General features: G+C 45.2%; 2 protein-coding genes across 3 annotated transcripts; one reads left to right on the forward strand and one right to left on the reverse strand.

The window, feature by feature from the left end:
- Nucleotides 1-27736: 27736 nt before the first annotated feature.
- On the reverse strand, nucleotides 27737-68003 carry TMEM186 (transmembrane protein 186). The gene is made up of 2 exons (XM_086941271.1): nucleotides 67847-68003; nucleotides 27737-28898 (listed from the first exon to the last, which is right to left on the reverse strand). The coding sequence occupies exons 1-2, from the start codon at nucleotides 67852-67854 to the stop codon at nucleotides 28175-28177; spliced, it is 732 nt and encodes a 243-aa protein (XP_086797397.1). The 5' UTR covers nucleotides 67855-68003; the 3' UTR covers nucleotides 27737-28174.
- A 551-nt stretch (nucleotides 68004-68554) lies between these two features.
- On the forward strand, nucleotides 68555-203334 carry PMM2 (phosphomannomutase 2). Of its 2 annotated transcripts, XR_015300688.1 has the most exons (9): nucleotides 68695-68906; nucleotides 108255-108366; nucleotides 131455-131531; nucleotides 148087-148178; nucleotides 162355-162454; nucleotides 175159-175234; nucleotides 192867-192982; nucleotides 202859-203073; nucleotides 203105-203228. XR_015300688.1 is itself a non-coding variant. In XM_086941272.1 (8 exons), exons 1-8 carry the CDS (start codon nucleotides 68841-68843, stop codon nucleotides 202961-202963), a joined length of 744 nt encoding a protein of 247 aa, XP_086797398.1. In that variant the 5' UTR covers nucleotides 68555-68840; the 3' UTR covers nucleotides 202964-203334. The 2 variants fall into 2 exon arrangements, 1 of the variants encoding a protein (XP_086797398.1); XM_086941272.1 differs by having other exon boundaries at nucleotides 68555-68906; nucleotides 202859-203334.
- Nucleotides 203335-288358: the final 85024 nt, after the last annotated feature.

Genomic DNA, 288358 nt, shown 5'->3' on the forward strand with positions numbered 1-288358 from the left:
AGGGAGTGCCCTCATGGCGAAGAAATGATTATGCCCGTCTTCTCGATTAATCATATCCCAATTCATAAAAAATATACTTATGCAAGAAAATGGGCAGTAGCCCAAGCTCCTGCTTTATACAAAAATCATGTAGGATGGGATGAGGACTCACCTCACCACAAAATCCAGTTAAAAAATCAGCCCACTGCACAAAGGCAGTACCCAGTTAAACAAGAAGCTAAAAAACAAGTCAGGGAAATCTTAGATCAACTTGAGTACCAAGGGGTGATCGAAACATGCACCTCTCAAAGGAACAATCCTTTGTTTCCTGTCTCCAAGCCAGACGATTCGTATCGTCTAGTTTTGGACTACAGACACCTAAACTCCTGTTGTAAAACATTTGCAGTACAAAACTCACATAGTGCAGCACTAATGAATAACATTGTGCGCAAAAAATATAAAACAACATTAGACATCTCTAATGGATTCTTCTGTCAAAACATTGCGCCAGAAAGCAGGTATTTGACCGCTTTCTCAATATTTGGGTTGCAAAAACAATTTTGCCGACTCCCACAGGGATTCAAGAATAGCCCGGGATTATTCTCAGCAAGGGTAACAGAGTTACTACAAATATATGATGATGAAGCATTATCATATATCGATGACATCTATCTCACAGACGATGACTTGGAGACTCACTTAAAAAGGGTGAACACCATAATACTTGGACTCGCCTCAGAGGGTTACAAATTCAACTTTAAAAAGTCACAAATTGCCCATCTAACTGTCCTATTTTTAGGTTATGAATTATCAAGTGAAGGCAAAAGCCTGGCAGACAATTTCTTAGAGAAATGTGCTGTACTCCAAGCACCAAAAACGCTGAAGAATTTACAATCACTACTAGGTTTCCTGAATTTCGGAAGAACATACATTTTAAATTATGCAGAGAGGGTTAAACCTCTCTATGAATTAATAAAACCAGATTTCAAACAAACCAATTGGACTCAGAAACACACAGAAATTTTGAGATCATTGCAAACAGACATGTTAACTAAAACAAAATTGCAAACATGTGAGAACACACGCAATCTTGTAATCCGAGTCATCCCAGGAAGATGCGGATTCACATACCTGACCTCTAATGAGGGAGAAACGGTACCTATAGTTTACAAATCACATTTGTACACTGAAGCTGAAATGAATTTCAACTCCACAGAAAAAATTCTAACTGCGGTTAGAACTGCTGTAGCAAAAGAACGAGCCCTAGCCCAAGGCAGAAGAATATCTGTTTTTTCAGCAGAATCAGCCCTTGAGGCGTTAACAAGTCCTCGTAACCTGGTTAAAGGGGTATTAGATCCAAAATGGATAGAATGGGAAACTTGTTTTGCTACAGAAGACGTTAAATACTATTTTGACCCAAAACTGAAAAAACTAGATCTCGTATATGAATGCGAATATCCTCTGCCAGCTGAAATTCTACCTCTAGAAAAATATACCTGCGTAATCTATATGGACAGATTCGCACAACACTAAGATGTAGAAAATAAATCCTATGATGCAGCATGCGCGATTGTTAAAGGTCGCTGGCGCTCTGGTAAATTCAAACCACTGATTACCAAATCAGATTCACTCAGGAAATGTTCAGCTCAGCGAGCTGAAATAAGAACCTTAAAGATGGCGCTTGAAAATGCTGATCGCGAATTCCCCACACTAATAGTGTGCGTTTCGTATTTCTGCGTCAAATCCTATAACAGTGACATGCAGACATGGATCAAAAACGGTCACAAACATGACACAGTGCTACAATAAAGCATAAAAGGCTTTGGGAACAAGTAGTTCTTTTACAGAAAGAACTCCGAAAGACTCACGTGATACACGTGATTGAGTCATCGACGTGATGGCGTTCACGTTGCAGGGAATTCCTTGGCTAACACAGCCACAGCGGAAGTGGTTCACCCGGCTTCCGTAGCCACTGAAAAGCATTCAGAAAAACACATAGATGGGGAAACCATGCTAGCGGTAAAAGCCTCGTTAAAAGGCGATTATTCAGCATTACCTCTCAACTATCCACTCAGTAATACATACATAATTGATGCAAACTCCGTTCCGTTTGCTCGAATCCCTGCAGTGGGGGATAGGGTAATTCCAAACACGAACCGGAGAATCTTCTTACTACAAGAAGCACATATGGGGTTGGGTCTGAGGCACCAAGAGATCCTGAAATCTCTAATGGAACTACAATCGGAGTACTGGTGGCCGGGAATGAGCGTAGATATCTACTATTTTGCGAAAAATTGCAAGGACTGCAACAGAGATCGTAGTTGTGAACCGGTCCAGCCGGTAGCCCAGATTCCACTATTAGATAGCATCAGGCTAACTATAACGCAGAAATCCAGTCGGAGAAATGCGTCCCCATAATAATTAAGACTGAATTCACTTAAAAATGTAGACCACTGCACTCGGCTGACGCCAGAACTGTTATAAAAGATTTGCGATTCTTTATCGGCACATACGCAATTGGCATGCTACATTCTGATCAGGGTCCTGCGTTTAGCTCTCGAGCTTACAAAGAGGCCATGAACAGTATGGGCATCGCATTGCGGTATTCTTCTCCCTTCCATCCTGAGGGAAATGCGGTTGTGGAAAGAAAAAAACAGGACATAAAGTAACGGCGAGGGTATTAGGTTCAGGTGATGGGTGGGTCAAACATTTAACAAGTGTCCAACGTAGTCTTAACAATCTGCCAAGAAACTCTCTAAAAGGTCTCACTCCATACGAACTATTGTTCGGAACTAGAATGCATATTCAGGACTTAGATAGTCACACTTCAGTGGTAGAAGAAAAAAACTTTGATATCAAAGATCGTTTGGCTGTTTTACAGGATTTAAATGAAACAGGAAAAAACCTGAGGAACATAAAGTTGAAACAACAGTCGACAGCCACTGAAGAAAAACCACCTGTCCAAGCAAGACCTGTCTGGATTCCAAAGATTGAGGATCTGGTCAGAGAAAAGATTGCGGTAAAGAAGAAATTTGGGCCTTCATACAGAAAAACAGTACCTGTTTTAGCTATCAACGGAACAAGATCAGTAGTACTACCGCCCCTTGCTGGTAAAAAGGAGAACCGAGTTGTATCCATCGACCTGGTAAAACCACAATCATGTGGCCAATAATAAGTAGTAGGCCAAGTGGACTCCCAAGAAATAGCAGAATACCGAAGTTTGCTACAATCCAAGAGGCTCATGCTGAGAGACTAATCAAATTGGAGAAATCAGCAATGAATAAAAAAGGACTATGCAATAATGCCTCTTGAAACCCAAATAATACCAGTTCGTCAAGAAACATCAATCTACAATGATGTAGCCTCAGACTATTCTAATGAAACAAAGAAAAATGCAAAAGTAAATGAAAATCCGGAAGCAATTCCAATAATTGACAGAACTGCATCAGGCTACTTCATCAATCTCGACAATTTCTCTGAAGACCCAAGCGAGCATGAAGAAACGCCTCCTACAATACCTTTTAAAAACAAAGTAATTGAACTTTTTCACCAACTGAAAGAGACATATCTAATTTCACCATGGATTGAATTTTGGATTGTGTTAGGTGTACCTTTCCTCCTGCTTTGGCTCATCATGGTTTTATGTTTGGGAAAATTCATTGAGGGAAAATATAGTACAATGGACACAGCAAGTCAGAACAACAGCTTGGTCTTAAAGCCACACAAATCTTCTCACATCGAGAAAAGAGAACTGTCATCAGTGAACATCACAGCCATTACAATACCCGGTGGGGTCGCATGGGACAGAACTGATTATGACATTTTGGGCCCGGTCAAGCTTTTAAAGTATCCCTACCTGCTCAAGATTTCATTAAGTGATTTTGTGACATCTAGTACCTTCTCTGATGACTGGGACTTTGAAAACATTAATAATATGATGTCAGATTTAGTAATGTCAGCAAAATTTACAGAACAAGATTACTTGCAGGGTTCATCCAATTATGAAGAGCTTTACTGCTACAACCATTATGGTGATCACTATTTGCATAAAAGTGCTCAGCCTAGAAATGTTTTATCTTTTAACCAGTGGGAACACTGTCCTACTCCACCAAAAGGCAGTTCAAAAAAAGTTTTCTGATAAATTCCAATACTTCTCAGGACTTAATAACAGTGACCCAAGAACGTTTTATTTTAAAATGTCAAATAGAACAGGAATGAAAACAATGTTGACAAATACTAAATTGATTTATTCAGAAAAATTTTATGATAGAATGTCTACATTAGGTTTCGAATTTTGGAAAAACACCATTGAAACAAAAACAATCTGGGGTTCTAAATATTGGTAAGTACAAGGCCTAGAAGCACTGTTTAGGGCCTGCATGATCCCAGAACAAATGAGATTCTTGAATGGCACAATTCAACAAACTACTTGTCTTGGCCTAGCTAAGATCAAAGACTTGAATAAACCGTCTATTCCGAAACCCATGCCTGATAGTGAAAGCACTACTGATGTGGAGATAGACGTTTCAAATATTTTACACCAAAACAGAACACATGCTGATTGGAAAAAGTGGTTGATCTGACCAATAGACACGAATAACTGTCAAGATAGATTCCTGAACAAAACACAAGGGTTCAAAATGACCAGACCAGACCAGACCCTAGACATTCCCAGAGACTATATCCAGGGATAGTTACAACATACAGTGTAGGGAAACTATGCCTTGAGTGGCTACAGAAATCCACACTGGCTGAAATTAAGCAACACTTGACTTTACTTAAAGACGGTGCTTACTTATGTGATTTCATAATGGGACCTCGCAAACAGCGTCAAAAACGTTTCATAGCGCCCGGTATATACGCTGCATACAACGAAGCATGGAAAGTAATGCAAATTGTGACAGCAGAAAAAATATGAGAAATTGATCGTATTCATTTGGAAAAATCACTTTCTGTTGTGGACAATGGGTTAACGACTGTGTCTTCCAGAATATATTCACTGGACAGTATTGTATCGTCTGCCTTTGATATAATAGAGCAGGACTTACTAATGTTACAACATGGTCAGTCTCAATTACGTTCTATTGTACAGCTTGGCTGGACGTTGCAAAATCTGCGTTCAGGCTACGTACCATGGCATTTTATCAACACAACGTCATTATTCGGTCTCTTTAACCTTACTGATAAACAAATCAGTTTGGCACAAAAAGGAACAGATTGTACAATCCTGAGCATTGAAAAACTCGAGGGATTACCATTGACAATGTCAGAAAGACCTTTCATTGAATGGATAATACATGGAACGATTACAATTCTGATAACAACTTTCCAGTTTAATTACTGTCAAGAGTATATACCAGCAGGCCAGTATGAAAGGTTGGGTAAAGAATACATCAAATCAACCTGGGATTTACATTATACACACAGATGTTATAGTGAAGGAAACAGAGAGGTATTTCTTAGGGGTAAAAATTGTAAAAAATCACTAAGCGGTACACTTCTGTGTCAAGGAATTAATTTGCATGGAGCCTGCGAAGGGTCTTCAAACAACCTTTCATGTCATCTGCATGGCACGCCTGCAAAACAGATAGAGCCATTCTTTATACCACTTTCAAATGGTAGTTACATTTTAATAAGTGACCCCAGCTGTTGTGGCATGCTGCCAGGAAAAGCCTATCCGACCACTGTAACTTCCAGGGTCATTTGCTGTATGCAAGTATTGTATCCACACAGCAATCCAGATATGGGGGCTGTGATATGGCCTCGGTGGAATATCTCTTCTATTCGAATTGATACTTTAAGCAGAATGAAGTCTAATCTTTTACAAACAACTGTGCCTATAATGTCATCAAAAGAAACATATGAACTGAAAGTTGCAAGGACAACAGCATAGATACATACCCTTTTATCAACAAATTGCCCCGTACATTTCGTAGAAGTGTTAAGCCAAATCTTAAACATGTCTGATACCAGTGACATCGCACATGTATTTAAGACAATTTTTTCGGGAATGTTAGCACCCTTTGAAACAGTTCTGAGCATCTTCCCGAATTTTGTCCATTCTGTCTTTGGCGGCCTACCCTTAGTCTTGGGACTCGTGGCAGGAATTTTATTTTTGCTTCTTCTGCACCGATATGGCAAGCCAATCCACAGGCAAGACTCTAGCAACGATGGAAGAAACGATCCTAGCAATACGATACCGAGACCGTATCACTAAGGTCCTCGGATTGGCCCGGCTAAGAGATCTAAGTACAACCTGGTTTCTTTCATTCAGACCGATCTGGCAAGATTGCATCATACCTGTGCTTCGATGTCTACTACACGGAGAAGAATGCGTGTTGGACATCTGTCTTACACTACAATCAGCAGTACCAATGGATATCGATACTTTGCTAGGTCCGGTAACGACTCATGCATCGTTTTGTCCCCAGCAGCTACCAATTCTGATGACAGCATTTGTTGAGACTTCACCACTACGAGTATGTGGGGGGAGGTAAGAGAGGGAAGCAGCACCGAACAGGTACAGTCTTCTGTGAGCATTGCTGATCCAACTATCGATGACAGCACTCACAGAGAACTGCGCAGTAGCAATATTCTCAAACTTAGCCGAACTTTCACCTGATGTGGTAGACCAATTTTTTGCAGGTCTGTCTAAAATAATGTTCTCTCCAACCAACGAGAATAACTCTTAATAAAAACAATGAGCACACAGCGTTCCCTGAACTCTGAATTCGGCCTTCAGTTTTTGATAAACAAAGCTACAGAAAATATTTGGAACTTTTCCCCTGAAAGTGAAATTATTTTTGCCCATATTTCCAAAATATTTACCTTTTTTGGCACATGGTACTCTGCTTAAAGTAGAACTATTCTTAGAGAACAGAGCTTCTATTTTAGGATACTAGAGACCATATTTTACCTCAGCCTCTAGCAGATATACAGCAATTTGTATACATATGTGATGAAATGGTCTCGACCTTCTTTTCTGTATTTAGAGCCATTTCATGTGTAATTTTTGCAATTCGTTCAGCTGATATATATATGCATTTCTCTGAATGATAACACTGCTTGAAAAGCGTACAGTACAAATACTCATTTCCGTGTATTTACCGTATACCATTTCAAATGCGAAATATGTATTTTGGGGGGGGTCGGAAAAAACACATGCACCTTTGAATGTTTAATATTGCTTCGTTTTTAGTAATGATGGACATCAATTCGTGGAGTGGGTGTCGTGTTCTTATCTAGGACCCTAATTCGATATTCCCGATTTATGCCCTTGTGAGGTTATAATCAATAATGTCCTGACAAAGGCATAAGAATCAGATTCATATTCAGTAATAGCCCATGCAATCCAAAGCACAGCACAGCTACTCCCATTGACTCCTAGAAAGCACAACACGTTCTTTAAACAAACCAAGCCTCCAGCAGCCCGGGAAAACCCCTCCTGCTTTTGTTTTGATTTGAACAAGAACTCCTAAAGTCCTGCAAGAACTGTTAGTTCTTGGTGACGTCTTATGTCCAACCTTACGTCAAACCCGGCACCTTTCAGGTATAAAATACCAACAGTTGCCTTAAAAAAAACACACGGTGGTTTGGAGCAGAGCGCCCATCTACTTGTCTGAGAGCCCAGCTGATACGAGTGCCCGCGGAAGCCGCCCCTCCTGTTTGACGCACTGAGAGAGACGCTGTCTTTTTCTCCAGCCGAGAAAATCCAGCTCCGGTGTTTCCAGCCTACCCTTGCAGGTTGCTGGGATATCGAGTCCTGAGGAAAGAGATACCAGACCTCCCACATTCTATTACCAAGGTACGGAGCTGACTAAACCCTTAGGAGAATTCTTGATGCAGATTCTTGGCAAAATTATCTTAACCAACTTAACTTAACATCGCTACTTACTTGTCCCTTCCCACGTATTAGGCTTAGGTCAGGTACACCGGGGTAGGCGTAGTTAGAAGCACCAGTTGAACATTTTAGTCAATGTATTTGTGTATGTATATATTTTATCCATTTTAAAGTATCATATGGCTAAGAAACCGTATCAATGCTTTTACAGTATTATTTCATAATACTACTTTTACTGTACGGACTTTACTTTACTTTAAGTATTGCAATTGTGGCAATTCATTTCTCTTGCATGAGAAGGAAGACTGCTCAATAAATAACACCTTTAATTGAAAACGCCCGTCTCTCTATTTCTCTGCATTCTGGTGAAACTAAGTATGCACTTCTGACTGAGTGAAATATCTGTCTATTGTTTTCACACAACTCTAGAGATATACTCTTATTCTGAGGGAGCAAAGTTGTCATGTTGATGCGGTTGTCGGAAACTGAATCCCTTCTTGTCTGAGCCAGGGGAGGTTGTCCCTCCCTATTTATTCAAGAAAGTCTCCAGTGACCTCTGAGCTAGCTGGCGCAAACCTAAATTAAGTTTAACATAGTCAGTCGAGACCTAGATGACCTCAGTCCTACGTCTACACTGCTGTTTATGATATTCCAATGCGCAGAGCCTATTGGGAAAATAGGAACTACACTACAAACTATCGTCTGACGACTAGTTGTTTTTGGTTAAGGTGAAGTCATCCTTAAGATAGGGGTACACCTTCTCCTTGTCAAATTTAGCCACATCCTTTTGTAGCTTGGTAATTTTCTGTTTTAGCTGGAATTCCTTATTCGCAGTGATCTCATAATTTTTTTTTTTTTTGGAAACCTTTATTGAATTATCAAAGTATTACAAGCGCAGGCCTACAACCACAGGGGCCGGCCGCAAACTCAGGGTATAGATTCAGGTGGCATGCAAATGTATACGACCGCGTAATATCAACGAGACAAGCATAGCATATGATTGTATGTGCCACTAAGCGAAGGATTTCAAAGGTTTCATTTTTTGGTTATGAAGAAGCAGTAGTGGCTGCACTATCGATGGCGTCGCACCATAGAATAGAATTAAGAAGAGATGGGGGGGGGGGGACGTACCCCGCATTGCAATCAGAACCAGGTGATGAACATTACAGCCTTAAACATACTACGCCCGCTGAGGCAGACAAGGAGCAAAAATCAGTATAATAGCGAGCGATTCAGGTAGAGGAACATCCCGAAAACGCACCCTCCAGAGACAGTGAGGCATAGGCAAGTATAGACGCCAGATAGAGAAAGAAGTGAGATAGAGAGAGACAGCCAACCTACTGAAGAGGAAGGGAAGCCCCACCGAAGAGAAAGAGGAAAAGAAAGAGACCATAGAACAAAACAAACTAAAATACTAAACCCCCCCCAACACCCACCACCCTGCACCCCTGTAATGGCTACGGCCAACCCCACTAACAGCGTGCCTGTCGCCCCAGAACTGCCCTAAAGAAAGGAAAGAAAGCGGAGGAGGAGAGCAATAGACACACTCCCGGTCCTCATTACCCCCCACCAGCAGCAGCCTCCCCAAAATTCAATGTCGACTATTAAAGCAAGTACTGAACACATACATGGGGAGAACTCCAACAAAAACCTCCCGTCTCCCAGTAGTATACACGGTGCATATCCGGCATAAAGCACATAGAAAAGCTAACCCCAAATGTCAAAGTCAACCCTGACCAGTTCGGTTCTTCACGAAAGCCCATGTCGTCCAAGCCACAGCAATCACGAAGAAAGCGAAGCGTCCAAGACAGTTCAAAACAATGGCGACGGATCGAGGAGAGGAGACAAAATGGCGGCATCCGAAAATTCGACAATAGAGGATGAAGAAGGAAGACGAACCTCTCCGAAAGTCACTGAAGAGCTGTCTTTGGCGGTAAAAACCTTTAGCAACAATGTTCCGTCGAACAGGAATGGAGCAGGGAAAGCCAACGACGATCACAGGTGCACCCTCCATGAGGCCAGAGTCATCAAAATAGGCTAAAACAGGCTTCCGTCCGGGGGTCTCTAAATGGTGCGGAGAATAATCCACGGGGTCCAAGGCATGCTGACAACTTGTCGGATTATCCACTTCTGGTTCCAAGTGTACGTTATCCAGCTTTACAGACATCCGTTGGCACAGGACGGCAAAGTGAGAGCGGAGCGCCCCAATGGCGGCCATTACGGACCTCAGCGATAGTGTGCCGTCAGTCCCCCCCATCTCCTCCGGCATGAGACGAGGCAGGATTTGGACCCCTGAAACACCGTACAGGAACCAGGCACACACGGGGCTTATGACAACAGCGAGCGCTCACACAACAGGCAGGATCGGTATTTCGCCACTCGCGGGGGCCGGCCCGACAACCCAGGCTCCCCAGGGGGTCACCGGGCATAGGACCCCCGACCGTGGTCCCCGATATCACATGCGTCACTGTGCCGTGTCCTTGGATTAAGCCGGTTACTCAGTTGCCAACTGGAATTAGAAGGATTGGACCGAGGTCGGGAGACCGGAAGCAACCCTGGTCCCACAGCCGATGTTGATCACTTCCAACCCGGATGGACCAGAAATCGAGGTCCCGGCGGAAGCCCTGGAATAGGCCGAGAAGTAAATTCGACGTAACTTTGTCACCCGGTAAGTTGGAGGGTCCGGGTTTGCACCGCAGGAGTCAGGAGCACTTCATATATGTGGGAGTCCGGCGTGCGTGAAGGATGAAAGGCAGGATATACGAGCTGCCGGTGGAGGTCGGCGGAGCCGGGAGCTTATGCGGCCATCTTGGATCTTAGCGTAACTCCTCCAGTGATCTCATTATTGATCTCTGACAGTTTGTTGGAAAATGCTGTCTTAGGCATAGAGGATTTTGAAGCTGCTTCTGCCGCTTGAATTTTATGGTTTAAATCTTTTATTGGGTTTTCACAAAAATCCAAACGATATGGCCATGTGCTGAGAAACCGGTCTAGCCAGGCAAATGTCAATGCAAGAGAGATTAATACAGTTAGCGCCCGCCGATGCGGGACAGCAATGCAGGCCGCATATGTCCTTGTAAACAATGGAGTGTGTCCCACCCCCCTCCCCCCTCGTCCACCTAACAAAAAGGGAAAGAAAGGCCATTGTAGTAAAAAAGAAATAGGGAGCATGGGATGAGAATCAACGCTTGCGATGTCGTGCGCCCTTGGGTGCCTTCTGTTCGAGAATGGGAGTGTCAGCCAGCCTGAGAAGGCGCAGGTATCTGGGACAGCTCAATTCACAGAACTCCCCTTTAAGCAGCATTAAGAAGGGGCGCCACAGTTCAGGGAATTAGTCTCCCCGTCCAGCCTGCACCAGGGACAGCTTCTCCATGCCAAGCACCATCCATAACCTGTGCAACCAGCCTGTGTGTGTGTGTGGGGGCCTGTTGGGTTCTCCAGTGTGCTAAGATATTTTGCGTGGCCGCCCCCAATGCAATTGCTATTAGGCGGCCCCTCCGGGACTTCAGGGGATACATCAGGGTGTTGAGTAGTCCCAGCAGGATCTAAGCAGGGAACCGGGGGAGTTGGGTGTCCAAGTGGGAACCTATATCATCTATTATCGTATCCCAGTATCCCGGTATGCAATCACATCTCCAAAGTAGGTGTTCCAGTGTGCCCAATGCCCTGCACCCTCTCCAACAGCGGTCGCTAATGCGGGGGTTGGCTTGATGAAGGCGTTCAGGTGTGAGGTACCAATAGGTGGCCACCTTGGTTAGGGTTTCCGTCAGCCCGGTGTGGAATGCGGAGCGTCGTGCCCTGTGACATATCCCACTCCATTCTTTGTGTGTGATTGTCCTGCCAAGTTCCCCCCCCAGCGACATCTGCCTGCGTTATATGTGTGTATGTTTATGAGAAGGAGGTGCTGGTACAGGTCCGAGATCAATTTCTTCTCGGAGGTACGGGTAACAAGCCATTTCTCATAGGGGGTGAGGTGCCGTTTCGCTCCGGGTTTGATGTCAGGGTGAAGTGCCCAGTGTCGAACCTGTAGATAAGCTAATCTGTCTTCTTCTGGAATGCCATAATCCCCTTTCAGCTGTAGAAAGGAGAGGATCCCTTCCAGATTGAACAGGTGTCCAAGCGCCCTGCAGGGCGAGCGGTGCCAGTTCGCAAAGGCTTTCGGGTCGAGGCCCGGGGTAAAGTCGGGGTTATCAAAGAGCGGCGTCAGAGGGGAGGGGAAGGAAGACAGGTCATGTTTGGTTGCGACACGGTCCCACACCTCCATAGCCGTGCCTGTGATGTAGGAGGCATAGAGGTTAGGCGGTCGATAGCGTCTGGGAAGAAAGGGGATCCCCTGTAAGGGCCTACCCGCCACTGCTTGATCCTGAAAAAGCCAGTGTTTGCTGGACTCCAGCTGATACCATTCCACCAGGCTTCGGAGCTGTGCCGCGTAAAAGTAGAGTTGGATATCTGGGACCCCTACACCGGCGTGCCCCGGTGGGAGGACTGCAATGTCTGGTTTGAAGCGCGGTCGACGACCCTGCCATACGTAGCGCGCCAGATCGGACTGCATCTGTTGAATCCAGCCCCGTGGTGGTCGCAGGGGGAGGGTTTGGAACAGATAGAGAATCTTCGGTAGCAGGGTCATTTTAGTGGCAGCTATCCTCCCCAACCAGGAGAGGGAGTGCCATTTCCATCTTCGGAGTTCCTCACGAAGCTGTGTACGGAGTCTAGCATAATTTGCTTCAACCGTAGCCGGAAAAGTGGGGCCCAGGAGGACTCCTAAATGTGGAGAAGTGTGGCTCAGGGGTTAGAGGCGGCAGACCCGGAAGCTGAGATCGGTCCTGGACCAGGGTTCAATTCCCCGCCTCGGCGGGTCTTGGGCTCAAAATTCCACGGACTCGATAATTCTCGCTCCGGTGCCTTCTCGACTCACGGGTTTACACTCTGCGACTCTGGGCAATAGCTTGCTTAATCTCCACAACGGCCCCTCGCGGCGGGATGCCTGACTTTCACCTTGTGGATACCCTGCTATCTCACAGGGGAATACCAGGACGGGTTCCCTAAGCAAGTGCCGGGAAACCCACTGCGGGTAGCTGTGCGCTATATAAGCTCAAATACATTTACATTTACGTAAATAGGGGACTGTGGAATCGGACCATTGCACATCGAGCTCTGCTCGTACTTCGGAAAGGGTGTCAGGCGCTAGAGAGATATTAAGGGCGATGGATTTCTCCGTATTGATTTTGAACCCAGAGGCAAGCGCAAAGCTATGGAGTTCAATAAAAAGCGCCTGTAGCGATTGCACCGGCTCGGTAAGGGAGAGCAAAACATCGTCTGCATAGAGACTAATTTTGTGGACGTCCCCACCAAACTTAATGCCCTTGATGAGGGCGTGCTGCCTGACCCGTTGCGTCAGTGGTTCCATGTAGAGGGCAAACAAAATGGGGGAGAGGGGGCACCCCTGCCTGGTCCCCCTTCCAATCGGGAAGCATGAGGAGGTCTGCCCATTGACGCGCACCGTGGCGTTAGGTTGTCCATAGCAGTTCAGAATACTGGTGCAAAGGACATCCCCTAGGCCAAAATGCCGCAGGACCTGTTCCAAGTAGGGCCAGTGTACCCTATTGAACGCTTTTTCAGCGTCGATCGAGAGTAGCATACAGTCCGGACGGGTGTGGGATCCTGCTTCGATGAGGTGAAGGACGCGCCTGGTGTTATCACTGGTCTGTCGCTGGGGTATAAACCCTGCCTGGTCCAGTTCCACTAATTGTTGCATGTAGGGGGCAAGTCTGCTCGCCAGTATACCCGTGTAGAGTTTGAAGTCGATATTCAATAGCGAGATCGGGCGGTACGATCCGCAACGGGTGGTGTCCCTGCCTGGCTTTGGGATGACAGAGATTGACGCCTCTAGGAGTTCCGCGGAGATCACAACGGGCTCATCAAAGGAATTGAAAAGGTCCCGTAGGAGGGGGGCCACTTGGTGGCAGAACATCTAAGAAAAAGCTGTCTGGGTAGCCATCCGGACCCGGGGATTTCCCAAGTTTCAAGCGGGAGATCGCCGATATCACCTCCTCCAGGCCAATGGGCCTGTCTAGGAAGTCTGCCTGGGTCGAAGTCAGAGACGGGAGACATGCCCCTTGTGAGAAGATCTGACCTGCTTGTAGGTCGAGGGTGTCCCCAGTATAGAGGAATTTGTAGAATTCCCCAAAGGTCTCCGCTATCACCACGTCATCAGTAACGAGGTCCCCCCCTCTCGGTCTGTATGGCCTGCACCCCTTGTCGTTGACGCTGTTAACGCAGTCTGCTCGCTAAGAGCCGACCACAGCGATGCCCTCCCGAGTAATACGCCTGCTTAAGACGTAAAGCGGCATATTCCGCGGCGTCTTGGTCTAAAGCCGCCAGCATTTTCCTCTTGGCGCATAATTGCCGCCATGCCCGTGCTGCCCCGGTGCGCTGGTGCATTTGCTTCAGTTTCCGACACTCGTTGTGTAATTTCGGCCCTTTTCTGCGCTCTTTCCCTATTATTGGCCAAGGCTATGGAAATAAACTCGCCGCGCAGGACCGCCTTCAAGGTCGCCAACACTGGGTGGCCCGCGAGGTGTCTGTATTGTTATTGTGGGTCAAGAATTGCGCGATATTGGCAATAATTTGTTCCACCGTTGAGGGGGTATGAAGCAGGGCCTCCGTGAGGCGCCAGTGTCGTCGCGGAGAGGGTGTTGCCGGCAAGAGGAATGTGGCCACCACCGGGGAGTGGTCGGATAGCGAAGCCGGAAAGATGTCAACCTCCAGCGCTTGCACTACCAATGGGGAAGTGCATAAGAAGTAGTCCAGCCTAGCATAGGACTCGTGGGCCCCGGAGTGGTAGGTATAGGCGGTGCTGCGTGGGTGGATATGTCTCCATAGGTCCGTAAGGCCGAGATCATGGAGGTAAGCTTGTCCGGCCTTAGAGAGGGCCCCAACTTGACCCTATCGCTGGCATGAACGATCTGCAGTGTTATGAAAAACTAAGTTGAGGTCTCCCCCCAATAGGAGCCGGCGCTCCGAGTTTGCAGTGGCTGCTGCTAATGCTGTCTTGAGAAATGTTTCCTGCCCTTCATTAGGCGCATAGACTGAACCCACTATAAGTGTCTGACCTGCTATTAGGAAGCGATATACCAATAGCCTCCCCTTAAATTCTGCCTCCCGCTGTAAAACCTTGCCTGTGAACGACCTGGACACGCTGACTCACGCTGTGAGTCTTCCTTACCATTTACCAGGACGGATCATTTTTGTAATCCATTTCCGGATCTTGAAATCAGATGGGACAATAAAACCAAAAACAGGTGGATATAAACCTTTGCAGCAATGGCGTCTGGTGACTCCGGACTCCCTTTTCTACTGCCTTTGCACATCCAATACCTTCCTCGGACCTAAACATTATTGCTGCCTTAGAGCAATTCTACGAGGCCCTAAATCAGGCTTTTAATAGTATTGCACCTCTAGACAAGGAAACAAAATACATTTCTGCTCAGACCCCATACTCCCTGGTACTCTAAGGAGCTCAGACAGGAGAATTCCTCCTGCAAAAAAGCTAGAAAGGAGATTGGGGATAACCAGGCCCCAAAGCAATAAAAAAGCTTTTAGATTAGCATTGCCCTCATCATCGGAAGATAAAATCAGTCCATAAATCTCATTTCATTACTCAAATTGAGCAATCTGGTAATTGTTCTAAAGAATTATTCAAAGTCCTTAACAGTTTTGCAAATCCTTCCGCTTGCTCACAATCTATCTCAGCTTCCCAAGACCAGTGTAATGTCTTAGGGGATTTCTTTGAGGACAAAATCAATCAAATTTATCTGAAATTTACTACGCCTACAGCTCTGTCTCTGGAGATCCTAAACTACAATTCTTCCTCTCAAACTGGTTCCTGCTCTTTAGAAAAGTTTGTAACTTTCTCTCTCAAGCAGATTCAAAACGTTTTATGAAAAGCTAAATCTGGATCTCCTTTGGATCTCTGCCCTCCATGGATCACAGCCTTGCTTTCTCACCAATAGGCTCCTGCTGTTATGGCATTATTTAATAAATCTACCCTATATCGCTGTGCCAGCTCCTAGGCAAGTTATCAAAAGGTCAAACAAAGGAACAAGTTATCTACTCTAGCTTGAGAAAATCCTGGACCCATCGCAATCTGGGTTCAGGTCTGATTATAGCTTGAAGACTGCCTTGATTGTGGTTCTAACTTTATAAGACTCTCCCTGGACAAAAGCAGCTCCTCCACACTGGTGCTATTAGATTTATCTGCAGCCTTTGACACGGTTTCCCATTCCAGGTTGATTCAAAATCTACTTGAGATCGACATTTCTGGTACTGGTTTGCAATGGTTTCAAGACTTCCTCAAAAATAGAATTCAGACTATTTCACAGGGCACCTTCGCACTATGTATGTTGACAAGGGAGTGCCACAGGGCGCCTGTCTAAGCCTCACGTGGTTTGATATTTAAGTAGCTCCCCTAGCGGTGATTGCTAGAACCCTTGTTTTTGAAATAATATCCTTTGCTGACGACATGCAGCTGATAATTTCCTTTGTTAAGGATCTGGATGAAATCAAGGATCTGTTTTCCAATGGTATGAAGGGAATCGCAGAATGGATGGCAACAAACTACCTAGACCAATAAAACTGAGATCATTGCTGTTTTGTAAAGCCCAGCAACTTTGGACTTCTGACTGGTGGCCTTCGAAACTTGGCTAGACTCATATGTCCAAGCAAGTAGTTAAGAACCTGGCTTGAAAATACTCCAGTCTTTATCTATAAAAGGTTTACGTTACAGTTATTAGTGGAAGGTGGCTTGACAAAATGTTTGCTGAAAAAGACATTACCTACCTCCAATCCTCTGCAAGGAAAACTCTTGTTCAGGCTCTGATTATTATCAAATTAGACTACGGCAATGCTTTTCTTGCTGCAGCGGAGACTCTTTTACCAAAGTTGCAAGTGGTTCAAGTCAAGTCAAGTCAAGTTAAAATTTGTATAGCGCACCATTCACCCAGAGGGTATCAAGGCGCTTGAGGGAGGGGGGGAACGTTATTTATCAAATATCCAAGTTTTGAGTTGTTTTCTGAAGGATAGGTGGTTCTGTGTAAGGCGGAGGTGGGTGGGGAGAGAATTCCACGTTTTGGCCGCTAAGTAGGAGAAAGATCTTCCTCCCATGGTGGATATTTGGATGCGTGGAATCGCGGCGAGGGCTTGATTGGACGATCGTAGTTGGCGAGTGGGGGTGTAGAAGGTCAGGCGCGTGTTGAGGTATTTGGGTCCTAGGTCGTAGAGGGCTTTGTGTGCGTGGGTGAGGAGACGGAACGTTATTCTCTTGTTGATGTGGAGCCAGTGGAGGTCTCTCAGGTGACCGGATATGTGGTTGTGGCGGGGTATGTCTAGGATGAGTCGGGCGGATGCGTTCTGAATGCGTTGAAGTTTTTTCTGTAATTTGGCTGTGGTTCCGGCGTAGAGGGTGTTTCCGTAGTCTAGTCGGCTTGTGACAAGTGCATGGGTGACCGTCTTTCTTGTTTCCGTAGGGATCCAGCGGAAGATCTTTTTGAGCATACGTAGGATATTAAAGCATGATGATGAGACGGCGTTGACTTGTCTGGTCATCGAGAGGGAGAAGTCTAGAATGAATCCTAGGTTGCAAGCATGGTCCGTTGGTTTGGGTGCGGTGCCCAGGGCCGGTGGCCACCATGAGTCGTCCCAGGAAGAGGGGGATGATCCTAGGATGAGGACTTCCGTCTTGTCTGAATTTAGTTTTAAACGGCTGTTCTTCATCCACTCGGCTACGTCTTTCATCCCTTCGTGTAGATTGGTTTTGGCGGTGTTTGGGTCTTTGGTGAGGAAGAGGATCAGCTGTGTTTCGTCAGCGTAGGAGATGATGTTGAGGTTGTGTTGGCGTGCGATGGCTGCGAGGGGGCTCATGTAGACGTTGAAGAGGGTGGGGCTGAGCGAGGATCCTTGAGGTACGTGGCAGATGACTTCAGTGGCCTCTGATCTAAAGGGGGGGAGGCGGACTCTCTGGGTTCTTCCGGTGAGGAACGAGATGATCCAGTCCAATGCTTTTCTTTGTATCCCGACGTTGCTAAGGCGTTTTATGAGGGTGCTGTGACAGACCGCGTCGAACGCTGCGGAGAGGTCCAGTAGGATGAGGGCAACTGTTTCTCCGTTGTCAAGAAGTGTTTGAATGTCGTCTGTGGCTGCGATGAGGGCGGTTTCGGTGCTGTGTTTGGCTCGGAAGCCGGACTGTGATGGGTCGAGGGAGCCGTTGGACTCGAGGAAGGCGGCGAGCTGATTGTTGACGGTCTTCTCTATTACCTTGGCAGGGAAAGGGAGGAGCGAGATGGGGCGATAATTCTTAAGTTCAGTCGGGTCTGCTGTGGGTTTCTTCAGTAGAGCACTGAGTTCGGCATGTTTCCAGCTTTCTGGGAAGATGGCAGTGTTGAGGGAGCAGTTGATGATATCCCGGAGATGGGTTGCGATGATGAAGTCAGCTTTGTTGAAGATGTGGTGAGGGCATGGGTCGGTTGGTGATCCGGAGTGAATGGAGTTCATCAAGTGGATGGTGTCTTCGGTGCTGATTGGGTCCCAGGCGTCAAGGGTGGTGGTGGTGGGTTTCAGTTCGGTGGTGGTGAGGGGGGTGGACTGTTCGCCAAAGCTGTTATGTATGTCAGCGATTTTGCTGTGGAAGAACGAGGCTAGAGAGTCGCAGAGGTCTTGAGAGGGGGTGATGTCATTGGTGCCGGCACTGGGGTTGGTAAACTCTTTGACGATGTTGAAGAGTTCCTTGCTGTTGTGGGCGTTGTTGTCGAGTCGATCCTTGAATGCTGATTTCTTGGTGGATCGGATTAGCTGATGGTGTTTACGGGTGGCGTTCTTGAGGGCGGTCATGTTGTTTGTGGTTGGGTTTTTTCGCCAGGCTTTCTCGAGGGTGCGGCAGGTCTTTTTGGATTTCTTAAGTTCGTCATTGAACCAGGGGGCTTTTTTCATACCTGGTTTGTTGTGATTGTTTTTCAAGGGTGCTAATTCGTTAGCGCAATGTGTGATCCATTGTGTGAGGTTGATGGCTGCTTCATTTGGGTCCAGGGATTTGGCGGGAGGGTTTTGAAAAAGCGATGTGTTGAGCTGGTCGGTGGTAATTTTGTTCCAGTTTCTGCGGGGGATTTGTTGTGGGTGGTGGTGGGTCGTGGTCTTTCTGTAATTGAAGTGGACGCAGCAGTGGTCCGTCCAATGGAGTTCTGTGGCGTGATTGAAGAAGATGTGCTTGCTGGAGGAGAAGATTGGGTCGAGCGTGTGACCGGCGTAGTGGGTGGGGGTGTTTACCAGTTGTTTGAGTCTGAGATTAGCGAGGTAGTCCAGAAGGGTGGTGGTGTTTCTGTCGTTGTTCTTTTCCAGGTGGAAGTTGAGGTCCCCTAGGAGAACGTAGTCCTCGGAGGGGAGGGCGTGTGGGCTGATGAAGTCGGTGATGTCTTCGCTGAATTGTGTGCGGGGTCCTGGTGGTCTGTAGATGAGGGTCCCTCTGAGTGTGGTCTTAGGGTCGGTGTGAATCTGAAAGTGAAGGTGTTCGGCGGTTGTGAGGTTGTCATCGGAACTGGTCGTGATGCGGATGGTGTTCTTATGGACGATGGCGATGCCTCCTCCTGTTTGGTTGATGCGGTCCTTTCGGATGATCTTGTAACCGTTCGGGATGGCTATGGCGATGTCGGGTGCAGATGAGGCGTTCATCCAAGTTTCTGTAAGAAAGGCGACGTCCGGCGTATTGGTGTCTAGTAGGTTCCATAATTCAGTGGCGTGTTTGTGGACAGATCGGGTGTTGAGCAGGATGCACTTCAGATGGTTAGGGTCGGAACTCTGTTTGGCGTTTGTGGATTTAGTGTGGGTCCTGATACATTCGAACTTGCAGGAGTGGCAGATGAAGGGTCCATGGGTGTGTCCTGGGGCGGCTTGGTAGCAGTTTGGGAGACGGCCGGAGTTGAGAGCAGAGAGGGTTGCGGCGTCGTACGTTATGCGGGTGGAGTGGAATTTGCGGGGACCAGGGGGCCTGGCGCTGGGCACGGTCCAGGCGCGGACGGGCGTAGACGGGCTTACCTTTGGCGCACCTTCGGCACGTCCTCTGCGCGTGAACGCTACGTGTAAGCTGCTCTGCCATAAGTGGATAGTGGGGGGGCGGAGCGAGGGAGGAGCAGCTGGGAGGCGGGAGCGGGGTGGAGAGACGGGCTGGGAGGCAAACAAACAACAAAATGGCAGCAGAAACAAAAGCGAAACAAGGCGAGATTGGGGCACAGTCTGGGAATTCGCAATGATATGGGCAGAGGCACCGGCACAATCAGGCACAAATTATTAAACAAGCAGTGCAATCTAGCGCTACGATACAAATCTGGCACAAGTAAATATGCAGGCAATGCGATATAGCGCTACGATACAAATCTGGCACAAGTAAATATGTAGGCAATGCGATATAGCGCTACGATACAAATCTGGCACAAGTAAATATGCAGGCAATGTGAGCAATGCACAGAATACTTAGATTTAGCAGTGAGCAGTCTAGTGCTACGATACCAGGGAGCGTGGGGAGCGATTGCTTCTGCACGAGTCAGGACGGTCACAGCGCTAAGGCAAGCAGGATGTTCCTTTACTATCTGTGGGAGGATTAGGAGCAGCTGGGAGGCGGGAGCGGGGAGGAGAGACGGGCTGGGAGGCAAACAAACAACAAAATGGCAGCAGAAACAAAAGCGAAACAAGGCGAGATTGGGGCACAGTCTGGGAATTCGCAATGATATGGGCAGAGGCACCGGCACAATCAGGCACAAATTATTAAACAAGCAGTGCAATCTAGCGCTACGATACAAATCTGGCACAAGTAAATATGCAGGCAATGGGGGGGAGGAGCTTCGCGGGCAACCAAGATGGCCGCGTGAGCTCGGAGCTCCGAAGACCCTCCGATCCTCCGTATTAATCCGGTCATATATCCTCTCAGAGTTTTGTGATATATTGAAGATGAACCGACGCTGACACGGATCCCGTTGTCCGATTCCAAATTCGACATTCCTAGGTGCAGTTACACCGTGTGGAAGTTTGCGGGCTGCAGGGGACCGTAACACAAGCCAGGGCCTGGAATTGCGACAGTGCCAGACGGAGGTGACGAGGTACGGATCTGGCTGCTCCGGCTCCCAAAGGGGCTATCGTAATGGCGGAGTGAGCGCATACTGGATGGAGTGCGGGTTAGATCATCCCAAACGCAGGTGAACTGGTGGGGCCTGTTGTGTTGACTGGCGAGGTGGCCCGGAGATCAACAATGGCTGGCAAGGGTGGCGCTGACAAAGCACCGCCTCGGGTCAGCAGGAAGACTATATACTCGCAGTCGAACAATATGGAGCGCTACGCTCAGCCAAGGGGCTCGCCTGGTGCCTCAACGGGACCCAAGGACCTGCATCGGGAGGTGTCGCCTGAGGTTCAAGACCCCACGCTCCGCGACATCATGGGCGCCATTGAAGGCATGAAGGCCGAGATGCACCAGCAGCACGAAGTGATGGCGCACAAGGTGGACACTCTGGCGATTGACGTCAACCTGATCAGAGCGGACCTGGGCAAAACGAACGAGCGGGTCAAGTCGCTCGACATTAAGACCTCTAGCCTAACCACGGATGTCTCGGATTTGCAAACTGAGGTCCGCAACTTGAAGTCGACCAACGACCTTTTTGCGAGGAGGCTCGAGGATTATGAGGGTCGGGCTAGGTGGCAGAACGTCCGCATTATTGGTGTGCCGGAGGGGGCCGAAGACTCAGCAGTAGACCTCTTCGTTGAAGACCTGGTCCAGAACCATCTAGCCCCTAAGGGACTTATTAAGTTTTTTTCCGTGGAGCGGGCGCACAGGATGCCTGGGGGTCGGCCGAAGGAAGAAGTGGAGAAGTGTGGCTCACTGGTAGTGGAGAAGTGTGGCTCACTGGTTAGAGCAGGCAGACCCTGAAGCAGAGGTCAGACCCGGGACCAGGGTTCGATTCCCGACGCGGCAGGGTGTTGAGTTCAAATGTCCACGGACTCGATAATTCTCGCTTCGGTGCCTGACCTTTTCATGGGTTCACACTCTGCAACTCTGGGCATTAAGCTTGCTTAATCTCCACAACGCCCCCCCCGCGGCGGGATGCCTGGCTTTCACCTTGGGGATGCCCTGTAGGGGCTATCTCACAGGGAAAAACCAGGACGGGTTCCCAAGGCAAGCGCGGAGATACCCCTTCGGGGGTCGATTCTGGCGCTATATAAGAAATATAATAATAATAATAATAATAATAATAATAATAATAATAATAATAATAATAAAGGCCTATCATCGCCCGCGTGTTTAACTTTAGGGACCATGACTCCATTTTACAGGCCTCGAGGAGTGGCGGGCCTCTGCAGTTCCAGAACGCTGCCATCAACTTCTTTCCGGACTTCACCCAGTCCGTGCAGAAACGGAGACAAAGTTTCATGGGAGTGAAACGAAGGCTGCGTGACATGGGTATGAAGTACGCTATGTTGTTTCCTGCTAAACTACGGATCGAACATGGTGGCAGGGCTTTGTTCTTTGACTTGCCGGAGGTGGTCTCGGACTGGCTTGACACCTTGCCCCAGTGACGCGAAGACACAGAGGAACGATCGGAAGAAGCCACTGGCGGCCAAGACCGGCAGGAATGAGGATTTGCTACAGGATTCTTTTTGGACAATGGGTTTACCATCAGCTGTTTGGTTCGGTAATCCTGTACTCATAAGGGGGCTTCCCCTGTACTTTTCTATTTGGAGGGTGGGGGGGGGGGGGGGGGATAGGGTTACCTCCTTTCTCCTCGGGGGCTTTTCGTAGATTAGTTTTCTAGGGGCGACAGGCACACTGCGAGTTGGGTGGGCTATTTAGTCTGATGCAGGGGTGCAGGGTGGACGGGTTCTTTGTTTTTGTTCATGGGTTGACTTTTCTTATTCTCTGTTTCCCTTTTGGCAAGGCAATTGGTTGTATGTTTCTGTTCACGTAATGGCAGTGCCCGTCGAGGGCGGGATGGGTGGGGATTTCGATGATGGGGGGTAGGAAATTGAATGTTCTAAGCTGGAATGTCAATGGGCTGGGGGATCGTATTAAGAGGGGTATTGTACTGCAAATGTTTAAGAGGTGTGCGCCGGATGTAATACTGTTGCAGGAGACGCATTTGGTGGGGAACACATGCTACGCACTTGATAGAAAGGGTTTCAAGATGGTGGCACACTCGGGGTTCTCCTCGGGCTCCCGGGGGGTGGGGATTATGGTGCGCTCGACCGTCCCCCTGGAGATTGACTCAAAGGTGGTCGATGAGCGAGGACGTTACGTCGCAGTCACGGGGAGGTGGGAGGGGCGTAACTTGGCTCTAGTTTCGATTTATGTCCCCCCTGGGTTACAGACGGGCACCTTCAGAGATCTTGGGGGCGCCATTTTGGGTCTTCCCGAGGGGCTGCTTCTTTTGGGGGGCGACTTCAATGCAGTGGGTTCGGGGACATTAGATCGGCACCCATCCAGAGACCTTCGAGGTGCGCAGACCTGGCTTCCTGACTTCCTTGACACCCTAGGACTTGTTGATTGCTGGAGACTGCGGCATCCCACCCAGCGCCAATACTCGTTCCATTCAGGGGCTCACGGTAGCCTCTCCAGGATTGACTGTGTTCTTATATTAGCGGCCCACGCATCGGCGGTCTCGGAGGCCAGATTGATGGCGCGGGGCATCTCGGACCACTCTCTGGTCTGGGTGTCCTTCGATTTTGATGTTGGGTCGGCCGAGAGGGTGGCTCCGATAAACCCGTGGTACTTTCGTGATCCCAAGACTCGTGGACTCCTGGCTAAAAGCCATGGAGCTCTACTTCTCCGAAAACACGGGCTCGGTCGCCTCCACTGTCTCCTTATGGGAGGCATTCAAGACTGTCCTGAGGGGGGAGGCGTTCTCCCTTATTGCTGAAGTGCGGAGACGCAGGGACGTGGACGTAGTGACTATCGAGTCCGACATAGCGGCGATTGATACTCAGTTGGAGGCCGGCCCGACGCCGGATCTCCTTCACGCGCTCTCGCTCAAACAGTCAGAGTATCGCGCCACTGTTACGGAGGCGGCGAAGGCCATGGTTAGGGAGCAGCAGGGGCGAATCTATGAGGTCGGGGACAAAGCCGGTAAATTAATTGCCTGGCTAGACAAGAAGGAGAGGGCTAGCCGCGTTGTCCCGGAGGTGTTGGGGGAAGGTGGCGTGGCTGTCACCGACCACAGCGCTATTGCCCTTGACTTCGCAGACTACTTCTCGTCCGTTTATACCTCAACCTCTGAGATGTCGAAAGAGGACTCTGATGCCTTATTGCGAGACATAGAGGTCCCGTGCCTATCGGATACTGAGAAGGAAGATATGGATAGAGACATCGCGGTGGACGAGATCGCTCAGGCGATACGCTCCCTGCGATCCGGCAAGGCTCCAGGCCCCAACGGTATCCCAGTGGAGCTGTACAAGATTAAGCCGGACCTCGTTGCTACGCCAATGCAGGCTATGTTCCTTGAGGCGCGGGAGTCGGGTGCCCTTCCCCCCAACAAGAGGCTGGCCACCATTGTGGTCATTCACAAGGAAGGAAAGCCCAGAGATTTGTGTCAGTCGTACCGTCCTATCTCGCTACTGAATGCTGAGCCCAAGATCTTGGCTAAAGTGCTAGCCAACCGGCTGGTTGGAGCAATAGCAGATTTGGTGCACCCGGACCAGTCGGGTTTTATTCCACACCGTAATACCGCCCTCAATCTGAGAAGACTTCACGGAGCCCTCGCGAGGGTCCGCACCCTCCGGGAGCCGGCCATCTTGGCGTCCCTTGACGCCGCGATGGCCTTCGACTCCCTTGAGTGGCCATACTTGTGGGCGGTGCTGGAGATGTTTAGGTTTGGTCCGGGGTTCATTAGATGGGTTAAGCTCCTGTATGCCAACCCGCTTGCCAAGGTGGCGGTTAACGGCCGTGCATCGGCTTCATTTGCCCTTAGTAGAGGCACCAGGCAGGGGTGCCCCCTGTCCCCTCTTTTGTTTGCACTGGCACTGGAACCTTTGGCGGCGTGGTTGAGAGGGCATCCGGACATTAGGGGAATCAAGTGGTCCCCTGGCTTTGAGGACAGGGTGTCTCTGTACGCAGATGACATTCTCCTGTACCTCACCTCGCCGTGTATGTCCCTTATTGTTGTGTGTGACGTCCTGGGTACCTTTGGTAGACACTCGGGACTCGTTATTAACTGGTCGAAGTCCCATTTATATGTCCTGAGGGGTGAGGTCCCGAGACTTCCGCGGGACTGCAACATACAGGTTGCGAGACAGGGGTTCAAATACCTGGGCATCTACATCTCTGCTGACCCCACGGTGCGCTACACGAACAACTTCCTCCCCCCTCTTGCGCGCCTTCGGCGTGATGTGGAGGGATGGCGAAAGTTGCCGCTTTCCTTGCTCGGACGGGCGGCATTGTTTAAAATGATGTCCTTACCCCGGTTTCTGTATGTACTTCAGAATACCCAGGATCCGGTCCCGTCGGGATACTTCAGAGAGGTCGAAGGCCTCCAGCGGGCCCTGCTCTGGGATGGCAGGCCACGCATCGCTATTACCAAACTGACTCTCCCGTGGTACGACGGAGGGATTGCGCTGCCTGACATCCGCAGGTATTATTGGGCGTCTCAATTGGTGGCCATTAATCACGGATTCTATGGGCCAGCCGTAAATCCGGGCTTTGCTATGGACCGGTGGCTCCTGGAAGATGGGAAACACTACAGGGCTCTGTACTCTAGGTCTCTGGATGGGAGAATGACAGGTCCCACTAAAACGTCGGTCCACATTTGGAGGGCGGTGACGAAGGCACAGGGATGGAAAGGCAAACTCACAATGTTGACTCCACTCTATGACTCAGATCTGTTGGGCAACTTGTGGCACACAAAGAGGTTTGACCGCTGGGACTTGATAGGCATCTCCAGGGTGGAAGACATGATGTCCAGGGGTCAGATCAAGACATTTGAGGCACTTCAGAGAGAATTTCAGCTGGGGGAAAGGGAGTTCTTCAGGTAAGCTCAGTTAAAACATGCCCTCCTGGCGGTTACACCGGAAGGTGAAAAGATCCCCGAATCTTCCCCACTGGAGGACAGGTTGTTGGACGGCTACATGCCCGACAGCGCTATCTCCCTGACCTATAAGAAACTCATTAACGTTCGTACGGACCTTCTGTTAGGGGTGCGAGATCAGTGGACCCGGGATGGGATTGAGCTGGACGACGAGGATTGGCAGTGTGCGGTCTCGTCCCCGAAGGAGGTGGCGATCCCGGCCAGACTGCGACTCGTGCAACTGAAAACCTTGCATAGGGTTTACGTCACTGGCCCCCGACTGATTCACATGGGTCACTCTGAGGATGGTCTCTGTAGACGGGGGTGTGGTTCCCTAGCGACATTCATGCACATTATATGGGAATGTAGGGCGGTGGCTGCATATTGGAGGCGTATACACACAGTGATGGGTGAAGTGACGGGAGTTGACTTGCCTGCGGAAGCCCGGCGCTGTCTATTGAATGTATGGGGCCCTACAGACTACACCAGTTCACAAACTCAATGGGTCACCCTGGGCAACATGGTGGCTAAAAGGAACATTTCACAGAAATGGGGAGCGGCTCTGCCCCCTACGGTAGAGATGTGGAAGGCTAACATGGACTGGTGCATGTTCCGGGAAAAAACTGTGTATGTTGCCAGGGGTAGGCCCAAAAAGTGGAATAAGATTTGGGGGCCCTGGAATGAATATAGAGGTGATATTTGCCTCCCGCCGGACGCAGCGCCCTTGGAGGAGCGAATGTCCCCTTAGCCCCTGATTCCAGCTGCTTAGCTATACACAATGTCCTGACTCCTCCCTCCCTTCGATACCCAAGCGTGTGACCTGTTCACGTATCCTATTTTCTATATAGGCCCATCCTGCCCTGAAATAGGGTGATTCCGTACTCATTTCTTTTGCCTTGCCATTCGCACCGTTATAGGTGCTTTTCCATTGTTATATTGTTTCCTTTCTTTATTTCATAATATAAAATAAACCTCATGTGATTCTGTATTGTATTCTGTGTGCACCATTTTACACCGCATAAAGTCTTGCTGCCAAGCTGCCGGGATGTATGGCTGAATAGCTGTGTACTATTGTGTTGTAAATAAAGGTTTTCCAAAAACAAAAAAAAAGAAAATATGCAGGCAATGTGAGCAATGCACAGAATACTTAGATTTAGCAGTGAGCAGTCTAGCGCTACGATACCAGGGAGCGTGGGGAGCGACCGCTTCTGCACGAGTCAGGACTGCTGCTTAGCTTGTCAGCAATCTTCCTGCGGGCTTCGCTCCTGACCCTCTGCTAAGAGCCTTACACTGCTTATCTATTAAGAAAAGGACCATTTTAAAAATGTGCTGTCTTACTTGTAAATAATTAACGGGTAGTGGTCCTAGCTATCTAACACAGAAACTTAAATGCTACTGCCCAGTAAGGTACTTCCGCTCCAAGGATAAAGCCTTAACAGGTTCTCATGTTCGACTGACAAGATGATGTGGTAGGTTCTTCACCTACCTGGCTCAGTTTTACTGGAATAACTTGCCTTTGCACAGTCACGCTTTTTCTAATTATGTCATCTTCATAAAACAACTTACGACCGTTCTATTTTAATCTGCCACCCTGTCTTGCCTGTACTTATTTTCAGCGCCAAGATACCTCTTTTCGGGGGTGATCTGTGTGCTATAGTAAATTTTATTAATCTAAAATAAATGCCCCAATGAACTTATGTCCTTTCATTACTTAGGAAATATATTGAAAAAGCAAAGGAGACCTTTGTTTGGTTAATAGTCAATGCTCAGTTGTAAGAATAGCAAAGTGAAGAGTGAATATAGAGGTTAAATAGATGAAAGACACTCTCAGTAATGTGGTTTATTTTTATTTATTGATGTTTCACATACCTCATTCTCATGTGATAATAACTCTTTACTGTAATCCACACACAGCACATCATAAACCTCAATAAGCAGTCTTTCCCACCGTGGGCTATTTATATTCTTTAACCAATACATTATTATAGGCATATTGATGTGCAAGGTTATAGATTTTGATAATTATGTAAGAACCTGAAATTTAGCTAGAAATGAAGGGGCACAATTGTTCAAAGAACACTTTAAAATGAAGTGGTGCACTTCCCAAAAGCTGAATGTTCCCTCTTCTGTACATTCCTATGTATTCGCTCTCAATGCAATCAACTTATTCGAAATAACCTCTTGCTAAAGATCCAAACCTTGAAAGTCAGCATCAATATTTTTTATTTCTTTCGTACATATAGAAAGGCAGTTCAAATAAAAGGTCTAGAAATCAAGGGAAGGTTCCAAACACATGAACAAATTTATTTCTATCCATTATCCGGCCAAACCTAACTGTAAAATATAGAACCTCTGGGCAGTTGAATTGTTTGAACTGAAGAAGAATTTCATTTTGATTGTCTCCAGTTTCGCTGAGGGCCATTACATTTCTAACTGGTATGAGTCGGTCATTCCTTTGACCCCAAAACGTCAAATGAGAGACCTTGATTATTGTACCAGCTTCATTTAAATACATCATACCAATGATTCGCCTTAGATAATAGCTGATGGAATAAAGCATAACCATGGCAAACACTGCAATTCCTGTAGAGTAAACAGTTGATGTATACGATAGGTCTCCAAGCCAATAGAGATAATACACAGGTGGAAGCAAGATCAATGTTATGGACGTCTGCATTAGCTTAAGTCTGGAAAACGTACGACAGATGCGAATCCCTGGGAATCTGTAGATCAATTTGAACTGCTCTGCAGCGTCTGGACCATCAGAATCCTTGTACTCATCCCAAAGTCGCATTGTGGTAGATAAACCTCGGCAAGGGGCCCGTCCTACCCCACCAGTTAGCGTGCATTTCTGTTGTGACTGTGGTACAGCGGGGACATCCAGCCATGATCTTCGGCAACCTATTGTCGTTTTTGACAATATTAGAGTATGTTCTGAGCATAAATATCTTGCACCTGCAGCCCGCATACAATTAATGAACATGATGACTTTGCCCCTAAAAGGAAAAAAGGTTATTCAAATTAAAGATATTGAAATAAAAATACCTACAACCAGTGGATTTACTTCACAGTTTAATAGTTTCTGAATATACTGAAGGTTAACAATATCACTTTGTCAACAGTGAAAGAATTATAGGCAATAAAACAGACAAAATCCCGTTTTTTTCGGTTGGCTACCTGCATGCACCTATCATAAATTGAGCTACTGAAATTATATGATTCCGTTGTAAATTCTACCCATTTGTTGATTTGCTGCATTTGTCACAGACCCTAGCACGTGCAGCAAAATCTTCAGATTAAAAAAAATGTTTCCAGCTCAAAACATTACATGCAACTCCGCATATGAAATGAAATGCAGCTGCTGACATACTGCAAGTGATACCTGCTCACCTTTCAACTGATGACTATTATATACAATGTCTATATTCTCCTGCAGCTCTTATGATTGCAGCAGGATCCTGGTGAAAGAATTCACTCTTTCTCATGAAAATGTTGTGTTCAATCTTGATGCCAATTAATGCTTATCTCCCTTCTTGCAATGACTGCAAGACGGGAGATCAAACTTAGAGGTCCTCCAAGAAGCCTGCAAACTCTTAACTTCTGATGTCCTGGATCATAGAAGACACCTAGTAAGAGACATGCATAAGAAATGTGCAACATCAAAGCTGTTCTGCATGGTTGCTTCCTGTTCAAAACTTATCATTTTAGAAACCAAGTTGTGTTAATACATAAACATTGAAAACTAAGTTCCAGGAGACATATTAAAAAACCCAGAAACTAGTATAAGCAAAATAAAAGTTATACGTAGGTCTGTGTTCTTCTGGGTACAACTTGGTATATTGTTTACAAAAGCTATTTAAAACTATTTGAGACTGGAATACAGAAGAATGCATTATTAAAACTGCATTCTTATGCTTCTAGCAAAACAAAATATGCAAATGTTAGTGAATAAGGTCTCCTTAATAAACCGTTTGAATAAACAGTTGTCTTTGAGAAAAAAAAATGAAGAATTACATTAGCACCTTTGGTTTTGGCCCAACCGACAGGAGCTATTTAAAATGACTGAAAGATGTGCTAGCCTTCAGTGGGCGTTCGAATTCAGAACTGTGATACACCTTTCGTTGTTGTTTATTTACAATCTGTTGGTAAAAAATGTCTATGATCCACATGTGATATTTGAATGTTTTTGTTAAATGTTATGCAGTTGATTCATATTTAAAAAAGGTTGTTTTTCAAACCTGCACTTTACTATTTACAACTACTGAATAGTGATTGTACATTATTTGTCTGTAACTTTTTTTAAAAAGCCATCTGTTTTAGGAAAAGTATGGATGGTTAATTACGCTGCAAATGTTTTAGGTGCCTTTTTAAGAATACAGTTATTTATGTTTTTAACCAAATACTGCTCATGCTCATAGTGTCTGATGTACCACCCTTTTCTTCGTACTGTATACTGTGTCATTATTTGCCATATGAAATGAATTGTTTGTAATGTTTTTAAATGCGTACTTAAAAATTGTACTTTTATGATTGTAAAATCTACAATCGAATAAAGATTTTTGATTTGATTTGATGTTAGTAGGACCATTGTCCAGAAAAAAGTATTAAATGTTGATTTGACTAAGAAGAAAATAAATGATGACTGCAGGAATTAATTTGCGTGATCACCAAAACAAGTATTGAATGTATGAAAGGATCATTAGCATTGGCAATTGCAGTTGTGTTTCACATATAAGCGGACAGCATGATATAGCTTAATTCATTATTAAAGATTTCATTTATTGGATTATATGCAAATTGTAGAAGTAATGTGTTTAAACAAAATGTTACTTAGTTTAAGAGCTTACAGTGAAATAGTCAATACTAATGTGAAGGTTGTTTTCTGCATATTTCTTTCTTTTTGCAGGTGTAGACCAAAGGCATTCATTAGCTAGTGAAAAGCACATTGTATTTCATAAATAGTGATGCAAGGAAGAGTTGGCAAGGTCGAATGATTTTAATTGAAAGAACAAAGGAAGTGAAGACAGTTGGTATTATCGGGCGAAAGGAAGAAGAGACTGGAAGATAGGAGTGGAGTTCAACTTGACAAGTTTTTCTGAGAATGGGAAAGCATATCAGGACATAGATATGTTGGAGGCTACATTTCCAATATATTGTTCTTGGGTAGGTGACAAAGACCACCGCAGAGCTTTTATATTACACCTTAGCATGTGGGGAGGTCTCTTTGTTTGGTTTTAATTTAGTTTTCCAATACAGGAGAGAAAAGGCCAGTACAGCCTTCATTTGTTGCTCTCTTGGAAGAAAACATGTCTACATAGGTGATTTTTATTAAAAACATTTCTTATGACCAAAAGACCTAGGTTCTGGTGGGCAGTTTTACTATGTCCTCGCCATGGCTACTATTTGTTTAGATGTAGGAGGACTAGCCGGCTGACAACTTTCATTAGAAGGTTTGACTCCTGATCAGATGTAGAGGTTGTCGGGCTCCAAGTATGATTAGGATCGTGAAAATGCTGCTGGGTGCCCTTTTACAGACGCAATCAGTGGTTCCGGGAATATCTTTCCTAGTACTTCAGGCCTCGTAAAAACTACCATCTTACCTGATCTGCAGGTCTGGCGACTTGAATAATATACTTGACCTAACTGTAACATTCTTCACCCATAAACTGGTCTCCTATTCGATGATTCCAGGCAGAAATGTTATATCGCAGTCACCTTTTTCTTTATTGTCACATTTGAGAGCACCTTCAAATATGTGAGTTCAGCATGGCTGCTGTATAAAAATTATTATTTTATTTAATAGACTAAAGTTTTTCTCCATGTACAATGAGAATCCAGACTACATATAGGGTACACATGATCCCTAACTGTCCTCTTAGTTTACTAATAGCATTGTCATCAGGGCAGGGGCAGGAATGTTTCCCAGTTCATGTTTAAAACTCTCCCTTTTATCAAATATATTATTTATGCATGATGTGGTAGCGCACTTTGATTTACAGACAGCACATTTTCCATAGAAATGGCAATAAACTGTCCCACTTGTACTGATAAACATATATAGAGTACAAACGATAATGCGTGAAAATATTTCTCATTTGCACAACACCATGTAAAGTGTTCTGGTTAAAAAAAAATTATTACATCACACTTCAGAATTACCCAAACAATGAGCTTTGCTAAGTGCTCTTTTTCTAAAGAGGTATACCGTTCATTTACCAGCTATTAAAATGTTGTATAGTAGAGTAAAATTCACTTTCATTTAACACTCCCTTGTCAGACAATTAACTTTAGAAAATCCTCTAAATTTACAGTCAGAGAAAGAACAGTAAACAACATTCTCCAGGATAAAATAAGAAACAATTTGAAAGGAGACACACGCTGATATTTCAACTCTGTCTTTGATTGCATAGCAAATGCAACAAGAAGAAGATCTTGTTGCATTTGCTAAAGAAGAAGAATATCTTTATTGTATTTCGTTATTTAAAACTATTACAACAGTACATATTAATTATCACAGATTATAAAAAAAAAAAAAAAAAGCTAAAACATTTACAAATGCTAATTTTGGGAAAGACATATTTTAACTAAAAACGTCACCTTTTGAATACCAATTATAATTCATTATTCTTAGGCCATGTTGTTGTGAAACAGAATATAGGCAGTATTCTTAGTCCTGGTATATTTGAAATTTCCTTAAATAAAGGAGTTATAAACTTTACTCCCCTACATTCAAGAACGTCTGAACGTCCACTTAGCCAGGTGATAACGGCTTGCTGGCATGTACGAATTCCCATATTTCTAAATAGCGATTTCAGCATAATTTTCCTTTGCGGTAAGGGAACAGGACAAACAAAGAATAAATGAATTAGTGATTCACTCGTATATCCACACACTCTGCAAGAAAGTTTCTCTGGCTGTTTTTTTTCAGGATGGAACAAGGTCTTTATTTTCCATAATACCAAACTGGAGTAACATAAATTGATGCTTCAATCTCAATGAAAAATGTTCTGCCAGATCTGCAAGATAAGAACAAGATTTAGGGGGTTTGTTTTGGACGCCATCCAAGATGGCGTTGCCCAGCTGAACCCCGGAGAGAGTGAGGATTTACGAACCGGTGTGGGGCCGCTAAGATGCTGGCTGCTGGAGGAGACAGTGATGCATATCCTCTAGTGAACCTGGTAAGTCGGCCAACCTGTTTAACTTCATGCCAGCTCTACTCTACCAAAGCGGCTAGCCTCAGGGGCTTTGCTCTAAATACGGGAGATCGCGCTTGCCATTTTGTGAGGTGTTACGCCAGTGGCAGCTGGTGGAATTTCAAAGTGGTGAGGCATAAGAGCAATGAATAATACTTTTGAAAGTTGCTATGGGGGAATACTTCCACTGAGAAAAGCTTGCAAAGCTTGTGAAATTGTTGCATTTTGGTTCAATTTTCTGCACTGTTTCTGTCATACGTGGACCAAAAATACAGTTCTTCTACTGGCTTCAGCATGCCACCCTCTGCCTACCCAGGGTGTGGTGTTACCGGCAGAGCGGCTGACTTTGGTACTGGGGAGCTGGGTTCAATTCTTGTTGCGTCTGGGCAAATCACTTCGGGCCATATTCGTCATTTTTTCATGCACACCGCAAAACACCTTGGTGCATTGTGCTGCGTGAAAGGGAGAGGGCAGGAACGTGCCATGTCTACATAGATACAGCGTATTCCTGCCCTCTCCGAGTGCTAGTGCACTTTAGGCTGCATAGCCCCAACCCGGGCATCTTGCATCATATTGCAAGGGTGCCTCCGTTGTAGGCATGATTGTGTTTTTGCAGAAATGGCCACACACTTTCCCACTTAAATGCAGCTTTACTGATAAAACTATATAGTGTAACATCAATAATGTATGGAAATAGAATTTCTGCAAATGTGTGTCAGTTGCACATCACCATGTAAAGTGTTCTAGTTTGTTTTGCTCCTTATTTAAATCTGTTTGTGTCACAATTCTTAATTACAAAACAAATTGCTTTTGTAATTCCTGATAGATTTTGAAATATTTGTAATATTAATTTACTGGCTATTTATTTAAATGTTTGTCAACTGAGCTGTCTGAAGATGTCAGTTATTTTTTTCTAACTCTAGGAAGAGAGAGAAAAATAAATACAATTTTCCAAGCAGCAATTAGTTAAAAAACAAACTGACATTTGACCTCTTTCCTTGAACAGACAGCAAATGTGAGAAGATAAAATAAGATTCAATTGCATCTTTATTGCTCATTTACTTTCTGAATAAACATAACACCTATTCCATTCCAGCCTGAGTTTACTCGGGACTAGTAGGTGCTAAAAATAGTTCAGCCAAATAAAATGTTACTAGCAATTGTGAGTGGGAGAGTGGATTTTTTAGACCTGCACCCCTTTTATTTGTTATTGCACAAAACCCTTCTTTACTAAAATTCATCAAGACCCAAACATTTCGGAATTTCTAATTGGAGTCCAACAGATAAAAATGTTAGTCTATGGTGATGGAATCCTTTTATATTGATCCAAATCCACCACATCTCTTCGCACTTTCCTGCCAATTACCAGGTTACCGCTTAAACACTTAGGAATCTGAAATATTACGTTTACATGTTTTATATACTCAACAGCTCCTTGCTCATGCAGATTGCACTTGACAACCTATACAAATAAAATATTTCGGACTATGGTTTACAAAGACGATTAAAGATACAATCAAATTACATTTTTGATCACATTACTAAGACTTTCAATGATACAATCCAACAGTGGAACCCATTGTTTCTTTCTTAGTAGGATAGGATAGACTCTATTATAAAGATTCTGACTCCTATGATATTTAACAAAGGCAAGTTATCCCGTAAGAGATAAATCTGAAAGTGGTCTTAAATTTCCGAATTTTCTGCAATATCTTTATGCTTTCTGCTTAAAACAATTGGCTAATTTAGGATTATCCTCCTTATAGTCCTTTGTTGATATTGTTAGAAAAATCGCTTATCTTCCCTTTTGATTGAAGGTTTTAGATCTTTGTATTGTTTATAAAGAAACATGTAATACAACAACGTCCCACCTACATCCAGTGTCCTGTTGATGATGAACAGCTGAGGAACGCGTGAAGAAAAATAGGACGGTAAAGAGACAGGAGTAACAGTATGAATATTGGGGAGAGAGTAGAGTGTGATACTATGCATAAAAATCGCTGGCTGAGAGAGTGTGGCGATCAGATCGGCGGCGGTGTATGCAGAGGAGAGTCGTGTGAAGATGTTAGTCAGAGAAACCGCAAATAAAGTGGACAGGTCAGTTTGCCGATTTCCTCTGATAGGTATTGAATACATGGTTGCCAAATCTTATTAAATATGGAGAGTGTATGGGTGGCGACAGCTGTTAACGTCTCCATTCCCAAAAGTTCCCATAGTTTGGATTGCCAATCTAAGTGTACTGGGATGACCTCAGAGTCCCATCTAGAGAGGAGAACTTGTTTCGCGGCGTCCAGTGCCAGTGCAATTGCTTTGCCTCTACATGAATTCAAAGCATATGTTAGAGGGTTGGAGAGGCCCAGTAGCACATAGATGGGAAATCTAGGGAAGTCTGTGTGGCATATAGTGTTTACTGCCCCCGAGAACCCATTCCAAAAGGTCTCCAGCTTGGGGCATTGCCATCGCAGATGTGTGAGCATGCCCTCCTGTCCACATCAGCACCAACAACGTCCATCTTTCCCGGATACCAATGAGCGAGTCTAGCTGTGGTATAATACCAGTAGTGAGCAATCGTTAAGAACATCTCCTTACTGGTGGAGTTAACAGCTGTAGCAAGGGCACGGTGTCCATCGTTCCATTCTTTATCCAAAAAGGATGCCCACATTCCCCTTCCCATCTACTTTGTGCCGAAGATTTCAACAGGGTACTAGGTGTAAAGAGAAAGATATATAAATCTGACAATATCTTCGTGTGGGATAGGCGGGAAAGTAGCCATTTCTCAAGGGCGTCAGCACTCGACTAGGATGGGGACGAAGCCAAGGCAGCATCACCCAGTGAGAAATAACGATGTATTGCCACTAAGCTGAGGCGAGGAGGGTACATGCTGATTGGAGCATTGGGAAGTCCATAAGGCCGTCCTCATCAAAGATGTCTCCTACCTGTTTGCAGTTAGAGTCTTGCCAGGCTATCAATGCATTTCCTTTTTAGGGCATAGAGGGAAATCTGGATTGCCTATTATGGGCGTTTGTGGAGAGAAAAGGGTAGAAGGCCATGCTTTAGTTGTACCTTATCCCAAACCCCCACTGTGGCTCGCACTATTGGGCAAATATAGACTCCTGCAGGCATCTGGGGTTTACGCAGCAACGGCACTTTCTAAATAGGTATGCCGGCAACAGCTTGATAAATAAAGTGTAGGGTCAGGACCATTCCATCATATACCTCAGCTGTGCAGCCTGGAAATAGAACTTAAGATTCAGGACTCATAGTCCCCCAGCTGACTGGGGAAGGTATACTTGGGCTTTAGCCATCTGCACCCGTTTACTCTCTTAGATGAAGTCCTAGAAAAGAAATTGCAGCTTATCCAGTTTTCGTGGGGGAAGTTGTAAAGGGAGCGTTTGCAACATGTACAGGATTTTAGGTAGCAGCGCCATCTTGACCGCTGCTAGGTGTCCCAGCCACAAAAGGCCATGACCACTACATCTTGTAAGGTCCGACCTTTCCTTTGCCAGGAGGCTGCCATAATTGTGTGCTGATGTGTGTTCTGGAGTGTAGTGTATCTGCAGGGCTAAATTTGAGAGTCCCTGTTATGCCCGCCTAAAGGGGAATCGAGATGCAAGACAGGCTTGCACTTCAGAGAGGATGGTCAAGTTAAGCATGGAAGATTTTTGTAAGTTGGCCTTGAAACCATAAACTGTTCGAAAAGCCTCACATTTTATCATTTCCACCTCTAGCGAGGCATTTGGATCTTTTACCGTCAGAGGGACATTGTCCGCGTACAAGGGGTGCCATAAATCCTCTCCGTAAAGAGCAAGGGCGAGAGAGGACGACCCTGTCTCGTACAACAAGCGATGGAAAAAGGGGGAGATAACAAACCGTTCACCCTCACCCTGGCACTAGGGGAATTGTGCAAAACCCAGAATGCTTGTTTCCGGTCCAGGGAAGACATGGCTTGGCAGTTCCGGCTGGACTGTTCCATGAGGCACAGGGTCAGACTGATTTGCATATGGCCATGTCTGAACTGGGGTGGCGAAGTGAGCTAAAGAATGATGATGGATTAAACCCAGATCAGGTGACTGGGGGTGAGTGTTTGCAATGTTCAATGATGATGGATTAAACCCAGATCAGGTGACTGGGGGTGAGTGTTTGCAATGTTCAATGATGATGGATTAAACCCAGATCAGTTGACTGGGGTGTGAGTCTTTGCAATGTTCAACACTCCGCCCATCATCCCCTTTGGTTTTGCTTTGTTCGCCCTAAGTTGGAAGGGTATGCCCAGACGTGGGTTTCTTGCTCACTTTGCCACTGGATTCAAGATAGCCTGGCTGATGAGGGTTATGAACCCGAAACCGGTCCCAGGATGCTTGTTTCCAGTTCAGGAAAAACATAGCTTGGCAGTTCGGGCTGGACTGTCCCATGAGGCACAGGGTCAGACTGATTTGCATACGGCAATGTCTGAACTGGGGTGGCAGAGTGAGCTAAAGAATGATGATGGATTAAACCCAGATCAGTTGACTGGGTGTGAGTGTTTGCAATGTTCAACACTCCGCCCATCAATCAATCAATCAATCAATCAATCATAGCATTTATAAAGTGCACTACTTACCAGTAAGGGTCTCAAGTCGCTAAGGGGTGGGGAAGCTGCTACTGTTCGAAAAGCCAGGTCTTGAGGGTCAGTAGGTCTTGGGACTGCCGTAGGCGGATGGGGAGGGTGTTCCATGTCTTGGCGGCGAGGTGGGAGAATGATCTGCCGCCGTTGGTCACTCTTCGGATTCGGGGGACAGTGGCGAGGGGGAGAGTGTAGAAGCTGAGTCGGCTGTTGAGGTACACTGGTCTGGTGTTGTGGAGTGCCTTGGGTGCTTTGGTGAGGAGCTTGAAGGTTATCCTCTTGTTAACGGGGAGCCAGTGCAGGTCTCTCAGGTGGGTTGTGATGTGGCTGCGACGAGGGATGTCGAGGATAAGGCGCGTGGAGGCGTTCTGGATGCGTTGGAGCTGTTTCAGGAGTTTGGCCGAGGCTCCTGCGTAGAGGGCGTTTCCGTAGTCTAGTCTGCTGCTGACGAGGGCCTGGGTGACCGTTCTTCTTGTTTCCGTAGGGATCCACTTGTAGATCCTGCGGAGCATGCAGAGGGTGTTGAAGCAGGAGGAAGAGACGGCGTTGACCTGCTTCGTCATGGAGAGGGTGGATTCGAGGATGACCCCTAGGTTTCGTGCATGGTCGGTGGGTGTTGGAGCTGTTCCCAGTGCGGTCGGCCACCAGGAGTCGTCCCAGGCCGAGGAGGTGGATCCGAGGAGGAGGACCTCCGTCTTGTCCGAGTTTAGCTTCAGTCTGATGTTCCTCATCCAGTCGGTGACGGCCTTCATTCCTTCGTGGAGGTTGGTTTTGGCAGTGTGGGGGTCCTTGGTGAGGGAGAGGATCAGCTGGGTGTCATCGGCGGAGGAGATGATGTTAGGTCTAGCAGTCGGGCGACGTGGGCGAGCGGTGCCATGTAGATGTTGAACAGCGTTGGGCTGAGGGATGAGCCCTGGGGTATGCCGCAGATGATCTTGGTGGCTTCAGAGCGGAAGAGGGGGGGAGACGGACGCTCTGTGTTCTGACGGAGAGGAAAGAGGTGGTCCAGTTCAGGGCCTTCTCTTGGATACCGGCGTCGTGGAGGCGTGTTCATAGTGTGCGGTGGCAGACCGTGTCGAAGGCGGCTGACAGGTCCAGGAGGATGAGGGCCGCGGTTTCTACGTTGTTTAGCGGGGTCCTGATGTCATCGTGGCGGCGATCAGGGCAGTATTAGTGCTGTGATTGCTGCGGAACCCGGATTGGGACGGGTCCATGATGCTGTTCTCCTCAAGGTAGCTGGTCAGTTGTTTGTTGACAGCCTTCTCGATGACCTTCGCCGGGAACGGGAGCAGGGAGATGGGTCGGAAGTTCTTGAGGTCCTTGGGGTCTGCCTTGGGCTTCTTGAGTAAGGCGTTGATCTCTGCGTGCTTCCCGCTCTCCGGGAAGGTTGCTGTCTCGAAGGAGATGTTGATGGATTTCTGGAGATGGGGTGCGATGGTGGTGCTGGCTTTGTTGTGGTGTGGGCATGGGTCTGATGGGGATCCGGAGTGGACGGTGTTCATGATCTTGGTGGTGTCGTCATCGTTGATATCGGTCCAGGAGAGCAGGCGGTTGGTGCGGATGGTGGTCATGGGGGTGGAGGTCTCAGTGGTTGCTAGGGCGGTCGTGTCGTTGAAGCTGTCGTGGATGTCTGCGATCTTGCGGTGAAAGAAGGTGGCCAGAGAGTCGCACAGGTCTTGCAAAGGTGGGATGTTAGAGCTGGGGTTGGAGAGTTCCTTCACAATGTTGAAGAGCTCTTTGCTGTTGTGTGCGCTGTTGTCTAGGCGGTCTTTGAAGGAGGCCCTTTTGGCGTATCTGATGAGGTGGTGGTGTCTGCGGGTGTCGTTCTTGTGGGCAGCGTGGTTCGTTCGGGGAGCCAGTTCTTCTCTAGCTTTCGGAAGGTTTGCTTGGAGGCCTGGAGGTCTTCAGTGAACCAGCTACCTCTCTTGCTGGCATGGCTGTTGATGGGTTTCTTGAGCGGGCGAGGGTGTTGGAGGTGTTGGAGCAGTCATCGATCCATTGTCTGAGGTTGCCGGCGGCGGGGTCGGTCGGGTCTGCAGGTGGGCTCCGGGCGAGGGTGGTAGATAGCTGGTCTTCGGTGACTTTGCTCCAGCAGCGGCGAGGCAACTGTTGGGTGTGGTGGTGCGCGATGGGTTTCCGGAAGGTGAAGCGGATGCAACGATGGTCGGTTCAATGGAGGTCGGTGGTGTGGTTGAAGGAGACGTGGGGGCTTGCGGAGAAGATGGGGTCAAGCGTGTGGCTGGCGTAGTGGGTGGGTGTTGTGATGAGTTGTCTGAGTCCGAGGTTGGCAAGGTTGGTGATCAGGGTGGAAGAGTTGGAGTCATTGTTGTTCTTGAGGTGGAAGTTCAGGTCCCCTAGGAGGATGTAGTCTGTGGAGGCGAGGGCGTATGTGCTGACGAAGTCGGCGATGGAGTTGCTGAATTGTGGTCGGGGACCGGGGGTCTGTAGACAAGGGTTCCTCTGAGGGTGGTGTTGTGGATCTGGAAGTGCAGGTGTTCGGTGGTGCTGAGGGTGTCGTCAGTGTTGGTCGAGACTTTGAGAGTGTTCCTGTGGACAATGGCGATTCCTTCTCCTGCTCCATTGGTGCGGTCCTAGCGGGTAATCTTGTGGCCTTCCGGGATGGCTATGGCAATGTCGGGTGCCGAGGAGTGGTTCAGCCAAGTCTCCGTCAGGAAGGCGACGTCTGGGGCATTGGAGTCGAGTAGGTCCCAGAGTTCAGCTGCGTGTTTGCGGGCGGAGCGGGTGTTGAGAAGGATGCATCTGAGGTGGTTGGGTTCTTTAGTAGGTGGGTTGGCGGGCCGGAAGCTGGTGAAGCTGCAGTTCCGGCAGGAGAAGGGTCCCTGGGTGCGCTTTGTGCGGCCAGGAAGCAGGAGTGTGATCGTTCGATGTTGAGTGCGTGGAGGGTGCTTGCATCGTAGCGGTGTCTGGTGTCGTGACGTTCGCGGGGCCAGGGGTTCTGGTGCTGATCGCGGTCCAAGCGCAAGCAGGCTTGACTTAGGCGCGCCAACGGCCGGCATATATGGGGCAGGAGGAGCAGCTGGGAGGCAGGAGCGGGTCGGCGAATGGGCGAGCGGGGGGGGGGGTGCGGAGCAGCAGGGACAGCGCGGATGGAAAAAACGGGCGAGGAGCGGCGGGGAACACAGAGAGCAAGGGGCACAAAATCACAGGGGGAAAAACGAAGTTAAGGTAAGGCTAAACACAGGGCACAGAATGAAAAAAGGGCACAAAATGGAAAGGGCACAAATGAAATACAGGGCGCAGAACTGAGGGAGGAATACAGGTGGCAATGAGAAGACAAAAGACAGTACAGGCAGTACAGACCAAGCACAGTGAGCGAGCCTCGAACTCGTGACCGGCAGCAGTGGCGAGCTGGGGGAGGTGCTCACACCAAGGGGAGCTGTAGCAGAGGTGAGGGGAGCGACCTGCCTGCGAGCAGGGTCAAAGGTTCATCATTCCTTTTGGTTTTGCTTTGTTTGCCCTAAGTTGGAAGGGTATGCCCAGACGTGGGTCCCTTGCTCACTTTGCCACTGGATTAAAGATAGCCTGGCTGATGAGGGTTATGAACCTGAAACTTGTCCCAGGATGCTTTTTTACGGTCCAGGGAAGACATGGATTGGCAGTTCGGGCTGGACTGTCCCATGAGGCACAGGATCAGACTGCTTTGCATATGGCCATGTCTGAACTGGGAGTGTTTTGCAATGTTCAACACTCCGTCCATCATCCCCTTTGGTTTTGCTTTGTTTGCACTAGAGGAATTGTAACAACAATGAACCCACCAACAGAAGACGGGCCGAAGCCTATATGCTCAAGACCCAGATGAAGGTAGGGCCAGTGAATGCGATCAAAAGGCTTCTCGGAGTCAATTGCACTTTATCTAGTAGGTGACACACCTGCTTTGTATTATCACTACATCCCCACTCTGGGACAAACACAGTTTGGTCAAGATCCACTAGTCCCTAGATGTAGGAGGCCAGTCTGTGTGCCAGAATGCTCATTTAAGAGTTTTGCGTCAATGTTCAGGAGCAAAATCGGGCAGTAAGATGTGCAGTATTCAGGTTTCTTATCAGCTTTAGGGATCACGGTAATAGTAGTTTGACGCAGTAAGGCAGACAGCGCCCCATTGTTGCTGAATGTACTAAAAAGGCACACCAAAATGGGTGCTAACTGTATTACAAAGGCCTTCTAAAACTCCACTCCATAACCATCAGGCCCAGGGGCCTTGCCCGGTTTCAGACGGTGAATGGCCATCAGGACTTCATGCACTGTGATATTGCCATCAAGAGAAGGGATAGCAGTTTGCGGAAGCGTGGGGAGGGGAATCTCCGATAGGTATGTTGCCATGTGAGCTTCTGACAGGGCTTCTGCCTCATAATGGGTAGCATAAAAGGTCTCAAATTCACGGGCAAAGTCCTCATCTAGGGAGTGCAAGGAACTGGTTGGCCCCCGCAATGCAATAACCCTCCAATCCATTTCCTCGGCTCGGAGGTGGTGTGCCAGCATCTGAGCAGCTTTGTTACCCCCAGAATAATATTTCTGTTTAACCCTGAGGTGGGCATATTCGGCCTGACCATATCCAATGCACGCATTTGCTTCCAAGCTACCGTCAACTGACCGCGAATAGCTAGTGAGCCTGATTGAGTACGTAGGAGTTCTAATTCCTTGACTCGCTTCTCTAGATGAAGCCGTTTATCACGCCTTTCCCTAATATAGCCTGTGGCGATTGCAATACAATGGCTGCATAGAACTCCCTTCAGAGATTCCCATAGGGTCGAGATGGATATATCCGGCGTGTCATTATCCTTTAAAAAAGAGGTCAGGGCTGCTGAGGCATCAGTGAGTATGTGATCGTAAGCAAGGAGTCCCGGGTTAAGTCGCCAACTCTTGGGGGGTGGTGAGTTGCTTCATGGTGCATATCTAAGCGTTATGGGGGCATTATCTGATAATGCGGCTACACTGATACTGACTATTGAGTTATTCGGGGAGAGGGGAGAAAGTAATCAATACATACGTACGATTGGTGGGCAGCAGAAAAAAAGGTGTATTCAGTGGGCGTGGGATGAGTAGATCTCCATACATCTTTCGACCTGCTTCTTTCATCCACTGTCTAGCTGCCAACCTGACCATTTCGAGATGAAGATTGGTACCTCTGCACATCCATCACTATATTAATCTTCCAACTCACGATTACCACAATCCCACGGGGTAGCAAGGAATTGACCCAATGCATCCCTAATAAAAACCTTTTGGTGGTCATTGGGTGCATATATGGTCGCCAAAGTGAACACAGATCCTCCTACCTCTATACGCAGTGCCAAGAATCTACCCTGTATGTTGGTGTGTACCCGCACCACCTTTCCCAGAAAGTGCGTAGCAAAAAAGGATCACAATGCCCACCCTCTTACCCAGCCCAGAGTAAAAATATGTGAGGTCAAACCAATGTGAGCGCATCTGCCGCCAATCCGCCTGGAGCAGATGAGTCTCCCGCAAAAGACATATGTCGCATTTGTCGGTCCTGAGAAAAGCGAGGAGGGCCAATCTCTTTGTCGGTGCATAAAGGCCTCTGACATTAAGGCTAAGTATCGATATTATCATAAATGGATGGCTAGCAGTACAGTATTAGACGTGTAAAATAAGATCAAGCCAGTCCAAATGTCACATGCAACAAGTATCACAGATCGAATATTTATAGAGAGAGAGATACATGGGAAACAAGAACAAATAGAAAAGGTGAGCAACAACAAACCAGGAATTTTCCCATCCTGGGGACACTAACAATGAAGAGAGCGGGTCCATATCGTGGGCAGAAACACTACACAGTCAAACGCTCCACAGGGTGTTGGAATTCTGCCGTCTATGGCTATAAGTTGGAGCGTGGGGGAGTAGCCGCAACCCAGACAAATAACCTGTAGGAAGAGGCACTATATCTGGGGCAAAGTTATACAGTCAAATAACTGTGAAGGGCCCCCACATGGAGTCAGGCATATGCTTGTGGATCAAGAAAAACAGTGACTGCCGGCCATTTCAGTAACACTATCACCATGTTTTGGCTGTCTAAGCAGCTGGGCACACTCCCTGCGAGTATCAGCTTCAGAGGGCTTGTTCACAGCTTTCTTCCTGTAGCGGGAGCCGCATGGAGGGCCAGCACCGCCAGCTGTCGTGTCCCGGGACGGTGAGATGGCCCACCCATCTGAGTAAAGGGCGGGTATATCTGGGAGGGTGCAGGTATCCTCAAGCCCTTCGTCTTTGTAGAGTAAGCATAGAAAAGTCCTGATATAACCACAGCCTGTGGCCCTCAAATTCAATGACCGCTGCGTGTACGTGCCGCTTTCATAATGGCGTCCTTCTGGCGGTAATAATGGAGACAAGTAAGTATATCTTGAGGTTGACCCGGGGTGTTAGCCGGAAGTCCCACACGGTGAGTGTTATCTCCTGAACCTTAAGCGACAGTGCCACATCTTTCAATAGATGGACAACAAAGTCCTCGAGGGTGCCACGAATGGCCTGCTGGGGTACCCCCTAATGCCTATGTTCGAGTGCAGGGACCAATTCTCAAGATCTTCATAGTGGTAGCGGAGTTCTTGATTCTGATCTCGCAGCTCTAGTATCTCACGACGATGGTTCTCCATCTCCTCCTTACAACCGTCCTGACCCTACTCCAACAAGTTCACCCTCTTGCCCAGCTCATCAACGTCGCGCTGAATGTCCTTCATCTCGGAGGCAATGTCTTGTTTGAAGCCAGCAAAGTCTTCTCGAATGATCCCAAAGAGTTACTCCAGAAAAGCTTTTGTTATGGAGGCATACTCAGCAGCCACCTCAACGGTTCAAGCCTCCTCAGTAAGTGCCACGAGGTCACCATCTTCGGGTTCTTATCAGTCTTCTTCTTAGCAAAGAGGTCTTTTAAAGAAGTCTCTCTCTTCGTGGTTCGTTGGATGGTCATAGTGGAATAAGTAGCAGTCCTCCTGCAGTGGGAATATATCTTCCCGATATGCCCCAGAGCTCACTGTGCCAGAAAAGGGGCGTTCTATGTGTGTATATGCGGAGGTTCCAGTGGCCTCTAGGATCGGACTCAAGTGCAATGGAAAACAGTTCTAAGATTATGCCCGAGGTGGCACCCTAGCACCCAGAAACCACGATCCTCCAAGAGTCAAACAGCTTGTCCTCACTTGTTGTCCACCTGGATTACCCTGCAGGTAATACATTGTCCCCCTCGCATAAACAGGCCAAACAACTACACTAAGAATCCGCTGGCAGCATGCATACAAGGGGCCCAGACCACCATGTGTGTGTTCAAGAAGTGATAAATGTCACCTTTTACACCTTGCATAGATCTTGTGCTGAAGTAGTGGTGAGAGAAGAGGATCTGCAGACTAGAGACGGGCCAGCCCAGCAATGTGGGCTGCTGAAGGTCCACACGGTCGACCGTTGTCTCAGGCCTCTTTCCCAGTCAAAAAGTGCAAGGCAGGGAGGCACGAAAAAAGGCCCAGTCCACACCGGAGAAACCAAACAAACAAGGCCTAGCCCGGTGATCCCGCAAATTATGGGCCTCTGCGTTCTAGCCCGGGCCGGAGAAGCCTAACTAATAAGGGCCCAGTGGCGAAAAGAAGCAGGACAGATAGTTGCAGCGGCTAGGCAGCAGAGCGCCCAGGTCTGCACCACGCAACCGGTCCGCGGCAAAAGCGGCAGACCCCTCCCGCTGCCCACCACCCGTCCACAGGTCCTCAAGATAAGCAAGTCTTCACTGAAAGAGCATTGGGGGCTTTACTAACATAAAAAGGGGGGGGCAGCACCCCAGTCCACAAAGAGACAGTGGGCCTACTGGGGTTCTCCACACGCTGTCCTTACTGCGCTGTGTCTGCCAACTTCCTCCGGCCACACCGCTCTGCCGAACCGTCAGTGCCCGGCCTCCGTCCAATGCTCCGAGCAGTCCCTGGAGATGCCGGGTGAGGCAGAAGGCCAGGATCCGGCCCCAGAGACCCCATGCCCAGCCGCTTCTGGATGTTCAAGAGATGGCCCCAACGGAGCTCTGAAAGCTGCGACTTACGTGGACGCCATCTTGGACACGCCACCTCTTACCGTATGATTTTATAGAAATACTAGCTGTACCCGGCCACACGTTGCTGTGGCTCAGTCTGGTTAAATGGAAGAGAAAGAAAAGAGTAAGCGCACGTTTCTAATATGTTTAATTTCACAATGCTTGTGGGTATACAATATGTTTTTGTGACTATTGTCTGTATGCTTCCCTTGTAGTTGTTGCGCAGCAAGCAAATCGATGGGGTCTGTTTGGCCTTTCGAATAAAAACACTGGCGTATTGTACACCCACGCATTAGAATCCAACGTTCTGTATATATAAACATGCGCTAATGTTGTAAAGTGAATCAACTCCTCTCCCCTCCCTCCACCCACTTTCCGGTCTGCCATCCTGACACCAACTGTCCTTCCTAATATATGTAGACTATTGACTCTATGCGTCCTTTCTTAATGTTGCAAAGTGAGCCAACTGCTCCCCCCTCCCTCCACCCACTTCCCAGTCAGCCATCCTGACACCAACTGTCTATCCTAATATATGTAGACTATTGTCTCTATGCGTCCCTTATAGTTGTTGCGCAGCAACCCAATGGATAGGGTCTGTTAGGCCTTTTGATTAAAAACACGCGCATATTGGACACGTGTGTATTCAAATCCAAAGTTGTGTATATATAAACACGCGCTTAATCGAATCCAACGTTGTGTCAAAATTTCAAAGCAATCGTTGAAGAACTTTCGGAGATTTAAGATTTTGAACAAACGAACATTGACATTTTTATGTGTCTGTTCGGGCTTTCGATTAAAAACACGCGCGTATTCGACACGCGCGTATTCGAATCCAACGTCGTATATATAGAAACACGTGCGTATTCGAATCCAACGTTGTGTAAAATTTTCAAAGCAATCGGAGAAGAACTTTCGGAGATTTACGATTTTGAACAAACGAACATTTACATTTTTATTTATATAGAAGACAGATAGATTGGCTTTTACAGTAAATAGTTCCCAAACGTGTACTCCAGTCATTGCCCATTTTAATAACATTTTGATACCTCTCCTTCCCTCTACTCATCTTTTGGTTGGTACATTTCAACAACAATCTAATTGGCATAATCGTCATATTCAAATTAAAAATCGTTCTATATGCTGGAAAACGTGGAGAGATGTGGGTTATATAGGGCATCACAACTCTTTGATATCAATTAGATTTTATCTTTCTTGATCTTCAAACTAAATTTCCCTTGCCCTCTACATTTAAGAACAATATGACCTCCTACGCACCTCTCTAACTGATTACATATCGAAACGACCCCAAAAGTCTTCCCTTCTCCTAAATCTGATAAATGTTTCCCATTGTTGACTACCAATCCCACAGCCTCTGATATTCATAAACTAATACAAAATACCAATCCAAGAATTAAATCAAAGACAGAGTTGGCATTGGAGAAAGATTTCCTGAAATGTTGGCCTATAACTCTGTAGAATAGGATTCGACTTAAAATCCATAAATATACAGGGGTCGCACACACTTTTACAGACTCTTGATTTTGTCTACCATAATATATTACTTCCTCCCATGAACTTAAAATCATGCTCTACATATTTATGTTAATCTTGTTGGTCCTGTAATTGTTCAGATACTTATTTAAAACATATATTATTTGAATGTCCTGCTATTCTCTAGTTTTGGAAACCGTTATGGCACCAAATCAAAAAGATTTAGAAGCTTACTATCCCCTATCCTTTATTAAATATCTTCTTGGGAAGTGTAGCTTCTGATTGATCTCTGTTAACTCAGGGTCAAAAACTAATAGATTTACTTCTCGCTGTTGCTTTTCACTTCATAATATCTAATTGGAAATAGGCTCACAATGTTGCTTTCCAATCTTGGTGGTGTGCTGTTTATTTTCACCACAGGCTAGATACCAATTATGTTTCTCCCATTACCTTAGCTATGAATAGAGATCTTTTATAGCACTCAATTACTAACTTCTTACCCCTATCTAGCTTTCTTGCAGGCAAAGACATTTATGTTTCTGCTGAAGTACAGAAACCACCTTGAATTAGATCTCTCCGTCTTTTCTCATAAGCTTTTCCCACAGTTTTACAAACGCATATAACTGATGTGAATGTCTGCAGTTTTTATTATTACTTTTTGTACAACTTTTTCAGATAACATGTTCCATCAATTCCATCCCTCTTTCCTTCTCTCCCCCACTTAATGATCCCCTTAATATTATGTTATGCATTTCAACTGTTTGACAGCATAAGATTTATATTTCATTCATATCCTTATCATTTTAAGTAGTTCTACTGTATACTCTATGCTGTATTTCATATTGTGAACTTTTGTTATATTTAAGTATTACTCTCTATACCATTATTAAATACTGTTTACTATTCTAAATAAATTCGAACTTAAAGCAAAACAAGATTTAAATGCATCTTTTATTGCGCATTCACTTTCTGAATAAACAGAACAGCTGCTCTTTGTCAGCTTTAACTCTCTCACCAGAAAGGGCCACTGGGCCCTAAAAATAGCTCGCCTATATTAAATCTGACTTACCACAGCAAGTGGGCGAGTATACTTATTGAGATCTGACCTTGGCCTGGGAGGGGGCGTAGGTATACAGAGGCTAAACAAAATGGCTCCCTGGCTCTTGGGAAAGGCTGCAGAGTTGACAATGCACTAGGCAGGGGATCCTTACACATTAATTCCAATCCAGGTTAACTGGTTTATGATGAAGAGCAGCCCTGGTGATATACAGGCTTCGAATGGGGAGGTAGCAGTATTTTATTTTCATCAAAAAGTACTGGACAGATTTATACGAGAGCAACCAAAAGTAACATGTTGGCCCACACAGTCTTTTTGTTCTGTGTTTGCTGTCCTGAGGTTTTTGCTGTAGCACAAGTCAATTTCTATGAGAGTTTAAGTGTAAGTATTTTTATTGTTTTTAGGTTAATTAAAACCATTACAAAAGTACATTGATAGTTCATGCATTCAGATAAAAGATTGTAAAGAAATATATATTATTTTTTAGAACAAGAGAACTTAATAAAAACGTTCTGGTACGGGTATGTGGTCATGGTGTGAAGTCTTGGCCATTTTTCAACTAGTCCAGTCTGGTGCTCTCTGCCAGATTTTTTAGTTTCAGTTCCAGACATTTCAAGAATTTTACCAACTTCCCGTTTAGTGGGGGAAGGCCTGGGTCAAAACAAGCAAGAACCGCTTGTCTACGTGTGCGAATTTTTTGTTCGTTGAAGGCAGTTTTTAACAGGGCTACTCTTTCCTCTTTCAGCCTTGGGCAGATACATAATAGGTGTTCGAGATCTTCATTTTCTGCCCCGCACAGCCTGCATTTTGTCCCACAGTCCCTTCTCAACCATGGTTGCAGATGTGGAATAGAGGGTAAAATTACTAGCCTGTATTTTAAAAAGGCTTCTTTTGATTTCCTGCCGTACCCCAGACCAAAGTATGCCTGTCGCCCAGGCGATTTATATGTGGCCAGAGTCATCCATGCGTGTCGCCTTTGTGAAAAAGTCGCTTTGTCTTCCAAGTGCGATTGACTTTTTATGCTCTTGTTTACAACACGCTTGAACTGCACATGCAGTAAAGGAGTTTCCCATAGTTCTTTGAGACCTGTGACAGTCAGGGATTCCTCTAAGAAAGTTTTCGCCGGCAATTGAAGAGAGCTGCTTAAGTCTAGCCATAGCAGATGGTTAAGTGAATTTTCTGGCGAGTTCTTGATTTTCTGCCAGCACTTTATGTACGCGCCTCTCCTCGCAAGGTTTTGGGAGGTCAGTCCAAACTCTAGCCGGATCTGGGCCTGTGAGGTATAGGTTGGCAGGTTAAAGAGAAGTCGATAGGCCTTTGCAATTGTTGTGTCCAGCAGTTTCGCGTCTTTGCCTTTTAGAGCCTCACTGCCGTATGTAATAGATGACTCTAGCTTAACTTGTACCACACGGAGCAGTGGGAGTAGAGTAGGACCATTTAGATTAGACTTTAGCTGTTTGAGCGTGGTCGCTATCAGCATCCCTTTCCTTCTGATTCCCTCTAGTTGGTTCGAGAAGCGACCTCCTTTGTCGAACAATATTCCCAGGTATTTATATTCTAAACAGTTTGCGACAACCTTTGTTCCAAGGAACCAAGTATGCAGCTTTTTGTTCCCATTTATAGACAGAACTTTGGTCTTGTCAAGATTTATTTCTAACAGGTTCGCTTCGGCATATCCTTGCAGTGCGTTGATGAGGTTTTGGAGACCTATTTTGGTGTGGCTGACCAGGACCACGTCCTCTGCGTAAGATATACTGGGCAACGCTTTACCTCCCAAGCGTGGGGCGTGCCCATTACAGATTTCTAGGGCGGGTGGTAAGTCGGCTGTAAATAAGTTGAAGAGGGTCGGTGCTAAAACGCACCCTTGCTTTAGGCCGTTGGTGGTCGGGATGCGCCTGGAGAGGTGTGTGCCGTTGCCGAGTTTTACCTGGACCCACGTGTTGGTGTGCAGTTCGATCAAAAAGTGCAAAAGGGGGTCGGGGATCCCCCAGGAGGCCAATTTTCTCCAGAGGAGACCCCGGTTAACGTTATCAAACGCCGCCTTAAAGTCGACAAAGCAAAGGTGAAGAGCCTGTTTATTCACCCTCGCTTTGTCGATAAGTTGAGAAATTGCCAGCAAGTTTGTCGTAGTTCCCGTTTCTCTGCTGAACCCAGTTTGACTCGAAGGAATTATGTTGTAGTGTGTTGCCCATTCGCACAGGTGGGTCAGCAGGAGCCCCGCAAAATATTTGGCCTCGATATCCAGGAGTGCTATCAGCCGATAATTTTTTGGCAACGTTCTATCCCCCGCTTTATAAATTGGTGAAATGATTGAACCCCTCCATGAGGCAGGAAGAGTTCTAAATCGGCTCACAGATATGTAAAGAGAGGTCAGCGTTTTTGCCCAGTATTCTGGCTCAAGTTTGAAGAGGGCTGGAGGAATCCCGTTTGGCCCTGCTGCACCGTCCTTCCTTCCCTTCGCAATTAGCTTAACCAGAGCCGCGGAGATTCCAGATTCGAATACTAACCAAGTTTTTATTGTTTGTGACGGTTGGCCCTCTAGGACTCCCTGGGGCTTACTTGTGGTGGCGACCTGCTGGTTAAAATGCGAGTCTAAGAATGATTCCCATGAAGATTTGGTGATGTGGGACGTTATTCCGCTGTTTTTTGGATTTATAATTTTGTTTATTGTGAGCTGTTGTTGCCCTTTGAGTCATAATGAAGTTTTGCCCAGAGGTCCTCTTCGTTGGATCTTTTGACTCTCCATTTCAGTTTTTTAAGGTCCGTCCGAACCTTCTGAGGTTTTGCAAGAAGGACCTTATCCCCCGGGTTTTTTCTTAGCATTCTTAGCTGTCTGTTAATCTCTTTTTTATGGGTTTTTAGGGCTGATTTCTGGGAGCTTGAGATCCTCGTTAGGGCACCGGAGCCAGCAGATGAGCTGTGCCGAACGATAGATGAATATTGGTTTGCAAAATCGGCCGTAAATTGTTCCCAGCCTGCTACAGGATCGCCAGTGGGGTAGTTTATGCTTTTTAGTTGGTGTTTAGCAGCTTGTAATACCTCAGGCGTATTGGCGACTGAGGTTTTGATCCGTTTAAAGTCTATGGTGTGGCTGGCATGTGGGCCTGTTGGATTTAGAAGTATCAGGTCCGGGGGGGGCACAAAGAGAGACTTCCTGAGGGCGATGATCACTGTCTCCCTTGTCCCCTAGATTGAAGCCCAAAATGTTATGGAAAAGAGGAAGAGAGACCAGCGTATAGTCAATTATCGAGGATACGCAGCCTGAGTTGAACGTGGCCGTGGGTGGAGAGTCTTCAGGGAATCTTCCATTTAGGACCCTCAAGCCCATATGTTCTAAGTCTTCCAACAGGACCTTTGCCGACTTGGCGGTTTTCCCTTGGCTGCTCCAAGTTTGATTTGGGATGTTCCAATGGTAGGACTGGGGCTGAATTTCACTGTTCAGGGATGACCCTAGAATACATTGGTTGAAGTCACCAGAAACAATTAGGTAGGGTGTAGTTTGCGTTGTCAGGACATGGTGTAAATAGTCCGTTAAACGCTTTGCCTCTTGTTTTTTCTTTTTTGGATTAATGTAGGTGTTGATCAGCTGGACCTCTTTCTTGTTGCCCCCAAGATTTAATACCAACTCGACAGCATTTATGGATGGAGAGTTGGAGGTAAGCACCTGTACATTGCCAACAGTTGAGATTTTAGTGTAAGTTGCTAGGCCACCTGCCAACCGACCGAACTTACTTCTTCTTATGGCTGGGGAATGATGGCAGGTATAGCCCTCTAGATGGACCGGCTCCTCCAGCCATGTCTCCTGGAAGAGAATGATGTCAAATAATTTCAGGTATTGTAGGAAGTCGGTGTCCGCTGCTTTATTATTAAGGCCGTTTAGATTCCACGAACATAGCTTCAAGCGTGGTGTAGCCGGGCACAGGTCTGACTCAGTTAGTTGTCTTTGTCAATGACGGATATGAGATGTGTTACATATTCTGAAGAGTCGGTCTTCTACCGTGCTGTGGGGATTTGCCGTCAATGAACTGTTTTTAAGCCCTGACTCCTGGCAGGTTGTTGGAGATCGACCCAATGCACCTTTCAGCACTGACCTTGTTTTCGAAGTTGTTATAGGTACTCCCTCCTTGGGCCTCTCAAGCAGGGGCAGCGGGTATCCGATGTTGTGATAAAGGGCAGACTTAATCCCCCATTTTTTGAGGAGATTTTGCTCTTCTAAGATTTTACTAGCGATTTCGGATGAAATCCATGTTGCTTTTGTTGCTTCGTTACCGTGTGGTCTGTCAGGTTCTAGAAATTCTATAGAGAGAAGGTCGGCTGAGGATAGGTTATTTAATGCTGGTATTGTCCTGAGTAATCGTATGAGATTGCCTCTGTTCAGGATATCAAAAGAGCCTTTTGAAACGTACTCTGGGGTGAAGAGAACAGTGGTAGGTGTCTTGCTTAGAACAGTCGCCTGAACGATTGGCAGATGGGGATGACTTTGAGTCCCTAGCTCGCTGTTATCGGGCTGGGATAGATTTCCTGGGCGAGTACCCCCGAGAAAAATTCTTTAAAACTGGAGCAGCTGGAGCAGCTGGAGCAAGAGGGACGCTCGTTACGGTGGAGTATAGCTGAATTTGGAGACTCTGAGGTGTTGTTGGCCTGCACTCTTGAGCTCGGGATCCTTCCCGGTAGGTGCTGATGAGACCTACTTGTCCCTAGTCCGAGTTATGCTTAGACTGTTCCCCTCTTGTTTCATATGTTGAAGGTGGGATGATGGAATTGTTGGCTTTTTCGTTATTCGGGTGGCAGTTTCCCGGCGTGCAGTGGTTGACCTTGTCGGAGCCAGGCGGGGCCGTCCACTCCACCTGTAAGAGGACCCCAGTGGGGTCTACAGGGTGTGGTTCGTTAGCGGAGGGTCTTGGCCACGTAGCAGTAGGTTTTCCGGAGGTGACTGGACCTGGCGTCGAGCCGTGGGCTAGCTGCTCCTGCTTTTTCACTGCCTTAAAAAGCGGATACACTACTGGCATGCTTGTAGTTGTCAGTTTATTGCGGCCTTTCCTCCTTTGCTGCCTTCGTCCTTTCACGTTCAGGGGCAGAGTGTTATTCTTTAGGGGAGGCGTGGTAGTTGTTGTCGGATGGCCCTCTGGTAACGCCTGATCAGCTGATGGTGGTGTCAATCCCCCCTTCTCGGCAGAACTGGCTGCTGTAGGCTCTCTGTTTGACTGTCCGGAGAAAACTGTTTCACTGGAATTGGTGTACTCGTGCCTTGGATTTTGCCCTTTTGGTAACCCTTCAATAAGGGATGAAACTATTTCGGGGAGGGCTGACAGTTTGTCGATGATAGGCCCACAGCTGCACACTAGCTTTGCCTCTTGCTGGGCTCTGATGATTAACGAGTTGAGTTGGCCAAGTTTCTCGTCTATTCGCCCAACAAAAACAGCCAGAGTGTCTAGTAGGGTCAGCTGCAAGTCCATTTTGTCGGATTGAAAATGAAGAGTGTCTACAGTTCGTTGGAAGGTGTTTAGCAAAATATCCCACGTGTTTGCCATGTCTGATGTTTGAGTCCTTGGTGGAGGGCTTTTTTGGGTTTTCCTTTCGTTGGGGGTAGACGACAAAGAGGAATTCGGTAAGGTGGTTAGATCCTGCAGAACGCCCTCACAGTCGTGGCCCCTTTTTGTTTGCTGATTTTCTTTTGTTGGTGCCTCTGTGAGCGAGGAAGGATTCGCCGATGTTTCCGGAATGTATGAGGCAACTAGTTCAGCCCATTCCTGAGAGCCCAGGTAGGTTAAATTGGCGGGGCCGTCACTCCCAGGGTTTGTCGTGTTATCCCTGTCCTCTGTTAGATGGTCTTCAGAGATCTGAACTTTTCCAGTGCCACCCTTTGGCATAGGGTGAGATGTTGAGCTGTCCGGATGGACCGATAGGTCTAGAAAACTTTTGTCGATGGTCAAGGAGTTGTTTGCATTATGTAAGTTGTCGCTGCTTAAGACTTCTTGCCGTTGGAAGTGGTCCTTACAGCTGCAAATTGTGGGGTTGTGCGAGACAGTTTGAGTTCTGACTGGTGCCTTGTGCAGGTAAAGTAGTTAATAGCGGGCGGGAGTTGATACACATAGGAGATGTAGGTACCTGTGGGGCGGACGTGACCCCGGTGTCATCCAGCCGTGGGCCTGCTGGGCTACAGACGGCCGTGACTGTAAGATTGTCTGTACCTGTGGGACAAGGTTTTCTCTCCACAGAAGAGCGCGAAACCGATTGGCCACCTACGGTTGGAACGCTGTTCGTGATACCACTTCTGTGGCCCAGTGGTTGGTCGTTTTGCACTTCACAAGGCGATAGTGGAAGTAATGAATTCTGGAGACCCAAGACATTCCCGCTGGACGAGAAGATGGTAGAAAGTGGGTCTTTCAGAAAGTAGAACTTAGATGTGATTTTTGGCTGCCGAAGGTTGGAGCGAGGATTAGAGTCCTGCAGAGCTTGGTCGCCAGCCGCAACGCTTTCTCCTAGGGGAAAGTCCCAGCCCCCGCTGACACCAGGTGCGTTGTCCTTTACGTTAACAGCTGCATTCTGCTTGGCTATGGCTTTTGCCTTGCCCTTTGGCTTTGGCTTGTTCTCGATTTGAACCCTTTTTTTGCCAGACCTCATAATGAGATTGAGCAGTGGCTTAAGCCAGTGGGAGCAAGAGCACGCTTAGCTTTATAGTCTGTTGCTGACTGTTGCCGACTGTTACTCCGAGGGGCTCGTTCGGAGATGCTCGTTCAGAGGTGGGACTCGCTGGGGAGAGAGATAGGCTCCAGAATCGCAGTGTCGGACGCTGATCCTCGCTAGACTGGGCGAAAGGTGACGCGACTGCAGCTTGCTGCGTCAGTGACTCAATTGTTCGCTGCTGCTGCGGTTGACTAACAGGACCACCTGATTACTTAGTGACAAGTGGCTATGTTGAAATTGTAGGTGCTGTGACGTCTGTGGCAATTTAGCAGTCGCGTGAAGCCTTGTTGTACATGTAGGCGAGCACACAGACGAGACAACACACACTAGGGAAACAGTGGTGAGTCCTCGGGCTCACATGCTGGCAGTACTAGTCGGGAGTTTGTTGGTGTAATTGCCCTCGTTGTGCATTAGGGGGGGACGAGGAAGGGGGTAGCTCACCTCCCCACTGTGCCTGCGTCGCCTCTCCTCCCCCTCCTCCGCCACCACAGGTCCGAGCAAGGTGCAGCGCTGCTCTGCTCAGGGGGTTCGTGGAGCGCCGGTCAGCCGCTGAGGAGGCAGCTTGAAGGGGTCAACGGGTCCTCTGGTTTTGCCGAGTCCTGCAGACCGGCAGTCCGGCTATCACCAGTATTCGGCGTGCAGGATCCCAGGAGAGACTGCTGAAAGCCTAGCCGAACGCCCGTGGCTGTAGCTCCCCGTAGGGAGGGGCGGGAGTGGGGGCTGGAGCTGATTCCCAGGCGCACTCTTCCGGTTCTCCAGCCTCCGATTCACCGGTTGTCAGCCTCTACACGCCCTCTGCTCAAGCCTCGAGCTCTGCAGCAGCTCCGGCAGCGGCCATGACAAGGAGCCAGCAAACGCCCACGCAGTTGACCGCTGGCGGCTTCCTGCTCTTAGCTTCAGGAGGACTTCAAAAGTTTTGTTCAGGACGCTGAACAGACCGCTGCTACCACCTCTCCCCTCGAGGCTGGAATCCACGCTCTGTGGCTTGCGCGTATCTCTCCGCTCTCTGCTGCTCTCTAGCGTCTAAAGGTGAAGAGTCAAGAGTTTAAGTGGGAAACGCGGCATTTGAAATTGCGCCAACATCTTCCCCCTCTTAATCAGCTGCCCAAATGTTTGAAGAACGAATGAGGCTTGCTTGTATAGTCCTGAACATTATCAAAAGTAACAAAGTTATTAAGTGACTCAAAGTGGTCTTTCAATGTAAAGTGCAACATAAACCATAACTGCGTAGATAGCTCCCGCTATCTTGGCAAAATATTTATACAAACCTGAAGAGAAGTCCTCACAGACATTCCATGAAAAACAAGTACTGCAATATCACTGAGAGCCAACAGAGGTCCTCACAAAGACGACATGGAGATGAAATGCTAATCAACTAACGCCAACACGTCCTCACAATGATTATTAAGGGCCCAGAGGGTTCACCTATAGAGACAGCTAACAGATGTGCTCATAGAGATTACTTGGAAACAAAGGCTGCTTCATGCGGATGTTGTGCTTTCATACATCATTACTTCCCTTCAAAATGCCTACACATGCCACAACAGTAAAATGGCAGGTCATTCAGATGCCCCTGTGCCCAGCAACCCTACCATAGTGTCCGCACGGGGGACAGAATATGGTAGAACAGCATGTCTTGTGCCAAATACTTGTGCAGTTAGCAGTAGGTGCAGGACCTCTTTTATCCTGGCCCCATGCTTTATACTCCTATTCTCAGAATCCACTATTTACAGGGCATGAATTGGTCAAAATCCCTCTACACTTCCTGTAGTTACCACTGGGCACAGAGCTATGGCATGTCTCACATAACCATGCCTTGCGTGCTTTAAGGGCATATACTTTCCAGTACTCAAGACAATCAGTGTAGGGCACGCCTTCAGCTATGCACTGTGCCACATTCACTTTTTTTATTCGTTTTTATAGCTCATAACTACAAAGGCCGATTTGCAAACCTCTGGGTTGTTTTTGATGTCACCCAGAGGGTGGGAGGACACTAATAAAATTCGAAAAACGACTTATGAAGCTGAAGCTGCCTTGGACAAAATATGTAAGTATGAACATCTTTCAAGTCTCTGGGGTGTGTCCTTATTCATTCTGGAGTTCAAAATGGGCCCACATGATCACAGACTTGTTCACAGCAAGCATCAATATGTGAAAATGGAATCAGCTTTTCACAATTAATTACATTTTCGTGCTTGGGTTAAAATTCAAATTTGCGAACCAACAGGTCAAAATATTTATATTCTTTTGAACTTTGTTTATGTCAAAGAGAGTTAGAGTTATGATCAATCCCCCCAAATTATTTCCTATGGAAATCAATATGAACCATAATTAGAGCATCCAGAACGCTTATTACATTTCTATAGGCTGGCTTCCATGAATGAAACACACTGGTGGTTGAATGGTGTTAAGAGAAATATTTGGAGCAGCCTTCTCACCAGAGGAGCAGGGTTTGCTATGGAAACAATTCTTCAGTACAACGAGAGCTTTGTAATGTTATGTAAAGTAATGTAAATGTAATTTGTGGAGAGCAAACTCCTGCCTAAGGGCGTCTTGGCACTGTCAGAGGCGGGTCTGGGTGCAGATCTGTTGGAAAGGAAGGTTTCCTTCTGGGATCAGGTATCTGCTAGTCTTGTGAAAAGAGCCAGGTCTTTAAAGCCTTTCTAAAGGTGAGTAAAGAGGGAGTATCTTTTAGTGTCAATGGTAGGCTGTTCCAGAGCACTGCAGTGGTCCTGGAAAAGCTCTTGCCCCCTAAGTGGTCCTCTTGAATGGTGGGACAGTCAGGTTCATGGAAGAGTCCTCCCTGGGATATACCAACTGAGCTTCTCCTTAAAGCGTGCTGCTCCCTGGCTGTGCAGTGATTTATAGGCCAAGTATAAGGCTTGGAACCTGCAACGTTGTCTAACTGGTAGCCAGTGGAGTTTCCTAATGGCTCCTCTAGCCGGTTCATATTTTTGGCATTTTGAAGAGGAAGCGAGCAGCTGCATTTTGCAGAGTCTGGAGCCTCTTCAGGGGACCTACTGCAAGGTTAAGATAGAGACTATTGCAATAGTCAATCCTTGAGAGTATCAAAGCGATGATCACAGTTTTTAAAAGTTCTGGGGGTATGAATTTTTCAATTTTTTTTTACCAGCCTTAGAGAGCCAAAAGAGGCAGATGTAATTTTGTTCACCTGTTCTTTAAGCGTCAATTTGTTATCTAACAAGAAATCGAGATTTTTTTACTTTGTTTGTGGGTTCCGGGAGTGGGCCAACTCAGGCAGCCACCAGGCCAGCGTTCAGAATGAAGGATTATTGCTAAAAATGACGACCTCAGTCTAAGACAGTTATTGTCCATCCAATTGCTAACTTTACTCATGCAGGTCCTGAATGAAGAGCTCAAGTTTGTTTCTGGTTTTGTTAGTGGCACCACAATTTGAGAGTCGTTGGCGTATGATGTAAGGGAGAAGCCAGATTATTGATGAGTATCGCCAGCGGTGTAAAATAAAGATTGAAGAGTATAGGGCTCAGGGCTGGGTCCTGAGGGACTCTGCAAGGCAAGGAGAAAGGTCTTGATGAGATGTTGCCCATCACCAAACTTTGTTGTCTGTTGTTGAGAAAGGATTTTAGGAGATCTAGTGCAGTAGCCTTAATCCCTAGGCTTTGCATACGGTCAGCCAGAACCTCATGTTTGACTGTATCAAATGCAGCTGAGAGGTCCAGCAAGATCAGAGCCAACGTCCCCCCATTATCCAACGTTTCTCGGATGTCTTCTGTGGCTATTATCAAGGCTGAGTCTGTACTCTGGTTTTTCCTGAATCTATGTTGTGTATCGTCCAGAAGAGCGTTTTCCTCAATGTATTCTGAGAGTTATTCGTTCATCACCTTTTACGCCAATTTGGTGGTGAAAGGGAGTCTTGATATGGGGCGATAGTTGTTCGTGCCCAGTGCATTCAGGTTGTTCTTTTTTAAACAAAGGCCAGTTTCCATTGTGAAGAGAAGATTCCCTCTGCAAGCATGTTGTTAAAGATCTGCCCCAATGTTTGTGCCTTTTGTGCAGGGATCAAGTGCATTACTTTAGGGGGGCATGGGTCTTGAGGGGCGCCCAATTTAATTCATGGAATTAACTTTGTGAGTTGCTCTACCGAGGGGCCAACCTCCAACTACCACATTAGCTCAAGACTTGAGCTAATGTGGTAGTTGGAGGTTGGCCGTCCAATTGGATGGCAGTCCTACCTACAGTGAGTTTATTAAAGATATTTGTAACCTTTTCTTTAAAAAAGTTGGCCAACGTGTCACAGAAATTTTGATTTATTATTGAGTGTTGTGGCTGGCTGGTACCACTAATTCTTTTGTAACTGAAAACAGAGTTTTGTTGGTGTCATAGGCTAATTTGATCTGTTCAGCGTAGTAGGAAGTATTTGCAGCTATAAACGTTTTTTATGTTTATTATTTCAATACATTTACTATTATTTTTTTAATAACGTTTACTCACATCCTGCTAGCCTAGGTATGGCAAGTTGAATTTCTAATACAAAGTCTTGGCTTTCTGGGCATGAAAAATGAACGTTCCACGGTTTGCAATTCTTGCTTCATTAGCTATTCTATCTGTTCTTTTGGTGGAAGACAATTTACAAGTTATGTCATATATTGACATGAAAGAGTTGGAGCATGCAATCGGTATTGGTTCTTCTGCACGAGGATCAAAAACTGATGACTGCTTTCAGGCTTATCATATATCTAGCAACTGCACTGCGGCCTGTCTTTGCAAACTGAAAATAGGCATCTATAAATGATCAATACTAGTGGAACACGCATCGCCACCAAATTATGTTGGAAATTCTGCCCTCTGTTAGCCCTTCTTTCTACTACTCATTTTCTATTGTGGAACAACATGTTCGGCCAGACTAATTCATATGCTCCAATTATCTGATGACAGATTTATCAAGTTGGACTTTTCTATATTATTTGGATCAAAAGACATACAAAGTATGAAGTCAAGAGACTTTCTATGTAGTGCTGTAAGTGCATTCACTATATAGTTGATGCTGATTACTATATGATTTATGCTATATTTTTCATTATTATATATAAATGTATATTGAATGTTGTGCTACCTATGTGAAAAAGAGGGCAAAAAAGAAACCTCTATCATTCATTAAGGTTATTGTCCTTGGGGGGGGGGGGGCAGTCAGACTGAAGCATGGGTCTCGCATACCCATGTTTTCTAAGTTGTATACAATGATTAGTATTAACTGTACAAATGTATGTTGATGGGGTGCAATTATATTGCAAATTATGCATAACTTGTACGAAAATTACGTATAATTATATTCAAAAGTGTACTTCCTGGTAATGTGCATTAAAATTGAATGCAAGAGCACACTTCTTGTACAAAAGTCAATTGAGATATTAGCAGAAGACTGGTTCAAGCAGAAAATGGTGTTCAACTTATGTGTAACATGAAATAGACAAATGTTATGATAGTGCTTATTTAATGAAGATGTTACATTGCGACACCCAGCTCTCCATCACCAAAGACCCCACCACTGCCAAACTCAACTTCCAGAAAGGAATGCAAGACGTCGCAGTCTGGATGACCAACAGCTGCCTGAAGCTCAACGCCGAGAAGACAGAAGTCCTCGTCCTCGGTACCACCCCTTCTGCATGGGACAGCCTCTGGTGGCCAACCGCCCTCGGAAGCCTACCTACCCCCTCAGACCATGCCAAGAACTCTGTATCGTACTTGATTCATCACTCACCATGAACTGACAGGCCAACGCCGTCACCTCCAGCTGCTTTAACACCCTCTGCAAGACCTTTAAGCAGATCCCCCCTGAGTCAAGGAAGACAGTCACCCACGCACTCATCACCAGCAGACTGGACTATGGAAACGCACTCTACACCGGCATCAACAAGTCCCTACTCCGCAAACTCCAGACAATACAGAACACCGCTGCCAGACTCGTCCTCGGCATCCCCGACACGAACATATCAGTCAACACCTACGAAGTCTCCACTGGCTCCCTGTGGAGAAAAGAGTCACTTTCAAAATCGTCACTCACGCCTACAAATGCCTACACAACAACGGACCCAAATACCTCAACAACAGAATCAACTTCCACGTACCAAAAGAAACCTCCGATCTTCCAACCTTGCACTGGCCGAAACCCCATGCATCCACAGAGCCAGAAAAGGTGGAAGATCCTTCTCTGACACTGTAGCCAAGACCTGGAACAAGTACCGGCAGGCATCAGACGTGCCTCCTCCCTAAACACCTTCAGAAAGACGCTCAAGACCTGGCTCTTCGGCTAAACAGATCTGCGGACCCCCCCTCAGCGCCTTGAGACTCTCACGGGTGAGTAGCGCGCTTACACTTACATGATTGATTGATTGCCTGGGTACACTGTGCCCCTCTTACTGTGTTCTGCTCTACTAGTCTACATTAGTTTCAGGAGCAACTACGCTCCATATTACTCAAACGGCTATTAACTATGGCTATGTACCCGTATATTTCGGTAAATTGGACTAAAAAAGTGTTTGTTTTTGCCATCATTTTGTAGCACAATTTGGGATGAATGATCGCCGGTTACAAGCCCACTTGGAGGATCAGAGTTGTTTGACACACAATACAAATTTTAAAATATTACATAAGTGCCCCTTCAGGATGGTGTCTAAATACTGTGACATTTTTAGCCAATCCAATGTAATGAAACTTGTAAAATTTAGAAGCTGAACTCAGTTTCTCATCATGGGAGCATTCCAATCCCATGCTACACCCATGACAAAAGACAACTATAGAAAGGGGTCTTTAAAGTTTTGAATTATTTCATGAAGTCTTTTACGAACTACCTATGAAATAGTTACATTTCTGGCTGAATTCTTTGAAAATTATGCAGCATGAACACACCATCTGGAACCATTTTTTTTCAAATTATCTGTAAGATGGCAAAGGTTCACAAAAATGGGAATATGGGAGGTAGCTGTGAGGCACTCCACACCAAACTATGGTTGAGGGCTACATCTGTGGGACACACAGCCATGTCAGGCATTACCTACCAAAACATAAGTCCAACACCACAGGTATCTAAACTACTGTTTAGTTTCGATGATGGCCGCCACATAGCCCTCTAAAAAAAGTGCTAGTATCTATGGATGATTGGGAGGTGAGGCAAAAAATCAAACCTCAAATCTCTCCAACAAGCCCGAATTACCAGGAGGCTGTCTAAGTGGCGGCAGCAGATTGGCCTTCCGTTGAGAACTCCTTGCAAGTCAGACTTTTGATTACGCAAGATAGGTAAATCCATCCGAGATTATTTATGGAGTCTGCTCTTAATGGCTCACCGAAACTGGTGAAGATTTCAAGTAGTAATAGTTTGAGAGAGACCCCTTAGCACACCAGGGGATTAGAGTACTAATAAACAGTGAAATAGGGAAGAGATCCCTCGGTGGCACACTTTAAACAACTCTACTTTACACCAATAATAGCCCATGTATGAGAAGTGATCACTAACATAGGGTAATACACAAACATCAAATTCTATAAAATTATTTATTTCTGAAATGTGTTAAAATCAAATTACGAATGTTGCAAAATCTAAAAACAATACATTAAAAACATGTACATTGGTACCACATTTGTATCTACATTTCATTAAAACAGCAATGCAAAACAATTGAAAATTAAAGAAAAAGGAGAGAGACAAACAGACAGTTCCTATTTGTCATATGTGAACACATCAGGGAAACTAAATATTTGCAATTTAGATTTAGAGCTTGGATTGAATTATGTGTTATTTCATTCCGTTTATATTTATTTGGATTTTTATCACTTCACTCGATGCCAATGCCTACGTTGTCATTAATGTAAGCCCCTTGGTAATCCCTTCCTTTTTCCTCCCCCGGACCTAGCAGAACTATATTCTTTCTTCAACTACCCTCTAGCCCAATCTCCCCACTCTGCTTGATTCCTGTCCCCATACATTCACCTATCCTAGCCTACGAGACCTTTCCAACCCCTCTCCTCTCTTCTCCCTAAACCTGCCATTCTATGACTCTCCTCTTTCTCCTTCCCGCATTCCGCCCTCCCTCCTCGTTCCTCACTCTCTCCTCCTAAATGTGAACTCAATTTTTCTCCTCTGTTCAACATCAGCAAAGATAACTCTCTTTCTACCTCAGATGCACCAACAACCTCTCTCAACCACCATCTATCGCCACCTTTTAGTCTTCCACCCCAATAGCCCCCGCACCCCCCACCTCTCCCTATCCTTCGTCGCCAATTGCACTCCCTCCTGTATCCATCCAGCCACCTGACATTACGTGCTCAGCCCTACTCTCTCTTGAAAACAAATTAGGATTTCTCATCTCCTCTATCTCCCAACTTGAAGCTACCATCTCACTCTTAAGCACTAAGATATCCACCTTTCGAAACAACCCAATTCCCTTGGCAAATACTCACTTCCCCAACCTTGCTCCTGCGCCCCAAAAAAGCCAATCACAATCTGTTTTCTGCAGACAACTTACTGGGTAGTTACAAGACTTCTAACGCCACCCCCTTCTACTTTCCTCTCCAAATAAGTCTACTCTGTGCACTATTCCAACCATCTCTTCTGTCAGAACTAATCATCAGCCTTATTCTACTGTGGAGCCCTCTTACAAGAACATTATCCCTATCACCCCTAAAAGTCCAAACGCCCCCGTCACCAAAACAGTCTCATCAGAGTTGAGCTGTTTGCTCCACAACTGCAGATCTGCAATTAAACACAAACTGGAAATTTGTGACACCATCATTCTCCACAATCCTGACATTCTCTTTCTCACTGCGACCTAGTTCAACGACACCTCTCATACTATGTTTGATCTTCTGTTACTCACTGACTATTCTATCTTTAGAAATGACAGAACAGACAAAGCTGGGGGAGGTTTTGCAATCATCTTCAGAAACTCCCTTCAACTTAAGGTTTTTCCTAACAGCTCCTTCCGTACATTCGAATGCCTGTCTCTTGATCTTCAAGTGCAACACTGCTCCCCCTTCAGATTTCATGACATTGATCACCCGCCGAATGACTGCCCTTCTTTTTTGGAGGAACTCACTGACTTCATCAGCAACCAATAATCTCAAAGTGACAGCCACATTTTCCTGGGAGACTTTAATCTTCACTCTGGCTCTTTGGAAGACTCTGCTGCCAATAGGCTTGCCACTTTTCTCCCAGTAAATGATCTTATCCAACACTACACTGAAACAACACACTCTAAGGGCTCAATTCTGGACCTTGTTATATCTAAAGCAGACATGCTTATTATTGCTATCCCTATTCAAGTAGACTGGTCTGACCACTTCCTCATTTCCTTCTCTCTTCACCTATCACACTATATAACTCCTGGCCAACCTAAAAGGACTACTACCTGGATCCATAACACCAAAAGCATTGACCTTGACACTCATTGTGATTCTGCTATGCTATCACTTCCAAGGTAAGACCCTAACTTGGATGTCAACGATCTTACCTCCCAATGCCTCTCAGTCCTTGCAGTCTAAATTGATAATGACACTCCACTTCAAAGCAAAAGGAAAAGGCCTATTCCTTCAGCACCATGGTTCAATAAATCCCTTTATGAAGTAAGGAAGAACATGAGAATCCTCGAGAAACAATGGAGACAATCGCCATCCACCACTAATCTTTCTAATCTAGGTTTAGCAAGATCTAAATACCCTAAACACATCTTCCATGAAAAAGCATCACACTTCAGAACCCTCCTCGACTCAGCCAAAAACACTCAAAAATCCAAACTGCTCTCCCTCAACCACCAAGCCTGACGATTCTCCAAAGAAAGCAGCAGAATTTGCTATATTTTTAAATGAAAGAGTTAAATCACTGGTGGATCAGGTCATTCATACTACCCCCCCAGAGGAGTGCAAATCCCAAGTCATTTGGCAGAACTTTGACTTCATCTCTGGAGATGCCCTCCTCAGATGCATTTTCAAAGAAAAAATACCTCTAACCATTCATTTGACCCCATCTCTAGTGACATTGCCATTGATTTATACACCCATACTCTTTCCTATTGTACCAGTCTGGATAACCTCTTCCTCAGCCACGGCTCCCTTGCTGTTGCCCTTAAAATAGGACAGGTTACCCCACTTCTTAAAAAACGTTCTGCTGATGCGAACGACCTCAACAACTTCCGCCCCATTACTAACCTCCCTTTTTTGGCGAAAATCACAGAAAGATGTGTAGTGAAACAACTTTCCCCACATATTTAGGATATTAATCTTCTTGACAATTTCCAGTCTGGTTTCATTCAAAACTGCAGCACCGAAACAGCCCTGCTGCAAGTGATCGACAATGCGCTGCATGCACTCGATGTGGGGGAGTCTTGTCTTCTGATTCTTCTATACCTTTCTGCAGCCGTTGACACTGTTAATCACAACACTCTCCTTAACTCCATGGCTGCTAGAGCAATTCCCGCTGGGTGCTGAAATATTCAGAAACCCATGCTCCATGACGAGCTCAGCTCGTCATGAGTGTATGAGAGGTGTACATCATGACGAGCTGAGCTCGTCATGAGCGTCGAAGGTGTTAACACTCTTCAGCAGAGAATGGGCTTGGAAGGCACAGTGCTTAAATGGTTTGCCTCATTCCTCTCGGACAGATCCCAAATGATCAAAATAGCGAACAGTCTTTTGTCTTCATTGGCGGTAGGTCAAGGCGTCCCTCAAGGTTCTATCCTTGCACCCTCTTTGTTAAATCTTTATTTGGAACCACTGGGAAATCTCCTAAGTAAATCTGGGATCCTTTACCATCTCTATGCGGATGACACTCAAATCTACAGTAAGGTGTCTTCCGCACACGATATCTCAATCCTCAACTCAATTCAAAACTGGATGTTAACTCATCAACTCATTCTGAATCCTTCCAAAACTGAATTCCTCCTCCTCTCTACCTCACTCTCCTCTCCTCCTGTTCAATCATGGATGGATCAGCTGAATTTACTCAACAATAAACCTATCCTTGTCGACAGCGCAAAATCCCTTGGTGTCATACTTGACAAATGGCTCAATCTACTCTCCCACATCAATTCCATTGCAAAGAACGCACAATACCAACGGCGCCTTCTCTGGGGTATTCAACGTTTCTTTCCGGAGCAAGACCTATAAATTGGACTAGATTGGACTATTGCAATTCTCTTCTTGCTGGCCTCCCCAAATCCCAACTTCCCCTCTAAAATCTGTTCTCTATTCAGCTGCTCGTTTTGTCTTAGGGGCCAAAAGAAGTGACCACATCACACCCATTTTGTCTTCTTTTCGATGGCTTTCCATCGATGCAAGATCAATCTACAAGACTGCCTGTATCACTCACAAAGCCTTGCACACTTCCTCCCCTCGATACCTGGCGAATAAACTTAAAATCTCTGAAGGCTCTAGACCTTCTCGTAATGCGGAAAATTTACTGCTTGAGCCCCCCACTCTCAAAAGGGAAAGATGGATGGCTCAATCCTTCTCAGGCAATGCGGTTAGAATCTGTAACTCGCTTCCTCCACTACTCTGTACCACCACCTCTACCCGGACCTTCAAAAATGACCTCAAATCTCTTCTCTTATAAAGACACTTCCAGAACTAATACATCCCTTTTCATGTTCCTCAAGGAAGTTCTTTCAATATTGTAAATCTGTAATCTATGCCTGCACGATCTTCATCCAAATGTGTTTTTTGTGTAACTGCCATCTATTGTTTTATTTTACTTTTTCTTCTTTCTCGTTTGTATCTGTGACGTGTAAATATGTAAAATTCTCCCCACGTAATGTACTTGGTTCTATTGTGAAGCACTATGACACCTTTGGGTAAAGTCTGCGCTATATAATAATGCATTAAATAAACTTTTTTTTAAATAAGCTGTTGTGCGGCATCACATTCTGTGATTTCATCAAATTTTCTTATTTGATATCGCTCATGAAAACAATTAAAAACCTGAGAGCTCTGCGTTTGCTTGTTCAAACACCTACAATGACTCACGCTCATTGCCGCAGATATTGCATTATAGCCGGGGCTTAAAGTGGGCCGGGCCTCACCGGTGCTGAGCAGAGCAGTTTTTTTAAAGTCGGGCTCGAAACAGGTATCTATTGGGCTGTTTTGGGCCTTGGCACAGGCGGTCCGTTTTTTCCCGACTGCACTGACAGCATGCACATCGATGTGCACTTGCTCGCACTGCTCACTTCTCACTAGTGGAGAAGTTATGGCATGACATCATGCCAGGTGAGCGTTGTAGGAAAAGGGAAATCCTATAAAGCGAGTGATTTCTCTCTGGATTTCCCTTCTCTTTTGAAACTTAGGAGCAGCAACATTGTTGGGGTGTCACCAGGGTTTTAAGTGGAAGCTTTTCGCAATATTATATACAAACATACAAACCATAGTTGCTGCTTATTTATCTTATGCAACTAACAACCACTGACAAAGCCAATAGTCCTGACTTTTTGTAGGTATGATTTTACTTGTTGTATCATATATCTGGATGCAATGACAGAAACAGCAACATATAAATCGGGTAGCACACAAAGCTAAGCGCAGATTTTAAGTTTACGTGTTTTTAAACCACGCCCATAATTACATTGGCCACGCTCCTTTGAGAGACCCATTTGAAGTCTCGATTATAGCCTTATATACTTCCAGTATCCATGTTCTTCGTATATGAGTTTGGCCAATTTGTAAAGGGTCTTGGTGTTTGCAGAAAGACAACGTAGGCACATAAACCTGTAATGATTTGCAAAGGCTCACATAATGCATTCCCAAGAGTCATCTTTGCGAACTCCTGCAACTACATTCGTTTGTTATTGAAAAGCGAATCTAAAACCCGTCAAAGGCCAATTTGTAATTATTGGCTCCTTCATTTAGTTTTACGGTTTTACCTGCTCATTTAATAATGTATCTTCTTCTGTGGTGTGTGTAGCTATTTGCTCTTGTGACACTTTCTCCCGCTCCTGGTTCCTCCATGTAAAGCGTCAATGACCGTCTGATCGCCAGATGACCCAAATCTTGGAGACGGGTACATTACGAACAGTAGTCTCTCTGGGCGCCATTTGCAAAAGGGATAAGTAACCGAAAAGAACAGTTTCCCATGTATACCTTACTGGTTCAATAAAAGTTGATGCCAAAAAGACATCATCATTTGGAGTTATTTTGTAGTAAAACTCACATTCTGGACAATGTTTGACTTCGTTTGAAATGCTGCGCTAGTAATCGCTATGCAACTCGAAATGACTAGGTGGCCATCTTGAAATGGCAGGATATACAGCCAGTTAGTCGAATAAGAAACTGACATAGTAGTATCCGTGATATGTAGCCGCCAAGTTTGCTAGAACATTCATATCCTAGTTCAAGCTGTTTGGGGAACCGGGTTCGATCCTCGGCGTCGGCTCAGACAGCATCCTGTGATACTGGGAAAATCACACCCAAAAAAGAATGTGTCCTTGAGTTACGTAACTGGTGCTCATGTAAAGCGCTCCGGTCGAGTTTGCGCTAAATACATCTGGAAAAAAATGTGAAAGTTAAAATAAATCTCTTTTTTTTCCATCTGTCTATAACCAAACTCAGCCTCCGATCTTTCAACGCTTGTCCTACTTTTATGTTTAAACTTCCGGGACAGGTCTTTCCCTGCTACTGACACGCTTTTGATACCAGCGGGGAACTTGTGTTTTTTTACCATTCTGGATTTGTAGTTCGCTAACATACTTTTGCCATTTCCTATTGTATTCATAGTGAGTTGTAGAACTATAACCCCCACAATACCGCCGGGGAGGTGTGTCTGCTCAGCTGACAGTTCTATACTAGTTGAGCTTTGCCATTCATCAGTTTCCAGTTGTAAAGAATTCTCTGCAGCAGCTGATCTCCGTAGTCCCTGGAATGGCAGATGATCGTAGCATCTTGTGTCTCTTTGATGTGGACGGTACTCTCACAGCCGCCAGACAGGTACCAATTTTATTTTCCTTCACACACCTCAGTGTCTTTTCTTCTATTTACAGTTACATTTTTCTGGCAAATTCATATTTTGTAGCTAAACTTGACTCTTGAACGTTTTTTTTCTTTCTTGTGTTTATTCAGCTTAACGTTTTGGACTAAACTATGATTTTATATTAATAGAAAATATTAGAATGTCTCATGTTAGAAATCCACTAGGGAATATGAATGCTAATTGATTTATGCAAGATGCACTAGAAACTGAGAACATGCCGATTTTGCCAATTACTCGAAACACATCGTCCATTACTTTTTTGCTAATAAAAACCTGCAACTTCTGAAAGGTACTGCTACCAAAGGTTATGTATTTTTTAGCAGACGGAAAAACATGTTTACATATATTGGAGTCTTAAAGAGTCTGATAGGAGCATGCCCATCGCTTACACCAGGGCACAAGTCCTAAACAAGCATTGGCATAGCCAATAGGTCTCGCCTTTGGGACCTTATAAGCGTTTAGCCATGCAACATTTAATGTTGTTTCAGTAAGGATATTGTGCTGCATAACTAAATACTTATAAGGTTCCAAAGGCGCGACCTATTGGCTATGCCAATACTTGTTCTTTGGTGTCAGGGCCAAAAGTCCAGTCCTTTGGGCTGTCCGATTCCTTCTTCCAAGCTGCCCTTGTGTGCAGAATTTCCCAGCTCCTCTGACATTTTGAGGATCGCCGCAAGAGTTAGGATTCAAGTGAAAGTAATCCAAGGCCTTGTCGTCTCTTAAACCTACAGTGAGTATCAAGCAGACTTCAGCTCAGCCTTCTTTTCTTGTTTGATTAAAAGCCATGAGTGTTCTAATTCCTGGGTAAATAGTGCCTCAGTATATAGTACTAATAATTAGCAGTGGCTGGTGCTTCGTATTTGGTAATCTACTTCTGTATGAATTTTGGTGTATTGTATGCTGTAAGAAGTGAGAATGGTAATTAAAGTTTTAAACTAAAATTTGGGGTGGTATGTTTATTTGCAAATTTTACTTTGTTGGGAGCTGGAATGTTTGTTTCGGCCAGAGTTTGTTTAGGAGTTTAAACTAGGTGTGCTTTGCTCATAGCCAAGCGTGTTTTTGGGTGATTAGACATGGTGGAAGTAATTGTTGGCTAACTCTTATCCTCCCCCAAAGAGCAGTCCAAGCTTCCTTCTGGTGGTTGGCTAAGTCTATCTAATACTATATTTACTGTATTTTTCCCTGACCCCCCCCTTCCTCCTAGTTGAACAGCTAAGTATCAACAAATTCAATTGTCCTATCAGGCACAGGCGGCCAGTCCAAGTTCAACAGTACCTGTCACAATAGTCCGTGTCAAGGGGGGTAGCCCGCCCTCAGCCCGGCGCTGTCCCGCGTGCGTCCCGCGACGCGGGAGGAGCTTCGTTCTTTTTGTGCGCCTCCGGGTGCGGCTGGTAGCATCAATGGGCGGGGTCTGGAGGGATTGTGGGGGCTGTAGTCCCCCCGCTCGGCGGAAGCGGTTTGTAGGAGGCAACGGGGGGGGGGGGGGGGGCAGATGCCCAGATGCCGCTCTCCCCAGCGATCTCCCAGCGTGGTCAGCAATTACCCCTCAAGCAAGACGGCAAGGCAATTTGGTTCCTCTGACTCAGCGTTTTCAGTAAGCCTCTCCCCTCTTATTTGCAAATTAAAATTAATGTACAGAGACAACATGTTTGTAAGATTTCACCCAACATACGATTGTATTTCAATTATATATCTAACGCATATATATCTAACAGTTATTTTAAAAATGGTAGTCATGTGAATACCTCACCACACCATTCCACAAAATATGTCAAATCAATGTGGGTGCCGAAAAAACCCTGAGGTTTAACTGCCAGGAATACTCCTTCAATAGTCCACCATAATAAACACACAACGGGGAGGCATTTCAAAATTATATTATTGATCAGAAGTAATGTTCTCCTCCATGATGCAGAAGTCATACTAATAAAGTTTATTCACAGCACTAATCCTTCACAATGTTACATTTCAGATAACTAGTTCTGCAAAAAGATTGTAAAATCAATCTGTTCGCTATTCCAACCCATAGCATGCTGGGGATAACATTTTTATTCACCATCCTGAAACTTTCCCTTATAAAGTACCCTGTGGGGACAAAAAGCGTTCCCTGGGCTGACATGGTGTGTTTCTAGTCGAGGAAATTTGAAAATTAACACATATTTTATGGTTAATAGCATATCGTGTTGCCTGTGATGGGCTTGTTTAAATTGCTCTGGACATGTTTAAATGGCTTTTGTGCCCCATTCTCAAGTCAAATCTAGCTGTTGTGACATCCTTTGTGCGATCCACATCTCTGGATTCAGACCTTGATGACTTTTGAGTCAGGAATAGGTTTGAGCTTTTTTAAATGAGCTTTGAGTCGCATTAGTAGGAATGACTGCCTGGGCCTTGCCGGGACTCGCTCCAAATGACCCCCGAGAATGGTGGCACAAACATCAAAATCCCTTACTTTCTTTCATTTGCTTCACTCCACAAAAGCGTGCTGCCACACAATCACAGGGATACGAATGAAGTCCAATCTGGCTTACTTGTACAATAGTAAACTACTTACACGCAGGCCACGCTGCATTCATACACTTATCCATCCATACAATAACACCTTATGTGTCCTCCAAATGTACAAAGGCAAGTTCGCCAAGCCACCTCCCGACATCATGCGCCAGGATACCCTCGGGGTGGTAGTACGCTTTGCAAATACACACAGCATAACACAAAGTACGGCAAGAAAACAGTTTCTACTCTATCACACCACCGGAACTCATGCTCTTCAAATCAAGCATGTCTGCTGTTGGGAGTAGTAAAATCCAGCAATTATCAGGGTGCAATAGACCCCCTCAGGAATCTGGGCACCAGTGTATTGCACAATGCTCCACCAACTGTCGCTACGCCCATGTGCCCCTCACTAACATGCTCAACATCCTCACGGTTGTGGAACCTTAAGCTATTCTGGTATAAAGAGTTGTTATACGTAACAAACTGACATTTACCAACTGTGTCTCGGAGAGGCAGAGAGTCAACCCTCCGAAATCCTGTGGGATACTATCGAACGTGGCCTTACCTCCCATCACCGACTAGAGGGCGTTCAAAAGCCCAGTAAATCCTTCATAGTTTGCGATTCTCTCTATGTAAATCAACGAAAAGGAGGGAGCGAATAAGCACATGAATAGTAAAGACCTGCCAGTTTAAAGAGCTGTACTAGAAGGATTTGATTGGCTGTTTAAGGTGTCTTTCCGGCCCTATGAATCCTGCGATTGCTTTAGGAATAGACCAACCCGGAAAAAAAGAACTACCCTTACCAAAATAAACCTGCCACTTCCGCCCCGTAAGAGAAGACTCCAGAAATAATCACGTGCCCCAGAAACTATTCCCGGTTGTGTGTACGGAGTATTTGTATGTCTGATATTAGTTTCTGGTCACAGAGAACGTGGCGCTGCAACAGACTACTCGTTAGGAGTTTCGATGAGTGATGTCCCACCGGCGAAGTGATCTTGTTGCTCTTAGCTCGGCGTTCTGCTACTTCTGTCTGCTCTTACCGAGGCAGCGCAGAGGCACAGAATGATTCCCATAAGTGGGAGAAGATACAAAAAACAAGCATTAGCAGCGCGGCCTAGAAAGTAACGCAGCTGCAAAAGTGATGGCAGGGACGCGCTCTGTGGTTGGGGAGGGGTAGAGCGAGGCGCTTGGGAGAGCAAGGTTTAATGAGCCATGAAAGCCACATGGCGGCTGACGCGTGTGTACGCGCTCGTAACCGCACGCTTGAGGCCAGGAAAAGATTGTGTTAGCACTTTGAAAAGCCACTAACTAAATGTCTCGCAGAGCAGCACATGCGCTGTCTCAGTGAGACCTAAAAAAGAAGTGGGGGAACTCTCCAAGTTAGGTATTATCACAGGAAGTGATGTCACAGTGTGTGACATCACAGGAAGTGACATCACAAGATAGGGAAATATGAAATTAATTTGAGCAGTGGACATGTTAGTCTGTAAGTTGGATTGAAAAGGAATACTGGGGGATAGAAGAGGGAAAGGTCTAGAAAGTTTTGTTTGGAAGTTCATAGCAGTAGGAGGGAGTTAGACGTTACCAAGGCACCTGCTTGGAAGCCCCTCTGTCATCTTAAACAACTTAACCTGCCGCAATTCATGAGCAAGGCCACACTTGCTGGGTGTGTGTCACCTGTAAAAACACACACTACACGTTGCACACACACACTATCTATATATTCTACCTATGTGGCACATGCAAGGGTGTGGAAATACCTTTACATTCACTGTAGCTGTTCTTGCAAGAATATGATATGGCATATTAGATTCCATGGAAAGGAAACGATTCCAGCCACTGCCATACCATTTTCAAAGCCATGTTCATTAAGAGGCAACCACACACATGCAAATCTGCTGTTATCTGTGACTTCTACCAGCGCTGTTTCGGTGCTATGGGCGGCCCTGAAGCCTGACTGTGAAGGATCCATCAAAATGTGGCTCTCAAGATGAAATGTGACCTGTCGGCTCCCCAGTGACTCAAGTACCTTCCCGAAGTAGTGGAGCAGTGAGATTGGATGATAGTTGGTTGGAAGTTTGGGGTCCGCAGTGGATTTTTTTTAGAATTGGCTTAAGTCTAGCGACCTTCCATATCTTTGGGACCATTGATAGTGACAGGGACCTATAAAATAAATTGGTGAGAGGGTCAAGAAACACCGTAACAATGGTAGGGAGGAAACGTGGTGGCACAGGATCCACAGGTGAGCCCGATTTTAATTTTTAGCATGGCTCTAGCCACGTCATCAGGATAGCACTGAGAGAATTCCTCTAGAAGGGGAGGTGCACCTATGGGAACAGTGGGAAATGTTTCCAAACTGCTTATGTTTTCATACGGTAAAAAGGAGGCATGAATTGCGGCAATTTTATCTTCAAAAAATTTGGAAAGGGAGCCTGTCCAGTCCTGTGAAACAGAGACGCCTATCTTAGCTGGAGGTGTTGTGAATTCTTTTAGAATTTGATGGAGCTCTCTGTTTGAGTTTGTCGCCTTTTCAATCCGGTTTAAGAGGAATTGTTTTTTTGTTTGTCTAATATTCTCCAAATAGCTTTAATGAATACTTTTGTTTTTTTTATGGTCCGTTGAGTTTTTACTTTTCCTCCATTTACGTTCCGCAGTCCGACAGGAAAGCTTTGTTATTTTTAATTGCTCCGTGAACCAGGGAGTGGTTCTTGGTTTAATTTTGATCCTGGTAAAAGGAGCAACCTGATTTAACAAAGTTTTTATTGCTCTCTCAAGAGTAGTGGCTGCCTGATCGATGTTATCTTCTTGCCACTGTGGAGGGAGAGTAAAGTGAGCTGCGAAGGAAGTGGAGGTAACTTTCCGCCATGACCTTCTTCTTATAAATTCCCTTTTGGTCTCGTTTTTAATAATATGGACCGGGATTGTGAATTTCAGTAGATCATGGTCTGACCATAATAGCGGAGATGGAGGTTCGACTATATTACCTAAGGCATTTGTGAATACTAGATCAAGCGTGTGTCTCGCAGCATGGGTATGACCTGTCACCATTTGGATTAACCCCAAAGTGCCCATATTAGTGATTTGTGTCTGGGTCATTGTGTATCTCTCCGTGATAATTGAAGTCTCCCTTTTGGAGAAAGTTTTCAGCGGCCAGCACGTGAGGGGCAATGGCCTCAAGCAGCTTATGTACAAAGTTGTTTTTCAGGCCAAGTGGTCTGTAAACTAAAGTGCTTTGAAATAGGCTGTCTATTCTAAAAAATACATAATTCTAGTTGGTCAACACTTATAGCCAGGCGCATCAGCCAGGCTAGTTTCAATGCAGTGCCACAGTAAGCACCGGACCCACAGTATATGGTATACCACTTTATAAGGGACTTACAGATAAATTAAATATACCAACCAAGTTTAAGTGAGCCATAGCATGTTTAAGGAAGAGAGCACATGCACTTTAGCACAGGTTAGCAGTGATATAGTACTCAGCGTCCTAAAAGCAGCAAAAATGAGTACAGAAAGATGGAGGAGGCATGCAAAAATTTGGGGGGAAGACCACCCTAAGGCTGTTGGCTCTAACAAAAAGATTTTAGAAGGACCTTGGACTGTGTGAGATAGGTTCTTGCTATAGAAATAAATACATATCTAAAAGGTAGCCTGGTGCTGTACATGCTCAATGTCCAGCATAATGCCAATGAATTATATAGGTAGATGGTTATTGGATTGATATTGCATTGTGACATGGTGGTCTTTAAAGAGGTGCCTCTTCAACTCTTTCATAAATTAGGGTAGTAATGAGGTGGTCCTGATCAATAAATGGATGCTATTTCAAGTCCTGAGCAAAGTGGAATGACTTCGTGCCTTGTTTGTTTTTCTATTTTACTCTCACCAGGCTGCATTCTGGTGGTGTCTTAGCTGTGGTGTGCTGAGAGAAAAGATGAACTTGTCTGAAAGATAAGCTGAAGTGCTGGTTGTGATGGCTTTGTAAATGATGCGGCATGGTTTGAAGGTTTGAAAGGTCTGGCAAAGGCAGCCAGTAGGATGCCATCAGGATGGGGGTGATGGGATTATAGTTCTTCAGACTCGGGATTAGACATGCTGCTGCATTTAGGATGACCTTAAGTGGTGCTAGTATGGAGTCTGGCAGGCCATGAAGCAGAGTTTTACCAACATCCAGATGTGAGAGTACAAGGGCAGTTTCTGAGAAAAATTGTTTTACTTTCTTTAAAAGAGTGAGCTGGTACTTAACACATTTGTTCTTTGGCAGTGTGTTCCTTGAGGGTGAGGTTGGTGCCAAGGGTGAATCCAAGTAACTTGTAGTTTGGGTTCGAAGCCATCAACATTAATGTCATTGAGCCAGGTTTTTACTGTTTTTTCTTTGTTCTTGCAGAATAACAGGAATTCTGTCTTGGTTGGTTTGAGCTTCACGTAATGCTGAGCATCCAAGTCTGGATAATGTGCAGACAGTGCTTGAAGTGCTGGATGTCTGAAGCAGGGGTGACTTTCATTTAGAGTTGTACATCATCAGCATATTCCCGATGTTTGATGCTGTTATCTGTGACTAGAAAATTACAAAAAACAATTTGATGGACAGAATGTAGATCAATGTCTTACATTCACAAGGATCTGGGCCTAAATCCATCGTTTTTTGCACTCCACACCACCCTGGGTTAGATAATGGCTTTATGCAAATCAGCTCTGACCCTGTGCCCCATGGGAACAGTCCAGTCCGAACTACACAGCCATATCTTTCCCAGACCGGAATCAAGCATCCGAGGACCGGACCGGTTTCGAGGTAACACCTCTCATCAGCCCGGCTAGCTTGACTCCAGTGGTGTGGAGGCTCTGGGACCCACGTCTGGGCTACCCCAGTACACTCAGGGAGAAAATTACAAAAAACAATTTGATGGACAGAATGTAGATCAATGTCTTACATTCACCCCAGTACAAGGATCTGGGCCTAAATCCATCGTTTTTTGCACTCCACACCACCCTGGGTTAGATAATGGCTTTATGCAAATCAGCTCTGACCCTGTGCCCCATGGGAACAGTCCAGTCCGAACTACACAGCCATATCTTTCCCAGACCGGAATCAAGCATCCGAGGACCGGACCGGTTTTGAGGTAACACCTCTCATCAGCCCGGCTAGCTTGACTCCAGTGGTGTGGAGGCTCTGAGACCCACGTCTGGGCTACCCCAGTACACTCAGGGAGAAAATTACAAAAAACAATTTGATGGACAGAATGTAGATCAATGTCTTACATTCACCCCAGTACAAGGATCTGGGCCTAAATCCATCGTTTTTTGCACTCCACACCACCCTGGGTTAGATAATGGCTTTATGCAAATCAGCTCTGACCCTGTGCCCCATGGGAACAGTCCAGTCCGAACTACACAGCCATATCTTTCCCAGACCGGAATCAAGCATCCGAGGACCGGACTGGTTTCGAGGTAACACCTCTCATCAGCCCGGCTAGCTTGACTCCAGTGGTGTGGAGGCTCTGGGACCCACGTCTGGGCTACCCCAGTACACTCAGGGAGAAAATTACAAAAAACAATTTGATGGACAGAATGTAGATCAATGTCTTACATTCACCCCAGTACAAGGATCTGGGCCTAAGTCCATCGTTTTTTGCACTCCACACCACCCTGGGTTAGATAATGGCTTTATGCAAATCAGCTCTGACCCTGTGCCCCATGGGAACAGTCCAGTCCGAACTACACAGCCATATCTTTCCCAGACCGGAATCAAGCATCCGAGGACCGGACCGGTTTCGAGGTAACACCTCTCATCAGCCCGGCTAGCTTGACTCCAGTGGTGTGGAGGCTCTGGGACCCACGTCTGGGCTACCCCAGTACACTCGGGGAGAAAATTACAAAAAACAATTTGATGGACAGAATGTAGATCAATGTCTTACATTCACCCCAGTACAAGGATCTGGGCCTAAATCCATCGTTTTTTGCACTCCACACCACCCTGGGTTAGATAATGGCTTTATGCAAATCAGCTCTGACCCTGTGCCCCATGGGAACAGTCCAGTCCGAACTACACAGCCATATCTTTCCCAGACCGGAATCAAGCATCCGAGGACCGGACCGGTTTCGAGGTAACACCTCTCATCAGCCCGGCTAGCTTGACTCCAGTGGTGTGGAGGCTCTGGGACCCACGTCTGGGCTACCCCAGTACACTCAGGGAGAAAATTACAAAAAACAATTTGATGGACAGAATGTAGATCAATGTCTTACATTCACCCCAGTACAAGGATCTGGGCCTAAATCCATCGTTTTTTGCACTCCACACCACCCTGGGTTAGATAATGGCTTTATGCAAATCAGCTCTGACCCTGTGCCCCATGGGAACAGTCCAGTCCGAACTACACAGCCATATCTTTCCCAGACCGGAATCAAGCATCCGAGGACCGGACCGGTTTCGAGGTAACACCTCTCATCAGCCCGGCTAGCTTGACTCCAGTGGTGTGGAGGCTCTGGGACCCACGTCTGGGCTACCCCAGTACACTCAGGGAGAAAATTACAAAAAACAATTTGATGGACAGAATGTAGATCAATGTCTTACATTCACCCCAGTACAAGGATCTGGGCCTAAATCCATCGTTTTTTGCACTCCACACCACCCTGGGTTAGATAATGGCTTTATGCAAATCAGCTCTGACCCTGTGCCCCATGGGAACAGTCCAGTCCGAACTACACAGCCATATCTTTCCCAGACCGGAATCAAGCATCCGAGGACCGGACCGGTTTCGAGGTAACACCTCTCATCAGCCCGGCTAGCTTGACTCCAGTGGTGTGGAGGCTCTGGGACCCACGTCTGGGCTACCCCAGTACACTCAGGGAGAAAATTACAAAAAACAATTTGATGGACAGAATGTAGATCAATGTCTTACATTCACCCCAGTACAAGGATCTGGGCCTAAATCCATCGTTTTTTGCACTCCACACCACCCTGGGTTAGATAATGGCTTTATGCAAATCAGCTCTGACCCTGTGCCGCATGGGAACAGTCCAGTCCGAACTACACAGCCATATCTTTCCCAGACCGGAATCAAGCATCCGAGGACCGGACCGGTTTTGAGGTAACACCTCTCATCAGCCCGGCTAGCTTGACTCCAGTGGTGTGGAGGCTCTGGGACCCACGTCTGGGCTACCCCAGTACACTCAGGGAGAAAATTACAAAAAACAATTTGATGGACAGAATGTAGATCAATGTCTTACATTCACCCCAGTACAAGGATCTGGGCCTAAATCCATCGTTTTTTGCACTCCACACCACCCTGGGTTAGATAATGGCTTTATGCAAATCAGCTCTGACCCTGTGCCCCATGGGAACAGTCCAGTCCGAACTACACAGCCATATCTTTCCCAGACCGGAATCAAGCATCCGAAGACCGGACCGGTTTCGAGGTAACACCTCTCATCAGCCCGGCTAGCTTGACTCCAGTGGTGTGGAGGCTCTGGGACCCACGTCTGGGCTACCCCAGTACACTCAGGGAGAAAATTACAAAAAACAATTTGATGGACAGAATGTAGATCAATGTCTTACATTCACCCCAGTACAAGGATCTGGGCCTAAATCCATCGTTTTTTGCACTCCACACCACCCTGGGTTAGATAATGGCTTTATGCAAATCAGCTCTGACCCTGTGCCCCATGGGAACAGTCCAGTCCGAACTACACAGCCATATCTTTCCCAGACCGGACTAGAGCATCAAGCGGCTCCTTGGAGAGCTTGAAGATATGAACAGACAAGAGAGAGGCAGAATAAAGAAATTGAGATGTGAACATGAGGGTTAAAATCTTTAGCGTTGTGCCTGACTCACCAATGGTGAACAATTGGGTCCACTGTTTAAACATTGATGTGGCCTAGGAACAGGGGTTTAGAGCAGAGGATGCCCCAGACTTTCTGAAGAGCTGCTACAAATCCTTAAATAACAATGGACGGAATAGGACCCCAGTCAGATATAGTTTATTTATATATATATTTTCTAACTAATCAATACGTATTACATCTATAAATCCATTTCTCCATAATAAATGTTTATATGTTCTAAAGCATTACAGCATTGTCGAGTACTGGGCTGATTAACAATCCGTGTCTCGCAGTGTCACTGATTATTTAACATTTCATGGTCTCGACATCTATCTATCTATCTATCTATCTATCTATCTATCTATCTATCTATCTATCTATCTATCTATCTATCTATCTATCTATCTATCTATCTATCTATCTATCTATCTATCTATCTATCTATCTATCTATCTATCTATCTATTTTTATATAGCGCTGATTAGACCCGCTAGGTAAGGGTAATTGTTACTGCTGTTAGGCCCTATATCTACCTACTGAGCTGAAACATTTTTTACGTACTCATAAATTTGAGTAAACCTGCTCTGTACTGCCAGGTCTAACTTGCATCTCTCGCTCATTACCCATAATCTCGGTGGTCGCGTCCGCCTCCACTGAAACAAGCCCTTCTGTAGAGACTCTTGGAAACTGTGTACAGCGTTTATTGTTGATGGTTTCTGTACGTGCTATATGCAAATATTTCAGGGAACTCAATCGTAGGTGAGTTCTGTGAAATACTTCCGTGGTTTTACTTCGCGTTAGTGCCTGCAGCGGAAGTACTGACTTGGTCTGTAGTACTCATCACCAGGAAACTGTCCCAGAAACCTATTGGCTGATGTTCCTACACAGGGCATGGATGACTTTTACATTCATTGCATTACTAAATTCTCAGAATGGACACGTTTTTGCATGCAAGGAAGGATGTTCTGGTCTCGACTATGAGTTTTGCAGAGGGAGGGGTGCTATTTATTGCATCTATTAAAAGAAGACAAAACTGACACCTTCAAGTTTGGAATTTTAACAGGTGTGAAAAATAGAACCTATTAGTAGTTCCTCAAAATGGGCTTAACATGCAGTTATTTTGATGCTCTCTACCCCAGAATCCCTGTGCCCTTTTAATTACTGGGACTTTTTTCCTGGAACATTTTGGCACTTTTGCCCTCCCGGAGCCTTGAAATGAAAATCCCGTGGCGCTGTCTTGATTGTACACAGGTATGATGCACAAAAAGACAAGTTTTAGGGCTATGCTAAACACCGGCCCCCCGGAAAAAAATAATATTGGAAAATAGGTGTTTAGAAGTAGGTTAAAATCTTGAGTTTGAAATGCAGAGGATGGAAGATACATTTCAGTATGCATAGAAAAGAGAAATAAAGATCAGTCAATCAATAATGCCACATCACAAAAGTGTACATTACATATTCTAGTCACATGATATCGTAAATAAACAAGCAGAACAGGAACTTCTGGTATTGGCGTTCGTGTGCGACAGAATCGTTTAACAGAGAACACTGTGTTTTTATGCAGTTAAAGGTGTGGTGCCAAACACACACCTGCAACTCAAAACTTCTCACTATTCATCACCCCCCCCCCCCCCCCCCCCTTCACCCGGCACCCTGTGCGTGGCGTGCCACACGTTTCTTTTTGCTCTAAAAATAACTTGCAGCCATTAATACGCATTTTCAGATCGGGTACCACGCCCCACGAGTCATATCCTTTCACCTATTACCAAAACGTAAGGTTTTGCTTGCCTGAGTGATTTTTTTGGAATTCCCTGTAAGTGGTATAGTGCTTTTTTGCTCACTTCAGAGAGCCCACGATTTCCTTCGTTTATAATCGCCTAAACTCGGCATTGTCAAGTGTAAGTGACTTGAAAGAGCCCTCTTCAGTTAATGCTACGTTAAGCTTAGTTCTAAACAGTTTTCATAGTCTGGCATGCAGTTTTAGAGTGCCAGAGTGGGATTCTAGTATCTCAGACACCGGCTAGAATTCTCATACAATCCCTGCCATTGATCGTATGGACCTTTGTTAGTCAACAATGAGTGTGGATAAGGGGTGGTAGAAATTGAGTTCCTGGCAGGGGCGCAACTAGGTCTTAAGTTCGGGGGGGGCTAACATGACATACAAAGGGGCGTGGTTAACATGTTAATCAATGGGGGCGGGGCTAAAATGGCAGACAATCAGGATCGGGTAATGCTCAGGCCAAGCTAAGAAAAAGAAATGGCAAATTCTGCATTCGAAACTAGACAACAATCAGTTTTATGAGAATTCAATTGGAGAACAGAGGGTAATGTGAACCATTTATATAACAGACAAGGGATGTGTTCATCTTTTAATAAAGTGTCACTCAAATACATTAAATTGTCTCACAACGATATTATGTAGATGGTTAAAATTACAACCTTTTTTCTAATGGAATGCCCATGAAACTGGGTCAAAAGAGCCCAGAACAACATGCTACTCTCTCACAGATATAATTCACACAAAAAAAGGGGACTCTGTCCACCCCGCAAAGACAGAGAAGGAATTTGAGATTTTGCAATGTGTCCATTTGAAGTGTTGTTACAAACTATAGCACCAACAAACATTAATTTATTGGCAGCACAGACATTAAAGCAAGGTGCTTTAATGTATAGGCAGTGGAAGTAGTGGCGGGTGGGATGCTGTGCAGCAGCACCCCATCATCACCATGCTGGAATTCAGAGGGTGCATGAGAAATAATAAAGCATTTACATTTTGATAATATCATGTTACATTTGCTGTTCTTCAAAAGACAGGTCAATTGCCAGGCTGTTGATACTGCAAAAACACAGAACTTGGTAATTGTATCCCTGTCACAAAGTTCCAGTCCTCACCTCTTCGGCTGGTGCAGCTCCTATTATAATTGCATTTATATAGCGCTCACTAACCCTGATGAGGCGATTAAGAGCTTTTTCGGTGAGTAGCACGCTACTCTGGGACCCATAGAGGATCAGTGGTGAATTAGTATAATGAAATATGAAAGTAATTTGAGCACTGGACATGTTAGTCTGTTATTTGGATTGAGAAGCATAGCGCAGGGATAGAAGAGGGAAAAGGTTTGCATTTATATTGCACTTACTACCCCATGTGAGGTGTTGAAGCGCTTTTTGGTGGGTAGCACGCTACTCTGGAACTCAAACAGAATTAGTGGGGACTGATATAGGGAAATATGAAATTAATCTGAGTGGTGGAAATCTTAGTCTTTTATTTGTATTGAAAAGGAATAGTGGACGGATAGAAAAGGGAAGGGTCTAGAATGTGTTTTTTTGGGGAGTTCATAGCAGTAGGAAGGGATTTGGGATGGAGGTGGAAGAGTCAGAGGGAAGGGTTTAGAAAGGCTTGTTTGGGAGATCTGAATAGTAAAAGAGGTATGAGATGATGGAAGGAGGGGTAGAGGAGAGAAGAGTATTGGGTTTAGGATGAATGAAAGAGTGTAGGTAGAGAATATACTGATAGAGGTATAGGGTTAGAAATAGGGCAGTGCATTGGAGAGAGTAGTAGAGAGAGGTTTGAGATGAGTCAGAGTGGAGGTAGGGAATATATTGCGAGAGATATATGGTGAGATCTAGGGTAGTGCAAAGTAATCAATATAAAGATACGTAAGTACATGAAAGGTATCTAAATGCATAAGGAAGGGAATCTATGTAGAATAAAGTTGCATTTAATAAACTAAGTCTTTCAAATGGTGTTGTACTTGTGTGTTTGTGTAAGGTGTTAGATTATTCTGTACCATTACAGACCACTATCCCGCCTGAAATAAAGGAAAAAGCAAAAAACCTGTATTTTCACTCTATAATTCCTTCCACCAAGCTGAATCTGTTATCAGTTTCATATCTATAGCACCAAGAGGCTCCAGGCGTACATGTTTAACAAATGGCCAAATAATACTGAAGAATGAAGAAAATAACAAAATGAGACCACACACAAGCCAAATTGTCTAGTAAACAAAATATGAAATGAAACTAAGAAAAAGTAATTATCCTAGTCTAGACTTATGGTCTGGGAACAAGCCTGGTGTTATATATCAGCTTAACAAATTGGGCCTGGCTTCAGATGGAGGAAATTTTTACAAAGAACCAGTAGCGGTCAGTGGTGGGAGTGCTGCCGGGCAGTGACGTGGGGTGGAAAGGGGCAGGGTGGGGGGTAGTAAACTATGGAATACAGCCAAATACAGGTAAGTAAACATAAAATTAAATAAAACGAATTTCGTTGCGCGCACTGCATCGCCAAATGCAATGCAGTGCGCACAACAAAATTTGTTTTATTTATTTTTATGTTCTTAAATTGTGTATTATGATGATGTAACAATTGAATTACTGCACAGTGAATGTTTAAGATTTGCAGGTATTATCGGTCTTTATTGAGATAGAGGGTGAATCGAAGAAAAACTTGAAAATATACAAAAAATCCACAAATAAACTTATGAACCTGATTACAATACACATACCACCAATCCAAACCAAGGACATGGTAGATATATTTGGCCATCATCTGTTGTTACAGTACTGCGGACTACTTTAGAAAGGCCAACCTACCCCTTGACTTGATGTATTGGAAATGGGCCCCATATGCTTCAAACAACATCCCAGGGACCCCCCCCCCCCACCTTTGGCACCACTGGTCGGGCCACTCAGCAGATAAGGGGGCTTGTTCTGCTTCACATCGGCATCTCATCTCTTGCAAGGACATGCCAGGGGCTCCACCGCCTCAAGGCCACTTGCTGAAAATGAGGCTACGATCTGCTTTGCAACAGCATCACTTGCAAGTACCACCCTTCCATAGTACCTCTGTCCAGCCCACTCAGCAGACATCGGGGCAGGTATCTGAGGCATCACTGCCCCAAGCCCACACAGCTGAACTGAGGCCTAGCACGCGCTCCTGACCACCACCTTCATTACACTTTTGGTGTAAGGTGAGGACACACCAGGTGTCGCACAACTTCACAGCCATCATTCTCAACGCAGGATCTCTGCTCTCACTTCACCATGTGACCCTACAGCCCACACAGGAGTGCAAAAACCGAATCCAAGCACCTGCATCCATCGATGCACAAACATTGTGGGGTACCAGGGCCCAACATATTATTTCCAACCAAGTAACGCCCTCCAGTGGCAAGATTTGTTAAAAATAATAAAATTGGATTGATTATAGAACGGACCAGTCAAGCATTAAATTAGAGTTGCTTTCTGCTCAGCTGGTAGCGCCTTCCTATTAGAAGTTGGGCCACTGTTGCCAGCATCTGGCGACAGCGCAACCCCAGGTACCAACTGTAGGTGCTTCCATGCACCCTACCTCAATGTGCCGTTTTCATAGCCAGCACAAGCACTGTCACCAGTGCCAAAACCCACTAGGTGCTATATCCGTGCTTACGCACATTCACAGCTCCTCTCCACCTCAACAATCACTTCCAACCAATGAAGGGGCCATAGGACGCAATGAGCAGCACTATCGTGCGCCCCTATTCACTGTGTTCAGTCGGGAAACTGATGCGTGTAAACCCGGGATGTACTGCGCGTACAGCGCCGGGTCACATGAAGAATGCCTGTACAGGACCCACAGGACGCAAGTGTGGTGCTCTTAACACAGCCCTCTAACATTTACCATTGCAGTGTGTCCTCTCCTCGAGCAGATCTGCGGGTTGAGCAATGCTCCAAGTACAGACTGGATACAAGTAAGGACAGCTCCTGAAAAAAAAATCAGTTGAGGTGTTCCTCGAAAAGCTGTGTCCAAAATGCGCAGGGCAGGTGGGGCCTCACTTGAGAGGCGAGTCATGAAACACAAGCTCACACAGCAGGACTCTTGGAGCAGAGAGTGCGAAGATGTGCACAGCAGGGGGAAAGGGATGGCCAGTGCAGGTGACGCTTTTCCTTTGTAAAGGAATTCCTGCTGGCGTCATATCTCCCTGCTGTGCACATCTTCACACCATGCTGCAATGCACATCAAACGTGCTTAGGTGAAATTCCTGCTTCAGGCAAGGAAATCACCTCGGTGGCACCCCTCTTACAGAAAACAAAAGGTAGGGGGCAGGGAGGGTCACTGAAACCATCAGAGGCGGCTGGATCGGGCTGGTTCTGGGCCTCTTAGAAGGGGTCATTAAATCACAATCTCGGATCGTAAGCATCCAAGAATAAAAGTGGAGCCTTCAATACAAATGAAACTGGAGAAACGGTTTTCATGCTTTCATTATTTTTACATAATTGTAAATCAGGAAAGTGTGTCGGGCTGTCATCTGAACCTTGGCAGCCCGGGCTGAAGATGACGACGGGGGGGGCTGAAGCCCGTTCAGCCCAATGGGTGTTGCGCGCCTGGTTCCTGGTTGACTGGGGTGGAAGCCCTGGTACAGCAGTAACCACAATCCATGTGGAGAAGAAGTGGTCTTACAGCTAGACTGCTGACTTTGAAGCTGGGAAACCAAGGTTCGACCCTCAGGGTCAACTCCACATCCTGTGATTCTGGGCAAATCACTTAATCTCCCTGTGCCTACCAAAAAATTGAATGTGTCCTTGTGTAACGTAACCGATGCTCATGTAAAGCTCTCCAATACCTTTGGGTTGAGTTCACGGTATATAAATCTGCATAAATAAATAAAAAAGCCTGGTCAGGGTAAGTGACTAACACACCCTACATCAGAGGTCTTCAAACTTTTTGATGCCGAGACCCCCTTGTAAAACCTTTTTAGGCGTAAGGACCCCCTTCCGACAAAAGATTCTAGAAACTGGTACTCCTCATCATAAACAACTATCGACAACCATAAATGCGCCTGTTAGACCTCATCACATCCATACATCCATCCATCATTCATCCACCCACACTTCCACACGTCCATCCATCCTTCATCCATCCACCCTTTCATCCTTCCATCCATACATCCATCCTTTACCTATCCACCCGTCCATCCACACACCCACCTTTTCACACATCCATCCATCCATCATTCATCCATGCAACCTTTTATCCATCCATACATCCATCATCCATCCACCCTTTCATCCTTCCATCCATACATCCATCCTTTACCTATCCACCCATCCATCCATCCATCATTCTTCCACCCACCTTTTCACACATCCATCCATCATTCATCCATGCAACCTTTTATCCATCCACCCATACATCCATCCTTCATCCATCCACCCTTTCATCCTTCCATCCAAACATCCATCCTTCATCCATCCTCCCTTTCATTATTCCATCCATATATCCATCCACCCTTTCATCCATACATCCATCCTTCATCCACCCACCCTTTCATCCATCCATCCACCCACCCATCCATCATTCATCCCCCACCTTTTCACACATCCATCCATCCATCATTCATCCATGCAACCTTTTATCCATCTATACATCCATCATCCATCCACCCTTTCATCCTTCCATCCATACATCCATCCTTTACCTATCCACCCGTCCATCCATCCACCCATCATTCTTCCACCCACCTTTTCACACATCCATCCATCATTCATCCATGCAACCTTTTATCCATCCACCCATCCATATATCCATCCTTCATCCATCCACCCTTTCATCCATACATCCATCCTTCATCCATCCACCCTTTCATTATTCCATCCATATATCCATCCACCCTTTCATCCATACATCCATCCTTCATCCACCCACCCTTTCATCCATCCATCCACCCATCCATCATTCATCCCTCACCTTTTCACACATCCATCCATCCATCATTCATCCATGCAACCTTTTATCCATCCATACATCCTTCATCCATCCACCTTTTCATCCTTCCATCCATACATCCATCCTTTACCTATCCACCGTCCATCCAACCACCCATCATTCTTCCACCCACCTTTTCACACATTCATCCATGCAACCTTTTATCCATCCATCCATCCATACATCCATCCTTCATCCATCCACCCTTTCATCCTTCCATCCATACATCCATCCTTCATCCATCCAAACTTTCATTAATTCATCCACCCTTTCATTATTCCATCCATATATCCATCCACCCTTTCATCTATACATCCATCATTCATCCATGCGGCCTTTTATCCATCCATACATCCATCCCTCATCCATCTACCCTTTCATCCTTCCATCCACCCTTTCATCCATCCATCCTCCATCCACCCACCTTTTCACACATCCATCCATCCATCCATCCACCCTTTCATCTTTACATCCATCCACTCATTCATCCACCCACCTTTTCACACATCTGTCCACCCTTTCATCCTTCCATCCGTGTATCCATACAGCCATCCACCCTTTCATCCATCCATCCATACATCCTTCATCCGTCCACCCTTTCATCCATCCATCCATCCACCCATCATTCATTCACCCACCTTGTCTGTGCCTCTCTCATGGGGGGTCAGTATCTCTCTGCTTCATCTTCCTCTCTCATGGGAGGGCATCTCTGTGCCTCCCTGCTTGGGGGGGGAGGTGGCAGCCGGCTGTGAAAACATCTCACCATGAAGAACAGACTCTCAGCCACATTTCTCCTGCACAGGCGCCAGGTATGAGGGCTCGTGGGACTTGAACCAATGATATGATTGTAATGTCCTTCTGCTGTCCTTCTGCTGTTTACTGTGTATTTGTAAAGCGCTCTGATACCTTCGGGTTAAACTAGCGCTGTATAAAACGTTAAAAGTAAAAATAAACCCACAGCTAAGTCCATTGAACTCAAAGGGCTACAGCCTCCTCCCCCACCCCCCTCCCCCCCTGCAGCTCCTGTATGTCAGCCTGGCTGAAACAGCTTGGACACAGACAAAGGCACACCAGAGTACTATCACAGGTCTTTAAAAGACCTTTACTTGTTAACGAGGCTTTGATGTTTTTCACACCTCGGTGTGAATTAGGCGGCCTCCGCCTTGAGCACCCTCGATCAGCCCGACACCAGGAACTGCACTCTGGCAGAATCTGCGACCCCCTTCCCAGGACTCCACGACCCCCCTGGGGGTCGCGCCCCACAGATTGAAGACCTCTGCCCTACATTAACCTGAGCTCACCCTCCAGTAGCTGGGCTCAGACCAGTCAATCTTAAATTAGGAGGCAATGTGTAAAGTATTTGTGCAACACTTCAAACAGTGAAAACACCACCCAAAAGGATTCCACACGATAAAAAAAACGTAATTTAATAAATAAAACAAGACCAAAAAGACAAAAATCCAATAAGTAGAACTTGATATATGAAATTTTAAAGAATAAACATTAAAAAAGCGTTCAGAAGCAATAAATGCTTATTTGGGACATCTGGTCATGCTGTACCGGAACAAAGTCAAAAGTTCAGGCCGACCTCGATGGAGCTCGGAACGCATACAGGGACCCAGTGAAGGCCCCTAGTAATAAGTACCTTAATATTGGTTGCAACGATAAAGATGCTGGGTGCAGCCAAGCAATTCATCGGTGTTGATCCCGCATTTGAGCAGATGTGTCGATTTTCTCCACACAACAGTGGTTGTGATGCGTCGGTTCTGAAGGCGATGCATCAGTTCTGAAGGCAATGCGTCCGGTTCCAAAGGCAATGCTCCATGTTACTCCACACAGTACATGCGATTTGTTGATCTTCTCCATGCAATGGCGGCAATGAATTGGTTCTGAAGCAGCGGTTCTGATGGAGATGCTTTGGTCCTGTTCCCGCAACAGTGGTAATGCGTGGATTCTGCTCTTGCAACAGAGGATGCATCAGTTCCACTGGAGGAAGCACATTGGGCCCACTTCCAGTGATCCAGGTGCAAGTCTTTTATGTCTCTCAGACTTCAGATCAGGAGGCCAGTCATCTAGCCCTTGGCGTCATTTTGTGTTCAAGTGAGGTAGGTCCAATCAAGAGAGAGAGCAGGATACAACAGGTCAACACAGCAGCGCAGCATTTCCTCCAGAGAAGCAGTCCAGCAGAGTGGCAGTCCTTCAGCACAGCAGTTCTTCTTCCCTACAGATTGGTTAGATGTCCTGAAGTGTACTGATGTGGTGTGTCGGAGGTCCAGTACTTATACAGAGTTGTGTCTCTGAAGTAGAGGAGACTTCAAAGAAGGGTCTTTGAAGTGCACAGAAGTCCTTCCTTCCTGCCTTGGCTCCAAACTAACTACAAGGGGGTATGCAGTCCAGTGTGGGGACAGGAAACAGCATATTCAGGTGTAATTGTGAGGCTGTGCCCAGCTCCTCCCTCCCATCCCCTCAGGATGGCCCTTCAAGTCACACCTAAGCTCCCATTGTGTGTGGCTGTCTTGAAGAAATACGTAATGTCTAGCTGACACCCAAGTCAGGCATGCAAACAGAGACCCGTTGCAGGTGCGCAGGGCTAAGAGCAGGAAAATACCAACTTTTTAAAAATAAAAGTGTCATGTTCAAAGTTGTAAAAATCCGATTTTGCCATTGAAGAGGATTTATCATTACAACTCCATAGGTACTAAATCTGACAGATCCACCTCCTCTCAATTAGGAATTACAGCTTATTAAATGTAATAAGGAATCTCCAATTTAATCTCGCATGAGGTGTAGGCCTCACAGTAGTGTTTGGAAGTTTTTCACTACCAGGACATGTAAAACTCAAAAGCACATGTCCTCTTTTTTAATTACATAGCATTCTACCCTATGGGCTACGTAGGACCCACCACAGGGGTCACCTGTATGTAATAAAAGGGAGTTTAAGGCTTGGCAAGGGGTTTTAAATGCAGAGTCGAATGGCAGTGTAGTGTGTGAGCCAGCATTGCTCCCACACAGAGGGAGCAGCTAATCATGCTTGCTCCCTCCAGGCAGGAGCAAAATGGGTTCTGTTTCAATGCCCGCATCAGTGCAGGCAGGGAAACAAAACACAAGTCTGTTCCTAGCTGGCGGGAGCATTTATTAAACTTCTCCGGCTGGGAGCAGACATAGTGTTTGCTCCCATTTGACTGGAGATAAAAATGCTTCCACCAGACTGGAGTAACCACGTTTTCCTCTTTCTCTAGTGCAGGCAGGGAAAATACTGTCCTTGGTGGGTGGGCTACCTGGGATACACTAAGTGAAACGACCTCAGCGATGGGTTCCCCGGGGCCATTAAAGGCTCAGAGAGTGAGGCATGTTCCTCCCCTTTTTAGGTCGAAGCCTAGGGTAAGACAGCACATTCGCAGTCTCGCTGAAGAGATTTAGTGATATTGGGGAGATTTCACTAGTGGGCTTTAAGCCCCGCCCCTCTTTCCCATGGGCCGGCGTCACCGTTTATGCTAAACGGTGGCCGGCCATTGGGAAAGAGGTTAGTGTGACGTACACTTTTCTCTTTGTCGGACGGCCCACTTGGACGGGCTCATCCGACTTACTTCTGTTGTAAAAGGTTTCAAATCTTTATGGCCCCATAAAGATTAGAAACCTTTTACAGCAGAAGTAAGTCGGACGAGCCTGTTCATGTGGGCCGTCCGACAAAGAGAATAGTCTCTGTCTGGCGAGGGCTTGTTAACTGCGTGTAACCAAAAGCAGAGGACACAAGTCAAAGGGAGGCCAGAGTGAAGAGTGAGGAAAGTACGTGATCCGAGGATCCACTGGTGAGGCCTGTCTCGGTCTAGCGGCTAGAAGTCTACTCACACTGGCACTGCACCTCCTTGAACCCGTGCAGGAGCATGGCGCGGTGAGAAGACTCTGCAGTGCTTGCCGGTCTGCATAAGACACTGCTCTGTGCTATGACGTATCTACTGTGTTCCTTCTGTAGCCACCTTCGGGAATTCCACCCAAAATCCCAGAAGCTGGTCAATGTGGGGTGACATGGCGGGGCCACTCCTGAAATCCACATCTCTGGCTGACATGGCGTACCAAGTGTCTCCCTATATCTTTACAGTCACCTATCAGCAGGTTGCAGCCTGGTGAGCCTTAAATATGAGCTAATGGAGCTGTGGCGTGCTTACAATTGCAGGGGAGTAGCAGCCTGTCATGCCATGCTTTTCCCTCATACCTGGGTCCCACAATGTAAGCTGCTCTAACAAACTGGCTGTTCCCAGGGCGTCTGCAACTCAGCAGGAGAGTAGATCAAAACTCCCCGTCCCAATGCTTCCGGAGCACGGCCCTGCACCCCTCCCTGCATCTACATCATTATAACCCCGGAATACAGGCCATTGAAGGGTTGTGGGAAATTAAATGCGGGTGCTTGGTCCGTTACTCACCCACTTGAATGCAAAACACATTTATTTAATCAGCTGGGATATAGAGTCCCTCCACCCCCACATAAACATCTTGGTATATGCCCGCCTGGAGGTAGGGTCCAGTTGAGGGCAGACGCTGTAAGTGTTCATTTGTGTTCCATGACCCATAGTACTGCAAATGTACAGAAAGACAGATTGCCAAGGATAAACTGGTGTCCAGATACCGGAAGTCCGCCGTTACTGTTTGACTAACTGCCTTGAGTAATTACTTTTGAAGCTAAGTAGAGTGATGTCTCTGGCACATCTCGGGAGGTTATTTATGTCCTGCCTCTGAGGTGTTGAGCCAAGGTGCTTTAGTGAAAACAGAGATCTAATTCTCGTATAACCCCAGTGCAAAAGCAATTCAGTGGCAAATGTGTGTCTGGTGATTACAAAGACTAGTGTACTGAAAGTGTGTGTGAAGAGAATCCATGAATATTGGTGCTTGAAAAGATAAAGCATTGTTTGTTTGTCTTTTCCTGATACTTTGAGAACTTGAAATAAGTCACGTTTTATAAGCAAACTTAAGAAGATAAGACCCAGGTACTTAGAGCTGCACCAAAGCATACTCTTTTCAGACATCCATATAAGGCGCAAGCTTCTGCAGTGCCGGACTGGGATTCAACCCGAGAACCGCTTTGACGTTGGAGGACTAGGAGCAGGGACCGAAGAGGGCATTAGCCTAACAAAAGAATCTCTGTTCCTGAAAAATTATATTTACGATATTTTGGACATTGAAACTATTTGGAAACCAAAATAATTTATGCCAGAAAAGTAAAATTAGCCTTGAGAAAGCCCCTGCAAATCGCCAAGAGGGGGCGAAACACGTGTCGGCTGTCCATGTTCTATGAAAAATAATAAAGACACCTTTCTGCAATGAAAAATAGCTCTGTCCTTTGTACCACAATCTAAAAGAACGAATATTAATCTTGGAAAAACTCTCAAGATTTTCTATGGAGTACACACTCACCTTTCCTTAAACCTGCTTTTCTACATGAAGCCCAAGAGGTCCAGAGCTTCGAGTGTGTCTCCATTCATCCACAAACACAGCTTATTTAAGCGTTGTTAAAGCCTTGGAATTCTTGGACCTTTGCTACCTTATCCATAACCGGACTGATGACGTGTAGAGATGCTGCACAACCCATCTCCTTGTGGCAGCTGAGGAGCCGAGTGATGGAGAGAGGGTGGCATATCTTTGATTAGCAGAGTGCCGCAGACTGCTATTTTGCTGCTTCTGTCATTGCATTCAGCGATACAACGGCTAACATTACTCCCACAAGAAGCTAGGACTATTGGATGTGTCAATGGTTGTTAGTTGCATAAAATACATAAGCAACACTGTAATCCAACTTGTCCAGGGTGACTCACATATCACTGAATCGGCCTCAAGTCTACAGGACCTTTAGATACGTGGTCTGCCTGGAATCATCCAGTCTTTCCTGTTGACCAGCCGCCTCTGGTCACACAATGGAGGGACCAGGCGCAGTGAGTAAGTATTGCTTAGTGCATCTATGCGGGAAGCCTCAACACACATCCCACTAACATGTACCTTCATTGGCTACTTTTCTATAGTGCAAATCTAGCTACAAGGTAATGTAGTGCTGCACAGGAGCAGAGGTTAATTTGTATTAACACAAAAGACAAGTGCAGGTGGCCAACATTTTTCTTAGGGGGCACGCTGCCCAGTTCCACCCCTGGCATGCGATGTTAATTGATAAGCCCTTGAGTATATAGTAACTAAAGCTGTACTTTGATTATGGGTGACTGCATTGCACTTAATACATTCAGTCACCTAAAACAATCAGCCACATTGCCATGTGGTTCAGAATATATGAAGTTTCTATTGAATGCTGAATGTTGAGTGCCGTGTAGCCCTAGCACCATTTGGTGTCCACCATATCAGCTTCTTCTGAATATTTGGGGCACGTGTTGATATTTGTGTTCAGACCCTGGACGGATAGAGTCAGCCTGTGATCCCATTCAACCCTCCGCCTCTCTCAGGTGGGACCAGACTCCAGGCACATTTAAGAATCTCTTCCTGAACTGTCGCATGCGAGGGGGCTGCATTCTGCTTTCATTCCAGGTACATGGATGCATACCTCCCCCTCCCCCACCACCACAGAAAATGCTGTGGGGTATTGTAGGGGGCGAGGGCAATTGGGGGTCCTTATTTGGTTTCAGTCATGGAATTCAGCACATCGCCTGTTTGTATTTCGAAACAGGCAGGCAGGACTCCAGTAAGCGTCTGTTGGGACGCGCAATAAATTGAACAACTCGCCCGCTCTATACGTCCTTTCTTTTTAGGTTTCGCCTAAGTGACAGCTGCGCAGTGCGCAGCTTTTCGCGCAGGCGAAAACCTAATGAGAATACTATGTGGCTTGGGAATCTGCCCTCTGTTCCATTGGCTAGCTTATTTGGTTTCAGTCATGGAATTCAGCACATCGCCTGTTTGTATTTCGAAACAGGCAGGCAGGACTCCAGTAAGCGTCTGTTGGGACGCGCAATAAATTAAACAACTCGCCCGCTCTATACGTCCTTTCTTTTTAGGTTTCGCCTAAGTGACAGCTGCGCAGTGCGCAGCTTTTCGCGCAGGCGAAAACCTAATGAGAATACTATGTGGCTTGGGAATCCGCCCTCTGTTCCATTGGCTAGCTCCATAAATGGAGGCTAGCCATTGGAACAGAGATCTGTCCGTCATGGCCGGACCAGATTCGTGGGCGTTCCCGCGATTTCTTCCCTCTCCACCCTTTTCTGATCGTCATCGCGGCGGTGGGTGTGTGCTATTTTTTTTTTTCGTGTCGGCCTGTTTTTTTTTTTTTTAGAAGTGTCTGTTGCTGGAGTTGGCTGCAAGATTTAAGTTCCCACGAAGCGGGTGCAACGCCAAGGTTGCCGCAGTCTAGGAGGACGGTCGGGCGCAGCGCTGCGCGGAAGCCTCAGCTCGGGGCTATAATAAGCCACCATTTCCCGACGTGCCGATCGTACAGAACAAAGGGGGCGCGGAGAGGAGGGCTGAGGGGAGGGAGGAGGGCCGAGGCGAGGGCGGGAGCGACCACTCTGCCGAGAGAGGGAGGCAGTCGTGAGCCCGCAGAGGCTCGCCTCAGCCACCTCTTATCCCATCGCACGGCTCGGGACATGCCTAATCGATTGTCTCGCATTCAAGACGCAGTCCGCGCCGCCGAAACAAAGTGGCGATTACACATTCAAATGGCGGGCGCCTCCTCACGCGGGGTGCGGGGAGCCGGCGCGCGGGAGGGGCTTTTTTATGTCCCAAAACAAGGCAGGTTGTCTAACCTTGCAATCCAGATACAGCAGGAGCGATGTTGTTGCTATATTATTCCCTCCCTTGAAGAGGTACCTCCAGTGAGTATATATATATATATATATAAACACTCCCCTATGAGGACCTCACCCAGGGAAGGAGAAAAGTGGAGAAAGAAAATATAAAGGCTGGCAGCCAGAAACCATCTACAGCAATTGATGACTGGATAGGCACCCTCTATAGTTCTGTGATTTGGGTTCCTGCAGAAAAGACACAAGCGATAGATATATAAATACAAACCCCCCTTTCTCTTCTGACTATCAGTCTATTAAAGTGTATGTCTGAACTCCACTTACTTAAGAAGACTGCCACAAACATCCAAGAAAAAAGGTCGTAAGAAAAAAGGCAAAAATAAAGAAAAGTAAAAAGAAACAAAGTCTACCCATGAATTGCAGTTCTGTTGGGCTATTGAGTGTAGCCTTCACAGGTAACTAGTCATTCGAATAAACAGCCACTTAGCTTATGAAAAGGTTCCTTCTCGCTAGCAGCACAGGGTTTGGATTAATCCAATAAGAGACTCTGAAGCAATCCCTCTTGCCTCCTTGTACTCTCCTTAATATACGATCCAAGCTACTTCACAGTTCTCAAGAACAAAAGTGTACTTTGGAACCTCCGTTCCTTGTCCGAGTTCAAACAAGTAGCTACTTGTATCCAAACGATAGTCCAATGCGTAACAAACGCCAGTAGTACAGCGAGCGTCCTCGCGGTTTACTCCAGCGCGGCTCCAGCAATACAGGTCAAAGTTCACGGTACGCCGCAAACACAGGGAGCAGCACTTGCCGCCGCGGTAATCCAAAGTAAGAACCAACAGCGAAATAATCCTGAGAGAAGACACGGGAATTCCAGGGCAACACCACAGGTGACAAGCACCGAGTGCGTGGAGGAAGAGGAAATTATAGAACACGAAGAACAAACAGGAAGAGAAACAAAAGACAGACCACATAAACGGGCATTCTGGGAGACGTAGTCTTCAGTCTGATGTACCTGAATCGTGACATTTTACCTCAGCCGGCTGCGCAGGAGCTGCGGAGCAAGGGTGTCCTGGGCCCGAATACGAGCAAGTACAAGGGCTTTCTCCTCCCGGCCCAGGGATGGAATAAAAACAGCTGGTTTTAGGGTACAGTGCCATTGCACCTGCCAAATCAATGCAGTGCACGCGTGGGAGCGCAACGGAGGGAACCCGGGGTGTTTGAGTCAAGCCTGTGCAATTTAAGAAACTGAAGATACGTACATTTTGCACCAGATTACTGTTTTTGTAATAATTGGCAACCACCCTAAATTCCAGAGAGCATGCCAACCCTGGGCCCTCACATACATACCTATAAGACACTAAGCACTACATAAAAAAGTGCAGTGTCCGTGTCTACCCAAGATTCTACGCAATACTTATAGTTAAGGACGTCCACTGCCATCATATTTGTAGCGCAAACCTCACACGCCTCTCCCAGCACTTACTACACAGGCCCAGCACTTACTACGCAGGCAAAACTACAAACCACGCTCTATTAACTAGCGCTACAAAAACAAGGTGTAGCGAAGCGGTGTGCGGCCTCCGTAAGTCTATGAAGCGCTATACAAGTTCTACAGTGGGATATGTTACTGTGAGTGGTGAGACTTGGACGAACATTCTCGCTAGCACCTAGAAGCATTTCAAGTATACAGTGTTCACTGTACAAAATCAGTAACAAGTAAATTGTTTTGTTTAGTGCTGGCTTGTGACCAAGGGGTCCCATAAATGCCAATGAGCTTACTAAATTTTAGTCAATCTTAAATTGTTAACATTGTTAGCTGATGAAGGTATCCATGCCCATGTTACTTTTCCCAATTTGCCAACCGTGGGTCACAACCCGCAGCCAGCACGTTCACCGCGGGCTGCAGGCGCGAGCTGCTTGCGCTGTCTGCACAGAGTGCGCGCCGCCGCCGTGTTGAGGTTTGGGTATCTGTTGCCAACCAGTAGGGTTGAATATATTCTGCACATTAGGAGGCAACCCATACATAGCAGTAACAGCATCAGCAAGGCTTCTGGCCTGGATCATTTCCAATCATGGACTTTTTTTAACGTTCTCAACTGTGGGCCGAGGGGGGCGGGGTGGACTGCATATAAAATAGCAAGATGGATAAATTCAGTCATTCATCCATCCAGTGTCAACAAATCCCGTGCCGTTATACTGCGGGGTAAAACACGTACTTATTACCTGTTCTTTTGGATGTGTTGGCACCACCGGATTGCGATGACTGTAGTGCACGTCACTTTGATTTCTTTCCTAGTTACAAATTTACTTACTTACTTACTTACTCCTAGTTACAGTAAGTACATTTTAACATACATGCCAACACTTTCTAAGAGAAAAGTGGGAGATTAAAAAAAAAATGATCAGGCATAGAGCAAGAAAAAAAATGCGGTGCACTACCCTTCAGGAGCTGGATCCTGGCACTGCATACTCCGTGTCACATAAAATAGACCCTGAAGGAGAAGATCATCGAGGAATCGGGAGACCAGCCTTGAAATCGGTAGTTTCCCGTCGGAATCGGGAGGATTGACATGCATGTGTTAAGGAGCAAGCGCAAAACAGAGATACTCCAGTTCTTAGTCACGCAGCGGCCACAAAATATTCACAAGCTTATCACCGCTATACCTCACTTTCTATACCCCGAACACTTTGAGCTGCATTTTCCAGCAGCTCACAGAATAGACGTTTACATGCATATTTATGTATTAGGCCCTGCAGAGTATTCTTATTCGTCTAATTCGCACCAGTGCAGGGTTTTCGAAACACACCACAGGCATGGAAGTGGCACTTGAACCCTCAGCCAGCAGGTTCGCCGCGGGCCGCGGGCGCGAGCGGCCTGCGCTGTCTGCACAGAGCGCACGCCGCCGTGTTGAGGTTTGGGTATCTGTTGCCAACCAGTAGGGTTGAATATATTCTGCACATTAGGAGGCAACCCATACATAGCAGTAACAGCATCAGCAAGGCTTCTTCAGGTAAACGATTTTGTGTTTTTTCATACTTTTCTGTGTAAAGTAAAACACATCAACGTTTTATACATAATTCAAAGAAGTTAGAAAAGACCATTTGTCAAAAGCAATACCAAAAGCTCAAACTTTAACAAAGGCGAAACCATTGCATTTTAAATGCTTGTTCTGAGAATGTGCTCCTAGGCATGTAGAAACTATACTGACATCTTTACACAGGATATAAACAGTGAGTTATAGCCATGCTCCGTGGTTGAGTTACATTGCTGTTCTTGAGTAAAACACTGTCACAAGCTTGGAAATGGGCCAGGTCTCCTTGGTTTGAAATACGACAAAACAAAGCGTCCAAAACGTGATGGACTTCTGCACTACGTGTCAGTAATTGGGCAGAAATACAGAGCATAGTGTGCCTGGGGAAGTGCATGCGTGTCCCGACATCGTCAATATCAACCCGTATGTGTGTGTGCGTGTGAAAAAAAAGGGAGGGAAGGGGAAAGAGGCAAAGGGAGAGTGAGGAAATGAAGAAATGAGACAAGGAAACGAAAGAACAGAAGGAAAGGGGAAAGGGTGCAACAAAGAGAGAGAGAGAAAAGACGGCATTTAAGATGAAAGGAAGAGATAAACCAGCATTGAAAATGCAACAGGTCTCGCCTTTGGTTAAGTCAAAGCCATTTGCTTTGCTAATGGTATTGTATAGCAAAGCAAATGACTTTAACTTAATAAAAGGCGAGACCTATTGCATTTTTAATGCTTGTTTTAAGTTAAATGTACGATTCTGGGGGCTGGGATACCCAGGGCCTTTTTAAAGCTTGGGAAGGGGGGTGGGACACGTGGCTCCCCAGCCCTTCTATGCACATTTCAGCCCCGCAGGATAAAGTCCCCAGTGCCTAATTAGGCTCATGGAAGGTGGGCCGTGCACCCCCCTCATCTTTATTTAACCCTTGTGGATGGGATCCCTTGGGCCTTATGTGTTTCAAGCGGGGGAGCCACACATCCCCTCCCCTTAATTAATATCTGCACCATCCACCTTGTTTTTTATGTTAAATGCACCGGAGCCCAAACTTTTTGCTTGTTTTTAAATGTTGCTGTGGATTTGCGGATCCTCCCTGAAAATTAAAAAAAAACTCTTTGGCCCCAGGCCCCTTGAACCCCAACCTCCAGGACTTGGGGGGGTTGGGGTTGTGGGTTGTTTTTTAGGACTTGGGGCGGAGTCCCAAGTCCTACGATGGCTGCCATCACTTCCTTGTTGATGTGGTGACAGCCAATCAGATCTCAGCAGGAGATCTGTAGAATCCGCAGAGGCTCCACAACTCTAGATATACCGTTTTATTAGCATTAATTGCTCAATAACTACTGAATGGGTTTATTTGAAATAACAAAACGCACTCTCTCTGGATATGGATGTAGCTTTCTGCCAAATTGGTGTATATCTGTTCAGCGGTTTGGGTGGCTGTAGCTGTGTGTAAAATAACTATGGAAAAATGAATGGGAAAATGTGTTTCGGGACCACCCTTGTTTTTCTTGGCCCCCCCTTGACGTATCACCCAAAACTTGCCATGTGTAAACGAATCAAAAAGTAGCACTTTTCTGGTCATTTTCGTGGAGATTCGTCAAATGCTGGAAAAGTTATTAGCAAAACAAAAAATGCATTTCCTATGGAAACACGATGCTAACTATAACAACCCAGTAGCAACCACAACTGGAATATTTATTTATTTATATATTTTGCCTACTGGCGGCCTCCAGTAGGTAGTTATAGTGAGGATTTAGTTTCCATAGGAAGAGTGTTTTTTCATTTGCCAATAACTTTGGTGTTGTTTGACGAATCTTTGCAAAATGATCAAAACTAGTTTGACTCTCACTTCAGCTGCTATTGTGAAAGTTTCGGGGTGTTCCGTCAAACAGGGACCAAGAAAAAAAAGGGGGGTGGGGTCCCAAGACTTTTGTTTCCCATGTTAATTTCCATAGGAACCTTACACATGGCTACCACCTGAACTGCTGAATGGAATTAAACCAAATTTGGCAGAAAGGTAGAGTTGGTCCAGGAAAGTGCCTTTTGTGATTAAGTGTAAAACTGTTCAGTAGTTGCGTAGTAATTTAAAGTAATCTCCAGTTGTGTGTATATATAGGGTCTTGGAGGATCCATGACTCCTTCCTATCTTGTGCGGAGATCTGTTTGCTGCCAACACTCCAAATCAGGAAGTGTTGGCAGCCCATCTTGTGACTCTACATGAACCGAGTCATAGAAAAAACATAAAAGAAAGAAAAGGGGGCTGAGTAGAAACACCCTGACTTCCCGGGCCTCTTGGGGTGGCGTTGAAGGGGGCGGACCCACAGGGCCAAAAAAAGCATTTTTTTTGGGGAAAAAAAAAATGAGTGAGGGCTCATGGGCTTAGTTATGTATTGACCCCTGGGTAGGCCAGGTCCTGGTGACATTTGCATATTATAAGAAGGGTTGCTTTTCACTGACATCATCACTGACATGATGGTAACATTTGTACGCCGTTGGCGCGTTTTAACCACATTTATTTGTCGCAGAAGATTGTCCTGATACAATTTCATAGGCGATTACAATATGCTTAGCTGTTTAATCGTGGTTCCTACGTCATTCATATCTTATTTGCTCACATTGCTATGCAAATATAATTAATTTGTTAGTGGCAATCATAAAATGTACGTCCATCACGATATGTATGCCACCAATTCTAATTTTAGGCAAGTGAAAGGTCCCCCTTAGTCCATATCTTTTTTTTGCTCAGTTATGCAAACATTTCCTATTAACCATGAGGATAACACCTCAGACTGACAGGGGATGATTGCGACCAAACATATCCTTGAACATTAAAAGCAATCCAAATTTTTCTTATTTGAAAGATAACATGTGTGATGTCGAATTGATGGGTATGATTAAAGTGTCACATGCATTGTGCAAATCCCATATTGATCCAATTAACTGACCATAGGCACATTAAAAACATGCGTCCTTGAGCAGGCCCTCCTCGGAGTTCTCCGATCTCATCTGCAGCAGGTTTATGCGGCGGACGCGGACATCTCCGAGACCGCTTATTCCCCTTCTTTACAAGGGCAGCCTATCCTGTCCCTTTCGGACTTGGACCGCGAGGAGTTGGACGCAAGCCTGACGTTGACTGAGGTGCAGGGAGCGCTAGCCCACTTGCCGCGGGCCAAGTCGCCGGGGGGAGATGGGTTCCCCCCGGAGTTTTACTATGAGTTCCGGGATACTCTGGCTCCACTCCTGTTGCAGGTTTATCTTGCGGCTTTTGAGAGTGGTGCGCTTCCTCAGAGTATGACGCAGGGGGAGATCTGTATGATCTTGAAGCCAGGGGGGGACAAGTTGGACCCCTCTTCCTATCGGCCGATTACCATGATAAATACAGATGCCAAAATATTAACTAAGTTGCTGGCCACCCGACTTGCACCCCACATGGAGCACCTAGTGCACCCGGACCAATGCTGGTTTATACCGGGACGGAATACAGCCATGAACCTGAGAAGGTTGACCCACATCCAGCATGAGGTACATGACAGAGACAAGCAGACGGTATTGGTTTCCATAGATTTGGCCAAGGCGTTTGACACGGTCAACTGGGGCTACTTGCAAGCGGTGCTTCGAGCAATGGGCTTTAGGCCCAACTTCACTCGTTGGGTTGAGATCTTATACTCCTCCCTGCGTGCTCGGGTGCGTCTGGGCGGTGCACGGAAGGAAGAATGGTGCCTGGGTCGCGGCACGAGACAGTGGTGCCCACTGTCACCTCTGCTCTTCGCCCTGGCCGTAGAGCCGTTCGCTGTTAGGGTCTGCACTGAGTTACAGCAGTGGGGGGTCCAGGTGGGGGACACGTATAATGTTCTGTCATTATATGTGGATGATGCGTTGTTTTATTTGAAGACCCCTCGGGAGGCGCTTCCGAGGTTGTTGCACCTCCTGGATCGGTTTGGCGAGGGCCTCCGGGTCAATCGTGGTAAATCCCTAATATTTCCACTCTCCAGCTTTGATGGGGTGCCACTCGAGAGCTTGCCGGACCTTGGGTTGAAATGGGAACAGACTAGTTTCCGATACCTGGGTATCCATGTGGCCTCCACGGAGGAGCAGTCCATAGCACGCAATGCGGATAGGGTGCTTACATCTCTTCGCCAGTCAGTAACCTTCTGGAACACTTTACCGCTGTCGCTAATGGGGCGGTTGCCCATCTCCAAAATGGTGATGCTGCCCAGGTTCCTGTATGTCCTTCAAAATTCAATGTGCCCCATCCCACTAGAATTTTCAGAACCCTCAATGCGCTGCTCACTTCTCTGCTTTGGGCGGGTCGACGCAGTAAGGTGGCCCTTAGTACGGTTGTGCCCTCCTTTGAGGAGGGAGGTCTGGATGCCCCCCGCTTCAACCTCTATTATGCAGCACAACTCCTTCCCGCGGCCAGGTGGTTCGCCGACACGGAGGTATGGGAGACGAGATTGTTGGCAGGGCGGGCGACAATGCAGGAGCTCCAGCGGGCTCTGATGCGTGGGTTCGGCGCTGATGCCGAGCTACCTTACGTAGTGCGGCAAACTGCTGCAGTGTGGCACAGTTTCATTGGTAGGGTCCTACGCTCTGCGCCCTTCCACAGGGAGCTACCGCTTTGGATATTGGCTCTGTTTGTTGTCATGGAGCGTAATATGTCTTTTTGGAAATGGAAAGAGGGGGTTGTGAAGCTCTGGCGGACTTAAACCCCTCGGAGTCCTTTTTGACGTTTGAGCAGGCTATGGAGTCATTTGACCTCCGGTAGCGGGCAATACCTGCAGTATCAGGGGTTGCGCTCCATTGTGCGCGCGGTATGGCCACAGTGCCTTGAGGTGCCCCCGATGACCCAAACCGTACACATTTTATTGACCTGTGACAGAGGACGGCGGTTAATTGCTTTACTGTATGCAGCTATGAAATGGGATTCAGCCCACCCGGTGCTGCCCTGTTGGGCTGCCTGGGAGGCGGATCTGGGAGAGACCCTAGACCAGGGCCAGCGCAGGCGCATTGGGTCCTTGACTCGCCGGGTGTCCTGCAACGCTCGCTTTAAGCTAATCCACTTTAACTTCCTACACCGCACCTACCTTACACCGAAGTCATTGAGTCGCTATTCGAATGATGGGAGGGATAACTGCCCCAGATGTGGCGTCAAGGGGACGGGCTTTCTTCATCTGGCCTGGGAGTGTCCTTTGGTGGGGAGTTTTTGGACAGGGGTTGTTGATTGCATCAAGGCTACCACTGGCCTCAGACGTGAGCTATCCCCCTCCCATTGTATGCTAGGGTTAGTGCCCAAGCCCAAGAAAAGGAAACTTCCATATAAACTGCTCCAACTCATGCTAGTGCTTGCCAGGTGCAGGGTTGCTATCACCTGGATGGTAAGGCCCCTATGGTCACTACTTGGCTCAAGGACGTGCGGGAGTGGAAGCTTGCAGAGGAAACCCACATGCAAATATCTAGGAAGGATCATAAATTAGAGGAGGATCTGTTGCTGTGGTGCACAATGTGTATGGGGGGTTTGCCACGAAGGGGCTCGCGGCTCCCAGTGATTCAGAGGGGTCTAGTGGTGACCTGTTTTCAGCACCTGATTCGGGGTTGGAGGGAGAGGATGGTGAGTCCCACTATGGGGATGCCTGAGGAGTACAGAGCAGGCTGCCGGGCCCGATGTTCCTCACTCAGCCCCACCCTCTTCAACGTATACATGAGCCCCCTCGCGGCCATCGCCCGCCAACACAACCTCAACATCATCTCTTACGCGGATGACACTCAACTAATCCTTTCTCTCACCAATGACCCCAGCACCGCCAAAACTAACCTACACGAAGGAATGAAAGAAGTTGCCGAATGGATGAAACACAGCCGCCTGAAACTGAACTCAGATAAAACAGAAGTCCTCATCTTAGGTACATCCCCCTCTGCATGGGACGACTCTTGGTGGCCGGAAGCCCTTGGAAAAGCACCCATCCCGACAGACCACGCACGGAACCTAGGCGTCATCCTGGATTCTTCACTCTCAATGAACAGACAAGTCAGCGCCGTATCCTCATCCTGCTTCAACATTCTTCGCATGCTCAAAAAAACATTTCGCTGGATCCCCACCGAAACCAGGAAAACTGTCACCCATGCTCTGGTCACGAGCCGACTGGACTACGGAAACACCCTCTACGCAGGTACCACCGCTAAACTCCAGAAGAAACTCCAACGAATCCAAAACGCCTCAGCCAGGATCATATTAGACATCCCACGCAACGAACACATCTCTGGTCACCTGAAAGACCTCCACTGGCTACCCGTCAATAAGAGAATCACTTTCCGACTGCTAACCCACGCACACAAATCACTCTACGACATCGGACCAGAATGCCTCAACTCACGACTGTCCTTCTACACCCCCTCCCGCCAACTACGTTCTTCCAGCCAAGCCCTCGCCACTGTACCTCGCATCAACAAGACCACCATGGGAGGCAGATCCTTCTCATACCTGGCTGCTAGAACATGGAACTCACTCCCCACTTACCTTCGCCTTACCCAGAACCACCTAGCATTCAGAAAGCAACTTAAAACATGGATATTTGATAAGTAATCCTCCTCCCCTTCCTAAGCGCCTTGAGACCCTCTGGGTATGTAGTGCGCTATATAAATTCTTTGACTTGACTTGACTTGAATGTATGATTTAAGGTGCTTTTATACCTCATGGTCTTATTGTATTCAGCTGTTGTCTGCTCTGGTATAGTGCCATAATGAGACAGGCAGCTGTTATTGATGATGCCGAGGGGGGAGGGGGGGAGTATTTGGTTGTGTGTAAATGCATAATTAAAAATAAAGTTTAAAAAAAACATGCGTCCTTTGAAGGAAAACCACAAATTACAACGACCATGATAATCCAAGCTGTAAACATATTGCGAAAGTGAGATGTAAATGTGCAAAATAACAAAATTTGTATCAACAGTATCCAAACTGGCAATGAAAGCTAATTCAATGTTATTGTGGGTGATACGTGCTATATACAATAACACTTTTTAATAATAAAAAAAAGAGAATCCTCCAATGGGGTATGTATTAAAGCACATTGTCTACACTAGAATACCTCCTTGAACAAAGAAACGCTCTAATGTATGTGTCTTAATACTGCCCCATTGATAATTACTCGATGATTAAAGTGTCACGTTCTCTGTGCAAACATATCAACAGTGCTGGCAAATGTAAATATGATCCCAATCATTAAATAAATGTTATAATGGTTAAAAGCTGGCATACTTTGTATCACAACCTATGGTAGATCTCCATATCCAGTTGACCTAACTGGTATCGCAAAAAGTGAGACGTACATGTGCAAAATAACACAATTTGTATCGACCGTATCCAAACTGGCAATGAAAGCTAATTCAATGTTATTAAGGGTGATACGTGCTATATACAATAAAACTGAACCTATGACATTTTAATATGTTCATAACTTGCCAGGATGTGGCAGTTTCTATTAATAATTTTCATAATACTCGAATGGACCCGCCCAAATTCCCAAAACAATCTTTTTTTTTTTTTTGTGTTTATTGGAATAAATTGTTTGTTGTTGGTACAACACCTCCTCTCTTGTTCTTTAAACACCTCCTCTCTTGTTCTTTTACCTACTCTTTTTTTCATAACCCTTAAAAATTAAGATGACATCCTCTTTGAGTAAACTTCCTATCATTTTAGTAATCTCTTTCTCATACGCCTCCTTAGTTGAGCAGATTCTCAATGCTTTCACCATTTGACTGTAGGGAATACTCTACTTCAACACAGCTGGATGGCCACTGTTAGCGTGAAGGATTGAATTTGTGGTTGTTGCTTTTCTGTGTAGTCTAGTTTTCAGCTCTCCATTATTGATTTCCAATTCTATGTTTAAAAAAATCACAATGTACTTGACTTTGTGTGCTGGTAAATTGTATATTTATTTTGTTGGTGTTCAGTTTAGTAATGAAAATATTAAATTGTGATATTTCTCCTTTACAGAGAATAAATAAATTGTCTATAAATCTGATCCATAAAACAACATTTACACATACTCATCATTCTCTTCGGCCCAGGCCACCGGCTTCTCCCACCACCCCATGAACAAGTTCTTGTGTGGGGGGAGGGTGGTGCGGGGCGAAGGACGTGCCCATGGCCGTCCCTTGTTGTTGACGGTAATTCTTATTGTTAAAAATAAACATATTAGTCAAACAGAACCTCCACATGTCAATTACCATCCAAGTGTGTGCAAAGAATTCAATTGGTCGATCTCTTAAAGGGAACTCGCAAGCTCTGAATCCATCATCATGATATATCAAGGTTTGTAAAGTGAGATCCATGTATCTGGAGCAATTTTGCAATGGAGAATCCACAGAGCTAACAATTGGTCTACCAGGAGGTGTTTTTTAAATCTTTATGGACCTTAGGGAGAAAATATATGGTTGCGCTCTTAGCATTTTCAGTCTTTAGATAATGGTACTCATCCCAATCCAGCAAACCATTTTGAAACCAGATTACAGTGAAAGTTCCTTTCAATATCCTTCATAGGATTCTAGGGAAGATGTTTATAGTGAGAAGTATTTGTATTAGTTACCGTTTAGCTTCCATTAGGTCAATTTCATAGTCTATCAGGACAATGTCCCCCCTTTACCAGAAAGCTTAATATTTGCCTCAATGAACACATCGTATATCATGCTGTCAGCCATATTGTATTCTTGTGACTAATTTTTTTTGTTTCTGATTGATTGGCAGATTGTTTTTTTGTGTGGTGTTGGAAAGCCTGAATTATGGTGTATGTTTCTAACCATAACTGACAGGATACAGTGGCTTTGAGTGTTTGAGCCAGAAGCATAAGTGAGTTTTGAATGTGGCCGTTTTCCTGTCAATATCATGTTTTATTTTTTGGCAAAATGTAATTATTTTTCAATGCCCACTGCACATTACCTATGACCGAGCACAGCGGGGCTTGGTCTTAGGGCTTAGCATGCAGCAAGGCCCTCTGCCTAACCCACCATGGTTTGCAAACGCACCACTACAGGGATTGGCCATACTACCTGACCTGGGCGCCACCCACTGTGCGCTGCCAACACCTCCTTGACATGGCCTTGGGGTGTGTGCAATGGGGGTTGGCCACAGGGCCTGGCCTTTGTACAACCTTGTGGCAAAACCCCACAGAGGCTGGCAACCTCTACTGCATGTTTTTTTATTTTTAAGAAAAAGTCACATTTTTATGAAAAGTGCAATTTTCTGCATAATACTGTGTCTTCTTTGCTGCTCAAAACTGTAATTTTAGCATCTTGATCTCTTTGTTCGGTTGAGGTGGTTGGTCGATTTTTTTTCACACCTTGAATTGGTAACATCTCTTAGTGCCCTTTATGGTAGTGGAAATGTTTTTTCCAGTGCATAAATGTTAGCTTCGTTGTTTAATTTATCACGATTTTCAATATGCTGCTGAAAGCCCCCAAAGTAGCCAATCCGATATGAGAAAAAATTCAATTATGATTGGAATTTGCAACTTTATGAATCAAGATTTAAATGGTAGAGTTAAGTGTTCACCGGTTCAAGCCATCTAATAACTTTTACAGATTTATTTCTCAAAAACTACTGAACGTATTTACACGGACCAATGAAAACAAGATTGCCTAGTAAAGTTTGGTGTAAATCCACTCAGCACTTTTTGCCTAGGCTAGAGCAAACATTTCTATTGGAGCTATAATGGAAAATCAAACCTTCTTTCACCACTCGCTCTTTTTATGTCCATGGGCTACACCAAGCAATGGCCAGTTTTGGTGCTAATCCGTGAACGGGGTCAAACGTTATAGGCGAATCTAGAAATACCTTTTCAGTGGAAAATGCGACTAAAATATAACAATACGGTGACTACTACTGTGCAATGTAAAAATAATTGTATCTCATCAGAATTTCCACAGCATGCTTTTGCTTAAGAGAGGTATAATTTGAACCAAAGGCAAACATGAGGAATAGTACTTGCACCGGCTCACAAGACCAAAATAGGAAAACTGGCCATTGACCCCTCCCACTGAGAATCCAGTGATGCAGGATGATATAAAAAAAGACACGCAAGAACTCTGAAAACAAAATCCTTGTGCCACAGACACAGGCAACACAAAAAGATGATGGACAGAATATTAAACATTGTCAAACATTCGCCCCCAGTCACGGTTCTGGGGTTAATCCATCGTTAGTTTGCTCACCTCGCCATTCCAGTTTGGATCCAGCCATATGCAAATCAGCCTTGACCCTGTACTCCATGGGGACAGTCCAGCCCGAACTGACAGGCCAGGTCCTCCCTGAAACAGAAAACAAGCATCCTGGGACAGGTTTCGGGGCATCACCCCATCTAGTTTGAGACCGGTGGCGTATCGAGCAAACGCAGGGGCATTCAGCAAGGCACAATACAAATACATAAAAGCATTATTTCCCTATTACAGAGGATCCTTTAGATCTTATTGTGTTTGGTGTTACTTAACGTAATTTAATTTGTTTTGATTTTCAGAAAGTTACTCCCGAAATAGATGATTTCCTGCAGCAGCTGAGGAAGAAAGTGAAAGTTGGAGTTGTTGGTGGTTCGGATTATGGGAAAATTAAGGAACAACTCGGAGATGATGGTAAGCACACCAGAGGGAGATTAGGTGTTGGGCACAAGACATCAACCCCGAAAGATGTGAGCCCTAAGATGATGGAATTGGCCTTGCATGTGTATAACCTATCTCTTCTCGCTTTTTCATATAATGAGCATAGTGACATTGCTACACAGGCCAAAAATGTGTTCTTGATGTAGTATTTCATGAGAGTGATGTATGGATGCTGCAGTAATCGATCAAGGTATGCTTATGTCCATCTTTTTAGAAGAACAATACTGTAAAATGATTTACTAAGATTGATACCAAACACTTAAAATAATAGAAAAAAACAGAGAACTAAAGTTTTTTTAAACTACTGCAGTTTACAGCTTTTTTCGAAATCAGTTTACACCTGCAGATACAGAAGATAGTCGAAGTAAACTACTGAAAGAGCACCCTACTATTAACCGAACTTTAACCTTTTGCATTACCTGGAGAGTTACTTTTGTTGCTATGGCCAGTAATGAGAATAGACCCTCTGCTTCTGTGTAATCCATATAATTTGTACGAGTACACACACTATTGATTGGCTGCTAATTCATATGAGCAGCTGTTTGGTTTAGTTAGATGTTGTGATGCCCTTTGCTTCGAATAATATTGACATGCATATTTTTTCCTAGACTCTGATACATAAAATTTTACAAACACATAAAAAGCCTACAGCAGATTCTATGATCTAGTTCAACATATACATCCATTGTTTCACAAGCTCCTTTCCCAAAGCCTCCAACACTTGTTGCAGCTGCTGTCCAAGCCAGATCATTGTGTACAATCGCCTTGCCTTTGAGGATAAATGTTGATTTGCTCGCTCTCAAATTGGCCTTGAGTTTGAGTTTCAAATTCGAAATATTTCATTGCCAGGGAGCACGTCGCTTCTTTTTCATTTGTGCTCACTCAAATTTTGAAATTAAGAAATTGACCTGAGAACGTTGTAAAGTCTTTCCTCAGTATTTTCTCTGAGTCTCATCAAATTGAAGAGAGACCTCTGATGCAGTTTCCTCTTTGTGAGTGAACAAGGGAGAAGTTCCTGCTTTCCAAAGTTTGAGCATATTTGCTGATCCTTAACATTGGAAACCTCCATGCTTACTTTTCCTAACCTATATCTGAAATTAGAGCTGTTTTGCTGCTTCATCTTCCCTTTTTCTGACATTGGCATGGCTATGTTGATGCTTTCAGCTTCCCCTCGCGGACCTTCTTCAAGAATTTATGTTTACTATCCTAAGGGCTGAATCAGATTTTGTACTGCTGAATTTTTCCACCTAGACAGTGAACATGACAGCAATACCCCTAAACTACCTCAGTGCTTCTTTGATCTCTGTACCCCAAATCAGTAATTTAAACCCAGTGCTTCCCCCTTTGCCAACACCCTCACTGCTACCTGTTCACAACTGATATCACCATTTCTCCTCTGTAGTATGAATGAACCAGTTGCAGTAACCATCCCCTAATAATTGGGCATAGGATCCCCTCTCCAAGAAAGTCTCATTCAAACGAAAGGCTTTCTTTCCCTTCCTGCTCTGCTGACAACCACCATCTTGAATTTTGTAAAATGAGAACCCGAGGGAATGGTGTGCTGGGCGGAGCTAGTCACTCAGGTAGGGAGTCTTGGCTCTGCTGCCCCTCTAAGGATGCATAACTGTGATAAGGAGTGGTGGGAGTAGGAGCAGGAAGCCCCCCTCCTCCCCCAGCAACAATGGGCTCAGAAACTAACTGCTAATAATGGACTACAAAGGGTTTTCAGAAGTTTTCTAAACTGAGGAAGGGTGGTTTCTGGATGAAGGCCCAGAGGCAAGGACTTCCAAGGTATAGCAGCTGCATCTGAGAAGACTTTGTCCCAAAAATACGATAGTACTACGGAACCCTATTCAAATTTATGATAGGAGCAGAGAGCACCAACATTGCAGCAGTAGCAGGAGTACTTTGTGGCTAAGATCTTGGGGTCTCTTTGGTAAATAGATCTGTCAAGTACAAACCATAGCTTTAAACATAACAACTTTTCTTTGGTAGCTAGTGTAACTGTCGCAGCACATGACAAATATTTGAGAACTTAAATGTAAGATCAAGTGGACTGCAGTGCTTTGCACCAATTGCAAATTCTGGGGCAGCCAAATACAACGAGTTACTGTAATGGTGACTGACGGTGTGCCAGAAAGTTGCAACAGCAATGCCCCTGCCCTGTGTGAAGTGTAGTAAAATATATAATATTTTAAGGCAACAAACTCTTCATAGGCAGCAACCTGATCGTGCAGGAGTGGAAAAGTGCCTCAGATATATCTTATCACACCTGTTGGGTCTGGATCTGATTTTCCAGAAGCCCTGATAACAACACACATTAACTGACAAACTCCCTCCTCCCCTTCAGGTAAATATGGGATGCCTTAGATGCCTACCTTCAAAACCTCAATGGGAAACCATTGTTGAGATTTCAGACAACCATCAAAGCAAACAACAACTTTGATAACCAGTCACTCCAACCGTATCTCTCTATCACCTTTTCCCTCCCTTTGAGCATTTCACATTGTTTCTCTAGAAGGGCGGTAGCTCAACCAGCCTTTTTCAACACTTCAGATTCTTTCCTTTGTCTCAAGTGGTATCGCGATGCTCCAGGAATCGTGTGGTCCGGGAAGAATTCCGCAGATTCGTCAGGTGAGATAGCTTGACCTTTCTCCGTCTCCAAAATCTCTCAATGGTCGGTCAGCACACCAGGTTTCCACCAAGACAGGTGACACACGCTTACAGTGTGTGCTGTGGACCCAGTTCTTCTTGTTCGTCACTCGAACTGCTGTCCTTGTAGTCAGGAGCACCTGCTCTGGACCTCGCCACCTTGGTTCCAGGCTGTTCGATCTGTCGAAGACCTTGACCATCACATACTCACCAGGACGGAGTTCGTGGGCCTCACCTGTAGATCAGTCAGGAAGTGCTTCTCAAACCTGTTTCAGGAGTAGAAGTTCGTGCCATGCTGATTCGGGGTGTTAGTGCAGCTGCGTCTGCTGCCTTTTTCTCCTCTCGCAAACGGGCTGCTTCAACACGCAGTTTAACTAAGCGTCTGATCGTGTCAGCCAACTGGTAGAAGACAAAAAGACCTTCACGTAGTTTTTTACAATCAGCTGCTACATCATCGGGCTCTATTTCTACAGAATATTTTCTAAACCGTTCGATAACCTCTGCGGCAAATGTATTGGTAAAATATATTTGCTCCCTTTCCTGCCACTCAATTTCAATTTTAATTTTGCTTTATTCGAGAATTAACTCATAAAAGCTTTTACAAGCAACATTAAAAAACATATATATATATTTTTTTTAAATGAGGCTAAAAAATAAAAATGCATCAGTTACATTATCACATAAAATTTTGCAGATAAAATACAATACAGTAAAAACACTCTGATATTGACCTCGTCTTAATTCATCTGTCTAAAAACATTTGTCTAATGGACCATGACCAGCCGAGAAATTTAGAAGTGGCTGTGGCTATAAACAATGAAGAACTAGTACATATAATTCTTAAAGCCACAGCACTGCTGGTCGTACCTAAGTTCTCACACATGGGGGTAAGCCAGATGCGTCTGGGCTCTGCATAGGATTTGCATGCGAATATAAAATGTCCGATTGTTTCATCATGCATTCCACAGGATGGACAAGAACTATTTGATGGGCCTCCCCACCTGCATGTTAGAGATCTGAGGGGAAGAGCACCTGCTCTAATCTGGAAAAGCAACATAATAGGTCTCAGTCTTGCTAAATCAGTTAATGCCTTCCTGCCCAGATCGTACCTTAGCGGCAACAAAGGAGTACCCTTGTGGAGGCTAGTAATAAGTCGGAAGAACTTATTTTCCGAAATTTGCAATTTCTCAAGGTTCTCAAAGCCCCACAGCTTGGCCCCATAAAGTGAAGATTGTAGGGCTTTGGCCTCATACACCTGGAGCACAGGTTTTACTGGTTTTGTTAAGGATTTCCTGTGCTCAGAACCAAGTGCACCAGCTATTTGCCTGTGTCTTATAGTTGCAGTGTCTATATGTTTGGTCCATCTTAGGTCATTTGATATATGAATTCCCAAATATGTAAAAGCATTAACAGTCTCTAGTGGGCGATCGTTCATACCAATATGAGATTTATGGCCTCGAGATGGGTTAAAAGCCATTTGCTTTGTTTTGGACACATTGATTTCCAGTCCATGGTCCTTACAAAATTGATCAAAGATTGTTAAAGCGCGCTGTAGACCACTCGGGGTCTTGGATAAAATCAGAGTGTTGTCTGCAAACATTAAAATCGGTATCTTAGTACCAGCCAATGATGGGGCGTCCACGTTTTCAGACAACATACGGGAAACGACTCCATTAATATACAGCGTGGGGGCCATTGAGCATCCTTGACGTACCCCTCGCTCCACAGGGAAATCTGGAGTGACCATACCATGTCCTCCCCACTGGATCCTCGCAAAATTTGCCTCATGGAGCCTCATTAACATTGTTAAAAGTTCTTCAGGTAGACCCAGATTCTTCAACACTTGCCACAGTTTAGGCCTTGGGATGAGATCAAAAGCAGCCCGTAATTCCACAAAAGCTGCATACAGGCTGCCCTTCCTCAGTAATACGGTCTTCTATTGTAAAAGGGTGAAGCGGAAGACCTGGTCCATCGTGCTAATAGATTTACGAAAACCTGCTTGAAATGGCGACAAGGCATTGTTCTCTTCGGTCCAATTCAAAAGTCTATTAACAACCACCCTACCAATCACCTTTTGGATGGTGTCAATTAGGCTTATGGGCCTATAATTTCTTGGTTGCGATTTGTCTCCTTTCTTGAAAATAGGAATTATAACTGCGCATTGCCATGACGCCGGTATATTAGCGCCCTGAGCAACCGCATTCAGTAGGAGAAGGATGTATTTACTCCAACGCTCTTTATCATTGATGAAAAGATCCGCCGGCACCCCATCTAGTCCCGGGGCTCTGCCATTAGAAACTGTGCTCAAGGCCATCATAACTTCACTGTTACAGAATAAGTTGTCTTTATAAAAAGAAGGCCTGTAGTCAGCCGTCAGATTATTGGGCTGAGTGTCTGCATACTGGGGCTTAAAATAGTTGATCCAGTCCTCCTGGGATACATTGTTGTCTGGAGGCTCCGATAAACCCCCCTTGCCCCATTTGACAATGTTCCAGAATAGCCTAGAGTCTTTTTTGTCACTGGCCTCCTTTAGCTCTTGCCAATGGAGCTCGTCCCACAGTTTCTTCGCATTGGCTATGCTTTTTCTATACTCTGTTCTAGCAAGGCGAATAGACACCAGATCCCTCCCCCTGATCGCGGCTCCTAAAGCTGCTATAGACTGCCTACACTCGGCGTTATACCACTTCACTGGTTTGGCATTTCTTGCATTAACTTTCTTTGCAGGTTTCTGGAAATAATCCCTAATAGTTAAGAAGAGGTTCTCATGAATACTGGTTGCTTTATCGCTGCCTAGGTCATTTAGGTTTGCTTGTTCAAGGAGTTTTACTGTTTCGTCAACCTGAGTATTAATACTATTTATAGTTTGCTGGTTAGACTTAACGTATACCCATTTCAGCCTGCGCATGTCATTGGTTGGAACAGTCAAAGGGGCATTAACTAACTCATGTGTCATACCCACACTATTTGGAACCCACCATTTGTGTTTGACACATAACGGATTATGATCGCTTTCTATTCTAGATTTTACCTCCATATCGATCACTTGTCCCCAGAGCTTTAAACTACATAAAACGTAGTCTATTCGGCTACTGTATCTCCCGTTATCAAAGGTATTTGCCCCTGACTTATCGCTCAAGGTCCTTCCTTTTAATGCCCTCAAGCTACTTTCGTAGCATATTGCATTTAGGGAGATGATATCCTCAGACCAACGAGTGACAGGTTTCAGATGTAATTTAGGGACACCCCATTGCCTATCCTCCTCATCTCCAGCCCAGTCTCCTTGGATAGCCAGGGGTTCGAAAGTTCTATTTAAATCACCCGCTATCACAACACTGCTGTCTAGCGAGTGGATTTTGAGGAGGGAACCCAAAGCTGCACAAACTTCTGACCTCCCTCCCCTGTTACCCCTGGCATAGACATTATAAATGTCAAGCCAACCCTGAGAACCCAGGTCGATTCTAATTAGTTGAATATCTCTGCTTCTGGTGTCAATTACTTTAATAGTAAGCGCTAGACATTGACGTACCCAAATAGTAAGGCCACCCATTGGTCGCCCCTTTACGCCTTTTAATGCTGGGATGTGATAATTCAGATAGCCTTCATTAAAACATGGGTCACAGAGCCAAGTCTCCTGGAAGGTACACACATCATAGGTATTTACAAAGCTTCTCCATTCCTGAGAGTCTTGCTTGGAGCCTAACCCCGCTATATTCCAGGAGACTAGTTTGCCAATATCACCCCCTATGTCCTCAGATATACCATTAAGACAAAGTACAGCCTGGGTAGCAGGCGACCCCAGCTTACCTACACCAACAGATCTTCCATTCGGGCCAGTCGCGAAAATATCCCCACAGTTTACGCCTACCTCTATGTTAAGTTTTGGAGGATAATCAGCACTCAGGTCTGTGACATCCACCGTTTTTGGGGTCCCCATTATTTCTATATCATTCACGATCTCCTCAATGACCCCAGTCCCTTCAGTTGGATATGTTGGATGTCAATCATTGCTGTCCAGTCCTGAGGAGTTTCTCTCACATACTCCACCCATAGCTTGAGAAAACTGCTCTTGGAGCTGGGGGCAAGATTTTCTTAGCTGGATCTTTGATTGTGCAGGGGCACTAGTCCTAAATTCTAGGGCAAAGAGATTTTCGGCAAGAGAAGCATATTTCATCGTGAGCTCTATGGAATCATATTTATGATTTGGGCCGCTAATCTGTTTTGCCTGCAGAATGTCTTCCCTTATCACTGACCGACAGCCTCTCACATGTCGCAACCAGTGAATGGCTTTGTTTGTGAGAGAATCAGGGTGCTCCATGTTGCCTTTAGTCAGTTTGGGGACACTGGTCATATAGATTTTATTAGGGGAGTGGCCTTTGTTAGCATAGCTAATTCCTCTTTTCCCCTGGGTACTAGCAGCTGTTATTTTATTCTTTTCGCAGACTCCGGGTATTATGGTTGGTCCTCGTTTCGTGTTTCTCGGCTTCTGTTGGATTTTTGGGACATTCACTTTAACTCTAGGAGCGTTAGATATAGGTGTTTCTTGTAGGCTTGTCTGTATAGTAGGTCTTACTAGGGTCAGGGGGGTGCGGTACAATTAGGTCACTACACTTGTCCTTAACTGGGGCTTGATGGGTCTTACGTTTGAGAGGGAAGTAGTCTTGCAGACTTATTATTGAGTTTGCTTGAGTTTTTCTTCCTCCCTCTCCCTCGCCCCTGACTAATATGGTTAAATTTTTTACTAGGGATTTTAGTGACTCTATTTCATTACGAAGAAGAATTACAAGATTTGTTAAGTTAATTACTTATTCGGTCACTGCTGCACCCTTTCTGCTGCTGGGGTTAAAGGCAGCATCCCGATTGGCTATCTGTCCTTCAGCTGGGGTAGGATCTGTTTCTAACGGCTGCAGTTGATGGACAGGGGGCTCATTGTGAATGTCAGCCAGAACTGTAAACCTATTATGACAGGGTATCAATGGAACAGCAGCCGTTGGTAAAATGTCACAGGTCGTGTGTTTCAGTTTGTCTTCGGCTACATGACCCTGATCCTTATTATGTATGATGTAAAGCACGCATTCAATTTCGAGCTAGTCATCGCCCACCCCAGTAACGTGAGGCTACCGTAATAATGACTACAAAGAAAGGAAGAACCAGCTATCAAAAGCGCAAAAGGCGCAATGTCTAACCGTCATGCTGACCCAAAAAAGGAGAAAAAAGAGGAAGAAAAAGAGAAGGGAAGTGACAGATAGAGGCTCATGGAAACTGAAAAAAGGGACAAAACAAGAAAAAAACCCTCCCCCAACCCCCCACCCTGCACCCCTGCAGAGGCCACGGCCTACCCCCCCCCCAAGCAGCGTGCCTGTCACCCATGAGAGTACCAGAAATTTAGTGTCAGAAAAGAGAAAAAGAAAGTTTTATAAATTAAGCTGGAGGAGGGCCATTCGCACTGGCTCCCGGTCACCCCATCCCGTGAAATTCACTCCTCCCCAAGATACATTGTGCACCACTGTAATCAAGCGAATCAATCAATAAAGAGGAAAATTAGCATCATACTGCACTAATAGACGTACCTGAAGAGCGCGTGCCCCCCACCCCCGCCAGCCACCTGAATGTTAACAATTCAGAATACTGCTCATCCTTGGCCAGTCCTCGCAAGTCCCCGGAGGCATGTCTGCCAAGTAATTCCCGCATCCGCCGACACAAAGAGACCAAGTGTCCAAGCAAGGCCAGAGAGCGGCATGAGCGTACAAAATGGATGCCGCGGGCCACCAACAGAGTCATCCGCAAATACGGCCATCTTCCCCAATGTAGCCCTAGAACACGTACCCCACATCGAGGATGTAAAGACAGGGGTGGAAGAAACAGGGACAGGGTCCAGTCGTTGCCGTGGCAAAGCTGAGGACATCAGTAGGGTTACGGAGTACGAAGCCACCATCGTCTGCTGTGAAAGGGAACCATCAGAGTAGTCCAAATCCCCGGCTTGTTGTCGACAATCCACAGCATAGTCCAATGTCATCACTGCCCCCCCCGCACAAAAGGGCGGCCACAGCACCCCCTATCGGAGACAGGCTGGGAGGGATCCTCGTGTGCCAGGGGGTCGTCCGACCGTAAGTGCCCCAGCATGAACGTAGCATCCTCCAGCTTCCTCCCCAGCTCACGGACGCCGTGGTCCCAGGCAGATCGGAGGGCACCAAGAGCAGCAAGGATGTCACCACAAGAAAACGCAGGCCCTTTCTCTCGTATCGCAGCACCATTTGGCTGTACACATTCCCACTTTTGTTGTACATCGGTCGTCAAGGTGGCAGCCTCCATCACTTCTCGGCGGCCCCTCGGAGTTTCCATCGCAACTGGGGACAGGGAGTTGGTCATAGGCGAGTCCAACTCAGTGCGGCCACTATCCAAGTCGCAAGGACAGCGTAGGCAGATCGCCCAAGGAGCGGTGTCCTGCAATGTTATTCGTCGCTCTGTTCCAACGCCCGCCCAAAATTCGGGAGCTGCCCGCGAAAACCGGGCCGAGTCCCGAATCTCGTCGAGGCACCCACCGTCTGCATTCCACGTATGTACAAGGGTACCACCAGGTCACCGCCTCGGGGGTACTCTACAGCCGCTTCGCTGGGCAATCAGGACATCTGTGGTGAAAATCGGGCGGATGGACAGCGGGCTCCAGCAGACCGACGCCGCGCCAGTGGAGATGGCCGCTGTTGTTGTTTTAGCGTCCGGCCATGTTATGCAGCAGATGTCCCGGTTACAGTGTCTTTCAGGCCGCTGAACGCCGTCGCAGATTTCTCCGGCTATAGGGCCGGCAGGGAGCCCGGGATCGCGCTATCAGTTTCAGCGCTAATTCCCAAACTTCAAAATGAGGCACAATTGCAGGATAGTGAGCAGGATAGTCGTGCGGGGCTCGAAGGTTCACGGAGCCGGGAGCCTACGCATCCGTCCCGATCGCCATCTTGGCTCCTCCTCCGCTTAAGGTACTCTTCATACGTTGCGCCGTTCAAACAAAGTAAAATAGAGAAAAATCTCCTCATTACCTGCCTATAGGAATTGCAATGCATATATAATTATCAAACAGTTTTCAATATTGGCCAATCGTACAATCAAAGCCGCAGTAAGTGTTACTAAACTACCTTACCAATCAAAGGCGTCAAACCAACAGCAAGTGCAGCAGAACGGCTCTTACCAATCAAATGGTGTCCAAGTTCCAACTGCCAAGTTCTCAAATCGACCAAATGGTCACTGCAGGGCGAATCAACAGAAGAGATCTCAGTCGAGGACCAGCCCCACCTGGATGGTCAGATCAGAAAGAAAGGAAAAACGCCATCGGTGCCAAGTCTCTGGTCTCCTCAGGCGGCGATTGCGTCCAAAGCGATATTCCAATCCTTCGTCGCGACCAGTTCTTCGGGCATCCGAGTCGCTGATGAGCCCCGCGTTGGAAGCGCCAATTTGTGGTGGTGAGCCTCAGCAAGGCCTACCAGTGCAAGGGATTCGCCCTTCTCTGCACAGAGTCCTCAGACCAGTAGGAAGAAGTTGGCACAGAAACTGGAATAGAAAAGACAGAGTTTATTAAACCTCATGAGGTGGAACTACATTCACACAGCACCCTTTGGTAATGCATGAAGTAGCACGCTGACTGAAAGGAGCTTGGTCCTTTTATACCCACACAGGGGCTCAAATGAAGGCGGTACAAGTACAGAATGCTGGTTTTAAATACATATAAGGTCATACAGAGAGTGTGCTGGCAACAAGTGGGATGGGCTGACAGTTAGCTAATTCTGGTGGACACATCCTGACAGTTGCAAGTTGGGGACAGCTGTAAGCTCAACTGAGCATGTGCGAAGCAGAAGAGGCTAAATATATCTCATCTCTAGGCAGATTTCTAGAGCAGTTAACAGGGAGGTAGGACAGAGCACATGGCGAGCACATGGCAAACAAAATGGCTGACAGAAATACAAAATGGATTCCGCAAAATGGACAAGATAGTCTCTAAATACAAGATGTCTTGTGCTAATCCTTAACCTAATCGCTACTAAATTACAACACCCTCCTACCAATCGCCTGACACCAGTGAGATCCACCGAGCCACTCCAAGGCCGCGCAGGCCATTCACCTACCCTCTCCTTACCAGACCTTGGCTGAGGTTGTGGAGTGTCACTTCGTAGAATTCCATGTATTGATTAAAAAGCTCTGATGAATTCTGCATAGTTTCACTCTGCGTCCCATGGATGTTTAACACTCTTAGCCTCTGGTTGTTCCCATGGGCCCACAGCATTACACTGTAAAATACCCCACACCCTGTCCTCTGTGCCAATGTGCACCTGTGCTTCAGTTGTGGGGGGAGGTGTAAGGGGGTGCATGGGCTGTGAGGGCCATCAAGATGAATAAACATACACACTTACAGTCAGGTAGCTCAGCTGGTGAATGGTGATGATGGCGCTGAGGTTGTGGAGTTGCATGAAGAGTCCAAGGTCGAGCAGCAGTCAACCATGTGCAGTGCCCTGTTCCACTCCCAGCGACAGGGGGTCAATCAGCCCTGATCCGGGATGAGCGCCTGGGCTGGAGTGAGTAGACAGAGCAGTAGCACAACTGTGAGAGGCTCCATGGCTGGCATTGAGGATAGCATACACTTCAGTGTAGTTGAGCTGAAGAGAGAAGTTGCCCAACCTTTCAATGTCAGTGATGCTAGCAGCCAGTGAGGCTGTGGTGGTCGATTGGGGAGTGTGGAAGCTGGAAGGGTTTATTTACGCTTGTCATCATCATTGGATAATCCTGTGCATAGGAAGCGAAGCACTGGTTAAACAAACAATAAACCTCCGGAGGCTTGAGGACAGGGAGGCGGGTCTTTGCAGCTCCCTTTCACTTTCAAGCTACCAGGAGCTGCAGCCATTGTGGATGAGCTTGTACCCTCTCCCTTGCATGGTAGGTGGTGTGCTCAGTGAGTGGGGAATTACATCTGTGTGGTATATCTGGGATGTGGCGTGCAGAGTGAATGGTGTTAATCATGGATGGCTCAGTGATTAGGTGGGGCTGGGTGCCGGTGACTCTACTACCCAGTGGTGGGCAGAGTTTTGCCTAACTTCGCGCCGCAAGTCGAGTGCGGAGTGGGCAATGCTCCGCAAACTCCACTGGCGGAGCAGAGTTCACTGCCCACCCCTACTCCTCACCTGATGTGGGCGCCACCACTCCGCAGGGATTGCTCCTGCTCGCAGACAGCTACCACGGGTCCACTGCGCTCCTCTCCTCCTCCGAACACCGCCGCATCTCTCTTGCGGTCCCGGCATTTCAGCTGTGCCAGCGGCCGCACGCCGGTCCCACACGCGTTTGTCTCCACACTAGGCTCCAGATACTCCTGTAGTGTCCATCGTTGCCCGGGCGCCTCCTGCACACCTTATGAAGAATTCTACAGCAAGAGCAAAATCTGCTGCCCTCTGGCCCCATTTGGCGAGCTCAGATGCCCCCAGATATGTGGATAAATGCTGGATCTGGCCTCTGGCTGGCAGAACCTCATGGAGTGGTGGCATCTTGCGACCGGGCTTGCTATCGCCGGGCGCCCTTTTAGTCATATTTGTAAAGAATCTGTTCCGTAAAATTCATAATCTAACCCTATCTTTCAAAAACATTTTCTCATGGGGAGAACTCCTCAAACCCCCTTCAGGATAATTATCCTCTGGCAAAGTCATGCTTTCATTTTATGCCTTCCCACTTTCAAACTTCTCCAGCCGCCACTGTAATCCATGAGGAAAATAGTAACTCTTGTAATATGTCCGAATCTGCTACTGATCCTGATATGACCAATGTTTCAGTTGCTCAATGTGTCAAGTCATCTGCTTGAATTAGAACTCTTTCATGGAGAATTCTGCAAGAATAGCTTTTTTACTTCCTCATTCACTGTTGCATATTCATTCTTTTCATTATCAACAGAAGGATGTGTTGTATTTTGAATTAACTTCCCCCGCTTATTTTTCTCTTGTCCATTCTCCTCTGTTCGCCGTGCCCCTTGGTTTGTTCTGTACACGTTGGTGTTCCAAAGTTCTAGTCTGGCAGTTAGGGCCATTTTTTCTGGATGAGATTCCTGTTGATAGGCGCATCTTTTTTGTGCTCTCAATAAAGACTGTGGTATACTTATCTGTACTTACTAGTCCTTGTACAACACAACAGTACAGTATAGTATGTACAATTCAGAAATGCAGTTGTGAAATATTTGCTTTTTTTAACCTACACTTCTTAGTATTTTCAAGATACATGGACTTTTGCCTCGACTTTTTCTCTAGTTTTAAAAAACTTTTGCCATGGTAATACATTTTATTCCAACCTTTTTTTACCTCAACTTTTTTTAACCTTAGATTATTTAATAAAAATGTACTTGCTATCCAGCCTGTTATGTTTGAAGTTCTGAGAGCCCCACAATTCATAGTATTGCATGCCTCAGGCCTTGTGTTGTCTACAGAGTTTGGCGATGGGATGTCCCTTTTGACCCTGTCTAGCTGTCAAACGGTTGTGGATGGCCTTCTAATGGTTTAGCCCAGAAGTGACCTTTCACAAGCCCATAACCGCGACAGGAGGGTGCCTGACCTGACTGTTGGCTGCCCTGGCCCCAGGGGCTGTGATTGTGGCCATGACTGTCAGCGGGGAGTGTCAGCAGGAGGCTCATCTTATACCACACCATGCCTGCACAGTCTGGCCATGGTGAGCATAGTGCAGCTAAAGACCCGGAACTCTGCCGCGGCTCCCATTTACCACTGAGTGAGCCTGTGGCTACCGGCGGAGTCACCGATCAAGCAACTGTGGCAGTGCTGAATGTTGTTGCTTCGGTACCACTCACTACCTCGCTGCAGTAAATTATTACTGAGGAATAGTTGTGAGCTTTCCTTTTAACAGGTATGTTTTCATGTCAGAATATCCCCGTGATAAGACAAGTAATAAATAGCCTCTGTGGGGTAGATTACACCCTCCTGCACATCATTGATCGATAATAAAGCAACAGAGGAAGGTGCTTTATTTATTCTCCCTACCTATTCTCAGTGGGCCGTAAAGCACATGAAAAGTATAACAATTACCTCGGGTTACATAGTCTCATGCAGTTTGAGCACAGCAGCAACATAATTTGCAAATGTGAAATGTGAGATATTAAAGACCAAGGTTTTAGCGTGGCTAAGCCTGTTAATGAAAGCATACACAGGACCTGAGAGGGATGTCTCTTGAGGCTCAAAAACAGAGTGCACATAAAAGTGAGGCTGGATAATCATTGACTGTTGCAAGTTAGCATAATTAATTACCACGATACATATAAATGGTGCACGTGAAAAAGAAAAATGCTCAAATAAAACAAGGCTGGGGACAAACATTCCAACAAAATACACCCTGTATACGTTTTTAATCAGCAAGAAAACATGGTAGAGTATAGTAACCCTGTACTGGAAGGAAGCAGAGATTACGGTAAACCAGACTCGCTGCTCTGAGCCCTCTTGAAAGTGACATCTTGCCATGAGCAGCAGTCATGTCCCCATACCATAACTCACTCTGTTTATCTTCACCTCTCCTCTTCTGTCCGAGGAGGGAACATGTTGTGAATGTAATTCTTGAAGAGACATCACTTTCGTAAAAATCTTGTCTATGTTTACTCACTCCAACCTGCCACTTTTTAAATGCATCACATTAAGTGGCCAGAAAGTTAAAACCTTGAAATGGTTCTTTTCAGGTCGAAGCGACCTGTTGTATATTCTTTAGGAGTTGAGCTCCACTCATTGCTTGCCAATTGCTTTTTATTTGTCTCGGTTAGTGCCCGTTACAAATAGTTGCTTTCCAATGGGCAATCCGCTGTCTTTGTTCCTCCTTCTCGTTTCCTGTTTTCTCCATGCAGCACTGACGAAGTACTCCATCCTTACGTTTTAGGTGTTTATGTCTTCGTTTGGGGACTCATTTTCTTCTTCTTGTGTTTCCCTGCCTCAGCACCACACGTTTTACGTCTGCCACGCTTTCCATTTGTAGAAACAGTGTTTTAAAAAGAACCAAACCTCTTCCTTGTTAGACTTACATATACAAAGTTGATAAATCACAAGCAATTAAGTTCATTGATATTAATGACTTTCTCAACAGTGCAGCGTGCGCTTACGGTCTCTAGTAAATTACTTCAGTCTATTGGCAATATTTTTAACGTTGTGGGCATAGCCCATGGGGCGTTCAGGTGAAGTCACAATCAAAGATGGTTGCCTGCCTGCTGGCATGGGCGAGAGACGCCATTGCTGTTTCTTTGTCAAAGTGAAAGTGTTATTGAGGACGGCAGTGGACTACTTAAATATTTCTCTTCTTCTGCTCCCTCGCTTGTGTCCAGGCGTTTTTGCGATCTCTCGTTGCCCAGTCAATAAATATGGATGGGTACCTGAGTAGTGGGGCTTAACTGTGGCGGCAAACTCACGCTCACTACAGGTTGCAGGGGCTTCTGTTGCACCCCTGTACATGTTTATAACACTTTGCTTTAACAGCTGTTTTAGTAATGAGTTGTCTTACTTTGTTGTTAAATTTATTGGCCTCTCCTCACACGATCGATTAGATTGCTGGAGGCTACAACAATTTCTTCCGGTCATTTGCTGGGATTTGACAGAGGCGTGAATCACTCTCTGCATGAAGCTTGGCTGAGCCGCAGCATGTAGAGCTGGCCTTTCATGCAGACTGGTTGGACGGGTTCCTGGTCCTGGGGAAACAGGTTCTACTGCTGGGTTATGCCAACAAATTGTGGTTTGATTCCATGCTCAGCAGAGTGCATAAACCTGCCCAGTCAGCAACACAGCCCTACTGATTTTTCAAGTAGTGGTTGAAGAATTTTAGTACATTACGGGCAGTGTGTTTTTGGTGACATTTCTATTTTTCTGCATCCAGCGCCTTTTAAGTTAACCTTACCTCCTCTGGTGCTTTGTGAGACATCGTAAAGAAACAAATAGCAAATAGTAGCAGATTAGTCTAATAATCATTATTGTGTCAAGAACCGGGGAGGTCTTTCTGTTCTATGGCTGTTGGAATAGGATTTAAATGTATTACCTCACCTATTTGTATTAGAATATGGGTTTTAAACTCTTTTAGTTGTCATGCGATACTGTCCTACATGACACTCACCCTTCAGGGAGTAAACAGTTAACAGAAATACAGTGCAGCCTTTTATCTTGGGCACAGCTTCTTGAAGATGTCTTACTAGCATGAAGGAAAGATTCCATACTAGGGGTTATGCAAACAACATTATTGAGAAAGCTGAAAAAAGAATCAAGAGGGTCAGTAGAGTAGACACTCTAACTACCAGACAAAAGCTTAGCTTGAACAATAAGGATTGCATAAGAATGGTCACTGACTTCAATTCACTCCATTTTGATTTACGGAGAAGCTTAACAAAGCATTGGAGTCTACTGAAATCTGAAAAATCATTGACTGAGTACATCACAGAGCGACCACAAATCTCTTTTAGAAGAGGGAATACATTACGGAGCAAGTTGAGTCCCACAGTACCCCGGGATACAATGAGTGCTGACTGGTTGACACAACGTGGTCTGGGTTTCCACAAATGCGGATTCTGCAGTATGTGCAAATGGGCAAAACATGGCACAAAAAGTTTCATGGGCCCTGATGGAGTGTCTCACGCCATCAAGAGTAATATCAACTGTACAACTAAATTCGTAATTTATATTATTGAATGTGAATGCGGAAAATATTATGTGGGGAGCACAATTAGACAATTGAAAGAGACAATGATGGAACATGTGAGAGCCATTGTTAATTGTGACCCTAATATCCAGCAGCATTACACGTGGCTTCCTGCCAAAAAGATAAAAGAAACAAAAATGTGCAATTTTTTGGGATAGAAACTGTACCTTTGGCAGTAAGAGGCGGAAATCGAGAATTGAGACTTAGACGTACTGAAGCGATTTGGATTATGCGCTTGAAATCTGTGGAGTTAGGATTAAATTATGACCAAGAAATGCAGTACTTTCTGGGAGATTGAATCAATGCACTACGGTATTGCATTTACATTGGATTGTCATGAGAGATAAAAATGTTGCAGAATTGTGTTTGTGAGTACGTAGACTTTTCGACATTTAGATCTTTCCTAAACGCTTGGAGGATTCTCCTGTACTGAATAATACTGTTATGAGATCTGAAATACTAGCAAATAATACTGTACACAATATTATGTGATATGAAGTCACAGTATGATTGGGCTATTCACTCTTAAAGTAACCATACTCATTCACGGTGCACACTTCACTATTGAGAATGATGTTGAAAACCTAATGTCACGCTGCACTTTTTAGCACGAATCTACTATTGAAAATACCCAACTTCCCAATGATACATACCCACCGACATAATGGTGTTTATGTAAGTTTGTACTCTATTCGACTATAGCGCTTCTTATGATTTTAAATTAGCGACCAACTTATCGCATATTTTTACAACATATTCGCGTTTAATATAATTTTCTTATCTCACACGGTATGAGAATATTATAATACCGTTGTTTACAACAACCAGGTAGTTAGAATGGACTAAGCAATACGGACCATCCATTATGGACGGGTTTGCCGTACTCATACGCGTTCTAGTTTCAAGAATACGTCACGTCAAGACGCGCATATACGTCGGCTTGGACACAGTCACGTGTCCAAACAGGAACAGGGCTCGGAGGAGGTGCACCCGCCGGACGCGTTCGGAGAGCCACACACGGGTAAGTGAATCACGCGATCGTCCACTTATATTAACTAAAGAAATTCACACGATGATTCATTCTCCGCAACCATTCTTAGATCTAAATACCCCTATGACTTTGTTCCCATTTCAGCTTGGTGCACGCTTGACAGGAACCGCAACCGGTATCCTCGTGCAGATTCAAATAGGTAAGATCATGCTAAGATCTTCCAGGATGTGACTTCACCTAGTTCATGGTTAATTATAGTAATGTCTTGACTGAAGTGCTATTTTTCTTAACAGTATCCATTTCGAAAACTGAACTTTCACAACTTTGTGAATTATATCGGGTGGTCTCCGAGCCCCATTAATACGTCTTGATTACAATATTCATGTAAGTAGATTGGTAGAACCCTTCAGGGTATTGCATGACACGCACCAAATTCCTTGGAAATTCCGACTATTATTTTAACAATTACAGGAAGGGAAGTTCTCCGTTGGTATTCAAAATTAAAATGAAATGGCTCTAGTGAGACATTCTCTGTGACATTAGACTACATATGGGAAGAACAATTTTTTTTAGGGCACTGTGATGAGGATTAAGACACCACATATTCGAGGTGACATATTTTACTTTTACTCTGTCACAGAAACAAAGATATTTACCGCTGCTGGACGCACTCGAACTTAGTGCAACTGGTCAAGGGCCCGGCTGGGTCGGAATTATCACCAGCTGAGCGGTGAGTCTGCATTTCGTACTTGGCGGACAGTCTTACCTTGGTGACATCTTGCCTGAATATCACTAAAGTACAGTTAGTGATGAGATTTTTTCGGTTTTTTCTCCCCTTTTCAACACACATGCAGACCTTCTGACGTTGACACGGCCATCTAGGTATGCTTTCACAATGACACATTTTTTTCACGTTTTCACAAGGAAGTGGCATGTAGGATGAATGAGCCGCACACGGATAGGACACTTCCGCTGCGACGCAAAGCACTTGTCATTGCTTGCCGTTCCGGATACACCATTATTATTTTGTCCCTGCACATATCCATCACAATCACTATCACATATATCCACGTCTTTATAGAATATCGGTAGTATACACCCAATTTCGACACGGATGTGTTGTGGTGGCACTAGTGGAACAAATCTGAATTAATCACTGTATGCTCACTGCAGGAGGAAGCATTTATTGTTGGTTTGTAACGACCATACACTATGGTCTTGTATGTAAAATCCATCTGCTCAAACAATATGCTAGATGCTACTCATTTGTTTGTTTCAGCCCTGAGGAATCGCGAAGGCGATGAAACACGTGTCGGCTGGCTGTACTCTTCATTAAAGACTCCAAGATTCACTCATCTGTTGGAACCTTTTGTCACTTCTGTCAATTTGTGTTTGATTTGTTGTAAATTGTTACCGAACAATCTATATACTCAATTTAGAGTGCATCGGCAAACCATATCTTGGGCACAGCTATTCCTCTGTTTTTAGGTCGAGCCTAGCTGCAGCGCGCATGCGCTCCTCGCTCTGCGACGCATGTTATAATAGAGTAAGCAGTGGAAGCCCCGCCCACTCTCCACCCATATATTATAATTGTCTGGTGTCATTGTCCTTTGTAACAGCTGAATTCCGATTCATTATGAGACATGTTAGTCCCTCCTGGGTACCGCCTTGTCTTCATTTGTTACCTCTCATAAGGACTGGACCTTTTACTTGGCACGTTACACAGTCTCTGTTATTTAGTGGGTGAGCACTATTTTCTTTAACGGTCTTTCCTTGTTCCAGCGTGGTCCGCTTTAACTTTAGTGGCCGCACTGCTTTATTGAATTAATTTGCAGCGCGGTCCGCATCAGTTCAGTGTAGCACAGGCAAACCAGCATTTGCAACGTAACAGGTCTCGCATTTTATGCGAGTTTAAGCTATTGGCATTGTAAATGACAATGCCTTTTCTATATGTTTTCGTTTTTGAAACAGCAGACCGCATAAAAGCCAGCACAAACCACAGCAAGGAGCTCTTCACCCTTGTGAAGGGGTTTTCTAACCCTGCAGCCACTGGGAACGACATCAACCCCTCCCAAGAACTGCACAATACCCTGGCAAACTTCTTCCACAACAAAATCTGAGCCATTTACGAGAACTTGAAACCTCAACCCCTCATTGCCAACAGCATCAGCCTACTCACACCCTCAAGCACAAAACTAGAACTCCTGCTGGGTGATCCTTTCACAACTCAAGCCACAGTATCCCTCATGAATTCCGTGCACTCTGGAGCACCAAAAGACCCATATCCTCACCACATCTTTAACCTTGGTAGCTGGACGACTGGCGATGAGCTCAAGAAATTCCTGAACGCATCCATCACCACACCAACCTTCTCTGAGGACTGGAAACATGCTGAAGTGAGACCCCTCCTAAAGAAAACATTTGCTGGCCCAACCGATCTGAAGATTACTATCCCATCTCCCTGCTCCCCTTTCCCGTAAAGGTTCTCAAAAAGGCAAGCAACCGGCAATGCACCAAACACTTGGAGCACCACAACCTCCTGGACCCCTCTGAAGCTGGATTCCGAACCAACCACAGCACCAAGTCAGCCCTGATTGCAGCCACAGACGACATCGGGAACCTCCTAGAACGTAGCAAAACAGAAGCCCTCATCCTCCTGGATCTTTTAGTCACCTTCAACACTGTCTTCCACCAAATCTTGATCAACAGACTCTACAAATCGGAACCCAGGGAGACGCCCTCAGATGGATCACCTCATACCTCACTGGAAGAACCCAGGAAATCCGTCTGCCACCATTGACCTCGGAAACCATGGAAATCATCTGCGTCCTTCCACAAGGATCATTTCTCACCCCCACCCTCTCCAACACGTACATGCCCCCCGGCCAACACCGTCAGATTGCACATACTCAACATTTACTCCTATCCAAAGCAATGGGTGACTGGTCCCTTTCCTATGCTTAATCCTGTGTTTGGGTGAGCAACTGGGTCTAATGAGATAAAACGTTTGCCCAAATAGTGTTAACATCTAAAAATGACACTATAAAGAAGGATTACTTTATCAAAATGTGCAGCATTATGCTGCATACTCCCAGTGGCCCTGGCTTTGAAGAAATTGGGTCTGGTACATAAGATTTTTCATTAAACTGACCTGACCTTCATGAGGAGAAAGTTAAGACTCTAGGTTCCAATCAGAATCTTCCTCTGTATCCATCAGAACCAACTGTTTAACCTGAAATTTTGAAACAACTGAATTTGGGGCAGGGCAATTTCTGTCCAGGCAACTCGGGGGGGGCTGGAGTGCACTAAAATACAATATACGAATTAAAGCGAACGGTGGGAGATAAGGAAAGCCCTGAAAACATATTTGTTAGTCTGCATTGGGTTTCTATAGATTGTTAAGTTGAATGCAATTGTATGTATACATCAGTAATTGAGTGCACAAAAATTCCTATGGGATTTTGTTGACAGTATAAGAACATGCTAAAGTTACCCATTTTTTTTAGCTCTGGCTTACTTCTTTAGATAGTCACCCAACCAAAGAAACTGAAAGTAAAAAGTGGAAACGGGTGGGGCCGCTGTGCAGCTGCCTGGCTCTAAACACCTTGGTGGCACCTAAATCTTTTGTATCCTGGGCAAGTTCTAAGTCCATTTCTAAATTTGATTCTAGGTCTGCATGTTCCTGTCTGCACCTTTGCACTGATTGACACAATCGTTGGCAATAAAAGTGCTTTTCTTGACTGCCGTTGGTATCCTGCAACATGAAAGCTACCACACCCATCATAGAGCCGATCTCTTCTGCAAGTTTATTTACAATTTGGCGTTCCATGCTGGAATAAAAAATGTCTCAACAAGTGCTATATGCTCACATGACCTACCTGCTGCTGATGCTTCTTAGAACCACATTATGCTAAAGGGTGTTCTCTTTTCTACAAGGCAAGGATTGTGGGGATAATTCATTCAGAATTTAATATTTTGGTCATTGATAAAGGTGCTTTTTGCTCTACAACCGTGGGTAACCTTTTCCAAAGGCATTAATGTGTTCTAGCACAACGGAATAGTAGGTCTGTTGTTTTATATTATTATATCTAATAATTAGAAAAGGGAGGGGTCGTGCTTTAATTGTACATTGTAGTTGGGCAGTCTTAGAGATACATTTATATATTTTCTGGTTTGTGTTCCTCGGTTTTTTTAAATTCATTTTTTGTGTGTTTTTTTTTGGTTTTGGGGGATCATTGCATATGATGTATATTTATGTGATTTTCAGGTTTATGTTCAGATCGAGCCGTGCACCAATGAAGGGTTGCACCAGGGCCAATTTTAGTTTAGCCTGGGCGGAGACCAATTCTTTATGTAGGAATGCATCTCTGGGTTGTCCATGTAAAGGTCTTAGGCTTTTTGCAATTGATCTTATATGCCAGTGATTCTTAACCTGTGGTCTGGTGACACACGAGGGTCCATGAAGCTTACTTGCGGTGTGCAAGATTGCGTAGAAAATGAAATAATATTAACTGATTAATAAAGTGTATGTAACTAAAGAAGCAAAATGTAAACTGTAATTGGAATCTAGAAATTAAAGTCAGTATTCTCAGATTGATTTGTGGGAGCGCAGTGCAAGTGCATCGAAGTGAATATAGTATGGGTGACGAGAGACCTTAAACTTAGAAAAACTCCAATCTTTCCATTATTACTAATTTTTTTGTGAATATTTCATCATTTGTGTAGTAGTTTGATGCGTGGTCGTTTCTGTATTTTTATTTTATTGTTTTGAGGTTCAAATAATCAAAAATGCTTAGTCCGGGTTCCCCGGCTTCCAGTAATGTCTCAGTTGGGATCACCGGATCTCAATATTGCAACAGTGAAGGTCTCCTGGTTTCAGTAATGATTACGTGGGGGTCCACAGAAGTCAAAAGTTTAAGAACTACTGATATATGCTATATGGACACAATGCCATCGCCATGGTTTACAAATTGGCCAAACTTTAAATTGACAATTATGGATATCCATGATTTCGGGAGAGGTGTAGTAAAAATGTATTCTACAGAGGGTTTTCGGTATTTTCAAAATGGAAACTTTTCAATATATGTTAATGTAATGATTCTCAACTTTAATTTGTTTTCATTTTGGGAACTGAAAAAAATCAGATTGCATAATAGCACTTGGTAGCTAAAACATTCCCATCCCTTACTGACATTGTCCCTTCTCAGGGACATTGTGACACCACAAGATGATGAGGGTACCCAAGGGAGCAGCAGGGAAGTTGCAGCATGCCTTATAAAGTAAGTATCTGCTGCCATGTTCATTAAGATGGATTCCATGGAAGGAAAACAATCTTATTTGTGTCCTCATGTACACACTTGTTTCAGTTAGTTGTTACCTGAGGGTTTTACTTCTGCAAGAGAAGGACTTTCTCTTAAAGCTTGATTAACTGAGTATCTTTATGTTGCGTAGTAACCTATTACATCACTTACATAAATGCACGTTATTAATAGTTATCCAGTGTTTGTTTGTAAACAACTATTAATCATACTTATTGATTTTTGAGTCTTACTGGTTTGCTCTAGTTTTTGAAGTTGACTTTTAAAGGTGCCCTTCAGATTAGTACCCACAGTTATGATTGTCAGATCTCTTGAAAATTGCACCGTCTTTGTACTCCCTCTGTGGTGAATAGAAATTGAAATTAAAAGGCATAATTTTTTGTGAGGTAATTAATTGTTTCTTGTCCATATTTGTAGTGGTTGAGAAATTTGATTACGTCTTTGCTGAGAATGGACTTGTCGCATACAAAGAACACAAATTCTTGTGTAAGCAAGTAAGTGTGACCGAAGGCACTGACTAACCTGATCTTTTCTTGCACATGCTTCCTATACAAGCCAGAGTTTATTTTAACGTGGTGTTATATGTATGTGTATATGTCAACATTCTGTGATATCAGTGTTGTAAAATATATAGTTTGTCTTTTTGCCCCCTTTAAAGTTTTAGCTGGGAAGATTCTGCCTCCTTTCTGGGTGGAAGTAATAAAGTGGTGTTTCCCTCCCAGCTCTTCACTTGAGATTTGGAGCTGGACCTGAAACCAGTTTGTGGTTGTACCCCCTTTTGGGGCTTATGGGGGACAGAACGTTTGCCATGATTTCCACTGGTGTATTTTGTGCGTTGCTGTGCCCACTAATGCATCTACAACTCAGCTCAACAGACAGGCAATATGTTAAAAGGGATACTCACCATATTTCCCCTTTCCATTTCAATCCTCAGTCCGTTGCTTTTATCTTGATCCCCTGACAGGTTCACTGGACGTGAGAGTAGCATAAATAACGAGAGCAGGGATCCATCTGGCGCAGGTCAAGCACCTCACCCCCTCAATCTGGAAAGGCAATGCCGGGCCACAGAGAATACCCAATACCACGATTGCATAGGATACAGGAGCCAATAGATACTTTCAAGAAAAAGAAGATCACTCCAAGTTCAATGTTGGAGAATATGCCCTTCCAACCCCTCCCCACTCTTAAGTCTTGTTAGAGGTTAGTTATGCTAACGCAATGCCTTACAAAGTTACTGAAGCATCATTTCAATGACATAAAAAAGATAAAAAGGAAAAAGTAGACAAGTGTCGTCCAGTCCGTTTTTCAGTTTTATCAAATCTTCTCAGAGATTTGAGTACCCTAAGGATTAAGATATATATAGATATAAAAAATATCTATATTACACAAAGACCACCTTTTACAAGTTACAGTCTCACGGATGCATGTAATAATTAAATTTACTCAGGGAAACAACTCTCTTAAGATATCTCTTCATTGTGATTTTACATTGGTGCATTTATTTAACACCTCTCAACGTGATTTTGGTTGAGTACCATTTGTTAAAAAATACATATGAACCAATTCCATGGCATCAAAACACACATAGTGACACATCTCACTCACACTTGGGGTTCTGAATTAATAATGCAATTTAAATCACAACTAAAATTGACAATTTATGTTAACTCCGCGGTCTGAAACTTTCACAATAGCCATATGTGAGCCCTTACTCGCACAGTGTATGTAGCAGTCATGATCTCCTCTTTAATGTGCTCGAAGCAATTACAAATGTCGTAAATGATCTAACGGATAAGATTACAAATCATATTATTCTTAACACTATGAAACAGACAACCATATGAAGGTAGTATCATTTATTGGTTTGAGTATGTCTTGTTATCCGTCTTATTATTTCATTATGTTGTGCTTCTTTGTGTTTTTATTTATTGGTGTAAACATCGCACAGCCTTTGGGCCTGGCCTCCTATGTTCTTGTGTTTTGGGTCTATCATGGACACCACTTTGTGTCCATAAACCCACACGGGTTTGGAGTCTCTTGTTGGAACTCCTGAAGGAGGTGAGACCCACCCTGTGCCAGGTTCACAGACCCATGAGGAAATCCAACAGTTGTCCAGGACGTTGTTGAGGTTTGTGGACCCTAAACCAGGTTCACACACTCTAGGAGGTGCTGGCACCCATATCTCTGAGCCCTGTTATGGCAGTAGCAATAGATGTTTCTCTGTTGTGTCCAGTCAGTCATAGAGCTTTGGATCCACCAACCTGAAATGGTCGACTGGAGAAATGAAACTCTCTTGTCCAAACAGATCCTATTCCTGAACAAATTTACACAAGGCCAAGCAATAGCATGTCCGTTTAAGTAAAAAGTAAAACTCTCTGTTGCAAGGAGATAGAGGTTCCAACAAACTTCAATGTGAAGAAAAGTTCTTTATTCCAGACTTCTTTCGGTCAGCCACTTGCCTACACCTCCAGCTCACTGGCACCTCCAACTGTCACACTGCCCCTCAACATTCTAAAATGTCATAACGGGTGATGCAGAGCAGAGGTGTCATGAGCCAGACAGGCCACGAGCCGGCTCCCCTAACATTACTAGGGGAGCCTATCCTTGCATGGTAATTTCATTCAGTATTTTTTTCTGTAATGGAGAATAAAAAATTCTATGGGATTAGAAAGGGAAAAATTGCATTTTGACACCCAGCTCCTCTCCCCTCCCACACACCCCCACCTTTATTACCCAACGGATCTGAATGAAACTCGCCCTACTGAAAAAAAATTGGATGACCATTTACTTTGGAAAGTTTAATGTAGATTTATTGAATTATTTGAAAGCTATAAAGAAAACAAAAAAAATCCTATTCAGGGGAAATCCCGACCTAGACGTAACCACAGAGGCACTGTCAACACCTCCGGGGATATATATATATATGTATGTATATATATGTATATATATATATATATATATATATATATATATATATATATATATATATATATATTCACTGAAAAAAACATAGGTTACATATACGTTATAGTTAGCTGGACATTTCTCTCACACAAAACCATTGAAATTCGCCCGTTATAGTTAGTTCAGCTAACTATAACTCGCGCGCCCGCAATGCACTGCTGATGACGTCACATATTACATCACTCATGACATGGTCAGTGACATCACTCATGACATCTCAAATGACATTACTGATGACATATAATCACAAAGAAGGGGCGAGGGTTAAAGACTCATCTACGCGGTGCCACGGGTTGTACCAGACTTGGCGAGGACAAGCCTTCAGAACGATTGTGTTCTCTGGCGTCCTGTACACCGGACACCAGTGCGAGTGTTTGTAACACGTGATTGTTTTCCCGCACTTAAGGGGACACTCTCCATAGATTACACAGGATTGGTAAGGATTGCTTGGACCTACCTCCCTGTAGAGGTAATAACTTTCCCCCAGATTACGGGGGTACCCCGAGAGAAACCGAATGCGACGGTCCTGTCGAAGACCGGAGTGACCATACAGGCGCATCAAGAGCGGTCGAAACATGTTGACTCTGGCAGTGGTAGGAGGGAAGCCTTGAGGTTCCTAATTATCTCCTGAAGGCATTTTCCCATCCTCTGTTCTTTCATCTTTTTAATCCTGGTAGAGGTGCCAAGTAACGTTTAATAAAGTTGGTTTTCTAGTTGACACCTTTAATCAGTCTTAAATCACTCCTCATACTGCACAATTTCTTTGTCTCACTTTTCGGTTTGGAAACACATGGTGTTTGCACTATTTTCACCACAGTGGATGTGTTAAGTGTTGTGTCTGTTTAGTTTGTTTGACTATATGTTGTGTTAAGTGGAATTTATTATTTTTTCCCCCTCCCTTATGCTCCGTCCTGTGTGGGGTACACCAGGGCGTATTGTAAGCAGGCCCAATGATGAAGCATGTCACATACCGAGGTATGTGAGTGAGGGCAGTTTTTCCAAATAGAGTGATTTGCCCAATTGGGGCTGGCTCTACCTTTTACCACATTAGTACATATGGTATTATTATTTACTCTTCCCACCCCTTTTGTGTGTACACACACACACATCACTGATGACATCACTGATGACTTCATCCAGTGAATGTGTCTCTTTCTGATAAATAAATATTTTTTATATATGTATATCTGAAGGTCGATGGAAGAATAAATGGGTATATAAGTGTGTAAATGGATGATTCTGTTTGTATAAAATTGATTGGATAACTGACTAAGTGTATCTCAGCGAATACATGTATTAGCGAGTAATGTTTAAATATGTAAATATTTGTATCAGTGTCTCACTTTGTGTATAAGTGGCTGCATGGGTTGGTGACTAGCTACATGAGTGTCGATATGGGTTATTAGTTGGTTTTTAGAGTATCAGTATGAGTGTCTGTCTGGTTTAGTGGGGGGTATTACTTACCGCATAGATGCATGAATGGGCGACTCACTGTTTGCATGTGTTTTGAAGACAGCATGTGTGCAGGACTTTTTGGGTGGATGAGTGTGTATATGGGTGTGTTAGTAAGTGATTGACTGTCTCAATAGTATATTTATGATTAACACATATGTTTTAATCTAGTATATATGAGAATTGATGTATATAAGTGATTATATATGAGATGGAGAGATTGTAAGAGTTCTTGTATAAATAAGTATGTGTTTCTATAAGTGATTGTTTAAGAGAGTAAGTATGTGTATGTTTCTTTAAAACTAAGTGTAGTGGTGTATGTATAGCTGTATGTGCAAATAAATGCATGTTTGCAAGTTTTTTTGCATGTGTGAGTATGTGTGTAACTCTCTGGATGAGTGTCGGTGTGTAAGGTGTATTAGTACATATGATGAATAAGTACATGTATGAGTTCCTACATAGTACTGTTGGTGAATGAGTTGATGTGTTTGTAGATGGTGGAATTACTGAATAGGTTGGTATCTCCTTTTTCTTTTAAAAATGTTACTTTCTATTTTTTAGAAGGTGTGTATCAAGGGTTATTTTACGCTGAGATGAAATCTGCCACTCTTTCACAAGGATGATGTCCTCAGTGATGTCATGAGTGATGTCACTGACCATGTCATGAGTGATGTAATATGTGACGTCATCAGCAGTGCATTGCGGGCGCGCGAGTTATAGTCAGCTGAATTAACTATAACGGGGGAATTTCAATGGTTTTGTATGAGAGAAATGTCCAGCTAACTATAACGTATGTGTAACCTATGGTTTTTTCAGTGAATTTCTAAGGTTTTTTTAAATGCTAATTCCTAACTATAACGTATGTGAAACCTATGGTTTTTTCAGTGAAGTTGCAAGGTTTTTTAAATGCAAATTCCTAATTATAATGTGTGTGCAACCTATGGTTTTTTTCAGTGAATGTGCAAGGTTTTTTAAATGCAAATTTCTAACTATAATGTGTGTGTAACCTATGGTTTTTCCAGTGAATTTGCAAGGTTTTTTAAATGCAAATTCCTGGTTATAATCTGTGTGTAACGTATGGTTTTTCAGTGAATTTGCAAGGTTTTTTAAATGCTATTTCGTAACTATAACGTGTGTGAAACATATGTTTTTTCAATGAATTTGCAAGGTTTTTGAAATACTAATTCTTAACTATGACGTATATGAAAACTATGGTTTTTTCATTGAATTTCAAAGTTTTTTAAAATGCTAATTCGTAACTATGATGTATGTGAAACCTATGGTTTTTTCATTGAATTTTAAAGTTTTTTAAAATGCTAATTTCTGTTTCAATTAATATATTTTTTATACATTTTTTTTCAACAAACTGCCTATCTATATTATAATACATTGATTGAATCCTAAAATATGCAATGGATCACTTTTTTTTATGATTTGGATAAAGTTGAACAGTATAGTCGACATTTTCATTCAAAATATGAACAGTTAAATTGTTAATTTTTTTTGTTTTGAGACGTGCGCGCAACGTGCGCGCTCCTCGCGATTTAAAAAAAAAAAAGGTTTTTTTTGCCCTCCGGGGTCCTTCAGGGACCCTCTGAGAAGGCCTAGGGGGCCAAGCAGTCTCTACCCTGCCCCCTTTTCATGTTCTCCACTTTTGTTATTGGCTCTCTTCTACCTCGAAGTGACAAAATGGCGGCCAAAGGGTGCGAGCACCCTGCGCGCACCCCTCGATTAAAAAAAAATAAAAGAATTTTTTTTTTTCCCTTCGGGGTCCTTCAAGGACCCTCTGAGAAGGCCTACGGGGTCAAGGAGTCTCTATCCTGTCCCCTTTTCATGTTCTCTACTTTTGTTTTTGGCTCTCTTCTACCTCGGAGTGACAAAATGGCGGCCAAAGGGTGCGAGCACCCCACGATTTTTTTCAATAAAAAAAGGGTTTTTTGCCCTTCGGGGGTCCTTCAGGGACCCCCTGAGATGGCCTAGGGGGTCTGGGACTCTCTACCCTGCCCCCTTTTCATGTTCTTCACTTTTATTTTGCCCTCTTTTAAGCCTCACACTGACAAAATGGCGGCCAACACTTCCTGGTTACCACCGAATCGAATGTTCACAGACGTCTAACAGCAAATCAGAATTCCACTCGCGCACACCAGATGCGCGCACGGTGCGCACTTGTAGATATATAAAAAAAATTTAATTCGATTTTCTCAACAACTACTGGAGGGATTTACACCATTTAAACAAAAGGGCGATCTGCGAATCAGACTCTACCATTTTGCCAAATTTCTTGTAATTCCATTCAGCCGTTCGGGCTGTAGCCGTGTCTAATCGTCCTATGGAAAATAACATGGGGAAAACACGTTTTGGGACCCCCTTTTTTCTCAGCCCCCGCTTGACAAATCCCCCCAAAACTTTCAGGGAAGGAGCGGAGCGGAGCGGGCAATCTTCTTTGAGAAATTCATGGAGCCCTGCCTGTAGCTTTTCTTTCGCCAACACAAACAGGCACGTTGTTCCGTCTTTGCACCGCTGAAGGCGGTACACGGACCTGCTACCAAAACATGTATGGCTGAGTACGGCGCTGAATTTCGCTGCAAGAACTTGCTTTTAACCTGTGGCTGCCTATCAAACAATAAAGGAAGAAACGAACGTTGTGTGCGGTGTCCTCACTTGGGAGCAAGTATTTTTGGAATAATTAGTGGCCCTCTCTGGTCACGAGGACAACTCCACTGTGGTAGCAGGTCCGTGTACCGCCTTTAGCGGTGCAAAGACGGAACAACGTGCCTGTTTGTGTTGGCGAAAGTAAATCTACAGGCAGGGCCTGTCCTGCATGCGACCTGATGGAACAGAATTAGGTGTAGAGAAAAAGCGGCATCCACTACGGAATAATTACACGCTGAAACCTCAAATACCAGGATGCTTAGCGGGCACACGCCCAGGTGGGCGGAACTATAAATGAAGGTTTACCCCAATCATAATCTCATGCCGCAATCTCTCACATCACGCCTGGCCACCGAGGAAGGAAGACATTTCCGAAACATGTATGGCTGAGTACGGCGCTGAATTTTGCTGCAAGAACTTGTTTTTAACCTGTGGCTGCCTATGAAACAAAAAAGGAAGAAACGAACGTTGTGTGCGGTGTCCTCACTTGGGAGCAAGTATTTTTGGAATATATATAATATATAATGATGTGATGTCACTGACCATGTCATGAATGATCTAATATGTGACATCATCAGCAGTGGATTGCGGGTGCGCGAAATACAGTTAGTACAACTAACTATATAGGAGCAATTTCAATGGTTTTGTATGAGTGAAATGTCCAACTAACTATAACACCCCTAAAACTTATAGTTTTTTTTTTTCCAAAACCTTTATTGCTCTTTATCATTTTACACAGCCATTGGCCTACAACCCAACGGGCCGGCCGCTATCTCGGTGCGGAGGTGAGCTATTATTTAAAAAGAAGTCCGTACATTTTGGTGTTATATCCGTGGTTTGGTTAATCCGCAGTTCAGTAAAGGCGCATCTTACACCATCAATGTGTTAAATTAAGTAGGTTTGTTTTTTTGTTTTTTTAACAATAGACAACGTAAAATATCAACAAAGAAATCACAGGTAGGTCATCACATGCTGGAGTGAGTCCACATACATTACGCCTCTGTAAGTTTCTGACACATGTATCTGCATTGAAGTCTGTAGGGTCATATATATTGTTTAAACCTGATGTTAAGTACACATGGAAATTACAACGGTATGGGTGCTCCGTTTGTTCCTTCATTTCCAACCCTCCCTTCCCCCATGGTCTCTCTTAGCCCCCACCTACACTCGTCTCCTTCCTGGAAACTTTAATTATCCCCCCCATCTTCGTCTGACGATATTGGATCATCTTCCGGTAAGGGGTCACAGATGTCTCCTCTGTATGTACTCCACGGGGTCCAAATCTTATTCCATTTTCTCGGGCAGGCCCTGCTAGCATACACTTCCCTTTCCGTGACCATTACCCTGTCTATATTCTCACACCATTGTGTTCTCGTCGGCACTTCTGTTGCCCCCATTTTTGCGCTATGTCTCTTTTAGCTATTATCATGCCCAATGTAACCCATTGCTGGCCTAGACAAGTCATTAGGTTCCCACACATTGAGTAGGCATTTTCGTGGTTCAGGGACCAGAGAAGTCCCCATAGTCTGTGATACTGTGCGCAGCACACGTCTCCAGTAATCCTGAATGCGTGGGCAATCCCATATCGTGTGAAAGAACATCCCTTCCTCCCCACACCCTCGAAGGCAGAATGGGTGTTGGGCGCGGTGTATGAGGTGTAGTGTCATTCTAGTATAATACACTCTATGTAACATTTTGAGGTGTATGAGCCGGAACTTAGCTGAGATGCCCACTTCCTTGGGCGAGGCCACTGCTTCATTCCATTCGGCCTCGTCCATAGCTGCTACGTCACCCTCCCATTTTTCCTTAAGTTTGGTCATGGGATCTGGCAAATTATTTATTAACTTACGGTATGTGAGCGAGGTGGCTCGCTCCAACATGAAGTCCGTAAGGAGGCGGTCTTCAAGCGGGGAGGCCTCTGGTACTTCCATCTCGGGGGGGGGATGGCTTTAAGCAGTGCATGTCGAATCTGCGCATATCGGAACTCTTCTCGTGCTCCTAGCTCATATTGTTCTCTCAGCTGTGCATAGGGAACCACCGTGCCTCTTTCCCATAAGTCTACCACTGTGGACAGTCCAATCTCATCCCATTGAGAGAAACCCTTGCTATTCCGTAAGTTCCCCAGCTCTCGGGAGTCCCACAGGGGAGTAAGTTTAGTTATTCTCCCTTTCCAACCTAGTGTCGACAGTGCCTTGTGCCATATCTCAGCTGTGAGTTTTGTGGGTCCCGTCAGCTTGCGTGTTACCCGTTGGTCGTACAGGGGGGCTAGCAGGGTATTTGCACCCAGCTGTGTCCTGTCTGCTCTGAATGCTGGGTCATTTTGGGGGGCATGGATCCATTGATTGATGGTGTTCAGCTGTGCCGCCCAATAATACAACTTCAGGTCTGGCAGCGCAATCCCCCCGTCGTAACACCCTCTGTGTAATTTGGCTTGTGCGATGCGGGCCGGTCGGTTACCCCATAGAAGATTCGCCACCAACGCTGACACTTTCCTGAAGTAACCTGGTGCCACCGGGTACGGTGTATTCTCCAGGATATACAAGAAACGGGGCAGGGACATCATTTTGTACAATGCAGCCTTACCCAGCATCGTTAGGGGAAGTCCGGCCCAGAACCCAACGTCCTGTTTAAGCCGTTCCAAGGGTGGTTTCAGATCTTTATGTGCAAATTCTACCGGGTCATTGGTGACATGTATGCCCAGGTATTTAAAGGAGGAACCGGCTTCGGTCAAGGGGCAGTGAGCACTAAGTGTCGGGCCCGGTCCCCTCAAAACATACAGTTCCGATTTGTTCCAATTCAATGTGTATCCCGAGGTTTTCCCGTGTTCATCAGACAGTGCCAGAAGCGCTGGAATGCTACGGTCCGGGTCTGTGAGGTATACGAGCATGTCGTCTGCATATAGGGAGACGCGGTCCTCCCCGCCCCCAGCCCAGGAAATCCCCCTTACCCATGGGGTAGATCGTATCAGGTGTGCTAAAGGTTCTAGGGCGATTGCGAAGAGCAGTGGCGACAGGGGGCAGCCCTGTCGAGTTCCTCTACCCAAGGGGAAGGTGTGCGAGATATGGCCGTTCGTTACTACCTGCGCCACCGGTCTTGCGTACAACAGTCTGACCCATGCTATGAATTTGGGTCCAAACCCTAAGTGTGCCAGGACCTCAAACAGGTAGTTCCATTCAACTAGGTCAAATGCCATTTTTGCATCGAGGGCCAGTATCACCGCTGGTTCGGGGATCGAGTCCGCTCTTGCCAACACCCCGTGCACTCGTCGCAAATTCAGTGCCGTGTTTCTGTGCGGCATGAACCCGGATTTGTGTGGGTGGATGAGGTCAGGCAGGTGCGTCATTAATCGGGTAGCCAGGAGTTTGGCTAGTACTTTAACTTCTGCATTAAGCAGGGATATGGGGCGATAGGAACTGCACTTTTCCGGAGGTTTCCCGGGTTTAGGTATCGCAATGATTGTTGCTACTCTCTGGTCCGGTGGGAGCTCTCCTTTCGCTAAGCATTCCTTATACATGGCCAGTAGGTGTTTACTAAGCTTTTCTGATGTGGCCTGATATCACTCTATCGGTATGCCATTTGGGCCGATCACTTTGCCGGGTTTTATCGCCCGTATCGCTAATTGGATTTCCTCCGTGGTTATATCTGCCTCTAGCTCAGCAGATGCCTCCGGCTGCAGCCTCGGTGTGTGGATAGGTTCTAATGCCGCCCTGGCCATTTCTACCGTCACCTCCCTGTCAGACGTGTAGACACCCTCAAAGTGGTCAGCGAGTATTTCAGTAATCCGCTCCGGGCTTGTATGTAGTGTGCCCCTTCTGTCTTCTATTTGTTGGATACCTCTAGCGCACCCCCCCCTTTTGTCCAGCCAGGCCAGCATCCTACCTGCTTTATCCCCGATATCATATATTCTATTCTTCGTTTCCGTTATCTGTCCTGTCACTTGGTGCCGCAAATGCTCCGTATATGAGTGTTGTCGGAGGTGCAATGTATGGGCCGTGTCTGGCGTGGGGTGTGCTTCATGTTCGCTTGTTGCTTCTCTCAGCGCTAGCTCTAGTTCGGCCAACTTGCGCGCCTTTTCTCTTCTATAGCCCGTAAGTGTGGTAATTGCGTGCCCCCTTAACACTGTCTTGTATGCTTCCCATAGGATCGCTGCCGATTGCACTGACTATAGATTCTCTTCGAAGTAATGCGTTGTTGCCCTCTGGAGTGCTTTCCTAATCTTGGGTACTTTGAGACATGCAGCCTGTATGGGGTAAAGTCTTTTGCGTGTTTTCTCCTGGGTTGAGAGCGTTAATGTAATCGGTGAGTGGTCTGATATGCCTCTAGGTTGAATGTCTATGCTATCTACGTGTTGTATGCCGTCTCCCAGTGCCAAGAAATAGTCTATCCTTGATAGACTGTTGTGGACAGCAGAGTGGAAAGTGTATTGATTCATGTTGGGGTGAGCATGTCGCCACATATCTACCAGCCCCATAGCTGTCAGAAAACGTTGGAGACGTGATGAACCCCCGGTCGGGCCTGCGCGGAGAACCTGTCTAGTGAACCGTCTATAGTGGCATTAAAATCCCCCCCAAGTATGATGTCACCCTCCGGGAGGGCCAGTAAGAACTCACCTAGGGCCGGAAGCATGACTGAGTGAAGTGCTGGTGGGATATAAACCTAGACCACATTAAGAGACCTACCTTCCCACTGTCCCATCAGGGCCGCAAAGCAACCCTGCCCATCAATCTTTGTACTCAATGGGATAAACTGCGATGATTTCTTAAGTAAAACCCCAGTCCCCCGAGACCCTGATGTGAACTCAGAATGTGCCACCATTTTATACCCTCTTCTATCCAGCGCCTTGGAAGTACTGCCCTGTAGGTGAGTTTCTTGAAGGAGTGCTATCGCCGGCCCCTGTCTCTTCAATGCAGTAAGTACTAGCCCACGTTTGACCTTGTCTCCCAGTCCCCGTACGTTCCATGTTAATATGCGAAGGGGTGCTCCCTGGGATCTAGGCGCACCCTCTACCTGACTATGCCGTGAACAACCAGCCATGTACCACCGTGAAAATGTTCATATGTCCGTTGCATCTTGCAGCTACAATGACCCAGCCCAACCCACCCAGGAGGCGGCGTGGGCACCACCCAGCATAAACCGACTCTTCCTGTGAAGCTCTAAACAATTCAACCAACTTCTCCTTTCCCTTCACAACCTGAACATGGAGAAATGTATAAACTGTTTCAGTTTGCGATTTGCATTGAACATTGAAACAACCCCCCCTCTCCTCCCCCCTCCCTGCCTCCCTGCCAGACGAGCTTAGAACTGCCCGCCACCCCAACTCAGCAGAGTGCTTTACCCAACCCATGAACAGTACTTGCTTGTTGGGGTGAAGTGTCCTCTGGAGTAGGCAGGGCCCCTGCCCTCTCCGGTCTCCCCCGGAACAGTGTCCAAGCCGGGTCCCATTCAGGAAGCCATGACAGTGTACATTCAGCTTGATGCCGGGAGACTATTCCTCCACGTCTTCCAGCGTATTTGTGTTGTCTTGCGTGGGAGAGCGCGTCGATTCAAATCCACCAGACGCTTGAGACCTCGGTTGGCTGTCCCCATGTTGGCTCTGATTTGTTCTGTTCGATCGTCGGGGAAGTCCTACTTGTCGCCACCCGTCCAGCCATTCACGCGCCGATTCTGGTGTATCAAAAAACCATACCTTTCTGTCCGCGACCACTCGCAGCCGGGCCGGGAACAGCATAGAGTACGGCAGTTCCTTGGCTCTCAGTTCTCTCTTGATGTCAAGGAAGGTCCTCCTCCGGCGTGACACCTCCGCAGTATAGTCCGGGAAAAAGGCCACAGTAGAATTCTGAATCCGCAGCGGCGCTGCCACTCTTGCAGCCTGTAGGATCGCATCCCGGTCGCGAAAGTTGAATAGTCGTGCCAGTATGGGTCTGGGGGGGGGGCTCCGGGCTTGGGTTTACCCCCTGGAACTCTGTGTTCCCTTTCGATGGAGAAGAATTGCGATAAACCCTTGGGTTTGAGCTGCGACTTGATCAGGTCCTCCACATACGGGTCCATGGCCCCCGTTTCCTCCGATTCCGGAACCCCAATAATTCTTACGTTGTTGCGCCTAGAGCGCCCCTCCTGGTCGTCCAGCTTCTCTCTCAGCGTCTTATTCTCCACTTCCACTCGCTCCATTGCTAATTGTAGGTCTGATACATCTTCAACCAAAGATTTGGCGACCACCTCGACCTGCTTCACTCTTTCGCCCATTTTTTGAAAGTCTGCCCAGAGGAGTGAGACTTCAGTGGCCGTGGACCCCACCGTGGCCTGTACTTGCGCTAATGCCTTCATCACGTCCTCGAGTGTTGCCTTCTTTTTCCTTCGGTGCCAGGCGTCTTCCCCGTCGATGTGCGCGGTTCCGCATGAGGTTGCTCCTGCCTGTTGTACGCAAATTTCTCCAATTTAGACTGCGACGCATTATGCTTCGGGCCTCTGCCAGCCAAAGTCGCTTCCATAGTGTTCGCTGTCCACCGGGCCCGTAACAGATGAACCCAGGATGTGGGTGTCCGTATTCAGCAGGGTAAAGGTGTTTCCCAGTGGCGATGCACCCCTATCGCCCCCGCTTGCTGAATGGGCAGTCAAACCAATGTGCAGAGCAACGTGTCCAGCTCTCTTCCCTGCCCACCGCACTCTCTGCCGCCGGCCGCCCCTGTGATCGCGGCGTCCGGCGATGACCACTAGAAAACTATTTCGGTGCCCACTGTGTCTTAATGCTGCAAACTCAATATCCTCTCCCGGGCCCTGGGTAATGCAGTAGTTCTCAGATCGGTGTTGGGGCTCCCCGCCCGAGTCTCTGATAGTCTCTAGCTTGCGCCCCCAACTCCGCTGCAGTTCAGCTCACCTCTCGCTCCCCAGACGTGTGGAAGGGAAAGGGACTCCTCCAATGAACGAACCTCGCGCTCGCGAAGCGGCGCGAATTGCCTGTGTGCAGCGGCGGGTGCCGCGGGCGGCTGTAAGCTTGCGGTCTCTTTCAGTCCGGGGGGGTCAGGTGGCGGATAACGTTGCGGATGCCCTTCCGGAACGGGTGGTTCGTCCTCCCTTCCCCGCACGATATGGCCCACTGCAGGGGGGGATTCCTTCCGTGCGTCGGGTGTTGCTCTTTGCTCCTGCCGTCCGTTCGATGTCTCTGTCCGCTGGGATTCTGAAGTGCGGACACTCTGCGGGGCCCAGGGGAGCGCTCTGGTCTTCGGTCGCAGTGTATCACGGGGGGGGGGGGGTCCGGTCAGCGTGTACTTCCGGTCACCCCTGCCCGCCTCGCCTTCACTTCCGCCCGGCCCTAGACCACACCAGAGCCTGGCGCTGCAGGATCTACGCAGACCCCTTGATGTCGGCGGTCATAAATCCGTCTCCCGGCCTCCGATTTCTTCCGCTTTTCTTCCAGGCGAGTCCCGCTCGTTCCTGTATCCGGGTTCCACCGAGTAGAGGTTTGAAGCATGCGGATTATTAATCGGATTGTAGTGGGGACACTGCCTCACTCACGGAGCCCTACAGCTATGCGACCGCCATGTTCGGCCGCCAAGCCACGCCCCTAAAAAACTTATCGTTTTTGAGTGAATTTCAAAGGTTTTTTAAAAGCTAATTCCTAACTATATAAGGCCTGAAACCTATGTTTATTTCAGTTAATTTGCAAGGTTTTTTAAATGCTAATTCCTAACTATATAAGGCCTGAAACCTATGGTTTTTTCAGTGAATTTGCAAGGTTTTGTAAATGCTAATTCATAACTATATAAGGCCTGAAACCTATGGTTTTTCAGTGAATTTCAAAGGTTTTTTTTTAATGCTAATTCCTAACTATATAAGGCCTGAAACCTATGATTTTGTAATGAATTTCAATGGTTTTTAAAATGCTAATTCCTAACTATATCAGGCCTGAAACCTATGGTTTTTTCATTTAATTTCGAAGGTTTTTTAAATGACAATTTTTAATGTATTAATTGTTGTTTTTTTTATATTGATTTACTAAATTTTTGCAGGCAGGTGTTCAGAGGGCACGCTCCCTTTTTACAACACTCTGCAGCGCAACCCCTGGCGCTTTTGCAGAGGAGAAAGTAATTCCCCTTGCATACTGGGGGTCCCTGGAGGGCAACTAGCCCACCAGGAGCCTCCAGTATAAGCCAGTGGGCTGCATTGCAGAGAGGTGTAATGAGGCCACACCCTTTTTTACACCTCTCTGCAACGCAGCCTCGGGCATGTTTGCAGAGGGGGAACTAATTCTCCTTGCATACTGAGGGTCCCTGGGGGGCAACTAACCCACCAGGAGCCTCCAGTGTGCGCCAGCAGGCTGCTTTGCTTTGACCCGGAGGGCGGCGGTCCCCGGGGCAGTGTGGGGGGGGGGGGATTGGGCACCCCCAACACTTCTTTATCACTATGCCCCCGCGATTTGGTCCCCCTTAGGGGTAATTTTTAAATAAACATACCGGGTTTTTAAAAAAAAAAACTTTTTGGCCTTGGGGGTCCTTGTGGAACCCCCTGAGCAGGCCTAGGGGGTCAGGGTGCTTCTACCCTGCCCCTTTTTTTCTACACATTTGTTTTTCTGCTTTCTTGTGCCTCGGTCTACCTAGCACAAGATGAATGCCAACACTTCCTGGTTAGAAGTGTTGACAGCCAATGAGCATGCTGCTTTCCTGTGAAAGGCATGCTGATTGGCTGCCACTGTCTGTCAACACTCCAAACCAGGAAGTGTTGGCAGCCATCTTGTGCCTCTGTAGAACCAAGACACAAGAAAGCAGTGAAGCAAAGGTTCAAAACACGCAAAGGGTGCAGGGTAGAAGCACCCTGACCCCCTAGGCATGCTCAGGGGATCCCACAAGGACCCCCCAGGCCCCCCCAATTTTTTTTTTTTTAAATCACGGTGTGCGCGGACCATACGCGCACCGTACGCGTATGGTGCACGCACCCCGCGATTTTAAAAAAAAACTTTTACAGCCTCTCACACACTTACTTTGAAAGGTTACAGGTTATGTCATTTGAGATGTCGTCAGTGATGTCCTCAGTAATGCCACTAACCATGTCATGAGTGATATAATATGGAAGGTCATAAGCAGTGATTTGCAGGGACGTAAGTTATAGTTAGCTCAGGTAACTATAACTGCTGCATTTCAGTGGTTTTGTACGAGAGAAATCTAAGCCTAACTATAGCGTCCCTGTAACCTTGTTTTGTCAGTAAATTTGTAAGATTTGTTAATTCTATTTCCTAACTATCACGTCACTGTAACCTTTGGTTTTTTTGTAGTGAATTTCAAAGGTTTTTTACATTTTATTTCCTAATTGTAACCTTTAACCTCTCAGAGTGGGTGTGTGAGTGAATATATATATTCACTGAAAAAAACAAAGGTTAAAGTAAGGTTTTAGTTAGGTGAAATATTCAGTAACATTTTAAACTTTAAAAACACAAAAAATCATCAGTTATATTTACAGTTATCTCAAGTAACTATAACTTGTGCCCTAAGGTAACTATAACTCGCTCCCTGCCATCCACAGTATTCTCATCAATAATTTCTTTGCAAATGTTACAGTGATATTATCAATGATAGAAGATGTCATGAGGTTTGTAATATGTGGGGTAATTAGTAATGCATGGTGAAGGCAAGAGTTATTCTTACCTTAGGGCACACGTAAATCTGTGCTCTTTTTCACAGAGAGCGTTGTAATGGCTTTTTTGTTTTCAGTGGTTTACTTGTCGGGTGCATGCCTTTTTGTAAATTTCAGTTTCAGGCCCAGATTCCCAAATTTAAATGCGTTATGAAAGTCAATTAGAGATGTTTGTGTCTCTGGCAACTTTACACAAGCCACAGAAATATCTGCAAACTTATTTCTATGTACCACCTGTAGAAAAAATGCAATATGATTGAATGTATTCGGCTTCATACTAAATATTCTGCTTGGTAATGCTGTGTAGTTGGTTAATTGTACAAAAACATGATGCATCACCTTATTTTGTATACTTAGAGCATACAAGCCCACCTTGGTGAGGACTTAATTCAAGACGTTATCAACTTTTGCCTGAGTTATATAGCCAAGATTAAACTACCAAAGAAAAGGTATGTAGACCATGTAATTGATGAACTATGGACATCATTGTAATGTGTATATATAACTTTTAGACTACTTTACCTAACACGTGTTTCTTTTTTTTGTTAAGCAATGTGTTGGGTAAAATTCATAAACAAAATAGCTTGGGTTGTGTTGGACATGTAGCGCTTTGTCTAAGTGTGTGTGTATTTGTTATCCATTGGTTTGGACACTATGAGAACACAAGGCATGGAACCACATCAAAGGAGGAAAAAAACACAATGTATCACCAATGTTGTTTAATCACATTGGAACAACACATTTTATGAACAAATTTCCAAAAAGACCTTAATCAGGTATCACATTAAAATGTGCGGTGTCAAAGAAAAGGGGGGGGGGGGGCAAGAATTGTTAGGTGGTGGACTGAGGGAAAGGTTGAGTGAAAAGTGACATAAAATCACAAACAGTTTTGGTATATATACATCATATACCAGAAAGTCAAAGTCAACAGTTTTTGTACATATTTGCCATATAGCACTTTAGGAACACAGCTAATTAATCACTGTCAATTCTGTTTTGGCAAATGTGGTGAAGTCGACGTTTCGACCGCTATGTCTGTAGGTATCTTGAACCTTGCTGCTGGGGTCTTCCTCAGGACAAGTGCTGGGTTGGGTGGGGGTTTTTTTGTGACACCAATAATGAAGCTGGGAAAGGGGATGTCTCTCACAGACCAGTTGTGAAGAGAAAGGGCTCAGAGGCTCTCCGAACTCATCAATACAGGGCAGGAGTGAGACGTCACTGTAATTAGTTGTTTTGTGAGCACGGTTCCTATTTTCCAAATGAGCCTCGTCAATGGGACTTATCACACGAGGTCCAAGGCTAGTCGGCCTGGCTGAATCAAGGGCCTGGACAAAAGATTACATCGCGTTCCTCTCCAACCTCTGATGTGGTTCCATGCCTTGTGTTCTCATAAAAATCTTTTTTCCCCATCACTAAGTCAGTAACACACTGGGACCACTATTTTACATATGGGCTTTCTCACCCTGGCATTGGGCTGTACACTCCCTCTCCTGACCCCCCAAAAAAAGCTCCAGTAGTCTTTCTCCCCCCTATGGGAGTGAATTTGCTGAGTTTATGCATCAATCTCAGAAGGGCAACAGAAAGCCCACTAGATACTCGGTTGAAAGTTTAAAAGTAAAAAAGAAGAGGTGGGGACGGGCCACACAGCTCACTAGATATGGAGGAGAAAGTTTAAAAATAAAATAGAAGGGGTGCAGAAGGCCCACTTTGGCATTAGTCCATGCCCCATCCAAAACCCCCCCCCAGCAGTTTTTCGGACTCCTATTGGAAGTCAGATTGGTAGACTTATCAGTAATTTGCCCTCCTAGTGGGGATGGGGAGGGGTCGAAAGCCTATTAGACACAATGGATTTTTTCCCACCTCATAATAGCACTCAGCAGTTTTTCTCACCCCTCCCCGTGCCAGAAAACCCATTAAACACCAGGGTAAAATTGGCAAAAAAGGAGTTGGGTGGCCCGCCCAGAAGATGCACAACTGTCCACCTGCCCCTATGGGGGCAGCCACCCCCAATCTGTCCCCCGAGGTGTAAGCACCCACTGGATTCCAGGGATTGTTAAAAAAAATGGGTTTGGGGATAGCCTGTCCTGATATCCAGCTGCACCTTTACTGATAAATCCCCAATAGTCTTGATCATCCCCATCCCTATCGACTAGGCCTAGTGCCTGTGACAAGAACAGACACTAGTCTCTAGTCTCAGATGTGCTAGTGGATTACCGTTTTTAACAGAAGAAGTGTGGAAATGCTGGGTACTTAGAATTTTGTGGTTTCCTAGAAATCCTCAACTTTCTTTCTCAGAAATGTGGGGAAAAGGCCTGTTTTTGTCCAATGTTTGAGGCTTGCAGGGTATTGTTGGTCGTCAAAACACAGCGGGATAGCCACACAAGTCACACCACCCAGGACTGCTCTCGTCATCTGGCTGTCAGAAATGTCTCTAGATGTCTCTAAGCAACGGCAGAGCCCCAGACCATATACCACTGTTACCCACCTTGCCAAAACTGGTTGATCATTTATGGCGAAAACTTGATGTTTCCACGTTGGTTTTTGGAACATTTGCTGTCAACTGCTCTAGGCCCAGACACACAAGTAGAGCATCATTTTGTTGACCCCTGCAGAAATGTGTGTTTAGCCAAAGTTTGAGGTCTGCAGCGTATTCTGGATAACAAAACGCAGTAGGATTAAAACAAGTAACACTACTGCCTTCCCCGGGAGTCTTTTTTTTCCCTGAGTTTTATATAGCGCAAACTTGACCCAAAGGTATTGGATAACAGAGTGCTTTACATGAGCACCAGTTGCTTACACAAGGACACATTCCTTTTTTTTTGTTAGGTACAGGGAGATTAAGTAATTTGCCCAGAATAACAGGATGTTAAGCGTCATTGCCAAGGCTCGAACCTGGTTCCCTAGATTTGTGATTGACCGCCCTAGCCATTAGGCTACATCCTGTATTCAGAAATGTCTGGTTTTAGTAAGTTTCCTTTTTTTGTAATTGAACCACGACCCAAATACCACTGGTCCCTATATTTCCAAATGGAATGATTTCGAAGATGAATATTTGATGTCTCCACCTTGCTTTATAGGCCTTTCCTGTCATGGGTGCTAGGCCACGCCACACAAGTAGGAAGAGGTTTCTTTTAACAGAAATACAAAATAGTACATTTTAATTTCTCACCAATTTTAGCTTCAAAATCTAAGTCACTGATCAAGAAAGAACATATTTTGCAATATGCCTTCTGAATCGCATAACAATAGATCCCTGGGCAGGCAGCTTTGAGTAACCTAAGCTAACCCATCAGCCTTATGGACCACACAGCACCGTGGGACAACCTTTCGATGCTTCAATTCCAGTTGGGTAGTTTTCCTCCATAACAGACCATGGACACCCAGTTCAATAGTAGAGCTCTTGCCTTTGAGGGCAGAGCGTCACCAGGGAAGTCCCTCGCTGCTGAGACTTGCAGCCAGAGGGACTAACTGGGCACCATCGCTTACATCCCAGAATATTGCTATAAAGACTCCTGGGTTTTGGCATAGAGCACCCCTGCTGTGCTCCTTGAGATGGTACACTTACGTACCAACATTTCCTCCTGATTGCCCTGTAACTCTGCCAATGCTTTGGATGTGGCAGCCATTGCACCTGGGGCTCTCCCGCACCATGGCAGTCTCAGTTATCACCTGCCTGCAGCGGTTCATGCAGGTCCAAAGGGAACAAGTCTATCCCAACCTCTAACAGGTGTACCCCATCCCTATCGAAGTACCCTGCGTTGCTTATATTTAATAAGCTGTCCCTAATGAAACAAAAAGCCCCTCTGTTCATTGAACATGCGCATGGCACTGTTTACTCTTCTGCATGAATGTTCAATGGCATCCCCAGACCTGGCTTTGTGCCAGACCTTGTACAGGATTATCTCAGACACCATAACTCTCAATGCCCCATGAACTTGCTGATTCCTCCTGTTGTAGACTTCATTCCTTTGATTAGCACACACCACTCCAGGAGGTGAGGTGAATTACCAAAATGTGAGGTTGAGAACCACCCCGCTAGTCTCTCATGCAGCTTGAGGAACAAACTGCACCAATTAATGTTGGAGACACCAAGCCATGCTATCAGTGCGAGGTCAAAGCCATGCTTCCAAATCATGATCTTTGACCATGTTGTTACCCTTGTGTTATCTTAGCAAAATAAAGAAATGTGCATTTTTGTTCTCAACAGATTTAGTTTGTTGCACCATCTGCTAGACACCCACACCTGAAAATTGTGCAGTGCAGGTCACACTAAGAACAAACAATTGTTGCTAAATGATAACACACGAAAACCCCACACCCAAACCTTTTTACACATAATGCTCCATACGTACATGATGGATTTGCAGTGCAGTGACCGCTCCTATGCACCACCTGACCCATCATGGTCGGATGTAGCGTCTGTAACAATCTGAAGCCCACTGGCCCAGCTTCTTAATACTGTCGGGGGATGAACCGCCATGTAAGCCGTGGTGGCTGTGTCTATCCGGAAGAAGTGTGTGGAGCAGCATTTTCACATGTCCCCAGACAGTTCCCATAAAGAATTTATGACTTTTCCAAAATGGTCTCTGATGAGGGGGGAATGGCCTGCATGAACTAGCAGGTAACCCTCCCTGCAAGGCATACAGCCAGATAGGCTGTGACCAGTGCAACAGGGCAGTAGGCTCTGATGCACAGGGGATGCAGTACTGTTGACTTCCCGAGCCCCTTCTAGTCAGTTTTGGACCCATGCAGCATTATGTTTAAGGTGCCCCTTCCACATTTACGTCCTGTATGCATAGTGTGTCCTTAATTTCATCTTTCTTTGAGTTGGCTACCAACTCGCTACCTCAGTAGACCCCAAAGAATGACAAGTTAAATGTTGCTGCAAATAGGGTGGCCTCGTAATAGGAGTTTGTGGCCTTGTGAACACAATCTATCAAAACCTTGAAAAATTTGGAATTCAATGGGTGACCTGTCATCTGGTACTTTCTCCTCTGGCCTATCCTTGAGGCACCACCCTAATGGGGAATGTCTGGCCGGATCTTGGTGGCCTCAAGGTTTTTCATGGTAACCGGCCCCTGCTAGGTGCCCTGTGATCCATGAATGGCTCTTTTTCTGACCGCTAGACCATAAAACAAAAGTGCTCCACCTTTCTCTCAAGGTTTGCTGCCCCGCTGCCACATGCCCCTCCCACTCCCCAGCATACAGAAACTCAGTTATCATGCCACCTCCTAGTCCTGGGGTCGAGCAATAGCACACCTTGTCCTATGAGGCCTGGCTGCAGTGCAGTAGGTGCCAAAACTGCGGAGAGAATGGGGTAATCTCTGCTGCCACTCGCAGCCAAGCCGCCCAGAAACGGAGCTACTGAAAACGAGAGAGAGCGCCTGCTGCCACTTTTTTAAACAATGCAAGTTGTTATCATTTCCCTTTTTGAACCACCTATTATTCACTTAGTTGTACACCTTGTCCTTTGTGGCCAATGGTGTGTGAGCTACATCAGATCACCACAAACAGATGCATTATCTGTGAAGTTCCATAGCGTCCAGCACCAGTGTCAGCTTAGAAAATAATACAATGTTCCCTATTGTGACATAGCATGTATTTTGTTTGTACTTTAGCTGATCCCTTTACCTGGAAGGGTGTGGTGTATCTCACAGTTAATAAACTATTGGTGTGCACAGAAACATGCATTGTAACATCTGAAACCCAAGCTGTTTAGCAGTCCCCTTCCACAAATTACACCTGGACAGGGTTATTCACTGGCAGTACTCTTTTGTGTCCTTTGGACGTTTCAATAGTCAGCGGCCGTCTCTGTTTCTCTGAACCTAAACCTCCCTAGGATACCATTTTATGATTATTTGTTTATTTACCTTTTTATTAACCTACCTATTGCGCCTATATTTAATAATAATAATTATTATTGTTGTTTTGTTGTCATAATTATTAATATTATTATTAATAATAATATTAGCATTAGCATTATTACCACCATTTTTTTAAATCCATCTTAACCCAAGGAAAGGCAACCTGCTTTAAACATGCCTTCAGTTAACCACAAGCAAGGTACTTTTCCGGTTGTTCAAAACTTTCCTCACATCTACATTTGCTTCCACATGGACTTCACCGTATCTGAAGTCTGTATTATTCTAGACCACAGGCCGCAAACGGATAATGCATAAGCTACTGGTAGCTTGCAAAGTCCTTTGAAGTGGCTCTCTAAATTGAATTTCAGGCCCGTTCGTCATTCAGAGGGTGTATGCACATTAAAGAAGACAGCACTGTTAATATCGAGACCTTCAAAGTAGATAGCAGCCGAACCAATGTGAGGCCCTCATTCTAGTCCACAAACACTACATGGCCAGTAATGTCACCATCTCTATCCCCAAAGAGATTAAACACGCTAAAGGCTCTATTTGATCAGTCAGACCAGGAGCTGGAATCAAAGCAGAGTCGTCTTAGTGTGGGCAAGAATGGAAGAGGTATTGAATGAATGATTTACATTTTCAGAAACTAGTATGCTGATAAAGACAAAATCGTTGCATTACCAAATATATTAAAAGCTAATGGCTGAATGTTAACTTGGGCTGAACTATAGAGATGTATTGATGTGGTTATGTCCTTTGTGCAGAAGGGCGCAGGCGATATTGTACAGTTGTGGCCGATATTGTACAGTTATGAAATGTATTAGTAGCTCCAGATGATTTACTTTGAGCCGAAGAAGCTCTCATTACAAAAGAAGTTGGAGACCCCTGCTCTAGATGATAACAGACTAGTGAATCTGCACCTTCCGCCCGTAGGGGAAGATTGTAAACCTGTCTACCTGTTATTGGTGGGACTGCTCGTCCAGGCTAGAGATGGTGTCACATGTAAATTTAACACATACTGCATTAAGTTTCTTTCACATGAAGCCAATTGCTTTGGTTTCTTGAGTATCCATGATACAGTAACTGCATTGACCAGCTCTTAGACACTAACTGTTAGACTTTTGCATGGTGTAGAAATGGGTTGCCGAAACTCCACTGCCCCCTTTAAGGCCTGTTGCTTCATAAGCTCCATGTTACCAGGCTTCTTTCATTGTAAAGCAAGGAAGCATGTGATAGGTTGAAAAGATGTGACTGACTGACTATGTGGCAATGAAGGAACAGACCAGGCTGCATGAAAAGCACATCATTTGCAGTGCACACAGTTCCCTTCTTGTAGCACACATCTGCTAGTTGGGATACCTAATATTGTCCCTGTTAGTGGTCATTTGTAGTAAGTCAATAATGTTTCCAACAGCGAGGGCCCTTGATGGACTATGTGCAAATTTTCACATGCAAGACATTTTATCCCCATCTGACCCGCAAACAGAAATCATTCCACACTACATGCCACCCAGATATAACCCTGGCTTATTATTCTAGATATTAAACCTAGTTCAATGTGTTTATCCTAGGAACTAATTGTGCCTTGTCTCTAAAATAATTTCTAGTAACATTGTATTTAAAGAAAATGTAACATATTACTCAGCATAAAAACTGCTCAGGCTTGCTTTGCCATGGCCATCACCCACCCTATGCACTTTTTTAAAATCACCACAGTTAACCTGCTCACGCAAGGGGCCATTTAGCTGAAAGCAAAGTGTCACCTGGAAATGGTGTTTAACCATCATAGCATCTGCACTGAGGGCAAGCAACGCCCACTCCTACAGAAGCCTTAGTGCACAGAGCTTCCTCTTGGCCGCATCGTGCCAATAAGGCTAGAAGAATCAAGAGTTCTATCCAGCCTGCCTTACTTTCCTCCCCTCCAGTTATCTCCGCATAGTGACTCGTTGGAGCAGATAAATAAGTCCCAACTGGCTGCAGGTAAAACATGGGCTATTTAACAGCTCCAATAAATCCTCATTCTTCAGCATTGTATACAATCTAAGGTCTCCAGTTAGTATAAAGTGTGCATCAATGTCTTGCTAAAGTAGACACAAAAGACAGTTATACGTTGGTGACTGTCCCCACTATGATACGCAACAGCCAACTTCTTACGAGATTAGAAGCACGTGGCCTTAAGCAATGGATGTATTTGTGTAATTGCAATATGTCCATCATTTGTTAAAAGAAATACACACATGCACAGTTTAATACTGTGATGTTTTTCACAGAATCTTACCATCCTGCTTAACTGCTAACCATGTAAAGTTTGACGACATTAATGTGGAAATCTAATAGTCACAGTTTCATATTTTAACGCAGACCATATTATTGTAGGGCCTCTTGGAACACCTCTTCTTCAATGTAAGTAAATTAGGTACTTGATTTAATTGTTATTTCTTGGAAAATATTCATTAAATGTTCCCAGCTGTCCGCAAACCAGCTCATGGCAACGTGCCTAGTGATATGAAATTAAAACTGGCTCGCATTCAAAGCAAATGTACTTTCAAAAACCTATTACCTTATGTACTTCCTGCAAACATGTTCCCATGATATAGAATACGAGGTAAATGTTAAGCATTGATGAGGCTAATGTACTCGAATGCTATGGTCTGATGTAGCCTGTAAAACAGTATATCTTACTGGAGTCACTGAGACTGGAAAGACCGAAGTTGAGTGAACAGTGGAAGTGCGCCACGTTAAACCATGGAACATACGACACTTGAGGGATGAACCTGAACAAAATGCATCGTACACAAATTTTTTACGGTGACATCATAACAGGAAAATCATGAAGCATCATTTGTATATAATACGAACAGTAATATAAACAGGAACCTGTACATCCTATCCTGACGAGATAGTAGTGGGATGCTTTTGCCTGATAGTCTCAATGCAATAAAGTTCACCTGTGTAATCGATGTTTTGATGTTGATAGAACAGTGCTTAATTTGAGGCGGTGGTTTTCCGGCTTGGCACCGGCCCTTAATTCGTTTCTGGTGCTCGGCACCGGCACTTAATTGTCAACACCGCACTTATGACAGTTTACCACATGGTGACCCTGCTTATCAGATTTAGAGATGAGCAGAACAACTGTTGTTTATACATACAATATACATAAACATTTACTAATACCTGCCTCCCCAGCCATTTCTTTAACTTTGGGACCTGGAATAATCTGACGAGAGAGATGGTTAGTAGTTGTTTTGGCAGCGATGACAAGGGCGATGTGTTGTGCAAGCTGCAGTGGCCTCCTGGTCAAAGCTCTGGCACTTATCATTTTACAAATTAAGAACTGGGACAGAATATTAGAAGAAATATATTGATTTATCTGCAATGAAAGCAGCCAACTGTAGAAATTAAAGTGCCCTGTGGAAAGGTAAACTATTTCGCAGCTTCAAAAGTAATAAATAAGTGGGACTGTAACGGTGAAGCGGGAATTGACACTGATTTAACAATGAAAAAAAGTGTGGGGGGAGCATTGTATACATGCCCAACTTCATCTCGTGGTGCTGAAAGTAGCCATATGCTGAATTATTCACAAAGTAAAATGCAGATAAAGTCAAAGCGATCGCCAATAGAAAATGTAAATCTTCCTCGTTGAACCATACAAATATGACAGTCAAAGAATGCAAATACATGAAGGAGCCATACCCCAATAGTGAAAGGCTATGTCACAAGACAAACAGTCCAATGTGAGCTAGAAAAGGGGACTTTATGTAGCAAAAATAGTGGTTATAAAGGTAACAAAAACAAACGTTAGTGCTAGTTAATTGTGCTAGGAGAATTTGCCTTAATCGTTTCTACTATAGCAAATTTGAAAGTTAGCGTCTTGCACCAAAATACCCAGTAATCACACGTTTCATTGGCCAACTTGTTGTTCAGGTGCAATTATACAGTGCGAGATAAGCAGTCAAATTGCAGTGTGCACTGCAATCGATGAGGTTTTCTCCAGTCACAACATTCATGCAATCCTGTAGTTGCTGGGCTTCTGCCCTAGTACACAGGAGAGGTGAACCCCCAACTTTGGAAAGGCAGTCATTTCCACTGTACAACAAATAAACATTTCAACACTTTTTTTGTTTAAGAATGCATCTTAAGAGAGTACCGAAGACAAACTTGAACGCAGATATAAAAATTGCTCCAAAAGTTGCAAATGAACGTAAGCTTATAGCTACTAGTTTAGATCATCAATCTTATGCGATGCGCGAGGCTCACCTTGCCTCCATGCTGGGTGTTTGGTAGGGTGTGGTGTCTTCTTGGCCGCCCTTCGCCCACTTCCAGAAGGATTATCAATCAATCAATCAATCAGACCATTTGTAAAGCGCACTACTTACCCATGAGGGTCACAAGGCGCCGGGGTGGGGGGGGGGGGTGGGGAATGCTGCTACTGTTCGAAAAGCCAGGTCTTGAGGAGTCTTCTGAAGGTCAGCAGGTCTTGGGTCTGCCGTAGGAGGATTGGGAGGGTGTTCCAGGTCTTGGCGGCAAGGTGGGAGAACGATCTGCCGCCGGAGGTCGCTCTTCGGATGCGGGGAACTGTGGCGAGGGCGAGGTTGGCGCAGCGAAGCTGGCGGTTGGGGGTGTAAAAGCTTAGTCATCTGTTGAGGTATGCTGGTCCTGTATTGTGGAGTGCCTTGTGTGCGTGGGTGAGGAGCTTGACGGTGATCCTCTTGTTGACGGAGCCAGTGCAGTTCTCTCAGGTGGGGTGTGATGTGGCTGCAGCGAGGGATGTCGAGGATCAGGCATGCAGAGGCGTTCTGAATGCTTTGAAGTCGTTTCAGGAGTTTGGCCGAGGCTCCTGCATAGAGGGCGTTTCCGTAGTCCAACATGCTGCTGACGAGGGCCTGGGTGACTGTTCTTCTCGTTTCAGTGGGGATCCACGTGTAGATCTAGCGGACCAAGTGGAGGATGTTGAAGTAGGAGGATGAGACTGCGTTGACCTGCTTTGTCATGGAGAGGGTGGAGTCAAGGATGAACCCTAAGTTGCGTGCGTGGTCGGTGGGTGTTGGAGCTGTTTCCAGTGCGGTAGGCCACCAGGGTTCGTCCCAGGCCGAGGGGGTGGATCCGAGGATGAGAACTTCCGTCTTGTCCGAGTTTAGCTTCAGTCGGCTGTTCGTCACCCACTCAGCGACGGCTTTCATTCCTCCGTGGAGGTTGATTTTGGCGGTGTGGGGGCCCTTGTTGAGGGAGAGGATCAGTTGGGTGTCGTCGGCGTAGGAGATGATGTTGAGGTCATGCAGTCAGGCGACGTGGGCAAGCGGTGCCATGTAGATGTTAAACAGTGTTGGGCTGAGGGATGAGCCCTGGGGTACGCCGCAGATGATCTCAATGGCTTCGGAGCGGAAAGTGGGGAGGTGGATGCTCTGGGTTCTGCCGGAGAGGAAGGAGGTGGTGCAGTCCTGGACCTTCTCTTGGATCCCAGCATCGTAGAGGCGTGTGCGTAGGGTGCGGTGGCAGACCGTGTCAAAGGCGGCTGACAAGTCCAGCAGTATGAGGTCCGTGGTTGCTCCGTTATCTAGCAGGGCCCTGATGTCATCGGTGAGGGCGATGAGGGCAGTTTCGGTGCTGTGGTTGCTGCAGAACCCGGACTGAGACGGGTCCAGGATGCTGTTCTCCTCGAGGTAGCGGGTCAGTTGTTTGTTGACGGCCTTCTCGATGACCTTCGCCAGGAACGGGAGCAGGGAAATGGGCCGGAGGTTCTTGAGGTCCTTGGGGTTAGCCTTGTTTTTTTTTTAGTAAGGCGTTCATTTTGGCGTGCTTCCAGCTCTCAGGGAAGGTTGCTGTCTCGAAGGAGATGTTGATGGCTTTCCGAAGTTGGAGTGCGATGGTGGTGCTGGTTTTGTTGAAGATGTGGTGTGGGCATGGGTCTGACGGAGATCCGGAGTGGATGGTGTTCATGATTTTGATGGTGTTCTTGTCATTTATGTTGGTCCAGGAGAGCAGGCGGTCGGTGCGGATGGTGGTCGTGGGGGCGGAGGTCTCAGTGGTTGTCGGTGCAGTCATGGCGTTGAAGCTGTTGTGGATGTCTGCGATCTTGCACTGGAAGAAGGTGGCAAGGGAGTCGCACAGGTCTTGCGAAGGTGAGATGTCGTTGGTGTTGGAGCTGGAGTTGGAGAGTTCCTTCACGATGTTGAAGAGCTCTTTGCTGTTGTGTGCGTTGTTGTCTAGGTGGTCAAGGAGGCCCTTTTGGTGGATCTGATGAGGTGATGGTATCTGCGGGTGGTGTTTTTGTGGACTGCGTAGCTGTTCGGTGTTCGTTCACTGTGCCATTTCTTCTCTAGCTTTCAGCAGGTTTGCTTGGAGGCCTGGAGGACTTCAGTGAACCAGCTGGCTTTCTTGCTGGTGTAACTGTTGGAGGGTTTCTTGATCGGGGCGACAGTGTTGGCGCAGTCGTCAATCCACTGTCTGAGGTTGCGGGCGGCGCTGTCTGGGTCGGTGGGGTTGGCGGGTGGGCTCCGGGCAAGGGTGGTGGTTAGCTGGTCTTCGGTGACTTTGCTCCAGCAACAGTGGGGGATCTGTTGGGTGCAGTGTGGGTTTCTGAAAGGTTAAGTGGATGCAGCGATGGTCGGTCCAGTGGAGTTTGGTGGTGTGTTTGAACGAGACATGGGAGCTTGCAGAGAAAATGGGGTCAAGCGTGTGTCCCGCGGAGTGGGTGGGTGTTGTGACGAGTTGTTTGAGTCAGAGATTGGCGAGGTTGTGGATCAGGGTTGTGGAGTTGGTGTCGTTGTTGTTCTTGAAGTGGAAGTTCAGGTCCCCGAGGAGGATGTAGTCTGTGGAGGTGAGGGCGCGTGTGCTGATGAAGTCGGCGATGGAGTCGCTGAACTCTGGTCGGGAAACCAGGGGGTCTGTAGATGAGGGTCCCTCTGAGTGTGGTGTTAGGATCGGTGTGGATCTGGAAGTGCAAGTGTTCGGCGGTGCTGAGGGTGTCGTTGGTGTTGGTCGAGACTGAGAGTTTTCCTGTGGACGATGGCGATTCCTTCTCCTACTTCGTTGGTGCGGTCCCTGCGGGAGATCTTGTAGCGGTCCGGGATGGCTATGGCGATGTCCGGTGCCGAGGAGGGGTTCAGCCAGGTCTCCGTCAGGAAGGCGACAAATGGGGAGGTTAAGTCGAGTAGGTCCAGAGTTCAACAGCGTGTTTGCAGGCGGAGCGGGTGTTGAGAAGAATGCATCTGAGGTAGCTGGGTTCGTTCCTGGTGGGTGGGTAGGCCGGTCGGCTGCTGGTGAAGCTGCAGTTCCGGCAGGAGAAGGGTCCTTGGGTGCGCTTTGGGGCGGCCAGGAAGCAGGTGTGTGATCGTCCGGTGTTGAGAGCGTGGAGGGTGCTGGCATTGTAGCAAAAGACACACAATTGATGGACGGAATGCAGAACAAATCAAAACATTCACCCCCAGTCAAGAGATCTGTGTTTAATCCATCATTCATTTGCTCACCATGCCACCCCAGTAGACCTGGCCATATGCAATTCAGTCTTGACCTTGTGCCTCATGGGAACAGTCCAGCCCGAACTGTCAGTCCAGGTCCTCCCTGGACCGGAAACAAGCATCTTAGGACCGGTTTCGGGGTTTCACCCCTCTTCAGCCAGGATAGCTTGATTCCAGTGGCACAGTGAGCCCAGGACCCACGTCTGGGCATACTTATTTTCATGGGAACAGTCCAGCCCGAACTGCCAGGCCTGCCTGAGCTCCATTCTCCAGTGAGGAGTTGCACCCCCCAGTAAATTAAATTCAATGCCCTTTAATATCGGAATGATTGCATTATTCTCTGCTCTTTTGTACACCATGCTTTAGATTTAGTAACTACAGGTGTCGCCAGCTAATGTCTGTTTATAATTGGTAATTTGATGAGGGTTGAACTGTTGCCTGAAATGCCCTTGCTCTGAACACGTTACCCGAAAAATTATCCGTTCTTTTTTTTGTGCTTGTTTCATTTACTAATCCAACAAAATGAATTGAATATGCAGAAGCGGATGCAATTTAAATGAATTATTTGGGAAGGGTGCTATGAATGATGTGGGAAGAGCGCTGGGGAGGAGAGAAGATGTCCCATAGATGCACTTGTATGGAGTGCTAGACGCTAAATAAAATTAAGTGCGTTTCAAAGTGCATAGCCAGTGGAAGGACACTGGTCACTAGCCACTAGCCAGAGACTAGATGCTGTGTTTGGGCCATTCTCCATGGCATAGGCTGGCAAAGCAGGAAGACTTGCAAAGCGAAAGCAGACAACATGCTGACCAATCAGAAACATGGAAATGTGAGCAATGTTGATGCCTCCGAATGGTACATATCGGTAAATAATGGGCAGGTTCTAAGCATCTTTTAAGATTTTTTTTCAATAAAAGAGATTTCGCAAGAACGGTGCAAGAGCTGAAAACTGAAAAGAACACACGTCTGATCTTTAACAGAGAGAAGTTATGAAGGCTTAAGCACTCATAGCTCCTACAAATAACAAGAAATGCTCATCACTGTGGCAGAAGGGGTTAACTCCTAACTAAAGTCCTGCTCATAAACCATCATTTGTAAGGCAGTTCCAAACCCTAAGATGTGCCCTTCGACATTACTAAACTAACTCTGTATATGTTGGTGGAAAATGCACTTAAGGATGACTCTTGGTGCTCTGCAAAATACCTAAATAAATTAAGTATGAATTCTACTTTTAATACCTGTGATTGTATAAGTTGTATCACATTTCCGTGGTCTAGAATGACTCACTTGGCAGTTTTTTCCAGGGGCACCTTTATTGAATTCCGAAATGGTATGCTGAACGTTTCTCCAATTGGAAGAAGTTGCAGTCAAGAGGAGCGAATTGAATTCCATGAACTAGACAAGGTATCTATGTAGATAATTATGTATTATTTACCTCATTGAGCATCAGCAGGTCAATAAGGGAGATTCAAATTGTATATTTGATGGCATTTGTGGCTGTAGATAAACATGCTTAGTATAAGTCTGCCATCTAATATTGAGCTCAGATGTGAGCAAGTTTTTTGTTTGTTCAAGAAGTGTTTTTAGTCGAGAGGTGTGGTCAATCCTCTTGCTTGCAATTTTCATGGTCCTCGACTCCATTGTTAGATTGTTTTTTTTTTCTCTGTCGGCTTCGGACAATTGCTCCTCTGCTCTGGTTCGATACCATTGTCAGGCTCTATCTGATACCGTCAATATTGTTTTCAATTGTGGTTCGATCACTACTTCCCTCCTTATACCAATGACTTTGAATTCATCCAGGGGATCCAAATCCACTGTGGCCCACTTGTGCCTTCACCCTGCGGGGCACAAGGAGTAGTTTCTGTCCTGTAACTCCAGTTCTGTAGTAGGGGTATCTCTGTTATAGTCATAATCTAGTGAATAGTCCCGCCCATGTGCGTGGACCCCGGCAATCAAAAATAATCTCTTAAGTTGTCAAAATAATGCAGAAACTGCAAAGACACTTAAGAGAAAACTTAAAGACAAATAATGCAGCCTATATCCACAGGCTACACTGTCCAGTACTTCAACTAGAAATTCCACCAAAAAACACCACACACAAAACAGCCTGCCAGTTTCTACCATAAAGAAACTTGCCTCCCCCAGTCAAAAGACTCTGGAATGATAGAGAGGAAGGTAGGGACAGACAAGCCCCATAGGCTGCCATTATGTGGCTTAAATAGGATACTGTGCCTTTAAGAGAACTTTCCAGATCTTCTCCCAGTATCCCAGAATGCATAGCAGGTTCCTCTACTTTCAGTTCTTTTTGAAGGCGAAGCACGCCAGACCTGTCGCATTCCGTACATGATCAAATATCTCCACCGGGGAGGAGGGCGGGCGCTTATGACTATAAAAGAGATACCCCTACTACAGAACTGGGTTCCAGGACAGAAACTACTCGTTCTGTAGTAGGGGATCTCTGTGTATAGTCACAATCTAGTGAATAGAATGGCAAGCCCATCCCCCACACCAAAGCGGCGGTGGAGAATAATTACACAACGCCACTACTGTGCGAACAAATTCCGCAGCGAAGCCTGCCCAACCTGAGCGTCTGCCCTGGCGTCAGTGTCCAGGCAGTAATGCTTAGCAAAGGTATGAACCGACTTCCAAGTGGCTACCTTGCAGATTTCAGCAATCGGCACGTTATGGAGCACAGCCGTCGTGGCAGCTTTGCCCCTGGTGGAATGAGCCTTAGGCTTACCTCCTAAGGTCTTATTAGCCTTTTGGTAACACAATTGTATGCAGGACACAATCCACCTAGAGATGGACTGCTTAGAGGTCGCAAGACCCGTCCTGACCGATCCATAATTGATGAACAACTGGTCAGACCTACGAATATCTTTGGTTTTATCCAGATAAAATTTCAACACCCTCCTAACATCCAGGGAATGGAGAGACCTCTCCGCTGGGGATGAAGGGTTCTAAAAAAACGTAGGCAAAGTTATGGTCTGGTTGACATGAAAATCAGAAATAACCTTGGGAAGAAATTTAGGGTGAGTACGCATAACAACCTTAGCAGTATGAAACACAGTATAAGGTTCAGTACAACACAACGCCTGAATTTCACTCACCCTGCGGGCCGATGTAATGGCCATGAGGAACGCCGCCTTCCAGGACAGGTGCTGCAACGAAGCCTTATGAATAGGTTCAAAAGGCTCCTTCATCAATCTGGACAGCACCACATTCAATTCCCATGAAGGCGAAGGAAGCCTGACAGGAGGGAATACTTTCTTCAATCCTTCCAGAAAATCTTTGATCACAGGGATCTGGAAAAAGGAAGTCTGTGAAGGGCATTTCCTGTAGGCAGTCAAAGCTGCAATATGAACCTTAATGGAATGCACATTAAGGCCAGACTGCGCCAAATGTAAAAGGTAAGGAAGGATGACATCTTCCTTACAGGTCGTAGGGTCATGGTTCTTAGACTGGCACCAGATACAAAACCTCGTCCACTTGTAAGCATATGAAGTTCGAGTGGAAGGTCTCTTAGACTCCTTCAGTATGTCCATGCAATCGTCGGGCAGATTCAGATGGCCATACTGCACTATCTCAGGAGCCATGCCGCCAAACTCAAAGACGAGAGGTTGGGGTGTAACATCTGTCCCCCTAACTTCGTGAGAAGGTCCGGCCTGCACGGCAACCGAATGTGAGGAAGGAGAGACCGGTGAAGTAGGTCCGTGAACCACCACTGCCTGGGCCACTCCGGGGCAATGAGTATCATCCGAGCCCTGGACCGGGCCAGCTTGATGAGCACTGCCGGAATCAGGGGAATGGGAGGAAAGGTGTACAGAAAGCTGTTCGTCCAGTTGATCCATAACGCATTCCCCAGCGTCCCTTGCTGGAAGTACCTGGAGGCGAAGTTTCTGCACTTGCTGTTTTCGGCGGTGGCGAACAAATCTACGTCTGGAGTTCCCCACCTTGCGAAGACTTCTCCTAGTACTTCGTCGTTTATGACCCATTCGTGGTTTTCCTGAACCAGTCTGCTCAGTGCGTCTGCCTGAACATTCTGCACACCTGGTAGATGGGTGGCCGTTATCGTTAGTCCTCTGGCTAGGAGCCAGTGCCAGATCGTCTGCGCCTCCTGTGACAGAGTGCGTGATCTCGAGCCCCCCTGCTTGTTGAGGTAATACATCGTGGTGGTATTGTCCGTCTGTACAAGCAGAGAGTTGGTCTGGAAGGACGGAAGAAAGGCCTTCAGTGCCAAGTGAACAGCCCCGAGGTCCAGGAAATTGATGTGATACGTGGCCTCCATCGGCGACCACGTTCCTTGAATCTGCAGAGTCCCGGAGTGCGCTCCCCATCCCAGGAGAGAAGCATCCGTCACGACAGTCTGCGTGGGAATGTCCTTGTGAAAGGGAACCCCTCTGAGGAGATTCTCCGCCGAACACCACCACTTCAGAGACTGAAGAGCATGCAGCGACAGTCGAATCTTGTCGTCCCAAGATCCTTTCCTCTGATCCCACTGGTCCTCCAAGCACTCCTGCAGCGGTCTCATGTGCAGCCGTGCTTGTGGCGTCAGGAAGATACAAGAGGCCATCGATCGCAGTAGAGAAGACACCGTCCTCACTGTTGTAGATGGAGTTGTCATAAGAGCCTGAGCCTTCCGAAGGAGTGATAATCGTCGCTCTTCCGAAGGAGACACGCTTGCTGACAGCGTATTGATGGAGGCTCCCAAGTACTGTATGCATTGGACCGGAGTCGGGACAGACTTGGCCATGTTGATGTGCAGCCCCAGCTTGTTCAAGAGAACGCACGTCTTCTGGAAGTGTGCTCGCGCTTCCGAGAAGGAGGATGCCTTGATCAACCAATCGTCCAGGTACGGGTAGACAAACACCTTGTTCTTCCTCAGGTGTGCTGCTACCACCGCCATGCACTTCGAGAATGTTCTCGGCGCAGACTTCAGTCCGAATGGGAGTACTGTGTATTGATAGTGATTGGTGCCGACTTGGAACCGCAGGAACTTCCTGTGTTTGTGTGCAATGGGCACATGGAAGTAAGCATCCTTTAGGTCTATAGCGCAGAGCCAGTCTCCCTGTTGCAACTGAGGGTAAATCTGATGCAACGACAGCATGCAAAACTTTTCCCTGCGAATCCATTTGTTTGCCTGCCGCAAGTCCAGAATGGGCCTGAACTCGTTCTTGTCCTTCTTGCGAACCAGAAAGAACCTGGAGTACAGACCTCTTCCTCTCTGAGACAGAGGTACGTCTTCTATTGCCCTTTTCCTCAACAGGATATCCGCTTCCGCCTGAAGCTCGCGCAGCTGAAACTGCGAGCTGACCGGGGGAATTGCTGGAGGAGGGCTGGTGAACCGAAGACTGTATCCATTGCAAACAATATTCAGCACCCACTTGTCCTGAGTAATTTTTATCCACTCTGCCAGAAAAAATTGAATGCTTCCCCCTACCGGAGTGGGTAACAGATCCGGGGGAAGTAGGTTCCTAGGGCCTAGACCCAGCCTGGCCCTTGAGCGCCGGGGCCGACTGCTGGCCTCCTCTGCCCTTCTGGCGCTTCTGGAATGGCTTACGGAACTGGTGTTGCTGTTGCGATTGCCCCGAAACCTGGCCTCGTCCTCGGCCTTGCCCGCCGAACCGCCGTTGGAAAGGGCGGTACGTCTTCTTGGTCTCTTTAGGCTTCTCCAGGCCCACAGCTGTTAGCGTCTCGGCCTCCGCCTTCATGCGGGCCATCTCATCGTCCGCATGCTTCCCGAAGAGAGTCTCACCGGAGAATGGTAGGTTGGCCACCCTCTGCCATGCGTGGCGTCGTTGGTTGACTCCGTGGCAAAATCCGTGAGCAGCCAACAGGGAAGAGTCCGCCGCAGCGCTGATAATCTGGTTCGCCACCAGCATCCCCTCATTCAGCACTTCCATGAAGTCCTCACGCTTCTCCCGAGGTAAATGCTCTGCAAACCGCTCGAGGGAGTCCCAGAGGGCGCGGTCGTATCGGCCCAACAGCGCCGTGGCACTCGCAGCTTTCATGGAGGTAGCGGAAGTTCCACAGACTTTCCTCCCCGCCGAATCCATCCACCTGGACTCCTTATCCGGGGGAACCGTGGAGGACGGAGTGGTGGCATGTTGCTTGCGGGCCGCCGTCACAATGACAGAGTCAGGAGGGGGTTCCGTTCTCAGAAAGGCCGGATCCGAATCGGGAGCCCGGTACTTCTTCAGCAACCTCGATGGAGCCGCCCTCGTCACCGCAGGGGTGAGAAACAGGGCCATAGCCGGTTCCTCCAGGCCCGGCACCAGAGGTAGGAGAGGACGAGACAGGTGTTTTTGATGCAATGTCTCAAAAATGACGGAAGTTTTCGGAGTAGGCACCGTCAGGGATATGCCCAACTTCGCAGCTCCCCTTAAAAGGGCGTCATGGAACGCCACCAGGTCATCAATCGGGGACACCCTCGTGTCCGGTGACCCCGACAGGGTAGAAGAATAGTCCTGGGTCCCAGAGGACCTTGTGTGTGAGCGAGATTCGTGCCTCCTATGGCGGCGTCTCGACCTCGTGGATGATCTGCGTCGCGATCTCTCCCTTCTCCCAGAGCGAGAGCGAGACCTGCCAGCCCGTGGCCGCTCCGCCGGCTTTCGTAGCGGGGTCTTCCTTGGCTCCTCACGGGGTTTCGGTTTTGGGGTCCCCTTAGGAGGAACAGGCAAAGACGGCAGGGAAGTGGACCTCGGCGGAGGAACCTTCGGCTGCGGGGTGGGCCCATGCGGAGGGACAGGAGGTGGTGGTGGGTCGCCTGAAGGAAGTGGAGGTTTGGGTGGAGGATCCTCTTTAGGAGGAGGAGTCGGAGTCCGAGGCCGAGATGGCGTGTACACCTCTGAGTACACCGAGCCCGGTGACCCCTTAGGCGAAGGGGGCGGAGAGCCAGCCCCATCAGCAGGTGATCGCTTCCTCTTGCGTCCTCCACTAGAAGCAGCGTGACTTCTGGGACTAGAATCCCTCTTGCGCCGTTTCGGAGAGGCTGAACGACTCCTAGACGCCGACCGCTTTCTGCTAGACGCAGAGCGTCGCTTTTCTGGCGTCGAACGACGCTTCCTTGACTCCGGCGTCGAACGCCGCCTCCGCGACGTCGACCCTCTTTTCCTCGACGTCGAACGCCGATCCCTCGACGTCGACCTCTTCCTCCGCGACGTCGTACGCCGCCTCCGCGACGTCGAGCGTTCCGTCTTCGACGACGAGCGTCGCCGTCTTCTCGATGCTCTCGACGTCGAGGAGCCCCTCGACGTCGACCGGTGCTTCGACGGCGATCGACAGTGTCGCCTCGACGGCGATCGACGATGTCGCCTCGACGGCGAGCGTCGATGCTTGTCACTTTGCCTTCGGCGTCGATAGGCAGACCTTAACGTCGACGAAGACGATGACGTCGACGGTGGCTTCGACGGCGACTTCTCCATGATCTTCGACGTCGAGCCGTCACGCCGTCTCGACCCGGAGCCCCGGGGAGAAGGGGAGCACACCGCCGTCATCCCTCTCGACGTCGTCGATGCAATCGACGTCAACGGAGACCGGGACCGTTTGCTGGACTTCCTGCCCCTGGGGAGCCCCCCAGAGGCCTCAGCAGAGGCAGAGGGAACCTTCCCAGCCTGCCCAGACCCACCTGCAGCCTGCAGACGCCTCTCCTCAAGGCCAGAAAGCCTGATCTTCAGTCTGTCCCTCAGAGTCCAAGCAGTAAACTGCTGGCAGATGACACAATCCTCAGGGACATGATCTTCAGGGAGGCAGACGATGCAGACATCATGGGGATCACTCTTGGCCTTCTTCCTCCCACATGCTGGGCACTTATCAAAAAGGCCAGGCATTTTAGAGCCCTAAAACGCCTGAAACAGCACAAAAAAGAGAAAGAGAACACCAAGAAAGTAAACTGAAACACTTTTAGAACACAAAAGTGCCAAAATATCCAATAAACCCTTGAAACAAGGGAGAGCTCAATGCCAGGGTCCTGTAAGCAGGAGCCGGAAAAAAGAACTGAAAGTAGAGGGACCTGCTATGCATTCTGGGATACTGGGAGAAGTTCTGGAAAGTTCTCTTAAAGGCACAGTATCCTATTTAAGCCACATAATGGCAGCCTATGGGGCTTGTCTGTCCCTACCTTCCTCTCTATCATTCCAGAGTCTTTTGATTGGGGGAGGCAAGTTTCTCTATGGTAGAAACTGGCAGGCTGTTTTGTGTGTGGTGTTTTTTGGTGGAATTTCTAGTTGAAGTACTGGACAGTGTAGCCTGTGGATATAGGCTGCATTATTTGTCTTTAAATTTTCTCTTAAGTGTCTTTGCAGTTTCTGCATTATTTTGACAATTTAAGAGATTATTTTTGATTGCCGGGGTCCACGCACATGGGCGGGACTATTCACTAGATTATGACTATACACAGAGATCCCCTACTACAGAACTTTTCTTCAACATTCACTCCAATGGATGTCCAATTAGAGATGGAATGGATGCCCTTTTGATTTTACCCTTCTCGTCATGCCAAGTTTCCCCGCAGCAACCTACACCAGGTGGGTAACTTGTGTTCATCTTCGGAACACCAGGAGGCAACCTGAGAGACCTGCAGGTGTTTTTGATGTAAAAAGACACTGAGAGATCGAAGGACTAATATAATGAAAATTTCTTAACGAGGAGTAGACGATACGGCTCGTCAAGAAATTCGAGGTAGAGGCACACCCATTGGCTGCAGATGAAGGTAACATCTCTCCAGGCGATAGCTCCAGGTCTAATTTGGAGTCACACAACATCTTTCCAGGACAGCACTCTGTGAGTACTGTTCCTCCTATACCTCCACAAAAACAGCCGGCACCTGGAAAGCCTCACTAGTCTCACAAGACTGTCATTGGGCCTCCACTACATTTGGGACATGGTTGGCACCGGCCGGCTGCTACCAAAACATCCAGCCATGGCTCGGTGTCAAATAACAACCTCAACAGCAGGTCTTCGATCCGAAGGCCCCCACATTGGAGTTGAACCATTCTTGGGAGCTGAAACCCTCCACATTGGACTCGATACAAACTTAAGCGCCAAAACCTTTCGAGACAAAACAACACCCCACCAGGCACTGAAAAAATCAGCCTCTGAGCGAAAGCTTTTGGCACTGAAAATGCCTGTGTATAAACCGTCATCAGAGCAGAAAAACCAAACCGCTTTGCGTCATTCTCCAGACACTGCGCAGCCATTACTAGAGACACTCCATCAAAAACTGGGCTCTCGGCAAAAACATTTGTTAATCCCTACAGATACATGACGTATCTTGACCAGGCCCCACATTCAACAGTACAGCCTACTAAAAGGCAACTATCTTTTGAGGAGGAAAGCAATATTCCAGTTCCTTCAAAGAAAAAGAAGATGGAGGATAAATCCACCAGTCTGATGCACAACAGTCCACCATCATTGCCCTAAACGTAATTTTGTGCCCCATGTAGATACCCTTTTAGAAAAGATAGAGAAAGATAACGAGACATCAAAAGTGATGGGAACATTGAAAACACATCATAATGTGGCTCCTTTCGCCGCTTATACTAATGTGGAGGGTCCAAAACAACCTCCCCTGAGGCATCTACCTCTTATAATAAAAAGCACACTCAGACATCCTCCCCAAAAGGATACTATAGGGGTTCATATAGGGGAAATCATTTTCGAGGCAGAGGTACAGGAGGTTTTATCAAACTTGTACCTCCACTTCCAAGCCTTGACTTGCCCACCATTTCCCCTGGTCACAATACACCTGTCACGGACAGACTACAGCAGTTGCTTTTCTCGCATAGCAGAATATAACATCTGACCAGTGGATGTTTGATATTATCCAGCATGTTTATTTCCTGGAGTTCACTTCAACACCTCAAAACTTTTCACCTCACACCCACAAACTGTCAACAGACCATCAACAACTGCTCAAAGAAGTTCAAGCTCTTCTACAAAAGTGAGCAATAGAACTTGTGCCATTACATCAACAAGGCACAACTGTCTATTCACTTTACTCATCAAAACTGTAACACACTCAAAATAACATAAACCTACTTCACCAACTAGGTTTCACAGTCAATGCAGTCAAATGTCATCTGCAACCCCTTCAGATACAACCTTCCCTAGGTGCCATACTTAACTCACATGTGGGGATAGCTTACCTAAATGCTGCAAGGATTCAGTCCTTCAAAACCCTTTTATCACAATGTCAGCCTCATCAGCACATAACAGTCAATACTGTCATGCACCTCCTAGGCACCTTGGCATCATGCATAGCCATAAAACCGTATGCCAGACTCAATGTGCGCCTGCTGCAAGACTGCTTAGAGCATCACAGGACTCTAGTGAAAGGTCAGCTGGAAGATCTAGTGTTTATCAGCCATCAAGTTTACCCCTCTTCGCAGTGGTGGAATTCCAGCAATCTACTAAAGGGACGGTCTTTTCCAGACCCAATCCCGCAGGGAACCATAACAACAGACGCATCACTCACTGGTTGTGGAGCTCACTCACAGGAATTGACTGTACTTGGCCACTGGACACCCTGTCAAATTCATCCCCATATCAGACACCTAGAGTTGCTCGCTGTTCATCTAGTGCCAAAATCCTTCCTTCCCCGCCTCAAAAGCAAAGTGGTTCTCAGCAAAACAGACAAAATGACTGCTGTGTATTATCTGCAAAAACAGGGGTGGGGGGGGGCTTGGTCACCTCGGTTATCTCATCTAGCCCAGACCATCCCAACATATAATCTCCCAAACAACATTTACCTCTTAGTGGAGCACCTACCGGGGGTGGACAACGACTTTGCAAATCTCCTCAGCAGGGGACATCAAGTCCATGAGTGGGAACTCAACCCACAAGTCCTCCACCCATTCTTCCAAAAATGGGTTCACTCAGACATAGACCTGTTCACCAGAGCAGAAATCGACAAATACCCAAAATTCGTCTTCAGACTCCCACACCCACAGTCCAAGGGCAACGCACTATGGATGGGTTGGTCAAGCATATATGCTTACGTTTTTACACCTCTCCCACTGCTTCTGTTTGTGATTTGCAAACTTTGACAGAAGGCACTGACACTCATCCTGACAGCTCTCACATGGGCCAGACCCCTTGGTTCACCACACAACTAGAACTCTAAGTAGTTCCACACCAGGAACTTTCCAACTGGCAGTACATTCCAACCGGAAAGCAGGGAGCAGAAAGATATCCAAATCCCATCACAGATATCTCAATCTTGCAATCTGGCTTTTGAGGTCTTAGAATTCGGACATTTGAATCTACCTCAACAGTATAGGGATATTTTTTAAAGAAGCGTGAAGACCCACTATTAGAGCCTGTTATGCAGCGAAATAGAAACACTTTGTTCACTATTGTCATTCAAAGAATATTAACTCCTTAACAGCAAAGCCTCAAGACCTTGTCTATTACCTTCTCCATTTACAAACCTCTGGGTTAGCCTTCACTTCCATAAGATTTCACCTAGAGGTAATCACACCATATCTTCAAAACGGGAAACACACATCTTTGTTCAGAATTCTATCATTAAAGCTTTTCTAGAGGTCCACAAAAGAGTTATCCCGCCTAGGGTTCCTCCAACACTAGCTTGGAACCTCAGTGTTGTGTTAACAAGGTTAATGGGTCCACCATTTGAACCTTTATATTTGTGCCCTCCCAGTTTCTGTCCTGGAAAGTTACTTTTCTCATTGCAATCACTTTACTTAGACGTGTCAATGAGCTTCAGGCAACAACTCTAGAAGAACAATTCTTCTAACTTCATGGAGACAAAGTGGTACTATGTACCAACCCTACGTTCCTTCCAAAAGTGGTCTCACAATTCCACTTAAATCAATCTATTGAGTTGCCAGTATTCTTTCCAAAACCTGATTCAGTTGCGGAAAGAGCTTTACACACACTAGATGTAAAAAGAGCTCTCATGTATTATGTTGACAGAACTCAATTATTCAGATAGGCACACATCTATTTGTTGTATTTTTAATACCACATAAAGGAAGGGCCATCTCTAAAGCAAGCATTTCATGTTGGATTGTAAAATGCACCCAAACGTGTTATACAAAGGCTAAACAAACTCTACCTATCCCTCAAAAGGCTCACTCTACTTGCAAAAAGGGGGCCTTCATGGCCTTTTTAGGAAATATGCCCATAGCTGACATATGTAAGGCAGCTACAGAAGCCTTTGGGGTGGACAGAATTAATTAACAAATGGATAAACAACGTAAGAGATGAAAGGGAGGTGAAGTACTACAATTTTCTTTTTAAAGAAGAGGAGGCCGAAGACATATCTTAAATAAGTATGGAGAAGGAACAAGAACATGGGCAGTGCCACAATACAATTCAATACTGTGCACATGCAGTGATTTTAAGTATGAAGGCAACACTTTTGGCATCTCTATTTGTTACATGGACCCTGACCTATGTCCTTCAATGATGGCCAGCAAATGTAAGGAATTATGTGTGAGTATGGTTGGCAAATGAAATGAGAAAACTTCCATGTATAGCTAAAACTTCCATGTATAGCTTTCACAATCTTTATTTTGTTGGAGGTGATCAGGACTTCCATTTGTAGATCTGCTAACAATATGGTGCCCACTGGCTTATAAATGTTCGTATGCTTCTTCCATTTCCATGATGGTATTGAATGTCTAATTTTCTTCATCAGTTTCCCGTCTCAGCCATGCTTAAGCTGACATCATGTATACAGACAATAGGCAACGCCATGGCAAAAGAAAACTGTCATTCTCGAGGAGTGGTTGCTGACTTTTTGAGTAGTCCCCAACGTTCCCATGTACCAGGCTTTTCAGTGAAACAGCAAATACAAACATTATTAGTTTGTGGAAATGATCTTAGTTCAATTGTCCTTCCAATGAACTGGACATTACAGATTACCTCACATGGAGCAAATGACTCATGACATTACCCGATTACTTGACCTACACACTGGACTATTTCTACAGGAACAATGGAGCTTATCTGACATAGTTCTCATGAATATTCTGAATGGCACAAAGGTAGGTCCTTGAAGTTCGGACAGTGTGGTCTCATCATGACATTATATTAAGTAATATTATAAAAACAGTACATTTTCACTGTATGCTAATTACTTTACTGTGAAATTGACTTACGAATTAACCGCAGCCAAGTTGAAGGAATTAAGATATTGGATTCTGATCTTACATTTATTCTGCTAACTGTCATTCTTCTTGTTTGAACATTTTGAAACACTTCAGAAAGTTTTAGAATCCTATATTGTTGGCAAAATTAAAACAGTTTAGGTCCAGGTAACATTTAAAGTTTTTCTCCACAATATCGAAATGTACACTTAGTTGATATTAAATAGCCAAGACTTTAATAGGAAAGAATGATTCTGTTCCTAAGAAATTAGATACTTAAGAAATTAGAAACGTGTGAGGTGTTTAATCTAAATAATGCATTGTGTTTCTTAAGGGTCTGCACCTCAATCATTTATTTTGTTGAGAGTGTAAATGTGTTTTGCTCAGAGAGTGACAGACTAGAGCAACAGATGGGACATATTTTGATAATGCATGGCCGAAGTACGTAGAAATAGAGGGTTGCCTCCTACGCTACCAATACATTTCTTTTGAAAATGTCCTTCCATACAATACATGTTAATTTTGTGTATTTGTATATTGATATAATGAGTGATGCCTTGATCTGGCATTGCTGAATGTTAGCTGATTTTTTATTTTTTTCATCCAGAAGGATTGATATGATTGTATTATGTCTAGCAATACATGTGGTATTCCATAGCATAAGCGCAAAGGTTGCATTTGAAGCCAAATCCTCTAGAACACATTTTGACCAAATTGAGAGTGATTTACCAGCAACATCTCTCACAGATTGTATGATCTGGTGTGGTCTCAAGATAGCCAAACAAATGTACTGTTTACAGTTTATTGGTAAATACTGGGTGATATAATTCATGACATTTGTATACATCTCAAAATATGAGCTTTGTATGGAACCCTAGTGGTAGTCTTCTTTATGTCATTGCTTGCTGTAACTTACAAGTTATCTGAGATTCTAGGTACCCTTTTGGACAGGATGCAACTTTTTTTTACTGAGGTGCACTCTTTTATTTTTCACAGAAGGAACATATCCGAACGAAGTTTGTTGATGAACTACGAAAAGAATTTGCGGGAAAGGGACTCACATTTTCTATAGGTATTTACTGTTTTAGTGTGTGCGTGTTCTTGAATAATAGTAAGTGCATTGGGTAGGTTGCCTGATATTTCCTAAACTAATATGGCTACGTTTCACAAGGATTTTATTATATTATCGCTACTTTGTAAATTTCTAAAAATGTGAAAATACCCCCAATGAGATAGGTTAATCTCATTATATCATACACAGATTTCCAAGTAGGATTGGGTAGAATATAGGCTTTGGGGTCTGTCTTCACCAGGAAATATTTTCTGCTTGTAAATACAGCTCAGAAAAGGGTTACAGCTACATTTTAAAAACATTGTTTAGTATAAGGTGCATCCCTTAGGGAAGAGCACCCCCTTTTTTCCTCCTGAGACAGTCTGACTAACCACAGCAAATTGTGGTATAATGGATTCATGTTGTTCTATGTTGCGTAATTACACTGATGAAACAATATTTTTAAATACTTTTTGCATTTTCAAAATCAATTTTGAAGCGAAGAAGAAAAGGCAAAAGAAGTAAAAAATTAGCACCTTCCAGGAACATCAGTATTGCACTTGGATTGTTTGTAATGCCATATGACGTCTGGGATAAAAGCAACATTTCCATCCACCACTGTCAACCTCCCAACATCTCAATCCATATTTTGACTCCAGGCTTCACTGTACCATCATATTTTCCATAATCCATATTGTGAGGATCGAGGTGCTTTATATGGTGTGGTTGTGAGACCTTACTGTGTTATACACTCACAAAATCATCTTGGGTCCAGTCAGGCTCGTTTACAAAACCTCTTGCTCAACCCTTCGAGCACCAAGACTTAACCAAAGGAACTAGTACAAAGCATTTAGAATTACCAAACAATAGAATAAGAAAGTCACACAGCTCAAAAGAAATCGGATATCCATTTATACCAAATGGATTATATTTTATGAATTCTTATTATTATCATTTATAATCACACTTGTAACTGTAACATATTTTATGAATTTTTAGACCCCAAGATGAGCAAAATCCACCAGAGAGCTCCGGAGATATAGATTTTTCACTAAAACGCAAATCTCTGCTCTTTAGAACAAAACACAAACCAGCATTGGTAACAGAAATAATTGAAAACTTTTGAAAAGTTTGGAAGAATTTTTTTTGGGCTACTCCCGGTCTGGACTGGGTGACCAATTCAGACAGGGAGAAGGTCAGGAAGGCCAGTGAGACATATTTGGACATATACCTGGTCACCAAAGCAGTTTCAAGTCCAGTTACACACTTTACATCAAAGGAGCTTGGTAGCCCACCCTAGAATTGTGGCTACGTATGGGCTAAATACACATGGAAAAACGGTTTGGCAACTGGTTCCCCTCTCTGTTCCCACTGCAAGCTTGTCTAAAGGGGTGTGTAATCACCATTTGTTTACCAAAGGCGGCTTCTTCTTTGAAGCTATCCTTTTGGCCAACATCCTGTGTGGCTTCCTGCAAGTGGGTGGTAACACCTCCCTCTCTGTTAGGTCTGTATTGTTCACGAGCCTGGGAGTCGTTCACATTACTTCCCAAGAGGGCAGAAGACTTTCTACTGGCCCAGCAACTGCAACTGCCCACTGGATAAACTGGGCAACACAGTGGCAACTTTATAAAAGTTTCTGTTCCTTAAAAGTGACTGAAATTCGACTTGGGCGTCAAATCTGGTTTAATGCCACAATTATTTGATACCTTGAAGTACCCGTTTTAGTAGTCTCATTCAAAAGTTAGCAGTGATGAGTTGTCAGCCTGTACCTGTGCACTTGCCAATGGGGCGTCTAAGTTTTCCACATTAAAAAGACAAATAGTTAGTTTTACTGTTAGGATATTTCAAAGTACTTCCCACTTAATAATATACCGCTCCTTGCCTTAGAGTTCGAAATGTCTTCCTTAAGGGAGCTGCATATATATTGTTAAGGGAGGTAGGAACTTTGCCATTGGTATAAATGGCAAAATCGAACTTGCAGTTTAAACGGTTCTTTCAGGATGCAGTGGTAGACTGAGAGACTTTTTGTAGTTTGTCACTCTCAGGGTGGCACAACCAGTGCTGCAGCCCTGGGTGGACACTTTAACTTACATTCCCTGGGTACCCTTGAGATCATATACGAGGGATTTATAAGAAAGTTCACATATGCCAATTGTAGGATGCACTTAGCAATGTGTTAGAACACTGATACTGAGGTCTGATTGACAGGCCTCAGAACACTCTCTCAGTAAAAAAAAAACAGCAGCATCAGTCCAAAACATTGGGGGTGATCATGCAAAAAGAGTTATTTCCTTACACATATTCATGTACATATTTTGTACGACGTCTTCCTACCCAGGGATCCCTCAGTGAAAGTTAATGTTAATGAGTATTTGTAGAGCCCAATGTTCACCTGTGGGTCTGTTGGTGCTATAAACCTCAGAGAGTAGCACAGAAGTAAAAGTTGTGCATAATCATCAAAAGTCTGCTTAAAAAGCCAGGTTTTTCAGGCTTTCCTAAACGTACGTAGTTCGACGATGGGAGAGTATTCCATTCCTTCGGGGCCAGGGTCAAAAGCCTTCGGCCTCCAATCCTTAGCTTTAGAAACTGAGGAACGACAAGTAAATTTGCAGAGGCAGAGCGAAGAGCTCTCCTGGGAACATATCTCAGCAGGCGATTAGTTAAAAAGTGTGGGGTCAGTCTGTGCAATGCCTTGAAAGTTAGGCAGCGATTTTGAATTTAATGTGTTTTCTGACTGGTAGCCAATGCAGTCTCTTCAGATATGGTGTTGTTTGTATCCTGAGTGAGATCCCAAAGGCCAATCTGGCCACTGGATTCGGAGTCATTTGGAACCTACTAAGGTCACATTTAGGGAGGCCAAGATAAATACTGTTAGTATAATCCACCTAGCACCAATAACCGCTATCATAACGACCTTTACTGCTTCAAAGGAAAGGAATGGTTGGATCTTCTTAGTAGTTCTTAGAATTAAGACACATTTTTAGACCACTGAGGTCTCAGTGAGAGCTGATGGCCATTTTGAACTCGACAGTGTGCTCATCTCTAGAGCTCACTGAAGGCTGAAGGGATTATGCTTTGAAGCCACAACTTCCGTTTTCTCAGCATTCAGTTTCAAATGATTGTACCCCATCCAGTTATTGATAAGGTGCATCATATGTATCTTGAAAATTATTATGTGCCGGGCCAAGGTGTCAAGTCATAGTAAAATCTGACAAGCATCAGCATAGTTGAAAATCTGACACAGCTTCTTTTAAGGGGCTGAATGTAAATGTTAAAAATGTGCTGATCCATCTGGACTGTACTCAAACAAATAAATTCAGCCGCAACTACTCGACCACATCCCCCGTAAATGTGAACACAATCAATTTCAGACACTTTGATGAGGTCTAGTATGACGTGCCTTTGCACATCAAGCTACATGGCCCACTTCTGGGCACCCCCATCCTACTTAAGGCAACTACAACTAGGAAGTTATTATTATAACACTACCTTCATTGTCACTTATGCATGCATTTGTGGGGGTCCACAGTTCTCTGTGACAATGGAAATCGAGCTGCACAAATCCCAACAAATCCCACAAAATATGTTTGTGTTTGGTTGTTGTTCAAAATGGATGTGGACTACCGTTTGCCCTTGCTGCCTCTTTATGGGCTCTGTCACAATGAGGAAAATACCATTGAATGGGATGTGCCATGAGTATATGTTGGTTAAAAGTATTTCCAGGCATCACTTTTTGTTTTCCTTAAATGTGAGTGAGAAGTTGCGACCAATTGATTCAAACTCAGGCCCTGTAGTTCCTAAGTATGTGCAGAATTGCACCTTTGTCATCATTAGCTTAAAGTACAATTTAGAAATTGCTTGTTTTGGCTTTTTTATGTCTGGTTGGAGACAGTTTAAGCTGTCTAGCAAGAGTTTATACTGTCTATACTGAGAAAAGGACACAAGATCAGTCTTCTCCCCCAGCAGCCCATGCTTTTTCAAGAGTTCACATGTAGATCAGTCATTGGTTAATTGTTAATTCTGGTCATGATACATGGAGTATGTTCTCTTCATCATCATACAGCCATTTCTTTGGAATAAGAACTGTACTGGTCTGCATAGTAAGTGCTTCCTCTATAACATTTTGCTGAACTTGCACTCTGATGGGTGAGGCTGCCTTGCATGAGTAGGATGACTCCGCAACCGCCCTACTCTTGAAATGACGTATGAACAGGGAACGTGAGGATCAAAACAAGCATGTTGAGTCCTAGGAGCAGCATTGAGTCTCCTGGAACCACGCTGACCTGCATTGCGTGCACCTGTAACGAAACACCTCATCACTATGACTCACTCCTGCAGAAAGTCAGTAGAGCCCCAGGCTGGTGTGGGAGGCAGGCAGACAGACAGACCCTAAACGCAGCATTCCTGAATATCCGATGTTTAGGCAGCTCCCTCTCAGCAGCTTAAGACACCATCCTAACTTGTGCGTTTTGGTGCAGTTTTATAAAGGAATATGCATGTAAGGGGGATTGTCTTTAAAGTGTCCGTCTACAAAGCACATTCTGACTTTGCAGCTAACTTGGCAACTAGTAATCCTACATTATCCCAAATATTGTAAGCCTGGCAACTCCTGCCATTATGGTGTTGGACAATAGTACCTGCAAATCCTTGAACGGTGCGGAAAGATTTTTGCACTTGACGCTTGAATCTGCAGCAAGTGATAATGGTCACATACAGGATGGAAAATGAATAGTCTTCTTAAAAATGGATCGCAAGAAGGGCAATGTGGAGACAGGAGGGACCTAAAGGGGGGTTTAATGGGCTGGGCAGACCTGGCCATTTTGTACCGGTCACCCCTTGCTTCCAAGTGGTCCTTGTATAGATAGCACTTCTCCCCTTAAGCATATGAAGCCTAACTTGTGGTTACTCTTGACCTGGGCGGCCTGCTCACTGATGTCAGCAGAGCCTCTTTTGGGGAGTCACTCCTCTGTGTATACATGAACTCCAAAAGTATACCTCCGCCCCTTTGTGACACATAAAAAAACATGAACATCTTTACCTCTTTGTTTCCTTACAAGAGATTACCTCTTCCTTAACCCCTTCGCTGCTAAGCCTTTCCGCCCGTGTTAAGCCTTTTTTGGCTATTTCTGGTAGCTCTTGCTTAGGCCTCTGTAACGTTTTGACCACATAAGGTATCTACCCCAAATTACCGTCCCTGTCTTCCAACACCATGGGGATTCTAAAGGTATCTAGGGTTTGTGGATTTCCCTGGAGGGAACCCAGAAATTACCCAAAATACAGCAACATTTCTTTCTCTTTTTTTAAATGGTAAAAAAGGGATACAGATGAAAGCGTCTGTTTTTACCCTGCAAATGATATAAAAAAAGCGTTGTGATGCTGAAATCCCCATCTTCCCAGCTTTCAGGGACTAGCAGACTTTTGTCAGAAAACATTATTTTACACAGTTTTAGCATTTTTCAGGGACATAGCCTATTTTTGCTGTTTTTGCTTGTGCTTTCAACCTCCTTCCAGTTAAGGGTAGAAATGGGTATAAAAAAAGTAATGGATCCTAGAAAGCTATACATTTTGGAAACATAGACACAATTCTGAATTCAGCAAGGGGTCATTTGTGTAGATCCTTCAAGGTTTCTTTATCAACACTAACGGTTGAATATAGGAATAATTGAAAATGAGTTAAAACAAACAGCAATTTGTGTCAACGTTTTCACCTGTAACTTCTTCTAAGTATGACAGCTGTAAACAGTAGATACTTGCACATTTCCGAAATTGTGAGTATCCATACTAGCATGAGAATTATAAGTCATTTTTCAAAATGACTTCTTTTTTACACATTGTCTTTCTTTTGGAAGGCAGAAATGCATCGAAAGTCAATAGGTAATAACAGTTGCTCTACAATTCTGTGTTACCCTAAGTCTCCCGATAACAATGGTACCTCACTTGTGTGGGTAGGCCTAGTGCCCACGACATGAAACTGCTCAAACGCAATGTGGACACACTTTATTTTTACAGTGAAAACTGACCCTTTTTAGGTCGAGCCTATGGCAGTGCGCATGCGTTGCATAGGAAATCGACCTCCTGGAATCACTTCAGCTTCAGGAGAAGCTCGTGCATGTGGTGCTCATACGCCATTGGCCTTTGCGTCTGGCTTCAGCACGCAATTGGCCAAAGGCATGTGGATGTTCCAGCTTTTCCTGAAATGTTCACTCCCAGAGCGTTTTGCTCTCGGGAGCCAGCAGCAGCGCGCAGGAGCCATCTGGTTTGTGTTAGGTTTCGATGGCAGCTGTATCAGCTGCATTCCTTACAGCACGCCCACGTACCACTCCCGGTCTTGTGTGCTTGATTATTTACAATTAAGCGAGGTCGCGGATAAGCAAGCTTTTTTTAAATGAAGGAACCATCCAGAAGGATTATAAATGAGTCTTGTAAGTATTCGAGCATCTGCTCTGGTTTGTGACTCCGTGTTTACGTGTCCTGTGATCAGTGTGATGCTGACACAAAAAGTGTCCTTCTGTTTCTGAATCCTGGCTCTGCCTCATGCTCTCAGTGTGCTACAGCGTAGCTAGCATGGAAAGGAAAGAAATCGACAAATAAATTACTTTTTTATGTTTATTTTCGCAGCATTACAGCGACTAATTTTCTGCCTTTTGGCCAATGTTATTGATAGAAAAGTGATCCGTTCTGAAGACTCTTTGGGGCTTTCTCTATATTCTCACTTCTGACTGCAGTTTCTAAGTGCCTGCAAGCCACCAAGAACGCACTAGTCTAGTCTTGGGTTTACATTGAACAACCTAAGGTATTCTGGGAATCGTAGTCTTCGTTTTTATTGTTGAATAAAAGAAAACCTCTGATGCTGCAACATTGTGTTCTTGTGACAGGTAGTCACCTGATATGTGATGCCCACTCACTCCAAGCGCACCACTCCCGGTCTTGTGTGCTTAATTATCTACAATTAGGCGAGGTCGTGGAGCAGTGAGATTTTTTTAAATTTAGGAACCGCAAGAGGGATTGTAAATGAGACTTGTAAGTATTCGAGCATCTGCTCAGGTTTGTGACTCCGTGTTTTCATGTCCTGTGATCAGTGTGCTCCTGACACAGAAAGTGTCCTGCTGTTTCTGAATCCTAGCTCTGCCTCATGCTCTCAGTGTGGGTCAGCGTAGCTAGCATGGAAAGGAAAGATATCGACAAATAAATGACTTTTCGATGTTTAATTTCTCAGGCATTACATCAACGATGTTCTGCCTTTCGGACAATGTTATTGATAGAAAAGTGATCCGTTCTGAAGACTCTGGTAGTTTTCTCTATATTGTCCCTTCTAACTGCAGTTTCTAGGTGCCTGCTTGCCACTAAGGACGTGCTAGTCTAGTCCTGGGTTTATATTGAACAACCTAAGACATTCTGGGAGTCGTAGTCTTCGTTTTTTAATTTTGAATAAAAGTAAACCTCAGATGCTGCAGCATTGTGTTCTTGTGACAGGAAGTCACCTGATATCAAATGCCCATTCACTCCAGGAGAAGCTTTCGGGAGGCTCTCTTAAGCTCCGAACAGCTTCACCTGGAGCACCCGGTAGGCAAAATGACGATTACACGTTTGCACACTCGTGCAAGGCGCAGGAGCATTCGCCCAGTGTTTGGATGCGCCAGACTGCCGAGGCTTGTCCCTTCATTACACCTGCCCCTAGTTGGCTGGTATTTCGGCATCACTTGGTAATTACCGGGTGTGACATATTCCACTCATAATTCCAAGCCCTGCGGACCCAGGGCTTGGTGAAGAGACTTTAAGCCTGAAAGCTAAAACAAGCATAGGCATAGCCAATAGGCCTCGCCTTTGGGACCTATAATTATAATTTTTTTTAAATCCCTGCTTTCTAGTGGGCTTTCTGCCCCCCGGTGTCTAAATATATCTATCTATATGTCATATAGATGCATTTTTTTAACATGATATACATATGGAAAATAATCAGGAGATATAAAATTGTAGTAGATAAAATCCCATATGCACATGCCTGGATATATATTTACAAACTCAGGCTTTCTATGTGTGCTGTAACACCACTAACCACATCTTATGGTTCATGGGGAGTGTGAGACTCGCCGAAAAGCGCTTCAGCACCTCATCAGGGGTATTTAGTGCTACATGATTACAATTACATTGGGAGGTGACTGTGCTCCACATTTCCGTGCTGTACTGTTTGCCACCCATGTGCTTAATCATGATATTTATGTATTTTGCAGTTTTTATATAGCTCAAACTTGACCCAAAGGTATTTGAGCGCTTTACATGAGCACCAGTTATTAATGTGACCGCACATGCATTGCAGTAAGCAAGATTTTTTGTAAAGAAAGGCTGTTAAAGGTTACTGCACACCTCCCTTCTGCGTGGTGCAGATCCTGAGGCCTTAAAACACACTTCTCACCACTTTTCTGTTGTGTAAAATGGGTCTGAGCATTAACATCAGATGAGTTTATTCATGGATTACGGTTGTTCTGTCTTCATTTATGACTCTTTCAAAATGATTTATAAGCAGCACTTGTTGCCTATTGTTCACAATCCATTGTACCCTTGTGCAAAAATCTTAATTTTAAGCAGTACAAAAACAGTTTTGCACAAAGGCTTACGCAAACAGCAAAAAGAGTGCAAATTGATCGGACGTGTTTTTTGGGCCAGTGCCAAACTTCTCCGCACATTAACAGCAGGTTGGAGGTGCCATAGGCTGAACCTCTATCTAAATATTTTCAAAAAGTTGTCCAAATGTGCCCTATCCTTTAACAGGGTTTGCAGCGCACAGGGACAGATCATTAGTGGTCAGCATGTCCTTTGGGTCTGGCTCAGCAGAACATTAATTGTCTTCTTTTCCATATACCTGATGTGGAACAATCAGAGACCTGTACACCGGCCTGACACAGCAGTTATGATACTAACATTGACTGGAAATGGCACACAACTCATTAACATGTCCGAATGAAAAATATCTTGTGTAGTCGTTACCTACAAAATACGAAAGTCACCCTCACCCGTAGTCGGGGCTGTGAAATGCACACACATGCTTGCAAATGTGGTAAAACAGAAAAGAGAAGTCCAGAAGTAGTCACAGGTGGGTTGTGGACCTATGTGGCTGATCACACATGCATGCAGAAATTATCCTGGGAGAATCAGTGACCAATTCACTCACTGAAGCTTTAGCTGGCAGTGCAGAGCTATTATGGGTAGGGATGGCTCCTATTTAAGTATTGTGGGCACGCAACACATCCAGTATAAGGGCTGCATATAACATTTGCAACACAACTCCTATATGGCGTTTCATATTTTTAAGAGACAGTGTAAGCTAGCAAGCTAATCAAACAGACCAAAGTTAATAGTACAATCTCACCGGAGGACGGTAATTCTTGCTGAGAACATCAAAGAGAGGAATGAAGGGATACGCTCCGCAACCAGCCCAATATACCGGAGGTTTGCAGATGGGGAGTGCATCCTAAAGCTTGGAGCATTGTGGAACTGTAGTAAAATATAGGCATTCACCTTGTTGGGCTGAGGCTTTGCTGACAGACATCGTAGAAAACAGAGGCTAGTTCCAGCCAACTCCTCGCCGCACCCGCTTCGCGGGTGCCGCGTCGCACGGGAGTGCACAGACTATCACCTACCGGCAGCAGGAGCAGGAAGGCAGAGGTAAGGGTGAGAGGCTCGGCGGGGCTGCGAGCGTGCGGGGACTCCAGCAACCAGGAGTCCCTGCGAGACCACGGAGACAGCATCCGGTCCGCTCTCCCCGCTGGCCCGCCCCACGCCCTCCTTGAGTTACTAAAGGCGACTCCTACCATCACCTGTTGGGGCATTCACCTTGTTGGGCTGAGGCTTTGCTGACAGACATCGTAGAACACAGAGGCTAGTTCCAGCCAACTCCTCGCCGCATCCGCTTCGCGGGTGCCGCGTCGCACGGGAGTGCACAGACTATCACCTACCGGCAGCAGGAGCAGGAAGGCAGAGGTAAGGGTGAGAGGCTCGGCGGGGCTGCGAGCGTGCGGGGACTCCAGCAACCAGGAGTCCCTGCGAGACCACGGACACAGCATCCGGTCCACTCTCCCCGCTGGCCCGCCCCCCGCCCTCCTTGAGTTACTAAAGGCGACTCCTACCATCACCTGTTGGGGCATTCACCTTGTTGGGCTGAGGCTTTGCTGACAGACATCGTAGAACACAGAGGCTAGTTCCAGCCAACTCCTCGCACAGACACAGCATCCGGTCCGCTCTCCCCGCTGGCCCGCCCATCACGCCCCCTATATCACATCATTAGACTCCCGCAGCGCGGGACGCAGCTCGGGGCGAAGACCGGGCTAAGAGCGGGCCGTTTGAGGCCGTTCGAGGACTGAGCGGACTGGACTGGCCCACCCTCTTTCGCCATTTTTCTACGTTCCCCTTACTATGCCTAACTAGGTAAACTGTTGCTATTATTATCCCATTTCGTCTGCTAGATTGGCGATTGCCCCCTTGTACTAAAGCTATGAGTACCAGGTTAACACGGAGTAAGGCTTCCAAAGGTGGCCCACAAATTAGTGGCCCCATGGATGACTTCATTACCCGTACCAATCTAGCTATTGACCAAGAAATATCTAAACTTCAAACTCGGGTCTCCTTAGAATTGGTAGCTGCTAGAAGGCTGTCTCAGGTCATCGCAATTTCTAAAAAATCTTCCCTAGGCCACATAGCTACTTCGGTTACTCCGGAGCGACCTGCCATTCCCCATTGTGTAGTTACGCAGGTTGATGTTCACCAGACCCCGATCCCCTCCATCTTCTCCTCGCCTTTAGAGCAATCATCTAATGCAGACGAAGCAAACCTACCCGCTGCTTCTCGCAACCAGATTCCTATTTTCAACCCACCCCCCCAGGCATCCTCGATCACTACTAGTGGCAAACAACCCAAAAGAAAACGCCATTCCCGCTCTGCCTACTCCCGTAAGAAGGCGAAAATTGCGGTTTCACAACATCTGGTACTGAGTAGTGTCCCGGCATCTAACGCAAAAGCAGAGCGTACCCCTAGGAAGCAGCCACTAAGGGAGGGAGGGGGAGAGGGGTCAGTTGCTGCTTCACCCACCACTATTCTAGAGGATGAGGGCTTACAGGCAGAGGGGTTGGGCAAGAATGAAAGGGAATTTATAGACCTGGTTTGGGAAACCCTCAAAAAACTTCTTTCCCCCCTCGACCTCAGACTCTCACGGATTGAAAACAACTTGCTCGAGATGGAAAAGAGCATTATTGCTCTGGCCACGCTCGGCCTGAGAAGTCTTGAAAATCAGGGTCTTCCCGTAGCCGATCTAACATCATTAGCTTCTACATCCCAAGCTCAGCAACTTCCCCCCCCAGCACCAGCCATTGTACGGCCAGTTCCTAAACCGAGGACCGTGGCTGTGGACCAAACTTCCGCTGTCACCAAACCTAAGGCTCCTAAACGGACTTCCTCGCACAAACCAGCAAACCCTAATCCTGGAGTGCTTCCTAGACCCAATCCTAGTAAAGTTCAGGGCCCTCCTGTAAAGGATAATTTTAGAGGGGGATATATTGATCTTCCCCCAGAGGCCAACGATTACGTAGTTGTGCTGACGGGTGTCCCTCAGATCGGTAATGGCCAATACGAGAACCATTGGTCGCTGAAAAACAAGATAATGTATTGGCTTAACGTGAACAGACCGATTCCTAATGGCCGGAGAAGCAGAGTCCTGATGGTTCGTAGAACTCCCTGGGTGGGTCCCACAAAGAAAACCAGTCCTGGGGACTGCATAGTGGTGATCTTTGAGGATCCACATACGGCACAGCATATCTGTTCTTGGCCCAGCAGTGAAGGGTCTTCTGTTATACCTAGGCCGCTGTCCTTCTTCTACCCACCTCGACCCAGACATACCCAGGTGGATGACTGGTCATTGGTACATCATCATTCATGGAAGAACCATCCCAATAACCACAAGGAATTCCTCTCACATTGGAATGGCCTCCCAACCTCAAATAGATTTGGTGGTTTGGAGGAGGTAGATTGACTCCCTAGGCAACCTGTTCAACAACAAATGGGAAAAGCACCGCCACCACAGGTCCTAGGGCTTCTAGAAATTCCCTGTTTGTTAACTGAACCCTTAGCTCCTGTCCCCCCAGTAGGTCCAGTAGGGACATCAAATAGTTTGCTTATCGATGGGGGGTTGATTGCTTCAAACACTTTAGATCTTCAAGGTGTGGAAGAACGGCAGGATTCACCCTGTATGATTCCCCTCTCACTCATTCAAACTGATTTAGCAGGGAGGAATCTGTCCGGTGCAGTTATGGCTCCTAATTTCCATCAGATTGAGCCACCACTAAGGACATCTAGAGTGGCTGTGACCAACCCACCCTCACCTATTTATCTCCCTAAGCAGTCTACTTCTGGTGAACCCTTGCTAAAGATTTTAAGCTGGAATGTGGCAGGGATTGCCCGCATCTTTGAAATTCCTGAATGGAATGCTTTCCTAGAACCCTACAACATCTGCCTCCTACAGGAAACCTGGTGCCAAGAACCCAGACACAGAGTAGGCTTCTCAACCTACTTTGTCCCAGCTGTCCAACAACATGGATCCAAAGGTCGCCCGTCCGGCGGCCTCCTCATATGGGTCAGCATTGCACTAGGTTTAACTGTAAGTGAAAGGACCACTCAATGTCTTGACCTCCAGTGGATAACATTACATTGTAAAGGGGAAAGGAATTTAGAAGTATTTAATCTCTATCTGAGGGGCGCCAGGGCTGGGGCATCATGTCTAACCTCAACAGGCCTAAGCTGCGATCTAGCTGCCTGTAATATTGACTCTTATGTTCTTCTTGCAGGCAACTTTAATTGCTGTTTTGAGCCACTGGCCAGGGAAGACATTTTGGATACCTTCGATGAGGATACAAGGAGAGGTATCCCTATCCTGACCTTAGATCCGATTCCTAAATGGACACAAAGCGCGATAGACATTAATGCTCTTTGTATGGAACACAATCTGAGACCAACAAATGGTTGCTCCAAATCGGATTCTATGGGTGCTCATACATATAACAGGACGGGTCACTCCTCCAGAATTGACTTCATCATGCTCAACTATAATCTTTGGCCATTCCACCAAGACATGGAGGTTTTAGTGTCTTGTGACAGTGACCACAACCCTCTTTCCTTAACCCTTACTCCTCCCCGGCAGGTTGGGAACCAAGGCATGACTGACCACAAGTGGAAAGCATCCCATGAAATTGTTCCCTCAAACTGTGGCAGACGCCTAAAGTGGGCAAAAGTATCAGCGGACGAAGCAAGGATGGCGCAAGCCGGGACCATCTTGTCAGGGGTGGAGCCTCGGCTTGATGCCTTAAGCCCCACTAGTAAAAAGGTCCTACCATTATTCACAGAGACTATAGTGGCATTGAGTGACTTGTTTATTATTCCCCAATCCAGTGCCAGGGTTCTTTCGAAAGGTGTTTCCAAGGCTAGAGATAAGTGGTACTCCTCCAAATGTCGAGCTGCTAAGGGGGAACTTATCTCTGCAGTAAAGAACAAAGACCCAGCTAGTATTAGAACCGCGAGGAAAGTCTATAAAAAAAAACTGTGGCTGAGGCAAAGGAGGCTCATGATTCCAATTTTTGGTGGGAGTTAGCAGAGGCAAGTACTAGGAAAGATTCCAAGGGGTTTTGGGATTTGCTAAGAGCCAGGGATAAGCCTATTGATCAACAGATAACTTGCAATATCCCTGGCGACGTCTGGCTTGCCCACTTCTCTAAGTTATATTCTGCTCCTCTGGGGGCACTTTATCCAAATCTGGACCCTTTGCCCAGTCCCACAGTTGACCTTCCATGTAATGACGGTTTATTTTCTAGCCAGGAAGTAGAAAGGGCAATTAGGTGTATTGTACCCAATAAGGCTGCAGGCCCTGATGAGATTCCGGGCGATTTGCTGAAGAACTACCCATTATTGTGGAGCAGATTAATTGCTTCACTCTTAAATGAGGTTTTGCTGGGAGGTTCTTTCCCTGATTCATGGAGGGGTGCTGAAGTCGTCCCTATTTTTAAGAAAGGCTGTAGGGACGACCCAGCAAATTATCGCCCTATCAGTTTGCTGGATTCAACCCAAAAGGTTGCAGGCAAAGTGGTACTGGGTAGGATTTTGCAGTGGGCAGAAGAAAACCAGATCCTGTCAGATTTCCAAGCAGGCTTTAGAACTGGGACAGGTACCATCGAGCAGACATTTCGCCTTCTAATGATTTATTGGAAAGTGGTGGTGCTGGGAGGGGGCAGTTTGTATTTAGTCTTTATAGACTTGCGAACAGCCTTCGACCTGGTCCCACGCACCCTATTGTGGAATGTCCTCGATGGGTTAGGTCTACCCCCTTACTTCCTGGCCTTGCTCATAAAATTTCATGATAGCAATTTTGCCCAAATTAGATGGGGTGTCCAGGGGGAAAAAACATCTCGTATCCCTGTAGACAGGGGCGTCCGCCAGGGGTGTGTGCTTGCCCCCACTCTGTTCTCTCTTTACGTTAACGGAGTGGTGGAGCATCTCCTTCAACATCCTTCGGACGCACCCTCCCTGGCTGGAAGGAAAGTTCCGACGCTCCTATTTGCGGATGACACCCTTCTAATCTCGAAATCACCAGTGGGCATTCAAAAATTGCTTTCTAGTTTCAAGGCCTTTTGTGACACTAAGGGTCTGGCTATAATTATAGGTAAGACCAAATTCCTTGTCCTTAACCCCCCCAAGAAATCTGTTGCCCCTCCTGCTGTAGACTCTGTTCCACTCGAAAGAGTCAAAGAATTTGACTACTTGGGCATACGTCTTTGCGACACTATGAGTTGGAAGGCACACCACCAAAAGGTGTTTCTGACTCATAAGAGGGTCGCAGGTGCCCTGCTCAAAGAATAGCGTGCCTCATCTATAAAACCAATTGGGGCACTACTAGACATTTATAGGGCAAGGGTTGTGAGCGCAGCACTGTACGGCGCAGAACTGTGGGGCATTCAGAGAGCTGACACTTTGGCCCACCTCGAAAACAATTTTCACAAAGATCTTATGAGGCTACCCCACAGTACGCCCACAATCCCCCTTTTGCTAGATGCAGGCACCCGCCCAATATGTGAGCAAGCTAAACTACGTCCCCTTTTATTATGGTCCAGAATATGGAATGTCCCTGAACTCCGTAGCTACGCAGATGCCCTAAATGATCTTTTGTCCCTTCCGGGTTGTTATAAGGTAACCTGGCTCAGGGAGGTTAAGCGGCTTCTCTATGAGCTGGGTTTAGGAGATGCTTGGGTCAATAAATCAGCACCTTCAAAACAACTGCTAAAGAAGGCTTATTGGTTATGGGTGGACAACAAGAGAATGTGCAACTCAAATCATTGTAAATCTGTTGCCCAGTTTTTGTTAGTCAAGGAGCTCCCTTATAGGGAACCCTATTTGGATTTAATCCATAACTCGGGCGACAGATCACTGTACTTCAAATTCAGGGTGGGGGTACTCCCTTTAGGTCAGTTCACTTCCACCTGGAAACCACCTCTACAAACTGTACCATATTGCCCCTTCTGTGACTCAAGGATCGAGTCCGTTGCACACTTGTTGTTCGAGTGCAACGCTTATGCGGTGCCTAGACTGAGGTGGTTGAAGCCTCTATGTAGGAGTTTGGGAACGAGATCACATTTGGAAGCCCTACGCATTTTGCGTACAGATGCCAGACACTTTTTTGCCTGCTGTATGGCAAAATTCCTAGGCTGGGCTTGGCGTATAAGAACTGCAAAGAAGTTGTTGATCCAGTAATGTGTTCTTCCCCTGTATTGTCCTTTCAAAATTAATGATTGTTTTTTAAATCTCTATGTGGATCTTGTAGGACATTTTATACTGAGTATTGCTGAACTGCTTTTTAATGATGTAATGTGCTGCTTTTATAATATGTTTTTTATCGAAATAAAGCTTATTCATCATCATCACATTCATTTAAAGTCTGAAATTGACATTTCGTTTAAAAACTGGGGTGGAAAAAAGGTCTTCACTATACATAAGATTACATGGACATTTTAAATAAGAGGATCAGTTTCAGGCAAAGCCAATCTGTTTGGCTATCTTAATGAATGTACTTCCATTATTACCGATTTTTTTATGTATGGTTGTGTAGATTGTTGAGTAGGTGAAAGTGAGAATGAGTTAGATTGTGAATAAATTGATAGGTGAGTGCATGGATGACTACAAGAGTAAATGAGTGGACGAGTGATTATGTGAGTGAATACATGGAGCAATAGTTGCATAAATAATCAGTTCATGGATAGATGCTTGATGAGGTCAGGCATGGGTGGTTGAAGGAATGATGCTGATATGGGAAGGGTGCTATTGTCAGGAGAAGGATGTTGTCCTCTTAATCCACCCTTGTTCACTCTTTCATTCATACACCAATTGATCCACCCATACACCTCCACTGAACATTGATCTAGCCGTACCTACAGACACTTGCCCATTCACAAATCCAGTCACTCGTCCATCCACCCAACCAGCTAAAGTTCCATTCTCATCCCGACTCCCCACGCACACACTTTCACACCACTGCATAAACACGCCGCTCAAGGAAGCACTTTCATTTATAAAAATGCAGGCCTTTCTCCTTTGTTTAGGCATTTTTAATGCTGCTGCTAAGGCTATTCTTTCAAGACTGCATCCAACTAATGGGAGGGTTAACATGTTCTGTTGGAGTTTGTTTTGTATCTGTGGTAGATGTAATACTTTAAGGCCTGATGGATCTAAGGGTTTTTCCTGTTCTGTGTATATGGAAAATGTGTTGTGGTTTGTTGATTTTCAATGTATAATATATGCGAGTAGTCAAATGATATTTAAATGAACCTCTTGCAGTTGGTTAAAAGTTTGAACCTGGGAGGGCCCCTGCTCTCTCTTCCCCAAGGGAAAATCAATAATGTCTCCAAAATTCATTATATATGGTTCCATTATATATGGTTCCTAAATTTCATTTCAGGTCCTGTAGTTACTTTTAACATTCATTGCATCATTCTGATATGTCCCAAGTGTAAATCTTCACATCCATAAATGAGACAAATACTTAAAAAAGCGTATGTACTCTTTATTTTTTTGATCAAGAGTTAAAATAGTTTTTACATCCACGATCATCGATTTTTAGTGAATTACCTCCCCTTTGCCACACTGAAAACTGGATTTATTCAGTACATCTTCAGGGTCAGGAACTACTTGAAAAAAGTTTGTGAACACAATTAGATGTCCCTTTTTTCCTACCCTGAAATGCCCACAAATTTTTGCCATGGTAATCTTTACTCGCACATGGCTTCCGCAATAGTGGCAGAATTTTAAGTGTGAATAATTATATTTGGTTGTGCAAAATGTCTCCTTTCCTGATTCGGCAATCGCAAACGCCGATTATTCGTAGCTGTACAAATAACTTTGTGAATCGCACCCTGATTTGGATCTGGAAGTAACCTGCGGCAGCTACATTTATTGCCTGCATTCTGGAAATTAGAATGTTATTCTCACAGGATCTTGTGTGTATTTCAAATACATCCGGGTGAATACATGGCAATGGAAAGGAACCCTACATTTGGATGTTGGTTCTTCTCAAATGGTTTGTAAAGATTCAAGTTTCCTATTTTTTTCATCCAGTGTTTTTCGTTTGCAGGTGGCCAGATCAGCATTGACGTCTTCCCAGAAGGCTGGGATAAAAGATACTGTTTGGGACTTCTTGCTGAGGAACGACACAAGATGATCTATTTCTTTGGTGATAAAACAATGCCAGTAGGTATCTCCCTGCCAATATATTAAGAATATCGCATTTTTTCGGCACTATTTCACCAGATGTACTGGATAATAGCATATCAATTGTCTGTTTTTTTTTTTACCTTACAGAGGTTATCAAGCTATTTATAAACCTCGATCTGCTGCTCCATTAATTATTTCTTATTTGGGGCAGATGACCAGTGATCTTCCAGATGCGGGTTGGTGTTGGTCGTATTATGTGATTATGGGCTCTAAATGCCAAGCGGACCTACCACACCCACTGCAGACGAGGAAAGACCATCAAGTTTGTTAAGTTAATATGTAATTGCTGGATTACTTACAGTCATTTACAAAGAGAAAGAAGCCGGGATAGTGCCCTGGCCATTGATCTTAAACAAATTTGAAAAATGTGGTTAATATCAAAGTCTATGCCACATCTGCTGTCGGCACGTTTACCACAAGACCAACATATTACTAATTGATACAGAAGTTCTGGAGCTTCTTGCCTTTCTAAAACCTCATACTCCTGAGTGGCTTAATTAATCTAGCTCCGGATCCCAAAACGACGATGATCAAATAATACCTGAGGCAAGTCTGTTTTAAGGGTTAAACCACAATCACAGAAACAACCTTTTCATCAGCAATCTGCCAATCTCCAGGGAGCTTTAGAGGGCAACTTGATGTAGGCACACACCTAACATTTGTATCATAAAAGTAGGCATGAAAGTCATAGTAAAGTTTGAAACTCAACCTTTTCCGCATGCATATTGTAGAGGACTGAGTTAATCTTACCCCACTCTGGTTAGAAGTGACTACCAGAAACCACATTTTCAGCTTTATTTAGATTTTTTGCCCACCTTGCACTACTCCATCGAATGAGGGAACCAGATGGTGTTTGGTCATTATCTTCTCTAGGGTGTCCTAACCTTCACCCTTCTAGATCAGGCACTAGCTCCCTGCTGATTTGCTTAAATCTAGTCGGAAGCAAATATAAGATCTGTCACAATACTTGTGGTGACCTGGCTTCCAAAACTCTGCACTGTCATGTGTTTTTTCCACTCCCAAGGTACCGACTTGCAGTTCAGTTATTAATAGGCATGCATGTCATACCGGTTTCCCTCTTAACCTTTGATGTAGCATGCCCATTTCCAGTCCAATAAATTCACTACCATTCATGTCCTGTAGCCTTTATTTCTACCCACCTGCCCCTTTATCCTTTATCCATCACCACTGACTTTTTTACTGAGCTTTGGATCAAATATATAGATTTTTCTTAATCATAACAACATGTTTGGACAGTGATCACAATACTTCCAAAAAGGTCCGACTTAAAGTAATGCTAGCCATTGAGGTGACTCCATGCCCATCCTAGTGACTTTAGCAAGTACATGAAATTTAAATATAACATTTTAGATGCTCACTATGCCAGAGTACCTGTTTGCTACTGAGCAGTGCTCTCTTGTTAAAGGTATTGCACCCCTGGTGGGAAGTGCTGGTAAGCTACCTCTAAAATTAAAGAAGTGCAGGTACTCAGTAAATGACCATAGGCCAGATGTACAACCATGGAATTTGCGACTCGCAAATTACGTCGCAATAGCGACTCGCAATTTGCCAGTCACAAATTGGTATGTACTACATAATCTGCGACACTGATTGCGATTCCCAAAAGTGTCGCAAATTGCATGCCTCATGCATATGTAATGTAATGTAATGTAATGCAATGTATTCATGAGGCACTTGCAATTTGCGACCCCATTGGGAATCGCTGGCCCTCCCACGTATGTTGGCCTGCTGGGCTCAGCAGACCTCCATGTCTGGGACTGTTTTTAAATAAAGTAGTTTTTTTTAAAAAATGCAGCCCGTTTTCCTTAAAGGAAAACGGGCTGCATTAAAAAAAAAGAATAATGAAACGTTTTCGTTTAAATTTTTAAGGGCATGTAGTGGTCCCTGAGACCACTGCCTGTCAATAAAAAATATTTCTAGAGCCAGTCACGAAGGCGTTCCCTGGAGTCCCCTTCCTGTTTGCGAGTGGTTTGCCACACTTCTGTGAAGGGCGGTAAAATGCAGCTATTTTGCTACTGAGACTGTTTTGCGACTGCAATTGCAGTTGCAAAACAGTCAGACATGGCATTTGGGGTTGCTATTAGGAAGGGAGCACCCCTTCCTAATAGCAAGGCGCAAATCCTATTTAGTGAGTCACAAATAAATTGTGACTCACTAAATAGGATTTGTTCATGGCCCTGTAGGTTTTTGCATGCGCTCCCATACCGGACAGCAGCATGCCATTAACGCATTTTGGCCCTGATCGCACATTTGTCAAACTAAAGTAATCCAAACATAGTCTGTGATAGTAGAAACACAAGTGCTAAGTGCAGTGTGATACAGTAGTAAAAAATCTATCTTCTCATTAGGCTACGGTTGGGACCCAAAACTCTGAACGGTTACATTGTATGCATACCCATACATTTGTTTTGTTTAAGATGCAAACTTAAATATTACAAGCATTGACATAGCTAATAGGTCTCGCCTTTGGGACCTTATAGGTGATTAGCTATGCAACCGTTGATGTTGTTGCACCAAGGATATTGTACTGCATGGTATTGTCGGCCCTTCTCTTCAGTGGTTCCGCTCCTTTCTTGCTGACCGATCTTTTTGCGTGGCTGTCCCGCCCTATCAGTCTAAATTCTATCCTCTGGATCTTGGGGTGCCTCAGGGATCCTCGCTGAGCCCTACGCTTTTTAATCTTTACGTGAGACCGCTGGCTGAGGTCGTCAAGCGGTGGGGTATGACCATGGTGTCATACGCTGACGACACCCAGCTGGCGGTCATGCTCAGCGGGGATTCAGCGTTGGATGCCCCAAGATTCCAGAATGGACTACGGGCGGTTGCCAGCTGGATGACGTCCAACTGTCTCCAGCTGAACGCAAAAAAGACGGAGGTTATGATCTTCGGTAAGCAAGCGGAACTCTGGGGCGACTCGTGGTGGCCTTCAGAGCTTGGTCCCACCCCGACTCCGGTTTCGGAGTTAAAAAATCTCGGGGTGTGGTTAGATCCCACTCTCAGCTTTGTCTGCCACACTAAGCGCACTGCTGCCTGCTGCTTTGGCGTCCTGCGTAGCTTAAGATCTGTGTTAAAATTTTTCGATCCATCGACCAGGCAGCTTATTGTGCAGGCGACGGTGATCTCTCGACTTGACTATGCCAGCTCCCTTTTGGAAGGGTTAAATCAGGCCGAAATCACTCGTCTTCAACGCGTGCAAAATGCGGCCGCCCGAGCAGTTGTGGGGCTGCCCAGGTTCTGCCCTGTCGCGAACACCTTGTGTTCTCTCCATTGGCTGCCGATTAAGCAGAGGATCCATTTCAAAGTACTTTGCATGTCTTACAAGATCCTCAAGGGTTCCCCTGCTCAGATTCTTTTGAATCTTCTGTCTCCTTATGTCCCAGTCCGCTGTCTACGCTCTTCAGATCTGGAACTGGCAGTTGTCCCCCGGTTTAAGCACAGCCGTGCTGGCGGCCGCTCCTTTCGAGTACGTGCCGCGGCTTTGTGGAATTCCCTTCCTGCAGAGATACGCACCCTTGGTGATCTGTTGTCGTTCCGTAGAGCCGTTAAGACTTTCTTATTTCCCTAATCTGTTTTTCCTCTGGTCTTCCCTTTTAGCTGTGTTATGTTGGTACCTTGTCAGGCACCAGGACGCTCCTTTGCTGGAGCTGCTGTGCGCGTAATAAATAACTATAACATAACATAACATAACATAACGAAATACTTATAGGGTCCCAAAGGCGAGAGCTATTGGCTATGCCAATGCTTTGTTTAATGTGCCTCCCTCCTGGTATTTAACATCTTATCAAGCCCTTTCCTGTCCCCCTTACCTCTTTCTCATGCCCTACCTTCACACACCAACAAACAACGTGTCCCCACCCTGACGGAGCTAAGCTGGTGGTGATTCAGATGAGGTGGGGGAGAGAAGAGGTATTTGTGTTCAGAGGCAAGTCACTCATGTAGGCGGCCAGGGACTGACCTGTGACGAGGAACACAAGTTGTAGCGAGGGGGCCAAATTCTTTCCGCCCAGGGCGCTACTGAGCAAGGGTGTGTAGTACATCCATGGCCCGATTTAGCCAAATGACAGCAGAGCGCCATACATCGGTGGGACTGCTGCCCTATAAAAACCACAGGTCACATCCTAAGGGGAACATGGAGCATCCGTCCTCTCCGCCTGGGGAAAAGCTTCACCACCAGCCTCTTTGCTCTGGGCCACCAGCTTAAGACCACTAGAAGGCCAGCATAGTTTAGGGGGGCTAAAGGGTGGGTCTTCGAATGTTTGTTTCCCTTATCCACTGCGGCTACGATAGGCACAGCTGTCGTGTCAAGGAAAACAATACAATGGCCCCAGAGCACAGGGAAACTCCTTGCCTATCAGAGCTATTGATTTTTTTGTGTTGCATAAAAAAATACAGCTCGTTGTTTGGTTCTGCAAAAGAAAAAAAAATGAGACCGGCTTGAAATTCTTTCTGATTACCTATTGTTTTTCCACAGGATGCATGCTCCTAAGTAAATCTGTCATTAAAAGATTTATAACCTCTCCATTCTCATGCCGCCTTTCAGCCACTTGGTAGCGCCATGCATACATTGAAATATTAAGTATGAGGTGGCTGCTGGCTGTATGGTTATGGTTGATGTGGTACGGGCTGTTATTAGAATAACAACTGGCCAGCTGCATACTTGTTTTGATATTCATTGTGCACTTGCTAAGGCTGGAGGCCCTTAATAGAGAGGCTTTGGGGAGAACCTGGTAAGTTAAAGGGTACAGATTGTCTTAGTCACTCACTGCAGGAGTCCCGCCGTTCCACGTTCAAAGCCACTTACGGACTCTAGCGAGTCTGCGGCTCGCGATACTGACGCTGGGGATTTTCTCTAAATATTGAGCAGTAGAGAAATGGATTATCCAACAGCAAATAAAGCTGCTTGAAACAGGGCATGTGGCCATAATTTGTTGTGTTAAACCCCTCATGGTATCCGCGTCCCTGGTTGGTTTGCACGTGTGATGAGCGCTTTCTGGAAAAACAAGTAACGTGACACAAAAGTAAAAGTTAAGGAAAGCGTGGCGAAAGGCACAGCCGCCAAATTTACAGATAAAGCACTGCTGACGCAGCCACTGTAATTACAGATAAAGCGCTGCTTGACACAAAAATGAAGTTAACAAGGGCAAAAAGTGACGGGCAGGTGAGCGGCTGGGAAGAGGGTGGAACAAATGGGCTGGGAGTTTAGCGAGGTGGGAGGGAACGAAGCGCAAGGAAAAAAAGTAGCGCGACACAAGAATAAAAGTTAAGCAGAGCATAATGAAAAGCGCAGCCGCCCTATTTACAGACAAGAATAAAAGTTAAGCAAAGTATGATGAAAGGCGCAGCCACCATAATTACAGATAAAGTGCTGCACAACAAGCCCGCAAGTGGTGCGCACGCTGCACGGAATGTAAGGAATGTCGCTGGCACACTGCGGGCCGCTGCTCGCTCCCGAAACCACTAGGCCATGGGAGTGATAGTTTAGAGGAAAGGCGGGACATTCACCCGCCTTTGGCCATTTGCGTGCTTTCATTATTGAAAGCCACACGCAAAGGCCAATGCAATGTCCAACTCACATGGAGAAGTCTCTTGGAAGTCTGGAGTGATTCCAAGAGGCCCTCTCCTAGAGCAGCGAATGCTCGCTGCTCTAGGCTCGACCTAAAAAATAACACTTTATTTTTCTTTAGTATCTTTAGTATCAGATCATAATTGGTTCATCCTACTAAATATGTCTTCCTTTAAAAAATAAGAAAATGTATATCAATCATTCTATACCCTCATATAATGCAATCCTGCAACAGTCCACCAACAGTGATAGTCTAATTGTTGTTTCTCAATAGTTATAAATTACAGAGTTCTTACAGCATTATCAATTTTTAACTGAATGCAGTTATTACCTCTGCCATCTAAGTAGTCTAGTCCTTTTTATATCGATGGTGAAGGTTAATCTGCAGTTCAAGTGGGCATTCTTCAAAAAGGTCTAATATTAATAAGATTAAACTGTCTGTAATAGACAACTGCATCCATAATGTTAAGAAGTAGATTTGCTCCAGATAGATGGCCTTGTGAAAAAATACACTAGTTTTAGAATAAATTGTCTAGCCAAAATCAGAATTGCACTTCTACTATTTTCCAATCGTCTGAAGAACAACAATGCAGTATTGATTGTGCGGAAGGATGAGAAAAAGACAAATTGTAAACTTTACTATTGTGAATCAAATTAAGATTAGGGAAAAAAGTGTATACATGGAAAAAATGTTCATTACAGAGTGAGAGGGGCAAATGTCAGTTGTGTCTGGTTAGGTAACACATGGAGATGATTGTTGCAAAATCAAATCTATGTTCAAGGCTGAGTCTATATTGAGGCAAAGTTCAAATGTACACTGATTTCCTCGTCTAGTTTGAAAGGACTAGGTTCCAAAAACACTAGCACTTCAGATTTCAATGTTTCCAGTTTTAAAGACAGAGGGCCGATTCATGATTGGCCTCAGCACTCGTGGGCGAGGCCCCGCAATTGTGGCAAGGACCCCACACTCATGGCGGGACCTCCTGAATAAGAAACTGCATTACGGAGGCCCCGCCACAAGGGCGGGCCCCCTGCCATGAATGCAGAGCCCCCGCCACGAGTGCAGAGGCCCTTTGTGAATCGAGCCCTCTATTTCTACCGCTTGTCATTTTCGATAGACCCCAGAGGGTCGGCATATCCAGTGAAACAGCAATGATCAGTAATTATCACATGCTACTACAGATAGCACACACTCTAGTTACTCTTGTAGGCCTCTAATTCGAACTGCTCAATGAAGCTCCCTGTCCGGTTCTCTTGACTTATATAGCTCTAGCTGCCATTCTTCTCCAAAGTAAAAACTCAACATGCTAAAAGTACCACAACATCGCTTTGGAAACCATTTTGCCAAACATCTGGTATTAGTCCATGAATAAATTAATTTTCAGGGGTAGGCACCACCCTTCACCACATTAACATCTCCACAGTGTATATGCTAAAATTGTGCTGAAAATTAAGAGAGTTGCATAAGATTAAGCTCTTTTGCTATGTAAACTCTGGCTGCATCATAATGTTTTCAAGGGCAGACTCCAGGGTGGGGGCATTCCAAACTTGAGCACTATCACTTTAGGTCAGTACTGGCTGCATTGTGCTGCTGAGCACCTCGTACACACCCTCCTTGCTGTTAAAAAGTTGTCAGTATCAGTACCTGGTAACAGTGGATATTTTAGTGTTTGAAAATCCGCAGAAAACACCAGTGCGTGCCCGACGCATAATTACTTCCATTGTCGATGCATTTGTTTGTCTCTGGTATCTTACCCCCCTCTGTTAAACCATCATCTGCCCTAGAGCATAGATTTCACACTACCTGTTCCCAAAACAAGTACCAAAGGTCACCTATGGCTCTACCAGTTTCAACCAGTTCTTCATTACTTATCTCCTGTGCATGCTCTCACCAACCCACTTTACAGCTTTTGTTACCCCATCAGACAACACATCCAGCACCACTGGTATCTAGCAAAACCTCAGTTACCCACCTCTAGCTCTCCACAACACGGACGTCAAAATAGAGCTTTTACAACTGTTCAAATTAGTTCTGCTTTGACTTTTTCACTTCCCCTCTTAGGCTTGTTTAAGGATTCAAGATTTGGAAAGCCAGCCAAGGCATCTTAGTCGCCCCAGAAATAATAATTTGGCTTTGTGTACCCGACGCTAGGATTGCAACACTTTGCTGATATTTCACAGCAATTCAAAGACAGACACCCTCTCAACATCGGTGTTTGCCCTGTAGTAATCATTTGTTTTTACGGTTGTGCCCCACATCCCCCCGAATCTCTAGCCCCGTATCTGTGCACTCTTAAGGACCTTATTACCTCTAGGCTGTTTAAAACAGCAATTGAAAGACCGTCCACCCAAAAATAGCAACATTTTGAGCAATTGGCCCAATTGTAAAACGTTTTAGCAAAGTATTACTGGAAATTTGAATGTTGCAACATAGTTTGCATGTCGCAGCGAAACAGTACCCAAATGTGGGCCTTAGGAGGTTCCCTGGTATGTCGTTGAAGGTTCATGACAGAGAGGGGAGAGCAAAGGGGGGAGATTGTATGGTTTGATTTCTATCTGTGAGCATGACACCTTTCAGCCTTAAACACATCTGCTCAGAAAAAAAGCTGCCCGTACATCTGGTCTATGATTCAACCAGGGGACCATCCCAGTAAGCGAAGGGCTTTCCGTATTTTTTATACCATCACTTTGTGCGTTATGCATACCCACCACTGTGCGAAATCTTGCTCATTCTTTCCCAGGCATCAGAATTTCATTGGGGCACATTCTACACACCATGTCATGTGCTGGTGTGCAAATGTGTGAACACTACCTATACAAGAAGATGTGGGTCATCAGCTAATAATTCATAATAGAAGCCAAAGGAGGAGATAATGTTGCCAGGGAGGTGTTACTGAGATGGAAAATAGAAAACAAAATGGTTCAAAGAGTAAACTTGGGAGGACACCCACTGGTAGAATAAGGGCAGGGAGTGCGAGGAGTACCAAGAGAAAAAAACCGAGCCAAATGCAGATATATGGAGAACTAATTCAGTATTGCACCGATCATACTCATGGAGGTAAATAAAGCCAATATGAAGCGGTAGTAAAAAATCCAGAATGATGCTCAAAGATCACAAAGGGTGAGAATGGGTTGGAAATTGGCAAGCGTGCTGAGTGGAAAATATTGCTTGAATGCAATCATGTCATGTAGATTTGTAGAGTACACTATCACCTGGGAGGGTATCCTGGCCCTGAGGAGGTGTGAGCGTATACAAACATAGAGCCTAGTGGGACCACTCAAAAAACCAGATCGTCAGCTTCTTGTGGAACTCAAGACGTGAGGAGGAGGAGGCTCTTTGGTGTAGTGGCAGGTCGTTCCACGCTTTAGCAGCAATGTAGGAGAGGGCTTCACCACTGGATCTGGATTTCAATATTCGTGGGATTGTGCAAATAAGGAATCTGGATGAGCAGGGTTGTCTGGAAGTTTTGTGAAAATAGATACAGTTATTGAGGTATGGTGGGCCAGTGTCATGTTGTTGGAGTGATGAAATTCTTTACAATGGCAAAGAGTTCTTTGCTTCTTTTGGTGCGGACATCAATGCGGTCCGCCAACGCAGCAAGTTTGGTGGTCTCATTCATTTGGTGTAAGCATCTCAGGGAGGATTTTAGTAAGAATGAATTTGACAGTGAATTATGAAGCAAAGTTGCATGTTGGTCTGTACAGTTGATGAAGGGGATCAGAGTAAAGGGTCTAGTGTGTGGGACAGCTTGCCAAAGTGAGATGCTGAGACCATCTTGACCCACGGGCAGTCGTATGAGTGTCAAGGTCCTGGGCATAGAGCTCTGAGCATATGGGTTGTATATGACATCCCTTATCTGCGGAATTTAAGGTGCATTTGTAATTTTTTATAATCTCGTCAGACAATAAAGAGAACGAAAAAGATGTAATTAAGAATATAAGCTAGACTTACAAACCACAATAACAAGGTTTGGCAACATGAACGGGAATATTTAAAAGATAATTCCCTTAAGACATGATTGAAAAAATCTTAGAGCATTTATTCTGATCCTGAAATTGATACTTTACAAACAGAATCATTACTCACTTGTGGACTGATTTGAAATTCACTGCATTACAAGTGCATTATATCAATTGGCACTTGTAATACGGCAGATGGGATGTCCGTCGTTTTTGTGATAGAGTAACCTATCCGCCGAACTCTAAATTAGGCCCTTAGTCACGGTTCCTCATTTTACAACAATAAATTCTGTTGTTTCTTTTTGCAGGGAGGCAATGACTACGAGATCTACGCTGATCCAAGAACAGTGGGCTATTCTGTAACATCGCCAGACGACACAAAACGAACCTGTGAAGAGCTTTTTTTCAAATGAATTCCTACATTTAACTTGAAAATGAAGCTGAAAAGAAATGAAATGGAGGAATAGAAACACACATCTGTACTTAAATATCATATTGAAATATATATATATATATATATATATATATATATATATATATATATATATATATATACAGGTACATAATGGGATTCTACCACCAGGATGGGGAATTACTGGAACACAAACAATCATGATTTTCATTGGTCTTCCTAACAAGTTGCCTCTGCGCTATCTTGATATTTATATGTCTCAAAGCCCAGTATTGCTCTTTTTACAACATTATTTGTAAGACTGTATGTATATTTTAAACACATAGTATCCTCTACTTAAGATTGCTTATAATTAAAAATATTGCCTTTTCACTTATGGTCTTGTATGTTGTGGATTTTAGGTCTCGCCTGGCGTTGCAGTGCAAAGCGCTGCTCCCTGGGCGAGAGATATTGTAAGAGAGCAGATTTGAGAAGGGGACTTGAAGCCCTGCCCCTCATTTTCATTGGCTGGTGTCACTGTTTATGCTAAACGGTGGCCTGCCATTGGAAATTAGATTTTTAGGCCACTGCCCTTTCTCCCTTTAGTCCGGCTGACCCGGACGGGGTTGTCTGCTTTGCTTCTGTCACAAAGCAATTTCTTATATATATGGGGGGCATCTGTTTTCACTCAGCCCGTGTTTATTTTTGCATCTTAAAGTGAAAGCGCGATGCAAATATAAACAAGCGTCTCAGTGAAAACAGACGGAGAGCGCTTTTTTTTATGAACTTTGACAGCTGCCTCAGTTATTGTTCTGTACTCTAGAAATACCACCGATATCGGGACTAAAGTTTATACATTCTACCTGGGTTACAACTGTCCTCTGCGTCCTGCTTGCTGTGGGAAGCTGGCCTCTGCCCTGAAAGCATCAGCAGAGGCTCCCGGCTCTCTTTCCCTGTGAGTGGTGCATGTTGTGCCTCTCTGGATGGCAGCCCTGGTAAATTGCACTAATTTTGCGCTGCAAGGTTTCGCTTTCCTTGGAGTAAAGTTTTCCATTTCGACAGCGCACCGTTGTAATTCTATCTGTGCGCCGAGGCCTCTGTGGCGTTCTCTTAGCAGCCGCGTGAGCAGCAGCAGCAGCAGCAGCGGCGGCGGCAGGCCCTGGGATCCTAGCAGCCATGCGTCCATGGCCCTGCTCTATCGGCTGCTGAGGGGGAAACTCCTGTGAGGTCCCTGCCTGCTGGCGCCGCAGCGTGACTGAAGCCCAGGATTAACTTTTCCGAGACACAAGACTCATTTAATTATATCCTTCGTGGGGTTTGTTGTGTAGTTAAGTTAGTGTATAATTCCAAATATACTAGCCTACCAGAAGTGAATGTGCCATTGAACTGTTGTTCAAGGGCACCTTGTTACTGGTGCTCATGTAATGCGCACCAACACCTTTGGGTCACTTTCGCGCTAAATAAAAGTGCAAAAGAAAAAAGACGTTAAGTCGCTGAGGCAAGAACTAAAAGAAACCTCAAAATGCAACGTTTTAACAAAAGCTATATAAAAATACAGAAAAAATGAAATATAGTACATGTGCAAACATGTACTATATTTAATTTTTCCTGAATTGGAGCAGGGTTACAGCTTATAGTCCATTATATTACGTTGGTTATTTGTAAATTTTACAGAACACTTCAAGCGCTGGACTGATGCACATGGGAGACCAGGAGAGAAGGTGTGGGGTTTCCGGGACGACTGTATCTCTCCGGAAGTGTGTGGTGGGTGCCCTGCCCCAGGCGTCGGACCAGCCTGTAAACCAGACTAGTAACGCCCTTGGGATCCAGGGAGACGCAAGTGGGGAGGCCACGACCCTCGCGGTTATCAGTCACAATACGCCCTTCTACCATTAGTTAGAGCAGGGGATACGTTATAACTGGCTTCCGGCAATTTATTGTTTAGTAAGCAATTAGCAGAGGAACCTGCGGTTTAAAGCAGTTCTTACAATGCAGTCTGTAGCCTTTAGGCTAACTGCAAAAACTCCTAGGAACAGGAACTACACGCTGTAAAATGTACGGGCTTCCTCATTGGATGATTCTATGCTGCATACTTACACGTTTGGAGAATTTTTACTTTGCTAGGAACAGATGTGTAACTCGGAACAATATGCAAGGAATGTCTCTGTACAGATATGGACAATTAATTGCCCTTAAATCTGAAATCTACCCCTACAAGTCAGTGTCATTTTAAGGTTTTTGGGGGCCCTCAGCGAGACATCGCATGCTATTTTAAAAACACCCGATGCCAGCGAATTCTTAGATAATTTATTAAACTGTAACAGGATCACACAAAAACAGTTGAAATATGTCTTGTTTGGGACCCAAAAATTCTTATGCTGACGCCGGGTAGTGTAAGGAACAACACAAGACTGGTGTCTTGAAGAACAAGCATTTGCAATGCAATAGGTCTCACATTCAGCGAGTTTCAGCTATTGACATTGCAAATAATAATGCCTTTTGATTTTGTTTTCCTTTTTGAAACATAAATAAAATGCATTGTCATTTACAATGCTAATAGCTTAAACTTGCGTGAATGCGAGACCTATTGCATTGCAAATGCTTGTTAGAATTCAGTGGAGAAGAAAGCCAGGTTCACTAATTTACTAAATGTGTTTTTAAATATCTGCTTAATAATCCATCCCCAGAGTGTGAATTGCATTTCTGCAAATGTGTTCTTTATATTATCAAAATGTAATCTTCAGACAAACAATTCATTGAAATAGTGCCTTTTTATCTCAACGTCATGTCTATTTGCTGTGGAGTCTTCAGTTGTGTCAGATTTTCTTTTGTGCCCAATACAATGATGGTGTTCCTTTACAATGTACCATTTCCTTACTGCTTCATGCTATTGTTGTGGTCGCTGAAGAGCTCTCCTGGGTTGTTTAGCATGACGAATACCCTGTGTTTGTTGTGTATGATTTGGAAGAGTCTATTTAGTTGTGGTTAGACATTTTAATTTTTTTCGACCTATTGTTCCAATATATAAAGGGTCGGTTTGGGTTCGTAAGTCTATAGCCACTGGCTGGTTTGGGCCACCTTTGCTGTAACACTTTTCCAGTCACATCTTGGATAAACCCGGTAGGACGTTTAGCTATTTCCTTCATGTTACTGGCCGTTGGGTGCATCATTTGGAGTTACAGGGAGTGCTTCCATTGAAATGAATGACGCGCATTATTTTCAGGAGCAGCTTGCAGCAACAAGTATGGAAGCCATCTAGCACTTCAGCTTTCCTTATTAAAAAGCAATACTTTTTGCAAGCTATACTTGACATATGATGTAATTATCTGTGTACCAGCACTATATGGCTTGACTGTTTTCTGTGCCTACTTTGTATTTGTTCTGTTTTCCAAATAGACTGTAAGCACTTTCATTGGGTGTTGGTGTTCAGTCCCCAGGAGAACTGTGTTGCGAGCATGGACATAGTGCTGTTATTTCGAATTTTACTTTCCAGTGCCTACTGAAAATAAGGCATGGTTGGATACACTTTACGTCACTGAGTTTACATCTTACATCAGAGAATTTACAAGAGGGTGGAGGAGAAGAAATGAACTGAGCCAGGAACCCATAAATGTATTCGAGTATGTACTATGAGTCTGCAGAATTTTTTATTTCAGCGGTGGAATTAATTTAGTAATTGCGCATTACTCATGTAACGCAGAATGAATAATTATAAGTATGTAAGGGCAGCGAGGGGTATCCACTCTGGTGCCTAGTGTAAGGGAAACAAGGAGTATCCGCTGCACTGTAGTTCCTACCCCTCGTTGCCCTTACATTAATATGTAAGGGCATCGAGGGGTATGCAGTGCACATTGCGGTGCCCACTCTTCCCCTTCGTGGATTTCCATGGAATTTTAATTTAATTCCATGCTTTGAACCTTGGCAATTCCCCCCACCTCTAATATGTACTCTGGCTTTGAGTGCAATGTGTGCAGCAAATGTTTCAGCCACTTTTGATGTGTAGTTTCAGTAGTGGTTTTGATTGAACTAAATTAATTACTTTTTTCAGTTTGAAAATATTTGATGTGCTTTTATACTTAGTATAGTTCAGTTAATCTAAACATAATTATATCAATAACAATATATATTTTTAAATGTTTACAGTTTGTAAACGTACATAATAATGAATGAGCTATGAATATTGAAGTCTGGACCTCTTGGACACCATAGCACTGGCAGACTGAAAGCTGCATTGAAAATATAATGAAGAACTACAACAGCTCTATTGGGAAAGAACAATTTCTTCACAAAAAGTAGATACATCATAAAGTATCATACATCTTCAGTACGGTAGGAACACAAAAACACAGACAAGTATGCGCTTCTCAAAAAATGTACTTATTGTTAAGTAGAGCAATCTTAATATGCATTTGCAAGGCTGTCAATAATCAAAGCAAAATCGTACTGACATATAATCAAGGGGAAAGAATGCACAGTGACTGTGGTGCTGTGAGTGTCATATATACATATATACAAGTGTGAGGGTAAATTATGTACAAATTAGCAAGAGAGAATAAGATGAAAAAAGTGGTCCGAACAACGTAAAAGTCAATGGGCCAGATGTAGGTGGCCCAATACCGGCCGGTAACGGCCGAAATTACCGAATTTCGGCTGTTACCGACCGGTATTGGGCATTTGGGATGTAGGTGGCCTAAATTGCAAATTCGGTAATTTACCGATTCGGTATTTTAAGGAATCGGAAAATTACCCATTCCTTAAAATACCGAATCGGTAAATTACCAAATTTGCAATGCAGGGAGCACTCAAATGAGTTCCTTTCCCATTTTAGGATTCGTTATTTACCACCAACTATAAATTGGTGGTAAATAAGGAATGCCTTTGAAAAAGTAAATCTGTGCATTTTCAACTGTGCCATGTGGCAGACATACATGCACTTAGGGCATGTCTGTGTGCCACATCTGCACACATTAATTGCCATTCATTCCTATGGGCCTCCAGGCCCATAGGAATGAATGGCAATTACCGAATCGGTAAATACCGATTCTGTAAATACTGAATCTTACCGATTCGGTAATTGTTACTGAAAATTTATCTACATCCCATTTACCTATTCTTAAATACAGAATCAGTAAAATTCGGCATTTAAGAATAGGTAAATTGGGATTACTACATCTGGCCCTAGGTCTCTGGTACAAAGCTTAATTGCTTATTGTTTTAAGACCGAAAGACTTGGTAAAGCTGAGCCATATCCAATCGTTGACCTTTCAACCCTGACAACAGCTTTGTTAAGCAAAAGTCAAAGCGGGTCTTCTTCATGACTAGGGAAATTGACAGCCCATCGTGGGGGTGAATTCCCTTGGAATGGCCTTGTTGGATGAAGGCTTCCAGTGATCTGGTGAATTCAGGAAGGCACTAGGAACATGAACCAATGTAGTTGCCAAGGTGCCTCAAGGAAGGTTATTCATCACAGTTCAACAAGTCGTTTGAGTCTCAACCATGTAGTCACAAGGATGGCTGTCATTGATTGAACAGCCGATGGGTGAAGCAAAACCAAATTGAGTTCCCCAAACGTGTGGCGCTCAAAGATCCAGACAGAGTGTCTTCACACAGCAGCAGTCTTGTAGCTCTTTATTATAGATACCCAGGTTCTGAGGGACACAGGGATACCCCATTGTAATTATGCATGCAAAATATGGCCAGATTTATTTCCTCCAGGGCCAGAGCATAACGCCAAGCTCTTCTTCTGATTCTTGCTGCACACTGTCTAATCCACAAGAGTACAGGAGAAAGGCTACTTTTTACCATGACCTCGTCCATGAAGGGGAGGTTTGAAAGTTTCCTAGCATGACTGCCCAAAGAACAAGGTAAACAAAACTAACCTCAGCTCATGAGCAAGCATTGGCAATGCCAATAACTTAATGAACGTGTTTTTTGTGTCATTGATGAGTTTAGGCACTCGATAAGCCATCATACATGCACTCGGTTATCCATCTTTGCATTCATGCATCCATTCATCCATCTCTGACTCACTTCTTGCATTCACCCACTGATGCAACCGCAATAGTACACCTTACTCAATAGCATATGGAAGATAGTTCAGAAGAATACAAGTAGAAAAAAAGAAATGTGCTGCAGTCTAATCATGGTGTACATATGTTTGCAATAACTTTACATAGCAAAAGGTGTTGCAGAGGTAATGTACATAATCTTTTGTTTTAATTTCACCACATGGCTACCACACGTAGAAACAACATATTGCCCATCGTCAAATGGTCAAAGATACACTACGAACAACTCTATTCCATAACAGTGACCTGGTTTAGAGGAAGTGGCAGCATTGGATGCGATGCACTGCAGATCAAATGAACCGCAAGCAAGCGATCTATTAGCACTGTCTTGCGAGCTGTAGTATCCTCTTAAGAAAAAATTAAAATAGTAAGAGGAGAAGCAAACACCTTAATAGGGGCTGTAAAGGGTTACGTTTCAAAACTAAAAGACTACCATCCAGCCCTGAAGTGCACTCATCTTCAAGTGAATGTGCATATCTGATCAGAAAATGTCATCATTCACTGGGCAAGAGAGTCAAGGATTGATATGGACTGAACAGTTACCTCAGGCAGTTCACTGTTGTGGATGGAAGTAGTGTATCAATGACAGTCAATCAGACCAATGGCAGAAGAGGGCTGATCCAAAGGCACTCTATAAATCTATGTGGCTATATATTTGGCTCTATCTATTATTTCATGATTTTGTTATTACAAGCTCCTGGCAGGCAGCTAGAGCCTGTCAGTCCTTCCAAAGAGATTCTAGCAAGAATTACTACAGTGCAAGACTTCTACCTCTAAGGTTTGTCAGAGGGAGTAACCAACACCAAAATCTTTCCCTACAAAGGTATCATGTGAGATTTCAGGTTCCAATATACTTATCTGTAGTCTTTAATACAGGGCACTAACAATTCGCCCTTACATACCTATGGACTTTAACTTATGCTTTTCAAATATGTCAGGCCTATTGCCTTTATCATATCTTTTCACATTAAACAGTCTGGTTTGTCCTCATAACCAACTCAGACCTATTTTATTGGGCATAAGCTTTCTCGCAATGCAGCCATTAGGCATATGTAATATCATTTCAATTATGTACAAATTACAGTTGGCTAAACAATATAAAATACTTTCCAATGGAGCCTATTAAGGATTACCATAGTGCCACTCTTCTATTCCAATGGGTGGTATGGTGTGTCAGAAACACTAAAACCCTTTGCCTACTACTGTAATCTGAAAGATTCTGTGTAACAAAATGCCTGCCAGCCGGCTTGGCAGACTTAAGCATAATATAATAACAATCCACCCGTAAAAGCCTAAGACCTTTGACAAATGCTTGTGTCAATAAGTAGGTCATGCAATGTTATAACGTTTCATAATGAGTAGATGAAACCTATGCAATCGGGCAAGACTTTTTCCAATGAACTGACAAAGCCTATAGCTTTAACCATTGGCTTTACACCGTAACCAAAACAGGTCAATTGACAAAACCCTTGCTTACAGTGGTAATCTGTGAAATTACATGTAACAAAATACTCGTTTTTGCCTATAATAGGTTGTTACCAGCTGACTTTTTAATGTCGACTCGCTTTAACAAATGATTTTCACTATAAATAAGCTAAACCTACTGCTTTTGCCATAACTTTTCATAATAAGCAGATCAGAGCGATGGCATCGGCCATAATGTTTCCCAGCGCATCAATGAGACCTGTAGTTTGTAGTGGCTGCTCCTCTGCAATGGCAGAGGAGCGTCACCCCACTGCCTGGTTCAGAGGAAGCAGATGAAAATTAAAATGATGTACTTGCATCGTTTTATTTTGCATTTGCCAGCTCTGAGCCAGTGCTGTAGGGAGGGGTGGGGCCGAGGCATGGGGGGGAGAGAGTGGTACGTGTACTCCCTAAGTGCCCATGTGTGTTTGGCCGGCAGTCTCGGGAGGAGTGCTACAGGTACTCCCTAAGTGCTCATGTGTGTTTGGCCGGTAGTCTCGGGAGAAGTGCTATGTGTGCTCCATAAGTGCTCGTGTGTTCGGCCTGCAGTCTCAGGCCAACCAAAACACACATGCGCACTTAGGTTTACACCAGTCCAGCTGCATTGAACAGCCGGGCTGGAGAAAACCCACAGACTCCCTGGTGTGAGCGAGGCGTCTTTCCTTCCTGGTCAGACCAATCCTCGTGCTGCTCTGCAGCATGGGTTTGGATGGCAGTGTGTCCCAGGGGCTGCTGGGACCAGGCAGGAAGAGGAGAGGCAGCCCAAAGTTGGAGGCAGCCGGTGGCTAAAGGTACATTTTTTTAAAATATTGTATTTTAAACCTCCCCCCTGCACAACCTCTCTCCCGTTCCTCCAACCACCCCACCACCCTATGTTTATGGCGACCGCCGCTGGTAGTTTGCAACCAACACTAAGTCTGTCCGGCTGTGTTAAGTATAGGCTTTGCCAGAAGACAAAACAATTGGTTATCGTGAAATGGGATGCAGAGCTTAGCAGTGTGATGGAGGAAAAGATGTGTGAGAATGGCATTCAGGTTATGGTTTTCAATGGTCCTTCAGCTTTGAGCAGCTCAGCAGGCCCATTTAAGATCATTTTTATTTGTAACAATTGCTCGTTGTCCAATTTAGAAGAATGTCAGTTTTCGTGCACCAACACTTACCTCAAAACCTTTCATGAAAGGAGACCTGCTTTAATCTTCAGTTGTTAATCTTCAGAAGTTCCCTTCAAGAGCCAATTTACAAAAAGCATGTTGAACCTGTCACATGCAAGCCTTGTCATTTCTGGACCAAAAAGAGCAATTTCAATATGCATATTATTCACATTCAGCCTACAGGCTTAATTAACCAAAGAGCAGGTATTGTGTGATTGGTTCCCATCCAAATAGAGCATATGTGGCAATGAAGTAGTCATTCACTCACAAATCCATTTTTTCGACCTCAAACAAATTGTATTTAAATGTAAACTTTATTACAGTTAATAAAGAGATCTGAGCATTAAAAAAGGATCATTAAATAAAAAGGTTATACATTCCAAATACAATGAACAAGCCTCATGGTGGATTGGTCTATATCCATGATAGCAGATTCTCTGCTGCAATGTAAATATAAGGTGTGAGCAGAAGATGGCCTGCTTTGATCAGCACTATGAAGAGAATGTGGACAAAAACTCATTCCATGTTCTCAGTGCTATACCCTTTCCCAGACACTCACTCTTGAACAAAACATCGGCACATGACTCGAAACTTTGTGAAAACATTAAAAAATGTAAGAAAATTAGCATAGGATACTTACCATTAGTCACCACCAATTCCCAAAAGTTTGCATAATTTGAGCCATTAATGCCTCGCTCTTCCATATATTGCATTGAATTTTACATTAATGCTGTTGGGTCCAAACGAAAGCATAAGAGGTGGACGTTTCTTGTACGAGTCTTTGAAGCGGGTATGATTTCCCGTCTAGTCCACAACATGATTTTGAAATCACTCACACTGTCATTAAAAGAAGAATTCTGAGGATGGCAGATACCTCACACAAGGAAAAACTTGTAAGGTTATACTTGGATATGTTTGATTGATGTTTTAGATAAGTAATTAATGTGGGTCTCTGGCAAGCTCTTTACTCGCCTTGTTGGTCATAGTCGGCAAGCAGTAGAAACAGCTGCCTCACCTAACCCATGGGCATGAAGCAGACTCAGCGCTCTTTCCTATTTCAAATTGTCAACAATTCAGAGAAGGGCTTCAACATCCATGGCCACCAAGAACGTTCGTTGTCGGCCCCGGTTAACCTCTTTGCCTAAGGGTCTGTTTTATGGTTTGACGGGTGGTACCCTCTCCATCAGAGTGCTGGAGAAAATGTCCTCCATCAAGCACCCCAAAAACTGTTGTTCACCAAATGGAGGGGATAACCACTAGGCCCATTGGTCCTCTCTTTAATTAACAGGGGACACAGTCAACATCAACTTTACATGTGCCCATCTCTAAATGAAGAGGGCAAACCTAGGGTTTGGCTGACAGGGTAGTGCGTTGTTCTTGCCTAAATCAGGCCAAGTGCAACACAAAAAGACCTTGGATACCTGCTCATCATTAAAGGAGCTTGGTGCTGCCCTCTGTTAAACACATCTGCATTGCAGCAGCAACAGTGGCCCCAAGCAGAACAATAAAGCATTGATTTTGTTTTATCTTAAACTCTAGGGTGCTAAGGACATGACCTTCACGTACAAAGTGCTCCCCACTGTGCTTAAACCAGCCTGAGTTCTACACACTCGCAGGGAATTGCTCCAGTAGGGAGGTTTCATTGGAAAGCTGAGAAACTCATGTTTCCTGTGCTTTTCCCCATCCCCTGATAAAATCAGTGTTTCTTCCCTCTCTGAGCTAAGGGCAGATGGGTTGATTCCCACAAAGAGCAAAACAGTCTTTCTACTAACCCCTGGGTGCTGGTTGGGGGGCAGAAATTCCACTAGACACCAGTCAGTGATAGAAAATAAACAAATGAATGGTAAGAGCCCAGTATGGGCAGGGCCGTGCCCCTATCCCTGAAAAGAGCACAACAGTCTTTCTGCAACCCTGGGGTGCAGATGGGGGTGTTTTCCCTAAAGCTGCCTTCATGGGCCAGAAAGCCCACTAAATACCATGGAAAATAACAAAAACGGTTGTGGGCAGCCTGCCAGGCGCAATGTCTTGCCCTGAATCCAAACAGGGCACAGCAGTCTTTATGCCCTGAGGGTGGAGATTATGGGGTTTGCCCCTGCTCTGTCTCCTGGGGGTCATAGACTCTGTGTCGCGACATACCTAACTACCTTGAGAGCGAAGAGGAGAGTGAGTAAGCATTTCCTCCTTATGTCTCTCCTAACATCTGTTTCCAGTCTCCCTTAGATACGGCGCTGGATATTGTGGACGATACCTTTAAAGATGCCAACTTCCTGGAGACGGAGGTCCACCACGTGATGACATCACGTGGACCTACTGGAGCCCCGGATGGAACAGCTGAGGCCTTCATATCCAGTTCCCTAGCGGACAGATGGTTTGCACGGAAGAGCCGCCACTCCGAGATCCTTTTGTCAGGGACTTTCTTGTCACAGTATTACCCAAGAAGGCACAGGAATGGAATGGCCGACGCAGCAGCCGAACAGAAGAATAAAGGCGGGAGCTAGACCCCTTGCGGAAAATCGGGAATTAGAGCCACAGTCCTGGAGGAGCGTGGCTTACTAAAGTACCCAACCGTCTCCGTACCTTCTTTTTCAAATGGGATTCACATGCCGTGACCCCCGACATAGATATAGAAAGGAGGAGTGGAGTGGGCATTTGGGGGAAAACATTCAGCACAACAATACTGATACCCCAAGAAAAACGCTAATAGACCTGCCTGACATTGGTGGTGGTGCATTTGCGTGATTGTAACCAACCCCCTTACGCCTATACCAAAAAGGCCATATCTTAAGGCGGCTGAACGCCTTAAGCCTTATTTTTTATTTTTTTTTTATCTTCTGAGGGTGTTTTTCATAAAAGTTCCAAACAGAGAAGTGCGGAATCCCAGAAACCACGGGAAACTTCTGCTGGTCTGTAGACTTAAAGACCTCATGAACACGGGAACTGAGTTATAAGAAGGGAACATTGTAGTCTATGTATACCTACTGGAGAAATAAAACCTAAGTTGTGAAGTATAATACCCAGCATAGTCATACTTCCTACTACACACTCCTACACACCAGGATAATATTAAAAGAGGAGGTGATGACAGCCTATTGTAGACCAAGCCATGTACCCACTTCAAAAAGGTATACAACAGCCTCTCTGCGCACCCCCGACGGCAGTTTTGTGGGGTTTGCCTGCAGCCTGCTCCCCCCCCCCCACATAGGTAACAGAAAGTCCATCAGACAAAGAAGGGATGTTGGCAGCCCATTGTGCGCAGTCGTGCCTCCACCCCAAAAAGCAAAAAACACAGTTGATGGACAGAATGCAGAACAATGTCTTACATTCACCCCAGTACAAAGAGCTGGGCCTAAATCCATAGTTTTTTTGCACTCCACACCACCCTAGGTCAGACAATGGCTATATACAAATCAGCCTTGACCCTGTGCCTCATGGGAATAGTCCAGCCCGAACTACCAAGCCATGTCTTTCCTAGACAGGAATCAAGCATCCAAGGACCGGTTTCTGGCTATCAGCCTTCTTCAGCCTGGCTAGCTAGACTCCAGTGATGTGGAGAGCCTGGGACTCACGTCTGAGCATACCCAGCCCACTCGGGGTGAAAATTGCAAAAAACACAGTTGATGGACAGAATGCAGAACAATGTCTTACATTCACCCCAGTACAAAGATCTGGGCCTAAATCCATAGTTTTTTTGCACTCCACACCACCCTAGGTCAGACACTGGCTATATGCAAATCAGCCTTGACCCTGTGAGCCAGAAACCGGTCCTTGGATGTTTGATTCCGGTCTAGGGAAGACATGGCTTGGTAGTTCGGGCTGGACTGTTCCCATGAGGCACAGGGTCAAGGCTGATTTGCATATACCCGACCCCTGTCCATCAACTGTTTTTTTTGCAATTTCCACCCCAAAAAGGGCACAATAATTTGTATCCATCCTTCATGGGGTATGGGGGGGGGGGTCATTAGGCGGAAAAAAAGAAAAAAAATGTTTGTTGTGGCACAGCACAATCTAGGGTGATGCCCTCACCCTAAGGGGTGGCAATACAGTCCACTCATTGAGGAAAGATGGTGGGGCAGAAAGCCCCTTAGACTCCAGGATTTTTGCATGCAGGATACATAAAGGGGCGCAGGCGTCTTAGCCTGGCATTGAGACTTGCTGTGCCCCAAAAGGGACAAACCAGTCTTTTTGCCCACTGTGTTAAAGAGAGGGGTCGTGCCCCTATTTTGCTTCTGGTGGTGGTAGAAAACCCATTAAACACCAGGGATTTTAAAATGGCTCCAAAACATACAATGGCTGGGGCGGCCAGCCCTGCCATCAAGCCTTACCCCCTGTAAAAGGGGCAATAGTGTCTTTCTACCCAGTTGGGACAAATTGGATGTTTGCTCTAATTGGGTAGGGTGCCCCAAATCTGCCCCCATGTGAGCAAAAAGAGCAATAGCCACAACAGATTTAATGTTTAGGCAAAAGAAAGGGGTGCAGGTGTCTCACCTTGAAATTGTGCCATACCTCAACCTTAAAAGGGACAAATGAGTCTTCCCGCTCCGGGGGGGCTAACCAGGGGTATTTCCACCAATTTTCATTGGGGGTGGGGGGACAGAAAGCCCACAAGACAAGAGGAATTTCATTGTGGCACCCAAACAAACAAAAGGATGGGACCAGCCTGCCCTGCATCTCCTCTACTCAAAAGTGACAATAGAGTCTTTCTACCCTCCCGGGGCAGATGGGGGATTTGTCCCAATTCAGGAGGAGTCCACTAATCTGTCCAATACCCTACTGCAGCAGGTAAGGGATTTAGCAAGATCCAGGAGGATTCCCCTAATCTGTCCGATGAGTGAAGGGGTGAAGTAGAAAGACCACTAGACACCAGGGAATTTACATTAGGGAAAAAGTGTGAGTGTGCTACCCTGGCATTGAGCTATACCCCCACCCTAAAAGGGCAAACCGGCTATCTACAATTGTCTGCCACCTAGGGAAACATACTACATACAGACATTTCTGAAACTTAAACACCTAGGGCAATCTAGGAACAGTTGCCTCATGTGGATTCCATGACATGTTCTTCTCTACAATGTCTTGCAAACCTCAAAGTTTGCCTATAATCATGCATTTTACGTTTATATATGTGTGGCATAAGCTTCTGGAATTTACACAATTGCTACCATCCAGGGTTCTCCAACTTATTCCGCTAAAAACACCACCGCACTTGTGTGTAAGCAAACGTTATGGGATCCATGTAACACACACCATGCTGGACTCCCTTGGATGTCTAGTTTTCAGAAATATCTGGGTTTGTTAGGTTTTCCATGCTGCAGCACACTCTGGGCTTAATTTCTGCAGCTGTCCCTATTGTCGATGTCTCCACATTGTGTTTTGGGGCCTTTTGTTTTGCAGTAGCTAGGTCCACATACACAAGTGGGTACCATTGTTATCTGTAGATGTGTGGGAGCACTGGGTGGTAGGAAAACTGTCTATCCTCAAAGATTCCCATTACTTCCCTTTCAGAAATGTCAGGAAAATGTGCGATTTTCAGCAAAAATTTGAGGTTTGCAAGGGCTTCTGGGTGCCGAAACAGTGTAGGATCCATCATGCAAATCACCCCACCCAGACTCCCCCTGGTGTCTAGTTTTCAGAAATGTTTATGGTTGGTAGATTTCCCTTGGTGCAGACTGAGGTCGGGCCCAAATCCACATCTACCTAAAATGCAAAACAAAGGGTTGGTTTTGAGTGTCTATGTTGCATTTTGGGCACTTTACGATTGTGGTTGCTAGGCTGTCCTAGACTAGTGGGGTATCATTTTTAATGGGAGACATGAGGGAGTGCTGCATGGTTGGGAATCTGCGAATTCTTGCAGATTCCAGGTTGATCCGCTTCAGAAATATAAAGAGAATGAGTGTTTTTAGCCAAAGTTTGGGTTTGCAAGAATTTCTGGGTAAGAAAACCATGTGAGATCCACGCAAGTCAAACCACCCTGGGCTCACACAGGTGTCTAGTTTTTAGAAAGTTTCGGATTTGTTGGATTTCCCTGAAACTGAAAAAAAACGGTTGGTTTTAAGTGGAAAAAATATGTGTCCATGTTGTGGCTTGAGCCCTTTCCAATCCCAGGCACTGGGACCATCCACACAAGTGGGTACCATTTTCATCTGGAAATATGTGGAAACGCTCAGTGGTAGGAAATGTGTATATCTCACAGATTCTGGATACTTTCCTCACAAAAATGTAAGGAAAATGTGTGTTTTTAAGCCAATGTTTGAGGTTGACAAGGGCTCCCTTGGGTGTCTAGTTGTCTAAAGTGTCTGGGTATGGTAGGTTTCCCTGGGTAGCGGCAGAGCTGGAGCCCACATTGAGCAGCTACCCACATTATACAGGTCACATTTGGGACATTTTGGGACTTTTTGTTGCAGGCACTAAGCTCAGCCATGCATACGGAGTACTGTTTCATAAGTTTCCTTCATACCTATTTTTCATTCTTTATATTTTACTACATGAATTGCTGTATAGTCTGTATACTGTACAAATGTTTTTACAGTGTAACTAGTTTGTTGGCTCAGGGTAGCACGTGTTTTTGGAGAACCTACAAAGGCTATATATTTTTGTAACTAGAGGGTCTGTTCGACATAACGTATTTCGTTTTTGTAAATCAGCCATCCTGAGAATAAGTTAGAGATTGAAAATTTAGAACAAATGGTTTTTCCTGCTTATTTTCATTATTTATTTATTTCAAGGATTAGTTTATTTGAGAAAACCTTAAAGGATTCACACAAATTACCCCTTACAGAATTCAGACGTTTGTCAACTTTTCAGAAATGTATAGATTTACAGGATCACCCATGGGTTTTACTCTTTTTTCCACCACAAACTGTCAGCAGGCTGACGCCACATAAAAAAGTAAAAATGGACTACATCTTACAAAAATAGAAAAAGTGGGATAGTAAAAAATAGTTTTTGATACAACTCTGCTTGTTTCTGAAAGCTGAGAATATGGTAATCCCAGCACAGCAAAGCTCTCAGTGATGCAATTTTTAGAAAAAACATACACTTTCTTGCACAGCACTTTTCCCATTTTTTTCCACCAACAACAAAAAAAGAGTTATATTGGGTGATTCATTCAATTCCTTCCAGGGCAATCTACAAACCCTGGAAACCCTTAGTTCGCCCAGGATGCTGGGGTAAAAAAGGACTAAAATTTGTACTACAGGCTGCAATGGCAGGCCTGACACAGGTTTTAATAGTGCTGCTTAAGGAGGTGGCACAAAAGGTTTTGCAGGCCCACTAGTGGCATTTAATTTACGGGCTCTGGGTACATGTGGTACCATATACAAGGACTTATAAGTACATTAAATATGCCAATAAGGTATAAACCGATTGTACCATGTTTTAGGGAGAGAACACAAGGTCAGGCTAGCAGTGGTAAAGCGCGCAGAGTTCAAATGCCAACAATGAAATTCAGAAAACTGGGGATGAAGACAAAAAGATTGGAGGTGCCCCTTCCGAGAGAGCCTAGTCTAACACAACATTATCTTACCCAGAATGCCCTGTAAATTTGTACCTTCTGATAAAAACAGTACACCACATGTGTGGCTGAGCCCATCAACTGTGACATAGTAGAGCCCAAAATGCTAGATGGTGACATGACATTTTCACCATGAAATTTGACCCATTTTGCAATGTGGGTATCTGCAGTATTAGGGCACAGGGGAAGGCTAATAAACCTAGGTATTTCATAAAACTAGATCCTAGAGGAGTCTATGGTGTGTGACTTGTGTGGATCCTACTACATTTTCGCACCAAGAAGGCTGTTAAAACTTGAAGCTTTTTCTAAAAGCACACATTTTATGCACATATCAATGGAGGGAATTTCTGGAATCTGTTGACAAATGTTCTACAACTCATAATTCCCACCCTTCTCCTGGTTAAAGCAGTCCTTCACTTGTATGGATTAACCTATTACCTGCAACTCTAAACACACCAAAACACAATTTGGCAACATCAATGTTCACCATTAAAATTGAAGAATTTTGACGATCTTTGCAGTTGTGGTATTTGAGCCCAGGCTCATCCGTTAACCAGTGAGCCCTGCTACTTACATTTTCTGGAAAGATGACACCCAGGAGTAATGAGAATGGTGTGACTTGTCTGGAACCCATGTAGATTCTCACCCAGAATTCCCTGCAAACCTTAAACTTTGGCTAAAATCACTCATTTTGCTCACATTTATATTAAAGAAAGTTCTACAGTGCGCATGGATCCGCTGAATTCCTAACAATCAACATTCCCACACTTCACCCAATGAAAATGGTACCCCACTTGTATAGTGGACACATTCACAGTGACACAACATTTGTACCATGAAAACTAACCCATTTCGGGTAGCTGCAACATTTGGGCCAGGGCTCGGCTCTCACCCAGGGAATCCTAATAAAGCTAAACATTTCTGAAAACTAAACTCCCAGGAGAGTCCAGGGTAGTGTGACATGTGTAGATTCCATGATATTTCTTACCCAGGATGCCTAGCAAACCTACAATTTTGACTAAAATCACACACTTTCCTCACATTTTTGTGATGGAAATTTCCAGAATCTGCAGGCATCCACAATCTACCCTACATACAACTTTCAAGTATACCCTACTATTTGGCCTTGGTTCCCTTGAAAATCAGGTTTGAGTAATTGGCAGTTCAGCGAGCTGTGTGTATTGGCTGCTTCTTGCGATCCAGGCACTACTTGCCTGAATGTTGCCCAGATAACCCTTAGTCTTATAGACCAGAGCAAGGTAGCCTCATAATTGCTCATGGGCAAAGAGCACGCCCCTAAAGATTCCTTCTACATACCCATGCAAAAATCTCTCAAGTTAGTAAAGACAAGGCTAGCAAAATCATGTATTTCGAAATTGCCTAGGTGGCTTCCTATTGTTAAAAGTATAATGAATTTGAATCTAAGTTTGAGAGTGACCTTGCTCTCAATGTAATACCTGATGCTAGCACAAGGGTTGCTGTTCCACTTCCCATGTGTCAAAATCTAGGATTACCTCATCATATTATATCATTGTGAACACTCTCTCCCCTCTAGTGGAAAACAGTAACACAGTACTCGTATAGCCTGGAGAAACGATCTGCTTGGGCATGGGAGGTGCTGGTCCCTGAGACTCCAAAGTGCCACAGAAGGGGCATCTGCAAATCCCCCCTCTATATTATATATCAAGGTCCGACGAGGTGGTGGTCCACAGGGCTCCATTGAGCTCATGGAGGGCGTTCCCGACTGGCCCCCTCCAATATATTAAAGAAACACCAGTAGATGGCGGTCCCCAGTGCTCAAAAGAGTCCTAGGAGGTCTTCTGTGCCCCCTACTTTTGTTTTGTATTCCCACATGTCCCCAGGACCTGGCCTCCCGGGGGCTATACCATAAACAAGTGCTGGAGACCACACTTTTTTTTGCGCAAATTTGCTAATCCGTCACTATTTTCACGACAAATTTGTTTAAAAAAATACTTTTCGCCCTGGTTAGATCCAAATACGGGGCCTGAGGGGTTAGAGTATTCCTACCCTGCCCCTTTCTCTTTTTAAAAAAAAACATTTTACTTCGGGACTCAGATGAGGCGAGTCCCATGATGCTGCCAACACTTCCTGGTAGAAGTGTTGGCAGCTAATTATATCTCTACATGAGACCAGGAGGATTTGTGGAAGGATCGCGTTTCTATATATATACAAATTTGATTTTCTTTTAATAACTCTAAAACTACTGCATGGATGTACACCAAAAACACAAAAAGCACTCTTTCTGGACCAAGATTTAGCATTCTGACAAATTTTGTGTAATTCCGTCCAGCAGTTCGGGCTGTAGTCATGTCCGAAATTCCCATGGAAATTAACATGGTAACGCACATTTTTGGAACCTCCCTATGTCCCCCCCCCCCCCTTGATGGATCACCCTGAAACTTTTTATGTGCAATAAGACCCACCAGCACACTGTTTTAAAAATTTTGTGAAGATTTGTCAAATGGAGCCACAGATCTGGCAAGTCAAACAATGCTTTTCCTATCTAAGGCCATACCTATTGGCGACCACCAATATGTTTTATATATATAGGTTATAAGTTACTTCACTGCAATAAATTATGTATGTACAGCCAAGGTTATGTATATATTATCAATAGTGTATGGTGTTGTACTTGTATTCCACAAACTGGATGCCTTGAACCTCTGAAGCAAATCTAAGGAATCTCAAACATTGAACTGTTGTCAGGCAGTAGACTTCTGGGAATTCATTATTATTCCCTCTGCATAGGACTTTAGCAGAGGTAAAGAACGGTTACTGCCAAACTGCATATGGGCAATAAGGTTAGTATTGCATGACACCCTACTCCCATATGGCACAGGCAAGTAAACAGTCTCACTTTCTCTGTTTTGTCCTGTCTTGGTCACTGAATCCGAAAAGCTGACTCGCAACAGGAGTTAGTGCAATGATTCTAATAAGTCTGATTATCTGAACCAACCTCCGCTTTACAGAAAAATGCTGATATGTTATATATATGATATGTTAGCAGATGGATGAAGATGCATAATGTGATGAAATACACATATTCCCATCTTCTTGTTCCTCATCCAAAGTAGAAATGTCATCTCAGCACCCTCAAGAAGAGATCATTAATTTCACTTTCAAAGAGATTCAGCCACTAGCCAAGTGCCTTAAACCCAGAGACATGTCTACACACAAGTGCAGAACTGGGCATGGGATTAACTTAAAAATGGGAAACATTACAGTGTCCTCTAAACCTGATGTGCTCTGCTTTGTGCTGTCACCAACTAGAACATCTCAAATACACATTATATATTAATTTACCAGGAACACCATAAATATGTTTGTGGTTTAAATATTGTGTCAGTTATTGCTCTTTTTGTATTCACAACGTGCTTAACCAAAGGTATGTTGTATTATTTTGAAAAGGCATACAGAACATATATATATATATATATATATATCTATCACTGAAAAAAAACACAGGTTTCAGGGATGTTATAGTGAGCCTGACATTTCACTCGCACAAAACCAAAGAAATTCAGCTGTTATAGTTAGCTGAGCTAACTATAACTCGAGCCCCCTCAATGCACTGCAAATGATGTCACATATTACATCACTCATGACATGGTCAGTGGCATTACTGATGACATCTCAAATGACATCACTGATGACATCATCCAGTGACTGAGTGTTTCTAAAAAGTTTAAGAATGTTATATATATATATACACCAAGGTGTATTAGAAGAATGAGTGGGTGTATGCGTGTCTGTATGGATGATTTAGTGGGTGCGTGACTGGCTGTATGAGTGAGTGATTTAACGAGTCTTACTGAATGCATGGGTTAGTGACTAAACTGTGAATGTCTGTATCAGTCTGTCAGTTGGTATGTAAACAGCTACATGGGTTGGAGATTAGCTACATGAGTGTCTATATGGGTGATTGGTTGGTTGTCTAAGTATATGAATGGATGCCTGAGTGTCTATGTGGGTGGGTTGGGTATGTGTGACTCTGTGCATAGATGTGTGAGTGGGTGATTCACTAGATGTATGGGTTCAAGAGTGCATCTGTGAAGGGTTGTATGGGTGGGTGAGTGTGTGTATGGGTGTATTGGTGAGTGAACAGATGTCTCTGGTACATGTGTGAGTAACTACATATGTGAAAGGCAGTATATGTGAGTGCTGGAGTATATAAATGACTAAATGTGAGAGTGAGTGATTGTGAGAGTAGCTGTATGGATGAGTGTGTGCTTTTATCAGTGCTTGTATAAGAGAGTACATATGTGTTAGTATCTGTATGAGTAAGTGAGGTGGTGTGTGTATAACTGTATATGTGAGTAAATAGAAGTGTGATTGATTCTTTGCATGACTGTCTAGCTGTGTGAATGAATGAATGAATGAATGAATACCCTCTTGTAGAGCGCATGGCTACCCTCGAGCATCCCAGCGCTGTAAGACCGGAGGACGTTAGAAAGACGCTATTGAAACAAGAATGTCTTTAATCGCTTCCTGAAAGCCAGATGGTTAGATTCATGCCTGATGTTGTCTGGGAGTTTGTTCCATCCTTTGGCTGCTTGTACAGAAAGCCGGCGGCCACCCATCCGAGCCAACTTCACCCTTGGTACTACCAGCAGATTGCGCTGGTTAGATCTAAGAGATCTCACCGATTGATGGCGGCGAAACAGGGGATCAAGAATGGAAGGGCCAGCACTATGGATGGACTTATGCGCCAAACACAAGGTTTTAAACATAATCCTTTCCTGAATAGGTAGCCAATGAAGCGACCGAAGTGAGGCCTTAGCCGAACATCGTTTGGGGACTTTCATGAGCAGACGAGCTGCACAGTTCTGCACAGATTGCAGAGTTTTTAAGGTACTAGCTGGGGCCCCCATGTAGACGGCGTTTGCATAGTCCAGCCGCGAAAGGATCAGCGACTGGACCAGCATTCGTCTAGCTTCGAATGGAAGGAGATCTAGAACTTTTTTAAGGACTCTCAGCAATCCATAACAAGTCGCGGCCACCTTCTTGGCCTGGTATTGGAATCCTAGCGAGGAGTCCAACCAAATCCCCAAGCTTTTTATTTGGGTCTTAGGCACCGGAGGGGGTCCCAGACAATGCGGCCACCAGGGGTCCAAGTTGATTGGGGCTTTATAGCCCAAAAGCATAATGTCCATTTTGGCCCCATTTAACTTTAAAAAAGAAGAGGTTATCCATTCCAGGACTTTGGTGAGACAAGGGGTCAAATTATTGATCCCATGATCTAAGGCATCGTCCCTCACCAAAGAAACGACCAGCTGCGTGTCATCGGCGTAGGTGACAAGTTGGATTCCCCAGGGAAGCACTACCTCAGCCAAAGGTCTCATATAAATGTTAAACAAGGTAGGGCTGAGTGATGATCCCTGGGGAATGCCGTGATTCAATTGCAGCTGGCTCGATGACACCTCTTCCTCAAAAACAGAGAAGCATCTGTCTGATAGAAAGGAATGGAACCATTTAAAGGCCAGTCCGGAAACCCCTGCAAGACGTAGCCGGTGCAGCAGGAGAGAGTGGTTTACAGTATCGAAGGCTGCGCTGAGGTCCAACAGGACCACCGCAGCGCAGCCTCCCGCATCCACAATGCCTCTGACTGCCTCCACCACCACCACCACCAAAGCTGTCTCTGTTCCTTGCTTGGCTCTAAAACCTGTCTGGGTGGAATGTAGTGCACCTGTGGACTCAATAAAAGAAGAAAGGGCCTGGTTCACGTGTTTTTCAGCTATTTTGCTGAGACCGATAGTAACAAAATAGGCCTGTAATTAGCTAGGTCTTCAGGGTCCAGACTAGGTTTTTTTTAGCAGGGCCCTGACCTTAGCCTTCTTCCAGTTGGGGGGCATTACTCCTGAGGCCAGAGACGCATTAATGACCTGCATTATCTCCGGGCATACCGTCCCCGATACCTGTTTAAGAACCGCCGGAGGTGCAGCATCCAGCGGGGAGCCCGATTTCAGGTTGCTAAGGAGACTTTCCACACTAGCCAGATCTAATGGCGGGAAGGCTTTAAGACCTCCAGATAAGTTTGGGGCTGCATCCTCAGCCCCCGGTTTTCACTCTCCATTTTGTCTGGAATATATGCCATTGGCTCAAAACTGGAGTAGATATTGGACACTGTGGATGCAAAAAAGGCAGCTAGGTCCTCACAGCGTTTCTGTGGGTTCAGAGCAGGACTGATGGCCCTAGGGGTAGTGACCAGAGATTGAAAGATTTTAAAAATTTCTCTGGGGGCATTAGCTGCTTCCGTAATTTTACCCTGATAGTATGCGGCTTGTGAAGTTTTTAATAATTTTTTGTACGATCTCAGGGATGATCTATATTCAGTTTTCACCATAGGGGCATAGTCCTTTCTCCACTTCCTTTCCACTCGTTTGCACAGTTGTTTATGCTCCTTAAGTTCCCCAGAGTACCATGGTTGTTTATTAGGGCCCTCTCGATGCCATACCTCTTTTTTAGGGAGGGTGGCATCTAAGGTGGAATTAAGCCACTGGTCAAAGGCTTCATTGGCTACCACCGGGTCCTCGCGGGGAGCAGGCGGGCAGCTCTTCAGGGCTGCCTCCCAGTCCTCGGCCGGTAGTCTAGACCATGCTCGACTCTATGGATGAGTGGCAGTGTGTGAAGGTCTGTATAGGTGTATGAGTGCATATGATAGTGCGGTATTGATGAGTATTGATGAGTGACTGAATGTATGAGTGACTGTATGGGTGAATGAGTAGCTGTGTGTGTAGACCTAGGAATTAGTGAGTGGGTATGTAGTAACTGGTATTGGTGTGTCTATGGTCGAGAATGGCAGTCTGTATTTTAGAGTGGGTATATCGAAGGTTATATTAGGGTGTGAGGAGGTGCATCATATTATCACGTGTCATTTGCAATATCATCAGTGTTGTCACTGACCATGTCATGAATGATGTAATATGTGATGTCATCAGCAGTGCATTGCGGGGGCTCTAATTTTAGTTAGCTCAACTAACTATAACAGCCGAATTTCTATGGTTTTGTATGAGTGAAATGTCCAACTAACTATAACGTCCCTGAAACCTGTTTTTTCCAGTGAATTTCTGAGGTTTTTGAAATGCTAATGTCTAACTATAACATCCCTGAAACCTATAGTTTTTTCAGGGAATTTCAAAGGTTTTTTAAATGCTAATTTCTAACTATAATGTCCCTGAAACCTATGTTTTTTTCAGGGAATTTCTAAGGTTTTTTAAATGCTAATTTCTAACTATGCCTACAGAGGTAGGACATGCAGAAAGAGGAAGAAAGGCACAGAAAGAAGCAAGAGAAACGCGGAAAGGCAACAGAAGTCCAGAAAGAGGAAAAAGGTGCAGAAAAAATCCAGAGACATGCAGAAATAACCAACAGAGGTGCAGTAAGAGAACTTGTTGCAAATTCATCCTGTGCCCTCCGTACCCCCAACTTTTTGCTGACTGGTACTGATGGTAACTGACTCTGACTGAACCTGGGCTCTGCCTAAACAGGCCTGGAGCCAGTGCTATGCTGAAAGACACTTAGAATACGGTGAAAACACCTATATACACTAGGGTACACTATGAGTTGGGATACCTCTGTGATTGGCATGACCGCCCCTTGGAGTTCTGGACTTTTTGGTTCCGTCCAGAGGTGTCAGGGAACAACACCCAAAGACCCCGGAGTTCCACCTGCCTTGGTGCGCAAATGAACAGAAACACGGGCTTCTCGATGGTGGCGTCAAAGACCAAAGGTTTATTACTGCAGGGACACAGAAGTCACAGAAACCACACATGGGCAGTATCTAGGAGCCTGTTCAAATAGTACAAAGAGGGTTGCTCCTTATATACTGAATTTTAAGCTGGGGGCAAATTCTTTACATGTAATACATTCCCAAAACCTTTGTGTCTAAAACAATAAATATTTGGCGTTACACAGGAACCGTCGATAATATCTGATGCCAAACATTACGAAGAGGGGTTCCCACTAGTTCATCACAATCCCTTGTCAATATTGCATTCAAGAGCCGGACCGCCTCATCGTAAATTTCGTTACCTCCCCCTAATAAAGATTCAGAAAGAAAGGAACGGAGCCAGGTGTGGAAGATAGGAAAGCGGGATAAGAGATGCTTGTGGGTTGTAAATGGGCAAGGCTACCGGCTTCGGCCGCCTAATCATGATCGGGACAATGGACACGAGAACCAGTTCGGTAGGGCTGGCCTCAGGCAGAGGAGGCAGCCTTTGTCGAGTCATGCAGCTACAGCGTGTTCTGTTCCAAGGTGCACGTGTCACTTGAAGAGGTGAATCTCCGGCTAAGGCTACGTGTCCTTAATCGAAATGAAGTGATCAGAGGTTATTGCGTATGTGAGGGCAAGAAACACAAAATGGCTGCCATGATCTAAGATGGATGCCATGGGTAGATCAGAAATGTGTCTGTAACAGGAGTACTCTTGCTCGTAGCATAGCGAAAACACCAGGATATGCTAAATGGATCATTTGCGGTTCGCTGATACCAATATTATGTATTTCCGACAATATTGAAAACACGGGTTCAAATCGTCACGGAACCTCAGACCCTCCTTTTGCCCTTACATAGGCAATTACTCAGTCTATGTCAGAGTCTAATTCTATGCTCATCAGGTCAGTGACATGCCGTTGTATCATCATCCTTTCTCGTGCCTTTTCTCCAAACGCAGGTGGTTTCCTGAAACAGGTTGCAGCACAAAGACTACACAGAGCTGGACCACACCGGATAATCAGGCAGCATGAGAAGAGGAATACTAAGATGACACCAATGACCATTAGAACCTTCCATCCCCACGCTGATATCAGAGTCCAAAACCACTCCATGAAGGACCAGTTTCCCTTGTCTACATGAATAGAGTCGGAAATCTTGTGTAGCTTCGAGATCGCCTCATAGACTGTTGGAGCATTATTAGGAATAAAGACACAGCAGCTCGATTGGATCATTCTGCATACCCCACCTCGATCTGCAAGTATAACGTCTAGAACCATACGATTCTGCAACGTCATGAGTCTATCCGCCTAAAGCTCAGCTGTCAAATTGCTAAGGGCACCAGCAGTTTCGGTAATAGTAGATTCAACTACCCGTGTTAGCTGACGTATGTTTCTACTATTGGCCATAGGCCCCCAGAATGGAAGGAAGCCTTTGAAGAAGTCTCCAGCTTCCTGACCAGCAGTATCTTCCTTGCTGAAGACACCTCTCGCTACTCTGGTCCTGTGGTAATCAGATGAAGCAGTGTATGTTGGAGGGAACAATCGAGCAATATAGCATGATCCTGAAAAGTCGGCAGGCAACCATGTATAAGCTCGGTCTCGACAGATGAAGTAGGTACCCCTAGCAGTAAGAAAAGCAGGGGAAGAGTTAGCCGGAAACACATAAGTCTCTACGCACTCACTCCTCCCTAGCTGAGCTCTCTGATTTCTCCCATTACCTTGCAAACAGACCTGACCTCGGTGAGGTACGACCCAGATTGGAGTTGAGCTTTTACGCTTGCTTTCTCCCAAACTAAGGCGATACTCTGAAGAATTCCAACTTAAATATACTCGCAATTCGTCTCTAGGGTAAGATGGAGTATTATTGACGTCCTTGATCATGTCAATAATTCCCTGGACTAAAGCTTTGTTGGCAGAGTTATATTTAGTGGAACGTGGTGGACGTGGAGGATAGGTTTCAAGGGCATAAGCAAAGATGGTTTGAAGGGCCTGAAATGATCCATTGTAGCTGAAAGGCAAAACCAGATAGGGAATACCTTTATCCATAGTGTGGGGTATCAAGCCACACACCCAGCAGTCTGTAGTGTTAACTACCAGTTGGTGTTGATGCAAGAGCTGTACAAAAGTGTTATTAATGAATTCTGAGCGTCGAGCTTGCTCATGTTCAGGAAATTAATGACAAGAGTGTATAGAAGAGACAGTAGAAGTAGCAGGATCTAAGGGAGGTACTGTGGTTACTGGCACAAAAATCAAACTCATACCGAAAACGATTCCACCCACCAATGTTATCAAAACAATCAAAAATGTAATGGCACATTGTATCAAAAAGCATTTGCTGTGAAGGATTCTGTAAAGTCTGTTTCTGCGAACATAAATCACATTTTCTCGTTGCAGCGCAGGAAGCTCCATCTTCTACAATCCGCTCGCGACCACTGATGATGTGTACGTAGATGAAAATGCCTCTATCAGCCCTGGGAGTTCCCAGAACCAACAGAAAGATCGACCTTGTGTCAGACCCCCGCAGATTCAAATAGGCACACAGCCACGACCCTACGGCTACCCAGACGGCAAGGCAATTTTAAAAACAATAAAACAATAGCAAACTTCCTGGCTGAAGGCAAAAGTTCAAAATTTCAAAATATCACAATGGGCAGTTGCCTGCTTTATTTGTCCATATTACGAGGTCGTAAATTGTATCTTTGCTTTGCAGGAACTGTTTGATCAGAAAATAGTGTATCACTGGTAGCTGTTGCAGTGTTCAAGTTCGCAGATGACAGAGTTTTTTCTGATGCAGGGGACAAATGTTCAGCGTTTAAAGGAGTCTTTTCAGGAGGAGAGTCAGATTTTGGAGTGTCGGTAATCAGTTCGGCATCGCTGAAAGGGATGAACTTTGGCGTACGTTCAAATTCGGAGGCACCAATTCCCTTCTTCACCCAGTCGTCGTAAGGAAGTGGCAAAGGTACACGCTTGACATGAGATGCGTGCACCCAATGCTTGCGACCAGCTACACGAACTGCTGTTCTCGTGGCAAGCAGGACTTGGAAGGGGCCGACGTATCTGGGCTGAAGGTTCTTCGTCCTCGCGAAGTTTCTGATCACGACTTGATCGCCGGGTTTCAGCTGATGCCCTGGACTCTCCGGAGGCTTTGGCAATGCATCGAAAACCTGTTGGTGAATAAGACTCAATTTAGCAGTCAAGTCGTAAAGGTAGTCTATCAACATAGGATATTCTAGAGAACGAAACTCCTTAGGCCTCGGCACACCCCAAATATTTGCCGGGCGGCCAAAGACTATCTCATAGGGGCTAAGCCCCACTCTAGAATGTACAGTTGCTCTCGTTGATAACAACGCCAAAGGAAGTGCGTCTGGCCAGGATAAACCCGTGGATGCTTGAATTTTGGCTAGTTTTAGTTTGAGGGTGCCATTGTAACCCTCCACTAAACCAGCAGACTGGGGATGGTTCGCACTGTGGAACTTTTGTTTTATGTTCAGACCGGCACACACACTCTGCATAACTTTCCCTATAAACTCACTTCCGTTATCTGACCATACAATCCGTGGCATTCCATATCTAGGGAAATATTCTTTGAGAAGAATTTTGGCAGTTGATAGGGCAGTATTGTCCTTTAGTGGATATGCTTCGATCCATCTGGAAAAAGCACAGACTACCACCAGGACGTATTTCAAATTATTACAGCGATCCATGTGAATGAAGTCTAACTGAATCACTTCAAAGGGGCAGGAAGGAGGAGCGAAGTGACCAGCAGGAGTTGGAGTTCCCTTGCCAGGATTATGCATCAGGCATACCATACAATTTTTCACCACTCTCTCTGCACATTTACTGATCCCATCATTCTTCCAGACTGGAGCCAACATCTTACATATTCCTTTAGAGCTTATATGCGCTACTCCATGCGCCATTGTCACCACTGCAAGCACATACGCGTCAGGCAACATCCAACGCTGCTGTTCTGTCAAATCAATCCAACACCCATTCGAATCCAACTTGCCCGTACTTTCTCTCCATACACGTTTTTCCTCCTCAGTTGCCTCTTTCTGAATCTCTTTCACACTTTCCATTGTATCCTCACACATTCCAGACTCAGCAATCCACCTTGCAGACGTAGCAACATACATTCTACTCATCATGTCTCTGGCTGTCTGTTTAGCAGTTTCATCAGCAAAAGCATTCCCACGACCAACATCATCCGTGATTGCTTTATGAGCACTGCATTTCACAATCGCAACTTCAGTCGGCAAGGTTAGAGATTCCAACAAGTCGTTAACTAGCTGACCATGTTGAATCTTAGTCCCATGGGACGTAATGAAACCTCTTTCTTTCCACAAACGGCCAAAACTATGGGCCACGCCAAATGCGTACTGACTATCTGTAAACACATTCACTCTCTTTCCCTTAGCTAAAACACACGCTCTTGTTAGAGCTATTAATTCTGCAGCTTGGGCAGAATTCTGACTCACTCTTGCAGTCTCCACAATCGTCCTCAAAGTCGTTACCGCATAAGCAGCAGTTACATCCCCATTCTCCAATTTAAAACATGATCCATCCACATACAGCGTGCCATCTGGATCTGATAATGGAGTGTCTCTCAAGTCAATACGTCCTTTTGTCTCTTCCTCCGTTCTAAAACAACAATCATGTGGCTCGGAATCACTCGACTCTTGATTAGCCGGCAACAGCGTTGCTGGATTCAATACATTACATCTTTTGATCTGAATATGACTCGCTAGTAACGTCAGCTCGTAACCAGATAGTCTCGCACTGGTAAGGTGTTGTGTCTTAGTTCGATTCATGAGTGTATCCACAGCATGAGGAACCATGACCACTAGCATGTTGTTCATCACCAAACCAGCAGATTGTCGAATGGAAGCCGCAGCTGCCGCTGTAGCTCTCAAACAACTAGGTAACGCTCTAGCTACCGGATCTAATGTTGATGAAAAATACGCACAAGGGCGTTGTTTATCACCAAATGTCTGTGTCAGAACACTTAACGCGCAACCTTCTCTCTCGTGAACGTAGAGCGTGAATGGCTTACTGTAATCAGGTGTACCCAATACAGGAGCTGAACACAATGCTTTTCGTAATTCAGTAAAACTCTCCTGACATTCATCAGACCATGGCACCGGACTCGGAACATTTTTCCCAGTCAAAGCTACCAATGGTTTCGCTAAAAGAGAAAAATTTGGGATCCACTGCCTACAGTAAGAGGTAATACCTAGAAAGGCACGCACTTCTCTCTGCGTGCGAGGAACACTCATCTGCGTAATTGCTTTTATTCTCTCTGGGGTCAACTTCCTTCCCTCCTTTGACAAGAGATGACCTAGGTAGGTCACTTCTTGGCAGCAGTATTGCATTTTCGAAGGTGACACCTTGTGATTCAAATTGGACAAATGATGCAATAACGAAATTGTAGCTGCTTTGCAAGTTTCCTTGTCATCGGCAGCCACTAGAAGATCATCTACATACTGTACTAAAGCAGAACCTGGAGGAAGGACAAAGGTATCTAACTGACTTTTTAATGCCTGACTGTAAATAGATGGGCTCTCACAATAGCCTTGTGGAGCGCGTTTAAATCTGAAACTTCGACCTCCTAGACAGAAGCCGAAAATATCCCTGCTTTCTTCGGCTATCGGAATGCTGAAAAAAGCATTCTTCAAGTCGATGACTGAAAACCAAGTAGCTGTAGCAGGAATCAATGTTAACAAGGCAGTAATGTCTGGAACCACAGGAAACTGCGGGACCACAATCTTATTAACTTCTCTGAGGTCGATGACAAACCTATACACTGGAGGCTTTGTAGGATCAGTTCGTTTCAAAATCGGTAATACAGGGCTGTTACAAACATTTCCTCTAGTTTCTTCAACCACACCTTTCTTAATCAAATCTTGTACAATCAATAAAAGTGCACGCTCACCTTCACTAGATATTTTATATTGAGGGATTCGTGGAAATTTCACATTTGCTTTCAAAGTGACTACATATGGTGGTATTTCTAAAAGGCCTACATCGTTAGGACCAGTCGCCCAAAGAGTATCAGGGAGAGAACGCAGCTCTGGCAGGAGTGCATCCATAGACAAGTACATCGGAGAGGTGATTCTTTTGCCCAATGTAAGCTGTACTCCTTCCGGAGAACAGTACAATGTCGCATATAGTCGTTTTAACAAGTCTAAACCAAGCAGATTTTCATTACAACCTGTCGTCAAAATCAAGGGTGCTTTCAATTGACACGGTCCAACAGAAATAGACAAAGGACCAGATATCGGATTGTAAACAGGGGCGCCTGAAAAACCTACAGAAACATTTGTTGAGCCGGACAAAGGTGCGCCAGGGAGTTTCGCATGAATGATAGAACTTTTTGCTGCACCAGTATCCAACAGAAACGGTTCGACTACACCTGATGTTGCTACTGCGACATAAGGCCCACTCTGATCCACTGGAACTGATACTACTCCCTCTCTCTGTCCATGGCTGTCCTAGTACCCATTTTGCTGAAATCCCTCATCCACTTCACAATAGTCTTCAACAAGATACTGTTGAGATCTATTTTGCTGAGCAGACTGTCCATTTCATTGATCAAAGTGATTGGAAGGACGATCATTCATCTGTGGAGGCATAGCACCTCGCCCTCGACCTCTAGAATTTTGCACAAAACCACCACGACCTCTCTGAGCTGCTGCTGCATTATTTTGCGCTAAAATTGGACACTCATTCTTGTAGTGACCCTCTTTCTTACAGTACGCACACTGATTCCACTGATATTGAGGCCTAGGTGAGCTATAATCTGTTCTTTGATATGAACCCTGTTGCATATTAGTCTGATTCGTGCGAGACGGATACGCCTGCTGCAAAAGAACTTTAGTTTTTAAATCTTTCGTTTTCTTGTCTGATTTCTCTTTTTCCTCTTTATCCCTATTTTCATAATACTGTGCAGTTGCAAGAATTTGCGCAGTTGTAGAAACAGCCCACGCACTCTCGGAATCCTTTAATTTGTTGCATAACTCAGGTAACAAATTATGCACAAATTTATCGACAAACAGTCTCTGTCCTCCTTCTGTGCTCATATCCTGACCACTGTGATCCACAAAAGTCTCTTCGAACCTCGTGAAGAAGTCGGAGACACTTTCGTCTTTCTTTTGTTTGCATGCGGACAACTTGTCCCAATTAACACGTAATGCGGGCATTAGAGTCTTCATTAAGTCAATTATCCTACCTGGAAGATCAGCAATTAGGGGTTCGGGTTTTGCACCACCTACTTGTTGACCATCCGCTGCAACAATAGCTGCCCAATCACCACCTAGGGCAACTGGATGATTCTCTTTACGAATTTTAGCCCAAATTGGTTGAGGAACTACATTACCAAATAACATATCGATGTCTGCTAAGTTCATTATACAAGCCTCAACTGTCTGTGTTAATTCCTTATAGTACCCAGCAGGATTCTTACGCGGGTCTGGCAAGGCCTGCTTCACTGCTAGCACTTCAGCTCGCTTCCACGGAATGTGTATCCACACTCTTTGGAATTGCGCCGGAGCGGCTACAATACCGTTGACAGCATCAGCTTGTACAGCATCGCGCCAAATTGGAGGAACCTCCCTCATTGGATATTGGCGACTTAGCTTCGTTTTATTTTTCTCTAAATCTCTCGGTGACCGAAGTGATGGGTCATTTCTATAACTTAAAATCAGTTCCATCGCTTCCTCTATATTTTGACCTACTATCATTCCTGCAGCAAACTCTTTCTGAACCTTAATTAAGTCTTCTAAATTTGATTCAACATCATCTTCTTCTATTTCCTCACGTAACAGCGAGCACATCTCATCAAAGACATACCGTTGCGTTGGTTCTTTCCACTGCATAAATGTGTCTAGCACATCTCTCGTACTATATCTCCTACTTTTCGAAATCCATCTGAGAGCCGTGGAATCTAAAATTCCCCGTTCCTCAGTACTCGGAAGCTGACTACGTCTCTGAACAGAGTCGGAAGTAGGAGTCTTGATTAAAGTTTTATATAAAGGAGACAGAATGTTAGATACAGAATCAGTGATTCTTCGACGAACAGAAAGTGGAGTCAACATACTCGCAGACGCAGAGAACACAGTAGAGGTGGGAACAGATAGCGGAACAGTAGAAGTATCGAGGAAAACAGTTTGTGGAACAGTAGGTGTAAGCGAGACAGATACAGGTATAGAAGTCGGCAATCCAGGAGGAGGAGGAGCCATAGGAACATTCACATTGACCACAGGAGGTACAGGAGCTTGATTCTGAGGAGCAGGAGCAGGAATACCAGGTTGTCCAGCAACCGGCAATTGAACATTCGGTAAAGGTGGAGCCGTAGCACCTTGTGCATACGGTGGAGGTGACCGTAACAAATAAGACAACAGAGGATCGTTTTCGGGGTCCTCCAGTATCTTAGCTGTTTTCGATGGCAAGGCAGGATAGCACTTGTCGATCGCTAAATTATGCTCTCTAATGGCCACTTCTATGGCCTTCTCTGACTCGTTAATTTGCAGCTGCTTAGCCGCTTGCTCTAGAGTCAACTCTTCTTGCTCTTTCTGTTCTTTCTTCAATCTTTTAATTTCTCTCTGTTTGGATTCTTTTCGCCAGTAACGGAAAGAATCAAACATTGCCGGCCGGGCTTTCTTCCTAAACAATTTCGCTTCTAAATTATCAAGGATTTCGGGTTCAAAACTACCATGCAGTGGCCAACTAAGGACACCATCTTTCTCAGTGTATCGGACCCACACCTCATTATAAGATATAGGACCCACACCATGTTTACAATACAGGTCATATAGGGGAGTCCCAATCGGAGGAACCAGACATGAGTCCTCCAATCGTGAATCACTGTTGCAACCAAAACAAGACAACATACAATTTCTCCGACTTACCATTTTGCAATCCGGAACACAAAACAAAAAAAAAAACACGAAACAGATATGTGCACCTGAACCAAGAACTTAGGCCTACCAAAAGCGAACTGATGTATCGATACCCAAACTAAACCAAATAGATTATCGTAACCAGAACAACCAGTGATAATCTTACGAAACCAAACCAAACCAAGAACCAAAAAGGATTTTTAACAACCCTTACGAAGTAACCAACTAGCAACCACTAAATACTTAACTGAGGCACTGAAGACGTCACCAAGGAGAAACCCGTCACGTTTCGCTGTACTAAGGACTGCACCTCGGGTCCAAGACAGGGCGACGGTCAAGGCAACGGCCCACTGCAGCCGTCCTGAACGGGAACCCTCGTGGAAGAGAACTTCGGGCCACTTTTGCGATATGCCGGGATCGATGAAGTGGGGCGCCTCCCTCAGGAATCTTCACACGAAGCTTCTCGAACTCTTCAGGCTTTTGGACCGGTACCGAATGACGTCGCCCCACGTTGGGCGCCAATTGGAGTTCTGGACTTTTTGGTTCCGTCCAGAGGTGTCAGGGAACAACACCCAAAGACCCCGGAGTTCCACCTGCCTTGGTGCGCAAATGAACAGAAACACGGGCTTCTCGATGGTGGCGTCAAAGACCAAAGGTTTATTACTGCAGGGACACAGAAGTCACAGAAACCACACATGGGCAGTATCTAGGAGCCTGTTCAAATAGTACAAAGAGGGTTGCTCCTTATATACTGAATTTTAAGCTGGGGGCAAATTCTTTACATGTAATACATTCCCAAAACCTTTGTGTCTAAAACAATAAATATTTGGCGTTACACAGGAACCGTCGATAATATCTGATGCCAAACATTACGAAGAGGGGTTCCCACTAGTTCATCACAATCCCTTGTCAATATTGCATTCAAGAGCCGGACCGCCTCATCGTAAATTTCGTTACCTCCCCCTAATAAAGATTCAGAAAGAAAGGAACGGAGCCAGGTGTGGAAGATAGGAAAGCGGGATAAGAGATGCTTGTGGGTTGTAAATGGGCAAGGCTACCGGCTTCGGCCGCCTAATCATGATCGGGACAATGGACACGAGAACCAGTTCGGTAGGGCTGGCCTCGGGCAGAGGAGGCAGCCTTTGTCGAGTCATGCAGCTACAGCGTGTTCTGTTCCAAGGTGCACGTGTCACTTGAAGAGGTGAATCTCCGGCTAAGGCTACGTGTCCTTAATCGAAATGAAGTGATCAGAGGTTATTGCGTATGTGAGGGCAAGAAACACAAAATGGCTGCCATGATCTAAGATGGATGCCATGGGTAGATCAGAAATGTGTCTGTAACAGGAGTACTCTTGCTCGTAGCATAGCGAAACACCAGGATATGCTAAATGGATCATTTGCGGTTCGCTGATACCAATATTATGTATTTCCGACAATATTGAAAACACGGGTTCAAATCGTCACGGAACCTCACCCTATAAAGCCCTATAATGTAATAGGGCAGGGGGATTAAAACTACCTCTAAGTCCCTAGTATTTAATAAGCCATGGCAGTTTAGGGGCCAGCAGCCTTTTTTCTGCACTTGCCTGTGTGCACTGCTGAGCCTGAGGTCAGTTTAAAAGTAGGCCTGTGTGTGTAGGAAGAGACAAGAGAGGTGCAGAAAGAGGCAAGATATGTGCAGAAAGTGGAAACAAGGGTGCAGAAAGAGGTAAGAGAGGTGCAGAAAGAAGCAAGAAAGGTGCAGAAAGAAGCAAGAGAAGTACAGAAAGAAGCAACAGACGTGCAGAATGAAAGAAGCAACAGAGGTGCAGGGAGAGGGGTGCAGAAAGAGGTAAGAGAGGTGCAGAATGAAGCAACAGAGGTACAGAAAGACACAAGGGAAGTTCAGAAAGGCAGCAGAGGTGCAGAAACAGGCAAGAAAGGTGTAGAAAGTGGGAACAGGGGTGCATTAAGAGGTAAGAGGGTCACATACATTTGCAAGAGAGGTGGAGAAAGAAGCAAGAGCTGTGCAGAAAGAAGCAATAGCAGTGCAGAAAGAAGCAAGAGAGGTGGAGAAATAGGGAAGAGGGGTGCAGAAAGATGCTAGAGAATACATACATTTACAAAAGAGGTGCAGAAAGAAGCAAGAGCAGTGCAAAAAGAACCAACAGAGGTGCAAAAAGAGGCAAGAGGGGTGCAGAGAGAGATAGGAGAGGTGCACAAAGAGGCAAGAGGGGTACTGAAAGAGGCATAAGGGGTCAGAAAGAAGGACAAAAAGTGAAGAAAGAAGCAACAGAGGTCCTGAAAGAGCTGTGAAGGGTGCAGAAAGAGGCAAGAGAGGTACAGAAACTGGCAGGAAAGTTGTAGAAAGAGCAAACAGGGGTACAGAAAGAGACAATAAAGGTGAAGCAAGAGAAAAGAAAAGAGGGGTGTAGAAAAAGGCAAGAGGGGCTCAGAAAGACCCAAGTGAGGTGCAGAAAGACGCAAGAGCGGTGCAGAAACAAGCAATAGAAGTGCAGAAATAGGGAAGAGAATTGCTAAAAGAAGCAACAGAGGTTTAAAAAGAAGCTAGAGATTAAAAATACATCTAAGTCCCTAGTATTTAATAGGCCATGGCAGTTTAAAGGCCAGTAGCCTTTTTCTGCACTTGCCTGTGTGCACTGCTGAGCCTGAGGTCAGTTTAAAAGTAGGCCTGTGTGTGCAGAAAGAGACAAGAGAGGTACAGAAAGAAGCAGGAGAGGTGCAAAAAGTGGAAACAAGGCTGCAGAAAGAGGCAAGAGAGGTGCAGAAAGAAGCAAGAGAGGTGCAGAAAGAAGATAGAGAAGTACAGAAAGAAGCAACAGAGGTGCAGGGAGAGGGGTGCAGAAAGAGGTAAGAGAGGTGCAGAATGAAGCAACAGAGGTACAGAAAGACACAAGGGAAGTTCAGAAAGATGGAGCAGAGGTGCAGAAACAGGCAGAAAGGTGTAGAAAGTGGGGGAACAGGGGTGCATTAAGAGGTAAGAGGGTCACATACATTTGCAAGAGAGGTGGAGAAAGATGCAAGAGCTGTGCAGAAAGAAGGAATATCAGTGCAGAAAGAAGCAAGAGAGGTGGAGAAATAGGGAAGAGGGGTGCAGAAGGATGCTAGAGGGATACAGAAATTTACAAAAGAGGTGCAGAAAGAAGCAAGAGCAGTGCAAAAGAACCAACAGAGGTGCAAAAAGAGGCAAGACTGATGCAGAAAGAGATAGGAGAGGTGCACAAAGAGGCAAGAGGGGTACTGAAAGAGGCAGGAGGGGTCAGAAAGAAGGACGAAAAGTGAAGAAAGAAGCAACAGAGGTCCTGAAAGCGGTGTGAAGGGTGCAGAAAGAGGCAAGTGATGTACAAAAACTGGCAGGAAAGGTATAGAAATTGGGAACAGGGGTACAGAAAAAGGCAAGAGAGGTGAAACAAGAGAAAAGAAAAGAGGGGTATAGAAAAAGGCAAGAGGGGCACAGAAAGACCCAAGTGAGGTGCAGAAAGAGGCAACAGGTGCAGAAAGACGCAAGAGAGGTGCAGAAACAAGCAATAGAAGTGCAGAAAGAGGGAAGAGGGAAGAGAATTCTAAAAGAAGCAACAGAGGTGTAAAATAAGCAAGAGAAGTACAGAAAGAGGCAAGAGAAGTACAGAAAATGAGACAAATACTGCAGAAAGAGGCAAGAGGGATGCAAAAAACGGAAGAAGGATGCAGAAAGAAGCAAGAGAGGTGCAGCAAGAGGGAAGAAGAGTGCAGAAAGAAGCAATAGGGGTGCAGAAGGAGGCAATGAAACTGCAGCATGAGGCAAGAACATTGCTGAAACATAAAAAGGATATGCAGAAAGATGGGAACAGGGGTGCAACAGAGGCAAGAGAGGTGCAGAAACTAGAAAGGGGTGCAGAAAAAGGCAAGAAGGGTGCAGAACTTTTTAAGAGAGGTGCAGAAAGAAGCAAGAGCAGTGCAAAAGAACCAACAGAAGTGCAGAAAGAGACATGAGGGGTGCAGAAAAAGGCAAGAGAAGAAAGAAGGAACAGAGGCTGCACAAAGAGGCAAGATGGATACAGAAAGAAGGAAGAGAGGTGTCGAAAGAGGCAAGAGAGTTGCACAACGTGGGAAGAAAGGTGCAAGAAGAGGCAAGATGAGGGTACAGAAAGAAGCAAGAGAGGTGCAGAAAGAAGCAAGAGAAGTGCAAAAAGAAGCAATAGAGGTGCAGAAAGAGGCAAGAGGGATACAGAAAGAGGCAACAGAAGTGCAGCAAGAAGCAACCGAGGTGCCGGAAGAGGCAACAGAAGTGCAGAAAGAGGCAAGAGAGGTGCAGAAACAGGCAGGAGACATGCAGAAAGAGGGAACAGGTGTACAGAAAGAAGCAATTGAGGTACAGAAAGAGGCAAAAGAGATGCAGAAAGAGGCAAGAGAGGCGCACAAAGAAGCAAGAGTGGTTTATACACCATTAGTACCAATTTAAAACCCACATTTAGAAATAAGTAGCAGGTGACCATTCTAAGTTTGCACAGGGCCTTCCATCACCCTGTGCCACTTGCTGCTGCATTTTTGGTAACATTTGAGTGGTTTGAGCTAGAAACAAGTTTTTTTGTTCAATTCTGCAGATTATGCAGCAGATGATGGATTATGTGGCACATGCGGAAGATTTATAATTGTGCGAAAGTCGATGCAGTCTAACAGTTACATAATTTCCGTGACCCTGCTCATACCTCTGCTAGGTCCAGAAGTGCTCCTCAGTGGTTAATTTTTTTTGTCTCATTGAGTTTATAGTTTAGCATCTGTGGAAACAAGGAAGACTAAACCTGAGGTTACGGCTCCACAACATAGACTATCATACCACACAATTACTCTCCATAACAAATAATCCATCTCTACATAATTCCTACACACTAAATACCACATACTTTCTATCCACATATTTTCACTGCACAACATACCACATAATTCCACTACACACAACCTAGATCTACTCCACTCCACGAAACATTAATAAAACACTTTTACATTTACAACGCCAATAGCTATTACATCGCAAAACTTCAACTGGTAGTCGTGTTTGCAGAGTTGTGAAGAAAGGGGGCTGGGCCTCCAACCAGTACTCAGGAGGTACCAGGAGGGCTTCTTGGCCCCCAAAGTCCATCAGGAGTAAAGTGAACTTCATCCAACAACCCGTGGTGTGCCAGGAGGCGCATTTGCAGAGTGGTGGAGAAAGGGAGGGCGTGGCCTCCGAAGACCTCTTAGCAATCCTACTGTGTGGGACTTACTGAGGTTAACAGGAGGGGTAGTTGGCCCCCACGGACAACCTTGGGGGCCAACTACCCCTCCTGTTACCTCCAGTAAGTACCACACAGCAGCACTGGTAAGTACTCATAGCTAGCCATGCCCTCTTTAACCACCAGTCTGCAAACTCGCTCCCCGGCGCACTCTTGGATAGAGAGTGAAGTCCCCTTCACTGCTGAGGGTGGTTAGGGGCCAACTAGCCTACGTGTTACCTCCAGTAAGCCCCACACAGTGGGATTGCTGGGAGAAGGACACAGGCCACACCCACTTTGTCTACCACTCTGCAAACACGCCTCCTAGCATGCTCTTGGTTGGAGAAGGAAGTCCCCTTACCTCCTGAGGGTCCCTGGGGCCAACTAGCCCTCCTGTTACCTCCAGAAAGACCCACACAGCTGGATTGTTGAGAGTGGTCGAAGACCACCCCCCTTTTTACACCACTCTGCAAACGCTCCACCTGGTGCCCTGCTGCTCGGGGAAATGAAGTCCACTTCAGTCCTGAGGTCCTCAGGACACATGAGAATCTCATCACCTCACCAGAAGTGTGCCATGAGGCGCGTTTGCAGAGTGGTGTAAAAGGAGTGTGGCCTGGGACCACCTCTCAGCTATACCACTGTGTGGGGATTACTGGAGGTACCTGGTGGTCTAGTTGACCCCTAAGGACCCTTAGGATTGAAGGGGACCTAAACCCCAATTCAGAACGCGCCAAGAGGCATGTTTGCACAGTGGTGCAGGGTGGGGGCCGGGCCTCCGTGAGATGCCAGATTTTCCTTTTTTTATATATATTTAGAAGGGGGGCTGTGAGACCCCCTTCTTTTAGTATTTTTTGGGCCCTGAGGACCCCATCCCCCAGGGCTTGATCATTTTTTATTGGCTGGTCTATAGACTGGAAGGTGGCCGCGTGGCCCTCCTTCCCTGGGCCTCTATTGGCCCCCAATCCCTGAGCTACTATTGGCCCCCCATCCCCCGGGGCCTCGCCTCATTTTCATTTTTTCAGGAGGGGGGCCAAAAGGCTCCCCTCCCCTGGGCCACTTCTAGCTTCAGGGATCCCATCCCCCGGGGCCTGGACTAGTTTTTTTTATTTTTCCTGGAGGGGTGCCACGTGCCCCCGCCCCTCATGAGGCTAATTATGGCCCAGTGACCCCATCCCCCAGGACCCAGCCTAATTTTTCTTTTTTAAATCATGAAAAGGGGGGGCTGACCCCATCACCAGGGGCTGGCCCTCAAGTTAGGGTGGGGGGAGCCCCAATGCCCCTGATGTCCCTTCCGGCTCGCCGCCTCCTGTGGAAGCCAGCATTGCTTTTGGGCAAGGGGAACTGCTAACATGCAGCTCCTCTTGCCCAAAAGTAATTTTGCTTTGCTTTTTGGAAGCGAGAGTAGGTTCCCTGCTCTCGCTTCCAAAAAGCAAAGCAGTGTTTGCTATGGCAATGGCAACGTCTAGGGGTTGGGCACCCCGGGATATTGCTGGAGCCGGCGCCCTGGATACGGCGGTCCCCATGGCCATGGAATGCTTAAACTTATGTGCAAAGCCCCGGAGAGGTGGTGGTCCCCGGGCCTGGGGGTCTGCTACAGACCCCCAAATTTAAAATATTGTCTGCAGTGTAGGGGGGCAGGAGCCCCTGCTCACACTTTCTTTTTTTTGTAAGCCGCTGGGAAGTGGTGGTCCCTGGGGCTGCGGGGGGCATGAGGCCCCCGCAATTAAAGTCAAAAGTCAAAAGCCCCAGGAAGGTGGGGGTCTCGCGGCAGTGTGGGGTGCCGGAGCCTCTCCAAGCATTGCATAAAAACACAGCCCTGGGGAGGTGGCAGTCCCCGGGCTGCAGGGTACTGTGTGTACCTGTATATTATAAATAAAGCCACAGGTAGGTGGTGGTCCCCAGGGCTGCGGGGGCCCCTGCATCATTATTACATGTTGCCCCTGGGACCTGGCCCACCGGTACTTCAAGAAAACGAAGTGTGGGAGACTGCCTTATCTTTAAAAAAAAAAAAAATCTACTGGATTCGTGCACCCAGAGCGACTCCGGACAACCTTTTCTTTACAAAAAGCTTCTTTGGGGCCTGGCAGGCCTAGGGGGGTTAGGGCATTTCTAAACTGCCCACATTTCTTAATTTGTAACTTTTATTTCCTTTTTCTTGTGACTCGGTTCTACTGAGTCACAAGATAGTTGCCAACACTTTCTGGTTTGGAGTGTTGGCAGCCAATCAGAATGAAGCTCATGCTCAGGAAGGTTCGCGAATCCTCCTCGGTGCTCAGATACCGATATTTTTATTTTTTGAATTTCTCAGCAACTACTGAACGGATTTCTGGGCCAAGACCTACCTTTTTGCCAAATTTAGTGTAATTCCGTTCAGCAATTGGGGCTGTAGCTTTGTCTAAAGTTCCTATAGAAATTAACTTGGGGAAAACACGTTTTGGGAACCCCCTTTTTTCTCAGCCCCCGCTTGACGAATCAACCACAAACTTTCAAGACAGCAACTGACCTGAGTAAACCATTAGTTTATGAAATTTTGCGAAGATTCTTCAAACTGCGCCAAAGATGTGAGCAAAAGAAAAACCGCTTTTGAAAAGAAGGAAGGTCCTAACTATACCTATCTACTATATATATATATATATATATATATATATATATATATATATATATATATATATATATATATATATATATAGGCACAATATCAGCTTTCTCTCACCAGGAGCCCAATTTCTGGATACCAACGGCGCAGAAGAAGAGAGGAAGACCCAAAGTGCAGGTGAGCAGTGATTTTATTTAATCTCGTGAAAGGCACACCTCGGCATAACGTTTCGGCCTACACAGAGGCCTTGGTCACATGACGCATGGGGAGGGAAGGCAGGATTTAAAGTGCAAGTGCAAAATAATTAAGAATGTGATTGGTTGCAAGAAGTCACATGCTATTTACAATGTATAATAGACATAGAAGACATTTCGCGCAGCTGCTTCGAAAATCACGGGGTAATCCTCATTCAAATAGCTGTACATGTGCAAAAGTAGGGTGTAAACAATTCCATCCAGACATAAGGTTATATTTACATTAAGTAAGAATATATATCTTCATAAATTTAGAAACTAAATTTCACTTTTAGAAAAATATAGCACTACCAACAATAAATATATATATACAGTTAGATACTATCAATATATACAGACTGGATAAAAAAAGTCATAGAAGGTTAAAATGCATAAATGCAATTAATCTAACAGTAGAAAACACACCCTAATATACAAATGTGTATATTTCACCTTGATGAAGTTCTATTGTTACTATTATTGACAGATACGAGGAGGAGATAATATCTGTTTGAATACATTATCGCAGCCTCCCACGTCAATACTATGGTAGCAATATCATACTGAACTATCCTACCCATAGAGCTTGTGAAGTTAAAACCATGGTGAAAGTGAAAAAGTGATAAGTGAACCACAATATTTGTTTCTTTTTAGTACAATTTTTCATTCATATGTACGACATAGCCTAATCCTAGGCTAAGAAAAACGACTGTTATGTCCACAATGCACATCAGAACTAGGGCCTATGATCTTAAGACAGTATATAGCCCCACAGGTGCATATATTTCCTTTCTTCTTTTTAAATCAGACATGAATTGAGCCGCTGGAATCTAGCATGGATTTTTATACTAGTCTAATAAACCACTAGGGAGAGAGGTGTTTAGAGGCAGGTGTAAAAATCCTCTGTAGAGTTGAGACCTCCCGGGGATCTGCTGTCCATCTCCAAGATGTATCTGGTCTCTAGCTTTCTCAAAGTACCCTCTCTATCACCTCCTCTTCTGAGGGGATCCACCGAATCTATGGCATAATATTTCAGTAGTGCACTGTTGTTGTTATGGCACTCTCTGAAATGGCGTGCTACTGGATAAGCGGAGTCGTTGGTGTTGATGGCCCGTATGTGCTGGAGTATCCTTTTATGAACCTGCAGCTTGGTGCTACCAATATACCGCAGGTTACAAGGACACTCCCGCACATGTACCACGTATTCACTTTTGCAAGTTCGTTGTTTATTAATCTTGCGTGCGGTAGCAGCGAAGGGAACAGTGTATTCTGATTTATTGACCTCATGGAGACAGGCTTTACAGCTGGAACATTTCCTAAAGCCCTTGCTTTTATCCAACCAGTTTTTATGTGTAACCACCTCAGGACTGGACTTAACCAGGACATCCTGCATAGAAGAAGCTTTCCTAAAGGTGATTAACGGCTTGGCCGGAATTGTTGCTCCTACAATGGGGTCACATTTGATTAAGTCCCAATGCTTGGTTATGATCTTTCTAAGTGCGCCATGTTGCTTATTGTAGGCCCAAATCAGTCTACCTGATTGTTCTTGAGTACCTGCAGGTTTAGGTTTTGACTTACGTTCCAGAGCCTGATTGCGGGGCGAAGCATTTGCCTTACGCATCGCCTTTTCAATTTGGCCCATCTTGTACCCTCTGGCCAAAAATCTGATTTTACTGGCCTCCTGAGCTAGGTTGCACTGAAGGTCTGTGCTACACAGCTGCCTTATACGCAGCATCTCCCCATAGGGGATGCTGCATATAAGGTGGACGGGATGGTGGCTGCTGGCATGGAGCACCGTATTCCCTGCCGTAGGCTTCCTGTACAATTTGGTCTGTAGCTTCCCCTGACAAATCTCAATAGTCATATCAAGGAAATGTACCTGCTCCTGGCTAATGTCTGATGTAAACGCTAGATTGTAATTGTTACAATTGAGAGTATCAATAAAATGCTCAGCTTCTGTGCGTGTACCTCTCCAGATTAAAAACACATCGTCAATATAACGATACCAACGAACAATCGACCGTACATCAATGTCAGAGTGCTCACCATAGAGGACCTGTCTCTTCCAATAGCCCATATGCAGACAGGCATAACTGGGAGAGAAACAGGCCCCCATGGCTACCCCCCTGACCTGCTGGTAATATCGATTGTTGGACATGAAAAAGTTGTGATTCAGACAAAAAGTAATCATAGATAGGATCATGCGATTGTGTTCTACCATAATTACTGGTCTGTGTCCCAAATAAAATTCAATAGCTCTAATGCCATCTTGGTGGACAATGCTGGTGTACAAGGATGTTACGTCTAGCGTTATCAACCACCAGCTAGGATCCCAATCGATGTCCTTGATTTTACGGAGGAAATCACTGGAATCTTGGACAAACGATGGTAAACTTTGTACATGTTCTTGTAAAAATGAGTCCACATAGACAGTTGTTTTTTCCAGCAATCCCCCACATGCTGCAATAATGGGTCTGCCTGGGGGTTTAGCTGGATTCTTGTGAATTTTTGGGATCAGGTATAAAACCAGTATGATAGGATTGTCATTTTTCAAAAACTTTAGTTCATCCATACTAATGAGTCCATAAGACCTCCATCCCATCAACAATGAATAAAAATCTGTCTGAGCTTTTCTCACCGAACTAACATCACAATGTCTATAGCAGTCTGAGTTGTTTAATTGAGAGAGGGCTTCCTCCAAATATAGTTGTCTCTGCCTTAATACTATATTGCCCCCTTTATCTGACTGCCTGACGATGATGCTGTCATTTTGCTGAATCTTCTTGATCAATTTTTGGTACTGGTCGTTCTGTTGGTATTTGTGTTGCTTAGTTCTGAGCATTTTAGAGTATAGCACCTTGATCTCTTTGATTGCCGCCTCATGGAATCAATCAATCAATCAGTGACACTTATAAAGCGCGCTACATACCCGTGGGGTCTCAAGGCGCTGGGGGGGGGGGAGCCGCTACTGCTCGAACAGCCAGGTCTTCAGCTTCTTCCTGAAGGAGAGGTGGTCTTGGGTCAGGCGCAGGTCGGTCGGGAGGGAGTTCCAGGTCTTGGCGGCCAGGTGGGAGAAGGACCTTCCTCCTGTAGTCGCTCTTCGGATGCGGGGGACGGCGGCGAGGGCGTGGTTGGCTGATCGGAGGTGGCGTTTGGGAGCGTAGAAGTTGACTCGGCTGTTGAGGTAGCTCGGGCCTTGGTCGTGTAGGGCTTTGTGTGCGTGGGTGAGGAGGCGGAAGGTGATTCTTTTGTTGACGGGGAGCCAGTGAAGGTCTCGCAGATGTCCGGAGATGTGGCTGGTTCGTGGGATGTCGAGGATGAGTCTGGCTGAGGCGTTCTGGATCCGCTGGAGTCTCTTCTGGAGCTTGGCGGTGGTCCCGGCGTAGAGGGCGTTGCCGTAGTCCAGTCGGCTGGTGACGAGGGCCTGGGTGACGGTCTTCCTGGTCTCGGTGGGGATCCACCAGAAGATCTTCCGTAGCATGCGTAGGATGTTGAAGCATGCCGAGGAGACGTTGTTGACTTGCCTGGTCATGGAGAGGGAGGAGTCCAGGATGAAGCCCAGGTTGCGTGCATGGTCTGTCGGTTTGGGTGCGGTGCCCAGGGCGGGAGGCCACCAGGAGTCGTCCCAGGCGGAGGGAGAGGAGCCCAGGATGAGGACCTCCGTCTTGTCCGAGTTCAGTTTCAGGCGGCTGGTCGTCATCCACTCGGCTACCTCTTTCATCCCTTCGTGCAGGTTGGCTCTGGCGGCGGCGGGGTCGTTGGTCAGGGAGAGGATCAGCTGGGTGTCGTCGGCGTAGGAGATTATGCTGAGGTTGTGTTTGCGTACGATGGCCGCGAGGGGGCTCATGTAGACGTTGAAGAGGGTGGGGCTCAGAGATGATCCTTGGGGGACGCCGCAGATGACTTCGGTGGCCTCTGACTTGTACGGTGGTAGGCGGACTCTCTGTGTTCTCCCGTCGAGGAAGGAGGTGATCCACTCCAGCGCCTTGTCCTGGATTCCGACGTTGCTGAGGCGCCGTACTAGGGTGCTATGGAAGATGTCTATATTGTCATATAGCATCACAGGAGTATATGTGGAACGTGGTTTGAAGCTGGTTAGGCCCCCTAAGTTAGTGTTAGGTTATGCAGGCGTACTCTGTGATACTGATTGTTCCAATCTGAGAGACTCCATATCATGTAAAAGTGGAGCATCACGCGCCAAGAGCCCTTGGTTATCTATTTCTGCTCGCGCCATTGTTGTCCGAGTTTTATTCCCAGCGAAATGTTTCTGCAGATTCAATTTACGGACAAATATATATAAATCTATCCTAGTGTTAGCATAATTGAAGTCACTGGGAGGACAAAAGGTTAGTCCCATCGATAAGATACGTAATTCAGATTTGAAAAAAAACAGTATTAGTGAGATTTAACACAGAGAGGGCAGTACCTGACATGGCCGACGGATCACTCACTTCTTGCTCCACCGCCTGTTGTATTTCTTCTTTTTTGGCAGATTTGTTCCTTGAGTTGGCCCTTCGGCGTTGGTAGCGTTTGGCGTTGCGGATTTTGTTTTTGCGGGCAGCGGAATCCTGGGGCGTCTGTCTTTCCGTAGATACTCCAACTTCTGGGCCAGTGTAAGCTTGGTAAACCCCAACTGTGATTCCGCCTGTGAAGTGTTGGAATCCGAGTCACTATTTACACTGGAGCTCAGATTAGATTCGGAGGTGTTGTCTGGTTGTGCCGAGCCCGGCATGGATTTTGACATTGATGGTCCAGGAGTAAAGACAGGCTTGAAAATTCTGCTGGCTTTGATGGCGTCATATTTTTTGGCAAACGTAAAAATTCACCCCTCAGCATAGTCTGCCTTGTCACTTTAAAACTTGAAGGTTTTTCTTTTCCTGATTGTTTCTTCCTCTTTTTGTAATCTTGCCATCATTTCACCTCTCAGCTTGGTGCATTCAGCTATTTCTTCACTGCACGTGGCCTCAATCTCCGTGTTTAGTTCCTTGATTTTAGCTTGAGTTTTTACTCGGTCACTCTCCGCATAGCGCACTAAAATTTGCACTAATCGACGTGAGGAGTCAAGGTTACACTCCGCCCACTCCCTGAGCATATCTGGGTCAGGGTCTTCATAGCTGGGGGCTAACATCACTCGCAGCCCCCTTGGTATCCTGTTGACCTGCAGATAGCGGCTCAGGGAGCGATGCTCCCACCACTTCGATTGTTCACGCCTCATTAATTTTTCAAGTCTTTTAAATTTATCACGGGCGCTAGCATTTTAATTTTCGAGCATTTCTTGCATTGTGGACACAGTCGCATTCCCAGCCGGGGAACCATCAAATGCATTAAGGGCTGCCAATTCCCTCACACGTATCGCGTCTGCCGACATGTTCCTTCCCAGATGTTAACACGCACAATGCGTTCTCACAGTCACGATAGCGGTTTTAATAAAGTACTCCCCGCTTTCTGACTTGGCACACACTTCCTTACCGGCTCTATCTTCAGTCACGAAAGCTCCTTGAAACCAGACTTCAGGTGCAGCTAGAGACAGCCGTCCCCGCGCTCCGCGTCTGGCTCGCGTTGCCGTCACAGTAAGCAGCTTTCCGGGTGCTGTAGCAGTTTCTCCCCAACGGGAGGCACTAATCGACTCCCGGGTCACCAGAATTCTTGGCTTCCTGCTGCTCCGCCGCTTGAGAAGGAAGGGGTCATCCAAAACCGGAGAGGCACGTAACCGGTTGTAGAGATAGGCACAATCTCAGCTTTCTCTCACCAGGAGCCACGTTTCTGGATACCAACGGCGCAGAAGAAGAGAGGAAGACCCAAAGTGCAGGTGAGCAGTGATTTTATTTAATCTTGTGGAAGGCACACCTCGGCATAACATTTCGGCCTACACAGAGGCCTTGGTCACATGACGCATGGGGAGGGAAGGCAGGATTTAAAGTGCAAGTGCAAAATAATTAAGAATGTGATCGGTTGCAAGAAGTCACATGCTATTTACAACGTATAATAGACATAGAAGACATTTCGCGCAGCTGCTTCGAAAATCACAGGGTAATCCCCATTCAAATAGCTGTACATGTGCAAAAGTAGGGTGTAAACAATTCCATCCAGACATAAGGTTATAATTACATTAAATACGAATATATATCTTCATAAATTTAGAAACTAAATTTCACTTTTAGAAAAATATAGCACTACCAACAATAAATATATATACAGTTAGATACTATCAATATATACAGACTGGATAAAAAAAGTCATAGAAGGTTAAAATGCATAAATGCAATTAATCTAACAGTAGAAAACACACCCTAATATACAAATGTGTATATTGCACAATGATGAAGTTCTATTGTTACTATTATTGACAGATATGAGGAGGAGATAATATTTTTAACTTTTATTTCCTTTTTCTTGTGACTCGGTTCTACTGAGTCACAAGATAGTTGCCAACACTTCCTGGTTTGGAGTGTTGGCAGCCAATCAGAATGAAGCTCATGCTCAGGAAGGTTCGCAAATCCTCCTCGGTGCTCAGATACCGATATTTTTATTTTTTGAATTTCTCAGCAACTACTGAACGGATTTCTGGGCCAAGACCTACCTTTCTGCCAAATTTAGTGTAATTCCGTTCAGCAATTGGGGCTGTAGCTTTGTCTAAAGTTCCTATAGAAATTAACTTGGGGAAAACACGTTTTGGGACCCCCCTTTTTTCTCAGCCCCCGCTTGACAAATCAACCACAAACTTTCAAGACAGCAGCTGACCTGAGTAAACCATTAGTTTATGAAATTTTGCGAAGATTCTTCAAACTGCGCCAAAGATGTGGGCAAAAGAAAAAACGCTTTTGAAAAGAATGAAGGTCCTAACTATACCTATCTACTGGCAACTGCCAGTAGGTAATATATATATATATATATATATATATATATATATATATATATATATATATATATATATATATATATATATATATATATATATATATATATATATATATATATATATATATATATATATATATATATATATATATATATATATCCATAGGTTTCAGGGACGTTATAGTTAGCTGGACATTTCACTCGTTCAAAGCCTTAGAAATTCCACCATTATAGTTAGTTCAGCTAATTCTAACTCGCGCCCTCGCAATGCACTGCTCATGATGTAACAAATTTATGGCATGGTCAGTGACATCACTGATGACATCTCAAATGACATCACTGATGACATCATCCAGTGACTGTGTGTTTCTGTGAAGTTTAAATATGTTTTATATATATATGCCAAGATGTATTGAAGAATGAGTAGGTGTGTAAGTGTCTGGATGTAGGATTTAGGAGGTGTGTGACTGATTGTATAAATGTATGATTAAACGTGTCTTACTGAATATATGGGTTAGTGACTAAACTGTGTGAATGTCTGTATCAGTCTGTCTGTTGTGTAAACTGGTGCATGGGTTGGTCAGTAGCTACATGAGTGTCTATATGAGTTATTTATTGTTTGCCTGAGAATTTGTATCGGTGTTTGAGTGTGTGTGTGGGTGGGTTGGAGGTGTGTGACTCTGTGCATAGATGTGTGACTAGTTGATTCACTGGGTGGGTTCAAGACTGCATGTGGTAAGAGCTCTATGTGTGGATGAGTGTGTGTATGGGTGTGTTGGTGAGTGAATGGATGCTTCAGTGGTCCATGTGCAAGTAAATACAAATGTAAAAGGCAGTATATGTGAGTGATGATGGTGTATATAAATAATTATATGTGAGAGTGAGTGATTGTGACAGTGGCTGTATGGATGAGTGTGTACTTGTATCAGTGATTATATAAGAAAGTATGTGTTACTATCTGTATGAATTAGTGAGGTGGTGTGTGTATATAATTGTATAGGTGAGTAAATGGGAATGTGATTAATTCCTTACATAACTAACTAGGTGTGTGAATAACTCCATAGATGAGTGGTGGTGGTTTGTGTGTCTGAATAGGTGTATGAGTGCATATGATAGTGTTGTATTCATGAGAGACTGCATGTATAAGTGATTGTATGGGTAAATGAGTGGATGTGTATGTAGACCTAGGAATCAGTGAGTGCGTATGTAGTAACTGGTATTGGTGTCTCGATGGTTTCGAAAATGGTAGTCTGTATTTTACAGTGGGTGTATCAAGGGTTATATTAGCGTGCGAGGAGGTGTATCAGATTTTCACGTGGATGATGTCTTCAGTGATGTCATCAGTGATGTCATTTGAGATGTCATCAGTGTTGTCGAATGATGTAATATGTGCATTGCAGGGGCACGGGTTATAGTTAGCTGAACTAACTATAACTGTGGAATTTCTATGATTGTCCATCTAACTATAACGTCACTGAAACCTATGTTCTTTTTCCGTGAACTTCAAAGGTATTTTAAATGCTAATTTGTAACTATAGCGTCTCTGAAACCTATGGTTCTTTCAGTGAATTTTGAAGGTTTTTTAAATGTTAATGTCTAACTACAATGTCTGTAAAACCCATGGATTTTTCAGTGAAGTTCAAAGGCTATATAAATGCAAATTTCTAACTACAATGTCCCTGAAAACCTATATTGTTTTTAAGTACATTTTAAAAACACGTGCATACTTTTCGTTGTGAAAAACTAACTGTAACAGTAGGCTGTTATGAGTTATAATTTAACAATGTTTAAAACTTAATTAGCAGCAATTAACATATAAGTGTGGAAAAAGTATGACGCAGCAGCTATGATACCTTCCTTCGAACAACACCATTCATAGTTCGATTCCCGGCTCCAGCGGCACGTTAGCCCACCACTATGTCACTGTGGGCAACACCTTGCTTAATCTTCCTAATGCCCTTGAGCGCCGGCACACCTCTCCGGGGGTGCCTGTACGCTTTACAAATGCTGGTATTTTTTTAATTTAAAAACTTAGGGGGTCATTAGGATGACGGGCGGACTTTTTCCGCCCGCCATCCTGTCGGTATGTGGGACCGCCCGCGATAAGGGTGGGGGTTCCCGGGGGTGGTATTAGGATGTGCCCGCCACAGTGGCGGGCACATCCTGCATGTAAAGCATTATGGCGGGCGGTGCTCTCAGCACCGCCCCCACAATGCTTAAGAAACACTTTTACATTTGCATAATCAAAGCGGCAGGCACCGCGCGGTGCCTGCCGCTTTGATTATGCAAATACAGGGGGGTACCACAGGTACCCCCCGTGTGCACCCCCCTACTCTCCTTTACTCTGGGTGCCCGCACGGGGCCCCCCAGAGTGAAGTCCGCCTGCCTTTCAGTGGCGGCATTGCCACCATGGAAAGGCATTGCCTAAAGCACATCATAATATGGCTGGCGGTGTCTGATAGACACCGCCACCATATTATTCTTTTTCCGCCGGGGGCGGAAAAGTGGCGGGCAATGTTTTTCTCCGCTGCGGTCCCCCCGCCATTGTAATATGGCGGGGGGAATTCAGGGAAGGATGTTGGGCGGATTGCCCCGCAATCCGCCCGACATCCTAATGACCCCCATAGTGAGAAGAAATATTAGCACATGCTTTTTTTCTTCTATTCTAAACGATATTTTTTTTATATCTTCTATTTAGAATTACAGCAATTAATAGATGTTTTTAGTCACGAGAAAGTAAATGACACGGTTTGCCGGGTAACAGTTTTTAAGCTCTCCAAAGTATGTAGTTACACTTATGAGGATCGAAAGTGAAACCTTTACTGCTTCACATTTTGTAACTATTCCCAACATGTGCACAAGTGAAACAGTGAAAACGGGAGCATGTGTCAACTGTAAAACGTGGCATCTAAATGGACGGAGCCACTTCTTCCTTCCCTAGACAACTCAATAACCAAAAAGTATATAAGCCACACCCGTTGTTCAATTAGTTTAGTTATTTTTTGTTGTCCATTCTGTGATGCAGGTTTCCTTTTCTAGCGTTGTATTCTTCTTTTGCGACAACAAAACATATTACGGAGTTGTTTGGTTATAGCATAGTAGATATTTATAATACAAAGCTATTTGTGAATATTTAAAGATTTGTATTACGAAAAAAGTGTTATTGGATCTTTTTCCCATTTATATGTAACATCACCAGGTGGTATTGAGAAACACCGAAAATAGAGGAAACACTGTTCCTTTTCTGGCTCCTTTGAGGTTATATACTGTGACTATGTACATTGTAATAATCAGAGTATAGCAAACTTCAGAGGTGTTAGTGACCCGTCAATGCAAAGACTAAACATTCATTTTTATTTTTTATTTTTATTTTATTTTATTTGTATGTTCACAGCAACACAGTAGTACAGCTTAATAGTTACAGCCGGGGTAGTATATAAGCAGTATACACAGTAGCGGATTAGACAGCCTGCTACGTATAATTATATCATTATAATACATAACACCATTGATCACAAATAAAATTCCATTATTAGCAAATACAGTTCTTATATCCATTCTCAATCTTCATAATAATCAAAGAAAGAACCCCAAATTTTCATACCCATCCTCTTTTTTCTCCTTGATCCACTAATTGAGAAAAGCCCCCACTCCAGTTTATATAAGCTATACATTCTTGCTTGCCATTATTGATAGTCAAGCGGCTTTTCCTGAAGCCACTCACTAGCTATACATAATTGTGCCACTGTCATAGGAAAGAAAAAAAAATAGCGATGTGGGTATAAACTCTCCAAGGAGCTGTTTGTGGGTATTTTCCCCAGAAGCATCATAGCAGGTGTAATAGTTAGAGGGACATTAATAACCGATGAAATAAACTTTTCAATTCCTCCTATACAGCAATGAAGCCTAGGGCAAGAGAAAAAAATATGAATACTATCTGCATGATCACCCTTACATCGAAAGCATTTGCCATCATATCCCTCGCCCCACTTGGCCATGCGTTCAGGTGTGTAATATAAATCGAACACCGTCTTAAAGAATTGGGCTTTTAAATTTGCAGACATTAATGCCTCTTTTGAGAACGTAAGTAAATCTTCCACCACCATTTCTGAGTCTCCTAAAGTATTAACCCATTTTGCCCTTACTTTCTCAAGATCATCTGTTTTTTTCCTTACCAGTATCTGATACAAAAAGCCTATTTTAAGCTGTTGATTAACCCCTTCTACTATTTTGTCAGTTTGCAGAGTTAACTTTCGTCTGGAGAAAAAATCCCTTATTTGCAGGAATTTAAAAAAATAAGCTCTAGGGAAAAAAACTGCTCCCTTAACTCATCAAATGATTTACACGTACCATCATCCAAACAAATATCCCCCAACCACCTCGCCCCTTTCCTCTGCCAATTTTGTGACATTCCATCTGAAAATATTGTAGGCAATATCCTTGGTGCATTAAAAGGTGTATAATAAGATATTTTCCCTATATCCATTGTTCTGGCAAGCCATCTCCAAACCTTATATGCGCCCAGCGAAACCTTGAAGCGCGTACGTTTATAATAGCTTCCATCTATTTCAATAAATAAACTCTGCTTCGCACATGAACCTAATGCAATTTCAAAAATAGATGGGTTGCTTGGAAAATCAGCCGCTTTCTCCCCTGTGAGCAATACCCTCATTTTCAATAAAAAGCCAATTACATAATAAAGAAAAAAATCCGGCACCAACAACCCCCCCCCTCTCTAATGGTAGCGTCACATACTTCATTGTTCTGTAGTGTAGTTCCTATTTTCCCAATAGGCCCTGCGCATTGGAATAACATAAACAGTAGTATGGACGTAGAAGTGCTGATCTTCCAGGTCTCCACTGACTATGCTAAACTTAATTGGGTTTGTTACCAACTAGCTCAGAGGTCACTGGAAACTTTCTTGACTGAATAGGAAGTGATCAGCTTCCCTGGTACAGACAAGAAGGGATTCAGTTTTCCAACAACCGCATAAACATGACAACTTTGCTCCTTAGAATAAGAGTCAATCTCTAGAGTCGTGTGAAACAATAGACAGTTATTTTACTCAGTCAGTTTTGTGCAGATTACTTTCACCAAAGTGCAGAGAATAGAGAGACGGGCGTTTTCAATAAAAAGTTATTATTTATTGAACAGTCTTTCTTCTCATGCAAGAGAAATGAATTGCCACAATTGCAAGACTTGTTATTATAAAAAGTGCGTACAGTAAAATGAGTATTGCGAAATAATACTGTAAAAGCATTGATATGGTTTCTTAGCCATACAATGGTTTAAAATGAATAAAACATATATACAGTCATATATACATTTAGCTAACGTACTCAACTGGTGCTTCTAACTACGCCTACCCCAGTGTACCTGACCTAAGCCTAATACTTGGGAGGGAGTAAGTAAGTAGCAGTTTTAGTTAAGTTGGTTTTGCCAAGGTTTGCTTCAAGAATTCTCTCTAAGGGTTTAGTCAACACCATACCTCTGAAATAGAATGTTGGAGGTCTGGTATCTCCTTTCAGGACTCGATATCCCAGTCACTCGCAAGAGTAGGCTGGAAACGCCGGAGCTGGATTTCTCGGCAGGAGAAAAGACAGCGTCTCTCTCAGCGCGTCGAGGAAGAGGAGGGGCAGCGTCCGCGGGCAGCTTGCATCTGCTGGGCTCTGAAGGGGACAGCTGTTCTGCTCCTATGTGCACCACACCATCGTTCGCTGATGTCGTTGAGGCAGCGTAGCTTCAGTATCAGCGAAGCAGCGATAGTATCGAGGCAGCGTTTGCTTAAGGCAACGTTGGTAATATTTATACCTGAAAGGTGCCTGGTTTGACGTAGGTTTTTGGACATAAGACGTCAATAAAGATGTCACTAGGAAGTGATCGTCTCTTAGTGCTCATTAGAGTTCTATTACTAATCAAAACATAGCAAGCGGGGATTTCCCAGGTTGCTGAGTTTTTATCTTGTTGAAGAACTCGGAGTGTAATCTAGGAATCTTAGATAGTGGCTTCTGCTGTGTCATTTGCACTAATGAGCTGCAAAGGAAGCTGCAGAGGAAGTGATTCTGAAATGTGTCTCTGATCGTGTGAGGCCAGAGACGAGTTTCTGAATATTGCATTTGATCGTGTATGCCAATACAGGGGAATAAATGGATTATAGCCGTATAGGGGCATAAGGTCCCTGTATTGATCAGGGTCCTAGATTAGAACGCGACACCCACTCCACGAATTTATGTCCATCAATTTACTAAAACTATAGCAAAAGATGCATGTGTAACATTACCCACCCCAAAATACACATTTGCATATGAAATGGCGTATTTGAAATACATAGAATGTACTGTACGTCTTTAAGCATAGAAATCATTCAAAATGATAGCATATGTAATCAATGAACGATTTTGCGAAAAAATTACACATGAAATATCTCTTAATACAAAAAAAAGGTGCGAGATAATTTCATCACATATAAATGCATTTGTTATAAAATGTGCTAGAGGCTGGTGCGAAGTTATTATGTCTCTAGAATTATCTAAAAATAGAAGTAGAAGCTTCTGTTCTTTATGAATAGGTCTACTTTAAGCAAAGAATTTCGTGCCAGAAAAAGTAATTATTAAAAAGTGTTCAATTCCAAAAAAATTCTTGTTGAACGGGGGAAATAGAGTTCCAACGTTTTTTAGCAGTTTTTGTTGTTCAAAACTGAAGGCCGAATTCAGAGTTCATGGGAACGCTGTGTGTCGGAATGCTTTTCTAAAGTTATTGTTTCTGTTCGGGGGAGAATATCATATCAGACAGGCTCTCAAAGAATTGGTCTACAAAATCAGGTGACAGTTCGACCAAGTTCGATAATGCTGTAACTTGGCAGGTGTGAGAATGATTGCTATCATCAAAGTCTGGATCAGCAATGCTCACAGATGGTCGTACCTGGGTGATGTTGCTTTTATTTCTCGCTCCACTGTCACCACCTAGTCGTAGCATAGGAGTCTCAACGAATGCCGTCATCAGGATTGGTAGCCGCTGGGGACAACACAATGCGTGAGCCGTTATCGGACTTAGCAAAGTATCGATATCCATTGGTACTGCTGATGGAAGTGCAAGACAGATGTCCAACACGCACTCATCTCCGCATAGCATACATCGAAGCACAGGTAAGATGCAGGTCTGCCATATTGGTCTGAATGAAAGAAACTAGGTCATGTTCAGATCTCTCAGCCTGGCCAATCCAAGGACTCTAGTTATTCTGTCCCGGTAGCGGATTGCTAGGATCGCTTCTTCCATCCTTGTAGGAGTCATGTCTGAGTTTTGGCTTGCCATATCGGAGCAGGAGGGTAAAAAATAAAATACCTGCTACATGTCCCAAAAATAGGGGTATGCCGCCAAAGACTGAATGGACAAAATTAGGAATGATTCCTAGAATTGCTTTGAATGGTGTTAGCAGTCCCGAAAAAATCGTCTTAAATATGCCTGGGATGCCTGTGGCACTAGACATGTTAAGGAGTTGGCTAAGCATTTCTGTGAAATGCACGGGGCAATTTGTTGATAAAAGGTCATGAATCTCCGAAGCCGTCCTTGCAACTTGGAGTTCATACGTCTCTTTTGATGACGTGATGGGCACTGTTGTCTGCAAAAGCACAGACTTCATTCTGCTTAAAGTATCAATTCGTATAGAACAGAAATTCAAACGAGGCCATAAGGGAGTCTCAGTGTCTCCAGGGCCATTTGGAAACCATGCTTGCATACAGCATTTGACCATGGATGTTACGCTTACGAGATAGGCTTTCCCTGGCAAAAGGCCACAACATCTGTGATCCGTTCTTAGAATGTAACTCCCATTCGAGAGCTGCTTAAAGAAAGGCTCTATCTGCGTTGCAGGTGTGACATATTGGTGGCATGAAAGGTTGTTAGAATTTCCTTCACAGGCTCCGTGTAAATTAATACCCTGGCACAAAAGTATACCGCTTAGTGAATGTTTACAGTTCTCACCACTAAGAAATATATTTTTGTTGCTGTCACTATAGCATGTGTGTGTGTATGGTAATTTCCATGTTGACTTAATGTATCCTTTACCCAATCGTTCATACTGGCCAGTAGGTATGTATTCAAGGCAATTTTTAAATTGGAAAGTTGTTATCGGAATTGTGATAATCCCGTGTATTATCCATTCAATGACAGGACTTTCTGACATTGTCAAAGGTAATCTCTCAAGTTTTTCTATGCTGAGGATTGTATAGTCTGCTCCTTTCTGTGCCAAGCTGATTTGTTTATCAGTAAGGTTCAAGATGGAAAACAATGACGTTGTGTTGATTAAACGCCAAGGCACATAGCCTGACCGAAGATTTTGCAGCGTCCAGCCTAACTGTACAATAGAACGCAATTGTGACTGGCCATGCTGTAACATTAGCAAGTCTTTGTCTATTATATATATGGCAGATGATACAATTCTGTCCAGTGAATATATTCTGGAAGAAAGAGTCATTAACCCATTGTCCACTACAGAAAGTGATTTTTCCAAATTAATACGATCAATTTCTCGTATTTTATCAGCTGTTTCAATTTGTGTGACTTTCCAAGCCTCGTTGTATGCAGCATAGATGCTGGCCGCTATGAAGCGTTTCTGACGCTGTTTGCGTGGTCCCATAATAAAATCGCGCAAATCAGCACCATCTTTAAGTAAAGATAAGTGTTGCTTAATTTCAGGCAGTGTGGATGATTCTAGCCATTCAAGGCACAGCTTCCCTACACTGTATGTTGTTACTATCCCTGGATGTTGTCTCTGGGAGTATCTAGGGTCTTGTCTGGACATTGTTAACCCCTGTGTTTTATTCAGGAATCTATCTTGACAGTTGTTTGTGTCAGTAGGCCAGATTAACCACTTTTTCCAATCAGGATGTGTTCTGTTTAGATGTAAAATTTTAGATACGTCTATCTCAATATCTGTTGTCGCATTTTCTGGTATTGGCTTTGGAATAGACGGTTTGTTAAGGTCTTTGATCTTAGCTAGGCCAAGACAGGTTGTTTGTTGAATTGTTTCATTTAAAAACATTATTTGCTCTGGGGTCATGCAGGCTCGAAATAGTGCTTCTAGGCCTTGTACCTGCCAATCTTTTGTACCCCAGATTGTTTTTGTTTCAATGTTATTTTTCCAATAATCAAAACCAAATGTCATCATTTTTTCATAAAATGCTTCTGAATATATCAATTTAGTATTTGTCAGCATTGTTTTCAATCCTGTTTTATCTAACAGTTTATAATAAAACGTTTCTGCATCACTGGTGTTAAACCCTGAGAAGTACTGACATTTCTCATAGAATGTTTTAGAACTGCTTTAGGTGGTGTAGCACAATGCTCCCATTGGTTATACTTAAAAACATTTCTAGGCTGTGCAGATTTATGCAAGTAATGATCACCATAGTGTGTGTAGCAGAACATCTGTTCATAACTAGACGAACCTTAAATAATCATGATCTGTGAATCTAGCTGACATTACTAAATCAGACATCATATTATTAATACTTTCAAAGTCCCAATCATCAGAGAATGCACTAGGTTTTACAAAGTCACTTAATGAAACCTTGAATTGATGAGGATACTTCAGGATTTCGACCGGACCATATATTTCATAGTCAAATTTTTCTCATACTAACCCGCCGGGTATTGGAATGGCTGTGACATTTACTGTTGACAGTTCTATTTTCTTTACGTGGGAGGATCTGTGTGGTTTGAGGACTAAATTGATGTTCTGGCTTGCTGTGTCCATTGTACTGTATTTTCCCTCAATGAATTTTCCCAAACAAATTACCATGATGAGCCAAAGCAGGAGGAAAAATACACCTAGACCAAACCAGAACTCTAACTATGGAGAAATAAGGTACATTTCCTTGAGTTGATGAAAGAGTTCTGTTGCTTTTTCTTTAAAAGTCTTTTTTCTTTCTGGCATTACTTCTGGGTTGCTTTGATCCTCAGAAAAGTTATCGAAGTTGATGAAATAGCCAGAGGCAGTTATGTCAATTGTTGGAATTGTTCTTTCCATCTGTCGTTTGGTAGCACATTCTGATGCCACATCATTGTAGACTGGTGTTTCTTGACGAACTGTTTCAATCTGTGTCTCAAGAGGCACGAGTTCCATGGCATTATTACATAGTCGCTCTCTGTGAACTGCAGGCTGATCGAATGTGATTAGTCTTTCAGTTTGAACCTCTTGGATTGTTGCAAGTTTGGGTATTCTGTTGTTTCTCGGGAGTCCACTGGGCCTACTGTTGATTATAGGCCACATGCTTGAGGTTTTACCAGGTCGATTGATACAACTCTGTCCTCCTTTTTACCAGCAAGGGGCGGTAGTACTACTGATCTTGTTCCTTTGATGGCTAAGACAGGTACTGCGTTTCTGTAAGAAGGCCCAAATTCCTTCTTCACCGCTATTTTTTCTCTGACTAGATCCCCAATCTTTGGAATCCAGACAGGCCTTGCTGGGGCTGGTGGTGCCTCGTCAGTGGTAGCTGGCTGTTGCTTTAACTTTATGTTGCTTAAGGATTTTCTTGTTTCGTTCAAGTCCTGTAAAACAGCCAAACGATCTTTGATGTCAAAGTCTGTTTTCTTATCTTCTACCACTGATATCTGACTATCTAAGTCCTGAATTCGCATTCTAGTTCCGAACAATAGTTTGTATGGGCTGAAACCTTTTAGAGAATTTCTTGGCAAGTTATTTAGACTTAACTGGACACTTATTAAATGTTTGACCCACCCAGCACCCAAACCTAATACCTTCGCTGTTATAGATTGCTTTATGTCCCGGTTTTTTCTTTCTACCACACTGTTTCCTTCGGGGTGTGACGGACAAAAATACCACAAGCCAACGCCCATGCTGGCCATGGCCTCCTTATAAGCTCGAGAGCTAAAAGCAGGACCTTGGTCAGAATGGAACATGGAAATTGCGTATGTGCCGATAAAGACTCGCAGATCTTTTATAACCGTTCTGGCGTCAGCCGAGCGCTGGGGGCCACGTTTTTTAAGTGTGTTTAGACTTAATGATTAATAGGACGCTGGATGGCATGTAGACAGCATTATGCTTACCATGGCATTAATGCGCTTGACTCATTGCTGCGATCTCTGTCGCAGTCCGGGCAGTTCTTTACATATTTGTAGTGGTGCAGGCTCATTCCTGGCCACCAGTATACTGACTGTAATTCAGTCAGAGATTCCTTCATCTGTTTGTGCCTTGGACCATCACCCATGTGTGCGTCAGCTATTAATAACTTTCTCCGGTTCATGTTTGGAATTACCCTATCCCCCACTCCAGGGATTCAAGCAAAAGAAACGGAGTTTGCATCGATTACGTATGCATAATTGAGTGGATAGTTCACGGGTAGTGCTGCACAGTCGCCTTTTACGGACGTTTTTACTGCCAGCATAGTTTCCCCGTCTATGTATTTTTCTGAACGCTTTTTTGTGGCTACGGAAGCCGGTTTAGTTGCTTCCGCCGTGGCTGTATTAGCCAATGAATTCCCTGCAACGTGAACGCCATCACGTTGATGACTCAGAGTGTGTATCACGTGAGTCTTTTGTAGTTCTTTCTGTAAAAGAGCAACCTGTTTCCAGAGCAATTTATGCTTTATTGTGGCACCTGTGTCATCTTTGTAATGATTTTCAATACAGCTCTGCAACTTATTATTGTAAGAGTTGACGCAAAAATGAGAATCGCACACGATTAGTGTCGGGAATTCACGTTCTGCATTTTCAAGCGCCATCTTTAAACATCTGATTTCAGCTCTCTGAGCCGAACAGTTTCTAACTGATTCAGTTTTTGTTATTTTCGGTCTGAATTTACCGCTCAGCCAGCGACCTTTAACAATCGCATAGGCTGCATCGTAGGATTTGCTCTCTACGTTGAAATGCTGTACGAATCTATCTGTATAGATTATACAGGCGTATTGTGGGAAAGGCAGAAGTTCGATTGGCAGAGGACATTCTTCTTCATATGTCAAATCATTCAGTTTTTCGAATTGCGGGGCGAAATAGTATTTCACATCTTCCGCTCCAAGAGAATCTACACACTGTATCCATTTCGGATCCAGTGACACTGTGGGCAGATATACTGGGCTGAATAGCGCCTCAAAGGCGGATTCCGCTGTGAGGATATTGATCCTTCTACCATGTGCTAGTTCTCGTTCATTCGCTAATGCAGTTTCTACTGCTTTCACAGTATTTTCTGTTGGACTGAATGTTTTTTCCGCTTGTGTGTACAAGTGAGATTTAATTGAAATTGGTACCTTTTCTCCCTCAGGTCAGGTACGTGAATCCGCATCTTCCTGGGATGACTCGGATTACAAGATTGCGTGTGTTGTCACGTGTATCTAATTTTGTTTTTGCTAACATGTCTGTTTGCAGTGATCTCAAAATTTCTGTGTGTTTTTGAGTCCAATTGATTTGTTTAAAATCAGGTTTAATTAGTTCATAGAGAGGTTTAACCCTCTCTGCGTAATTTAGAATGTAAGTTCTACCAAAATTCAGGAAGCCTAGAATCGATTGTAAATTCTTCAGCGTTTTTGGAGCTTGGAGTACAGCGCACTTCTCTAAGAAGTTGTCCGCTAGGCTTTTCCCTTCACTTGATAACTCGTATCCTAAAAATAATACGGTTAGATGGGCAATTCGAGACTTTTTAAAGTTGAATTTGTAACCCTCTGCTGCGAACCCAAGTATAATGGTGTTCACTCTTTTCAAGTGAGTCTCCAAGTCGTCGTCTGTGAGATAGATATCATCTACGTAAGATAATGCCTCATCATCATATATTTGTAGTAACTCTGTTACTCTGGCTGAGAATAGTCCTGGGCTGTTCTTGAATCCCTGTGGGAGCCTACAGAAATGTTTCTGAGACCCCATTACTGAGAAAGCGGTCAAGTATCTGCTTTCTGGTGCAATGTTTTGACAAAAGAAACCATTTGATATGTCTAATGTCGTTTTATATTTTTTCCTAACTATGTTATTCATTAGTGCAGCACTATGCAAATTTTGTACTGCAAATGTTTTGCAACATGCATTAAGGTGTCTGTAGTCCAAAACTAGACGATATGAATTGCCTGGTTTGGAGACAGGAAACAAAGGATTGTTCATTTGAGAGGTGCATGTTTCAATCACCCCCTGGTATTCAAGTTGATCTAAAATCTCCCTGACTTGATTTTTAGCTTCTTGCTTAATGGGATACTGCCTTTATGCAGTCGGTTGACTTTTTAACTGGATTTTGTGAGGAGGAGAGTCCTCATCCCATCCTACATGATTTTTATATAATGCTGGTGCCTGGGCCACTGCCCATTTCCTTGCATAAATATATTTTTTGTGAATCGGAATGTGATTCGAGAAGGCAGGCATAATCATTTCTTCGCCACAAGGGCACTCCCTGACAGACTCTGGGGGCCAATCTTTTTCAGCTAACAGACTGTCATAGCCTTTTGAGGGTTTATCCCAAAATAGACCCCTTATTTTCCTAGTCTTATCACCCTCTATACGCAATGTTATTTCGTATATCTTATGGGGCTCACTAACTCTGGTGTCGGCAGTTTCAACCTGAATGTATTCATTCGTGTCCAATGTCTCCAGATGACTCATCAGGAACTTGCGGGCTATACTGATTTCTACTGCACTGTCTAGCATTGTCTGTGCCCACTCCCCGTTTTTCAACTGTGTCCTCAGTATTCTCGGCATGTTCGATTACTCTAATACTGGCTACCTTCTTTTTCGGAAATTGAGATTTTTTACTTTGAGCAGGTTCCTTGTCTTTGGACTTGGTGTGCTCTCCTGGGTCTGACCGTCCTCTTCTTTCCGATTTCTGCGAAAAAGATCGAGAGTAAGTATGGGCGGAAAATCCGTTTCGCTCGCGGATTTTGCGGATTTTTGGGAAATTCGCAATCCGCGAGATTTGCGAATTTCCAGCAAAATCCGCAAATTCGCACGCAGCGGATTTTTTTTGCGGCGCGCGGCGTTGGTGATACAATTTTTGCGTCGCGCAGCGTTTATCACCGTTTGCCGAGTTGTTTTTCTCGATAGTTTGCGAGTGCTGCGCCATTTTGGATCTTGCTGTGTGATCCCGCGGGAATTGGCGAGCGCGATTACGTCATCGCGGCTTGCCAGCGATAGTTTGTCAACGCGAGTACGGCGAGATCACGTCTCGCGGTACTTCGCAATTGCGAGATTTGAGATGCGGCGAGCAGCAAGAATCTCGCACAAGCGAAAATATAAAATTTGCAATTCTGCACAAGAAATCCACCAGCAAGCAGCATAAACCTTCTTGAAATGATGATTTTTATCTGAATAACTCCTTAGGTTGACATTTGCCTGCACTTTTTTTAGCGAGGAGTCCATTTTGGGGAGGGGGGAGGGGGGTGGGAGGAAGGAAGTGCCCCACAGTCTTCAACTTCCTGTTCCTGTTCAGCAGGCTCCTCCCAGTGCTTTGTCCATCTCCTGGTCGATTTTCATTTGGATCTGGAGCTGGAAGGATTACTTTTTGTGGATGCTGCTGGATCTTTGGATTTGAGGCCTTTTTGACTTTCTTTGGATCACTGTTGGATTAGAAATTTTACAAGTAAGTTTGTTTGGGGCATTACAGTTGCTGCAACTAAAATTTTGGAATTTTCGATTTTTGGGCTGTTTTGGGGCCTTTTGCCCAGGGGTACTCAGTGGTGGGTGGACTGAGTCTTTCTGTGGGTTGTCTTGAACTTAAACATCATGGAGGGCATGGATGGATTGGGATTGTGCTGATTTTTCAGTGATTTTCGTTTTTTGGGGCTGTACTTGTGGCCTTTTCACCAGGGGTATTTGAGTCTAGCATGGGCCTAGTCTTTCTGTGGGCTGTCTTGAACTTAAACATCATGGAGGCCATGGATGGAATGGGATTGTGCTGATTTTTCAGTGATTTTCGTTTTTTGGGGCTGTACTTGTGGCCTTTTCACCAGGGGTATTTGAGTCTAGCATGGGCCTAGTCTTTCTGTGGGCTGTCTTGAACTTAATCATCATGGAGGGCATGGATGGAATGGGATTGTGCTGATTTTGCAGTGTTTTTCGATTTTTGGGGGTGTTCAATGGGAGGGACAGGCCATGTGGCTGGTGGCCATTTTGAGTGCAGCTACAGGCACTGGCCATGTGCTGGCAGGCAAGTGGCCATTTTGAATGCAGGCTTTGTTGTTAGGCCTGCAACCATTTTGCCTACTTTTCAACCTTTATTTATGCCCAGGGGTAGTGAGTCTTGCATGGGCCTAGTCTTTCTGTGGGTTGTCTTGAATTTAAACATCTTGGAGGGCATGGATGGATTGGGATTGTGCTGATTTTTCAGTGATTTTCGTTTTTTGGGCCTGTACTTGTGGCCTTTTCACCAGGGGTATTTGAGTCTAGCATGGGCCTAGTCTTTCTGTAGGTTGTCTTGAATTTAAACATCACGGAGGGCATGGATGGATTGGGATTGTGGCTGGTGGTCATTTTGAGTGCAGCTACAGGCACTGGCCATGTGCTGGCAGGCAAGTGGCCATTTTGAATGCAGGCTTTGTTGTTAGGCCTGCAACCATTTTGCCTACTTTTCAACCTTTATTTATGCCCAGGGGTAGTGAGTCTTGCATGGGCCTAGTCTTTCTGTGGGTTGCCTTGAATTTAAACATCATGGAGGGCATGGATGGATTGGGATTGTGCTGATTTTTCAGTGATTTTCGTTTTTTGGGCCTGTACTTGTGGCCTTTTCACCAGGGGTATTTGAGTCTAGCATGGGCCTAGTCTTTCTGTAGGTGTTCTTGAATTTAAACATCATGGAGGGCATGGATGGATTGGGATTGTGCTGATTTTTCAGTGATTTTCGTTTTTTGGGGCTGTACTTGTGGCCTTTTCACCAGGGGTATTTGTGTCTAGAATGGGCCTAGTCTTTCTGTGGGCTGTCTTGAACTTAAACATCATGGAGGGCATGGATGGATTGGGATTGTGCGGATTTTGCAGTGTTTTTCGATTTTTTTTGTGCTGTATAACTGAACTGATGTTCCTCTGTCTTCCATTGTTTTTAGGTGCACAAGACTCAAGAGAACCACCAGTGCCAGGAAGAAGTCCTGCAGCGGTGTGTGTGTGCAGCATAACGTCACGCGACGTCACGTCTGGCCTCAGACAACTCTACAATTCGTGCAACTGCGGCCTGCTGTCTGACCTGCTCTGAAGAAGATGGCCCCAAAAAAAGGTCTCCGTAGCTCCTCTAGCAAGAAAGTTGCTAGTAAGGAGCAGAAGAAGCAAGTTACCAAGGAGGCTGGTGTGCCACCCGCCATGTTTTTTGGGAGCAAAAAAAAAAGTACGCCTGCAGCAGCAGGATCTGCTGGGGACCAAGCTGGGAGCAGCACACCTGCTCCATTGGGTTCAGTGCCTCCACCACCACGCCAACTTAAGTCAAAGCCCTTGAGTGCTTCAGAGGCAGTCAGTGTACTTCTCCAATCACCATCGACCAGTGATGTTGGCTCATCGCAAGAAAGTAGCAGCAATGTCCCTGAATCAACACAGGTTGTTGTAACTCATCTGACAAGTGTTGAACAACCACAGCCGCAACAACAACACCATGTGCAAGTACACGCCCAAGTACATGTGGAAGGAGAGGCAGCAAAAGGAGATGCGCAAGCAAAGGTGCATGGAGGTTCACAAGTGCCCACAATAGTTGTTTCTCCCGAAGTAGGGGCACATCAGGAAATCGACAATGAAGCCGAGGTATCATTGGAAGCCACTCCTCCTGATGATCATTCACTGTCTTCCATATCCCCAGCAAGGAAAAGATCAAGGGGGGTGTCTACATCTTCTTCAAGCCCACCTCCTACTGATGATCTGGATGACGATTGGGTACCATCACCGCAGCCTGAGAGTGAGGCACACCATGATCTGACAAAGGTACCTAAGCGTAAAAGGAAGGTCGTTGAAAAACTCATAGCTATGGAGTGTGATGAGGCTCAACAAGAAGTGACAGATACTGCTGGTGATGAAGCCTCTCACGATGACGACGAGCCAGTCATCACAAAGGTCACTGCAGCCCCACCGGGCATGCAGCAAAGAGACATTTTGACCCTATCCCGAGAAGCTGCTGAGCGTGATGATGATGTCGACGAGGAGGCAATGGAAATGGAATCATTAGATTTGGAGTTAAGTAGTACACCAAAACCTACCGCTTCCATATTTCTTCCTCGCAAGAAGATACCCACCTCGACCTCAATTCGTGGTGGTGAAAGTGCAAAACGTACTGAAGTTCGGCAATCCACATCCTCCACTTCATCTGGCATTAGCAGCAGGACCACCACCACCAGTATCGCCGCCTCCTCCGGCCCCCAAAGACATTTCAAGTCTCCAGTTTGGGACTTCTTTAGTGTTTGCCCAAAAATGGAAAACGTAGCCATTTGTAGCCTTTGTAAGGTTCGAGTTGGTCGTGGTAAGCTTGGTTCTAACTATGGTACCGGAGGCCAGAGAGGTCATCTTAAGAGAGCGCACCCTGTCCAATGGTTTCCGCACCTAGAGGCGTTTAAGCAAGCCAGAATTGCACGTAATGAAAACGTTGATTTTTCATCTGATGATGACGAGGAGGAAGAAGACGATTCAAACACTTCACTTACACCCAGTACCCCTGTCAGCAGCACATCCCATGTGAGGCACACTAAGAGTGTTGGAGAGAGTGAGACATCAATGCGGAAAAGTTCATCAGCGAGCGTAACTGGGTCGAAGATATCATCATCATCCCGTAAATCCTTGGTCCAGGGCAACATTAAAAAGATGTTGTTTACAGAAACGCAATATGAACGCAACCACCCACTGACGCGTCTGTATAACACTAAGCTGGCTAAAATGCTAGCTCTGGACCTTCTCCCTTTTTCTTTTGTAGAAGGGGTTGGTTTTCTAGAATTAGTGGCAGCGCTCTGCCCTAAATGGAAGGTTCCTAGCCGGTTCTATTTTGCCCGAGTTGCGGTTCCAGCACTACATGAAGATGTTCTGAAGGTGATTGGGGCAGCTTTGCAGAAGAGTGCTGTTCACACTATACATCTGACAACAGACATGTGGACCAGTGGCGCAGGCGCTGATTACATGTGCATCACTGCACACTGGGTCTCTTTTTCAGGGGCTAAAGCAAAGCTAAACACAGGTGTTGACACGGACATTGTTTTTAAAGCTGCCCGGAAACATGCAACACTAGCAATGTTTGGTTTGGAGAAACGTCACACAGCAGAAAACATTTTGGATGTCTTTAAGACAAAGGTCCTTAAGTGGCTGTCCCCACTAAAACGCCAGGTTGGTTATGTTTCCACGGACAATGGCGCCAATATAGTTAAGGCCATGAGGGACGGTGACTATTTCAGAGTGCCGTGTTTGGCGCACTGTATAAACCTGGTTGTCCAAAAATTCTTGGGTAATAAAGGCAGTGCAGCGTACAGTGTATTGGACACCTGCCGAAAAATGTGCAAGCATTTCAGCCATTCTTTTAAGGCCCGGAAGCAGCTGAGGAGCCTGCTATATCAACATCAAATGCCAGTGAAAGCACTCATCCAGGAGGTGGTAACACGTTGGAACTCAACCTTCTACATGCTTGAGCGTCTGTATGAGCAGTATAAGGAACTCGATCAATATTTCCTTACAGAGGGTACAGAGGAGCTGAGGATGGGTGCGGCGCAATGGAACATAGTTCAAAGCCTGACACGCATGCTTCGTCCTTTTGAGTTCTTCACGCGTGCAGTCAGCAAGGAGGACTCTAATTTGGGAAAAGCTATCCCATTGTTGTACATGCTGGAGGACCAACTGAAGGAGGTGTGTTCTGTGTTTGCAGACGATGACAAAAACCAAGACTCTTTGCTTCTGGCTGAGAAATTATTAGAGCTCCTACAAGGTGATGAACGTCTTAAAAAGATCCACTCAGAAGAGCATTACATTTGTGCTACTATTCTGGATCCACGCTACAAAAAGGCGCTGGCAGGCCAAGCATTCTTTCCTTTTGATGATGAACATGTTCCAAAGTACAAACGTTGGCTAGCCTTGTCAGCCAAGAGGTTTGAAAGAGAACGGCTGGAAATTGAAGGAAATGGCAGTACATCAGCAGGCCATCCCCAGTCAAAACAATCCACTTCTGCACCTGTGGCTGTGGCACAAGTGACCTCTCAGCCGTTAAAGACAACGGCAACCGGATCATCTGCACGAAACACAACAGAAACTTTGGAGGCTGAAGAGGATTGGCTAGCTCTGCGTGGGTTTGGTTCTCAAAAGGTCAGAGGCACAGCAAGAGCTAAGCAAAGTGGAGGAACCTTGGATGAGGACCTTGAGTCGATGGTGAAGGACTATCTGAATGACTCAACAGAGGTCTATGTTAATTCTGACCCATTGGCGTATTGGCATGGGAAAAAAGAATTGTGGCCACAGCTCACCAACCTGGCTTTAAACTACTTGTCTTGCCCACTCGCAAGCGTGTCTTCTGAACGGGTTTTCAGTGCTGCTGGTGGCATTGTAACTCCCAAACGGAGCCGCCTCTCACCCAAAAATGTGGAGAGGTTAACAATGATCAAGATGAATCAGCACCTCATACCACCAGATTTCAGAGTACGAGAAAGCGTGCCGGATGAAGAGGAGGTGGCCAGCAACATAGATGAGGGAATTTCTACTCTGTTAGGTGACACTGAGCTCACCCTGCCTGAATTCGCAGAGTATGATGACGAAGCCTTATTCTTATTCCTGGACCATGATACAGAGCCCTGAAAATGAGACAACGAATCAATAACTTTCTTTTTCGTCCTTATTCACTTTTATTCCTGTGTGTCTGTCTTTCTTTGTTGTGCACAGTTAATATATTTCAAACTTTAATCAGATAATCACAAAATCAAGCCCATCAGCAGAACTGTCTTCCCTGGTTTGCTAATTGATTTGAAGTTGCCGCAGTCTGCATTCCTCAGGTTCACAAGTTCAGAAGAACATGCTCCTCTATCCTCCTCCTCCAGACTCCTATTTCCATCAAACCAGAGGGCTGGTTTACGCCCAATGAAGAAAGACTCAGCATTTGTGGGGGTGTTGTTGTACCTCTTTGCAGGTGAGTTGACGGCTCTGGGACCATTGTTGGGAAGCTCTAATACCGGATAAAAGTGTTTTGGACCAAATCCCAGGCGGAAATTTTTTTGTGTTTTTGCTGACTTGCTTGCCTTTGAGGTGCTCTTTGGGGGGGTTCCGTCTGTTTCAGGGTGAGTTTCGTGGTCTGGGAGCACTGCTGGGACACTCTAATCTTGATTGCATTTGCTTTTCAGGAAATCCGTCGTTGCAACCCCGACATATGGCCTAGCTACGCAGCGCGTTTGGACCGAAGGCCGAGAAATATTGCAAGTATGAGATTTTGCTTTTGGCCTGTTTGGGGGTGTTATGCTTCTTGGCGGGTGGGTTGGCGGGTCTTGGGGCATTCCTGGGAAGGTCTAATACCGGGTAGAAGTGGTTGGGACAAAATCCAGGCCGATTTCTTTTTGGCTATTTCTGACACTTTGCTCAATGTAGCGTTTTCGGGGGCCTGTTTGGGGGGCTTCCTGGTGTTTGTGGGTGAGTTTCGTGGTCTGGGAGCACTGCTGGGACACTCTAATCTTAATTGCATTTGCTTTTCAGGAAATACGTCGTGGCAACCCCACTTATGGCCTAGCTACGCAGCGCGTTTGGACCGAAGGCCGAGAAATATTGCAAGTATGAGATTTTGCTTTTGGCCTGTTTGGGGGTGTTATGCTTCTTGGCGGGTGGGTTGGCGGGTCTTGGGGCATTCCTAGGAAGGTCTAATACCGGGTAGAAGTGGTTGGGACAAAATCCAGGCCGATTTCTTTTTGGCTATTTCTGACACTTTGCTCAATGTAGCGTTTTCGGGGGCCTGTTTGGGGGGCTTCCTGGTGTTTGTGGGTGAGTTTCGTGGTCTGGGAGCACTGCTGGGACACTCTAATATTGATTGCATTTGCTTTTCAGGAAATCCGTCGGGGCAACCCCGACTTATGGCCTAGCTACGCAGGGCGTTTGGACCGAAGGCCGAGAAATATTGCAAGTATGAGATTTTGCTTTTGGCCTGTTTGGGGGTGTTATGCTTCTTGGCGGTGGGTTGGCGGGTCTTGGGGCATTCCTGGGAAGGTCTAATACCGGGTAGAAGTGGTTGGGACAAAATCTAGGCCAATTTCTTTTTGGCTATTTCTGACATTTTGCTCAATGTAGCGTTTTCGGGGGCCTGTTTGGGGGGCTTCCTGGTGTTTGTGGGTGAGTTTCGGGGTCTGGGAGCACTGCTGGGACACTCTAATCTTGATTGCATTTGCTTTTCAGGAAATCCGTCGTGGCAACCCCGACTTATGGCCTAGCTACGCAGCGCGTTTGGACCGAAGGCCGAGATATATTGCAAGTATGAGATTTTGCTTTTGGCCTGTTTGGGGGTGTTATGCTTCTTGGCGGGTGGGTTGGCGGGTCTTGGGGCATTCCTGGGAAGGTCTAATACCGGGTAGAAGTGGTTGGGACAAAATCCAGGCCGATTTCTTTTTGGCTATTTCTGACATTTTGCTCAATGTAGCGTTTTCGGGGGCGTGTTTGGGGGGCTTCCTGGTGTTCGTGGGTGGGTTTCGGGGTCTGGGCGCACTGCTGGCTATATATACTTTACTTTGCAAGAGGTTTGAAGCAAATCCATGGTGGCAGAGGGGAGTTAGGGCCTAGCTGCAGAGCGCGCGCGGAGTGATTTGGGAAATTTGTGAAAAATTGACTAAGTCCCCATTTTTGTACTTTTGCTCTTTGGCTGTTTGGGGGTCTTCTACTCGTTTTCTCCTGGGTTGACGGCTCTGGGGCCATTGCTGGGAAGCTCTAATACCGGATACAAGTGTTTTGGGCCAAATCCCAGGTGGAAATTCTTTTGTGTTTTTGATGACTTGCTTGCCTTTGAGGTGCTCTTAGGGGGGGTTCCGTCTGTTTGTGGGTGAGTTTCGTGGTCTGGGAGCACTGCTGGGACACTCTAATCTTGATTGCATTTGCTTTTCAGGAAATCCGTCGTGGCATCCCCGACTTATGGCCTAGCTACGCAGCGCGTTTGGACCGAAGGCCGAGAAATATTGCAAGTATGAGATTTAGCTTTTGGCCTGTTTGGGGGTGTTATGCTTCTTGGCGGGTGGGTTGGCGGGTCTTGGGGCATTCCTGGGAAGGTCTAATACCGGGTAGAAGTGGTTGGGACAAAATCCAGGCCGATTTCTTTTTGGCTATTTCTGACATTTTGCTCAATGTAGCGTTTTCGGGGGCGTGTTTGGGGGGCTTCCTGGTGTTCGTGGGTGGGTTTCGGGGTCTGGGCGCACTGCTGGCTATATATACTTTACTTTGCAAGAGGTTTGAAGCAAATCCATGGTGGCAGAGGGGAGTTAGGGCCTAGCTGCAGAGCGCGTGCGGAGTGATTTGGGAAATTTGTGAAAAATTGACTAAGTCCCCATTTTTGTACTTTTGCTCTTTGGCTGTTTGGGGGGTCTTCTACTCGTTTTCTCCTGGGTTGACGGCTCTGGGGCCATTGCTGGGAAGCTCTAATACCGGATACAAGTGTTTTGGGCCAAATCCCAGGCGGAAATTTTTGTGTGTTTTTGATGACTTGTTTGCCTTTGAGGTGCTCTTAGGGGGGGTTCCGTCTGTTTGTGGGTGAGTTTCGTGGTCTGGGAGCACTGCTGGGACACTCTAATCTTGATTGCATTTGCTTTTCAGGAAATCCGTCGTGGCAACCCCGACTTATGGCCTAGCTACGCAGCGCGTTTGGACCGAAGGCCGAGAAATATTGCAAGTATGAGATTTTGCTTTTGGCCTGTTTGGGGGTGTTATGCTTCTTGGCGGGTGGGTTGGCGGGTCTTGGGGCATTCCTGGGAAGGTCTAATACCGGGTAGAAGTGGTTGGGACAAAATCCAGGCCGATTTCTTTTTGGCTATTTCTGACATTTTGCTCAATGTAGCGTTTTCGGGGGCCTGTTTGGGGGGCTTCCTGGTGTTTGTGGGTGAGTTTCGGGGTCTGGGAGCACTGCTGGGACACTCTAATCTTGATTGCATTTGCTTTTCAGGAAATCCGTCGTGGCAAACCCGACTTATGGCCTAGCTACGCAGCGCGTTTGGACCGAAGGCCGAGAAATATTGCAAGTATGAGATTTTGCTTTTGGCCTGTTTGGGGGTGTTATGATTCTTGGCGGGTGGGTTGGGTTGGCGGGTCTTGGGGCATTCGTGGGAAGGTCTAATACCGGGTAGAAGTGGTTGGGACAAAATCCTCGCGGAAAAGCCTTTTGGCACTTTTTGTAACTTAGGGTTCGTTAGGGTTAGCCCTAGCAGCAGGATTGCATGTGTTTCGGGGTGCTCTAGATTTTTGCAACTGAGTTCTGGGGTCTTAGAGCACTCGTGAGAATGTGTAATTTTGGTTGCAAGTCATTTGAAGAAAATCCATGGTGGGAAAGGGGGGATTTGGCATAGTTAAAGAAAGCCTTTGCCACTATTCTTAACTTAGGGTTCGTTAGAGTTAGCAGTATTTCTATTGCATGTGTTTGAGTGGGGGGAATTTCGAGTCTTGGAGCGATGCTGGCTATGGCTACTTTTGCTTGCAAGTGGTTTGAATGCAATCCACGGTGGGTAAGGGGTAATTAGGAAGGGGGTACTTCGGCCTACTTTTACTTTCAAAGTAAGTTTTGTCACCAGTTTTCTGCTAGGCCTCGTTTTTTGAGATTTGATTGGGGGTCTTCTACATTTTTGCGACTGGCTTTAGTAAGGGTCTGGGTGGGAGCACTGCTAGGAAGATCTAATTTTGTTCTAAAACACAGTTTACAGTACACCTAGCTTGAGGGGAAAGATCCGCTACATTAATTTGCCCATACTTATTTATCCTTCAAAAGGTGACTCAGACAGAGTACGCACTTTCAAAAATATTGTACTGTCTACTAGGAAAACCAAATTGTGACTTTTTGCACTCCACAGCCTACATACCTTATATTTATTTATCAGTGGTGTTGTAATATTATATCACTTCCTGTTTTTCGTTGAATAATTACAGGCCGGGTTTCAGTCTCTGCAATGGGGAAAAAAGGATGGAGTCAGGCTTCACAGTAGCGAGCCACAATTCAGCATCAGGCAGGCAGTGGACAGGGTGTCTTCTGGTGACCAACATCGATGGACGAAGCGTCGGCTGCAATGGAGGAGTGGCGCTAATAAGAGGATTTTTTTCTGCAGGCAACTTACTTACCACTTCCAACAGGACAACTACAACCACATAGATACAGTATCCCTTGCCTTTTTCTCTGACTGTGACTGCATTTCTTGGATCTCTCTCCGCTTCTAAATTGATCCCTTAACACATCACTTAGTCCACTCCACTATCACATCTGCACCACACATAGTCATTTGTAAGTGCTCCTACGTAATTCGCAAGTCGCAGCACGCCCCAGCCCGTAGTGGACTGGGATGGCCCCAATGATGAAGCATGTCACCAAGGGGCAACCCTGGTGAGTGAGGGGACACCTAGAAAAAAAGCAATTTCTCCTTTTCTATCTACTATACCTTCCAGACCAACCCCATTGAGTGTTGTTGTGAATGGATTTATAGTGACCAGCAAGGCTCTCGGGTATCTGGCTACAGAGACCTTATGTTGAATATCGTTATCAATAATTCCACACAGGCCCTGTACTGTCGCATTCTTTCTTCCACAGTTGTCGAAAGTACTACTTACTTTTCACTGACATGCATGCAGTAGTGCATGCACTTTCAAAGATTGATGGATAGGTTTGTACCCAAAGAATTGTTTATGTTCAATTGTTTGTCTATGCTGTGCTTTTTTTTACAGGGTGTCTTCTGGTGACCAACATCGATGGACGAAGCGTCGGCTGCAATGGAGGAGTGCCGCTAATAAGAGGATTTTTTTTCTGCAGGCAACTTACTTACCACTTCCAACAGGACAACTACAACCACATAGATACAGTATCCCTTGCCTTTTTCTCTGACTGTGACTGCATTTCTTGGATCTCTCTCTGCTTCTAAATTGATCCCTTAACACATCACTTAGTCCACTCCACTATCACATCTGCACTACACATAGTCATTTGTAAGTGCTCCTACGTAATTCGCAAGTCGCAGCACGCCCCAGCCCGTAGAGGACTGGGATGGCCCCAATGATGAAGCATGTCACCAAGGGGAAACCCTGGTGAGTGAGGGGACACCTAGAAAAAAAGCAATTTCTCCTTTTCTATCTACTATACCTTCCAGACCAACCCCATTGAGTGTTGTTGTGAATGGATTTATAGTGACCAGCAAGGCTCTCGGGTATCTGGCTACAGAGACCTTATGTTGAATATCGTTATCAATAATTCCACACAGGCCCTGTACTGTCGCATTCTTTCTTCCACAGTTGTCGAAAGTACTACTTACTTTTCACTGACATGCATGCAGTAGTGCATGCACTTTCAAAGATTGATGGATAGGTTTGTACCCAAAGAATTGTTTATGTTCAATTGTTTGTCTATGCTGTGCTTTTTTTTACAGGGTGTCTTCTGGTGACCAACATCGATGGACGAAGCGTCGGCTGCAATGGAGGAGTGCCGCTAATAAGAGGATTTTTTTTCTGCAGGCAACTTACTTACCACTTCCAACAGGACAACTACAACCACATAGATACAGTATCCCTTGCCTTTTTCTCTGACTGTGACTGCATTTGTTGGATCTCTCTCTGCTTCTAAATTGATCCCTTAACACATCACTTAGTCCACCCCACTATCACATCTGCACCACACATAGTCATTTGTAAGTGCTCCTACGTAATTCGCAAGTCGCAGCACGCCCCAGCCCGTAGAGGACTGGGATGGCCCCAATGATGAAGCATGTCACCAAGGGGCAACCCTGGTGAGTGAGGGGACACCTAGAAAAAAAGCAATTTCTCCTTTTCTATCTACTATACCTTCCAGACCAACCCCATTGAGTGTTGTTGTGAATGGATTTATAGTGACCAGCAAGGCTCTCGGGTATCTGGCTACAGAGACCTTATGTTGAATATCGTTATCAATAATTCCACACAGGCCCTGTACTGTCGCATTCTTTCTTCCACAGTTGTCGAAAGTACTACTTACTTTTCACTGACATGCATGCAGTAGTGTATGCACTTTCAAAGATTGATGGATAGGTTTGTACCCAAAGAATTGTTTATGTTCAATTGTTTGTCTATGCTGTGCTTTTTTTCTTGTCTCCCAAAACTTTTCCAAAAACCCCCGTACCCATCCATTTTTCAAACCCTAACCCTCTTCCCCCGGGCTGTGTGGTTTTGATTGATGTGTGACTAAATTACAGCAATAAATCCACACACTTGCTGGGGAGGATAAGGTGATAGCAACAGGCTGGTGAAGAAATCCGAGGATATATTCTTACTCTGCTTGACAAAGACCCATGGCTAATGTCAAAGAACTTCAACCGAATTAGTAGTTATACTTTACCATTTGTTAGGCTACAATGTGGCACTGTTCTAGTGTACTTCTGTCACCTGCTATATTCTCAGTTGTACCGTTGAATTGCTCAGGAGGACAAACCAGATTTCATTTTCTTTTCTTTCATAGGCATGCAACTGCCACTGTGTCACACCACTAGTACCACCGCTATGAGGAAATTTTATCCGACCAAGATTGCCAACCTTATTCGCTGTTTCCCGTGGAGCCAGCCCTGGGTCTAGCCCTACTTTCAAACACAAATTACAGGTAAGATAAGCGTTTGGTGGTTTGGGGGTATAATGGAGTATTAGTAGGAGAGACGAGAGACTGACGGTAGTACTACTAAAGTCCTAGGACTCTTGGATTCACTTCACGTATTCTGTGAGAGGCACTTAGTGTTGAAAACATTTGGGCATTTACACTTAAAGGAAGAAAATGGAACTAAACTTTCAGGAAAACAAAGTCACTGTTAAACCCCCACCCACCAGGCAAGCAGTAAGAAACGGGTATGCTTAGATAAAATTTGAAAAAGTATATTTATATCCCTAACAAAATAATCTCCCGCAAGACCCTCCCTAACCCCAACGATTGTCCTTCAAAAGTCCCCAAAAACCCAACTCCCAATTCCCACCCCCCAAAAGTCTCTAAAAAAGGGGCAAGGGACACTATGGGTGGATGCTGTCTACTTTTTGGGCCAGGGCATCATGCTCCTGGCGGAGCAAGGCGTGCTCTACGCGGAGTCCCTCCAACTGGTTGGAAAAGTGGTGGAGCTCTTGCTGGAGGCGGGACACCATCAGGGTACTGCGGCGCAGGCGTGCCTTCAATGCCTTGCAGGTTCAACGGCTGTGAGAGGAAGCTGTTGTCCTTGCTACTCGGCGGTGGCGTTTGGCTTTGGCAGCCCGGCTCAGTCTGGGTGGACCACTGTGCTGGGTGGCACTGGCAGCCCGTGGGGGCACGGAGGCCGATGCAGACGACGTAGTTGTTGTGGTCGACTGCACACTTTCTTCGTCCTCCAGGGCCACCAGCCGCCGATATTCGGCCACAGTGGCATCGATCCTCCGTTGCCGGGCCGCTCTAGCCAGCTCCTTCCTCCTTGTTCGTTTGGAAGGAGAACCTATATGAAGAAAGAAAGACATAGTCTGTAACCAATGCTCTTTAAGATTAACTCAATCATTCAGCAGAAATTTGTGTTGCACTACAACTAGCTAATTGCAAGCGCATTACATAACTATTGAGGCCAGTATCTATCTAACCTCACACTTCTTCATCCTTGCTCTAACATTAGTGGGAGTTTAAGGAACAAATCCTACGAGCACTATGGACTTCCATTGGAGTCGACTATGAAAGTACACCAGTCTTATTCTTCTTCTTGTCTCTTGTTTAGGAAAATTGGTACGTTATCTTCTGCAAGCCGGCATAATGCCAGCGCAGTAAACTTGCACCCGAGAAAAAGAGACGCACGCCATGAGGAGTGACCTAGACTTGCGTTGCGTTACTGTACCCGTCCAGTACATGCAGGTGGTGAAGCTCTTACTTTTCTATTACGGGTGGCACTGAGAATACTCTGTTACAACTCAAGGGCCACTGCTTAATTAATTTAACTTTCACCCTACAGTGGAAATGAGTACTAGAAATTGAAAATTGAAGAAGATAAATAATCTGATTATCTATCACTTCACATGGGATGTTTTTGCTTATATATGGGATGACTTTAGGTGCTTTGCTTTTTATTGAGTGACCAGTGATACATCCACACATGAATGACTGAGTACTACTAAACTTATTAAGAGAGGTAGGGAGTGGCCACCGTAATAACCGGATCTATGCTGTGCTTGCAATACAAACTACTGCTACTATTGATGGTAGTATTTGGACAAAATTAAAACTTCTTTTCCTTGCCTTTCCTACACTGGAACGGACATGCGGGTGCAGTGTTACATGCTCTTCAAAGTTACACTTAGTTCATCCACTGACCGTCTACTCTCTCTAGATCATGGGTACTCACAAACGTTCTCTCAGGGGCTAAATTTACAGTGTAGTTTGTGGCCGAGGGCCGCACTGGTGGGGGCGGAGTCAGAGGGGGCGGGGCTAAAGCAAAACGAAAACTTGTGACCATGAGGTTGCACACAGGTCCCTGCAGCAGATGCCTTCATCCACTGAGCCACCAGACCCAGCATTTACATACATCTCTCTCCCTCCTGCTCTCCCTCCTGCCCTCCCTCTCCATCTCTCTCTCCCTCCTGCCCTCCCTCTCCCTCCCCCTCTGTCATCTCACTGTGTGTGTGTCTATCTGTGTCAGCCTTCAGCCCAGGTTGAGACCGCTTCCTCAACGCGCACACACAGACAACACCAAAGTACTTAACAGGTCTTTAAAAGACCATTAACATATTATTGAGGCTTTGTTTGTTGTAGCGCCCCTGCATCTCCACCCTGACAATCACTGCTTGCCCGGCCCCACAGAGCAGAGGCTTTGTTCTATTTCACCTCTTTGTGGCCTTGCATCTCCACTCTGCTCTGTGGGGGCCGGGGGAGCAGTGATTGTCTGCAAGGTCTGCGCACCGCCAAGGAAGGCTTGCCGGGCCACCACCGGCCCGCGGGCCATACTATGAGTACCCCTGCTCTAGATACACATATGCTATCTAAGAGTCAGATAGTAGCATGATCCAGGTATATGGACACATACAGTTTCTGTGTCACCCACCCAGGCTGTTGTCCTTCCACCCATCATTGCTTCATCATTCACACAGCCATGCATCTCATATTCTTGCCTTCCCAGCTAGTCTTCAATCTCAATAAGTAAGGAATATATAAGAGCTTACCTCTGGCTGCCACCACCACCGTCTCAACTCTCACAGCCGCCGCCTCCTCCCCTGAAGAATCGCCCTCCGCCTCCGTGTCGAGCACCACCACCTCCACGCTGGCCCCGCCACCAGATGTTCCACCTACAAAGTACATTGAAGAATGTTAGAATAAAGCACTCACAAGTCTTTGGTCTAGGAATGAAGACATGTGAAAACAATGTAATTTGTGACTGTCTACTTTAAAGTTAAAAAAAATGTCCCTTTTTCCAGGGAAGGTTGTCTTGCTGCACTTTTTGGCACAACTGATGAAGGCTGGTTTTTTAACACGCACCATTTTTCTCCACACAGACAGAAGATGGACTTCTAACAACAAGATCAAGTTGAAACCAGGTGAGAGCTCGGCTCGACCACAAGAAATGTCTTCAATTAATCGTCAGCACTAACCACTTTTCCATTATCAGTTACACGTTTAGTTTTATTATGACTTCATTTTAATAAATGTGTTTACTTTTAATAAAGCTTTTAAACTTAAATACAATCTGTGTTTTTTGGTCCAGACTAGAGTGACTGAGCGAAAGGTTTTGCAATTTTTGCAAGCATGAGTCCAGATAGAACACTTCAAAAGACATTATGGACAATCCCAGAGGACTGCACTAAGTTGATAGAGCTATTGCTGACTAGAATCATGGGAGTTTCGCCAACCGTGCAATCTTAGTTAGCTACACAGACAGACTAATAAGAATAATCTAGTAATACCACAGGGAGTCATAGTAGAGGCAGGATAAGAATTTAGATACAGTCAAAGACAATTTTGAAAAAAGTCAAATGAGGAACGCTAGGAAAAATAGGTACTAGTCTAAAATGAAAACTTACTGGGGCCAGCAAAGGAGCCCTCGCCTGCCCGATCCTGGCCCTGTTGAACAGCATCCGCCGCCTGCTGCTCCTGTGTCCTCCTCTCGCCCCTGGGGGGAGCTGACGTACAACATGAAAGAAAGAACAGAAAACATGGATGATTGTTGCTTGTCAATGTCAACTAAATCAAACATTTCAAAAGAACAATAACAAAATATTTCCGCGAAATTATATTGATTAGGGTTAGTTTTCATTTATTTGCGGACCTGTGACTTCAAAAGTCACGTAACTCACTAAACAAAGTACTGAAAGGTTCACCTAGGACTGGCAGGCAGCAGTCCGCAGGCAAGACGCAAAGTGACAGACAAACTCCATTGTGATTTCAGTCAGATCAGTGACAACACTAACAGTTGCCTGCTACATTACCAGTCATTTAAATAGTCAAACTATCAATCCACCGCCACTATTTTTCTTATTGTCAGGGGTACAAAGGAAGGGGCAGATTTAAGCCCCTTGCGGCTCTTTTGCTCCGTTCTTGCGTGACTTTTGTGACGCAGCAGCTAAACAAAAAAGGGCGCCATGGTGCGGCGTATAATATTCTAACAACGTGACGCATTTGAGAGATGCATCCCGTTATAAAGCCCTGCGCCATCAGGGGGCGTTCCGGCGCAAGGGAGGGCATTCCTGCGCTGGAACACATCCTAAAAGTGGCTGAGGGAAATCTACAAAATTTCAATCAGTCACCTTTAGGACAATGATGCGTCACACAAACCCTGCACCTGCTTGAAGCAGACGTACGGCTTGACCCAGCATTGGGGAGATAGGGTACCCCAGAGCATTGCTGGAGCTGCGCCATCGCTGCGACGCAACTCCAGCAGTAAAGCTTCGGTGACGTTTTGGGCCCATGGTGCGCCGCATTGCAAATACGGCGCACCATGTTTGGTGGTGGTAGCGGGCCGCACAATTAATGGCGCATCCCTGCTACTTTGCAGGGATGCGACGGTAATTGCAATTCTGCCCCTTAGGGGCATACTTACTTACGCGTTCTGGCGCATCTCCAGAGATGCGCCAGATCAAATGCGTCACGCAAAACTACCCTTGCGACACGGCAGATGCGCCTCATTTACAATGCGGCGCGCCCTGGCGCAAGGGTAGGCACTTGCGTGACGCATCTCGTCACGTAAGAGCGGCGCATCGCTGGAGTCACGTCGCCAACGCAATGCAACTCCAGTAATGCTCAGGGCCACCCAATACTTAACATGCTGTGTCAGTCCTTTCGCCTGCTTCAAGCAGGCATAAGGAATTGAATTGACGTAGCAGCGTCGCAGAAGTGCCTGCGTTAAATCTTGTAGATTTCACGCAGGCAATTTTGCGAGGCACACAGCTGCCGGACCGCCCACCCTGCGTACTAGGAACGCACCCATTGTGGTGCAGGCCCATGGCTTTATAACGTGACGCATCTCCCTAGATGCGTCATGCTGTAAATGACTCGCAGGGATGCGGCACGTTTACGCCGCTGTTGCGTCACGCAAGGCAACGTAAACGTGGTGCAAGGGGCTTGTAAATGTAATCTGCCCCCTAGTGTCTAGCATTACGCAGTTCTGTAAAGTACACTCATACATAATAGTTACTCAGGCCAATGAGACCACGAAATAGAAAACAAATAAGCATAGTAGCAACGCCACTGAGAAGGAGAGCAGTGCACCTGAAATGCACAGAAGATTTTGAAATATAATTTAACTACAATGTAATCGTCATCAGCGGCATTATTGGCTTGCTCCATGTAAAAAACAAATATTTGCAATACAACAACACAGAGCAGGAGAAAACATCATAGTAGTGAGTGATGAAATGGCTACTACTACTCACCAAGCCCGGGGATCTCCAAGCCGAGCTGGTCCAGCAGGTCGCGCTCCCGGTCCAGGAGGTCCGTCCAGCGATGGGTTACCTGGCTGTAGGTGCGCTGGACCCCGTAGAGGTGGGATATGGCCCAGCACACCTTCTCCCACCGCTTCCGGCGCTCCCGCATGTTGTAGCCGCCGGCCGCGATCCTGCCGCCTCCCGTGATGGTCCTGGGCAGGCGGCGCTGGACGAAGTAGACCAGCGCGCCCACTTCCTCCGGGCTGAATATCTCCCGTCGCGTCACCTGCTCCCCCCTCAATCTCCCGCATGCTGTCCTGGCACTGGGTCCAGTACTACTCCCCGCCGCCGCTGCAGCCCTCAAGTGCCTGGGCAGCTTCACGGCGCCTGGCTTGACCATGGTCTGGGCAGGTAAGGTAGGAAGAAGTAGAAAATTAAGAAAGAATAGGATAGGGAAGAAGAAAAGAAAAGAGTTTAAAAAAGTAGTTTAAAAGTAAAGAAAAATAGCAGAAAAGACAAAAATATACAGCTAGGAAAAGAGAGGGATAGATAAGAAGCAAAATCGTAAAAAAAAACCTGAAAACAAGCAAAGGATGGCAAAGATACCAAGAGGATTAAACACCATGCCCAGACACAGGAAATGAATGAAAAACAAGATGGCCGGCGCCCGTTCACGAGCGCGAAAGTAAGTTCGCGCGAGATTTCCCTCGCGATCTCGTGCGAACCTCTAGATTTCCCTCGCGATCTCGTGCGAACCTCTACTCGCAATGCGCTTACTGCGCGAGATTATACATAGCGGGCGGAAACGGAAATACGTCACGCAAACAAAATGGCCGCGCCCGTACTCGACCTTGGGGTAAATTCGCGTGTTGCGCTGCAAGCGGCTCGCGAATACTGCAAAAAAACTCGCGAAACAACAAGCCCCAAAAAAAATAAAAAGCTCATTCGCACGAATTGGCGGCTTCTGCGGTCGGTTTCGCACGACGCCGCGCCCCGCGAATAGCGCGAAAAAACCGAAAAACGATTTTAGCAAAAGCAAAAGCAATGAGCAGGTGCAAAAGGTCAACCTCATGATTTGTAACGATTCCCTGTAGTGCTTCCTGAGGGGGCCCTCCAGAATTCGGTTGCCTGCTTGCAACTATTGTGTGACCCTGCTCTGACCTTAACTGTATGCCACAAAGGTCCTGATTTACAGCTAAAGGAGCAGACAAGCAGGTGCCAGGCTGGAACTTCAAATTCTTTCAGTGACACATTAATTAGCCCCTAATTCATTATTGTCAGTTGGGGCAGGGCAGGTGTTGTTAATAAACTAACCCCAAATTAATTCATGTCAGTTCAAGCAGGGCAGGTGGGCTTGCTTTTCCCCCCCATCTTCTACAGTGATGATGAACCAGAGGGTGGCATTGATGTAACAGAGGGTGGCATGGGTCAAAGAGAGGGTGCCAGTGGTGAAACAGAGGGTGCTGGGAGGCTGTGATGATGAACCAGACGTAGAAACAACATAGTCGCGACCGTTGCGAGCCGACAAGTAAGTTCGCAATTGCGAACTAGTACCAAATCCTCGCGAACTGGCAGAAACACTTGCAAACACAACAAAAAAAAAAATCCGCAAATTCGCGAGAATTCGCGGATTTTGCGGATTGCGAATTCGCAAATCCGCAAAATTTGCGAACGCGAGATTCGCAAAATTCGCCCATGCTTAATCGAGAGGGACGTGTATCAATACTTTGATATCTGTCAGGCTTCTTCAAATTATCCCTATTTCTAAGGTCATATCTTTTCTCAGAGGGCTCCCTCTGGGGAGACTGGTGTTCTCGAGTCGGAGTTCTTTCCCTCCGTCGAGGAGACCTTCCTCTGGACTGGAAAACTTTTTCCTTGGGAGTGGATTGTTTATTTCCATCCCAGCTCTTTTTAGGAGTATTTGAATTATTTTTAATAAATAATTTTACTAACTCTCTATATGCTTTTGTTAATTCTCTTATGTTAACTAAGAGTTCTTCACTTGCTATTTTATCAATGTCCGGATGTGGTGTGTAGCTGGCTAGAACCAGCCACGTTGCTCCTGGTCTACCTAGTGGACCGAGCCTGGTAATATGATCATTGTGTTTTAGGGCACCTTTACACCAGAGCAGGTGCTCTTGGAATTTTAATGGGATTTCAATCTCCTCGAAAGGAGCGTACTCTTCCGGTGGATCTCCTACTATATAGTAGTGGAACTCGTGTGTTGCGGTGTTTGCCGCTGGAAATTTTATCCATGAATAGAATACCTCTGTCTGCCGATATTCGTGTGCCTCTATCACGAAGAAGACTGTGCCACCTTGTGTGGTCAGTCCATTTTCTATAAGTTTTGACGTTTTAGATTTTCTTAAATGTGCCGGGATGATTATTGCACCCGGTTCAATAACACCGTCGGGACCCTGCTGAGTCGCATCTACTGCGGGTGCAGCGGTTTCGTTTTCTCCTGGCATTGTATAAATGTAAGGTTTGCAGAGCAGGTCTCCAAGGAGGCAAAGATTAGGTGCACAATATTTTGGAATACTGTATCCTTCAACATTGAATAAACCAGAGATTTACATAGGAATCTCTTCCTACTAAGGTCGGGCGGATTTTAACCTTTCACCCACTGCACCACACCATCGTTCGCTGATGTCGTTGAGGCAGCGTAGCTTCAGTATCAGCGAAGCAGCGATAGTATCGAGGCAGCGTTTGCTTAAGGCAACGTTGGTAATATTTATACCTGAAAGGTGCCTGGTTTGACGTAAGTTTTTGGACATAAGACGTCAATAAAGATGTCACTAGGAAGTGATTGTCTCTTAGTGCTCATTAGAGTTCTATTACTAATCAAAACATAGCAAGCGGGGATTTCATAGGTTGCTGAGTTTTTATCTTGTTGAAGAACTCGGAGTGTAATCTAGGAATCTTAGATAGTGGCTTCTGCTGTGTCATTTGCACTAATGAGCTGCAAAGGAAGCTGCAGAGGAAGTGATTCTGAAATGTGGCTCTGATCGTGTGAGGCCAGAGACGAGTTTCTGAATATTGCATTTGATCGTGTATGCCAATATAGGGGAATAAATGGATTATAGCCGTATAGGGGCATAAGGTCACTGTATTGATACGGGTCCTAGATTAGAACCTGACAGCTCGCCTTGGCTTTCCAGGACACCAGATGAATTTGCCACATAAAGATTGCCGAGCCTGTATCCTGTGTTTGGGGAATTCCAAAGATATCGACCTAAACAAATATAAAACATAGGTAGGACATTCATTTTAATGATATTGGTCCGACCAATAATGGTAAAATACAATCGTTCCCACCTATCAAGAGACGTCTTAATTTTAACAAACAAATCGTCCCAGTTAGCATCGACCAGCTCCGTCATATTAACTTTGATCACTATCCCCAAATAGACAGCTTCTGTAACCACCCTATCATCTTTCCATACTAGGGCTTCTGAACACAAGATCTGGGTCTTTGATTCGTTGAGTTTGTACCCTGTTACAGATCCAAACTGCTCAGCAAGCCTCTCAATCTCTACAATGGCAGTTCCCGGATTAATTGTTACGATAGCGATATCATCCGCGTATGCGAAAACGGAAAAGAAATAATCAAAAACATGATACGGAGGTATAAGTATGTTCCGGGTTAATTGTTCTATAAAAGGATTAATATACAGGGCAAATAATAGCGGGGAACAAGGGCAGCCTTGACGGGTCCCTCAGGTAATATTCAAAGAGTCCGAGAGTAATCCCATAGCAGATATCCTAGCCTTGGGTGAAGAATAAAGTGATTGTACTTATACAATAAATTTCTGACGGAATCCCATTTTGGCCATGAGTCTCCACATATAGCCCCAATGCACCCGGTCAAACGCTTTTTCCGCGTCAAGTAAAATAAGCGCTAATTCTTTACTCTTCACGGCAGCTGTATCAAATATAGTAATAACTTTATTTATGTGATCTACCGTACCTCTTTTAGGTATAAAACCATGCTGGTGCTGGGATACTAAAGATGCGATAACTTCAGATAAACGATTGGCCAGAATCTTTGAATACATTTTATTATCGGCATTTAGTAAAGAGATAGGCCGATAGGATCCCACCAAGTCAGGGGCTTTGCCTTTCTTGCAAAATACCGCAATAGTCGCATCCGACCAAGTAATACAAGGGTTTCCCAGCTGGGCCATCTGCATTACACTTAACAGTTCTTCCTTAATGTTACTAAAAAACTGTCTATATACTTCCCCTGGAATTCTATCAGGGCCTGCCGCCTTACCAATTGCCAAACTTTTTACGGCAATTTCCAATTCAGACATAGTAATAGGCGAATCCAAATCACTTATTAGCGAAGGTTCGAGTACCTTCAACCCCACTTCCAGCATTTCATGCCAATCCGAACCCGCACCATCCCCACCATCCCCACCTTGCTGGGTGTATAATTCAGAATAAAACTTCTGAAATATATTAAGAATCTGCTGCGGCTCCGAATGTAATACCCCCTCGCCATCCCTCATTGCTTGAATATTCCTAGCTGATTCCTTCATCCGCAGTCGAATCGCAAGCCTTCTCCCAATTTTTCCCCAAAACTCATGACTTTGCATTTTAGATGTTAAAAACTTTCTAGCAATCTCAGTGCTCCAAAACCCAAGGACATTAGCCCTGGCCTTAACCACCTTATTCTCTAACTCACATAACTCTTTCCGACCGTTAGCTACTTCCCTCGTTAATAAGGTCTTTGCCTCTACTAGCTGCTCATATAACATGGCAAGCTCTTTTTTGAGTGTCTTTTGCTGCCAGAATGAAAAACTCATACATTCACCGCGGAATCCAGCTTTGAATGTGTCCCATACTGTACAGATATTGGCCGTCCCCTTGTTGTAACTAAAAAAAGACTGAATCAACTGTCCATAGCTTTCGATCATACGTAAAGTTAAAACACTTAGGGCTGTTAACAGCACCCTGTAATTCCAGCACTATAGGAGAATGGTCAGATGTAATCCTAGGGTAAGTTTTTATGGTAGCGCCACCCAGTATATTCTCTGATGCAAAAAAATAATCTAATCTAACCAACTTCTTGTGGGGATGTGAGTAAAATGTAAACCCACTATTTTGCCCCCTAATCCGCCCCTATACATCCACTAAGCCTTGATCTTTTAATAAATTGACAAGTTCTTTATACACTCTCGGTTTACGACCTGTATATTTTTCAAAACCCTCCTGTATTGCACTATTCGATAAATTTATATTCATATCCCCACAAACCACTACTGGTTGCGGGAAAGTAGCTAATTCTAAATTGATTTCATTCAGGGCTACCGGATCGTCCAAATTAGCTCCATAAAGTGTGCATAACGTTAGCTGCCTCCCTTCGATCTTACACTCTGCGATAGCCCACCGTCCATTCTTATCCATTATTTTACGTCCAATATTAACATAATTTTGATTAACAAGAATAGCTACTCCCCTTATCATACTGGATTTGCCAGACGCGACTACTAATGTAAACCCTAATTCCGTTAGCATTCCCCTTTTTGACCATGGAATATGAGTTTCTTGTAAGCACAATACATCCGGGCGGATATACCTCACTTCCGCAGCTACTTTTTGTCTTTTTATAGAGTTATTCAGCCCGGACACATTCATAGAACAGATTCTTACACCTTTATTCACCATTGTAGCGACCCATTCCCAGCCATCCAGCTATCTACCGCCCAACTTACAGAAAAACCAAAGCTAATA

This window comes from Lissotriton vulgaris, chromosome 10, assembly GCF_964263255.1.
Source record: "Lissotriton vulgaris chromosome 10, aLisVul1.2, whole genome shotgun sequence".
NCBI lineage: Eukaryota > Metazoa > Chordata > Amphibia > Caudata > Salamandridae > Lissotriton > Lissotriton vulgaris.

Bases quoted from the DNA above. Each gene is read 5' to 3' on its own strand.
- PMM2 (XM_086941272.1), top strand. From the start codon at position 68,841: ATGGCAGATGATCGTAGCATCTTGTGTCTCTTTGATGTGGACGGTACT. The intron at 108,367-131,454 runs GTAAGCACACCA...CCATATTTGTAG, and splicing joins GGAACAACTCGGAGATGATG to TGGTTGAGAAATTTGATTAC. The intron at 192,983-202,858 runs GTAGGTATCTCC...TTCTTTTTGCAG, and splicing joins TTGGTGATAAAACAATGCCA to GGAGGCAATGACTACGAGAT.